Source organism: Morchella importuna (assembly GCF_003444635.1).
Source record: "Morchella importuna strain M04M26 chromosome Unknown Morimp01GS028, whole genome shotgun sequence".
Taxonomy (NCBI): Eukaryota; Fungi; Ascomycota; class Pezizomycetes; order Pezizales; family Morchellaceae; genus Morchella; species Morchella importuna.
Window position 1 is genome coordinate 382,471 of NW_025763425.1, and position 205,511 is coordinate 587,981.

At 47.7% G+C, this 205,511-nt stretch overlaps 55 protein-coding genes across 55 annotated transcripts in view; 32 read left to right on the forward strand and 23 right to left on the reverse strand.

Moving 5' to 3' along the window:
* Positions 1 to 262, forward strand: part of LAJ45_08211 (uncharacterized protein) — a gene marked incomplete at both ends in the record, with an annotated part of 4,523 nt that extends 4,261 nt beyond the window's left edge. The window contains one exon of the mRNA XM_046117763.1: positions 1 to 262. This exon is cut by the window's left edge and continues 334 nt beyond it. Within this exon, the coding sequence (XP_045969050.1) occupies positions 1 to 262 (262 nt within the window).
* A 111-nt stretch (positions 263 to 373) lies between these two features.
* On the forward strand, positions 374 to 1,317 carry LAJ45_08212 (uncharacterized protein; the record flags this gene model as incomplete). Its single annotated transcript, XM_046117764.1, has 5 exons — positions 374 to 409; positions 476 to 594; positions 833 to 1,016; positions 1,079 to 1,128; positions 1,188 to 1,317. 5 exons carry the CDS (start codon positions 374 to 376, stop codon positions 1,315 to 1,317), a joined length of 519 nt encoding a protein of 172 aa, XP_045969051.1.
* Positions 1,318 to 10,520: 9,203 nt separating this feature from the next.
* LAJ45_08213 (uncharacterized protein) lies at positions 10,521 to 12,440 on the reverse strand (the record flags this gene model as incomplete). Its single annotated transcript, XM_046117765.1, has 2 exons — positions 10,521 to 11,831; positions 11,907 to 12,440. The coding sequence occupies 2 exons, from the start codon at positions 12,438 to 12,440 to the stop codon at positions 10,521 to 10,523; spliced, it is 1,845 nt and encodes a 614-aa protein (XP_045969052.1).
* An 828-nt stretch (positions 12,441 to 13,268) lies between these two features.
* Positions 13,269 to 16,131, forward strand: LAJ45_08214 (uncharacterized protein; the record flags this gene model as incomplete). Its single annotated transcript, XM_046117766.1, has 4 exons — positions 13,269 to 13,463; positions 13,596 to 13,656; positions 13,826 to 15,045; positions 15,100 to 16,131. 4 exons carry the CDS (start codon positions 13,269 to 13,271, stop codon positions 16,129 to 16,131), a joined length of 2,508 nt encoding a protein of 835 aa, XP_045969053.1.
* Positions 16,132 to 18,647: 2,516 nt separating this feature from the next.
* LAJ45_08215 (uncharacterized protein) lies at positions 18,648 to 19,549 on the forward strand (the record flags this gene model as incomplete). The annotated part of the gene is made up of 4 exons (XM_046117767.1): positions 18,648 to 18,766; positions 18,870 to 19,229; positions 19,288 to 19,411; positions 19,472 to 19,549. 4 exons carry the CDS (start codon positions 18,648 to 18,650, stop codon positions 19,547 to 19,549), a joined length of 681 nt encoding a protein of 226 aa, XP_045969054.1.
* A 1,525-nt stretch (positions 19,550 to 21,074) lies between these two features.
* On the forward strand, positions 21,075 to 22,308 carry LAJ45_08216 (uncharacterized protein; the record flags this gene model as incomplete). Its single annotated transcript, XM_046117768.1, has 2 exons — positions 21,075 to 21,875; positions 21,928 to 22,308. The coding sequence occupies 2 exons, from the start codon at positions 21,075 to 21,077 to the stop codon at positions 22,306 to 22,308; spliced, it is 1,182 nt and encodes a 393-aa protein (XP_045969055.1).
* Positions 22,309 to 24,272: 1,964 nt separating this feature from the next.
* LAJ45_08217 (uncharacterized protein) lies at positions 24,273 to 25,896 on the forward strand (the record flags this gene model as incomplete). The annotated part of the gene is made up of 4 exons (XM_046117769.1): positions 24,273 to 24,446; positions 24,530 to 25,179; positions 25,235 to 25,542; positions 25,595 to 25,896. 4 exons carry the CDS (start codon positions 24,273 to 24,275, stop codon positions 25,894 to 25,896), a joined length of 1,434 nt encoding a protein of 477 aa, XP_045969056.1.
* A 1,109-nt stretch (positions 25,897 to 27,005) lies between these two features.
* Positions 27,006 to 28,370, reverse strand: LAJ45_08218 (uncharacterized protein; the record flags this gene model as incomplete). The annotated part of the gene is made up of 3 exons (XM_046117770.1): positions 27,006 to 27,424; positions 27,493 to 28,029; positions 28,085 to 28,370. The coding sequence occupies 3 exons, from the start codon at positions 28,368 to 28,370 to the stop codon at positions 27,006 to 27,008; spliced, it is 1,242 nt and encodes a 413-aa protein (XP_045969057.1).
* Positions 28,371 to 29,357: 987 nt separating this feature from the next.
* On the reverse strand, positions 29,358 to 30,267 carry LAJ45_08219 (uncharacterized protein; the record flags this gene model as incomplete). Its single annotated transcript, XM_046117771.1, has 4 exons — positions 29,358 to 29,440; positions 29,530 to 29,692; positions 29,758 to 30,159; positions 30,217 to 30,267. 4 exons carry the CDS (start codon positions 30,265 to 30,267, stop codon positions 29,358 to 29,360), a joined length of 699 nt encoding a protein of 232 aa, XP_045969058.1.
* A 973-nt stretch (positions 30,268 to 31,240) lies between these two features.
* LAJ45_08220 (uncharacterized protein) lies at positions 31,241 to 33,577 on the reverse strand (the record flags this gene model as incomplete). Its single annotated transcript, XM_046117772.1, has 3 exons — positions 31,241 to 31,464; positions 31,552 to 32,530; positions 32,591 to 33,577. 3 exons carry the CDS (start codon positions 33,575 to 33,577, stop codon positions 31,241 to 31,243), a joined length of 2,190 nt encoding a protein of 729 aa, XP_045969059.1.
* Positions 33,578 to 35,574: 1,997 nt separating this feature from the next.
* LAJ45_08221 (uncharacterized protein) lies at positions 35,575 to 36,574 on the reverse strand (the record flags this gene model as incomplete). The annotated part of the gene is made up of 2 exons (XM_046117773.1): positions 35,575 to 36,434; positions 36,502 to 36,574. The coding sequence occupies 2 exons, from the start codon at positions 36,572 to 36,574 to the stop codon at positions 35,575 to 35,577; spliced, it is 933 nt and encodes a 310-aa protein (XP_045969060.1).
* Positions 36,575 to 39,879: 3,305 nt separating this feature from the next.
* Positions 39,880 to 40,617, reverse strand: LAJ45_08222 (uncharacterized protein; the record flags this gene model as incomplete). Its single annotated transcript, XM_046117774.1, has 6 exons — positions 39,880 to 39,889; positions 39,975 to 39,989; positions 40,040 to 40,152; positions 40,220 to 40,222; positions 40,283 to 40,398; positions 40,476 to 40,617. The coding sequence occupies 6 exons, from the start codon at positions 40,615 to 40,617 to the stop codon at positions 39,880 to 39,882; spliced, it is 399 nt and encodes a 132-aa protein (XP_045969061.1).
* Positions 40,618 to 42,066: 1,449 nt separating this feature from the next.
* LAJ45_08223 (uncharacterized protein) lies at positions 42,067 to 43,288 on the forward strand (the record flags this gene model as incomplete). Its single annotated transcript, XM_046117775.1, has 2 exons — positions 42,067 to 43,131; positions 43,208 to 43,288. 2 exons carry the CDS (start codon positions 42,067 to 42,069, stop codon positions 43,286 to 43,288), a joined length of 1,146 nt encoding a protein of 381 aa, XP_045969062.1.
* A 2,183-nt stretch (positions 43,289 to 45,471) lies between these two features.
* On the reverse strand, positions 45,472 to 45,975 carry LAJ45_08224 (uncharacterized protein; the record flags this gene model as incomplete). Its single annotated transcript, XM_046117776.1, has 1 exon — positions 45,472 to 45,975. One exon carries the CDS (start codon positions 45,973 to 45,975, stop codon positions 45,472 to 45,474), a length of 504 nt encoding a protein of 167 aa, XP_045969063.1.
* A 1,272-nt stretch (positions 45,976 to 47,247) lies between these two features.
* Positions 47,248 to 48,347, reverse strand: LAJ45_08225 (uncharacterized protein; the record flags this gene model as incomplete). The annotated part of the gene is made up of 3 exons (XM_046117777.1): positions 47,248 to 47,728; positions 47,783 to 48,269; positions 48,344 to 48,347. The coding sequence occupies 3 exons, from the start codon at positions 48,345 to 48,347 to the stop codon at positions 47,248 to 47,250; spliced, it is 972 nt and encodes a 323-aa protein (XP_045969064.1).
* A 28-nt stretch (positions 48,348 to 48,375) lies between these two features.
* Positions 48,376 to 48,815, reverse strand: LAJ45_08226 (uncharacterized protein; the record flags this gene model as incomplete). The annotated part of the gene is made up of 2 exons (XM_046117778.1): positions 48,376 to 48,384; positions 48,438 to 48,815. The coding sequence occupies 2 exons, from the start codon at positions 48,813 to 48,815 to the stop codon at positions 48,376 to 48,378; spliced, it is 387 nt and encodes a 128-aa protein (XP_045969065.1).
* Positions 48,816 to 52,051: 3,236 nt separating this feature from the next.
* Positions 52,052 to 53,836, forward strand: LAJ45_08228 (uncharacterized protein; the record flags this gene model as incomplete). Its single annotated transcript, XM_046117779.1, has 2 exons — positions 52,052 to 52,175; positions 52,233 to 53,836. 2 exons carry the CDS (start codon positions 52,052 to 52,054, stop codon positions 53,834 to 53,836), a joined length of 1,728 nt encoding a protein of 575 aa, XP_045969066.1.
* Positions 53,837 to 57,640: 3,804 nt separating this feature from the next.
* On the forward strand, positions 57,641 to 59,383 carry LAJ45_08229 (uncharacterized protein; the record flags this gene model as incomplete). Its single annotated transcript, XM_046117780.1, has 4 exons — positions 57,641 to 58,164; positions 58,243 to 58,259; positions 58,331 to 58,625; positions 58,711 to 59,383. The coding sequence occupies 4 exons, from the start codon at positions 57,641 to 57,643 to the stop codon at positions 59,381 to 59,383; spliced, it is 1,509 nt and encodes a 502-aa protein (XP_045969067.1).
* A 1,408-nt stretch (positions 59,384 to 60,791) lies between these two features.
* LAJ45_08230 (uncharacterized protein) lies at positions 60,792 to 62,036 on the forward strand (the record flags this gene model as incomplete). The annotated part of the gene is made up of 6 exons (XM_046117781.1): positions 60,792 to 60,957; positions 61,037 to 61,139; positions 61,204 to 61,299; positions 61,380 to 61,672; positions 61,890 to 61,962; positions 62,015 to 62,036. 6 exons carry the CDS (start codon positions 60,792 to 60,794, stop codon positions 62,034 to 62,036), a joined length of 753 nt encoding a protein of 250 aa, XP_045969068.1.
* A 1,538-nt stretch (positions 62,037 to 63,574) lies between these two features.
* Positions 63,575 to 65,373, forward strand: LAJ45_08231 (uncharacterized protein; the record flags this gene model as incomplete). Its single annotated transcript, XM_046117782.1, has 2 exons — positions 63,575 to 63,740; positions 63,797 to 65,373. The coding sequence occupies 2 exons, from the start codon at positions 63,575 to 63,577 to the stop codon at positions 65,371 to 65,373; spliced, it is 1,743 nt and encodes a 580-aa protein (XP_045969069.1).
* Positions 65,374 to 70,301: 4,928 nt separating this feature from the next.
* On the forward strand, positions 70,302 to 71,323 carry LAJ45_08232 (uncharacterized protein; the record flags this gene model as incomplete). Its single annotated transcript, XM_046117783.1, has 4 exons — positions 70,302 to 70,583; positions 70,641 to 70,843; positions 70,898 to 71,184; positions 71,265 to 71,323. 4 exons carry the CDS (start codon positions 70,302 to 70,304, stop codon positions 71,321 to 71,323), a joined length of 831 nt encoding a protein of 276 aa, XP_045969070.1.
* Positions 71,324 to 73,142: 1,819 nt separating this feature from the next.
* LAJ45_08233 (uncharacterized protein) lies at positions 73,143 to 75,545 on the forward strand (the record flags this gene model as incomplete). Its single annotated transcript, XM_046117784.1, has 6 exons — positions 73,143 to 73,631; positions 73,700 to 74,290; positions 74,348 to 74,770; positions 74,829 to 74,894; positions 74,957 to 75,031; positions 75,093 to 75,545. The coding sequence occupies 6 exons, from the start codon at positions 73,143 to 73,145 to the stop codon at positions 75,543 to 75,545; spliced, it is 2,097 nt and encodes a 698-aa protein (XP_045969071.1).
* Positions 75,546 to 77,837: 2,292 nt separating this feature from the next.
* Positions 77,838 to 78,653, forward strand: LAJ45_08234 (uncharacterized protein; the record flags this gene model as incomplete). Its single annotated transcript, XM_046117785.1, has 1 exon — positions 77,838 to 78,653. One exon carries the CDS (start codon positions 77,838 to 77,840, stop codon positions 78,651 to 78,653), a length of 816 nt encoding a protein of 271 aa, XP_045969072.1.
* Positions 78,654 to 79,098: 445 nt separating this feature from the next.
* Positions 79,099 to 79,611, forward strand: LAJ45_08235 (uncharacterized protein; the record flags this gene model as incomplete). The annotated part of the gene is made up of 1 exon (XM_046117786.1): positions 79,099 to 79,611. One exon carries the CDS (start codon positions 79,099 to 79,101, stop codon positions 79,609 to 79,611), a length of 513 nt encoding a protein of 170 aa, XP_045969073.1.
* A 1,033-nt stretch (positions 79,612 to 80,644) lies between these two features.
* On the forward strand, positions 80,645 to 81,325 carry LAJ45_08236 (uncharacterized protein; the record flags this gene model as incomplete). Its single annotated transcript, XM_046117787.1, has 2 exons — positions 80,645 to 81,223; positions 81,287 to 81,289. The coding sequence occupies 2 exons, from the start codon at positions 80,645 to 80,647 to the stop codon at positions 81,287 to 81,289; spliced, it is 582 nt and encodes a 193-aa protein (XP_045969074.1).
* Positions 81,326 to 83,279: 1,954 nt separating this feature from the next.
* Positions 83,280 to 83,721, reverse strand: LAJ45_08237 (uncharacterized protein; the record flags this gene model as incomplete). The annotated part of the gene is made up of 2 exons (XM_046117788.1): positions 83,280 to 83,308; positions 83,370 to 83,721. The coding sequence occupies 2 exons, from the start codon at positions 83,719 to 83,721 to the stop codon at positions 83,280 to 83,282; spliced, it is 381 nt and encodes a 126-aa protein (XP_045969075.1).
* Positions 83,722 to 84,561: 840 nt separating this feature from the next.
* Positions 84,562 to 86,198, reverse strand: LAJ45_08238 (uncharacterized protein; the record flags this gene model as incomplete). Its single annotated transcript, XM_046117789.1, has 6 exons — positions 84,562 to 85,005; positions 85,077 to 85,119; positions 85,187 to 85,307; positions 85,512 to 85,854; positions 85,957 to 86,029; positions 86,110 to 86,198. The coding sequence occupies 6 exons, from the start codon at positions 86,196 to 86,198 to the stop codon at positions 84,562 to 84,564; spliced, it is 1,113 nt and encodes a 370-aa protein (XP_045969076.1).
* A 2,494-nt stretch (positions 86,199 to 88,692) lies between these two features.
* On the forward strand, positions 88,693 to 90,410 carry LAJ45_08239 (uncharacterized protein; the record flags this gene model as incomplete). The annotated part of the gene is made up of 3 exons (XM_046117790.1): positions 88,693 to 88,847; positions 88,950 to 89,024; positions 89,081 to 90,410. The coding sequence occupies 3 exons, from the start codon at positions 88,693 to 88,695 to the stop codon at positions 90,408 to 90,410; spliced, it is 1,560 nt and encodes a 519-aa protein (XP_045969077.1).
* Positions 90,411 to 91,231: 821 nt separating this feature from the next.
* On the reverse strand, positions 91,232 to 92,002 carry LAJ45_08240 (uncharacterized protein; the record flags this gene model as incomplete). Its single annotated transcript, XM_046117791.1, has 2 exons — positions 91,232 to 91,842; positions 91,903 to 92,002. 2 exons carry the CDS (start codon positions 92,000 to 92,002, stop codon positions 91,232 to 91,234), a joined length of 711 nt encoding a protein of 236 aa, XP_045969078.1.
* Positions 92,003 to 100,050: 8,048 nt separating this feature from the next.
* LAJ45_08241 (uncharacterized protein) lies at positions 100,051 to 100,419 on the forward strand (the record flags this gene model as incomplete). Its single annotated transcript, XM_046117792.1, has 1 exon — positions 100,051 to 100,419. The coding sequence occupies one exon, from the start codon at positions 100,051 to 100,053 to the stop codon at positions 100,417 to 100,419; it is 369 nt and encodes a 122-aa protein (XP_045969079.1).
* Positions 100,420 to 101,262: 843 nt separating this feature from the next.
* LAJ45_08242 (uncharacterized protein) lies at positions 101,263 to 102,368 on the forward strand (the record flags this gene model as incomplete). The annotated part of the gene is made up of 2 exons (XM_046117793.1): positions 101,263 to 101,395; positions 101,443 to 102,368. The coding sequence occupies 2 exons, from the start codon at positions 101,263 to 101,265 to the stop codon at positions 102,366 to 102,368; spliced, it is 1,059 nt and encodes a 352-aa protein (XP_045969080.1).
* A 4,329-nt stretch (positions 102,369 to 106,697) lies between these two features.
* Positions 106,698 to 107,447, reverse strand: LAJ45_08243 (uncharacterized protein; the record flags this gene model as incomplete). The annotated part of the gene is made up of 1 exon (XM_046117794.1): positions 106,698 to 107,447. The coding sequence occupies one exon, from the start codon at positions 107,445 to 107,447 to the stop codon at positions 106,698 to 106,700; it is 750 nt and encodes a 249-aa protein (XP_045969081.1).
* Positions 107,448 to 108,362: 915 nt separating this feature from the next.
* Positions 108,363 to 109,228, forward strand: LAJ45_08244 (uncharacterized protein; the record flags this gene model as incomplete). Its single annotated transcript, XM_046117795.1, has 3 exons — positions 108,363 to 108,390; positions 108,445 to 108,920; positions 108,965 to 109,228. 3 exons carry the CDS (start codon positions 108,363 to 108,365, stop codon positions 109,226 to 109,228), a joined length of 768 nt encoding a protein of 255 aa, XP_045969082.1.
* A 1,003-nt stretch (positions 109,229 to 110,231) lies between these two features.
* Positions 110,232 to 110,843, forward strand: LAJ45_08245 (uncharacterized protein; the record flags this gene model as incomplete). The annotated part of the gene is made up of 1 exon (XM_046117796.1): positions 110,232 to 110,843. One exon carries the CDS (start codon positions 110,232 to 110,234, stop codon positions 110,841 to 110,843), a length of 612 nt encoding a protein of 203 aa, XP_045969083.1.
* A 1,551-nt stretch (positions 110,844 to 112,394) lies between these two features.
* LAJ45_08246 (uncharacterized protein) lies at positions 112,395 to 112,757 on the forward strand (the record flags this gene model as incomplete). The annotated part of the gene is made up of 1 exon (XM_046117797.1): positions 112,395 to 112,757. One exon carries the CDS (start codon positions 112,395 to 112,397, stop codon positions 112,755 to 112,757), a length of 363 nt encoding a protein of 120 aa, XP_045969084.1.
* Positions 112,758 to 113,794: 1,037 nt separating this feature from the next.
* LAJ45_08247 (uncharacterized protein) lies at positions 113,795 to 115,115 on the reverse strand (the record flags this gene model as incomplete). The annotated part of the gene is made up of 2 exons (XM_046117798.1): positions 113,795 to 114,774; positions 114,839 to 115,115. The coding sequence occupies 2 exons, from the start codon at positions 115,113 to 115,115 to the stop codon at positions 113,795 to 113,797; spliced, it is 1,257 nt and encodes a 418-aa protein (XP_045969085.1).
* Positions 115,116 to 116,918: 1,803 nt separating this feature from the next.
* Positions 116,919 to 118,003, reverse strand: LAJ45_08248 (uncharacterized protein; the record flags this gene model as incomplete). The annotated part of the gene is made up of 4 exons (XM_046117799.1): positions 116,919 to 117,016; positions 117,079 to 117,334; positions 117,388 to 117,840; positions 117,902 to 118,003. 4 exons carry the CDS (start codon positions 118,001 to 118,003, stop codon positions 116,919 to 116,921), a joined length of 909 nt encoding a protein of 302 aa, XP_045969086.1.
* A 5,578-nt stretch (positions 118,004 to 123,581) lies between these two features.
* Positions 123,582 to 124,507, forward strand: LAJ45_08249 (uncharacterized protein; the record flags this gene model as incomplete). The annotated part of the gene is made up of 5 exons (XM_046117800.1): positions 123,582 to 123,629; positions 123,705 to 124,020; positions 124,089 to 124,199; positions 124,276 to 124,419; positions 124,476 to 124,507. 5 exons carry the CDS (start codon positions 123,582 to 123,584, stop codon positions 124,505 to 124,507), a joined length of 651 nt encoding a protein of 216 aa, XP_045969087.1.
* Positions 124,508 to 125,372: 865 nt separating this feature from the next.
* Positions 125,373 to 126,249, forward strand: LAJ45_08250 (uncharacterized protein; the record flags this gene model as incomplete). The annotated part of the gene is made up of 2 exons (XM_046117801.1): positions 125,373 to 126,134; positions 126,199 to 126,249. The coding sequence occupies 2 exons, from the start codon at positions 125,373 to 125,375 to the stop codon at positions 126,247 to 126,249; spliced, it is 813 nt and encodes a 270-aa protein (XP_045969088.1).
* Positions 126,250 to 127,534: 1,285 nt separating this feature from the next.
* Positions 127,535 to 129,089, forward strand: LAJ45_08251 (uncharacterized protein; the record flags this gene model as incomplete). Its single annotated transcript, XM_046117802.1, has 2 exons — positions 127,535 to 128,492; positions 128,551 to 129,089. 2 exons carry the CDS (start codon positions 127,535 to 127,537, stop codon positions 129,087 to 129,089), a joined length of 1,497 nt encoding a protein of 498 aa, XP_045969089.1.
* A 2,308-nt stretch (positions 129,090 to 131,397) lies between these two features.
* Positions 131,398 to 131,913, forward strand: LAJ45_08252 (uncharacterized protein; the record flags this gene model as incomplete). Its single annotated transcript, XM_046117803.1, has 2 exons — positions 131,398 to 131,660; positions 131,721 to 131,913. The coding sequence occupies 2 exons, from the start codon at positions 131,398 to 131,400 to the stop codon at positions 131,911 to 131,913; spliced, it is 456 nt and encodes a 151-aa protein (XP_045969090.1).
* Positions 131,914 to 133,372: 1,459 nt separating this feature from the next.
* Positions 133,373 to 133,846, forward strand: LAJ45_08253 (uncharacterized protein; the record flags this gene model as incomplete). The annotated part of the gene is made up of 1 exon (XM_046117804.1): positions 133,373 to 133,846. The coding sequence occupies one exon, from the start codon at positions 133,373 to 133,375 to the stop codon at positions 133,844 to 133,846; it is 474 nt and encodes a 157-aa protein (XP_045969091.1).
* A 660-nt stretch (positions 133,847 to 134,506) lies between these two features.
* On the reverse strand, positions 134,507 to 135,274 carry LAJ45_08254 (uncharacterized protein; the record flags this gene model as incomplete). Its single annotated transcript, XM_046117805.1, has 1 exon — positions 134,507 to 135,274. One exon carries the CDS (start codon positions 135,272 to 135,274, stop codon positions 134,507 to 134,509), a length of 768 nt encoding a protein of 255 aa, XP_045969092.1.
* Positions 135,275 to 147,740: 12,466 nt separating this feature from the next.
* On the reverse strand, positions 147,741 to 148,721 carry LAJ45_08255 (uncharacterized protein; the record flags this gene model as incomplete). The annotated part of the gene is made up of 2 exons (XM_046117806.1): positions 147,741 to 148,625; positions 148,686 to 148,721. The coding sequence occupies 2 exons, from the start codon at positions 148,719 to 148,721 to the stop codon at positions 147,741 to 147,743; spliced, it is 921 nt and encodes a 306-aa protein (XP_045969093.1).
* Positions 148,722 to 152,073: 3,352 nt separating this feature from the next.
* LAJ45_08256 (uncharacterized protein) lies at positions 152,074 to 153,398 on the forward strand (the record flags this gene model as incomplete). The annotated part of the gene is made up of 8 exons (XM_046117807.1): positions 152,074 to 152,123; positions 152,179 to 152,191; positions 152,272 to 152,471; positions 152,525 to 152,542; positions 152,608 to 152,728; positions 152,776 to 152,960; positions 153,024 to 153,226; positions 153,286 to 153,398. The coding sequence occupies 8 exons, from the start codon at positions 152,074 to 152,076 to the stop codon at positions 153,396 to 153,398; spliced, it is 903 nt and encodes a 300-aa protein (XP_045969094.1).
* Positions 153,399 to 155,557: 2,159 nt separating this feature from the next.
* Positions 155,558 to 156,475, reverse strand: LAJ45_08257 (uncharacterized protein; the record flags this gene model as incomplete). The annotated part of the gene is made up of 1 exon (XM_046117808.1): positions 155,558 to 156,475. The coding sequence occupies one exon, from the start codon at positions 156,473 to 156,475 to the stop codon at positions 155,558 to 155,560; it is 918 nt and encodes a 305-aa protein (XP_045969095.1).
* Positions 156,476 to 157,632: 1,157 nt separating this feature from the next.
* Positions 157,633 to 158,340, reverse strand: LAJ45_08258 (uncharacterized protein; the record flags this gene model as incomplete). Its single annotated transcript, XM_046117809.1, has 1 exon — positions 157,633 to 158,340. One exon carries the CDS (start codon positions 158,338 to 158,340, stop codon positions 157,633 to 157,635), a length of 708 nt encoding a protein of 235 aa, XP_045969096.1.
* An 863-nt stretch (positions 158,341 to 159,203) lies between these two features.
* Positions 159,204 to 160,529, reverse strand: LAJ45_08259 (uncharacterized protein; the record flags this gene model as incomplete). Its single annotated transcript, XM_046117810.1, has 6 exons — positions 159,204 to 159,433; positions 159,495 to 159,527; positions 159,586 to 159,894; positions 159,952 to 160,040; positions 160,098 to 160,343; positions 160,402 to 160,529. 6 exons carry the CDS (start codon positions 160,527 to 160,529, stop codon positions 159,204 to 159,206), a joined length of 1,035 nt encoding a protein of 344 aa, XP_045969097.1.
* Positions 160,530 to 162,487: 1,958 nt separating this feature from the next.
* LAJ45_08260 (uncharacterized protein) lies at positions 162,488 to 170,045 on the forward strand (the record flags this gene model as incomplete). The annotated part of the gene is made up of 6 exons (XM_046117811.1): positions 162,488 to 165,066; positions 165,121 to 165,185; positions 165,241 to 165,255; positions 165,342 to 166,993; positions 167,208 to 167,308; positions 167,369 to 170,045. 6 exons carry the CDS (start codon positions 162,488 to 162,490, stop codon positions 170,043 to 170,045), a joined length of 7,089 nt encoding a protein of 2,362 aa, XP_045969098.1.
* Positions 170,046 to 170,488: 443 nt separating this feature from the next.
* On the reverse strand, positions 170,489 to 170,848 carry LAJ45_08261 (uncharacterized protein; the record flags this gene model as incomplete). The annotated part of the gene is made up of 1 exon (XM_046117812.1): positions 170,489 to 170,848. The coding sequence occupies one exon, from the start codon at positions 170,846 to 170,848 to the stop codon at positions 170,489 to 170,491; it is 360 nt and encodes a 119-aa protein (XP_045969099.1).
* Positions 170,849 to 173,414: 2,566 nt separating this feature from the next.
* LAJ45_08262 (uncharacterized protein) lies at positions 173,415 to 175,598 on the reverse strand (the record flags this gene model as incomplete). The annotated part of the gene is made up of 4 exons (XM_046117813.1): positions 173,415 to 174,368; positions 174,458 to 175,028; positions 175,103 to 175,190; positions 175,274 to 175,598. The coding sequence occupies 4 exons, from the start codon at positions 175,596 to 175,598 to the stop codon at positions 173,415 to 173,417; spliced, it is 1,938 nt and encodes a 645-aa protein (XP_045969100.1).
* Positions 175,599 to 184,768: 9,170 nt separating this feature from the next.
* LAJ45_08263 (uncharacterized protein) lies at positions 184,769 to 185,870 on the forward strand (the record flags this gene model as incomplete). The annotated part of the gene is made up of 6 exons (XM_046117814.1): positions 184,769 to 184,782; positions 184,871 to 184,907; positions 185,284 to 185,362; positions 185,426 to 185,431; positions 185,499 to 185,630; positions 185,707 to 185,870. 6 exons carry the CDS (start codon positions 184,769 to 184,771, stop codon positions 185,868 to 185,870), a joined length of 432 nt encoding a protein of 143 aa, XP_045969101.1.
* A 4,282-nt stretch (positions 185,871 to 190,152) lies between these two features.
* LAJ45_08264 (uncharacterized protein) lies at positions 190,153 to 191,112 on the reverse strand (the record flags this gene model as incomplete). Its single annotated transcript, XM_046117815.1, has 1 exon — positions 190,153 to 191,112. One exon carries the CDS (start codon positions 191,110 to 191,112, stop codon positions 190,153 to 190,155), a length of 960 nt encoding a protein of 319 aa, XP_045969102.1.
* Positions 191,113 to 193,421: 2,309 nt separating this feature from the next.
* LAJ45_08265 (uncharacterized protein) lies at positions 193,422 to 193,884 on the forward strand (the record flags this gene model as incomplete). Its single annotated transcript, XM_046117816.1, has 3 exons — positions 193,422 to 193,500; positions 193,591 to 193,716; positions 193,799 to 193,884. 3 exons carry the CDS (start codon positions 193,422 to 193,424, stop codon positions 193,882 to 193,884), a joined length of 291 nt encoding a protein of 96 aa, XP_045969103.1.
* A 5,706-nt stretch (positions 193,885 to 199,590) lies between these two features.
* On the forward strand, positions 199,591 to 200,586 carry LAJ45_08266 (uncharacterized protein; the record flags this gene model as incomplete). Its single annotated transcript, XM_046117817.1, has 3 exons — positions 199,591 to 199,718; positions 199,778 to 200,050; positions 200,205 to 200,586. The coding sequence occupies 3 exons, from the start codon at positions 199,591 to 199,593 to the stop codon at positions 200,584 to 200,586; spliced, it is 783 nt and encodes a 260-aa protein (XP_045969104.1).
* Positions 200,587 to 205,511: the final 4,925 nt, after the last annotated feature.

Below are 205,511 nucleotides of genomic sequence, written 5' to 3' on the forward strand. Positions count from 1 at the left end.
GGCAATAGCGGCCTCAGCTCTTATGCGCATTTTGTCACCCGAATGGAGTAAAGAAAAGGATCTTTCATCTGCCAAACGCAAATCATTCGGTACCCCTGTAAAACAAAGATTCCCTGATTGGCAAGAAGACGACGATGATTTGTTTACACCTTCAGATCTCAAGGGGGAGCTTGATAATAGCGCATCGCACATCGAACCCAATACGGGCGTGAATAAAAAGCGACAATACAAGCGTGGAAAAATGGGCATGATGGGTGGATAACGATATGAAGTGTTGGAAACGAAGTTCTTCAAAAGGATGCCGTTCTAGACGCACAGCACAATCTTTCAGACTCGAGCTCGATGGAGTCTTTCTGCGGTAAAGTTCGAAAACATGCAATCATTTACGGCAATAATCTCGATAAACATTGTTCGTGGGGATGGGGGGGGGAACAATGTGAGGCAGGGGGATATACGAAATGCGAAATGGTCATAGTCGGACAGTGACCCTGCTGGAGTCAGGTCAACTTCTCAAGTAATCTTTCTTTGTGTGTGTGTGTGGGTGTGTGTACGCGGGTCACTGGTTTATGTCTTTTCTAACTTTCAACTTTCCCGGTGAGAGCATTCGATCCTTCAATTGCTTTAGGGTGGCGTAATATGACAAACATGCCCTTCTCCCATTTTCTTTAGTTTGTTATCCATAGTTTTTCTTGATCACTCCCTACAATTTTTTCTCCTTTGTTAAAAAAAAAGAAATTTCTATAGCATGTACGATAAAAGGGAAAAATTTCAGATACGCGCAATTAGATGTGAACAATCAAACAAATACTAATAAATGGGGACTGTGATGTAGTGTTCAAAAACTCTCCACTTTCCCCATCGGCAGGGTTCAAATTAATGGCACCGTCAAACTGCCAATCTTTGAGGGACCACATAGTGCACCGTGCACAATGCCCCTGAAACCACTCAAATCATCTGTAGTTCTAACAATTCAGGAGCGATATATAGGCTTTACAGCGACGGGGGGTTGCATGCATGTAGGGGTTGGAACCTGTCTCACAGCCTTGCAAAGTACTTATCACCAATTGCAACACACCAGTTCGCCCCAGTCAACTCGGACTACCGTCAGCCTTGTAAATTCTGCTTGCAGTATTTTCTCAGCCTTGTTGACAGAAAAACGAGGCTAGCACTAATAGTGCCATTCCTAGGCTACCGCCGCATGGTGGGGGCGGTTCTATCGATCGGAGTATTGTTTACTTTCCGGCAAAATCTCGCCATACGAATCGTAATTTTCTCATTGGTCGACAGACGCTTCAGGCTGGCACCGCGTACTGGTAATTAACTTACCGCGAAATATGATTGATCTGAGCGATCAAAATTCTGGGGACAGGTAAAATAACCAGTCTAAAAGCGCTGTGAGTAACGAACATTTAGGTATAGTCTTTTCTGGACCAACCCCCCAATGGGTGTTTGTGGGACAGTAGAATCAGCGTGATCTTTATCCCTGCCCTACGTACCACCGCTGCTAGGTAGAGTTCTCGATCCGCAAACCGGCCTCCTACGAACTGCTGCCTACTATACTAAGCGGGAGCATATTTGTTGTATCTAGCTGGTACTATGGTATTGAGCATGTGCTATTGAGAAGCTTGATATGCGGGTTACTAGGTAGAGCAGGCATCATCTATTAAATATAGGTTATAATTGTGGGGACTGGTGTGTTTGGCTGACGGTACTTCACTACAATACCTACGCTGAAGATGAGGCCAGCCTATATGGCCCGGTCATTAGTTCGATTGGTAGGTGATAATCTGCATCTGGGGTAAGCTACGCACATACCACCAACTGGGTCACTTGGTTTCGACTAGACCAAATTCTTCTGTTTATATAAACATCCTGTATCCGTTCTAAAGTATGGATGTCGGTAGTATACATGTATGTATAGCTGAAAAGTCATAAACGCTAGAGGTAGGCGCATACATTGCATGATCGAGTAAATGCGAAGTTATAGCTTCGATCCCTTTTTTGATTCTGCTGTGCTTCTGGCAATACAGTTCGACCTTTGCTGGGCCACATACGCAGGTAGGTAGTATCGCACCAAGGCTTGCCTAATTGCCCGAAACACGATTAGAAAAACAAGCAGTCTTGCTTACTTGTAACTATATGAAGTTATTATATATATATCATTCTTAAGATCTTATCTTTGCAACCTCATCCTCCTCAGCTTTAAAATTACTTGACCCCTGCTCTTCTGCACCCCTACACTGATTGAAAGCCTGTGTATGCACTGCATGCATTCTTTAAAATATCCTAGGGCTCAGATCTTTGCGCTTCACCGTACCTTCTACAAACCCATGTCCCCAAGCAGATTGTGGTGAAGTTTGTGATGCCACTTGTACTCTACACCTAGCGGATAGGGCTCCTGTGATATGGTTGGTAGTCGATCTAGAGTACATACAAGAGATAAACTGACTGCATGATCTGTAGTAGAGTGTATAAGCACACATGTACCTACACACGCACTTGGATGCCTACTTATGACTTTTGTACTCCAACTGGATGATGTACACAGCGAGTGGTAAGCCTAGAAACTTGTACCTACATACATAGAGGCATTATAATCCCGCCGGCCCAGTCAGGAACACAATCCCGCTTAAGATTTCTCTCTACGAATGAGCGGTGGACATCTTGTGCTTGCTATTTGGGCTGTTATGACGTCAAGTTGCACTTTTGCTACTCTTTGAGAACTCCGGATCCGTATTTGCAGTGCTGTCCAATCCTACCCAAATAGATGACGCTTAGAGTACTCTATCATATCGTAAACACCAACGACAGATCATTTGTTCTATAGGAGCTTATATTTAATTTATGTTACCCCAAATATGGGTCTCTCCTCATGCCCCAAAGCCTCCTGGCGTCAAGCCCACTCCCGTCGGGCGGGCATATTGTAGGGTTAGGGATAAACGCTCTTGACTAATCTAGCGTCGCGGGTACTTATCCCATCGTCCGTTAGTGAAATAGAGCAGATCTTGTTATCTATGGTGGGGGGAAGCCTTGTCACGGAGTAGTTTGGACTCGACTTTGACCGCTTATAGCTCATCAACCACCACACATATTTTTTAATTTTATTAGATAGATCTGCTCAGTTTTATCTACTCTATCATTTTACCTGCTCAGATCTTTACAATTATTCTTCGTTGTTGAGTTATAAAAATATTTCAGCAAAATCAATGTCGTGGCACTCCGTGTCAAGGTTTCCCCCGCTATATGGAGTCAGCTTTTCACTAACGGACGGTGGGATAAGATAAATCTGAGGTTGCGCTGCAGCAAGGGAAAAATTGCATATTGACGTCCAATGCAAGAGTCCTAGCCTGAAAGGACAAGTTGAGCTCGATCCCATCCCCAAACCTCAATATGTAACACAGGCTCTGTGAGGCTCTGTGGAAACGTCTGCGTATAATCCATTACGTACACACACCAACTACAAGGCTCTGGCATTAAGTGAGTGAGCTAAATGGGTGTTGACTGGTGAGGATCCGTTCACTCACTTAATCCCAGAGCCTTGTGTTGGATATGAACTGTATAGGGTCGGGTATATATTGCGCTGATCGAGTGGTGTTGGATTGTTAATAGGTTTTCTACTGGTTCTGGGAATTGATTGGTAGTTCGATTTTAGCGGCTTGGTGGATGTTAAAGGGTCGATATACTTGCAGCTTGAACTGGAGAAATTGTCTATCTGGCCACTGATATATGGGGGATATCAGAAAAGGCACATATCTACCAGAGCAGATATCCCTTAAGCCGTCAGGAGGGGTCGAGGGCTGCTCAGCGGCATGGGAGCACCGACTGACAGGCAAATAGAGAAAATAAGCCATAAAGCGGCTTACATACCTATACATATATATAGTAAACTAATTGATATACATATAGTACCGGCCGAAGGTCTGAAACCACTTGTTATGAGATATAACTATATCAAACCCGCCCTGTATTGTTTAGATTCAATTTTTGTTTTTGAGATTCCTTTCTTCTCGTTCATTGTCAACGACTTGGTGCTCGGTTGCCCGAATGCGCTTACAGTCGTCGATGGGATAGGGTCTGCGAATATGAACAGATCTTGTGAGATCACAATTGTAGAACAGAGGATGCAGCCAGGTATGAACCGATATATCAAGCCCAGTACTATCTTCTGGAGGCAGGGAATTCAACTATCGCCTGGTGGGCCGAGACATCCTCAGAGTCTGGTGCTTTGCATATTGTACAAACCCGGTGCTTGTCTTGCTATATATATATATAGGGTAATAATCCAGTCGAGATTTCAACAAGAAACTCCTACAAACAATAGTTTTCCGTTCAAAGTTGCCAAAGCTACAGAACACCAGATTTTAAACATGTCTCAGACCACCAAGTGATAGCTAAAGCTTGATCCAATGTTTTTAAACAACGGTACGTTCAGGTCAGGAGTTTGGCACCCTTCAACCGTAGCTAGGCATGCAGATTAACTTTACCGAAATAGGAAAGAGCACAAGGGATTGGAAATTGATAATATACATATGTACCTTATCTCAATATTTCTCTATCCCTTAAACCGTCAGTTACTGGTCAGGTCTCATCATGATATATCACTCGATCGAGTGAGAAATTGTGACCTTAACGTTCTTTGCGTGGTCTCATGAAGCTTGTGGGATTGTTTTGATTATGAACCTTTATATCTTACTATTTATCTGATTCTGCACTCTAGGAGACACTATACGAAAGACATATGAGCTGGGTAGCTTGATCAGAGCCTATATGCAAGGATTTAGGCTGGGGTTGTGTGTGACGGATAGTAAGTAATCACTTGGGTTCCAGGGTCCAAACGTTATAACTTCGGATTCTATAAGTGTAAAGAGCTCGAAGAGTACCAAAAGGTATGTGGCTGGAAATTCTTTCTAGAATAGAGGATTTATGTGATTAGGGTACAACCCTCTCAGCCCTGATCTTGCGTTGAAGTCTGTTGTCCATGTGCTGGCCAAGAGATTTAGCGTATCTGGGTTTAGCCCTAAAACAACCCAATCAAGTGCTGGTCTAGCTAGATTTCCAGGGGACCACTTTGCAGCTGAGGGTTTTTTGTTTGTCCTTGAAGACAGCGCTAACCCGAGGGGATACTGTGCTGAGGGCGGTAGCATGGTAAAAAAATAAAACTCGTACTGATGACCCAAAGGACCGTACGGCCGTACGCGTTGCTGCACATCCTTTCGTACGGCTTCACGACATCCCTTCGTCTATTCCCGCGAACCTTGGCCTATTAGCGTCGTGATCAACCAAAATCTAACGAGGATTTTTTAAAACACTACTCGATTGAGGATTTTTGCGTGACGAGTGGGGGCAATTTTGCACCGCCGACCGCCGCTTTCAGCTAGGAAGCAGATTTTGTGTGGTGAGCCACGAATTACCACAAGTCCTGAATACAGACGAAGGGATACCAAAGGTTTCCATCACATGGGGGTGGGGAGGTGGGGAAGGCTGGGTTTGTTGGCCCTATCAGAAAGAGCCACGAGGGAAATACTTGCATTAGGGGGCCCCATTAATCTGGAGCATTAGAAGGTAATCATGGTTCGAGTAAACTGGAATTAAGACCATTTACTGGGAATCATCGAATGGGGGCAAAAGACTCTATCAATATATTAGGGGGACCCAGATTGGAAGACACCTGTGAATCAAAGGTATCATGAACTCGGCGGGGTCGGTAGCCAAAAGGCCCTATTGCCTGTGAAAATCGAATTGAAATACTGATCCCTATATAAGAAAGAAATCATTGGTAAAATAGGAACTGACGGTTTGTAAAGTTCTTTTTCATGTCTTTTAGATCTTCTGAATACACCCACCGTACTTAGGGCCCATTCGGCGGTTTTTGTGGTTACGAAACTCTGTTATGTAACGGCTCCGTTAGGCGAATGCATGTGGAGATTTTTGAAAACGGGGTTTGGGCCTGCCGAACAGTATTGTAATATTGTGGTACGCTAAAGAGAAAAAGGTACCCCCAAGCTCGACAAACTTCCTAGCAGTCGCGTGACTACCTTCCCAAAAAACATTCCACTTTAATGGAGTCTCAAAATTGGTTTGTAAAATGGAGTTATGAAAACAACGAAATGGGGTTATTCCGTTGCCATACAAATTTCTCCACCAAGACTGCTTTTTGACATGCAGCCGAACGGGCCCTTACATACATATAACTACATGTATTCAGTTGATCAAGCCAACAATACATGCATTTACATCTGGGTCCAGTACGGCTCTCCTAATGGCCCTAACCAGCCTCAGGAGATGAAAGCCGGCCGGCGTTAGGGCCCTGAGTCCTTATATATGCAAGATGCCTTTTGACCATTCTTCGGTACAGGGCTGTCTGGTGGCCGAGTTTGGTATCTAGAGCCTTTCCCCAATACTTCTAATTGGCTAACATGTATGATTGGCTCTATTTACGTAAAGACTGTCGCATACCAACCTTCTTCTACCCGAGCTTCCACCGTGCATCCTTGACATGCGAATTTGGTGTAATATCGCATCGGCTCTGACAGTTCGTGCCTCAGTGTTCATTTCTTCGAGATCCAACAAAAGCATTGACTGCCATGGTCACCTTTCCTTGTGCACTTTGAGTACATTTCGACACATCAGCTCATTAGCGGAATATTTCATTGGCTCGGACACTGCAGCTCGAGCCTCAGTGTTTGCTTTCGAGAACTAATAAATATATTGGCTGTTAGAGTCGCCATTTACATCTTGGCATCTCATTGGCTCGGACACTGCAGCTCGAGACTCAGTGTTTCCTTCCTAGCTAGCTAGAGGCAACAAAAATATTGGTTGTCAAAGCCGCAACTTGTATCTTGACAGCGTACAGACCAACAGCGGACGTTAATTACATTTGGCTGTGACAGCTCGAACCTCAGTGTTTGTTTCGTAGGGCCAATGAAAACAAATGTGTTGTCAATGTTGTCAAAGTCGCCATTTACTATATACCGCTTGAACTATAGCCATGCACCAGAACAAGATAGCTATAACGATACCGTTGTTCCAAACATTTAAATCAGAGTGATGTCTGTGGATGGTAGAAGTCTGGAGACTTTCCCCTCTTTTTCACAACCTAAATATGTATCTTCACCAGACCCCGTTCGAAAGATTTTTGATTTATATTCGAATTAATTGTGATAATTACAGAGTTTCCTAGTACCAATACCACTCGATTAAAGGTCTTGAGACTTTAGTGGGGCTAGCCCCTTGTCTCGAGATTTTCAACACTTCGTTCAGGGAATACGGGACGATCGCAAAACCGGCATCACAAAGAGTAAATCAAACACCGGGAAAACTGCGGCCTATACCCTACTGCAGACAGGAGTCTAGAAAAGCAAATCGGTTATTGAGTACCTGCAGCCCACCATCCAGAAACTGCAGAGTTGGTGAAATACCCACCCCCAGAAGGTGCGCGGCCGCCCTAAGACACCTAGCAAAGGCTAGACCACAGCACTGCTAGTAAATTTGCCTCGCTATCTGTGTTACTCGACCTGTATCCTGATGCAGCTACTAGCAGGCTTTCCATTCCTTTACTCGAGAGATGCACGCTACTATTGGGTTCATGGGGCCGGTTTGGTTGAGAGATACGCCGGCATGATTACATGGGATAAGATAAGGCTTTCTCGAGATGACTTGGCCAAGACTTAGACTGGTCTTAGTAAACCGCGTTAACTTACAAAATGACACCAGTACCGAGTGAGAAACCATGATTTCACAGATTATCACTCGTGCACTGCGCGGCTGCTGGTCCACTTTTTTAAACATGGCTCTGCAAATGTGTGTAATCCCGCATCAAACTGCACAACCGTGGACCGTAACGCATGTCCGGGCTGCTTTTTCGGTCGTTGCGCTCGGGCGGTCGCGTGGCACCTTCAGCTTGAGACACGGTTGTCTGTCGCACAAGCTGGCCGTGTAGGCACCAATAGGAAATCTTTACCGATATGTGCACTGCGCACTGTATTTTGGACATGCATGAGCCATCACTCGATACCGGTTTTTATCATCAGTAATCTGATATCCTCCCATTCCATGACCAGCCGGTCCCCGTTATTAGTTTGCTTCCCGGGGATCGGGTTCTTGCCGGCTAGGCGTCACGTTATGTCGGTATATAGCTGCCTAGCTCTATGGGGCCGGCCGGACGTGTCCGGCTTCGGATCTTCAACTACTGCTAGCCTGCTGCGGTCGATAGTTGCGCAAGGGCTCCTAAACATCCTCCTCTAACTCGCTCATAGGAACCAGGGAGTACAAAATACTTGGGCAAGAGCATGCGCATACAGCTGCAAGCTATGGCGGAACTCAATATGCCGGATCCCTTGCTGTCCCGTGAGGGATTCTCTGGGGATTCTGTTTTTTCTACTGCGGAGTCAATCTGTTATCCCTCGCCGTACAGGTCTTGGTGAATCTTGACCATCCGGCATATATAGCCAGCTAGGCCGTGTAATTGGAGATATTAATCCAATTTACTCCATAGACCTACAATAGGCGAAAGATTCTTGAAGAGGCGGTCGAAGCTCCAAACACACTCCGTCAGGTATGACGCACTTTGAAATTTATCGGCTCGAAGAAGCCGCTTTTGAGTTGCGTATCAGCTTGTGGGGGGCGGGGGGGGGGGCGGTACTGTTTATGGTGCGCTGTGAATCTGGGGACGCACTGTACTGGGGATGAGGTAGCGGTGCCGGTGTGGGGGGGAGTGGGGGTGGAGTAGTGGCGAAGGTTGGCTAACTGTGGTTATCCTGTGCCCTGGGTGTTGGGTGTTGGGTGTTGGACGCTGGATGTTGGATGTGGTGCCAGTTAAGGATTCTTACGCCCGATCCCAGATCCGCCATCATAGCTTATCACTCGACCTCCAACTACCCACCCCCCCAAAAAAAAAATTTGTTTAATCCATTTACCCACTCAATTAACTACTGATTTACTTAGGCAGTAGCTCATTAATACATATAACCACCATCTCAATAATACAAAGCGAGTCTGGTGGGCGCTGAACCCCTTTCCTCCGTTTGCGGATGTTTGGCCATAGTGGGGCAGCGCAGCAGTAATTACTGTACTAAGACTTGCGCTATAGTTAACACAATACTACTTTCGGTGCCGCTACCCCCTAGCTAGATCTCCAGATCTCGCCGTGGCCTGTATCAACCGTTTGGATTCAGGTACCTGCTTGAGCCTACTAGCTAGTGATGGGCCTAAAAAGCAGTGAGGCTCGGGGATCGATTGGAGCGTGGGAGAGCCGGGCTAGCTAGCTAGCTAGATTATCGAGCCGTGGGGCCGTTGGACCGCTGCATGCATGGGCTGCTGTTCATGTAGGTGGAGGGGTGTACTTGTGGTGGGTACATCTGGTTTTATACGGGGATGGAGGGATGGAGAAATGGATGGTAGATAGCAGCTGCTGTAGTAGAATTGGGTGTTTGGACCTAGGTGAATTGGTGGTGGTAGTGAGGGTGAAGAGGGTAGGGTGCAGAGGGTTATAGGGTACAGAGGGTAGGGTGTATATGGTGCAGACGGTAGCGGGTGGAGCAAGATAACTAGTGGGATAGGTACGCATTACACTATTGTCCGTCTCACTGCTCTACATGTCCTGTTCCTTTATACGTACGTTACCTTTACATTTACCGCTTCCTCCCACTACACTTATTACCGGCCGGTCCCATTACCGTTTGAATTCAGCTTCGTTTTCTTTACTCGATACAGCTACAGCTACAGCTACAGCTAGCTTCATGTCTTAATTCGTAGACATCATAGCTGGCATACCCGTATCTATTCGCCATGCACCCCCCCCCCCCTCCCAAACCCAAATCACAGTCCCCATACCTACCTACCCCGCCCCCAGAGCTACGGTTCCCACGGATATATTATGTATATGAATGCCCGCATCATTGTACTAGCTCCATGCAATCTCAACAACCTCTGATCTAACTTTACTACTCGCTCTTTTTGGATTCCCCATATGCTGCAAACGAATTCCTCTAAATAAACACATTCCAACAACACCTTCCTACCGCATCATGAGCATGTCGCCCCCAGAAGACCAGCACGCATCAAACCCCAACTCTCCGTACCCATCCGTGACAACAGCGAGATCGCCAGCGTCGTGGTCATTGGGATGGATAGCCACCGTGATATATCAGTAGCCTTTCTAGCCCTCAGCTCCAAGGCTTGGAAGATTTGGGAGGTTTGGAAAGGATAGAAGAGAACCATAGACATGTAGCATGTAGGTTAGGTAGCCACACAGTATCAATTATTGAACCCCCCCCCCCCCCCCACCGCCGCTAGAACTACCACTACCACTAGCAATATAGCAAGTTAATCACAATTGCAAACCCCCGCGCAAGGCATACATCCCGTTTTCGTCATGACCACCCTCCCTCCACAACCTACATGCAAACCCACAAAAACCACAAACGTAAAGAAAAAAACGTCCACAACAATACCAACAAAAAAAAAGGAAGAGGAGACCACCAATTCCCACCCCAGCACTAAAAAGTACCCTCCCCGCCAACCTAAAACGTACTCCCCGCCAACCGACTCGCCGCATTCTTCGCATCCAACCTATCCTCATCCCCCACGCCCAACCCCTCCTCCTCAACCTCCTTCACCACCCCCCCCACTCCATTCCCCTCCAATCCACCCAGCCCACCCATTCCCCCCAACCCCCCCAATCCCCCGGGAACCCTCTGCACCCCCGGCACCCTCTGCACGCCGCTCCACGCATCCCCCGCCGGCCCCTGACTCACCCTCAAACTGGCCCTCCTACTCGTCGGCGGCGCATCGCGCCCCAACCGACTCAACCCCCCGCTCGCATCAATGGCGCGTATATCCGGCCTCACGCTCTCCAGCGTCGCCAGCGTGCGTCGCTCGGCCTCAATCTGCCGCAGGCAGTAGTCGCGGATACTACACCTCGCCTCCCGCGCGGTCCGTGCGAACCAGCGGCGGCGCTCGAGGACCAGGTTTGTAGTCACGCGCTTGACCTTGTTCTCGAGGTGTGTCTCTGTGCCTTTTGCCTCCTCGAGGGCTTGCAGCGCTTCGTCGGCCTTGTCGCGCTTGATTGCGCCTTTGGATTTGAGCACCTCGACGGTCTGGAGTTTTGAGCGGGTGTCCTTTCGGGCGGCTTCGAGCTCGCGCATGAGCAGTTGGCGGTTGGTGAGTGTTTCCTTGACGATGAATGCGTCGGATGAGTGGTAGTTGAGCGGGTCGCCGAGGGTTGTGGCCTCGGCGGTGGCCTGCGCGGCGTGGTAGTCGCCGACGGACTGGATGGTTTTCCCGAGCTTGCGCAGCGCGTTGGACATGCCGTTGTGCGTCTCGGTTTGTGAGAGCGCAAAGAGACGGATGCCGAGCTCGGACTCGGCGAGGCCGACGCCGCGCCGCGACTTGACGACGCGGTCGACTTTCTGGCCCGTCTCCATGGCGCCGAGGTAGAATGCCTTGACGACGGGGCGGGCCTGCTCGAGCTCTGGAGTGTCGTCGGGCGGGGGCGCAAACTGCTTGATTACGCGGCGGCGCACGCCCGTGGCGGGCTGCTTGCGGCGGACGACGGGGCTGTAGCCAAAGTCCGACTCGACAAAGAAGACGATCTCCTCGTCGCGGATGAGCACGTCGTTGCTGCAGACGGTGTTGAGCCAGCGCTGCATTGCGGCCTTGACGCGGGCCTCGTCCTCCTCTGTGCCGACGCCTGCGCTTGTCGCGGGCGGGGGCACGGCCGGCACGATGCACTCTGGGTTGCTGGAGAGGAGGTGGTTTGCCAGCTTCTGGAACTCGGGGTGCGTGCGGCGCACGTCGCGGAACTGCGTCGTGCGGAACTTTGGCAGGTTTGTCTGTAGAGATGTGGTCAGATAGTACACGTCATCCGGGCTGGTGATGTGGGGCGGGAGATTGAGGTTCTGGCTTACGTGGACGTCGAATTTGAGGATGAGGTCCTTGCGGCCGGTGCGTTCGAGGGCGGTGATCTTTGCCTGGAGACGGTGCTGGGGGCGGTTCTGCTGCTGGGGCTGCTGCTGCTGCTGCTGCTGCTGGGGCGGCGGGGCCTGCGGGTGATGCTCCTCCTCATGGTGATGCTCGACGTCCTCCTCTTGGTGCTGCTGGGGCTGCTGGGGCTGCTGGGGCTGCTGTTGTTCCTGCTGCGGGGCTGCTGCTGCTGCTGCTGCTGCTGCAGTGGAGGGGAAGCGGGGCGTCTCTGGGGCAAAGCCAGGACTGCGGAAGCCATCGTCCTGATGGTGCTGGATGATGTGCTGGGGCTGCCCGAAGCCGCCATGGTCGTCCATGCTGGGGTTGAACGGGCCCGGCGTGAACGGCGGGTCGGTGTCGTCGTGGTGGTGGTGGTGGGGCGTGTAGGAGGTGTGTGTGTGCTGCACGCCGGCGAAGGGCTGCTCGGTGGGGTCGTCCCCGAAGCCGCCAGTGTCGGAGGCGAGCGCGGAGTAGTCCATTGTGTGTGTGTGTGTGTGTGTGTGAGGTGAGGATGGGGTGATGGGGGAGCGTGGGAATGGGGGTGGTTTGGGGAAGTAGTGTAGGGGGGTAGAAGGGCAGAACAGGGCAGAGCAGGGAGGGATCAATGGATCAATGGATGGATGGATGCCCGGGGGTGTGAGGTTCCGAGTGTCTGCTCAAGAATATATCGAGGGTGTAGATGATTCCCCCCTCTCTTCTCTCGTTCTCGTCCGTGATGCGTCCGTTCGATGGCTGCTCTCCTCCTTCTTGACAGAAGAGACAGAGTGTGCGTGTGTGCAGCTCAACGGCAGCTGCAGGTCTTGTGGACAGGTTGGCTGGCGGTGGCTGGCTGGTGGCTGGCTGGACAGTGGCTGGTGCTGGTGGTGCGTGCATGCGCCACAGCACGGAACTAACGCTCGCCACTGGTCAACGCGCATGTACGCACATACCATACCGGAAGTAGGCATCGAGTGATATCCCATGCCCCTGCCCCTGCCCCTGCCCCGCGGGTGTGCGAAATGCATGTCTGATCTTTCTCTGGGTGTGTCCCGAATAAGCTGTATCTACGGCCATCTTCCCGTCAGCACCGGCACCGACACCGCCACCCACCGCACACTTGACACCCACTCCACCGCATGCACACCCACCACCCCCCCGTCGCCGCCGCCGCACACAACCGAGTGACACACCATGACTCACCCGTCCCCCCACCACTACTCCACCCCACAACGCAGTTACCCTGTCTACCCTCCCACTCTGTCGCACTAACTGAAATCCAGGCCACCCACCCACCCACCCACGCACCCACCGACCAACCGACAACCGCAATGCTCCTCCTCCGCCGCCGCCCGCCCGTATGGCGCTGCCGCACACCAACGACCCGTGTACTGGGGCTCACGGCGCTGCCGCTGAACAAGGTGCCAATGGGAATGGGGCACAGATGCTATTCGGCGAGTACGACGGAGCAGACGGTGCCGCTGGCGCATACGAGGAATATTGGCATTATTGCGCATATTGATGCTGTGAGTTTGTATAGCGCCCGGTTCTGGTTTTTGATTGAGGGTATTGTGGTGCTGGGGGGTGGTTGGGGGAAATATTTGGGGAGGGGAATTGGGATTGAATTGCACTGACTCGGTGTGCTGCATGGTAACTAGGGGAAAACTACGACGACGGAGAGAATGTTGTATTACAGCGGCTTTACAAGGAGGATTGGAGGTCTCTATTCTCTGCCCAATTCTACCATCCACCATACATACGCAGCTACTCGTGACTCTGTGACGTCTCTGCACTGGGCGTGTCCACCACCCCAGTCCCGAAACCTCACAGCTTCAGGAGCTCATAATCTGCGCCATACCATTACAAACACCTACTAACCAGTCCACAGAGGTCGACGAAGGCTCCACCGTAATGGACTACCTCCCCGCCGAGCGCACCCGCGGCATCACCATCACCTCCGCCGCCATCACCTTCACCTGGACGCCCTCCTCCTCCCCCACCGCCGCCCCCGCCCCACACACCATAAACCTGATCGACACCCCCGGCCACGCCGACTTCACCTTCGAAGTCGAACGCTCCATCCGCGTGCTCGACGGCGCAATCACCATCCTTGACGGCGTCGCCGGCGTCGAGGCCCAGACCGAGAAGGTCTGGCGCCAGGCCCACGCCTACTCCATCCCGCGCATCATCTTCGTCAACAAGCTCGACCGCGTCGGCGCGCGCTTCGGCCCCACCGTCAAAGAGGTGGCCGCGAAGCTGAACGGCTGGCCGGCCGTGTGCCAGCTGCCGGTGTATGACCCCGACACGAGGGGCGGCGAGGATTTGTTCCGCGGGGTGGTGGACGTGGTGGAGAAGCGGGTGTTTCTGTGGGATGGGGGCGACGGGCAGAAGATTGAGCTGCGCGATTACGAGTGGCTTGAGGAGCAGCGGCCAGAGTTGTATGAGGAGGCGAAGGCGGCGAGGGTGGCGCTGGTGGAGCTCCTGGCGGAGCATGATGAGGAGTTGGTCGAGGTGTTTATGGAGCTGGAAGACCATGCTCTCATCCCTGCGGCGGCGATCAAGGCGTCGCTGCGCAAGTCTACGTTGAAAGGAGATGGAAAGATCATCCCCATCTTTGCTGGGGCCAGCTTCCGCAACATTGGTGTGCAGCCGCTGCTGGACGCTGTTGTGGACCTGCTGCCGTCGCCGCTGGACCGCCCGCCGGTGGCCGTGTCGTATAACCAAGGGAAGCACCGGGGCACGCTGGACGTCACTGACCAGAGTAAGGTGTGCGCGCTGGCCTTCAAGGTCGTCAATGATCCGAAGCGCGGGGCAATGGTGTTTGTGCGGGTCTACTCAGGGACGCTGACCCGCGCACACAACCTCTTCAACACGAACCTCGGCGTCAAAGAGCGCGCCACCCGGCTGGTCCGCATGTACGCCGACGAGGCGGTCGACATCGCCGCCATCCCGACCGGCCACATCGGTGTCATCATTGGCCTCAAGCACGCGCGCACGGGCGACACCCTCGTCTCCGAGACCACCGGCCCGAGCACCCACAAGTCCAAGCAAAAGAACAGCAAGACCCCGCAGCTCGCCACCGACACGCTGCAGCTGCGGCCCATCGCCGTCCCGCCGCCCGTCTTCTTCGCAGCCATAGAGCCAAACTCACTCAGCGACCAGAAGCACCTCGACGAAGCGCTCGCAATGCTGCTGCGTGAGGACCCCAGCCTGCACATCAGCATCGACGAAGACTCTGGCCAGACGCTCATCAGCGGCATGGGCGAGCTGCATCTGGAGATTGCGCGAGACCGCCTCGTGGGCGACTTCAAGGCGAACGCAGAAATGGGGCGCATCCTCATCTCGTACCGTGAGACCATCGCCGCTGCGTCCCAGCCCGTCCGCACGGTGTTCGACAGAGAGATCGCGGGCAAGCGCGCCGCCGCCGCCTGCACCGTCTCTGTCGAGCCCCTCGACCCCACCTCCACCACCGCCACAACAGACGACGGAAACACCATAACTATCACCATCACAACACCCCAGATCACCGATCCTGCCACGGGCGAAAGCACAGACACCCGCCTGCCCAAATGGCTGACCACTTCGGAGCTCGAAACCGCGCTGCAGAACGGCGCATCAGCGGCCCTCGGCCGCGGCCCCGCACTCGGCTTTCCCGTGCGTGGCATCGCAGCTCACGTCAGCGTCGACGTGTCGACCGACGTCCTCGGCCCCGAGAGCACCCTTGCTGCGTTCTCGTCCGCGGCACGGGTTGCCACGACGGCGGCGTTGAAGGAGGCGGCGGGCGGGGAGAGCGTGCTGATGGAGCCGGTGATGGACGTGGTGGTGACGTGCGAAGAGAAGGACCTTGGTAAGGTCGTTGGCGACATCTCGGGTGCACGTGGGGGTCATGTGCTGGAGCTTGGGGGACTGGATGCTGAGGCCGATGCTGAGGCTGCAGGCGGTGAGGTGGAGAGAGAGGTCGACTTGATGAGGGTGTATGCCCCTGGGGTAAAGCGGAGCGTGGAGAGTAGGGATGAGGGCGGGAGGAAGCGGAGTGTGAGGGCGAGGGTGCCGCTGAAGGAAATGGTGGGGTACTTGAAGCACCTGAGGGGCATCACGGCCGGGAGAGGCACGTTTGTGATGAGTCTGGAGGGATGGGAGAGGATGAATGGGAATAGGGTGAGGGAGGTGGTGGCGGAGGTTAGGGGTGGGTAGGGGCTATATACCATAGATATTTTTTGTATAATAGTTAGAAGTGTGTAAAATAGAGCCAAGACTGGGGAATTGAACCAGGGCAGGGAACGACGCCAAGCTACGAGTGATATCTGGTGAGCTTGTGCTTAGTAGGAATTGATTGATTGATAATTCATTAATTGTGCTTAGTAGGAAGCTCTTGTTAGGAAGGATATCGGGTTTAGATACGTACATGTATTTACATGTAAGCGATCCATTACGATGGAGGGGATTCTATACATGTTTTAGAGCAAGGACAAGAGTTCAGTATACTTTGACCCCATGTGAAGCACAGGAGAAGGCTCATGCCCAGTTCATGGAAATAGAAAAGCTCGGATATTATATTATTGTGATGGTAAAAGTAAAGGGAAAGAAAGCAAGACGCAAAATGAATATGCGAAGACACGCCACATGTAGCTACTAGGGACACAGTAGTCTCTGTGACCTGTCCTTTGACCAACCGGCTACATGTATTTGTCCTCGGGTTGACAATAGGTACATGTACATACATGTAACTTCCGAGTTAAACAATCTGTTTGTGCCATATCTGTAGGGGCTGGGCTCTGGTAAATACATGTATATGGGCTGCACGTTCTTGCGGAGCTGCGGATAATGGCTTTGGGCCATTAGAAGGGGCAGGGACCTTTGCTCTGCGCTGGATACATGATAGCTAGAGTTTTGATTACACCCTCATACCCTACTGCTCCGAAGCCTTGTCTGAACATTGGAGGGACTTGGCGGCCTCCCTTTCCACCAAAAGAATAAAAAAGATGCTCTGGTTGGGGTTTGAACCCAAGTCTCCCTGCGATTTTATAAGTTTTTAATGTTTTTGGTGAGGGCGTGCTGACCAGTTGCACCACCAGAGCTTGAATATATATATGTTTGAGTGGGTAATAACCTAGTGTGTGTGTTTTTGGATAGGGTATTGGGAAGATTTATGGAAGGAATGTACTTATGTAGGTGGGAAAGGAAGTCGGTGCTGTGCTAGAGTATCTCTGAAGCTCACTTCCAGAATATATCCGATACTTTGCCAGCCTTCTGGGCTCTAGCTCTCAAACCCACTTTACCTTTGGGATTCTTTTAGATTAGGATGTTTTGATTCTGTGAGTACGTTTTAGGGAGGTTTTTGTAGGTATTTCACTCCTGACCATTGAAAGACCAGGGCCTTTGTCTCTTTGGTGATTAGTTATGAATGGATGGTTACCAACGGCACTTTTTTATTCGAATCGAAGTATGCTAAGTCTGTACGTAAATATATCACTCTAATTAGCCCCAATAACCCGTGGCTTTGTGGTAATTCTGGTTAAGAATTCAGATATATATAGAAGCCAAGTACGTATTGATCTTGAAGGCCCTTAGCTTGTATTGGTAAAGAAACCAACTTGTCTGTTCTAGGAGGAGATACTATATGCTTGGCCTCGATGTTGAGGTGACCTCGTATTATGCATCGTTAATACTTATTATTGGATTTAGACCGAGATTCCGAGATCGAATCAACCCATTTCTAATAGCCAGAAACTGGCTGTTTAATATACATACCTAGATTTCCTTATTCCCGGCGGCCTGCATGTGCGAAGTGGCTATATGGGGGTATACTCGATCTGAGAGGGTGCCAGTTGAATACGTGTACAGTGTTCATATATTTGGCTCACCTACATAGTATACGTAACTGCGCCAGCTAACCTTTAATTATGAGCCCTAGTAATAATTGACATAACTGTTGATGGTGTCATAGTGACAGGTATTATACATGTGATTTAGGTAGAGCACAGGTAAATAGTGGCATTTGAAGTATTTAGATGTAGGCATATGTATACATCCAGCATTTCGTTTATATCGCTGGTTTGTGTTCTTGTTTCTGCATCAGCTGCTCTCCATTTCTACCCTAATATCTGCACTCCTGCTATTGGCCCCGTTCGTATTGGACCCGTTCTCCTGCATGACCAGAGCTTCGAGCGACACGTGACAAATTTACCTTGGCGAGCTCTTCATTCATCGAGATTCACTCCTAGTTAGGTACATGAAGACTTCTGTATCTATTAAACCTTCTAGTTGTGCACAGAATCCTTCTTTTACGATTCTGTATTTTTGGTAAGGCCCCTCGAGCCTTGTTGCACTACCTGCTCCCATTTCCCTTTTCGTTACGCACTGCCGATCCCTCCCACAACGGTACAGCCTCACCACCGTCTTCAACCCACCGACACCCCATCGCATCGCAGGGAGTTAACGCACAAACTCCTGCCATCGCGACAACCCTTCCTACAACCTGTCGGCGATCTTCTCGCGGTCTGGGCGAAACGAGTTCTCGGTATCAGTCCGGTGATCTTCGCTACGTACATACGTTGTCTGGTTTTTGAGCGCAGGGCAGCAGCAGCACTAGTAGCAAGAAGCAGCCACATAGCAAAGGTTGGGCAAGTCACCATCGAAGGGACCTCCCCAAGACCAGCTCCTTTATTTTTTTCTTTCGTTCATTTCGAATATTCTTCAGCAATACCTACATGGACAATCGACGCCAATCCTCTGGTGGTCGCGGGGGTAGTGTCCCCGCCAACAACCCCAGCTTCAGCGGAGGTGCTGGCGCGAACCTCTCGGCTCTCGACTGGGCCATTGGTCTTCGGTACCTGCCTCCCCTTCTTGCATATTTCCTCCCTTTATTTATTTCACATCTGAAGACGCTGCCTCTTTCAGCTGCACTCGCTAACTAGCACCTCCCATCCCAGCGTTCGTGTCCTCACCATCATTGACGACACTTACGAAGGCACGATTTACTCCTACGACCCGCTTACGTCTACACTTACTCTTGCGCAGAACCCCACATCTAGTGCTCCCAACTCCCCAGCCGACTACCGAATCCTTAAAGTCTCGTTCCTTAAGGATGTCACGGTCCTCGGCAACCCCAACAAGCAGCAACGTAGCAACACGCCATTCACAAACGCCGAGCCCAAGATTGGCCCTGTCAATTTGAATATGCTCGGGGGCAAGGAGAAGGACACTGCGAGGTCTGAGGCAGCGAGAGTTGCCAACATAGGCGTTGGGGTCACCGCGGAGGCGCAGGAAATCTATGATGCTTTATCGAGGCTGTAGGTTTTTCTATAGAGATGGTAGTATTCTTATTTGTGCTGACTGGAATGGTAATAGGATGCCTTGCCGATGGCACGAGAAGCAGATTATCGTGTCAGAGAATGTCATCATTGATGAACCCTATACTCTCGATAGAGTAAAGTCATCGGACAAGAACGCCCTGAGCCGGGTTAAGAAAGTTGTGAGTATTCCCCGTGCTCTCTGACGCATGGGAGAGCACCGCTAACACATTTGCTATTAGCTCGATGGAGAACGAAAAAAGATTGAGACTGCGCGGAGATCCGCTACACCAGTTTCGGGGGAGAGGAAGGGCGGTTAGTTAGTTTTGGACCAATTTTCTTTTTTCTGGGATGTGGGAGAGGTGAGAGAGGAGGTGATGGGCAGGGGGTGACCGTAACTTCTATCTTTTAGGATAGATTTCTGTAGTGACAAATAAAAATGGCGTAGGGGGCGTTAGACGGCTTACTACGGTAATTTATAGTAAAAAATCTACTGCAAATTGTTGTGATTGGTTTCTTTTTTTTTTGGTTGTGTGAGTATTGTAGAAGGTTATTGGATGGGGTTTATCTATGAGCTCAGGTCTGACGTTATCGACGCAATATTTCTAACTGGCGGATCACGGAAGGTGTTGCATAACTTGAGGGAGCGTCTTTCGAACAAGCTCCTGGACCCATAAACCATCTGAAACATGCACTTTTCACAGTCATATGCCCCTTTCAATCTCCAGTCGATCTAGATTTTAACATGCGCATACCTATCCATGAGACATCACTCGCGACCAATGATTAATTGGAGATTCTTCCGGGTACTCGTAAGCGTAGCCCTAAGAGTGTGGTTCCACTTACCTATAATTACAGTACTATACACGAGTAGTCCAGTGCCACCCGTACTATACTGGGAGTTGTCACTCGGATGCGGACTGACTGTACAGCGCCTGGAGAAAGATGAGCACAGTAGATATGGGGTTTATATTGATGGACTTGGCGGGCGGTTCTAATATTAAGTAACATATAGCGAATTCCCATGCTTAAACTCGGGTGGGTCAGCGGGAGATCGGAACTGAGCTCTGAATACATCTATGTATCACATACTAAGGACGATAGAAGGCTGTTTTGTGATTTTGTGATAATTAAATCCAGCGTCTATTGCCAGGAAGTCTAGCAGTTTCAATAGGCTCATTGCGTAATGGTATACACGTACCAGCCCGTACTGCGAAAATGGTCTAAACAGGAGAGCAGGCTCAAATTTTTGGGAATTTTGGAGTGAACTTCCATATACCAGTTACCTGTCCACAGTGGTACCTTAGACTATTTCGAGTCCCAAGTATCGAATCCATGTCGGGCAGGTCAAGTATCCACTAAAGGGTCAAATTAGTTCACGAGTGATTTCGTGTGATTCCGAGATATCGACAAACTTTGACAACGATTTATTCCCTTTTTTCTTCACAGATTGAAAGAAGAAGACCTCTAGATTCAATCTATACAAAATAGCCCACAATTTGCAATCACTGAGTCACGGTCCGTGACTCGACATCTAATGAGGTCAAAGATCCGATCATAACCGCACGATCGACAGGGTAACCAGAGCCTGCCCGCTTCCTGCACGCAGCCCCACCTTCCCGTATCTTGAAGTATCAACAGCCCCGCCTCATCCCAAGCACGCAGCTCGCGAAAATCACTTCCCCACGCATAGAAAAAAAAATCACGACGCCAAAGATCGCCGCAACAAGGCCAAAAGAGAGATACTAAAAAAAAAAAAAAAAATTTATAAATTCCTCTTTACAAGAAAAAAAAAAGATGGCGACAACTATTCAAACACCCCTCCCGACAGATCCTGAGTCAACAATGCTTCTGCTGGCTGCAACAGACCATAATATCCCCGTTCTAGAGTCGCTGCTCAAGACCACGTCGGCGAATGTCTATGAGCCAGAGACAAGACAGACGGCACTGCATGTTGCGGTCGCATCTTGTACGCCAGAGGACTCAGCAGACGAGCTCAAGGCTGCAGAGGAGACTTTGAAGCTGTTGCTACTCAACGGGGCTATTTGGAATGACTTGGACGTCTCCGGGGAGACACCAGCGTGTATTGCGGACAGACTGGGATTGAAAAGCCTGTACGGGATCTTGGTGGAAGCAGGTGTGAGGGCCGAGTTAATCCTGGGAAGGCTAGGAGGGTATTTGCAGCTTAGTGATGGCGAAGAGAGCGAGGAAGAAGAAATTGGAGATGAAGAGGAAGCTCCAGAGTTGGTCCAGGAGGCCGACACTGTAGGAACACCGCAAACAGAGTTGACACAACCAGAGCTGGAACCAGAGGAAGAGATTAAGGTGGATGTGAACTCGAAAGATTACCTAGCCTCGAAGTTGACCTATCACGACGACAAGCTACTTGATGAGGACAACAACGGGGTTATGATGGAGTGGGAGAGAGGCATTATGGAACGGAGTGTGAACGTACTCGTTAAGGAAGAAGGAAAAAGAATTCTCAATATTGGATTTGGAATGGGAATAATAGATGGATTGTTCCAAGAAAAGAAACCCAGCCACCATGTCATCGTTGAGGCGCACCCAGATGTCCTGAAAAAGATGAAAGAAGACGGATGGGATCAGAAAGAAGGCGTTGAGATACTCGAAGGAAGGTGGCAAGATGTAAGTCCAACTTTACTAAGGACTTACAATTTAGATCTCTAACAAATAGTAGGTCATTCCTGACCTGATAAACCGAAACATCACCTTCCACGCAATTTACTTTGACACCTTTGCCGAGTCCTACGATGAATTGCGTCTTTTCTTCACCGAATATGTTATCGGACTTCTTGCACCGCTATCGGAAGGTGGTAAATTCAGTTTCTTCCATGGTCTCGGTGCAGACAGAAGAGTCTCATATGATGTTTACACGCGTATTGTTGAGATTGACATGCTAGAGGCTGGACTAGAGACCAGATGGGATATTGTGCCCTTGAAAAAGGATGACGAAGAGGAAGATGGAATGGAGGAGGGTGGAAAGGTTTGGGACGGAGTGAAGAGGAGGTACTGGATACTTCCAGAGTACAAGCTCCCTATCGCCGAATTTTTGGCATAGTCCACATGAGAACAAATAACGGCTGGGGTGAAGCAGATATGAGAGGATACCAGGGATAGAGGATTTCCCAATAGGCGGTCGTTTTTTTTGTACGGATATATAAGGAGATTAACATGCATACATAGTGCTAAGCACGATGGTTTCGAATGGAGTTTGTGAAGGGGTTATTTGTTAGTGATATGGTTACTCTGGGTTTCTGTCTTTACGTTTCTCTTCCTCAGTTATTCTTATTACTTATATAGATAAGTACATGTATGTTCTTAGCAAATACTTTTGTTTTAAGATAATTTCCACACTGGTGATATCTCTGGTCCCATAATAAAGTAGTATACTGGGTATCTCAGTTCCTGCATAACCGGACTTTAAGCTTGTTTGTTTATCCATCCCAGAAACGTGGCAGCTTGGGTTTGGAATTGATGTTTGGGCTGCAGTGGGTATTTTCCCGCCCGTGACTCACCCACATGGCGCGAGGCAGTGCATACATGTATGATAGGCTTGAATATTTTTCGAGAGGCAATCTCTAGAGTAGATGACGTCTAAAGATACGTTCCGTGTCTCCGGCTCACTTATATTCCCGAGCCGTTTGGCAATTGGTCCTGTCTATGGATGTTCTGGAACGTCACGTAGTGAAGGTGATTGTAGTCAACTATACTGCCTAGGTATGTAGAATAATACGACTTCAGGCACCTCATCTTTCTACTATCCAGATACATGTGAGTCCATTCTTGTACATGTAGTTTGCGTTGTATCGATGTGGTTGAGACTCTTGTGTCACTAATGATAAAGCTAACCTAATGCAGTCAAAATAGGTACAGAACCAACAATCAGGGCCCAGCTAAGACTTCCGAGGAAGGTTGTTTCCTTCACTAGCGAGTGGGTGAAAGAATTGTTGACAGGAGGATGTCAGACTGATAAATAGGTATCAACGGTGAATTAATTTCGTTGGTTGAAGTGTGAAGTGAAATCAAGATGTCCAATCCTCGTGATAATGACGGGTTCGAAATATGCAGACAGATAGATTATGGATCGGAGACGAGCCATTGACCAATAAGAAGGTTGAAACCCGTTCCCCTTGGCCTTGCTCGGTTTCCACCTCCCCCGCAGTCAAATTACGCCAACCTCGTCCAACGTCGCTGCTGGGTCTCCTTCCCTGCAATTTTTTTTTGTCCTAACAGATCCTTCGTCACCAAGTACAGCCCACATAAAGCCCACCGAATTCCTCCTCCCCACTTGAGCATATCGCAACATCAATTTTGCAAAGAAAAAGGCCTACTTCTGACCGAAATTTTCTTTATTCTTTTCGAATAGCCATCTCCCATCCAACGTACACGTTGGCAAAGTGAATAATCTCAACAGATAAAGCCCTTCGTGTCAATCTCCCTTTTAATTCCTACAAAGGAGGTCTCTCGCAAGTGAAAGTCGCCCGTATGCGATTTGTTCCCTCCGTATTCACTTCACAGGTATGTACATGGCGAGAAATTCCGGCCCCACACTAGTTCGTTTTTGCATTGCCCCTCCCCCATCCAGCCGCGTGGAGAAAAAACTTTTTTTTGACATCCACCGTGACCTTTTGTTCCCTTCATAAACCTCTTATGCTTTATTGCAACTGGCCTGTCCTTTCCTCCACTTCTTCCTAAATTTACCCCAAACTCTTTACTGATCCGGGTTCTCTTTTTAGGATTATCTCTCAGGTAAAAAGAAGAAAAAAACCTTCCCCATCAAAGCCATGGCTACCCCCACTCCCCCCACATTCAAGAGCCTCAGTATATGGTACATCAGCGACAGGACTAATACAACCTTTTCAATTGTATACAGATCACATCTGGAAGAACAGCTCCTATTAAAAAACCTTTTTTGCGCACACGACTCATTATATCATATTCTCGAAGCAAATCTATCACTCGCACTCCCGCTAACCAGCGCATTCCTTTTTCTCTTTTTATATACCCATTGAAATCGCCAACATGTTTACTCGCCAAATTTTTACCAAGGGCTTCAATGCCACTACTCGCTTCAACGCCTTGAGGCAGGTCAGGAATCTTGCTACCGTCACTGGAAGCGCTGGAAGGCAGATGCCCCAGCCAGAGAGGGGGACTGGCACCCCTATCAGCAACGACAGAGCTACTTTCACCATCAAGGTGGGTTTTATATTCTAGGCCTCTGCACCAGCCACAGCGCATGATTATATATGTATATATGGATACTGACTGAGTACCTCCAGAACGGTCCTATCTTCCACGGAAAGTCCTTCGGTGCCCGTTCTAACACTTCCGGAGAAGCCGTCTTCTCTACTGCTCTCGTTGGATATCCCGAGGCTCTTACCGATCCTTCCTACCGTGGTCAAATCCTCGTCTTCACCCAGCCGCTCATTGGGAACTATGGTGTTCCCTCTGACCAGCGCGACCAAGATGGTCTTTTGAAATACTTCGAGTCTCCCCATCTCCAGGCCATCGGTGTTGTTGTTGCCGACGTCGCCGAAAAGTACTCACACTGGACTGCCGTTGAGTCACTTGGCAACTGGTGTGCTCGTGAGGGTGTTCCCGCCATTACTGGTGTCGACACTAGGGCCATTGTCACCTACCTCCGTGAGCAGGGTTCCTCCCTCGCCAGGATCACTATTGGAGAGGAGTACGATGCGGATCAAGATGAGGCATTCGTCGACCCTGAGCAAATTAACTTGGTCGAGAAGGTCTCCACCAAGGCGCCTTTCCATGTTGAAAGCTCAAACGGAGACCTTCACGTCGCAGTCATTGACTGTGGTGTTAAGGAGAACATTTTGAGGAGTTTGGTTGGCAGGGGTGCTAGTGTTACCTGCTTCCCATGGGACTACCCCATTCACAAAGTTGCGCACCATTTTGACGGAGTTTTCATGTTTGTCCTCTCCTCACCCTTTTCTGTTGAATGAATCATTGACCTTTGGTTATAGTTCCAATGGACCCGGTGACCCAACCCACTGCACTCCCACTGTGTACCATCTCCGCAAGTTGATGGAATCCTACACCGGCCCCATCATGGGTATCTGTCTTGGACACCAGCTTCTTGCCCTGGCCGCAGGTGCCAAGACAATCAAGTTGAAGTACGGAAACCGTGCCCACAACATTCCCGCTCTTGACCTCACCACTGGACGCTGCCACATCACTTCGCAGAACCACGGATATGCCGTTGACATGAACACTCTTGATGCCTCTCAATGGAAGGAGTACTTTGTCAACCTCAACGACGGATCTAACGAGGGTTTGTAAACCCCCACACCTCATCTTGATAACTTTACTGATTTGAACTATAGGAATGATCCACACTTCTCGCCCTATTATGTCCACCCAGTTCCATCCCGAGGCTAAGGGTGGTCCCCTCGACTCCAGCTTCCTCTTTGACGCCTACCTCGAGCAGGTTGCCGCCTTCAAGGCCGAGCAGATCCTCTCTGCCCCCGGACGCGTTGGAAGGCCTAGCCCGCTCTTGGTCGACATCTTGTCCAAGCAGCGTGTGGACGTTGCCCCCAGCCACGTCTTGAGGGAAGTTGAGAGGAGGGCTGCGAACGCTAAGGCTGAGATTGACTCGAAGCAGGCTGCCGCTGCCACCGCTGCCTAAAGAAAGGTAGTTAATTTGGGTGTTTTTACGGGGTTTTCTTTTCTTTTTTTTAGCAGTACGAAATTTTTTTCGAACTTTTTTTTTTTCGCTCTTTGTATATCAGTTGAGTCCTAAAAAATGAAATTGGTGGTTTGATACAAAACAGTTTTGATGGAATGGGGCGCGGGTTACCCTGATCGTGAGTGATAGTTGGTGCTAAGGATTGAAAAATGCCAGGGTCCAAGCACTTAGACCGCACCTTATCATATTAGATTCAAACCACTACCATTAGCCCGTACCACTAACGGCCCCCAAGGCCGCAAGCATCATATGCAAAAATAGGCAGTCCAAAAGGTAGCCCTTGAGGTAGCGCAGCTTCTCATCTTGACACTTGATGCTAGTTGTAGCTCGTATTAATCTGGTCTACGTTTCCTACTCCTACTGTAGAGCGGGATAAGCAAGATTTATATGATCAGGAACATAGAACATCGTCCATTATAAGGACTAGGTATCAATGATCACTGTGGCAAGTTTCCTTCCTTACAAAATGGCTGTTGGGATCGATGCTTGCTTGGTTCCTGGTGTGTATATATGTAGCCCCGTGGATCGAGGCAGTGCAACCGCCCAGGTACTCGGGGTCTCAAGAACTACTGCAGTTAGTGGAGAAGCCATGGATCTGTGCATGAGCGAGGTTTGGTGTTTTTGGTCGTAAAAGCTCTGGGGTGGGGGACTCGGGGGGACTGGAGTTGGGGTGGTTCTGGGTTTTGGGGGTTCGGGGTTTTTGGTGGCGGTTCTGGGGCTTTTGCTGTGGGTGGTCTTGGTTCTTGGTTCTGGACGGTTAGGTGGGGGGTTGGTCACATGGTGATAGATGGTTGGATTGGTCCCAATGGAGAGCGGGCTTTTTTCTATTTGGTTTATTTGGGTAGAACCTCATGATGGTCACTTCACATTGACACCCGCCGTCAGCTCTAGTAAGGTAAGGTAAGTTCCACATGCCATCATGATCATGTCAAACATCTTTTTCAAGAAGGAAAAGGAAAAGAAAATTTAGGCAAAAAAAGAACCGACAAAAAGAAGAAGAAAGGAAGAAAAGCCGGAAAGAAACCCCAAACCACCACCACTCCCACGCACTAAAAGTTCCCATACCCCCCCGTATACCTCCTCTCCCCCCTGCGCCCCTCCGACCACTCCCCCAACCCGCCGCCGCCACCTCCGCCGCCGCTGCGCCCCGCGGCGTTCGCCTTCCCCGTCTGCTCGATGCCCCAGAACTTCTTGCCCACGCCGCGGACCTCCTCGATGCTCTTTGTGAGCGTTCCCAGCAGGGCGACGAGGTGCACGTCCGACTGCTCGGAGAGCTGCTCCTGCCGGAAGCCCTTTGCGTCGGCGGGCGTGAGCAGCGGCAGCCGCGAGTGCGTGAGTGATTTCAGCGAGCGCAGCAGCTGGTGGTTGGGTTCGGCGTGCGGCGGGGAGGAGAGGTAGGTGGTGAGGAGCTTGATGCGTGAGTGGAGCATGCGGATTGCGTTGGCTTTTGCGGTGAGGTTGGCGAGTACTGTGGTGTAGTAGTGTAGATTAGTGATTGATCTCTTGGGTTAGATTGGGGGGTGGGGGTGGTCATACGCTCGTCATTCTGGGTTCCGGCACTAACTACAGCATCAGCCTCCTCCGCCTTCTCCTTGCCCTTCACCTGCTGCGCCTCCTCCGACAGCTTCACCTTCTTCACCGCGCCATCCTTCCCCTCCGCTGCCGCTGCCGCCGCTGCCGCCGCCGCCCCCGCAGCACCCTGCGCGGTGCCTTCCAACCCCGACAGCTCCGCCGCGGCATTCCCGAAGCCGCCCTTCGCGACAAAGTCCACGCCGATCATCTCTGCCTCGCCCGTCTCGATGGTGTAGTTGAGCGGGACAAAGAGGAGGTTTGGCGCGCCCTCGTCGGCAGAGTCGTCGGCCTCGAGCACGCTCTCGTAGATTGCGAGCGGGAGGGTGCCGCCGCCGCCGACGGACGCGCTGGGCGAGGGGTTGAGGCAGAGCAGGATGAGCGACTCGTTGAAGGGGAGGAGCTGCCGGTGGAATTGCACCATCCACGGGGAGGGGGCGAAGGTTGGGGATGGGGTGGTGGTGAACCAGCCGAGGAGGTCCAGGGTGGGGTGGGTTTCTTTGACTGTGGTTTGTTAGTGGGTGTTTGTGGGGGAGGGATGGGGGCTGGGTGGACGGACAGAGCTTGAGCTTCTCCATGAACCAGGGCTCGTCGGCGGAGATCTGGTCATCGGTGCGGAGGAGGAGGATCTCGTAGGCGTGCTCGATGTCGATTGAGCGGCCCTGCTGGGTGCCGAGGAGGGCGCCGAGAATGGGGCCCGACCCGTTGCGCAGCGTGTGGCGGGTGATGTAATCGGAGATTGTGAGGAGGGCCAGAGGGTGCAGGGAGATCTGGAGGCCGGTGGTGGACGGGTGGGAGGAGATGAGGGTGTTTGCGTCTGGGACGGGCTTTTCGGGGTTCGTCATTGTGACCTTTGGGGTGATGGTTTGTGGTGGTGTGGTGGTGAGATGAGGTGAGGTGTGGTGTGGGTTGGAGATGGAGAGGTGAGGTGTGGGTTTGAGGTTCCAAGAGCTATGGATGGAGCTTGGTGGGGAAATGATGGTGGGGACGTGGACGGTGACACAGATAAGGTGTTGACTAAGCGATGAGGGACCTGTTCATGGAATATCACTCGGTGATCAACTGCATCGTGGTGTTGAGAGTTGCATTTGGTGTTAGGTATTTGGCTTTTCAAATGCTACTGAGACCGCACAGACGGGCTGCCAGCATCTACTCCTGTCACTCGTGCCATACCGACACTTGTCCAATCCGTGACTATATACATGTATATAGCTAGCTAGACTCTCTGCCGGTGAAAGAAATCAAGTCACTTCAGTGCCTCGTCCTACCCAATACCAAATATGTTATACTTGGTTCTTGGGGTCTTTGTAGTCTGTACATCATCGAAATAGGCTTGAGAAAAACACATTCGAATGAACCCCCCACAACCTCACGGCCCCCACGGCCACCCACCATAGAACTACGGTCACAGCACTTAGGCGTAAAAGCTACAACCAAACCATACCAACCAGAGGACACTCACCGTGAGAGGGTGGCTTGCGGTTTGAAATAGCGCGGGCCTAGGTTCTGATTTGTACAAGAGATGGATTGAAGAGAGGAGACATGGCTGACGGGCTAGGCAGGTCAAAGATAGGAATGGGTTAGCCATGTAGCCTATATCTCCATGGAACCTATCCTGGGTACATCTCTATACTAGCCATGTTTTGCGTACTGCATAGATTCTCACTCGGTCTGCCAAACCTCACCGCGCCTACGAATATTGTAAAAACCATATATACTTGTTGTTGCAATTCTATTGTCTACAACAGCAAACAGAAAACACACGATCCTTTGTTTCTAGTCTGCCCGACTAATCTAATTGATGGAGCTGAGGACTGTAACGAATGCAAGACCTACAACGCGCCCAACTCCTTCAACCTCGCCACCAACCCACCAACATCCTCCACCTTCCCACCGCCCTTCCTCGGCGCCGGCTCTACACCACAAAAGTCAGCACACTCCCCAACCTCACCCCCACCAAAAAAACACACAGAAAACTCGCGGGAAAAAAAAAAAAAAACTCACCAACAACCTTCACCGTCTGCAGCCTCGCCCCCACCTCCACCCCAAAGTCCGCCACCGCCCTCTTCACCAGCGGCTTCTTCTTCGCCTTCATAATATTCGGCAGACTCGCATACCGCGGCTCATTCAGCCTCAAATCCGCCGTCACCACCGCCGGCAACCCCAACTCCAGCACCTCCTCCCCACCATCCACCTCCCTCGTCACCGTGACCCTCCCCCCTCCCCGACCACCACCGCACTCGCCTGCGTCGCCTGCCCCCACCCCAGCAGTCCCGCCAGCATCTGCCCCGTCTGCCCCGCATCCCCATCAATGCTCTGCTTCCCCAGAATGACCAAATTGCGGTCCTCGTCCTTCACCACCCGCTGCAGCAGCTTGGCCACGGCCAGCGGCTCCAGCTCTGTGTCGGTCTCGGCGAGCAGTGCCCGGTCCGCGCCCATGGCCATGGCGGTCCGGAGCGTGTCTTGCGCCTTGGCGGGCCCCGCGGAGAAGGCGAGGATGTCGGTGACGGTGGTGGGGTGGCGCTCGCGCAGGCGGACGGCTTCTTCGATCGACAGCTCGTCGAAGGGGTTCATGGACATTTTGACGCCGGCCGTCTCGACGCCGGTTTGGGCGGCGTTGACGCGCGGTTTGACCTATGGGTGAGGTTAGCGGGGAGAGGTGGGGAGGTGGGGGAGGGGGAGGGGAGGTACGGCGTAGTCGATGACGCGCTTGACGGGGACGAGGATGCGGAGGGCGGTCATTGTGCTGTGTGTCTCTCTGTCTCTCTGGTACTCTTTGGTGCTGTCTGTAGTGCTATAGTTGCAGCGGTGGTGAGAGTGTGTGTGTGAGAGAGTGAGAGGAAGGAGGGAATCGGAGTTTGTGTGAGGCGTTGAAAGAAGGCCTCGCTAACTCGGCATTTTCCATGTCACGTGAAGAGGGTCTACTCCACATGTGCCTACCATATACAAAATACAAGTATCTACAGTGACAGATATGTGGATGGAAATACTGTAGTAGTCTTTGACAATGCCATAAACTGCGGTAGCACCATGACAAAATACAGTAATCACACGGCATATTCTCAATGCCCTAGGGACTGATGCGGCCTACATTTCTGGTACTGAGGTCCGCATCACAGGCCCTCACCCACCCCGCGGCAGCAGCACCAATAATCTGACAAAAAAGGTAAAGGTGAAAAAACTCCATTCCCGTCTAACTACAGAACCGCCCGCCCACCCGCCCTCAACCCTTTTTTTGTTTTACTACAGCCTACCACTCCGCGCCATAGAGAAACACGGCATGTATGTATGTATGTATAATATGCAGCTTCACAATAGCTCAATTATCCCCTCTCCTCCTCTCTCCCCTTCTCTCCCCCTCCTCTCCCCTGGTCTCCCAGGCCCCGGCATGCTCCTCGATCCTGTCATATGATACTAGCAAATAGCATACCCAATAACTACTTGTGCAAAGAAGAGAAGAAAAAAAAAAAAGGAAAGATATCAAACCCATAACGAAAGAAAAGAAAGAGGAAAAAAAAGGGAACACAATAGCTATAAAGTAGTTAAAGAATCACAGCTAAGAAAGAAAGAAAAAAAGAAAAAAAGGGAAAGGGGGAATAGAAAAGACACATTTTTTCCTATAAATAACGAATAACGTATAAAAAGAAAAAAAACCGCGTATTTCGATATTGGCAGACACAGCTATAAGAGAGGGGGACGATTACTCCACCCACACTCAGCGTCTATCCCGATGCCCGTCTCTCCCGCCCCTCGCGGCCGCCAGTCGCTCCCGCGCAATCTCCTCACTCACAGGCATGTAGTAGAGCTTCGGCTTCGCCACCGTGCTCTTAAACAGATCGTCCAGATCCACAAACCTCGTCGTTCTCGCTCCCGCTCCCGCTCCCGCCGCCGGCGGCGCCACATCCTGCTGCGTCGGCGCACCTTTCTGAACTGCAAGTACTTCCACCCCCCTCATCAGCACACCATTCCCACTCCCAGCACCATTTCCACATCTGCACACATCAGGGGGACAAAAGCAAAACTCACCACTATTCTTCCTCTCCCCCACCCTCTCCCTCTCCCGCTCCCTCTCCCTCTCCCTCGCGCCCCTCGGCCCCGTCGGCGCACCCAGCACCTCCACCCCACCACGTCCCCTCGCGCCCACCTCCTCCAGCTCCGCCACAACACCACCATCCTCGCCCTCCCCGTCCTTATACACAACCTCCCACTTCTTCTGCCCGCGCACCTCGCGCTCCCTCGCAACCCACCCCTCCACCGCCTCCTCGGGCACAAAGTCCACCCACAGCGCCCTGCGCGTGCGCTCGTTCGGCCACACCTTCCCGTGCAGTCCAACGCGCACGCGCGTCGCCGCGGCCACCGACGCAAAGATAACGAGTGCGTGCGACTTGATAGAGTCGACAAAGAAGTACGCGATTGCCTCTGCGCCGGGCGGTGTTGCGCCGGCGAGGGCCGTTAGGTGGCTACGCAGTAGCGGGTCGTTGATGGGGCGGATGAGATTGCGAATGTAGAGTGCGCATGTGGCGGGGTGGATTGACGGCGGGACCGGGGGGTCGTCGTCGTCGTCGGCGGGGGCGGTTTCGTTGTCGTTGTCGGCGGAGGGGTCGTCGTGGTCGGTGTTGGCGGTGTCGGTGGTGTTGTTGAAGAGGCCTTTGAAGCGGGCATCGCGCTGGCGGGGTTTGGGTTGTGGGGAGGAGGGGCGGGGCTTTTTGGTGGTTGTCGGGTCGTCGGTGGTGTCGTCGTGGGTGGGGGCGGCGGGAGTGTCGGATGTTGCTGCGGCGGCGGCGGGAGGGGGGCTGGCGGAGCGGCGCTTGCGCTTGCGGAGGTCTGTGGGTGTGTCGTCGCGGGTGTCCATTGGTTCTGAGGGCGCTGTGAGAGCGGCAAGGTCGGATTGTGAGGTTACTGCGGCGGTGATCTCGTCCTCGGTGGTGGTGATGTGGGTGGTGGTGGATGGCGCTGGGACGGGTTCCCCGGGGATATCGACGAGCGTGGGTGGAACTTCTTGGGGCTTGGCTGGGGCTTCTTCGTGGACTGTTGGTGCTTCGGCCATTGGTGAGTCTTCCTCGACCTGCTTCTGCTCCTGCTCAACGGTCTCCTCCGCCGGTGTGGCTGCCCTGGTCTCCTCAATTGAGGCAGGTTCCTCGTAGATGGACACCTCGTCGTCCTCGGGGGTCTTTGTGGGCGCGGTGTCAACCTGCATGCTGTCCGCCTCGGCCTGTACTTCTGGTTCAGCTACAGCTACCTGCGGCACTGGCTCCTCGGCGACTTCTTTTGACGGTTCTTGCTGCTGCTCAGCCGTGATCTCTTCCGCAACGGCTTCAAGCTGCTCCGAAACGGATGGAGGGCTGGGAGCGCCATTGTCCTGCACTTGGGGTGGTGATTGCACACTCTCTACGTCCTGCTGTTCTGGGACCGGTGTTGGCTCTGGCTCTTCGGCCTGCGGTACTGGCTCAACCAATTGTGCTGGCTCGGCCTCCTTTGCGGGTTCGACTTCTTGCGCCGGTTCGGCGGTTGTTGGCTCTACCTGTGCTGGTTCGATCTCTTGCACTTGCTCAATCTCCTGGACTGGCTCAGGCTCCTGTGCTGGTTCGGCTTGCGCTGGTTCGGCCTGTACTGGCTCGGGCTCCTGTACCGGCTCTGCATCCTGTACCTGCACCTGCACCTGTTCCTGCACCTGCTGCACTGGTTCCTGCACTTCCTGCACCACCGCCGGGGTTACTGCGCGCACCTCCTCGGCCGCCTCAACCACTACCGGCTCTGGCTCCGGCTGGTCACCATTGACCTGGGTCGCGTCCTCCACGGGTGTCTGCACTACCTCTGGCTGTGGCTGTGGCTCTGGCTCTGGCGCGGCCTCTTCCTCCTCCTCCGCTTCCGCTTCCGCCTCTGCCTCTGCCTCTGCCTCTGCCTCTGCCTCCCGCTGTCGCTCCTGGATTATAACCTCTGCCAGCCGCTCCACGAGCGCCTGCTTGAGGCCTCCTACCGGTAGTCCGCGCTTCTTGAGTTCGGCTTTGAGCTCGGTGACTTTGAGCGAGGAGAGGGTTGTCGGGTCTAGCATTGTGGTGGTGGTATTTAGCTAGTGCGCGGCGCGGGTTTGTGTTTGTGTTGTGGGTGGTGTAGATGTCGGGTAGGGGTGGTGGAATGGGATGGGATTGTGGGATTGGGGGTGGGTGCTGTTTTGGTTGTGTGTTTGTTGATAGGTTGTGATGATTTGGTGGGGATCAGTCAGGTATAGGTGACGGAAGGGAAGGGAGGGAAGGGGAGGGAGGGAAGGGGAAGGGGAATGGTAAGGGTATGAGGAAGAGAGGAAGGGTAACAAGAAGGGTAACTCGAAGAAGAAGAAGAAGGGGAGGGGAAGAAGGGAAGACAGACGGAAGGACGGAAGGAAGGAAGGAAGGAAGGAAGGAAGGAAGGAAGGAAAGAAGAGAAATGGAAGCAAGCGTAGAAAGACGGGCTAGACTTGGCTGGCTGGCTGGCTGGCTGGCTGGTTGTCTGGCTGGTTGTCTGGCTGGCTTTTTTGACTGGCTCGACTCGCTCGACTACCTGGACTGGACTGGCCTGGCTGGGGAGTTGCGTTGCGTCAATGTGTGTCTGTCTGTCTGTGTGTCTGTCTGTCTGTCTGCCTGTCTGTCTGTCTCTCTGCCTATCCCGCTAGACCCAACGTGGCAGTGACACAAGCAGCCGCCCGTTTGTTTGAGCCTCACCCTGGGCTGTCTGGCTGTCTTTCTGGCTTGTGTGTACAGTGTGTTCCTGTATCTACGTCTCTCTCAGCTTAATTAGGGCTGTCCCGGATAATCAATCACTCTTCACAGATACGCGATGATGATGATGTCCCCTCCCTCCCTCCCTCCACACAGCACCCATCGCCTGTGCTGTGCCTGGCCTGGGGAACTGTTCTCCAAGGGTTTGGATCGGAATGCACACACACCACTGACGGAAAGGAAGGTGCATGCGCAGTGCTGCATTTGGGGGGGGGGGGGGGGGGGGCCGAGGATGTGTGATTAGTCATCCGTTCTATCGGGGTAGGGAAAGATCTGCTACAGGCCGGGTGCAGCTCCTAGAGTGCAAAGTCACAACAAACCCAATCGTGTACCTACAGTCGCAACTCGATATGGCGGAACTCAATTCACCGGATCTCTTGCTAGCTGTCCCGTTATACGAGATGCTCTGAGATTCTTATTCCCCCCCCCCCCCCCCACCGCAAAATCAGTTTGCTATCCAGGATTTTTTTTTCTTGCTATCCTGTAGAGTACGAGGTCCTTGGAATCTTAGCAATCCGGCATTATATCAAGTTGCGACTGTAGAGTAGTTGATTGTTGCGAGCCGAAAAATATATACATGCAAGTATAAAAAGGGATCTTCACTACAGGTATTGGATTCAATTTGGGTTTGTATACCGTGGGTTTACTCAAAGTATTGTAAGGCGGTGTGTGTTCCAATGGCTGTGTGAAGGCCAAGCTATTCTATGGGATGAGATGAGAAGAGACGAAAGTTTCGATCTAGCTTATAGTACATAGTTGAGGACAAGTGGTCATGCCATCTACTCCCCGCCATAAGTCCATAGTTGTAAATCCTGACAGGTCCAGCAACCCCATTTCTTTTGAAGTGAGAAGGTGCCCGCATGAAATTTTAAGCAGACAATACAGTTAAAATCACTACCCTACCTGATGCTACGGGCTGAGTTCGCTATAGAGAAACAGATGTGGTCTTGAACCTTTACGAGTGATCTTCCATGACGCAAAATGAGACATAAAGCGTCATAGAATGAAAGATTGAGATAGTGAGAGATAAGAGATAGGGTAGTCTCGTACCCAGCCCGTTACTGGAAGCATGGAAGTAGACGGGTTGGGGACGAGCCTAGGGATAGGGCAACGAGTGATTAGCTGTGCCCGTAGGCGCCGAGTGATTTCTGCGATGCCGGGCTGGGACATGGGCACCAACAACCACAAAATCACTACTAGATATGTATATTTACAATCCCCATCTGAGCCTTCCATCCACAGCACAAACAGGATCAATGGTCATTCCACAAACTATCTACACACACCGCCACCCCTAAATGCTCAACTCCTTCATCACCGCCGCCTCATCCAAGCCCAGCGCAGTCATCACATTCCTATACCTCACGCCGCCCTTCTCCTTCCTCTTCAAGTACTTCAGCAACTTCTGCCTCTTATGCACCAGCAGCCGCAGATTGCGCTTATTGTGCTTATCCTTATTCCCCGTCGTCTCCAGCATCTTCGCCAGATTCCTAATCTTCACCGTCAATATCGCCGCCTGCACCTCGCTACTCCCCGTATCCGGCCCGGCCCTGGGCGTCTTCTTACTCTCCTCCAGCGGCCGCGCATCCGGGTCCCTCGGCAGCGTAGCATCAGTGTTGTGGCGCCCAAACGTCTCGATGCAGCGCACAGTGTTGACACGCTGGCGGTCGGCGTTGCTGCCAATACTCAGACTCACAATGCGCTGGATTGCCGCGACGGCATGGTCATGATCCTTCTGGTGGGCCTCGAGCTTCTCCGGCCAGACATACGAGTCGACCACACCACTCGCCGAGACGGGGTTCGCAGGGGCGGTGAGGCGCTTGCTGTTCTCAATTGCGGTTTCCATGTCCTTCGGGGTGAGGTAGAAGTTCATGTGGAGGGCGTCATCGTGGCCTTTTGTCGGGTCGATGTTGTGGGTGAGGGCCCAGTCAACGGGGGGCAGGAGCGGGGAGGGCGTCTCGAGGGATTTGACGAACGGGGTAGCGCGGCCGGTTACGGGGTTGACGGCGTTGGACAGGCGCTCCTGTTTTAGGCGTTCTTGGAGGGCGAGGTTGTCGAGGCGGCGTTTTTCAGAGGTTGCGAGGCCCTCGGAGCTGCGGTGCTCGCGCTTGTGGGGGACAGGGGTGGTGGAGAAGGCGGCGAGGTGGTGGCGCGCTGGAGAGAGAGGTGAGTATTGGGTGTGGTGGTGGTGGTGGGGAGGATGAGGGGGGGGGCTACATACTGGGTGTGACTCGCAGGTTTGTGAAGTAGCGGGTCAGCGCTGATTGCGAGGGGAGCGCAGGTCTAGGAGGCATGGTTGACGGTGGTCTAGATGTGTGCGTGAGCGCTCAATTGGTCCTCCGGCGGGCGGTTTGGAGGTTTTGGTGGGGGAACGTTTCACGAGAATTTCTGGAGTTGAGGCTAAAGGTCACGTGATTGCAGGACAATGGGATTGTGAGCAGGCTAGCAATCATACTCTTCCGGATTGAAAATGCGTGGAGGTATTAATATCTAGGGCACTGATACTGAGTGCGAGTACTTATGTAGATGGCTGCATTTTTCGTATTTGATTTTTGTTGTGGGTACTGTATGTGAGGCAGTGTGTGTTCCTATGGCCCATGTAGGAAGACCGAACTATTGGATGAGAGATTAAGAGAGCATGATGGTATTAGTAGCTACTTGTGCATATATAAAATTTCTAGCTTTATAATAAGACATAATTGAGGACAGGTTATCACGCCACCTATTCCGCGCTGCTGTAGTATATGTAGCCGCAGGACAATCACGACAGATTATATTTTGTAGTCACCGCGGCGGGCACTCTCTCGGCGCCGGCTGACCTGTCAAATAAGGCTTTTTCTTTACATATAGTTCTGAGCAGACTTTGATAACCGATGAAAAGTTTGAACTGGAGAAGTGTCAATACAGGTACCAGCGCATGTTACAATTCTATATTTTTGACCACAATAATAGCAGCAGCCGGGCACAATTAAATAACAATAATGCACCCTCTAAAATAAAGAGAACACTTAGTGGATATAAATCTATATACTTACTCTAGCGTGCGAGGTTTATCCCGACAGCTAGGGTCAAAGTTGCATGGAATGCGTGGCGGTGGGCGGCCATGAGACAGAACTTTGGTTTCTGACGAAGGATTAACTTCATGGCTTTGAACTATCAACTTCGTTACCATTGGCATCCTCGATGATATGGCCAAACACAATTGTAAATAGATTCGGGAAGTTGAAACTTTAGAAACGTACCTATGATAGACACCAGGATGGATGAGCGAGTGATATTTCATGATTAAACATTCCGGATCTGGTTATGGGTACGTGCCAAGATTTCTATGGGGCCCGGGGGGAATGTTGGTGTGTCTCCTATCTACTATACTATAAAATAAAAGTATGGTCTGAAAAGGTTTTGCTAGACTGGCCTAGTCATATATCCGGTCCTGACCATGCGTATAGGGTTTGGGGGTTCGGTTTTTTCTCTTTTCTCTTTTTTTTGGGTTTGGGGGGGGGGGGGGGGGGGGAGAGGGAGACCAAATTATGAGCGAGAAGCTAATTAGGTAATCAAGCCGGCAATAAATTTTGAAAAATAGAATTTACAAAAAGTGATGCTGTGGCCATATACCCTCCACAGGGCTATGTGCTCAATTCGCATTAATGGACTCCACTTCCCGCTACCAACATACATCCCACAGTATCACTCCCACCCCCGGAGCTGAACCTGATGACCATGGGGACTCAACCCATTCGGTGTTCCTCCGTGACGAGGCGCCTACCCTAGACTATACTCGCCTACACAAGCTTCAGCAGCTCGGAAGTAATAATTAAGGGGAGGCGAGGCCGCAAGGCCCCTAAAATTAGGCCCGCTGGCCACGAAAATCTAAGTATCATGATGCACATCATGACCCACGGCCAACCTCTTGTAGTATAAGTGCCAGATTAATTTCGATCCGGCGTGAGGTATGCGTGCTCGAAGCACATGCTGTCCTGAAAAAGCCCGGTGAAAACCGCATGCATAGCACACGCACGTCTCTTCCTAGCCCTCACAGCCAAAGATGTCTGTCTCTGTGCATGATCACCCAAGCTGTGTATCTAGATTTATAGATACTTTCCCTCCCTATCTCAGCTTAGGCAGTACCTGTCGGCCGGTGAAGTGGACAGGCTCCCGGCTGGCATCTAGCTATGCAAACACCGTACTCATTAGAATTGTCAACCCGCCCATAACGTAATAGTACTAGAGGAGCCTAAACCGAAAAGCCTAACAGCTCGTTACTCTGAATTATCGGGAGAATGGGTATTTGAGCTCAATCGCCCCGAACCCCTCAACCTTGGATTGAGACTCTCGGTTGAGGAAAAACAGCCTGGCCTCAGTGCTTCCAGAGCTAGCGATACTAGTAGCTCAATAGGGCCGTCAATGAAGAGTCTTTTTCGGGAAAAGATATTTGTTTTGTTGCCTGTAGCGGAGAGGAACTCTTTTGTTCCATGGGCCATCTTTAGATCCGAAAATGATTGAAGAAAAAAATCATTGCCAGGAGAGTTCAGCGATAAGTAGGAGTACATGTATCGAACAATCTTTTTTGGTTGACTACAATTTTAGAAAGAGCAACGCCCCCACCCACACAGCATTCAAAAGCCACTCTAATTGAATCACAAACGCGCCTGCCACTCTGTACCTGGGAGGTAAAGAAGCCTGAGTGCGTTGCCGTCGGAACAGGTCAAACCCGACCCCTTATTTCCTTATGCTTCGGCGGTGCAGTTGGTTAGCACCAGTTGTTTTGCACGACAGGTTTAGGGTTCGATTCCCTACCGGGGCTTCATTTGGGTCGAATGATGATTAGACTTCTCTAGTTGTTTTTCCTACTTGATGTTTTTGTGCTATTTCCTCAACACGGGGCGGTAGTAGATCTTCTTTTGATTTTGCAAGTACGGGTGAGGGTGACGTTAAATAAGTTTTTTGCATATTAAGAAAATAATATGGGACAGCTACGTGCGCATGTCCGCCCTCGTGAGACGGTTTGTAAGAACCGAGTGATATTCCATGATCCAGATATTTTGCTGAAATCTTTATCTTGTCCGACTCTTTTACTCTAAATCCTGTAACTGGATGAAATATATCGTAATAGATAACATATAACGTAGCACCCTCGTTGTAAATTGTGTATTTACATTGTCCTAATTTGCAGTACAAGAACTCGGACAGAGCAAAGGCTTCAGAAAGTACACACGATTTCGATCTGAGGAAAAGGTAAGTAAGGATGCTTTTCATGGTAGTGCATGGTCTGAAATGTTACAAATTTGGCGTGAAAAAGTCATAATCACAAGGCTTCGACTGTATCGGTTCTACGGGTAGACTAGGGCTGGGTATAAAAGCTATATCTCAAGTTCGATTCTAATTTAAAACGGCAGAAACGTTCAGGACCCATGTAAAAAGCTTCGTTTTTGGGTATAATTATTAATTGCACCAAGGCATATGCCATCATTCTATTTCTGAAGACATTTTGTTCTGCCGTTGTATCAACTGTATTGCCATGCTTATGAAATTATTGTGGCTTGAAGAACTTAAGCTAATTTGCGCCAAAGCTCTTGTGATCAAGCTTCCGCTCGTGCCGCTATGCCAAGCTAGTTTAACGGTTTTTTAGGCGCGCCAATAATCCTAAGCGGGAAGTCAAGGCTCATGGAAGAGGTTGATGCACAGTTCACAAACGCTTCACAGCGGGGCCTAAAGTGGTAAGAGCAGCAGCTAATATCCATAGTGGTTAGCGGTCGTACCTTATCGAAAGTGGATGGAGATCATGGTTATTCAGCAGCAGCTGGCTGACACTACCATCTCCTAGTAAGGGTTCGAAGATGTCTGGCCTGATGTCAAGACACAAGATCATTGGCTGGCCCTCAAATCCGGCGCTTGCCCGTAGTTTAAGCATAGAAAAAAGCCAATGCGCATGCATGTACCGTCTGGTTTTCACGTCACTAACTATCACTTGCCAGCTCCCTGCCAGCGGAATAATCCCATACAGTCTGAAAACCCCATCCTAACGGTAGGTATCCTTGATCTTTTGCGTATTCCGGAAAATCGGGGAAGCACGGTGTCTCGTCGAAAAACAGGTGATTCTGTGTCTCGGCGGTATTGACTAATTCATCTAATTATAGATAACCTCGTGCGAGATATTCCCGATTTGCTCGGGGTCTTTGTTGCAGGAAAACTCACCGCACCTCTCGAAAAGCGATCCTTGATTGGCCACGTTTGACTTCCTTACACCACCTTCTCCTTTCGAGTTGAACAAACTATAAGATCCGTTAAGCATGAAGATCTGTTGAAGCTCCGCACAAAGCGTCTTGAGAGATTTCATAGGGCTGAGAGAATAAATGCGTTCATGGCCAAACTTGACAAGCTTTCAACGCCCCCAGCAGATAACACCCTGCCAAGATTTGGTTTTCCAAATCATGTGACGGAAGAATAAACCGGGTCAAATCGCGAGGACCCCAGTAGGAGCTAGCTATCTAAATGTGAGCTCGAGTCGATCATAGAGTCCCTATCTGGTCTCGATTAATTCTAGACCGTGGATTGACGCAGGCGGGAGCCGGGCGGTGGTAGGTAACAATAGTCGAGATAACGGGTCTCACAGTTTTCGTAAACGCGGGGTAACCCTTCCAGAATGTCGAAAACCGCTTTGGGTGTGGTGCTGTTACCAGTAGGCCGGGAACGGTCTCAGTAGGTACACCTTTGTAACCCCCAGGCCGTGAAATCACCCTGTGCCTGATATCTGGCCGGTGATATGTCTCCTTCAGGAACCTTTTGCAGAGAAGGAAAGAACTCCGGAGGGATGTCTTTTGATATGCCTTTCAAAAGACGAATTGGCTGGTCGAATTCACATTCTTGATGGTTTCTCGGTATGGTGAAAGGTTGTTTTGGCAGCTCGGAGCTTTGGAGGGCCACATTTCGAGATTTCCCGATGGCCAAGCAAGACTTATCTCCATTATCGTTCTTCATATGTACCAAGTGGTATGATTTTGATAGACCTGCTCGTCCTGGTAATGACTATCAGCGCATTGACCTCAAGATATTCCCTCCATTGATGCAAGCCTAAAGAAAGCCTCACGCCAAAACTATGAAGTGTATGTACGCCACGAAATCTTTATCCATATGTTTAGCTGCAATTGGGTATGGCGGGATCATAATGGACAAAAAGCGAACCACGCTTGTACTCTAGAGTACATAAGGTGTTGTGTCAACCAACTAGTTCCGATAAGCATCCCTAGTAGAAACAGATGTAGATCGATCGACTTGGCTAAAATACCGCGAACCTGGTTACCACACTTGGTGCATGTACCCCGGATTGAGAAATGGGCTGAATAAGAGGTGATGACAAACGGCTCTCTGGTGGTTTTGGGCTTTCTTCAGAACGAGAGGGTCGAATCCCTCTTTCTGCTAGTGGTGATGCTTGAAACGAAAAAGATTGGGTGGAGGGGTTTCGGCTAGGCGAGGGTGACATCACAGCAAGTGTGTGGACGGCAAAGGGATCCGTGGGTATCGATTGGCTGCTGGTGAAGCTGCGATGGGGCAATACAGCCCAGACAAACTTCCTAGGAGATACCGAAAAACCTTAAACAAACTTCTATTGATGCGGGGAATCTGAATATAAACCCTTGTCACCAGTACATGCATCTCAGGATTCACTCGTACCTACCCCATAAAGCTCTCAACAGCTTCCTATCATACAACCTTTACAACACTTCAACAGTACTTCCAACTGCCTCTTTTTTCATCTACCTCTGGAATCAAACGACATCTTTTCATCATGCCTTGCGGAAACTCAACCCAAGTCTTCGCCTTCACTACTCTATCACCCACCTCCCAGCTATCCCTTGCATCAAGCATGACTACCTCAGCACTTCTCGATTTTGCTGCTGATTCTCCCGCATTCATGATCTTTCTTCGAACCCATTGTGAGGAAGTTGTTCTCGCTGCGTTAAAAACACAGTATGGGTATATTCCCGAGAAGGCTACATGGAGTTGTGGTCTTCTTCCCCTGTATGAGAATCTACCACCTCATGTCTCTGATACCCCACTGGACGATTCGACACCCCGATCAGCCTATAGATCATCAATTGGACGTCATAGACGAGGACATCAGGATACCACCGAGCTTCTCCAGGAAATGCCTGTTTTACAGTGGTTGGTGGATGAAGAGCAGCTTTCTGACAACGGTCGGAAGCTCCTTGATATTCTTCCACCATCTGACCACAGTCAAGGCTTATACTACGCCGGTGTTCGGGGGTTAGTACGATACTGCCAGAAGTACACTGCTCTGTGCAGCTTTGTCGTTACGAAAAGGGAGATCAATGAACAGATGCAAAGATGGTTGCAGGAGCGGTATACCCCTTGGGGTGTTAATGAAATGTGGTTTGTTGTTGATGCTCTGGGCTCACGAATTGACGAGATTATGCCATCGCTACGGAATGATGAGGCACGGAGGGAGAAATTGCTGGGAATGCTCTTGTACAAGATGGATGTACTCCGACTGTTCAACGGCTATGATTTTGCTTCATCGTCGCCCACAAGCGAGGAGAGGGCTCTACGGAGACTCCTTGAAGAGGAGATAATTGAGGTTCCATCCGCCGCTGAAGGCACACCTATTGCTGAACTCCAATGGAAAGTCCGTGATGGGTCTCACTCACACTGGTTCACAACCCCCGCACAGGAAGCGTTATTAGGAAAACCTATAAGCTCGTCTTCTCGCATACAATCACGCATGCACTCACGTCCTTACTCTACATCATGGTCTTCCGAGGCTTCACCAAATAATTACCTCTTTGGATATGGAAATAATTATATAGCCTCTCAGGGCGTGAATCTTGATCAGGCAAGCTTGGACCTCAATATACCGCGTAACTGGCGCGACCTTGAGAGTATGAAGCTGATGATGATGGCGGGAGTAGCCGCAAGAGCGCGCAGAGCAACCACGAGAGCCAAGGCCTTCGGTATTCGGGGTGGCATGTGGGCCGATCGGGGTTTTGTAGATTGGGGCATGATTGGTGTTTGAAGAGCTTTGCGGAAAATTTCTCTTTAGCTGTGCATGTGCAATTTACGGGCTTGGTGGCATTTTTTTTTTTGGCGTACATAGGAGTTCTCATTTGTTTTATCTCTTTCTTTCTTTCGCTACTTGGTTCTTTCATGAGGTTTTCCCGAACGAGCGGGTATATGTGGTGACCCGGTGATAGAAAAGGGTATGCTATGTTGGTACACCTGCACGCCCGGCGATAGATGGATGCAGTTTTTTCCTGCGAAAAATGTCCGTTTTGAGCCTTCTGGTTCCTTTCAATGTACTCAAGCATTATACATACAATACCGATACTTTGGAACAAAATCCCGTCTCGCTACCGAGTGACGAAAGCGGGTGAATTATCACCCATTAATTCCCCAAACATACATCGCTTATTATGCTTTATGGGAGACGTTGTGCCGAAGTGCTTGCGTAACGTCAGATAAGGTTTTTTCGGCCGAATATGTAGACTTTGAGGTGTTTTGTTTTTGTTGTGGAGGTAATAATAAGCTTTGGGAAGATCGGTATGATTCCGGAACCCTGGAATGTTAAGTCTTGAGTAGAGGGGGGGCGTGCGCTTCTCCTTGCGTGAACGAACCCTGGCCCTAATTATGGAGCTTGATTCGACGACGGGATCTAGATCTTTTGGGGATCGGAAACCATGTACGCCTTGTCTTTATTTTCATTGCAGTCAGTTTTGTCTTTTTTTTTTATCTGCATCCGATCCATAGTCCTAGGGTTTATTATCCCGATATGTAAATACGTGTACCCATCTGTTCGATTTTGTTGTTGTCTGCCTATTGTACTTCTGCTACTACCCTTTCTATGAATAATGCACCGTACTCGATCGGGTGGCTTTCGGTTTTATAGGCCAGAAAGAGGGCAGACGGGAGGCAGATACCATAGAAGAAAAGAAAAGATCTATACCTTTACCCAAACACGTAGCAGTTGCTGGCGTGTCTGAGTCTTCGCTGCCGCTAAAATAATGGACTGCTTGTGTTGGGTGTTGGTGTTTTGAAGAATGAAGGTGGTGCCTGTCCCTCCATTATCATTTAATGAGACGTAGACGATTCCATGGCCCCTTTTATCGTAAGTCTGATTGACTGCTGTATTGCATTGTTGCAGGAAGATTTCGTCTCCATCATGGTGTGTCATTCGAGATACATGGGTGTGGACTTGGACTCATGGAATATCACTCGATATTACCCATGATGCGATTTTTTTTTTGTTTAATTCACTAATTGCATGCAACCTTACAGTTATGGCAATACCCATGATGCGATTCGGGATGAGTCTTTTTCAAGTTGTGGTTTGGCTTTTCGAGCTTCTATGGTGACGGTCGAGTTTTGTGTTTGATTTTGAAACCGAGGAACCAAGATTGCTGATCATGATAACGTCAGTCAAGTGATCATCTCTGGGCGGGATCCGAACTTGAAAAACCTGCTTATCTATAAGGGGTGACCCCGCAACCTATCCCCTCAAAGTATCAATTAGCACACAACGATAAAAATCAATAACAGAATCATAAATATGCCCCCGCCACCGTTCCAAGGCCCCTACCACTTCAGCAATCACTTACTCTACACTCTATCCCGCGTAGAGGCAGTCGTCACACATGTAGTTGTTCAAGAGCGGCGCTATGTACGTAACTTTCAGACAGAACATGAAATAGTAGGGGTGCTAGAGAAGACTCCAAAAGAACTTATGAATGATGTGTTGAAGGAACTTGTGGCGAGGGCGAGGGCCGAAAAGAGGGGGGTAGATGGGATGAGGGCGCTTGAGAGTGCAAAGATGGTGGAGGAGATAGTAGGTGTGGTGAGGAGAGCGAGAGTTAGGGTGGGCTTGGAGTGATGGCAGGTGCGGCGAGAGCTGTGTAGTTGTATGGGGGTTGCAATGGCGCACGGAGTAGCTAAGGTAATCATATTAATAGAGAATGAAACCAAATTTTAGAGATACCGAGGAGATAATTGATTACTAAAAGCTATGCCTAACTAAAACCACATTTTTTATGGCGATGGACAAACGTCCCATCTTCAAGTATAATGTATAATGAAACCGTTTCCGAATACTCCCACCTCATTAATAAAGCAGTACCAGCCTCAACTTCCAAAAGACTCCTTCTACAACTTCAAATACCCATCCCAGATATTAGATTTTTAGCTATGCCCCATAAATGCAATCGAACCCAAAGGTTCCTAATTGCTGCAGCGCCAATTCGAAGTGCCGTTCCCCTCTGGCATCCTCATCCTCCACGCTCCCCTCACCCCCACCATTCGCCTCTTCCGGCAGCAACAACTTTCTACAATCCTGGCCCATTCCTATTAGGGCCGTTTCTACCTCCTCCAGCATATGCGTGACCCACTCATCCCCCACATGCTCATTCAACCTCTCCAAACGTGGGTGCTCATCCTCCAATACGCCCAAAAACGCACACAGCGGCATCAACCTATCCGTAATCTCTTCTTGCGGTATACGGCCCTTAGTTATCTCGAAAATAACGTTTTCGAGGGTTTCTATTAGCGAGTTAGTGTCAATTAAGAGCTGCATCATTCCTAGAGTTAGCTCTAGTCGTTCTCGAGCAGCGATTGCTGATTCTGGGTTGTCCGTTTTAGGCGTGGAGTGACGCGGTGCAGCTGAGGGTGAGGATAACTCTGAGTGTGGCATTTTGCTGATTTTTGTGGGAATTGCGTAATTAGGTGTTGAGAAGCGATAACGGTTATGATTGTTATGAGAATTTTTCGGTGAGCAGGAGATTTAACGGTTTTGCTCTTGAATCTTGGTGGACTTACGTTTGGGATACTTAATGAGGACAGTAACTAACGGAGGCGACAGGGGCACTAAGGAACTTCTATGTACCTGGTCTACGAACCAGATTTTTCCAACTGTGGAAGCTGCAGTAGATATAATGGATGTAGACCTGAGTTGACTATCCTATCATAGGAGGAGAGGGGGCGGGTGACGCGAGGTCGGGCGTGTGCTGGATTGAATGCCGGGATGTAATTCCTCACATCAAGAAGCCGCTTGGTGTTAATGATCATCTGATCATTACCAGTTGCTGAATAGAAGTGGGCTTATAGCTAGATTGGGTTTGACGATAATAAGACTCACCACCTGGGAGTCATACCGGATAGACACGATCTTGGACATGGATACAGCCTAAAGCACTACCTACATGAATCGAGTGATTTCTGGTGATCGAACATATGGAAGAGAAAGATATAAGAAACAGCAAACAGAGCTCTGGTATTAGTAGGATTTGGACCCTAAATTCCTCTCGGAAGCTAGAGGTGGCTTGGTGTTGAGATATTAATTTATTCTGGCATTACGGCACCTATGACAAGTAAACTGGTTTTACGGCTTCGAATTAGTTACGCATGACTACTTGTACTTATGTAGTTTCAATACGCGACGTTCCTTACCAATAGGCTTTCGGATATTCTTTCATCACCGAACTTGAGTGTAGGGCGGAGACATGAGAAGAGTTCAAATAGATCTATAGAGGAAATAATTCTCGAGGTCAGTGTTAGCCCCGCTTTAGTGGTCGTCGAGAAGGGAGTATTATGTTATTAATAGTGGATTGTGTGCTACCTATTGAAATATCCGGTCTACTCCGTTCTCAAATAAGTCAGTAAAAAAGAACCTGATGGCGTTCATGGCAATGTAAGCTTACATGCACGTAATTACCAACCTCAAATACCAAAGATAAAAGTAAAATTAATAATAATACTTGTTGAGGGGCTAAATACATATTGTAGAATCAAACAGGAAAAAAAAGATGACCGTTTCTGGTGAGACGAAGAATTTGAGTGGTTCAGTTAGAAGTAGCAAAACTTCGTAGGCATAGCCGTACTACTGTAATGCCTTCAAACCTGAGCTCAAATCCAGAGCCCTCCAATATAAAAATATTAAAGGGGCCATCAAAGAGTAGACCATTCGTCAAAATCCTTGTTGCCGTTTCCACTTTTCCCTCCAACCCTTAAACCACGGGCTGTCCTCCAATGTGGTAACCTCCCAATCCTTCTCGACTAAACCCTCCTTCACTTGCTCCTCACTCCACCTGTCCAACATTGGCAACAAGACATGCTCTAAATGCCACGCATTCTTGTAATCCATCAAGTTCTTCTTCCCCTCTCTCAAGACCTTAGATGAAATCTGCGGAACTCCCGGCTCATCCCTGAGTTCAGTTGCTGGGGTGAACACTGCCTTGAAGTTGAATACAATCGCGCCAGATAACGGGATTCGCCGCAGGGTTTGCCAGTCAACGCGGAGGTAGATTTCGTCAACGGTCAGCGCTGGATCTTGTGAAAGGCGGTGGAGCTCTTGGTTATCGCCAGGTGGTGCAAATAATGGCTTGCCAAACTCGAAACCCCAGGAAGCGCGTTGAATAGGCGCGCTGGGGAGCAGTTTGGTGAAGAATCTAAATTTATTAGGGCAAAGGCACTACGAAGAAAAGAGGAGAATAATGAAATACCTGTCTAAAGATAACTTAAGCTTCTCTTTATAATCCGGAACCGGAGAATGTATTTCTGCCAACGTCATTCCCATTTTGGTTCCTAGAGTCCATCCGATAGCGCTGCAAATAACACCAGCCTTAAGCCTGTATTGCCCCGCTGATTCTGGGTCTGGAATCGTTATCGCAAAGTCTTCCGGGACGTTCTCAAGCAGAACTACAAGTGGGTCTATTTCATTGAGACGAAACCGCTTGTCTAAGATTTTGTTGATGAAGAGGTCTGGAGCCTTCCCTGAGACCGTACTGACGAGACAGAAGTATTGAGGGTAACGAGTTACGAGAAATTGGAGAACCATTTCCATCAATTCCTTACAGGCCGCTTCGGAGCCGGGAAGACTATCTAGGATAGCCTTCCCATGAAGGGCAAACAACTCTCTTCGTTCGTGAATACATTCGATATAGGTATTTTCAAGCTCAATCCACCAGTCAGGTTCCATCTTCCAGAATGCTGAGGGTGTGTTAGTGTTTAGGTTATAGGGGAAATAAACTGTTTATTATTAAATAGTGGTGGTTATAACATACCCATAGTTTGATGGTATGCCCACCGAAACGGTCTATGTGGTCTGGGTAAAGCTTTCTCAATATTGAATTCAGGATAGACATTTGGTAATCTTACTCCGCTTAACATAGCGTAATCAGGAAAATCTCCAAAAGATTTGATTTCCTCTTGACTTCGAGTGGTCGTTGGCAACTCCCCTGAAGAAGTGCTGGAACTTGGGGTATTCGACAAAGGCGAGGCGATGGATCCACGTCTTGAAGGTAAAAAGTCTGTTATCAATTTCGCGAGGGACTGGTTCTTTTGATTTGAGGCATTCTCTAGAAGTGATGCATTGGCCAGGGCGAAATCCTTCTTGGTGCATTTCTCGGTGCTGAGATACGTTGAGTCGGAACTTGAGGATTTAAAAGAGGCATCTCTAACAGTGGTAGCTTGTCGATTCAATTTCTGCTGGTGTTTGGATGAAAATACAAACCAAATCACAGATCCGAGGACCATCAAGACCGCAGCCGCAAAGCCGTAATATAGCAACCATACATCAAGCATTGTGTCGGCTTTCTTTTGTGATGAGTTAGAAAGAAGAACAGGAGATGTTTAGTCGATGATAAATGTAGCTTGTCTGTCCACGAGTGGTAGAAGTGCGGTTTATATATACATGTATATATCAATCGGGCAAAGGGGGCTTGGCTTTTAGGGCTGGGTGAGGTGGTGGGAGCTGAGGGCTGGGGGGGGGGGGGGGCTGTACCCCGATTGGAGATAGCTCTAGTGTCAAAATTTAAGCTGAAGGTTGAGAATAGTATTTTCCTGTACCTAAAACCAACAATTAATTCCCAATTCTATTAAGAACTTCTACAGAAAATCTAATTTACCTTGCTCCCAAAGCCCATCTCTGATCTCTGCGGGGTGATCCGATATTTGTAGCAAATAGAGGGGTGAAGTACGTACCAGCAAAACTCCGTATCGAAGGGTTTAGTATGCGGGATCTGTCTCCTTTAAACCCAGAGGGAGATCTTCTGCAGCTTCCACCATATACATATGCGTGTCATGCTCTACTGTCAATATTTCTATATATCTCCTAATAAGGTGAAATCATCCACTCCCTCCGCCAGATCATATGTATGTGCGTTGTAATTATATCGTAGCCAGTGAAATCTTGAGTTGAAAAATGTAGTCGAGAATAACACAGGTGCATGTGGTACGATAAAGTAGAGTATAGGCTGTTTATGGTATGGTGCTTGCATATAACTGAGAGTAATCTATAGATATAGCTAGTTTTTCAGGGAGTGGAGAATAGTGAGCTTACACCACATATGTTTCTGCTTCATTTTCCCGCAGGTGTGGTCAATCGGAGAGGTCGGAAATCGTGGCCACAAGATAGGAAAAAGAAAGAAAATCCCAGGCAAGCGTGCGAACAGAAATTAGCGAAAGCACTCATCACTTTCCAGGTTTTCATGTAAGTTTCACAGAGCCTTATCCAACTGGCTTCCTCCTATTCGTCTTAACTGTCTCATTCCATGTAGGTTGCGTACCTTGCTCAGATCATCACCATCGGCACTCGGATCTACTCTGATAAGCGGGGAAACGCCTTGTCCGCGTGAAGAGACCCAAGGACTTTTTTCCCCTATTTGGTATGTAGCTCCTTGACCTGTGATATTCGCTGCATCGAGATATCGAGATAGGGAACACGAACCGCACATTAAATTGGCGAAAGGCATACCTTACCTACCACCCTAGGTCTAAGGAATTTCAAATTCCAAGCTGGGCAATTAATTGAATTTTTGCTAAGAAACTGATATCGATAAGCACCTTAGACCTCTAGCTTCAAAACATCTTACCGGCGAGTAGCGCGGGGTAACCATGGTATAGGAAACACAAGATGAAATGGTGGGAAGATTGCACCTGGATTATTCACCGGTGGATGGTGTCATGTTGGTTCCCTTGACTATTGTTTCAATAATAATTTCTGGGCGTACACGAGACATTGCACCTACCCAGTAATACTTGGAGCCTGATTTGAGTCAGAAATAGCGATAGGAGGTTGAAATAACATAAAGAGTAAACCTACTCTACATGTACCCATCCTATCGGGGCATTGGCCTAATACCTACCCCGGCCCATATGATCGTCCAAGCCACACCTACTTTGGACGTCCAGGCGAAAATATTTTTTAAGCGGCAGTTTCACCTCTATCCCCTCTTCGCGCAGAAGTGGCTGCGCATTTGACCGGCTTCCAAATATATTGAAGGGCAAGACCGACCCAGCGACAACCACATCCAGTGGCTTGGTCTGTAACTCGAATGTCACGAGGTAACGGGTAACGAATAGCTTGCATCTCTATTTGTTGCTAACGTCGTATTTAGGTCTTGGATTGAACGCCTCTATTGCCACTGTCTTTGGTTACATGTATGTATGTGACATCAAAAATCGGATAGTTCAATAGATAATCTTGTGGTCTGATGTTCTATGATTTTGGGTGTCCAAAGAGGAAATTGAATCCGGGGCAGCTACATGTAGTGACCAGTACGGCTGATCGCGAAATTTGAAAGAAAATTGGCATATGGACCACGTTTGGACAAGTCCAAAGAACCCGAGACAGCAGTGTCTTCAGGTATTTGATGCCTATTTTGGAATCGTGCAGCTTATAGGGCTGATGCAGGGGGCGCGGTTATGATGGTACCCGGCCCTTCTAGAATGCTTGTTTCATCGTTGTGCCGAGCAGGAACAGAGCTACTTCCGAATCGAAGGGTTTTTGTTGCTATTGATTTTATGCTTTCAAAGGGTTGATATTGAAGCATGAGACTTTTGTACACTTTAACTTAGCTGTGGATTATTATGGTCGTGAGTCAATACTTTGAGGCCTGGCTTTCAGGATGCTATACTGCTACTTGCGATCGATGTAGACTATGATACTAGATGGTGATGAAGCTTCGAAGAACAAGATACATAGCTTGATATTGTTGGAATAAATGGCCGAGTACCTATTAAAACAGAGTGCAACCAGGGGAAATCAAACCTTGACTTCCTGTCAAATACACGGAAAAAGACACCAAGTTGCGCTGATTTATGGGGTATTGCGTCTTAACGGATGCCTAAATGCTGATTGGGTTGGATCCCCAGACCGTGACCAGACACGTCGTTTCAAAAATTTCTTATTATCTAGACTTCCTAGTTTATCATTTAGGGTCCTTTTGGGATTCGGCCCTTATAGAGAACATATCACTCGACTTCTGTTTTGGGGCAGAAATTTTGTGTCTAATAGAAGTTGATGGCAACTGAGGGTTGATGATAACGACAGAGTTTATGGTTATGGGCTGGGAGTTAGTAGCGTAATTGTTTTAAAGCTCTGCTTTCATAGATTTAACGTTGTTATCTGGATCCGCAAAATGGCCTGCCAAACGCAACTTGTTTCTTACAACGGGGCCAATTACCTAGAACGGTTTCGGACGGCTTTCAAATTAAACGCTCTAATCACTTTCGATATCAACCAGTCGAGTGACGAATCATGAATGATAGTCCAACTGATAATAGTAATGGGTATTATTGTATAGAAAGGGGCTTTCTAGGGACGAAATGATAAAGGAGGATGGATTATGTTTTCTGGAGCAGCAAGTCAGTACTATTTTCTCCAAGTTGGTTAGCACTCCAGCATGTGGGGGCTGACTAATCTGAAATGCCCCACCTTCTCAACTTTAACAAGCAAGCAAACAACGAAAAATCACAAATAACGAAGCAGAATGGCTACAGCTACCCCGCCTACCTTTACTGAGCTCAACGAACATCTCACCGAGGTCCTCAGCAATCCCTCGACAAGTATACTTAACGTCCGCCTCCTGGAAACTTTCACCGCTCAACTGCCCGGTTCGCCTAAGCTCCTCCACCTTACCTCTCCGCGCACACTACTAACAAGTCCAACAGAGCAACCCACAACTCACCTCACTGGTACTCTTGTACCACTCCTCGCAAAAGTCCTCGCAGTTGTGAATGAGGATCCCACACCCATAACTACGCTCCTGCAGCACCTCCTCACCACGACAACCTTCACAGAGCTTTTGGCCTTCGCCTCCCAACCCCAAACCCTTCAACTTCTCTCAGCGGCTTCCCCAGCAGTACGCATACTCGGTCTCTCGATTCTGGAGAAGGCGGCAGCAGCCCCATCTGAGGTCGGGATCGTCGCAAGCTGGTCGGACGTCGTGCAGAAGCTCGTCGAGGTGCTCCTTTGCGACTCTGACACAGGCGTTGCATCTAGAGCGGCAGATGTTCTTGTGAAGTTGTTAGCGGCGGATCTAGGCGTTGGTTTACTATGGCGGAGGATTTTCGAGGATGAGGGTGTGTATGGGACATTTTTCCGGCTGTGCTCATGGAAAGGAGAGGAGCTTCCAGAGGGGAAAAAGGCAAAGACAGAAGCGCAGGGGAGGCTCCTACAAGTAGTCGCACGGATGGCAGCACTGGACTTCAGTGCTGTATCAACCTCAGCATTCCCAGCGATTGATAAGAAGTACGCGGCATCAGAGGAGGCTTGCGGAGGACTACTAGAGTTTGCCGCGCGTTGGGCTGTAGATGCTGACGGCGATGTTATGATGCACATGGTGCTCCTCGATTTTTACACGTTATTACTACAGTCGACGAAAGCACTCGACTATCTCGAGACCTCTGGCCTTCACGGTGCTACCGCTGGCCGCTACATTGCCCCTGCAGCATACTCAGACGATATAATCGACCAACAACTTCTCGAATCTAAAGCAGCTGAATACCTTGCGACCTATGCCCGTCTACACCCGACGAAGCTCTTTGACTCTCCGGCCCCCAAGATCCCCGACGGACGGAACCCAAAACGGCGGCGCATGTCATTGGGTACTGGCCCACCGCCGCCCGCAAAGACGCTCATTGATGTGACACTGGAGCGTATTGAGCAGACGCTCAAAGACACCCCCCAGCATCCGCATACGCCTTCTATGGATATTCTGATGGCGATGCCTCCTTCTGTGCTGGTAACGGATCTTGCAAAAAAGGTTGTGGCGATGATCCCGCTGTCGCCGCCCCAAACGGCCTACATTGATGCTTTGACAGCTGTAATCACAAAGCAAGGTAGCAGCAGTGAGGTATACGATAACTATTATGCCACCCACACAGACATGTGGCAAAAGATCAATAGCTATGTGTCTACACTAGCCCTTAGAGATGTTGTTCTGGCATGCATGAACTTTATCGAGAAATTATTAGTCGCACAGGACTCTACGGGCACGTACTGGGGGGCCAAAGAAATCGTAAACGCGCCCAATGTGATGGCGTTCCTGATTACCCCGCCGCAGAGGTTTTCTGGAGCGAGGGATCCCATGAGTACCGCTTTTGTGGTGGCTACAAGGAAGCTAGAAGTCCTAGAGACAGTGCTACGGGTTCTGGGCAGAGCTGGTGATGAGGTTCCAGGCGCAGAGGGATGGAAGGTTGTGGTGCAGGAGAGGTTAAAGGTCGGGTTGTGGGGCAACGGCGCTGGTGGGGAGGTGGCCACAATGGAAATGTGAAGACTGTCAGAGAAGATTGTCCACTCTGTTGCTTGTAATGTTTTTTCCGGTGATGTCTGGTGGTTGTGGGGCCGCTCCCCTGTTTTCCGTATCCATCAAACGGCCTATATCCGAATACCAGCAAATCTAGCTATCTAGCTAAATACAAAGATTAATGCTGAGCTTTTTCTACCATCTTCATGCAATTTCCAATATATAAACCTGGTGACACAAATTAACACAACTAGCGTAGCACAAAGTCCAGAATCCAGACCCCAAAGTGTATTCCATGGGTACAGCCAGATCCTATAAACCTGTCCCGTATCAACCAACATGTCTCACGTCACCTCGCATAAACATCTCCCAAAACCTTTCCTTATAACGTCGCTGCCTAGCTGCCGGCCTAATATCGTATAAGCCGCTATGCAACAATCTTAGTGTCGTTTCACAGGTTACCCGGTTCCAAGATGTGGTTACTGCCCCAAAGTCTAAACATATCGCTACGTCGTATACATGAATCACAAGGCTAAGGGCGTGCAATTAGATTCGGTGGTGTAGGGAAGTTTACCGCTCCCCCCCATCTTTCTTGGCAGGGCGAACACGTACTCTCCCGGGAGAAAATCTAACCTCGAATTTATATGGGCCTTACGGAAAATTGGAAGAGATGTCGTAGGAATAGCTACCGGCCTGTCAAGGTTCCCAAAAGGCTGGAACCCCTTTATTCTCCATGAGTCCAAGAAAACTAATGAGTTAGATGACTTAATGAGCGGGGCATCCGGGCTCGGAGGTTGTCTGGCTTACCTCTCAGGTTTGACTACTTTCGTGATATAAGCTTTTCGTTGATTCTCGGGACCCCCCCCCCCCCCCATGTAAGACCGGTACAACCAGTGATTCTGGCTCTCGTCTCTTAACCACCTGTGGGCAAATAACGGCACTGATATAGCTCGGGAGAGAGTGTGGGAGAAGAAATCTTCCTCTCCACGATCTGGGTGTACGATGATCATGCGGCATTGTACTGATTAACCTTAAGCAAGCAGTGGTCCAGGCTAATCCAAGTATCTATTGAACATTATATTATTGAGACCACTATGATGACGGACCTTTGAGCTTTCGTGGGATTTTGTTACCGCAGTGGTATTCACCTCTCGTTAAAGGATCAGGAAGTTCTCTTCATCACCTACTTTCACGCACCCTCTGGACCGAACCAAGATACCGTGCATCAAGTGACTATACATTATATCATCGGTTTTTTCTACACCGCGGATATCGTCTGCTGACATTTTACGCTCAGCCATCAACTTTAAATTTATATTGACAAAACCTTTTTGGAGCAGGTTGAGTTTTATGAGAATGAAAAACGGTCAAAGTGAGGCGGTTGCCTTGGATAGGAATGGTTGAGCGAGTGAGGAGCTGTGACCCTATACATCGCATCACACTCGATCACACGCACTATAACCGAACTGCCCTAGAACCCCCACAGAAATACCCACTCTCTTTCATAACACTTACCCGATTAACAAAACCCTGCATATGCTGTCTCCTCTATACTGCTACCCCCATACTAGTATTTCGCTGACGTTTTTGAACTAGGCCATTATTGCATACACCCAAAATCATGAGCTTGGCGTATTTTTGTATGGCATGCAATATCAGTCGCGTCCACAAACCTCAGAGAAATACGAGTACGCGAGTGGGCATCTGATTACTTAACTTTGGCGCAGCCCGTTTGGAGATCTATTCCCTAGTGGATAATATCGAAGCCTGGGATTAACAGTAACGAGCGGGAAGAAATCGCTGCGGCATTACTGCTAAAACTCGAAAAATTGGCTATCTCCGGCCAGGGATTATCACTCGAGTGATTGGTTGAATGGCATTGATCTGCATCAGAAGTTTCCCATACAAGTAATTTTGATCTCTGGAAGCTAGCCAATTTTTCGAGTTATGGCGGTATTAAGAAAACAAAACTTCGATCTAGCACCCGCGGACGCGATGCGCGATTCTCGGGACCAGAATGCGGGTAGGTAGAAAAAAGGAAGTGTAGGTAGTACTAGTGTACTCCCGGGTTTCCGGACTGCGGGATCAGCCTTAAGGTTACTGTACCGGTCGGTCATCTCAATGTTCGCTTTACTCGTAGAGAGTTTAAGCCACCAAATATTTCTGGCAAGAACAAAAAAGATCAGCGCAAAAATTACCAATCCCGTTTTCGTTTTTCCTCTTTTGACCCTGGACCGCAGATCTTTTTTGTTCGACGATCTTTGAACTCTCTTTTGCAAAGCTTGGAGTAGCTGGGGAGGCCCGGTAGATATCTGCCGTATCTCCGTTCTAACGTGTTTCACCGGGAACGCAATCGTCACCGGGAAAGCAATCAAGCATGACATGAACGGGATCGCGAATTGCTGTGAAAATTCAAAATCACCCAGAATTACAGAACTAAATACACTAAAGTCATTTTGAGATATCTTTCGAATATTTCTGATGATTGTTACTAATAGGTAGCGAGTATATAGCTGTGGGAGGGTCATCAAGGCTTGATGACAGCTGATGACCCCACAGCTATATACTCGCTATAATCGTAAGAAATAGTCAAAAACACCAAAAGAACTCTCCTATACATGTATGGCTTCATAGATATTGTTTTGGTGCTCATAATGCCCTTCTGTGAGCTTCGGTTGCTTTCCTGGTGATGATCGCTTTCCCGGTGAAACACGTTAATACAGCTATCGGTAGAATTATTGCGTTGGAAAATCGCCCTGCTCTCGGCGTGATCGTCGGTCCCTGTTTCCGCAATAATTCTACCGATAGCTGTAGAGTACAGTCACTCATGGGGTGAAGGCAGATCCTGTCTGATGGCGGTCAGGGATTTGAGGCCAATAAAAGAGTTAGGTTTTGGACGCCAAGGGAAAATTACTGCAAACAGAACCATCAGACAGGATCCGCTATCAGTAGGTGTAGGTACTCGCGTGTACAGCTTGCGGTAAGATTATTGTAGAAATATGGGAGGAGTCCTATTGGCTTGCCCAGCCACAGAAACCCTGTTTTTAGACCCCTGTTTCTACAATAATTTTACCTCTCACTGTACGCGAGTATAAATGGATAAACTTGATTCCCTACTAGCTTTAGCTAAATACGAATTACTCTACTCGCTGCTGGAATAGTAATTGCTGATCGCGATGTCGTGGCGATTAATACTACATAGCAATATAAGGCGGTCGGTTTGAACTGTGGCGGTGACCTGGAACCAACGAGAGCTGACTCATTTACGGCCCCCATACCATTTGCTTTTTCTTTTTGCTTGATTGGCTTGATACCCGCTTGGACTAGCTGAGAGTAGGCCATCGGACAAATAATGTATTTACTTACTTCCCGACTCATAGCTTAATATAACGACTCATAGCTGAATATACGGAACATACATGGTGATGACTACAACACCTACCTATCCTTGCGCTTCCGTTACACACGAGCGTACGTGCTGTAGAACTTGACGATCAGAGTTTGAACCCAATTATTGAGCACGGAGTTCCGCACCATGTACGTGCGCGCGTTGGCCTTGATTACTTAGAAGTAATTAAGATTCATATGCCAATAACTGGAGAGTTAATACCCAGGCCGCGGGGCATGGTTACCTAATTTGTGGCCTAAGTGCAACTCGGAAATCCGATATGGGGCGTAATACGAGGCCTGATACGAGGCCCAATCCAGCGCTGCAGATAAGTAGGTATCGTGAGAAGCACTGACAGTGTCAGTAAATTAATATATAAACCCATCAGGACCCCCAACAAATATTTCCATACGGATTCCGCTACTATACTCGCCATAAACAATATGGACGCAATACTAACTCCCAACTGGGGACTCGTTCTTCTAATATCACCCTTCCTCTTTCTCATTGCCGTCGGCATCCGTAATCGCTACTTCCACCCCCTATCCTGCTTTCCAGGACCATTTTTAGCCAGCACCGGTCCCCTTTATTCGATGTGGGCAAGTAACACTGGCCGCGAACATGAGATCATCGCAAGCCTGCACAAGAAGTACGGACCGATAGTGCGATACCAGTCTGATATGCTTCAATTCGCGGAGGCGGGCATGGTGCCCGTCATATATTCTCGCTACGCAAACAAGACCGAATTTAACCGCATAAACCTGCCCGGACAGGTGCCGGGTGTAGCGGGGTTGATCGAGCATAAGGAGCATTCGGCTCGTCGCAAGCAGATTGCGAGCATGTATAGCATGAGTGCGGCGAAGCAGGTGGAGGATATGGTGGATATGAGAATTATGGAGTTCAAGAGCAGGGTGAGGGAGAAATATGTAGGTGTAGGGAAGAAACTGGATTTCGCGAGGTGGACACAGTAAGACATACCTCTGATTCGATGCCTAATACGCATACATACTAGTAGAGTGTTATATATACTGACATAGAACGGTAGGTATTTTGCATATGATGGTTAGTGACCTTGACCCAAGATTAACTCAGTCTAAGTAGTTGTACATATGCTCATATGTACGGCCGCACAGTGATCAGCGAGGTAGCGTTTGGCAAGCCATTGGGGTTCATGGCCTCCAACTCGGACGTGCATAATCTCATTGCTTCAGCACACAACGGCCTAGTCGTGCTGGTTACCCTTGCCAGATCCGATTGGCTCAAAAAAGCAGTGCGACACCCGTTAGTAATGAAATATTTTACACCAGCCATGAGCAAAGAGACAGGAATTGGGCGGTTATTAGAAGAGCGGGATACAATTGTTGCAGAGAGAATCAATGAACAATCAACTGGGGCTCATATAGGGAAACGAGCAGATTTGATGCAGCAGTAAGCTTCAGGACCCATCGCACCAAAAAAGAAAGAAAGAAAAAACATGAAGGGACAAACAATCATACTAATAACCATTTCATAGCCTCCTAAATACCCGGGATACCGCCGCGCCCCTTACACTCAATGAAATCAAAGCGGAGCTTCTCGTGGTCATGTTTGCTGGCTCCGATACTACCGCCGCTACCCTCCGTGGGATCCTCCTCAATCTCCTCCACACACCTAGCTACTATCAAACGCTCATCTCTGAGATCGATGCCTACACTGCTGCGCGCCCACCCTTCTCGGTGATCTCCTACGACGATGCCTACGCCCTCCCTTACCTCACCGCCTGCATCAAAGAATCCATGCGCTTCTCTCCTGCCACACCCTCCATCTTGCCTCGGTACCCAAATAAGGGCGGCCTCACGCTTGCCGACGGCCGCTACATCCCAGAGTTCACAAAGATGACTGTCAACGCCCGCGTCTGTCAGCGGGACCCCAAGGTGTATGGCGAAGATGCAGACGTGTATAACCCGCAGCGGTGGTTGGAAGGTGGGGACAAGGTGCGAGAAATGGAGCGCCATGATATCCACTTTGGCGCGGGCTCGAGAACGTGTCTCGGGAAGAATATTGCGTATCTGGAACTGTGGAAAATGACGTTTGAGTTTTTCCGCACGTTTAAACCGACGATTGTGGAGCCGGAGAAAATGACGATTAGGAATATCGGGTTGTTGGTACACGATAAGCTGTATGTGCAACTTGAGGAAAGGGCATAGGGTGGTTCGTTTGATGAGATTATGATGGGATGGCTATAGTATACAATATAGCAGATTGTTATTTATTTTACTGGTTTTGAGCGATAAAATTGTTAATTATGAACATCACTATTCTTTAGTTTTGTAATAGAAACTTTAGGCCAACGGTCAATTTTGAAAAATTTGCCACCAACCAAAACGGTTCCCCCAACTAGCAGTTTTGAACTCATTTTTGTATGGGGATCGACATGGAACCATCAATTTTGGTACCCGAAGCCATCAATTTTGCAACCAGCATTTTTCACAAGTGATGATTGGCCTAGACTTTCTAATAACGTGATTGCATTCGGGTATCTCTATCGTTGACTCTGTAATTTCGTTGGTTTGCTGATTTCTATCTTCAATAGTGCAATAAATATCATTGACCATCATAACCCTAACCCACCAATAGTGCAATCTCCGCTGTTTTCAGGATTTGTATTGTGGGGATTTGTGACTCACGCAAAAACTAATCCAAAAATGTATGTAGTGGTGTATGCTACTTAAGGTTAGGCCTTTGTTAATCACGGAACCATCGCGAGCCTAATATATTGTGATTACCGGGGATAGACGAGGAGATATGCCGTTTTTCAGGTAGGTACCAAATGATGTGTCATTTTCCGTACCAGCAATAAGAAGATGCCGTTTTCACATACCTAGTAGATCGCTCGCGGCGCGCGCGGCGGGGAAACCAAAGACTCGGCCCTCATCTGTGATCGAACGGGATTAACCCCACCAATGTAAAGAAATCTAGTTATCACCTCAAGACCCCTCAAAACCCCGTGGATTCAGCAGATATGGGAAGCCATCAAGATATTGACAGCGCCATTCCCAGGAACCATTACTACATAGCAAGCCCTGAAAGATGTGCTCTTCTCACTTTAGAATGCTGCCGCTGGCTCCCTGTAGGCCTACAGTTCGTACCATGAGGATGCAAGTCCTGCCGATACTTTGACCGGCCGGCCGGCCGGCCCAAGTAGAGCATCCCTGAATCAATGTCCGCTGGCTCCTAACTCGCTTAAAATCTCTCATTGCTCACCTTTTCTAGTTAATGTTGATCGAAGAGCTAGAAGCGTTAATGCCGAGGAGCAACAGCTTTGAAGACTGGAATGTGGACCATGAATTATTGGTATGTCATTTTGGGTTAAGTTCGGCCTTGCGGAATCCCTGTCAATGCTTGACAGCCAATCAGAAGTAAAGTCCCCTGGCTTGGCAGACCCTGACAGCGAGCCACTTCGAAACATCGTCTGGTGGGGTTGCGCCTTGTCCGGCGAAGCTACATGTATCAACTGCGGTACTCTAGCTCTAGTTCGGTGAAGCTGCTCTAGATCTATATGCCCCTCACGTCCGTACCATCGAGCTCGACAGTTTCCCCTCGCAAATAACAAAAATGCCGATCCTCCCCACAGGCGCCTATGTTATCTACAACGAAGTATTCGAGATGGTGCTCCACGCAGAATACGATGCAGTCGATCCGGATGATTCTATCACACTCAAGGTTCGCGACGAAAATAGAGCAGATCTGGTGGGTGGAGCGCTGCCCGGAACCTGGTCATGTTACTAGCCCCAAATATTTGATCACAAACACAGCTAGCAATAAATGTCTGTCGAGGAATATGAACTATTCACTGCTAGCCGAGAGCATTGGTGCGAAGCAGGAAATGTGGTGTCTAGACGACGATGGCGAAGACGACGATGGTGAAGACGACGATGGTGAAGACGACGATGGTGAACCTGGGTGAATATTCGGTTGCGAAATCTATGCCTTCTTCCTATCTGCTAATACTTTAAGTAAATTAAAGGGTTCAGATAAAGCTGTATCAAACGGATTTTGGCGGGGGTAGCAGCTATGTTGAGCTGCACCTAGCTGTTGAATTCACTTCTTATACCACGCGGTTGTAAGTTAAATGTGGTCTGGGAACCCCGCCCAGAATATAACATATATGGAGTTTACGATTAAAGTAATTAATTGTAATAGTACCGTGTATATGACCGAGGGCATAGGGTTATCCACCAAGCACGATGCGAATCTAAGCTGGAAGTTCCTAGCGCCAAAAACCAGGTTTCCAGCCGGCTGGTTCGAAATTGGGAATGTTCTTTACAACAAGATTCTAAGACAAACATATCTGAGTTCACCGCCCCTACTTGTCGAGATTCCGAAGTTAAACAACAAATTAAAACTTCCAATGTATCGCGAGAGGTGGGCAACTCAGTGGAGAATTTACCGATCTCCTGCTCATGCTAGCACCGAAACAAAAGAGGAAGACAAGGGTCCATCATGGATTATAGAAAATCGACTTACTGGGGGAACGTTGGGATCTCCTGGTGTTTTAAACAATATTCCTTTTGAGGACGCGTCCATAACACCTTGGATTTTGGAGTTCTATTGGGGGGGGGGGGGGGGGAACTTCTTGGAGGATCAAAAATCAAAAAACGGCAGCCTACCTAAATGCGGCATATTCAGTGACTTTAGACTGTGGTAGTACAGCATATCGTGTCCAAGCCATCCCTTCCGGCTGTAAGACGTCCCCATATGATGAGGATATGAAATGGTGGTTCAGGTACGTCTCCTGATCATATTCAGTGTCCGGGCCTGTAAGTAACCTTTCATAGAAATGTATATGACCACAACTGAGCTATGCGATTCTTCGTTGTCACTCCTGAAGTTAGAAAGTCGCTGAATTACAATTTCCTCTCATACCTCCCGGTATATAGGTTGCAACTATGCGATATAAATACCCTTGTCTATAGAGTAAACTCGAAGTAGAGTTTAATCAACGGCGTCGATTTGATGTGGGCAGAACAACGGGCACCCCACGAGCTACGAACCCGGCGGCCGTTGGGAAGCCCACCCCGCAGAGGCAGAGGTGCATGTAGCTCTAAGGGGAGTAGAGTAAAAAATAAATAAAAAACGATGCCTTATAGAGCTCAGGAGTTGGGGGGTAGGATTTGCAGGCTTATATATATCTATATTGCTAGAGTCCTTCTAGTTATAAGAGCTACTTGAGCTATGAATTCAGGTACACAGTAAGATTCACTCGGGCCACGTGACAGCAAGATTAACACAAAAAAACATGTTCGTGACGTAGCTAGCGTACCGACCTTCTCGCAAATTTGTACGCAGAAGTCATGATCAACTCACGCTTGGTAAATTGAGCGGTCATGCCATGACGAGGTGGCTTGTGGCTAGTGTGGTGGTGGTGGTGGCAGTAGTGGTGCACCAGTAGAGTTGTCTCACATGTACCTACTAGTAGAGAGCAGCTGGGCCGCACGTAAGACCGGTACCAGTTACACTGACATTGGATCATTACTTATCCGCTCGACCCCTCACACCTTTATGCACCGAGGGACACTACCGTACCACTTCTTCTAGATTGGGAATCTGATGCCCGATTGCAATTGTGAAAGGTGACCTTGCTAAGTACCTAGAATACTCGGTGTGGTCCAACAACTCGCAATGATTACCGTACAGTACTATTTTGCCATATTAAACTAACGCGATTCACTTCAACACAGATGAACAGCTGTGATAATCTGCAATTAACCAAGCCGGTCGTATGTTTATCCGGGGCACAGCTGCAGAAATACATCATGGTACATGTATTCTGCGGTATTCAAGATCACTTCTGACCACAACTATTCGTAGATCCCCGAGAGATACTCGAGAGTAGAATAGACACATCCCATCTAGGTGCGGCTTATATTCCATCTGTCCCACAGATCGGAAACCGGCTAACCATCCAATCCAGTAGCGAAGTCGAAGCTGCTGTCTGCACGCCACGGTTGCACTCCCAGGGTTCGGCCGGGCACTCGCGTTCACCCGACCCCGGACAGTATGACAAATCCTGCACAAGCCCGTGGAGGGGGTCGTTCCATGCGACGCTCCCCGTTATTGTCTTATCTCTTGGCTGCCCTCCAAGGCAATCATCACCAGAGTCCTTATGTAACTAGGGCCTAGAGGAGGTGAAATAGGTGTAAATACCAAGGGTACCTTACCTGCTCTGACTTGTCCCACTTCTCTCTCTCTTTTCCTTATACGCTCTCCTCCCACTCTTCCACGGTTGCTGCCGCTTGTTATAATAACTCATAACAGCCCACCTAAAAGCTAGAAAGAACCTCAAATAAAAGGAAGAAAGCATAAATACCATAATGGCTCACTCACGCCTCTTCGCAATGGCTTCAGCCACCACTACCATGTCGACCGCAGAATCTGTCCCCGAAAACGCGCCTATGGACCTATCGCACCACTTTAACGCTACCAGTCGCTCGCGAAACTCAAATGCCATGAAGGAATTATACAAGTACTTCATGACTCCCGGAATGATAAATCTTGCTGGAGGTATGTCTCCTTGCTCCAAGCGAATATCTTCATGCCTGCTAATGGTTGTTGCTTAGGTCTTCCATACCCCGAGTATTTCCCTTTCGATACACTCGAAGCTAAGATTGCACCCGCAACCCGCTTCATTGCCGAGTCAGCAGCGAAATACCATTCGCTGCCACCAAAACCCTCAAGTTCCATCTTTTCCCTCTTCTCCTCCAAACCAGCACCCACAGAACTATCCGAAGTTCCAAAAACGGAACACTTCTCAATACCCAAATTCTCCGTTGGGCACACCGGTCTCGATATTGCCACTGCCCTTCAATACAGCCTTGCCGAGGGCCTTACGCCACTCGCAGATTTCATCAAGGATTTTGCGATAAATCATCTTCATGGGGGCAAAATCCCATACGCGAGTCCAGAGATTGTTCTGACATGCGGGAACACGGATGGTCTCAGCAAGGCCCTCTCATTATTAGCAGAGAGAGGCGACAACATGCTCGTCGAGGAATACACCTACCCTGGCGGTCTGCAGACTGCTGAGCCGCTCGGTGTTGGTATAATTCCTGTAGCAGTCGACTCCCAAGGCATGCTTGCTCGTGGAAAGGGTGGTCTTCGTGATGTTCTGGAAAACTGGAACGAATGGGAACAGGGCAAGCGACCACACATGATGTACACCGTTACGGTCGGCCAGAACCCTACCGGTGGTACCCTCTCCCTCCAAAGACGCAAGGACATCTATAAGCTTTGCGAGAAATACGATATCATCATCATCGAAGACGATCCGTACTGGTATCTCCAGTATACCAGCTCCTCACACCCCCCATCTTCTGCCCCTTTCAAGGGCCCGGATGGCAAATACTCCTTCATGGAGGCGATGACACCCAGCTACGTAACCATTGATAAAAGCGGTCGTGTCATCCGTCTCGATACCTTCTCCAAGACAGTCGCCCCTGGTTGTAGGCTCGGTTGGATAACTGCGCAGCCGGCATTTGTTGAACGCATCACGCGCATCGGCGAGGCATCAACCCAAGCACCATCCGGCTTCTCCCAGGCAATGGTCTTTGAGCTGTTAAGTACATGGGGTATGGATGGGTGGATCAAGTGGCTCGAAAATCTCCGACGCCTTTATGAGGAGCGCATGGTAATGATGCGCGAAGTGTTAGAGAAGCACTCCAACGCAGTTCTCCATTTTATCGAAGGGGACTCTATCGTTGTGAAGAAGACCCGTGTATATGAATTTGACTCCCCCGACGGAGGCATGTTTATCTGGGTGCGTGTCCTCATCGAGTCACATCCAGCCTATACCGAGTATACATCAACCCTCGGCCACAGCAAACTCGACATGATGACGAATCTGTGGTCATATATTGCCGAAACGCAATTGTCGATGCCATGTCCAGGCTGGACGTTTGCGCCAAATGCAGAGATCCGCGAAGGAAAGTCTGCCGAGAGGATGCGATTCTGCTTTGCTGCCATCAATGAAAATCAAATTCGGGAGGCAACAGAGAGATGGGGCAAGGGACTACAGGACTTTTGGGGACTGGGGGCAAAGGACATTGATGATTGGGGAAAGAGGCCAGAGAGTGTGAGGGGAGGAAAGGAGGGGGTTGTGTCTCTTGGGTGGACAGGAGGAATGTTGGGTGGGTGCTAGTAAAGAAGAACATGGGGGGGGGTTTACATTATTCTGGTGTTATTGTAATTATTTCTAAAAGTGAGGGTCACATGTATTTTTTATTCTTTTTTATGTCGAGTCATATAAAAATCTTTATGAATCCATCATGTATTGATTGGAAAAACATAATTTTGAGAGAATATGGTGCCAGTATCTAACGTCGTTCGTGATCACCACGGGTTAGCCATGCACCTGATGCATAAAGGGACATCTGCTTACTTGCCATAGAGGGAGCAACAGGGGTTGAGAAATCGAGAAAATGGTTTTGCTATCTTTCCATGTGATGATTTCGCTGCCTTGTATGTACCCAGACAATTCAGTTGCGAATACACATCAAGTCTGTATCCCGTTGCGCAAGAACCAGACCAAGTAGGGTGGGTTGTAGAGGAAGAGGTGAGGGTTGAAGTGATGTTGACGATGTGTACATGTATGCAGGCACCCGTCTGTGCACGTGGGTCTTGGGGCGGGGCTGGGGTTCACGATCGACATGCAGGAAGCAGTGGAACAAGCCCAGTAGCTATCATTGACACTGCTAGCAAATTTAAAACGTTGCACTTCACAACCTCCAGATTAAACATGTTCCAGCGAAACAACCAACCACAACATGTATTTGATGCTACAATAATGCACTTACTAAGGACGAATGTCGATCAACACCGATGGGCATAAAAGTGAACCAAGTTGGGCCATCTACTTTGTCAGACAGATCTGTGGCCATGGGTTGGCGTGAACGTGACGCGGATGATTCCTGTGGATCGGGATATCCTCAACCACTGCCTCGCATATCAATAGGTCACAAACAGCTCCAAACACCATAGGTTTGGTTTCCTATATCTGACCCCTGTATAGAAGTAAAGTACCTATGGCTCAATTTTCGATAGTGGGTGGGTGTGTAAACTTGAGTGGCAATTGACTTTGGAGGAAGAGCCTCAAGCAAAGAGCTAAAGGTCAATTTCTGGCAATGAAAATCCAAGTTGACACACCCACCCTCTACCATAAATCGCACTATATGTGTGTAGATCTAGAGAAATTCTTGCCGGTTATAGAAGGGACTCTCAAACCAGATACAAAAAACAAAAAGCCTTTGGAGGGTATTCCGGTTGAGGTGGAAGGCGACTATGGGACATACTCGTCTATTCATAGCGTTTGTGAACACCACCGCTATTGCATGCCATACAAAAAGGTTGTCTTGGCTATTTTTTGTGTGTACATGTATGTAATGCCGGTTGTGTTCACAAACGCTGTGAAAATACGAGTACAGATATATCGAGTGGTATCTTGCATGGATACCTTGTTTTAAAGCGATCGTACGGTCATTGGCCCTGCAACATACAATGACATTGGGCCAGGTTGCTCGCCATCGACACCGGCATATAAAAAGCAGTCACAGAACTTGGTTTGTGATTTCGTCACATCTGATCGAACTTTTTTTGTTTAATTCATTAATTGCAATCTGATCGAACTGGAAAAAGCTGGAGGGAAAAAAACCCCCTAGTAATACACAGGAATGAACGCCCTTCATATACTCGTTTACCACGAAAAGAACCAGAAAATGCAAGTGGCGGAATCAGGGATAGTTTGTATGAGAAATCACCGCCACTCCATACAAATAATCCTTGCCCTGAGCAACTACATTTTCTCGTGGTAAACGAGTATAGTCTGCTCCATGGAGAAAGTGGTGGGTAGTAAGGCGCTCGATTCAGGAGTGATATAAAAGCAGACCCTCATGTAGTCATATGATGTGGTTCCTGAGAAAAAGGAGCATGATAACTGATATAAGCTCCGGGTTAGCCTCCGACCCAAATTTGAAGGAGAAACTCTAGTATTAAGAAAACTAATAGAATTTATCGTTGATGAGCTTGGGGAAAGAATCAAAAGCGTCTAATTCATGCATAATACGTGAATACCAAAAGCCACTAGGTCTTATTTGTCAAATATTTAGATGTGATATGAGGTATGAAGAACCTGAAAGTGAGTTTTAGCAGTGCAGCCGCTGATTCGCGCATACCCCGCGCCAAATGCCAATGGAACCTTGCGTGGGTATCTCATTCAGTATCCAAGCTCTTCCAGATACATATGTTTGCGACATTTAGGATACTAATTGGATCTAGATGAGAGGCCACTGGGGAGATCTCGATTAATTGACGTATATAAAATAAATATGTTAATTTTGAAAAAAAGATTATGAATAGTTTGAATTTAGGGAGCGTTGCGTTGTGCGAAGATATAGGTATTTGGGGTTGTCGAGCCAAAATGTGCATCACTCCGACACCCTGTGTATGTATGTGCGTGAAGCTTCGAAGTATTATAGTTTCTTCACTGCAGCTATCTTCTGCGTTAGGGAGTCTACAAGTGCAATGTACAATTTCAATTCATCTCATGCTTGAATAGTAGCAATCAAACCTTTGGCTTCCTTTTTGACCTCTGCGCGCACTTGCACGTTACGTTCCAAATCCTTTTATCAGCTAGATATCAAGTCGATGAATTATAACTACAGTATAGCCTTGCAATGCTTGCATATAAATAAATACACAAAAAGAAACCTAGGCTTTAACTCGCCAACCAAGCAGCTTTGCTCTTTAAGCAAGATCGAAGGCGATATTATGACTATAGTGCCCCAGTCTTAAAGGTGACATGGCGCATATGGAAGTGGAACAATCGTGACTCCAAAGGCCAATCAGAAGGTCCGTTTCTAGCCATCTTGGCACTGCCACGGCTTAGGTAAGTTTACCTTTTGGGGTATAGATGGGTATAAATGGGTATAATACTGTTCCACTTTGTTTACTCCTGGCGCCTTTTAGTCATTTCCCAAAAGACCCGGCACCTCGAACTCCCTCACGGCCTGTAGCAAGATACAGATTACAAAACGGCAACAAATATAATAGAAAAACTAAAGTCGAAATATAAATGTATACACTTGACTTACTATTACCATTTGATCGCGGCGAGAGCGTATGTGGTGGAGTCATAGTTGCAAGTGAACGAGGGCCGTGATGCTAGGTTTTGGCGAGGTGCCAAGTCTTTTGGGAAATCGCTGTACATACAAAAACAGCCAATTTCAATCTCTTATAACTTTATGACCATGATAGATATCAAAATCTGTCAGGTTATTTTGTTCTTCATCATTGTCCCTAGCTTTTGTTCTGACAGATTTTTGGTGTCTATTGTGGTAGTGAAGTTATAAGCAATTGAAATTTCGTTACCTTTAAGATCGGGGGCACCATACATGCATGTACCCCTACAAGCTGGTGCTGCTAATTTATATATGCGTGCAACATCAATTGTTCACCTGATCACGTGGCTGTACGTTCCTACAGGTTCCCCCGAGACTTTCTATACACTTGTACGTTGTCTTCATACAGGATTTCATTATACTTAAAAGAAAGCCCCAGCTAGACTACTCTAATACCTGTATGAATATATGGTCCTATAAATAGATGTTTGCAGTGGTCCCAATCGCGAGGGAAAAACATCTGCCGAGCCTACAACCTACAAGTAGATCAAGGGTGGGCCAGTGGCATCGGGGATCAATAAGCTCTAAACGAATCATATAGGCGAGACTTGGCAATATAATTAGGCTTCGGATAATTTAATTACCCTAACCCTCGATTCCAAAAGAGAAAAAAGGACATTGATATAAAGTTCATGTAACCCACCCCGCTGACATGAGACTCGCAATGCGGGCATATAAGTAAGCATACATGTAAGTAAGCGAGGAGCAGCAAGTTTCTTTCGACAAACAACAGAGAAGGGTGACACAAAGGTTCGATCGCATTGAAAAAACATCTCAGCCTTATCAACTTTCTATTAAAAGCTGAAGAGTAAAAGTTCGCAGCATATGGTGGGGGGCTAAGTGCATACAGGCGCACTGATATCCGCAAGGTTAACTTATTTGGATCGTAATTAACTTGCCATTGGCCTAGGCTTTGTTAAGCTTCCACTTAAGATTCATTATATGAAAACCAATCGTTGGGAGTCAAGCAAACTGGTACATACCTGGCCGAATCGACTTTTTAGGGGTCAACCGTAATAGCCTCGTGGTTATACACAGAGTTTCCTTTGGAGCCGAGTACGTACATTATCTTGGTGTTCGAATCGAAGCATTTCTGGTGTAACAATATGCAATCATTCTGCATTAATACCCATGATATCCTCGATATTAAATGCAGGCGTGAGGCAATTACCACAGCCCTCATTCAAATATTAAACAATTGATACTTGTAGTGCTAGGTGCACAAAGACATGCACATATAAAAAGTTGATACTGCTAGCACACACGATACGATAGGCGTCATCATGCTAGTGGGCACAGTTTGCTTTATGTTCAGCGCTAATCCAGATCTTATATCTTTCATGACTGACGATCTTAAATTTTAACGTTTCTACTATCATAGTAACCCTGAAAACTATTTTTGAGACGTGAACATGCGCATCTGACAATGCCCACCTCCAATCAGAAGTCATAACAATCACCAATTGAATGATTCGACGGATTCTGGAGCTCTCACCGGTTGGTCTTTGCGTCAACTTGAATGGACCAATACCGATAATAAGCCACAAACATTGGCCCCCTGCTTTCAATAGTGTTTGGAGGTATGGCTTTTAAACTTGTGTATTGTCTGACTGCCAAAACCTTATGCATTCTTCCCACTCAAGCGCATGGCCGAGATATGCATAGACCCAGAAAATTATTTGCCTGCTTGTGAATAGTTATTTGCATGGCCTAGAGGCTGAGGGCATTCGGAAAGGTGGGTGAGAGGCAGGTTAACGAGAAGAAATACTCCATATGCTTGAGCGGTGGGTAAGTGGCATAGATTGACAAAAAGCTCTATATATTTCCGTCGAATCTCTCCTTCCTTTCGAATCGTCCCCACAAGCACGCAGTAGTACTACCCTTCCAACAAATCATGTCTGATACCAAAAAGCTTGATGTGCCCATCTCTGTTGAAGGCCTTTTGGCCCTCACGTGGTCTCTTAACCTGCTGGTGTTCGTCTTTATGGTGCTCCGCCTGTGGATGAATCGCCGCCAAAGTCTAAAAACCCCTTCTATTATTATTTCTGACTCGCTTCTTGTGGCATCGTTTATAATCGGTATTACTGCAATTTCGACGGATGCGTGGAAGTATAATTTGGAATTGATGGGGAGAACGAGAGTGGTTACTCCCGAGCAGAATAAAACAGCTTCCTTGGTATTCCACGCTTTCAATAGCCTATTTATTTGTTCTGTATTAATAGCATGGTGTTAGCTTTCTTTTATCTGTGGATATCTAGTATTTTCGGCAATGTGGCTATCGAAGGGGGCATGCGTGATCTACTACTACCACCTGTTCCCAAACCTATCTCCATACTTGAGAAAGTACCTTTTCTTCGTCACCGGATTCACTGCAGGAACATATGTCTTTGTGATATTTCTTCACAGTTTCTGGTGTCGCCCAATCTTCACAAACTGGTAGGCATCCCCTCCTCATCGTATTCTCAAATCTCTCTAATACCATTTCCGCAGGGACGGAACTTGCAACGCCACTGGCAATACCATCACCTTGCCACTCTGGAGTTTCCTCAACATCTTCACCGACATCTTCATTCTCATCCTTCCAATTTTCATCCTCCATACCCTCCAACTCGGCAGACGTCAACTCGCTGGTCTTGTAGTCGTATTCTTCATTGGATCGCTCTCTATTATTGCTGCGATCGCTCGCTTCGTCGACATCTACCCCAAGATACGCAAGGACCCGAATGCGCCCATTATACATACGTATGAGCTATGGGCGTGTATCGAGATTACTATGGGTCAGTTAGCTGTGTGCTTACCTGCACTCAGAGCATATCTCAGAAAGGCAAGAGATAGAAAGAATACTAGTCACTATCAGTCAAGTTCGAGCTTAAGGAGATCGAAAAAGGCGATCTCGGCAAAGTCGAGTGTAATTAGGACGCCAGTCGGTGGGTCGGATGGAAGACATAGCGAGACAGAGCTAGTGAGTAGTGGGCGTGAAGAGTGTTAGTGTGTGTTAGTGTGTTTTGTGTCTTTCAGGTGAGCGAGTGATGATACATAAATTTATAAATGTAGCTGGCGCGAAGTTCTAGACCTATTCTCTGGTAATAGAGTCAAATGTGAATGCATCAAGTAAAAAGCTAGTCTTATCTTGATCCAAGTATGTGCCTCCATTTGAATAAACTTTCTATTATCTAAATATGGTCCACAGCACTTATCAATATGAGCTATACGAATCCTGTTAGAAGACTTACCCACAGCACCGGTATATAACGAGTGGTGTCGTCGACGTGACCCAGTGCACCACACTGAAACGGAAACTCTTCCAGGCGGCAACGGGATACAACAGCCCTACATGTATGTATACATGCATGTACCTAACCGTATTGTGGGCAGCTTTCTGTCAGTAACGGGCTGGATACGAGACTAGTACCTAAACTATAGCTACATGTATGGCTTAGTAGGTAGCTTGTCGTAAGAGATGCCTAAAATAGGAATCTTGTATATCCTGCTTCGTCGGGTGTAGTTTGAAAGGCTTGTCTCCTTTGACCGCGTACTAGGTCCTGTTGTCTGATCACAGAATCGTGTGAGCTCTATACACAGTTAGCTAGAGATGAGAGTGAGTTGGATACTCTCCCTATCTGAATAGTTATCGGATGTTTGATTGTAAGAGCGAGGCAGCACAATTACTGTTCGGATCCCTCTACTACACTTCCGATAGATTATCATGACTCATTATTGGTATTAAAATCGCGAATGCAGTAGGATTTCCTGCCCCCAATTGGTTATTGAAGTCTGTTTATGTTGAAATCGAGTGATAACGTATGATGTGCATAGTTTGGCTATTAGAGCGGTTACTGGCCAAGGTGGGCGCACCCATTCAAGGTTAAGCCGTGACAGAGGTTCAGACATTTCTTGCTTCTGTTAACATTCTATTTTAGGTCGTTGTCCTGTCTGTGCCCGGCGCGCACGAGACGGGGGATCGAAACCCGTGTGGCCTCTGAAATCTTCGAGATGTTTCTCGTGGTCATGCCACTAACAGAAAGATAAGGAACTTTGAACGGTTTCTGCTAGTTCTTTAGGAAGTAACTTTGCGCGGCGCATCTATTCCCTGAGACCTGGTACCGACGGTTGGATTCCCTTTGTAAGTGCAAACAAATGACCAGGATTGCGAGTGCATCATCATGATGCACTCGCAGGTTACATGACAACTTCTAGCAGGAATAAATATCAGATCTGAAAGATTTTATGTAGTGATTGTGGGGAACACAAACTTGTTTTATTTCCGCGTAAGGAAGGGCTGGGCAATAAAACGCATTGGCCCACCATTCACACCCCACCCCACCCCCATCGACATCCACCCCACCTCGTCGACATCCACCCCACCTTGTCAACGCACACCTCGTCAACACACTCCATCCCGCCAAAATCACAATCACATCCTCTTGTCATCTGGCCACTTCATCTTTGCCCCGCGCCAAGTTTGTTGTGCTTCACATATCCATCGCGCCCTCTGTACACATCTTTCGAAGGAATGTCGCGTCCTCCGACATGTAGCTATCGCAGACTCAACCCAAGTCGGACCTTTACTCAGAAAGCCCCAACGAAGACGTTTTTTTTGGACAGGACCAAGTACCCCACTAGTGACAAATGTTCCCTAGAAGAAACCGGCGATGCAATAATTACCGAGGGAAATAACGATGACCCTCCGATATGGTGGCTTCGAGCTCAATCATCCTTGCCCTCAAACACAGTCATGGTCGAACGCCAACTCCCCCCCCAGAGGGCCCAGTCTCAGTCCTCTCCTTTCCACAGGGTGATTAGTTCAGGGGACCCAGAAACCCGTCTTATGGGCCAGTGGGGCGGTAGTGTAAGAGATGATTATGGTCTTCCTCAAGTTCTCCCCACTTCTAGCACTTCCACATATCCTCTCTCAACTACCTCTGCAGTGCATGCTACCTCTGCTTCTTCTGTGCCTGCTCCTCCTGTGCCTGCTCCTCCTGCAATAATAACATCAAACGGTGAAATGGAGCCCGCATGTCAGTTGGTTGTTAAAAACACCCACGAGGAGAGTGTGCATTCTTTTGGGACGAAAGTGAAGGACTACGGGCAACAGGATGTGTTGGAAGACAAGAGCGAACATGAAACTGATGGAGGGGTTTCTGAATCAGGTTGGACAACTGCCTCTGGAGGAATGGCATTCTCATTTTCATTTGTGGACGGGAAGCCCTTTGCTCAACCAATTGTAAGTACCTTGCTCAAAAGGGGATTGTTTAGTGCACCGTCTCTAATTGTGATATTTGGTGGCTATAGTTTAACCCGAATGGCACTCCATTCAAACCCTTCATTCCAATTCATATGCGTCCCCCGGTCAAAAGTCCAAATACTATGGTGAGAAACAAGAGTTCTTTAGTCAACAGCAGCACGAACGATTTGAAGAGTGTCAATAGCCAAAACCTTATTAAGAATAAGAAAGAAGAAATGGAGGTTGTCAAGAAGAGAGCCGAACCTCCTACACAGAGCGTTCGCAAGGTACCCGATACAAGCACGAAATCTAGTTCAGCTTTGTCAGGAGCTGAGAGGCAACGCACATATTGCGAACTCTATAACGCTCATGTTGAGACAATGTTTGCTGGAATTTCATCAAAATATCCGCAACCCACATCTGCCAGTGCGGCCAAGGAGGCCAGACAAGCCGAATTAGATGCAAAAAGAGCAGCAGCAGCGGCAGACTTTGCCTCATCTCCTACATCTATTATGGCTAAGGAGGTTCCTACGGGAAGGGACAATGAACATAAAGCGTTTGAATCAGGTGATGATTCTGGGGTGCCGCCAAACTGGGAAGCTTGTGAGCCGGATCCGTCTACTCGACCTAATTCTACAAACGGATGGATTAATTGGAAGGTGAGTAGTATCAACCCTGCTTCTTATCTATATAACTAATATTCTTTCTCTATTCAGCCAAAGCCTAAAACCGGTCCTGCGTCGGCTCGTAGCGGACACATGACTATGTCAGAATATCAAGCTGCCATTGCATACAGACCTCAAGGTGTCGATCGTGAATACGAGGCAGCCAAGGAGCGCGCCGCCGCAAAGCGCTTCAGTGGGCCTCAATACCAGTACTATAATGAGCAATCTCATAAGAAACGCCGGCCAAAGAATTCCCCGCGGAAAACACAACAACAAAACTCTTCACTACCTCCTATGTTTCCAGATATCCTTCCATGGCGTGATGTGGTACCTCAGCCCCTTAATGTTACTGGTAAAAAGATGCCGAAGTTAGACTTTTGCGGTGAACCGATAGAAAAGGGAAGAGGTTTCGATGGCACCATTAAGCATTGGGGCGTACCAACAAAAAATCAAGACCATGTTCCATTCCTTGAAGTAAGGCTCTGCATACCTCCCGTATCCCCCCATCTTGACTAATTACTGTATCATCCAGATTAACGCGATTGCATCTGAATACACTACAGACTGTGACAAAGACACAGATGACCCGACTAGAAAGGTATGTTACGAGGCCCCTAATCATACCATTAAACTCGAACAGTTTTTAAACATTACAAACAGTCTGTGCGGCGCTTTCCGCCACCAAAGTCCTGTTCAGTGAGCAAATACCCTACAGATGCTCAGATTAAAGACGATGTGAGTGTTGGAGAATTCCCAAATACATAACGGCATACTAAATCATTCATTATATTTCTAGTACCTTCAAGATAATAGTACAACAAGTCTGAAGAAAGAGCAGGAAATGGCGGAGGCGTTAGAATCATCTTCTCCTCTTCCTCGTCTATTGGATAGCTTTTTCGAACAGAATCCATTTACCCTTCGCGAACGGATTGGAACATTCATCAATTCTCTAAACCCAGATTTCCCAGATCCTCCGGATATGCCTTACGAAAAGCATGGCGATAAACCTGTGGCAACCTGTGTTAAGAGAAGGCAGCCTTCAGACGAGCTGGATACAAATGAGATCATCATTGACTGTGTGGAGGATGAACTTGAGAAGCCCCGCCGCGAACCTCACATGGAGCCGATCAAGGGGCGCGCTGATATGGAATGGTATAGAACTCATGATGGATGCTGGTCTCAGAGAGTCCCGTTGCCAAAGAAGACCCTTCCTCCTCTACCTCCTAACGAGCCTGCCAATGATTGGTAGTGTTCCATTCCAATATCAAAATTCTGGATATTGGTATACCATCGACATCAGTAGAATACTATATGGAGCCGGAAACTTGTACAGAGTGTAACGCAGCAAGTTAGTTATTACTTCTTGGAAAGTTTAGGACGGCGTTATGTCATGGGGCCTGGTTTTCTGCCGTGGAAAACATTGGAACATGCTCTATAGTACTAGCCTAGTATATCTAGTGTATTACTGATATTATGAGTTTTAAATAAAGGTAACAACTAAAGTCACCTTGTATTTAGTTAAGGAGCCAAAGATAAATTCAGGTTGCACTGAATATTGAGTTACCTTAACGCATGTTTACACTAGTTTTGTCACATCCTCCGGTTCAACAGCTCTATTCTTACCGCCTGTCTTCGACCCCAAACCTTTAACTCATCTACTATGCACCCTCACTGCCTCTTCCACACTCGATTTATCCTACGCCCCAAAAAAGCTCAGAGCTCTAAGGAGCAGATAAATGAGCAGGCTGGCGGGCACATGGGCTGATTTTTATCCATAGACATCAAAAGTCTCACTATTCTATCATCAGCAACTTTTTCAGCTTTTCGCACTAGCCAATGTCTCTCTCTCTACTGTACCATTTCCTCCAACCAATAGCAACCGAACCACCAGCCTTAACACACCCTCTCATAGTAATGGTATGCCACAGAAAGGCTTAAGTGGGCTTTCAAGAGAAGTGTGATGAACATCCTACTATTTTCCTTGTGTAAAACTCTGTTGTTTCTATACGAAATTATACTGTAAATGAAGAATTATCTGGGTTTCTGGGCTCATCATATGTGAAAGTAAGATGTGCCGGAAAAAAGGCAGATTGTTTCTATGCTAGTTGATAATGAAAGTCATTTGTAATCCCGCTTGGTGTTGGTCTCATAGGTGGATCTTAAGTGGTTTGTTTTTGTATCGCGTAGTTGGCCGTGGACATCTTGGTTGCTGAGGGTCTTGGAAGTGTGGGGGTGGTTTCTACTTTTGTCGGGTAGCGTGTGTCTATTGGGTGTGGTTCATGTCACTTGTCGTTTTGGCGGGGGGGATTTATGGGATTTTCGGTGTTTTTCGCGGTTGGTGAAGCTGTTTGCAGGAGATGTATAACCTTATCGAGTGATAGTGTATGACTCAATGCCACATCAATTGAAACATGCATGACCGGTAATAAGCCGGTGGATTCACAGGCCTCGGGATTGTGGGCGATCAATCGGTCGGTGAGCTCGTGCGACTCGGTTCTTCGGACGCGGATGGTGGATGTACGCGCTGCGCCACCACCACCACCACCAATGCCGCAGACCGGAGATTTTTCCCTCATACATACATGTACGTGTGTGGACTAAGCTCGGACGGAGTATTGCTCAGTCTAGACTCTAGAGTGCAGTTTCTTTTTTAACCACCAATCGACTTGAAAATTAAAATTGCATCGCGGACTAAGATGACAGCCATACATGTAGCCTCACGCAAGATAAAAAGCTTCGCTAGTCGTTCCTTGGTTCGAACCTGGTGAGATCATTGGGGCTGCCAGCCAGTGGAGTACGACAAACAAGCCCGTCTCTAATTGAACATGGCGGAGTTTCAGTTTTTTTTGACTTTACCCGGTTGCTGCTGCACTGAGTTAAGGTACATGTATGTATGAGGATCTCTAACGCGTCGAAGGATTGAGTAGCGAATCGGCACCGTTCCTGGGGGATTGCAGTTACAGGGGAGGTAGAGGTAGAGGTAGGGCCCTGGTGTAGAGAGAGCTTCTGGTTGCTGAGCTGCTGCCAACGCCGAACGCGTCAACCGCGCTTGCAGAGCTAGAGTAGGTATAGTTGTACATGTACTCAATTACAATCAGCTAGACAGCTGCAGCAGCTCATCCATCCATCCATTGTGAAGAAGGAGGAAGAAGTCGTCCTCTCAGACACCAGCCAGGGGCAGGTACTCAGATACATAGGTGTCCGGTTTCAAGTAGGCTGTGGAGGGTATAGATTAGATCCTCTCTCCAGGTATGCAGATTTAAGTCATAACATCTTAGACACAGCCGCAGTAATACACCTCAGTCAGTCAGTCAGTCAGTCAGTCAAGCAACAAGCTTACTTACCTACCCTACCTACCCTACCTGACTGACTCACCCAACACCACCCGGACAGAACACAAACTGTCAGTTAACTATCGCCCACAACCCAGCCCAGCACCAAACCCCAGATTTCACCACCGACCACCGCCGTATACCCAGCTACATACATACACACACACTCACACTTAAGCATCCACCCCCCCCCCCCCCCCCCAAAACCAATGTGCTACTTCCTCAGCGTCCGCTACACGCGCTGCCACCACCGCATCGTCTTCATCGCACAGACACCCCCCTACTCCTGCACCGACAACTGCCCCACCCCCACCTCCCCCGTCTCCGACGACGTCCAGCACTCGCGCTCAAACCGCACCCTCTGCCCCTCCTGCTACGCCGCGCGCCACCCCACGCGCCCGATCCACCCACCAATCCTCCGCGAGCCCGCGCCAGACGTGATTACGTTTGTCAGCCCCGTGGTGACGGGCGAGTACGACGGCGACGAGCACACGCTTGATCGCTTCCGCAGGAAGCGTAGGGAGCATCGGGCGCGGCAGGCGCGGAGGGGGAGGACGCAGGTGGAGGGTGTGGGTGTGGCGGAGCAGGCGGTGCTGAATGGGGGGTGGCTGGCGGCGAAGAGGAAGAGGAGGGTGTATGAGGAGGACGACTCGGACTATGAGGAGGAGGATACGAGGAACTTTGACCAGGTGCTGAGGGGCCTCAGGGGGATTCATGATGGGGAGCATGATGTGGAGAGGGAGCGCGGGGGGGGGATACGGTGGGTGGAGAGGTTCTTTGCGGGGGAGCCGGATTACGATGAGGATGATGAGGATGGGGATGAGGAGGACGAGGAGGAGGAGGCCGAGGGGGGGTTTAAGGATGTTGCGGAGTTTGAGAGCTTGCCTGCGGGCCTGTCTCAGGGTAGTGCGGGTTGTGAGGTTGGGTTCGACGGTTTGGAGGCGGGGAGTCAGCCGGGAGGGCGTGCTGGAATTGGCCTTGCATCGGTGTCCGTTGCGGCCACGGGTCGCCGGAATTCTGTATGATTTTTATTGGATACCGGTTTTCTAGTCTTTTTAGGTGCAAAGGGGTCATGTTATTTGTTTTTGTTCTTCTTTTATTCTTCTTTTATTCTTACTTTATTCTTTTTTTTTACTTCTATATCCTTTATATCTCGTTTCAACGGTTTGGGTAATATCATTTTTAGATAATACAGACAGAATCCAGGTTGCTATCATCTCCTTCTTTCCCACCACCGTGTTAACTTTTAAATCGGTGTCTCGCGCAGTAACTCGTGAGACCAGCTTACGATAATACATGTACAGTTGGCCAAAAAGAAATATCCACTCCAGCCAATGGCCAAATTGCAAAACCACATCCATATATCTTCACCTCCAACCAGTTAATTGCGTAGGGCACAAAATCTCAGATATATACTCATCCATAGCCCCCATATCTATCTCCACCACGCCCACAAAAAACACCACCACAATGTGCCGCCCCACCCCCCTCCTCGTCCGCTACCGCGGCTGCAACCACACCCTCCCCCTCATCGTCGGCACCGAGCCCACCTGCACCGGCCACTGCCACACCGACGCACACTACCACTCCATGCTACCCCCGCGAACCTACGCCGTCTCGAACCGGCGTCTCTGTCCCTCCTGCCACTCGCCCTCTGCTCCCACTGCTCCTCCGTTGCCGGTGCTGAGAAGGCCCGGACCGGACCATAGGGTTATTGTGACGCCGTTTGAGCCCGGCGTGTATGAGTACCACCACTGTCTGCGGAGGTGGAGGAACCAGAGGTTGTGGCATCGGGTGGATTTGCAGGCGAGGGGGTTGTGGTGGGTGGAGGAGGGGTTGGGGGATGTGTTGAGGAGGGTGGGGAGGTGGTTGGTGAGGAGGAGGGGGGAGAGGGTTTATAGGGATGAGGAGGGGGAGGTGGGGGAGAGGGTGTATAGGGAGGAGGGGGTCGGGGTGGGGGTGGGGGTGGGGGTGGGGGTGTAGTGGTGGGAAGAGGGAGGGGGTTGGAGACTTTGGTGGGTTGGAGATGTGGGAGTGGGGAGATAGTTACTTGCAATAAGAGATCAATGGAAGGAGTAGATGCAGCACGGAAGATAGTAGTTCTTTCTTGTGGGGATTTGGAAATTTTCCTTTCTTTGCAATTGGCAGGGCTTTGCTTGCTGTTCATATAGCTCGAGTATTGCGCTGGTCAGTGAGGCCTGGACGTCAGCGGCCAGTGACTATTTATCGAATACGAAAAAAAGGCCGTTTGTCAGTGCCAGTGAGAGTACAATACAAAGAGTATTTTTTGTCAGTATCAGTAGGGGAAAAGGTGCTATACCGGGTGGGCGTTAGTTAGTTCCCATGAGAAAAATCTACCCTTTTTTTTTTTTACAAGAATCTGGTTCGAAATAAGAAATTTCGAGACTGTATTTTCCCGCTTCTCCTAAAGCCGGTAGAGAGCTGGATGTATTAATTCCTACAAGTATACATGCATCTTCCCACATACATGTATGCAGAACTCCATTTCGTCTGGGCCAAAGTCTCAGCAATACAGAAGTGTCGCCGGTCAGCGACTGAAACTACAATGCCATAACTGTAATGTTACAAGCAATTAAAGAATTAAAAAAAAATAAAAAAAATAAAAAAAGACTGAAACCACAAACAGAAAAGTTGTCACTATACAGACCTTATTGGCCGACGCGTGCAGTACTTTGTGATAATGCAAAATCGATATCTCTCAATTGATCAAACCATCAAATTGGCTGCGAGATGATTCAGCTTGTTTATATATGGATTATATTTGACACGACATGTGAGCTGCCCTAGATTCTTTTATTTCTTTGTCTTTTGGTGAGAACCCATAGCTGGGTACTTTCCTTCCATTCGATAGGACTACATGTATTTGCTATCAAAGGGGGCTTTCATCCCCACAACCACGCACGACAATCACACAGCACAACCTTCTTCTTCCTCTTCTCCTCCATCCATCCATCCAACTCACCTCCCTCCAGTCATCGCACTAACAAACAAAAAAATGAATCCCCTCAGATCAAACAAAAGACTATCCGGGCACTTCACCCCCTCTACCCCACCGGCCGCCAAACAGCCCACCCCCTCCACTCCCCAGCCAGCCACCCCCGCCGCTATCAACAACGATGACGACGCCGCCGCCGCCGCCCCGCCCGAGATCCTCTACTCCGTCATGGGCACCAGCAACCCCCCCTCTCTCGCTGGCTCAATTGCGCCTGCCGCCTCCGAGACCCGCAAGGACGAGCACGACCGCAACATCAAGAGTATCAACGACGAGATATTGGCCCTCCAGCGGAGCGTTGACCATAAGTTGGAGCTCATCCGTCACCTTGTTGCCTCGCGCGAGGTTGCGGTCGCGCATGAGGTCGAGCTGAGCCGTATTGACCAGGAGTATGCGGACGAGGAGGGGAGGAAGAAGGTTTTGCTGAGGGTGGAGTCTTTTACCGGCGGGGGTAAGAGTAAGGAGAAGGAGAAGGAGGGGAAGGGTGGGGAGGGGGGGAAGCAGAAGAAGAAGTTGATTAGCTATGCGAAGAGGGGGACTGTTAAGAGGGGTCCGGGAGCGAAGGAGGGTCAGACGACTGCTGTAAGTTTGCGCTAGTATTGGTGTTTTGTGGGGTTGTTGGGATTGGGTGGTTAACGATGATAGTGATAGAATCGTCGTTTGAGCGCTTACGATACGTGTTAGCTACTGGAGGGGGGTAATGGGAATATCTCTTGTACTGCTAAAAGTTATCTTGGGAACTAAATCAAGGAAGGATGTCTTTTCAACTCATGTTTTATGTTGGCTTGGCCTTGAACATGAGTGATGTTTCATGTCTGGATTTTAGATGATCGAAACGATGGAGCCGGAGGTATATGTAGTATCACCAGACTTACCACACAAGGTTTGTGGATCGAATTAAAGATGCGAATCAGACGATAGGTATAAAACCGGCCGTGAAGAAGAATAATGGAATGTACATACATGTATGTATGCTCTACTATCGGAGCAGAGCAGGGACAGGTATTCAAACAATGTGATCGACCAGCTTAGAAATAGTAGAAGAGTACAAGTAGCTTTGAGGATAAACATCTTTACGCATGTTGCGGGAAGATGTAGATACGTCTTTTTGGTATTGTTCGGCCAGGGAAGAAGTTTTCCGTCAAACCATTCGAGTAATCAAATAAAAAGGTACATGTATCTCTACACGTATGTACAGGAAAAGATGCCACGGTACGCATACATGTAAAATCAAGAAAGCCACATAACAAATCCCGAGTATATACGTACTTCTTAAGAAGCAACCAACTTCTTTCTTGCTCTCCCTCCTCGTAAAATTCGTCAATCTTCACATCATGTACTTACACTTCCGGATCCTAAATATCCTTTGGATGAACTATGTCAACGTTGCAACATCCTCGGGAGCAATCTATATCTCGAGTAATAAGTTTGGGCACTCGTCATGTTCCAGATATCAACCCCTGGGTTCATCCTTTCAGGACTTCATGTATACGTATCCTCCCAACCGGCAAGCAAGACCCCGCACATGTAATCTTAATAGTTGTTCCTTGTTATCCCCCTTTATTTTAACTTATACAGATCTCAATATACTAACTCCACAAGTACTATAACAGCCTTAAATAATTACATGACTCGCCTATCGTCCGGTAGCTAGCTAATCGATCCGTGAATTGATGCCATGTTGGTTGGTACCCTCTACCTTCAATAGTGGAACCCTGAGTATACAACGAAAAATGTTGCTTATGAAGGCCGGGGCTAGTTATAAGTGATTGTTCTGACTTGATAAAGAACCCTGAGATATATTCGATTTATTACTAGTGACTAATGATGTGAGTGTTACCTCGGATAAACTCGCCCAGTATCTCTCCACTTGACCTACGCGACGGTTCCGTTTCGACTCAAAGTTCAGATCTATTACCTCGATTTAAATTAGTTACTGTTACACAGTGACGGAATCTCTGCAGACTGGCGCATACATGTACTTGCCTTCGGACGTTGAGGCACATCGTGACTGGTCAGCGAACCAAAGTGGACCGCTAGCTACATTACAATAATGGCGCTACTATTGCTACTATTAGAACAGTCCAATGAAACCCGAGAGCGTTTTTGTACAACCTGGACTACATATAATCGACCCTGACACAACAGATGCAGACGCCATAATGCAGGCCAGAAATCTCAAACAGCTACGACATGTACCCCTTGCATCCCGTGGAAGAATTCAAGAACACGCGACGTGTATGTGCTTGAGTCCCCTTAGTCCTTCATCTTGAACACATTCACAATGCAAACAATGTCACGCGTATCATGTTCTATTATCTCAGGATATGTATAATCTGGAATATCAAGGGCAGTCACACTGGTACTATAATCTACGACGACTCCACGCTATTTGTTATGTTCATTATCATCAATTAGCATTAACTTTAGCTCATTAAATACATACTCATACACACTATTGATATTATATCTGCAACAAAGGAAACATTCGGTACAGCTGTCACCGCAATAAGCAATTGCTATGCGGCCATTAAAACCTCCTTCCAAACTATGAAAAATCAAAGTACGAACGCCGGCCAACAAATGAAAAACCAGATCAGAACCAAATCCAAAACTCCAACCCGAAAATGGACCCCAATTAATTAAAAGCCACTGGCGGAGGATATGCTACACACCAGACGCGTTAGCTGCCACATCCTTATCTCGACCCAAGATGTTGATTACTCACCGATCCCACTCTCCACATCCTCCCTTAGCCCAAAGTCAAACGGCACATCCACTAACTGCACCTCTATCGGTTGCGCCTCTCTCTGTTGCACCCCTCTCTGTGGCAGCTCTCTCTGATGCACCTCTCTCTGCCGCACCTCTGGTAGCTCCTCCTGTACAGGAGTTGGCGGTGTCCTCCTCATCTTTGCCAAGATTCTCTTCATAAACGGCACCACCGGCGGCTTTGGGTAGACCTTTAACACTGCGGCGACTGCCGCGAGAAGAAACGATAGTACTAAGCTCCCGCATAGGAATGAGATGACAATTGTTTCGGCGTTTGGAGGTTGTTTTTGAGGCTGCGTCGTCGGAGGCATCGGTGGTGCATTTTAGTACAGCGCAACTTCTTCTTATGCACGGGAATTGAAGAGGTAGATATAAAATAGAATTAAGTTGAGGCCCGTGGCTAACCTAAGCTAACCTAACCACCAACGCTGTTCGTTCGATGATGATGAAGGTGAAGAACAATAAACTTGAACTTGACCACAAAGGAGAGTTGTTGTCGTGGGGTTTTAATCTAGGCGTGGAATGAGGTACATGAGGAGGAAAGCTAAGGGGGAAAAAGAAAGTTCCAAGACATAGCTCTTCTCCAAGGGGTAAGGATTTGAGACATATACCACGCGCGCGCTGAAGGGGACCGAGACCATGACCCAGATTTCCGGACTTAAGGTTCCCGCGCTAAAGGGGGATCAGTGTGTAGATCTAGATGTTGGTACCTTTTTCTAGTTTATGCTCCGGTGGGGTGTGTGCGGGCACTGGGTATTAGAGAGCCGAGTGATGGTGGGTGAAAATGCAAATCGTTATAATAAGGTAAGAATCACTGATACCATGGTTGTACTCGTTTCAATTCTTCAATTCTGACGTACATGTGCAGGATATATCGATAGACTCTGCATGAAATCCATAGCTCCACGGGTTTCATACCCTGTTCCCAAACAACTGAATTACTGTTTAGTACTACATTTATACAATAGGAGATAACTTTTGGTCCAACATTTCGCCATTAATGCCATACCCCGCCTACAAGTACATACAATAGCGCCGCCACATATATATAGTAGAAAAAAAACCCGTAAACACAAAAACATAAGGAAACCGCAAACGATAGGTATATATCAAAAGTCCATCCCAGAAGAAATAAGGCAACTGACTCAGATCTATCTGGTCGCCGAAATAGTTGTCGTATGACTCCCCTTATGGCCTCCCATCCTACTCGGCCCTTCCCCCTTGCCAAGCTCCACATCTACCTCTCCTTTCTCAATCGAGAAAGAGAACCTCTGCTCAATCTCCAACACGCCCTCTTCAGCACCTTTGTTGATCCTCTCCTCGCTCCCCGCAAAGCTCATGGTGTCCCTCGTGCCAGTGCCGGGCTTCTTTCTCGACAACACACTGAGCGGCTCGCCGTCCGAGTGGGCGTACTTCTGGCCGCTACTATGGTCCGCAAATTTGCCCACATTGAAGAGGCGCCGGAAGAGCGGCCAAAGCATCGGTAGGTTAGATACGTAAATCGCAGTTGACGACTCACGAATGTACCACAACATGTAGATTGTCGTGAAGGGATTCGAGAAGTTGTAATACTTATTTAGACATGCTGCAAGGATCTGTGGGGATCTACCGTCAGGATACCAGGCGCGCTGGGGGAGAAGTGGGGGCCGAGGCCGGGAGGACTTACGACAAAGACACCGCAGGAGAAGATGCCGACGAGAATTATCTTCCTGCTCGTTGCAATGATTCGTTAGTTGGGGGTCCGAGAGAAAAGGGGGTAGAGGGGACCGGGGGTACTTTTTGAGTTCGACTTTGGCTTTTAAGAGGAGGGGAATGCCGACGGCGAGCATCATAAGATCGGAGGTGATGTTGAAGGTTGCTTGCGTGATTGAGTAGTGTTGGTATGTTGCGCATTGCACTATGTTTAGAGTCCGGGTCCGTGGTTAGCATGTTTTTAATTTCCGCTGGGGGTCAATGATGGTTGGGGGGGGATATTGAGATAACCGAACGAATGGGAACAAAGTGCAAAAATGTTTGGGCGAATGAACAAGCTCGAAAGACCACCAAACAACAGCCAAGAAAAGGTACTCGAGTACAAGGCGGAAAAAACAAATAAACTTACCCATCGGCACCGGCAACATCCAGTACCCCTTAAAAGGCCTACAACTCAAGAACCACGCGAGCTCGACAGCCACGAATCCTATCACAATATACCCTGCGATCGCCTTGATCACAATCTGCATATTGAGCCTGCTCGTAAGTCGATGATACATCAGTATCATACACCCCTTGATCCCCCAAGTCACAATTAACATCGCTTGCTCGAGCAGAATCACAATCTTGCTCCCATATATTCGCAGCTCAATGTCATCCGGTGTCAGGGTTTCGAGCTCTCCCGGGAGAAGTAAGTTGGTGGCGGTGCGGCCAGAGATATTGATGCCAATCATGAGGATCGTGTACATGAACTGGACGGAACGGAGAAGAGAAATGTTAGTGGCTTTTTGCACTCATATTTTTAGAAAGGATAGTGCAAAATGGAAGACAAGCCGGGGGGGGGGGGAACATACACCATTGAAAACCATCAACCAGTCCTCTGCCTGCAACTCACGGAAGGTTCCAAGCACGAGTCGGCGGGAATATCTATTCTGGTTTATGAGCAACATACATGCAAAGATGATGGTGGTAATAAAGCGACGTATTGTTGGATGGAGAATACAAACATTCGGCCGGCAATGAGCAGTATCCCAATGGAGTAGAAAGTCCACGATTCGACCGTGAGCTGGTGAGGCGTGGGGGATTGGAGCGCCATTAGTGCTGCTGCTGTTGAATATTGTTTTGCTCTATTAATTGATCAATTCACAAGTCAGTATCATATATCACAGCGACGAAGTTGTTTGAAGACATATGTTTTGCACATATAATGTGTGTGCAGATCAATCGTGGAAGTATATATATGCTCACCTTCAACTTCACAACCACAGACCAGACACACACCAACCACCATATGACCAGGTAGCGGGAGACAGGTACACTTTATTCAATACCCCCGACCCACAATTAATATCACGCTCATCCCACTCTCTGGGCTGGCTGGATACGGCAGTTCTCCCCCCACTAGTGACTAGGGCAGGGCAAAGCAACACCAAGCCTTTCGTCCTCGCTCGTCTCGCACTTCACCCCGCTCCAGTTCCCAAAGAGAACTTGAGTTATTTGGGCCAAGCAGCGTTATCCTTACCCTGGAGCATCATCTCATGTTCACTGGCAGAAATGGAAACTGATCTGGTCTGATGAGGTAGCGAGACAACAGGTCACTAACTAGATGTATCTGGTTCTAGCTGGGGAAGGCTATTTGGAAAGTAGAGTGATTTGAGCTTCCGGAGAATAATGGACAGCGGCGTGGCCCCAGGGTCTGTGATAGAACTCGCCCCCCGGTACACGCGGTAGTACCGGGGAATTTTTTTTCGCTTTGGATATCATTTCTTTTTATTATTCTTTCTTTTTTTTCTTTCCTTCCTGCTCCTGGGTGGCCCTGCGTCACTGGGTCGAAGATTTTCTTCTTTGCTACTCGACTGATAGGTATCTCAAATGCTTTTTTCTTCTCCCTTTCTTTTTCTTTCTTGCCGTTCCGGGGTTGCACTGGCTCCTTACGGATCCAATCCCCATCCCAATCCCATATTACATGGTTTTAACCCCCCTCTCTCCCATGGCAACCAACCAACCAACCCGAAATCCCGGGTCCAGATTTTGTCCTAGGAATGAGTGTGCGTAAATCATCGCCAGGGAGATACGTAATAAACTCGCGTGGGATGGAGAGATGCGCACTCTATTAAGCACGCATGTCGTCGGCGTGGGGACCGAGGCGGGGTGGGGTGGGGAGGTGATGTTGTTGATTAATCAACTGCACTGTTGCATGTGCGATACTTACTGGATGAAATGGAATGGATGGGATGTGATGTGATGGCGAGAGGTTCATCTGGTAATATTTGACAGTGGGTGGCTTTTTCGGACGCGTCATTACGAGAAGAGGACTTCAAATTACCAGTTTCGCAAAGAGTGCTAGTGAAGGTAGTCAATTCGGTTCTTCGTAAAGTTTACCAGTTCGTTAGGTGACTTCTCACCTCTCTCCCTGAAGCAGATCTAAATACATGTACCCATCACATATTTCCATGTGGGGGGTACACGATGTTCCTTTTTCCACCCAGCTACCGGACGGGTAGGAGTTCGCCTATGTGCCGAGTCTAAGTTCTAACTGTGGGAATTAGTAGCTAGCGCGGCAAGGGCATACGCTACTAACCACCACTAGAAGTAACGAATTGAACCGCACTTCGCTACTTGGGGCGGGTTGTAACGATTCTTTTTCTACAATTGGACGGCCACTAAGCTAACTGATATTCTCTCTACATATTTTAGTCTGCGATGGATATGGATATGGAATCTACAATTCGCATTCATACTCTAACCAGTAACCACCCCCCCGATCCCCAGTCTGGGATGTAAATAAACTCCCTCGGCTCATCGATCGTGGATGTGCATCTTATGCCTAGCTTACTGTAACATGTAGGTAGAGTGGTAGGCATACCAGGTCTCCCCTTCTCAATATCCTGGCCCTGGTCTGGACTCTGCAGTGCAGTGCAGTGCATGACATCCACCTTCTGTATTGTACCTGCTGAGGGCCCGCCGCCGTACTCTACCCTACCTGCTGTACCTTACTGCACTCTACCCACTCTACATACAACCGCAGATGAAAGGGACGGAGAGGGGGAAGGGGGAGACAGTTACATAACACTAACTGCACATTTAACACCCCATCCCATCCCATCCCGTACTTGCAAAAAGGAAAAAGATACTTGTTTCTTTTGACAACTAACGGTGGCGCTGGGCATCTCCGTCTAATATACCAGTTGGGGGTGAAAAACTAGTTAGTATTACTCTACTGGTTAGTTGGATGGAGAATTTGTGTGTGGTTAGCTGATAATATAATAACGGCTATCATATCATAACAGACCTCCGTCGATAGTTGGCTAGTTAATCGAAGCAGGTACACAGACAAATAGGTGGGTAGGTAGCAGGTAAGTGGATATGTAGGCAGGAAAGTGGAGAGGTAGTTAGGCAGGCAGATAGGTATTCTCACCGCACAATAATTCTCCAATGCCTTAAAACCCTCCCACCACCTGCATCCCTCTTGTAGCATCCCCAAACCCTCCTCCCTACCTACCACTTATCTCCTCCCTACCTCTCTGCCACCTTCCCCCTACCACCTGTACCGTACAATTCCCATACTGTAGTAACTGGGAACGCAAAACATGCCGGCGGAAGAAAAACCTACCCCCGCATCCGCCGTGGTAGCGGTGGAGGACCGCGATGCGCTCAAGCTCGAGACAGCGCTGGGCCACAAGCAGCAGATGCAGCGCAGCTTTGGGCTGCTGTCGTTGACGAGTCTGGGGATTGTTGTTGCGAAGTGAGTTTTTGTGCCCTTGTTGCTTGCGGTTTTAGGTGTTTAGGATTTGGTTGTAGAAATCTTGGGGTGCGAGAATTGGTTGCTGATAGTGGCGAATTGTAGTGCATGGAGTTTGACTGGTGGTACCATCGTCATCGCAATCTTCAACGGCGGGCCCATGGCCGTGCTATACGGGCTGTAAGCCTCCCTCCCCGCCATCCCCGCCCTCTCCGCATATCCTAACCTCTCCACAGCATCCTAGTAACCTTCTTCTACACGCTCATCTCCCTCTCCCTCTCAGAGCTAATCTCGTCCATCCCCTCCTCCGGCGGAGTCTACCACATCGCCACAACCACCGGCGGTCCCCGCTACGGCCGCATCCTCGGCTTCTACACCGGCCTACTCAACCTCAGCGGGTGGCTGCTCTCGGCGTCCTCCATCTCCTCCACGCTCGGCAACGAGCTCGTCGCACTCTGGGGTCTCACACACCCCGCCGCGGAGTGGAAGGCGTGGAACGTGTTTGTGGCCTTCCAGCTGGTGAATTGGAGCTGCTGTGCCATCGTTGTGACGTGCCATAAGAGGCTGCCAGCGATCAATACGGCAGCCCTGTGGCTATCCATGGGCGGCCTGGTGGTGACGGTTGTGACCCTGATCGTGATGCCGAGGGGACGGTATGCGAGTAGCGACAGCGTGTGGAAGACCTATGAGGACCGCACGGGCTGGAATAACGACGGCATCTGCTTCATACTCGGTCTTATCAACGCCGCCTTCGCAGTCGGCACACCCGACTCCCTCTCGCACCTTTCCGAAGAGATCCCGAATCCCGAGCGTCTCGTGCCCCGCGGTATCCTACTGCAACTGGCAACCTCGTTCACCACAGCATTCATATACCTCGTGGCGCTGTTCTACAGCATCAACGACCTCGAGGCCGTCCTAGGGTCCACCAGTCGCTTCCCCACGGCCGAGATCTACAGACAGGCAACAGGCAGCACCGCCGGCGCAGTGGGTCTGACAGTAGTGTTATTCGTCGCCACCTTCCCCACGCTCATCGGCACCCTCATCACCGGCGGGCGCACGCTCTGGTCCCTCGCGCGCGACGGCGCCGTCCCCGGCGGCTCCTTCTTCGCCGCCGTCAGCCCCCGCTTCGGCGGCCCTGTGCGCGCCACAATCGCAGTGAGTGCCTGCGCCAGCGTGCTGAGCATCGTCTACGTCTTCAGCACGACCGCCTTCAGCGCGCTGATCACGAGCTACGTTGTGCTGAGCTCGCTCAGCTACGCAGGCGCCATCGGGGGCCACGTCGCGACTGGTCGGAAGGCGGTTGTGCCCGGGCCGTTCTGGCTCGGCAGGTGGGGATGGGCCGTGAATGTGGGGAGTCTGGCGTGGATTGCCGTCATGGTTGTGTTTTTCTGCTGGCCGTTTGTGAAGCCGGTGACGAAGACGAATATGAACTGGACAAGTGTGATTGTGGCCGGGTTGGCGGTCGCGATTACAGGCTGGTGGTGGGGGGCCGCGAGGGGCGCGTATAAGGGACCTAGGTACTTTAGGGAGGCGGCGGAGAAGTTGAAGGATGGGACGGAGGAATGATCCTTTGGTCAGTTTTTCGGGCGGTTTGGGGGGGGGGGGGGGGGCTTTTTTAATCTTTAAAAGTAGTGATACCTGCCTGTTTTTTTTTAATTATAGGCGATACCTAGGTGTATTTGTAATTTTAGTCTCTAAAAGCTTTGAGAGCCGGTAATAAAACAAAGAAATAACAATCATTCTTGTCCGCGCAATCCGGGTATTCCTGTCAGCGCAATCATTTCCAAAAGTAACAGCAAGAACTGCCCCCCCCCCCAAAAAAAAAAAAAAAAACTAAACTACCAACCAACCCCATCAACGGCATTGGCTTATCCGGCGCACAACCTGATGCTTAGTATTTAGAAACCGTGCGTATTGCGGGTTTCAAAAAATAATCTGCTGGTCGTTGTGCGGGCGGGTTGGCGAATAGTAATTGTGTAAGCATGTGGTACTCTGGAAGCTCGATAAGTTACCGGGATAGTACCTTTTTCACCACGGTAAGATGGTCCCTTGCATTGGTTTTCCAAGGTTTGTGGAGCAGAGTATCGCACGGAGAGCGTAAAAAGTGTCATGAGTAGGAACGAAAGAGAGAGCGAAAGCTCTCGCCTCATAGTTACAGTTTGGAGGCTACAGATAGTTTGGAATAACGTTCAAACTACATAATGAAACGCATTGTTAACATCATCGGCCACCGCGGTGACCGGCCACAATCAGCAGTATCATAGATTTTTTATGGCAAAACAAGTAAGTATTAATCTATATTCAGTAGTGGCAGATCAGCGCCGGACGGTCCAATTATTAAACAAAACGCCAGACCAAACTCCGCTAAACACCATCGGGCCTACCATCTACTCCCCCCATTTCTCTGCCGGGCCCATCATCGCCTCCATCACCTCCTCGAACCTCGCCGTCGCCCCAAAAATGCCCCCCTCCGTCCTCACCATCTCCACCGCCGCCTGATGCAGCTCCGGCACACTCGCGCCACACGCATCCTCGACTAACACACAGTCATACCCGCGATCGGCCGCCTCCCGCATCGTCGAATGCACGCATACATCCGTCGTCACGCCGACAATCACCAAGTTGCGCACGCCCGCCACCTTCAATAGCAGCTCAAAGTCCGTGTAGGTGAATGCGCTCTTGCCCGGCTTATCCACCACGGGCTCGCCAGGGCGCGGCTGCAGCTCGTCGATGATGGCATGGCCTTCCTCGCCGCGCACGAGCAGACGCCCCATGGGGCCGGTGTCGCCGATGCCTAGCTGGCTGGGGTTGTTGCGGCTGCGGGCGCGCTCGCGTGCGGGGAGGTCGGAGAGGTCGGGGCGGTGGCCCTCGCGCGTATAGAAGATAGGGTAGGAGTAGTGGCGGGCGAGGCCGAGGAGAGTGATGATCTTGGGGATGATGGTGGTGGTTGGGGTGAGTGAGTAGCCTTGGGAGGAGAGGTAGCCGCCGGGGGTACAGACTAGCGGGGGAGGGAGTTAGTGGGATCTTGGCGGGCGGAGGGGAGGGGGCGGGGACGGACAGTCATTTTGCATGTCGATTATGACGAGGGCGGTGGTGAGCGGGGAGAAGGAGCTGTCATGTGGCCAGGCGTAGGGCTGCGAAGTGGCGATTTGCGTCATTGTCTTTGCGGTGGTTATGTGGTGAATACTGTGGTTCCTGACGACTTTCTGAGGTCTTGCGCCGGAGCGGGTCTATGGTTTTGAAGTCTTCTACTGCCAAAACATTGTACGCCTGCGCTAGGAGGGGGAAAAAAAGATGCATTTCTGATCATCAACCCCCGCCCCACCGATCTGCATCTGATCCAGGCTACGAATTGCATATGCATGTGTGTGCGCGGAGCATCCTGGGACCTGTAGTCTCGCGGGCTCTTTTTGTTCCGAGAATATTCTTTCCGGCTGAATTGCAAACTTCTCAATCCAAATAGGTAAAAGAATCCTCCGGTAACATGTGGTAGAGTAGAACACACTCCAGGGTTTCTAGAGGGTTTGGGATTCGCATATTCCCTCAGCGCTAGAACGGGAAAAGAAAACAGGGAATATTAATGCTTGTCGTCACTCGGACTCACTCCCCAGTCTTGATACTCGGGGCAGGCAAGAAGAACCTGAAAATGACTTTTTATGGTAACGACCTCTGATTTGCGGCTGGCAAAAAGCTACACCAAATTGAGCCTCTACTTGCAGCTTACATTTTCAAGTTCTTCTTGCCTGCCCCGAGTACAGGGCTTGGTAAAATTTTCTCCGTCCGGCGCACAGATGTTGCGGTGCTGAGGGAGGTTTCGCTTTGTTGGTTAGCTCGGAGGCAGGCACTCTAGAGTAGCATCATATTCATATGTGTGGTTAGGGGTCGATAATTAGTAGAAGTAGTTGGCTGTGGTGGCGTCTCAGACTAATCTGCTCTAATAATTGCTGATTAGTAGGCGAGTAGAAACTAGTACATACTCTAGTGGTGGAAATGATTCGTCGTCATCCTCTCCAAAACTCCAGATGCAGGTACTAGGTGCAAGATCAAGCCAAGAGACACAAAGGAGTTATTCGCTAATCTGAAGTAGACACGATGCTCTATATAAAGATCTATTACTTATCGTGACGAAACTTGCGAATCCAGATCAGACCCAGAAATTCAGCCGAAACGTGCCCCGAAACGCTGCACGCATGCAGGTACCGGTAGAGTATGTATCGTAGTGCCTGCAGACTCTAGAAACCGCCCCTTTTCCGCGGGGAACAGAACGAAAAGGTATAGTGAGCTACTCTCATAGAGAGAGTGAAAAACCTAGCTGTTGGGTTTCAACACGAATTTCAAATAGCTTGCAAAGACGTGTGGCTGTCTCTCTTCACGATGGTTGGCAGGGGTGTTGAACCTCGGCGCGTAGAACATCCCACGATGGTTATGTAAGGACATGTCTGCACTCTGGCTCTAACTACATTTCCCCCCACTTTTAGGGGAAAGATATTGATCTGAGGTAATTTTTCAAGCAGAGATAAGATTATCTAAAGCCAGCAAGCATATCCTCCAGCCGCCAGATCTAAGCTAAATGGCATACTCGTAGCTTTATAGCGTTTCCGAACACGACCAATATTGCATGACATACAAAAAGGTGGATTTGGCGCTTTTTCGTATGTCATGCAATATTGGTCGTATTCGGAAACGCTATAAAGCTACGGGTAGATAGTGGGAAGTCATATATCTGAGGTTATATCTGCGGCCCTGATTGAATTGTATTTTTATTCCTCTGCCGTGTTCTCGGGTTCGAGCCTGTGTGACCAGGAACCGAGCTGGCGGTAGATGCGGGTGTGAGGGTATATTTGTTTTCTGATAGCTATTTCTACCCTAAGCATCGTGACCATAGAGCTACATAGAGCCGCAACTTGATAGGACGGATGCCAGAGACTTAGTCAAACAACTTGCCGGCACTATTATTGCTGTCGTATCGATATATGCGCCAGCAAGTCAATATGATTTTATTTTTTCCTCGGTTCATGGGACAAGTGCTGTTCCCAAGGTGCAGAGAAAAAGTTTGTCGCAAGTTGCCAAATGCATGCATCACTTGAGACTCGTCGTTTCGGTCGGCTGAATCCGTGTATCGCACTCCCAACCGTGTTGAACAGGTTTGGAGTCTATATCATCCCAATCCCACGATTCACCAGCTGCGCAGCACGTTGCGCATTTGTCACTCCATGGGGCGCGGGGGGCGACATATTCGTCATATGTAAGAAGAGATTTTGAGCACATACACAGCAGGACCTGCACTTGAATCTGGATGAGGCAATCCGTACACCTCTTGCGCGGGTGTGATTGGTTATTCATGATGAGAATTTTCGGTTTCCTTTCTTTTGAACGCATCCCCCTCACTGCAACGGCGGAGAAGCCCGAGAGCACAAAAAAAGAAAACCGAAAGCTGTACCTGCGCTGATGGGTGCAGGGATCAATGTCTCAGTCGCGGACGAGTCTTTCTTTCAGCTGAGATGTTTTGATGCCTGCATGCTGGATAGTTGACTTGAGAGGAGGGGAGGTTCTGGGCTCCGGCCGCGACGGGACTAATCATTCGGCTACAGGTCCTGTACCGCACCGTACCGTCCTTCCCGGAGCAGCTGCAGTAAGCGGTGACGGCCCGCCGCCCTGACATTGGCCTTTTTCGATGTCTGAAATTAATACAATCCATTAAGTACAGACGGCCGGAATAGTAAAAGACGTCGCCGGCACTGTCACTGGCGATGAGAGCATGTAACCGGAACCCCCACAGGCATGTAGAGGAATGTGGAAATGAACGATCTAGGGTGATGAGCTCGTAGGCACAACCAATGAACGACTTGAGGTAAAGGAGTTCGTCAAATTTTGTAGGCGAGCCAACTGAGTAACCTTCCAATAACCTTCCACGCCAGTAAGGGGTATAGTCATGCACGTGTGCATAATATAAGAGCCGAGTGATATATCATGTCCCACTTCCCGGAAGGGCCTCCGCTTGTGCTCAGCGGCCCATGATCCGTCAAGCTTAAACGTGATTAATTGAAAGGCCCTGAGCTTGAGCTGGACACGAACAGCAGATAGGTTGCACTCTTGAGGGGGAGCCCGGGAAGATACAGACTGGTGGTGTTGGTTGTGGTGGAGGGATCGCTGGCCGGGCCTGTACTCTCCCGTTAGCAACATCATTGGTCGTTTCTACCCACCTTCCGTTCCTTCACTTACCTTCAAGCCACAACACACTTCAATCTGCACTTCTGGTGAGGAAATCTTGTTTCGCCGCAGAAGCCGTCGAGTAAAGGTAACCGGGTCGATGTAATGGGAAAACGAAATCGGAGGTGTGCATGGTAATCCCATGATTACGACTAGGTGGAGATATCAGGTAAGGTATGTGATACGTGGCAAGCGAATACTTCAGCTTAATTGTAATTATGTAGAGAACACTGTAATTAATTCGAGATGAGGACACTACATGCTAGTTTTCATAGATCTACCTCACAACAAACGACGACTCCGCGGTAACCCCCCCCCCCCCCCCAAACACGTTCATTTCAAAGATTTGAATCCAAATTTCTTGCCCGTCAAACCATCACCGCCACCATAAAAAGCTTTTTATACCAACTTTTGGTCCGACTAAACGTGTCAATACTATTGGCAATACTCAGTTTTGAAATGGAGATAAAATACGTTCGATCACTCGTACTATACATGTATAGTATTGAATGCCAGATTCGACCGAAAATATTCTTAGTGTTTAAATTATAATTATACTCGCTTCCTCTTTCAATCTTCCATACTCAACTCGATGTGGTGAAATAATGATTTGAGATCGAAACTTTTAGATAACTTTTTCTCCAGAAACCACTACTACATGTAGTCCATCAGTCAAGTGCAGCAATATCACACGATCAATACACAGAACTAATGCATAAAACCAAGACAGTTAGAGAATGTTACACCGTTGGGGAACGCGTGGTATGGAATCAGAAGCGTTCTGATTTAAGCTTCGCGCTTTTCGAGCTGCTTCCCAAACTAGAACTCTACCTTACTTTTACCAATGACGATGTGGGAATTGTAAGAGACGACAACGCAACTCTCAACAACTCCTTCATGACCCTCAAGAACATTCATCAATCCCAAGTTTGAACAAAAATAATTACGCTAAATTACATGCTCGGGGTTTCTCCAACCTGACAGGATTTAGTCATAGATATATATCGGCTATTCTATCGGAGGAGGAAATGATGTTATCTTCTATTCCCAGGCCTTGTCGAATCAAACTTCCTAAGCAATCCAACAACTGAGTTCTAGCAGAATGTGCACGAGTTACAATTTATACACACAACTACTATAATCGCTGTCGTTATATCGTAACAAGTCAATTTCAACCGTTAGAATTTACCGATATGTACAAAATATATACTAGAGATATAGCTAATGAACCTATATGGGAAAGCGATTCGGAAAAAACGGAACTCTTGTTAAAGAAGGATATATTCAATAAGGATAACTTGCCTTCAAACATATCATCGGTTATACTCAAAATTTGGAGAATGTATTTCACTTTATTGGAACACATAAATCATCTATCCCCTTTACTTGAGAAAGAAAGAATATGTATTCGCGATCGCTCTTATCAACAAAATTATAATTTAGTAAATGTTTATTGGCAGAAATTTGGAATGTATGTTTAATTCATAAATACTCATGTGTGAGCAGTAGTTTACGTACGTTGATGTCGCTGTCTTGTAATATATTATTTATTTCATAACGGACCCCATCAATCATTATATCAGCAGAGCTCGAGGTGTTTTTCATCCGTTTTTCTCCTCCAACAAAATGACTCCTTTAGTTAAGTGGAGTTTTCCACTGCAACGGTGCCCAAATGGTACGGTTCAAAAGGTCACAGCCTCTCTTGCTCGGATCATCTGCTAGACACATGAGCTGTACTAACGTGTAGTGTATGCGGGCACGTGTGCGGCCTGGCTCGGCCATCCGATATATGCCGACGACGTCACGAGTCTTGGTATTCTCACCCCCGACCCTCTCTTCTCTCCGACACTCCTGTCTAATACCCACATCCACGATCCAGACCTCGCCAAAATCTTCACGCGGAGATGAAGCCCCCGCGCCCCCGCACCCCGCGTTGGCTCTGTCTCAGACACGGCTGCTCTTCACGTAGTTTAGGGCGCGAGACCAGCCCGAGTCGGACAACGTACGGTTCGCGATCGGAGATATGTTGTCACTGCTTTGGCCCACTTCCGCGCACTAGTACGCGTTGGGCGGTCCGAGTGATGATACATGACGTCACGCGCGCCCACGCATCCATCTACACATGTATTTACCTACAGAAAAACCACCCTCATGCCTCACCGGAGGACCCTTCGTGAGACAATTGATCGACCATGCCTTACCGAGCCTTGCAACGAGAGGAGTAGGATGGGCCTGAGAACCTCCTCAGGGCACTCCTAAGCTACCGGCGGAGTGGAAATATGCATTAATCGGTATATATATAGTATTTCCCGTGTAGCTTGACCCCAGGTTCGAGCTGATAGGTACTGATCTTAGGACAGACGGATCCGGGGGACACCTGTGCCAACTGTTTCTGTACTATACTTGGGTTTTCGGGTATAGCGGTCAAGGCACCCGCTGTAAGCTAATCACCAAGGAAGGGTACGACAAGTGGCCCCAGAAGACGGTCAAAGTCGCGGTGTTGGAAGAAACTGAAAGGATGGAATCAGAGTAGAGGAAGAAACAACTGAAGCTGGAGGGAGGGGCATCGGAGGGAAGAGTGCGCAAGGAGGGGGGACCGAAGGGAGCAGCGCTCGAAGACGGAGCTGAGAATGGAGATGCGAGTAAGAAAATTGGCTGAAAGGAAGTGGCTCGTCTCTTATGCCGGATAAAAAGGTGTCCAGCCTAGCATAGTAGGAGATTGTAGATATGATGATTTGATGAACGGGTTTGCATAGAACGCCGCCCGAATTGCATGCGGTGGGAATAAGACAATATAAAGTTGGCTATTTCCACAACAAGTGTTTGTTTTGACCTTACTACCGGCATCATCGGCAGGCAGGCCTCGTCGTAGGGATAGGATTAACCTTGAAATATCCGATATAGCGCAAAGCATTGCCTGAAGTTGAACAGTAATGGCCGCCTCCCGTAAGTAATAGAATGCGTTCTGTTGAAATAGAGGATGGTTTTCGAATAGGTCAGATTCCCATAAGTATAAGGTGATTGCTATAGATTCCTAATGATCTAATTGGCTCTTAATACAAATTGGGCATCGTGAATTAACCATGTTTTGGAACTACATGTATTTTTCGCATTAGCAAGGTATCCTCCCTATTGCAACAGATAGAAAATCGATAGAAGTGTATCTACCAAATAGACCCCCCCTTCTAAGATGGGGTCTATAACAAAAGAAACAGACCCCCCGGTCTATCACTCATGGAAGGTGTCCAATGGCTGTGATAACTGAATGACTGCTGAGCGCGATCCGTTAGTCGTTCTTTCGAGTGTAAACCGTATCTGAATCTGTACCGGCGATATAGAAACAAGAATGGCCTGAATGATTGATAGAGCACTCCTGAATAATCACATGTATGTGTAGCTATCGGGTGATGACTGAAGATAAAACACATTTGGTGACACGCATCTGCTTACCCCATCGAAAACGCCAGACTGGTCATACCTAAAGGTGACAAGTCCCCAAGATGGTATAGCAGAGAATCGGAACACAAACCCACTTTTCACCGTACGAACCTTCCATCAAAAGCATATCACCCCATTCTCTACTAAAAACCAGGAATTCAGTAGCCGCAAGTAATGACAGCTACTACTAAATGTAATGTACGTTCAGCCCAGCTTGAGACAAAAGGCCAAACCTGTCATATTAATGGAACAAGCCGCCGCCTGAACATACAGGCAGAGAAGACATACTTTGTTGGTAATGGAATCACTTGTTCTACACGTGCACCTTTGGCTATGGAAGGAATAATGACTGAATTACCGGCAGGCGTGGTTGGGGATGATGTTCTTTCTACTAGCCGTAGTGGAAGTACCATTCAACGACCTTAGGACGAGAGCTACATGGAGATAGAGAGCTCCAGTTCATATCCATCCTATATGCACGATTGTATAAGCACAACCGAAGGAAGCTCGCATGAAGGATACTATTTTCTCCTGTTCAGAAGTGCCTGATTGAGACAATTAAGCAGTGCTATTGATAATATCCTAATTTAGTGATGCACAACAGCCGCATACCGGGTTGCCACCGCTGAGTGGGCTCAATCTACCACTTCTTCCATGCAACACGTACACAGGTGTAGAAAACGAGTGATACATCATGATGTTACTCACGCCACCAACCACATCCCACTACAAAATAGCTCGGTATTATCCTACCACATGAAACAGAATAGACTCCTACAAGGGTTAAGAATGCTAAAACCGAAGCCAAAGATGGCATTTTTGGACCCTAACCCTGAGCTGAGACGGACAAAGGAGTGCCTTGAGACGCAAATCTGAAAGAGTCTCTATTGCGCTACAATAAACCACGGGAGTGTGCGGCTACAAGAAAAAAAAGAAGCGTGCGCTATGTTACCAAGTGTCTTGAGCGATTGTGATCAGCAGTATTGAATTGTTGAGATGCGTGCCAAAGTCTTTGAGGCGCGTGATATATCGGCTTGCGTGCGCATGTTACTTGATCTGCAGACCGTTTGTGGGGGCGCACGACAAGAGGGTGAATACAGCCGCTGAGAGATGGACAAGAGCTAGGAGAGTTTCTACAACGGGATTGCGCGGGAGTACAGGGTCGGTGTACATACACAATGGCCCAGACACTGCTGGGGTTCTTCAGCATACTGCGTTTTGAGGGGTGTTAAATACCTGCCATACGCCCATAGTCACTGGAAATCAGAAACTACAATCTTCACAATACCACCTCCAGATCTATAGTCACGGAATACCAGACACTACCAACTCACAATATCACTATCTCAAACCCACACAAAACGAGAACCCACGTTTCCAGAACTCTATCCTCCAAGCCGTCAGTAATAACCACAATGTCCAACCCCCTCTTCGTCAACATCCACACCAACCCCGCCCCCACCTTCACCCTCCAAACCCCCACCGCCCACCTCTCCCTCCACCAAAGTGCCCCACCTCCCTGCAAGTGCACCTCACCCCCTCGCACCTCACCGTCGCCATGCACTCGACCCCCGCCGCGGCCCCCTCCCCGGGCCCCACAATCCGCAACCTGCACCCCCCGCTCCTCCTTGCGCCAGATTATACCAGCAGCGGCAGCGTCTCAGGCGCGAGTACTCGCAGCATGGGCGGCTTCGCGGCGCACGGAGGTAGGGTACTGGCGGCGCACCCGGACGATATGTATAGAGTGGGCAGGTATGATGGGAGGGAGAATAGCTGGGAGTTGTTGGCGAAGAGGGTGAAGGGGTTGGATATGGCGAGTGGGAGTGGCAGTGGGGGTGAGAGGGACGGGAGGAGGGGTACGGGAGTGGAAGGAGTAGGAGGAGGTAGGGTGGGTGGTGGGGTGTTTTCGGTGTTTGGGGTGCCCTAAGTAGTGTGGGGAGTGATGTGTGGGTGATTATGTGTAGCCTGGAGGTGGTTTGTTTTGGGATGTTGGGGGTGCTGTAGAGTGTTGTAAGTGGTGGTGGGGCGGAGGGGAGTGAAGGTGAGAGGGTGACGGAAAGAGAGTATTGGACAGTGGTGTAGTACCTGAGGAGTGAGTATGTACTTGGAATAGACCGCGTTATGAATTATGATTTTTTGTCAGCAGCTATTTATGTTCCTGTTGTTGTTTTTCGGATACCTGGAAGTAGTTGCTGTGACCATGTAGTTCAAGTATTAGTGTTGAAACAATATGAACGATTTAGCAGTTGCCACAAGTTTCGAGTGATAATCCATGACTATAAGATAATCATCTGAAGAACGACTAGAAAAGACTAACGTGACGCATAGAAAGATACATGTACATATATCTGAGATGGAGAGAAAGAACCTTGCCATGCAGTTCATACATAATACAATGAAAACAAAGCCCCCAGCCATTGTATTGACGGATGAATCATGAAGCCTCTCACATGAACGCATCTCCGAAGGTCCTCAACCGTAGAAATAGGTAGGGATAATGATATTAAATGGCATGGATTCGTCCAAATGCGTAGTATTTCCTAAGTCTTACAGTGTTACCGCTTTCACCACTGTGCAATTAGAATCGGGACTCGGAGCGAGAGAGAATGCACATTGTATATATATAGACGCAACTTGTGTCCATATCAACTTTCTGTGGGGAATATCGTCTTATAGCATATCAACATTACCTCACAGATAAACTCACCACCCACTGATCATCCTCATATTTTCCTAACACACTATCGCTGCCGCCTACCCCAGCACAAATATGCAATCCACAACCACGCGCCGCGCTCCCCTCCTCTCCCGCTCCAACAACCAACCCACAGCAATTTCTCGACCAGAGTCCCCCTCCCCCATAGTCCCAGCCTCAGCTTCACATCGCGGGCCCCCGCCGACTGGTACACCGGCCAATTCAAGGCCAACTTCGGGCGAAATCCATACCTAGCCTCCCCACAAAACCGAGAGATCCCAGCAAGCTGGAGAGACAGCTCCCATATCCGCGCACCCCCATCTTCACCCCAAGAGTTAGAAGCGGGGCATGGTAATCCTCGGCTGCACACGCCGTTTGGCGGGTATTGGAGCTGGGCGGGAGACGTACAGCCGATATATCTAGACGGGCTTGACAAACGCCAGGAGGAGGAGAGGAAGGTTGAGGAGGTACAGCGGATGGTTGAGAAGCGACTTCAGGAGCTTTTCGAGAAGAACAAGGATAGTCGAGTTTCTTCTGACAGAGATATCGCTGCGGGTGAAGGGTCGCTGGCGGGAGTGGGGGGTTTGAGGAAGTCGTTACCGGTGCCGACGGGAAAAACTGATTGGGCACGAGTGTGGCAGATACCAGGAACGACACTGGCTGGATGTGAGGAGTTTGGCCGCCCTTGTGTTGAGGGGGGTGACGGTGCAGGTTTTTATTCAGCGCCCATTGCTGGGCTTACGCAGGAGAAGGTGGATGAGGCCAATAGCTGGCATGTGAAGGCAGACAAAGTCGTAGAAAGCAATGCTATAAGATGGAGTGGTGGCATCCCTAATGTTCTCGTTGCTCACCGCGATGATAGGGCGAGGGGCGGCGAGGAAACGCAGTCTCTCGAGGCAAGCATGATAGCGGATGTGCTGCGGAGGGTCAATACGGCCGAGTATGGACTTGAAAGGGCTAGAAAGCGAATCCAGGAGCTTGAAGAAGCGTTGACAGATATGAAGAAGGAGGTGGCAAAGTGCCGGGAGGAGGAGTTGGATCTCGCACAACGTGTCAGCGAGATAGAATCTAGGAATAGATTGATGGGTGAGATACTCGGTGGGTACGCCACGAGGAGTTTGAAAGAGGGGTTTGAAAGGCGCGGGGGCTGGGGAGGGTCTGCGATCTCTGATATGTGTTAGCTACATGTAGTTGTAGGTAGCATGATGCTCGTGGGGATATACACTGGTTGGTGCGAGGAGCATTCCTAAATCCTCCCTTTGTCAGATTTAACTCTTTAAGATGTAATGTAATTAGGAGAGGCATGTGCGTGAATATGTTGGTTCTTTGATCACACAGTCGGCAAATGGACGAAACGGGCAAGTAGAAAGGTTAGTATTTATAAGGCAAATATTGCGAGCCAGGTAGAAAGACATTTATGAGTCGTGGTTAAGAATGATTTCTGATATTTACAGACAGGCCCGATAAAACCAAAAAAAACAAAAACAAGATACTTGCCTTAATATCAAATTTCGTATTGGCAACTCCCATTGTTCGATACAGTACAAGCTTTTCCTGTTCCTATTTAATTGCGGAGCTAGGAATATTTCAATGGAAAAACAAACTTAATGTATTGCAATCGTTTAATAGTATTATTAGTAGACATGAAATTTATATAAACACGGTGGTTGAATTATTTTTGTCGTGTTCTTTTCATTTATACTCAACATAACATCCGTCCTCAAGCAAAATATAGTTCTTTGGCAGTTGTTCTATCGCCCCCGACAGAATCCCACGACAACACCGACCCACGAACCCCCCCGCCACAACTCCGCGTTAAGTTTACAGCACCCTACAAAAAACCACAATTCCGCACCAGTTCCCGGGAACAGATCCAGCAGATACACCCCCCCCCCCCCCTTTTCCCTCGCTACAACAAGGCATCAACCAAAAAAGAAAATGGATACGCAGGGTTCCGAAGGGTATGAGTTTTTACTGTACCAAAATAATCGTCTATCACTTGCGGTGGGACTACTTCAAGTACTGGAAAAACTTGAACACTATCTTATTCTTACATCCGAATATCCCTCCAGTGAGAATGAAATTGAGAGGTTTGAAGATGGCTTGTACACAACGTTGGTTCCAAATCAAGATTTTCATGGTTGTTACGGTTTCACGGGACTTATATCAAATTATGAAGAGATTACTGGCCTAACGCATTTAGATGCGGCTAAAATTCTGGGTATGGAAAGCCAAATATTTGGTTGTATAGTTGCAAAATTTCCAACGACTATAAAATCAGTTTCAGATGACAGAGAAACTTGCAAATCTCTTCTGACTTACTGTAAATATGTACTGGAAGGAACTACGTTATCATTTGATAGCTGGGACGTAGTAAATGGCCAATTGCAGACTCTTTTAGGTCTCACTGAACACAGCTATAGAGATCTTCCAAAATACAAGGGGGGGTTCTCAAAACCTACCTATTTGGGAGAGCAGGGAGCAAAAACTGGAACTCAAACCTAGAACTGTATGGGAAGAATGCTTAGATGAGACTAAATTACCGGCAAATATTTGCTCAACCATTCCCAAAGTTTGGAGAATGTATTTCACTCTGATGGAACATATCAATCATCCATCCCCTCAGCTAGGAAAAGACTTGACTAAGGAGATACCTTCCGCAGACAATTACAGACTGGTGAATGAGTATTGGGAAAAACTTGGAATATATATTTAGACGTCAACGCGGAGAAACTTCATATTTGTATCAATTGCTGCCCGCTACTACGCACTCAAGTGTGTTTACTGTTCTGTATATGAAACGTATTTTAAAGAGAACTTTGTTGACAATATACATGTATATACACCAATAATTCTTTATCACTAACTTGATGTCTCGCGCCAGACTACCAGGCTCACTCAGGGTTAGGGTGCGGGTGATACGCAACTACACCTAGGGCCTATACCCTAATTGCCCGATTAACGCCAGGTCACCTGGTAAGCGTCTGAGTTTATCGAGACTAGTGTTCTCTGTCCGTAGGCGTTCATTTCCTTAACAACGATAGTTTTATGGTTACCACACACACACGGAATTTGAGTACCGGTAACAGAGATTATGCAGATAAAAAGCCGGGAATTGATATTTACAGACTCTAGCATTAGCGCCCGCCACGCAGTAGTTGACACATCGAGAACAGACCTCCGTTCCAGCCAAACACGCGCCAACACAGAGCATCGTGAGTCCCTCCTCTATCTCTACACCTTGATCGTGGCCCTCTACCCATCAACATGTCATTCTCTGTCATCATCCAGCAGAAATGTGGCGGGTAGCACATTCAAAATCCCATAGATATGGTACAATCCACCCGACGTTCAGGTTACCAAGCAGCTCATAGTACGCCCCCCCCCCCCCCCCCCCGCGGCTCACCGCTCTGTCGTAGCACAGCCAAATACTAACGCTTACTATCCTCTCCGATCCGCTGCACCCATTGAAATACCTCCCGCCCTCCCGCTGGGCGGCGGCGGTCTAATACTATCCCCGCGCGCCCAGCGGACAGGAGGAAAAAAGATAGTATATGCCATTCTCTCCGCTTTGTAACTGGATCCGACAAAAGGCTGTACAGAACCCCGCAGGGCCATTCTAAGCATGGCCGCTGCCGTCAACATGGTAGAGCTTTAGCATCATGGGTGTGTATTGCAGGTTGTCAAAAGGTAACCGGAGCTAGATTTGCGCTGCAACCAAAAATTTGTACACATATACTAGCAATGGCCGAACTCGCGAGCGCGAGTTCCTTTTACTCCAATTAATTGTGCCTTTCGTGGGGCCTTCCATCTCGACCCCCCCCCCCCCTCTGCGCCAGTGAAGGGACCTCTTGAACCCATCATTCTGCTGCGAATACCTCATTTAAGGTATCTCTCGATACCACCCAGTAAATAAAATAAATTTACCGTACCACGCCCCATTAATGAATTTATGGCTTTTGATACCCCCCTTCGGATGATTATAGCTCTCTCATGTAGGCGGGGGAGACAAAAAAAATATTGCCCCGCCCAGAGAGTCGAACCCCGGCCCCTCGCACAACTCTTACCCACCTAGTCGATTCTTGAGATGCAAACCACTACACCACCGAGACGTGTTGTCAATGCTGCTATGTCTGTTTTTGGGCGGCTGGTCTTGTATGCGTCCTCCGTGAGCCCCGGGAAGAAATGTAGTAAATGTACTACATGTATGTACCCGGGGGTGCCGGAAAGTGATGCAACGATCAAATGGTCCATATTTCTCAACAACCAAAGTAGCTAACAGAATGTGGAGCGAATCTATGGTAATTTAGAGGCTGGAGATCATAGTTATGGTAAGAGTTGATGTGGGTGGCTGTTGATTCTCCTTTTATCACTGTCTCTTGTCACAAGTTGTCCTTTTGTAGGCTAAAACCCCCAAATCAGTGACTTGAAAAATTGCAAACTCTATTCTAGAGACCCATTCATCATGCGTATGACTAAAATATCTATCCTTCTCAAGCATTGTGTTGTGTTAAAAGTTGAAGTTCTAAGTACCTTTCGGCGTTGCTAGGTCAAACGTTGCATCACTTTCCGGCACCCCTGGGTACATGTAGACTACTACATGATGTAGGGGTGTGCCTGCTCACGTACATATATATATATGGGAATGCAACGTCTTCAACGCCACTTTACACAGCGGAACCATAAGAGGAATTGGACTTTTGTGGTTATTTATAGTTATATTGCCTCAGGGTTTTGGTGCGGGGGGGCCAATTAAGGGTGGTAGTTTTCAAGATTTGGTTGCGAGGCTCAGTAGTTTCCGGTGATTTTTGACAATCCACTATACTACGGCTTCTACTAAGGCCGGTTACGTGATATCGTTACTGTGATATACAAGGAAACGGCCCCCTGCTGTACACCTTCCCTCTCCTCTCCTCTCCTTCCGTGTGGTTGCGGTTGACGGAGCAGTCGTGAGCGCGTCATGGGGTATCACTCGCATTCATAAATTAACAAGACTATATTCCTTCCCTGGAGCTTCACTTTACAGTGGTTTTCAGAGCAGCCAGGGGAGGCGGTTGCTCTATTCCGCGTCCTGTTGAGGTGTTTTGATATGGAAGGTGACGCGGAGGCGAGGATCATGGGATGTCACTCGGGTGCTGAGAGCGTCATAGAGTATCACTCGCTATGTGGGATTCTACTGGTGAACTAGTGATATTTTGTTTTTGTTTAATTAATTAATTGGTGAACTGGTGCTAGATGTAAGTTTTTGTTTCGTAGTCGGTGTTGGGAATGATGGTGGGAGAGGGGGATGGTAGCTTGGTACGCGTGGTTTGATGTTTGGTGGGCGTCGCTTCGGTAATTGGCGGGGTGGGGGGTTAGTGGAGCTTCATGAGTTGCCTTTGGTTAAAATTGTGTCAAGCTTCACGAGTATGAACATTGACAAAGAACGGGCAACTAAACAGGGTCTATAATGGAGAAAGAACTTTTATTTGCTCCATATCCTCTCTAAACATCTGTCTACATCCCCCACACTAACCCTTCTTCCTCACCGGCGCCCTCCTCTTCCTCTCCAACGCCGCCAACTGCGCCTTCGACTTATGCGGCTTCCTGACCACAATAGTCCCCTCGCTCCCCGCCGCCGCATCATCCATCTTCGGCTCAACCTCCACCCTCCTCTTACAATACTTAATCCTCGGCCCGTGCCCCACCCCACCGCCACCACCACCGCTCATCCCACTCCCAGGCTTCCTCCCCCTCTTCAACGGCCCCTCCATCCTCTGCAAATGCGTCGGATACCCCTCTCCCCTCTCTCCTCCCCCCTCCCCGCCACCACCGTCCCCTCCCCCCACCACTGCCCCCTCCCCCAGCGCCATCGCAACCGCATTCCGAAAGTGCGTGCGCGGCGTCGGATCCTGCGACCGGTCCCAGGCTCGTCCCGCATACTCACCCGTGCAGAAGATACAGCCATAGGTGATGCGGCAGCCGCGGCGCCCGCATTCGCCGATCACGTGCGTGGTGGGGTGACGCTCGAGGATGTCGGCGTCGAGGACGAGGGTCTCGGTGTCGCTTTCGTAGTCGTGTGGGGCAGCGGCGGCGGGGGTGATGGTGCTGGGGCGGGTGAGGTGGGTGGTGTGGGCGGTGCGGGCGTAGGTGGGGGTGGGGAAGGAGGGGGAGTCGGCGGTGATGTGGAGGGGGTGCAGGCGGATGTGGGAGATGTCTTCGGGGGTGAAGTTGGGGTCGAAGACGTGGGGGTTGAGGACTACGGAGTTGTTTGATGACATTGGTGGTAGTTGTGGGTGGGAGTGTGGTGGCTTTGGTGGGGGTGGGGGGTGGCTTGAGAGGCGATGTAGAGGTGCTTCGTTGGCTGTCCCAAGGATAGATATGAGATACCCAGACCTTCCGGGTACTGCTCAGTGATTTCTAGACGGTGTTGGCAAATCTGACAATAGCAGATGGTGCTTACAGATCTGCCCTAGATGTAGACAAGAGAATGATGTAGAGATTGGCTGTTGGCTGCACCGCGGATGGAATTGAGCGACCGTGATGTCTGGACAATGTGAATTTTGTACTCCTAGCGATAGCGAGTGGTGCCTGCAGATCTGCCTTCGATGTGATGAAGGAGTGGTTGGTTGGCTGATGTGGAGATAGAATTGGTGGCCAGCGACCTTTCTAGTGGAGCGGAGTGATGTCTGGAGAATGTGATGTTGGCCTGTCTGTTTCTACCGTGCTTAGATTCGCGGTACGGTTGGGGGGATCACCAGCAGGGGAAACGTTGCCAGGGCCGTGTGGGGAGGCATACGGGTCGCTTCATGGAATATCACTCGGTGCAGTCCGGGTCACGTGCGCCGCTGTTTGGTCGGAGGCGCCCATGCACAGCGTGACAGATATACTCGAGGAATACGTGTATGTACTGAGTAGAGACGTGGAGGTGAACTACGTAGTAAGATAAAAAGACGTGTTTTCAAGCACACTTCATTTCACTGCACCTTGGAAGTGATGTTAACAAGTAGATGAGATATACTCACACCGGGGGTATATCTGCTGCTGAGCTAGGAACGCGACCTGGCTTTTCTATCTAGACATACATAAGGCATATATGGATCTGTATAATCCCAATTATCCTGCTGCCCTTTCTCCAGGAATCCACACCGCCGTCCACCAAATAGGATAACCAACTCCATCGTCACCCGTCTAAAATGATAGTCAACCTTGAAATCCGGCACGGTTAGTATCTCCCTCCACTTTTCCCCACAACCCATACTCACCTTACCCCCACAGACACCGCAACCGCGGCCATCACCGCCTCCCCAGACGACAGCTCCCTCGTATCCACCCTCATCCCACTCATCCAACCCACCGTCCCCTACCCGCCCACAAAATGGGACCTCTGCTTCGGCTCCGTCTGCCTCCTCCCCACCCGCACCCTCCTCTCCTACCACATCCACGACGGCGCAAACCTCTGGGTGCGCCCCCGCGCACACTCGCTCGACACTGGCGTCTTCCCACTGACCCTGCGGTTCAAGCAGGCGGGCGGCAAACATACCGTGCAGCTTGCGCTGACCACGGAGTACACTGTTGACGCTGTGAAGCGCGAGCTGCGTATGGTGGTTGGTGAGACGAGGAGTACGGGGTTCTGTTTGTATAGGAAGAGGGATGAGGCGAAGCGCGGGGATGTGGAGAGGGGGTTGGAGGTGGGGGCGGAGGAGGAGATGAGGAGGGGGGTGGAGATGGAGGCGGGGAAGACGCTGGGGAGTGTGGGGTGGAGGATGGGGAGGTGCTGGTGTGGGGGTTTGATAAGAGTGTGACGAGGGAGGTGAGGAGGAAGGCGAGGAAGGCTAAGGAGAAGGCGAAAGAGAGAGTGAAGGGGCTGAAGGGGAGGTATAGGGGGAAGAATGTGGGGGTGAGAAATACAGATGGAGGGGTGAATGATGAGAGGGTAGTAAACACAAACACAGACGGAGAGGGAGCTAGTCAGAGTGCTCGGGTAGTGGTTCAGAGTATGGGAGAGGACGAATGGGATAGCGAAGACGGAGAAGGTGAGGAAGCGGGGGTAAACGGTTGAGTGCAGTACTCATATCAGCGAGGAGGAGGAGCTCTCAAGAGAACTCAGCCATCTGAGCGCCATCTGTCTAGATGTCCTGTTTTCGAGTAAGGAAAAGCGCTAGCGTTAAACGTCTAGTATCATGTAATACGGTTAGAAACAGAGGAACCAGGTAGTAGTTTTGTTGAGTCGGCGGGTAGAAAGTAGTTCACCAGTTTCTGTATTGGGTCTTTCTGCTCTTATGTAATATGTTTAGTTGCCTTCCTATGTAGCATGAGGATCGTATAAGTGTAAGATTAGGGTCGTAAAGAATTGCGGCCCAGGCGGTATTAGAACCATATGATGATTCTGCTATCTGACTGTTTCGATTAATAAGTGTAGTGATCTCCGTCTTCAATATCTCGTAGACAGTCTGACACCATAGTCAGTCTCTCCACCGCTGTCGACTAAAAACGTAGGTCAGTTGCCTAGCTCGGGGTGAAGTTCCAAGTATGATTTAGGAAGTATAGCGAAATCCGGCAGTACAATATCGCCATAAGGATGTGGGGGTTTATTAATTTCGTTATGAAATATATCCCCATCATCATAAGAGTGCCCATCTCACCCCAAAAAACCCTGTCAAGACCGCTCGGGGGTCCATATCTTTATGTATAGCCTGAATATCCTTATGTACGATATCTTTATAACGAGGCACGGTTGGATTCAAAGCCCCAGCCAGAGCTACAAAACCGAAAAGGCTCAACGCAACACAGCTGGACCCTGGACACAAGCACAGGTACAAGTATGTCCAGATATCTGTTTCCCCGGCACTCCCATGTCACGCCTCAAGCTACATGTATCTTCCTCCCCCGCCAGCTCGACGCCAACAATCTACATCTGCCCTCAAAACACGCAAGCGAGATCGTTATAAGCAAGCTGTCTCCTTCTGGCTGGGCCGGGGGGTATAAATGACATCACGTAGCTCTTCGGGCACTCTTCCTACCCATTACACCACGAAGCTGAAGTTAGAAAAAGGAAAAAGACAATGGCCACAACTGAACCCTTCAAGTCCGCACCAGCGGCGCCCGTAAGCAGTAGCGAAGCTCCACCAGTGGCTACCCCAAGCACAATGGAGGCCGCACCACCGGCTCCACCAGCGGCCGCTGAAAGCAGCGTGGAAGCTCCACCAACTATGCCCGCAAGCAGCATGGGGGCCCCACCAGCGGCCCGAGCCAGCAGCATGGAAGCCCCACCAGCGGCGCGCCCCAGGTGTATGGAAGTCAGGTCGTGCCCGCCCAACCCCACCCTGTACCTGTCCAAGCCCGCCGCCTACAACCTCGTCGTCGAGCTCGACGACGCAACCTCTGACGCCTCTGCGAACTCGCCGACCTCAGACTGCCCGGAGTGCCCTTGTGTTGGGAACGGGGGGCTGTTCGACAACGTGAAGGAGGGGTTCCGGGACTTGGGGCAGAGGCTGGAGTGGCTGGTGAGTGAGCTGGCACTTGCGGTGCAGGAGCAGAGGGAGATGGAGGTGCGGTTTAGGGAGGTTGTTGAGCTGGTGGAGAGGGTGGTGAATGGGTTGGAGGGAGGGGAGGAGGAGGAGGAGGAGGAGGAGGAGGAGGAGGAGGAGGGGGAGGAAGGGGAGGTGCGTCCTTAGGATTGGTTGGGTGTGGGGCGATGTGGTGTGGTGGGTACGGCGAGTTGGGGGGGAGGGTGTGTTTTAGTCTGGGCGGGTTTGGATACGGATAGGTGGGTATGAAGCTTAAGACGTAACGGAGTTTCTAGTTGCGCTAATATTAATTACACCAGTTGCCTATTCCTGTAGTGGATTTGGGCTGGTGCTCGTCTGGGATATGGATGTCGTGACAGTGGAGTCCGACGTTTTACTGCGCTCCAAGGCGCCGTATCGGGGCGTTTTGGAGCGATTTCGATGCCACCGTTAAGCTGTAGATATCATGTGCCCTCGAACCATCACGCAGGAATTAATTACTTGTACGAGTAATTCGAGATTAAAAATTGATATAATTATATTCTTATTCAAATTAGAACTACATGTAGCTTTACAAACATTATCGAGCAACAGGAATACCAAAGATAAATCCCAAACACCGACCAATAAGGATGTACTAAATTATAGTCCTTAAGGGAAGGTTTCGTCTTTCGACACTCTTCTGACAGATAGGGGGGGTGGGTGGTTGACATGATGAATAAGGGTAAAGTACATCCTCCATACTTTCAGAATAACTGACGATACATTCGCAGCTAATTTATCACCCGTTTCCAATTCTTCCGGCGTAATTCCAGGTTGCAGTGCTACCTTTTGCTCTTTGCTTTCCCATAAAGGTATATTTTTTGATCCTCCTTGACAAAAATTTGGGTTTAAATAGTCATCTTCAATTAAACCCAAGCGAACAAGAGGCAACCCCCCGCACCTCTGCTGCCGACGTGTATCACACGGAAAATTGGCTGTTTCTTTCAATACTTAACATTTTCAAAGCATTTGTTCGATTGTTTGTTTCATTTCCAAATGTTGTTGGATAATTTGGGGCCGTTGTCGTCAAAATTCTTTTTTTCCAACTTCAAAATACTGATGATATAATAATGAGAAAACCCGGGATCATTTTCAGTTTCGTAATATAGTAATGGCCATAAATACTTCATGTTGAATAGCCCATATAAATTTTTATTCAATTGCACGACATAACCCGGTAGTTGGATATTGTCAATAGTTGATTTGTCGTGCTTTGCAAACTGAACATAGCTCTCAAGTGTTTCAACCGTTTGTAAAAGTCTTGTTGAAAGTAGCCAGCGGTTGTCGCTCTGAGTAGTTCGTGCTTGTTTTTCCGCTTCCAAAACGGATTGAAGTTCCATCGATAAGTTATCCTGAATTTTGTGTCAAGGATTAGAAGATGTATTTCGAGAAGATGGATGCAGCGATATATGGAAGGTGGGTATTAACCTAATCAAGAGTTCTTCAGATTAATGGTGAACACCCAGTACAGTAAATAGGTGATTCAAGTCGGGTCGGTAGGTCGCTCGTTCGAGCAGCACTTAGATGGCACTTTCAAATATTTTTGAGGTTATTGTTTGAATATATTTTGGGTTGAAACACACTGTTGGATTTCGGTATAAGAACGCACCACATTTCCAGTCCACAAAACCGCCATCATCCAACAAAAGTTACAAACCAGAATCCAACAAGCTGACCATGCCGTTTTCCACAAGAGCCTTCAACAACAGAGCTCCACCGGCTACGTCGCGCCCACGGCGCGACCTCATAATGTCCTTCTTCGCCCCATGCTCACCCCCCCGCGCCCCTCAATCTCCAAACAAAACCCAGCAGCCCTCAGAGTACCGAACCCTGCCCAACGGTGATGTGATCAGTCTCCGGCGCTGCCACCCTAGCAATGGTTTTAACGTCTTTCAGGAGACGAATCTACTCGGCGTTATCCGAAAGGTTCACCAGGCACAGGTGGACAGGGGTGTCGCAGCAGTAAGTGCGGTAAAGTGTAGGCCAGAGTACTGGACACCGCATTATCGCCTATGTGAGAGGTGGTATCCGCGGTATTGAGTGGGAGTAGCCTGTCGGAGCGAGGGATGGGGGGCGGAGGCCGAAGGAGTGCCGAAAGGTGGGGAGTCGTGGGTATTCATATGATGTGCGAATAATAGGGATTGATAACGGTAGTGGCGTTAGATTATAATTCACTAGAACCTTTAGCTAAGATTATAGAAAATATCTCACGAACTAAAAATTATTTGCCAGCTCCGAGGACGGTATTCATTTTGAAAAGGAAAGAAACCAACTCCTTTTCGTAGAGGTTATTGTTAGGCCTGGTCATATATAGCCGGTTATAACGGGTGCCCGTAAAAACTATCAATACCGAACTGAATACTGGTTCCGTAAGAAAGGATCAATATAATCACGAGATTCCTTCTATTAGAATATTCACACCTGAAAGGTTAAGCTGGTAGATTACTTTCGACTCTTGATAGCGCGATGAGCCACTCTCTTACACTGTCCATGTCAATGCACATAATATGTAGAGGCGCAGGTCTCTTTATGAACACGAGAGACTAGCTAGAACACAATATTAGGACGGCCCTCGTGGACTATGAAGAGGAAATTGTTCTACATTGGAGAATAGGGACTTGTGCCGTAATCATAGTTCTCAAAGTGCCTAATTTCTATCTACCCGAGAAAAAGATAAAGGGCAAGTAGGTACAGGTAATAATATGTGTCCTGCTGCTCGTTTCGTTGCCTTTGTTTGCACCCAGGCCACAAGTACATTCAAAAGCACACTTGTCTACATCTCGGTCTGAGAGCAGATACAACGAACTCATATGGTTATCATCAAGCAGATGATAGAGGCTGTCCTATTGCACCTCACCTGGACTATGACATCCTGCCGCCCAAATCTAACATTATATGTATGAATATACTTTAAGGATATGGAGCGTATGGTGCTGGCATGTTCCTCTGAAGTCACTAAGGAATGTACTGATAGAAAGACGGTTGGGCATTTAGCATTGCTAACAGCTATGTCAATTGGCATTATGACTCGAACATAACTGGTAAGCATCCAGCTTATTCCCCTACGATCAGCCCACTCACAAGCCCATCCTAACCCTTTTAATCGCTTCTCTTCTCTGATTTTCTTCATTATCCAGCTCCCTCACAGACACATTTAGCCTTTCAACTGGCTCCGGCCTCTCCAGCAGCTTCGCTCCGCGTGCCGGTTGAAGAACAACTTTGGCGTCAATAGGATAGTAATAAGCGGCTTTTGGTTTTTTTTCATCTCCCTGATGGAGGATAACCGCCATTCTATCGGTCACCTGTTTCTGCACCCGAGTTTCATATGTGCGTACAAACTTGTAAGGAAGCGTCTTCTCGATACCCTCTGAACTTGAAGATTTGTAATCGATGTCGACATTGTAGTCGTCGAAGCTACGTTTAGTATTGAGCGCGGCATGTTGTGTGGTGGGAAGGTAGTAGTCGAATGTCTGCACAGTGCCCTCCTCGTTATGCTGGTCATGCGGAATAATAATACCAACGTCCAACCTAAAATCTCTGTGTGGTGCTGGCGGGACAGGGCTTGTCTGGAAGCTGAAGACCATAAACCCGCCAGTATCACTACATGCCTCTGGATCGGGCAGTACTGGGAATTCCTCCACTGCGACGACACCGAGCCGGTCAGGATGCTTCATCGACTCAATTGGCTTCCACCTGTGCTCCGCCTGCACCGCAAACTCATCGTCTTCTTCAAACTCTGGCGTCTCTCGGGGTGTCTCCGGATTTGCTGTATCAAACCCGCGTAAAATCGCCTTGAGAATGCGGGTGGGCTCTTGATACTCCTCGTCATGCGAACGAAGAGTGACGAGCTTGGCCATGGCGAGACGCTGCGTACGTGCAAAGGCAGAAACGTGTGCATATTGTGGTCCGTCTGCCGAGATATACTCAGTGCGGCGGAGAAAAGAGGTGGATTTTCGTCCGAGGGCGGAGATAGGATTGTTTTTGCTTAGAAGATCGGTGGTTCGGAGAAGTAAGCGGTCGGTGGGATGCACATTGATGTGACTTAGTGCCGCGATAGCTACAATATTCTCAACAATAAGAATCGATCTAAAAAGGGTGAGGAACGCTTTGGTACTACTTACGCTTGTTTGATCCATCGAATATGCCTGGTTGATGGCTTATGTCCAGTTGCATTCCGCACTCGCTGTCAACATCAACATTTATGTGCTCCGTAAGCAGGCTCAGAGGAGTAAATGAAGCCCTACAAAACATCGGGAGAGGATCGATTGAGATAGGCAGGAGCTTTGGCGGACATGGAGGCTCGGCGACCTGTGCTCCGTAACGGATACGCGCAAGGTAGGTTTGCTCCTGGCTCAAGAGAAAGGGCTTAGGCTCGGAAGAATTTTTGATTGTCTCCATAACGAAGGATGATTGTTGTTTGTATGAGAAATGAGCTTTAGTAAATGTACATGTAGGTAGAGCATCCAAAAGGCATAGGGTTGCTTGGGTCTTGGCACGTAGGCTAGGAAGGGTTCTTGCAGAACGGGCTATTCTGACATCCGGGAGTTTCGGAAGAGGTCACAACTCATTAATTTCAGAACGAGCCTATCTCTCCATTGCAGTAACCAGTCATATTCACCGATCACCTTCAGTGCCATATCTGCTGAATAACTCGGAAGATGAGATATATTATCCACAGCAGACAACCACAGCTACAATTACCAGCTTATGTGTTATGCGCCTGTTCATTTACGGCCGATTTTAAACCACTCCAGCGGTGCTTAATATTTACTCATGCCTTGCTCCACCTAGAGAATAAAAAATCATGGAAAAATCCATTTATATGAGGTCATAGAGACCTTCTAAAGGACAGCCAAACCACCTAGAACACGTTTTAAAATAATTCTTGTTCATAAGAGAACATTCACGAAGTTCAGGTCTCTTCCTCCCGAAATGAGCCTCCTTATTATAGTTAATGATTTGTGCTACTACCTCGACATCTATAGCTTCAGAAATAGGCCGGCAATGCTGTGAAGGGCTCAGATGGTCTACTCAGTAAATGAATATGAGTACATATCTTATTCTCGTTCTTTGGTGGATCAGGATGATATATATGTATTATCTGTGATCACACCAGTTCCTAGAGCTTTGTATGCGGAATTTAAAAGATAATGATAAAGTGCGTGTCGACGTACTATTGATCTGATAGAAACGGTGCGGCCTTCTGTCTTTTAAACCTCATGACTCATTTCATATAGGTGTTCCACGAGAAACGAAGAGATTTTGGACAGGAAATTGACAAGTAAGAACTGGTCAATGAAAAAAAGCCTTGTTTATCAGGTGGTAACATCCCTTTCTATCTGTGAAGTACATTTAGTGAAGTTCTTCCATGTCTTTCAGTGCAAACCTCAATTTAATTTTACACACTGCTTCAATTTTGTACGCTGGGTAATGAAACGGCGACGTGACGGGAGTGCGCTCGAGATTATCTAGGGAAAGCATATATCAATTACCGTTATGTAACACTTTCAAAAATATATTTAATTTTTAAGGAAAACACGCATGCGCAGACGAACATTGATATTGACGTGCTAGGGCAATCACTTAACCATATACTGAACATCTATAAAGCCCGGATCCAAACATGAATGGGATTATGTCATTCGCCTTCACAATATATATATTGATCTAAGGACAGAATATTCGTAAGAATTCAGTACGCTGAAACCTTTGAAGCCTAGCTAGAGGTCCTCATTGGCCCACGTCGCCCTGTACGAAAAAATCTACTTCCAACTGCGATCAACTACCCTTACTCTATCCTGCTTCATCCAGCCAATAGGACTCGAGGCTTGATGAGAACCTAAATATCAGTGAGGTAAAAACCCCAGAAGTTTATGGATATCATCTCTATTGAAGGGCGTCTTTTGACTCCGCGTCGATATAATATTTGGGGAGCGAGAAGTGTTGCTTGACCACCAAGAGCTCCAGATCGACCCAGTGTCAATAGGAAACACAAAAAACCGCGAGGACTGACCACCTGTAGTATGCACAAAGTAAGGTTTTACCGATACCAATTGACCTATCTTTTCAATAAGGATCTCCTTTAAAAGCTTCATTGCAATGTTTAAGAATATACAATGGTGCAATAATACATGTGTCGATGTTAAGGGAAACACTGGGTGAGATAAGTACATTACAAGAGGGCTTCATAGGGGAAGAGCATTAGCAATTGAGGCTGATTTTTAGATGTCTGTCCACGCTTGCTACGCCGAAATGTTTCTCAACATCACCATTCTCCCCATCTTTTGCAGGCTCGTCGACTGTTATACAATTGGTAAGTTATATAGGTCATCCATAGGGTTTGGATTTCCAGAGAACCTACAAGCACTGAACCAGAAAACTGGGATCCCTTGCATCACAAGCGGGCAAGCAGTATCGTACCAGTACCTCTGAAGATTTGCGACGGATGTCTGACCACCTTTAAAAGATGGACCAGCAGAAGGCCAACCAGTCTCGCCAACGATGATAGGCTTATCAGGAATAAGATTCTTGACTGTGTTAAAGTTTCCAGTAAAAATACCTCCAGCAGCTTCGATCGGTATTCCTTGCCAATAAGGAAATCCATTTGTTAAGACGACCTACGAGTAATGTCAGTCGATTACTTTAATACTTTCTCATGGAATAAATATACATCTGATACCCCCAGAACGATCTTCGTAGCGGGAGAAACCAGTTGGGTCCAGGTGTCGGCACACCCGATTGCAATATGTGGAGCACCTAACGTTACTTTGACCAACATCTTCACTTGATTAATGTAACGGGCCAAGGTTGCGGGCTTCAGACTACCCTGGTACAGATGCTCTGATCCGACATTTATTCCAGCAATCCAATCCGTTCCCCAAGTTCTAATAGCATATTCAAGCTCATCCCGCTCGCGGATATACTTGTCTTTAGGTGTGGCCCAGATAGTAACCCAGATTTTTATGTATGTTGCCTGCGCAGCTGGCACAGCGTTTTTAAGATTGAAGCAGTCTGAAGTTGAAAATAGTCTTGCAGTATTGACTTGGACCATGTCATGTGACCATGATCGTATAGTTCGAAAGTCTTCAATCCAATCATCTGTTGTCTTACATGCACCATCGGCCTACGATAACGCACGTTCTTGTTAGAAAAGCCTTATTCGAGGAACCAAAAGGTTTACATACGCGTTTATGTCCAATGTTAAAGCCAACATTGCCGGTAAGTACTGGCGAGGTGTAGACCACCCCAAGGCTCAGAAGAGATACAAGAACTACACAGATTCTCATATTAGAAGATTTTAGAATCCTTGGCCAAGAAAATAGAAACTTTGCGATCGGTTGTTTAATTGTGCTGGGAGTATAGCTGATGTAGACTGAAGGTCAGATGTGGGAAGAAGACTGACTTATAAGGATATCTGCTTCACCAACGTGTCTTCAAACCTTAAGCTATGGTTAACAGATTACGAGGAAGAAAAGAGAAGAGATTGTCACATACGTTGGCCTAATCGCCTGATACCAGATCCACGATTCTGCCCTGTTGATCCGGGAAAGGAGTCAATCACGTGTATGGCCTTTGTGGACTCCGTTCAACCTAGGAGAAAGCTCTCAAGTGTCGATATCTCCCATTTTCTTTAGTAGGCCTATTCAATCCTCTTAAACTATTTAGTACTCTCTGTCGGCATAACCTTCAGTTAGCCCGTCGACCTTGGCACTTCCGGCTTAATGGGTCTTTGAGCTGTTAGTCTCCTTCCTTAGAAGCATGGTAGGTTGGGGTATGTTTAAGTGAGAAGGGATCTAGCCCAATGAGCTCTTCAAGCCTTATTCGGACATCTGCACGCGCAATAAGAAGGACTTGGGGATGGCCCTCGAGCGCCGACTGCTATCTGCCAGATCTCACTGAAGATGTTGAAAGCAAAGAGATAGACCATTCCCGAGCGAGTCGGATCGTACACCCGAGTGCGTTGCGGTAGGCTTCTTTCTTGTCAGGAGCAGGAGGGATGTCTGGGATTTAAACCCATACCACCCAAACGGCTTTACAACGCCTAAACGTTGCCGAGCATAGGGAGCGCTCACCAATTACACAATCAGAGCTTGAATGTGTTATTGTTTAGATCTTATATGACCTGGTGGTAATGATTCTGGGCGTTATATATTACCATTAAATCTCGATGCACTCCAAATATCTCTCGGTGTGCGTCTACTGAGAACCCAATACCTTGTGGCAAGGTTCCGGCATTTTTTACTACGAATGACAGCTCTGTGAGATTTATAAACCTGATACCCACGTATAACTGGTAATACGGATAAAAATGGCCTAGAATGACTACCAATTGTCATGGACCATGTATGCGTATACGAAGCCAACAATTCCAGAAGTTATGTGTTGGGGCTGGAGAGAGTAAGCGGGTTGAACCCCCCCCCCCGCGCCCCGATCTCTCCGCCCAGAAAGTCCCGAGGTCTGAACTGCGGGAGCTTTGGATTGTAGTTATTTGGGTAGGCTAGGATCTCTCTAAGGTCCACAGAAGTACCCGATGGGCGGTGGGTTGACTTGTGGTTTTGTGGGTGTTTGCATGGAGTGTTCCTAGGAGTCTTCGTGTCGCAGGAATTATGAATTATCTTAAGCATCCAATGCTGTGACAATTTTCTTTCCTTATAAAATATGCGGGAACTTGAATGAGAGAAGTTTGATTCTAAATGACGACGCTCTATTTTATCTCAGAAAAGCCCTCCTTATGAGAGTCTTACGTCATGTGGCCTGAGGTCGTTACCGTTTGGGCCTATTGTAAAATTTAGCCTGTATCCGGACTGTGAAAGCCCGTTGCTCATGATCAGCCATTTTCGGTTTCACTGGGACAATATATTGATCGATGGGATAACTTACAAAAGAGTATAAAGTATCCTACTTTGTTCGGTGTTAATTTATAGTAAACTCAACCAACTTAATGGATTATACAACCAATAGGTTAGGTCATATTCCATCACTCGCTTCCCCTCATTATCATGTTACGTAGTAGTCATCATATTCTGCTTGATTCATTAGATAAATTGATATCAAGTACGTTTGAAAACAATTATTTTTATATTTCCGGGACATACCCAGCGTATGTGGAGGGTGGGTGGGCGTAGTATGGGTCCATACCGGTACAGAACTGTTCGCCTCACACACCCGGCCCGTTTCTCGCGATCCAGACAGCATAGAGGTCACGCACATAGCCATTATATCAGATCCACTAATTGTTCTAACTACTAAATCATCCATTCCTTTATCACGGTAATGCGTGCAGCTATCATCAAAGTACAGTACCAAAAAAGCGGGTGGATCCAGTACTATCTTTGGCAAAATACCGTATTTTTACGGTATTGATACAGTATTAATACCGTATAATAGTTAGGATTCCGATTTACTTCGGAAGCTTTGCACGATTCCGTATTGGTACAGTACTTATTACATCCCGTTTTTTCGTACTGTACTTTATAGGCATAAGCGGGGTGTACCACGCTTGCTTCGGTCCAAGGCAACCCTAGGCTCGTCCCCAATATAACCCGTCTACTTCCATGCTTCCATCTGCAAGTAACGGGCTGGGTACGAGACTAAGGCAACCCGTGACTTACTTTATCAAACAAGCCAGAGGCGGCTCAGCCGTTGATAACTCTGTCGATTTGCATTTATATTGACGTAACGTACACTTTTGCTCGACACAACATTGAGAATTACTTAAAAAAAAAGTGCATACGTATGCCAGTTAATTCAATATCCTATGGAGAAGGTATATCTACAGTCCTTAACCCCATCTGGGTCATCATTTCTATAAACTAAAACTATTGAAAGAAGCAGGAATCAAGCGAGCTCCCAGCAAATTTGAAACCAGTAGAGCACGATTTCTCCCATGGCAGTCTTTGAAGGGCTGTAATACCTTTGTGAAACCCGCTGAGCAACCCGATACCCCCTCCCCCCACCCCCGGCCACCGCCGCACCGTTTGGAGGAACGGACACACATGGAATAAGTATCAAGAAGACGTGTAACGCGTTGCATATTAAGCCAGGAGGAAACCGAACTTAAACTACCTACTAAGCTAGGTGCATGAGCGTGGTCGTAGTATGTAACACAAGCTATTTTATGGAGGGATCAAAATGAGGAGATAGCGCTCACTATGCCATTTCTATCCATCCGGAACTAGCATATACACCGTTTTACTCCATTCAAAATAATTCTTCCACCTCTTTGAAGCCATTCGGACATCTCCAGCAGGAAAGCAGCAAAGTGCGGATTTAAGATTAGCTAATTCAAATTGTAAGATGTTCTAACTATAAAGATCTAGAAGATTGCTCTAAATGAACTAATAACCAAATTAAAAGGTAGCTCCAGAGGATTAATATGCCTTGTCGGTGTACATGAAACATCAAAGAGGTCGAGGGAAGTCGAGATATGGGAAAAAGGAGGTTACTATGTATAAGATGTGTGCGTGAATACTCTAGAGGAGCCGGGAGGCTTTACGTCACCTCTTCAACAGATATCAAGGTCAGATTTCATGACCAGATATCACTAAGATAGGAGTTGTAACCCAGGTCAATCTCATCTGCGTACGGACCGAATCAGACCTCTCCGCTGCACCAAAAGTGACTCGAATTATTCCCCAAGTACAAGACTGGTACTTCGTGTCTCGCGTTGCACTTTTGATATGCTTCTGGCCCAATGTACCAATGTGATTTTCTTTTTTTAAAAATCATAGTTTCATTGCTTTCTGGGTACAAGAATATCGCATGCAGCTGACGCTATGGCCTCTACCACCGAAGTTAATGCATCATGGAAATGAATCAAGGAAATGCTTCAAAGAAATGCTTCAAGGAAATGCATCAAGTCGGCAGTATGTGGTAACTCGTCGAGATTTTATATGGGGAAAGTCGTTTGAAAGGCATCGATAAAGTGGTTGGGAAATGCAGTAAATTACCTCGTCGGGAAATGAATCGGGAAATGAATCAGGGAATGAATCAGGAAATGAATCAGGAAATGGATCGGGGTTGGATCCTAGTCCCAAACTAGGCTAAAAAATTATTTTTCGATAAAATCGACTTGAGTGGGGATTGAACTCAAGTCTTGAATGGTTTTAACCACCTAGTAACCACTAAGCTTTGGTTTTGTTATAGATAACAGATTATTAAGTCTTCAAAATCTATAATTTCTGTTATTTTGACATCGGAAAGTTATCACAAAGGCGTCAGAAAGGCATCCCCAAAAGGCATCCCCGAAAAGCATCAAAAAAGGCATCAAAAAAGGCATCTCTTGATACATTTCCACTGAAAAGGCATCGAAATGATGCCTTTCCAAGAGACGCTTGCTGGAAAGGCATCAAGGTGATGCCTTTTCCAAAATATTACTATGGCAGGATGCATTTCCTGATGCACTTACCCCCGTGGTAGAGGGCGTGAACAAAACCCCGATGTACCAAGGTGATATGGTAAATGGGAGCATATAATGCTATTCTGATTCAAGTTAGTTCATTCGATTCGTCTAGTACGCGAAGGGAATGGGAGTGCCCCAGAGTCTTTGAATGTTATTAGGCACTGCGATCACATGCTTTACTGTTCAGTACTTGGCCCTGGGCTTATATCGTCGGCTGTAGGGAACAGTTACTCCAGTATATTTTCCAGCCTTGCTTTCCGGTCTTCCTATCCCGCCTTTCTTACTGCCAAGGGGGTTAGTGATGGTAATAATGTTCATGCTTCCGACGATCATGTCTTCGTAAAAGAATCTTGCGGTGATATGCGAAGATTCTAGTTAGATGATTGTGCGATCAGTATAGGAACTTTAACATTATGTCAATCTGAGCTACCAAATACTAAAATCGCGTACCCCTGCTCTTCGATTTGAGAGGGTTTAAAAGCTAAAGAAAGCACGTTGTTCGGCCAGTCATGTACGTTAGCTTGTGTACGTGTTCCCACATTGATAGCTTACACCTTCAACTCAGGCGAAGCCCCCCGCCGCGAGTGGGCTCAGCCCTACGGCAGAGTGTTGCTAGGATTATTCTCTTGGATGGTTAACCACAAATTACAACTTTGAGACTCTCTTAAAGGTGATGAAAAGTTTGTTTTCATCACACACATCCTGGAGTTCATATTCAAAAGAATGAGTGTTATCAATTGATATTAATCATACATATAAACTTCTATTTATTTAGAGATACGAGCTCCGCTAAGCTCCTTAGAATAGGGCGTAGTGTACATACCTTACCGTCGAAACGCATACAATTTTAAGCCTTATTCAGTCGGCTTATCCAGAACGTAGGCTTACAATAGCTTTATCAGTACAAAAATCCTTTTTTAAGCCTTATTTCATCCTTAAAACATGCTTAGATAATATTTATTTGAACCTTATTGGATTCATAAGGCTATTGTGAGCCTACGTTCTGGATAAGCCAACTGAATAAGGCTCAAAATTGTGTGCGTTTCGACGGTACATGTAGATGTACATTTAGTTTCGTACTCATCCCCAACTACATGTATGTAGTCGCCTCTGCTCGAAGGATAGAACGTAGGTGAACTGAGGACGAGCCTAGGCATAGTGTAATTTATACATATACATGTATGTATACGTACATGTACTTATAAGCTGTATGGAATGCTCATCCCTTTCAGACGCGTGTATACGCCGCAGAGCTAGATCGGTTGCAGTAAAAAGCTCGAATCTGAAAGTGGAATCTTTACTCAAGTTCATATCCACGACGACTAAGCAGGTTCATACCCTCGACGACTAAGCGTAACAACTGTGCAAAAGTCGCTTCAAATGTTTCTAGTCCTACCACCATCCTCCGTAATCACCAACGCATACAACCACATGTACATCAATCGATACTAGATTCGACGACAATGGAGACCCCCCATGCACCCCCAGATACAATGAAAATCAATGATCTCGTAAGTTGCTAATACCTCCGTCGCTCAAGCAAGCAGGTGTGTTTAATGATGGAATTTGACTTATTCGTTATACAGCTCAAGGATGACGAAATTGTGTTTCGAGGCCGTTGTGCATCAAGAATTCCCATCATTATCGTAACTGACTACTCGTTTTTACGTGGCGAGTTTGATAAAATGAGTGATGATCCCATCAATGACGATAACGAATCGGATGTATCAATGGACGAACAATCTAAGGAGAAAGACTCTTGTTGCTCCTCCCCGACGAGCATCTATTCGCTTCTAGCGTCGTCAGATGGTGGTGTCCCAGTATCTAGTAGCACCGTTCGTTCAGACTCCCTTTCAGCCTCATATAGACATCTAGTATCGCCAAGTAAGGCATCAACAATTGGTAACTAAATCTTCAGTGTCCCCTTACTCTTGAGCCAACTAAGGTTAACTTTACTCTGGTTTTCCTAGAGGGAACTAGAAGTAGTAGATACTCTGGGGGTGGTGATGGCGGTACCGCCTCGTCCGGTTCTAACTGCCCGCAGCAGGGAGGTGAGGGCAGCAAAGACCGCAAGTCTAAAGGTGAGGCCTATCAGTCAACCGGAGAAAGTTCTGCGCATCATGCGGTTAGCTGACCTCTGCACGGGGGGTCATACAGACGGCAATGTTCACGACAGGGTCTTACTGCTTATCGTCGAAGATTATTTTGGGACACCAGCTTCCGCCACAGATGTGCTCAAAGAGCGAATCCAGATGTGGATGGTTGATGTTGCAGCTGGGCCCCACGCCCTACCGCACTACGGTAAGAAGATCTCTGTTGTAAATGAGATATGTGCTGATATATAGTAGCTATTATAGATCCGGAAATCCTTGAGCCCTGTTCTAAATAAATCAATGATACTTCGTCGGTGTAGAATACAGCTATTTTGGTTTATTTTGATGTCGTTAGTACAATGGTATGTTGTCAGCTTGGTTTCTTCTTGTTCGGAGTTTTACGTAACTAATAATGTCCAATTCTTCGTAGAGCCTGGGTAAAAAGTAGACTGTACTTAGAAGGGCTATGTTATACAAGTATATAGCCTATCAAAGCACTGAATTCCAACAAGAGACACTGGTCTAACACTTCATCCATCATAATTCAAGTGACCTTTTCTCATATGTACAGTCAGAGGTGTGGAAGCGGGCTTTGTATATACGAGGTAATAGGAGATTGTGGGGGGAAAGGCTATGAAATCTCGCCATATAACCCTATACTACATGTAACTTCGCCCGGGATTGGAGTATTATCATCAGCTGGATTTGGCACGCCTAACGTGGACCTGCGTAAGCTATTACTAAATGTAGCTTCTAAACTACATGTATATATCCAAAATCACTTTAATTACATGTAGATACGTGTGTACATGTGTGAGTTTACAATTGATGTTCCCATAGTGTATACAACATGTATATATAGTTCTCAAATTAGTTTTCATATCAATAGGTTTTATTTACCGATTCACATTACTCGCACTGCCTCTAATTTTGATCAGCGCATTGACTACAGGAAGGAAAAACCTTCTCATCGTGGTATATGTGGTGTGAAGATCATATATTCTCACTCGAAGTAACAAACGTTTCCTGGCCTGTCTCTTCCTTCATGACCAGCTCATTCACCCACCACCTCACCCCACCACCAAATCTTTAACAACGCCCCTTAAACCCACAAATTAGCAACACATACCCGTTTCTCGACGATACCTAAACTCCACAATAATGCCGCCTTGGAGCGGCGACGTTCCCCCGGGATATATTGACCCCAGCCTACTCTACCTCGGTGTCGACGGCCAAGTATACCTTCGCACCCAAGAAGGAGCACACCCATCTGAGGCGGATCAGAGTTCATCTCACGAAAGCGTCTCTTCATTTAATACCGACACCAACAGTGGTAACGAACACCGCGCCTACCGCGTTAACCAACTCGACGACGCAGCGCAGGGTTTCAATTGGAGCATGGACGCGGTCTTTGCATATGACGCCCAAATTCGCACCGAACAGGTCCGCCGCCACCAACGGACTATCGAAATTGCTCGTCAGATCTACGCAGCACGAGTCGAACAAGCCCCCCGCCCTGGCGACTTGTACTACGATACTCCGGCCGAAACTAGAGTCATCCCATGGCCTGCATCGGAGAGGTCACTCAGTGATGTGATTGAACTTCTACAATTTGAGAAAAGTATCACCCGTGTGGGATGTCAGAGGTGGGAGGTGATTAGAGCGTGGCTTGGATGGGCGGTGGCTTCAAAAGAGAAGAGGCATACGATTCAGCTGGACCAAATAAGAAATGTGTACCGTTTCATGGATCAAGGGATCGACGACAGTGATCGAGCAGATCAAATAGATACCGATGGTATCGAAGATTTCAAAATGGAAGTGGACGGATCTGAGGCTGAGGAGAGGAATCCCGCCGTGGCAGACGGCATTATTACCGAACAGCCAGATATTGGGAGACAGGTCTCATTGAGCTTACTTCAAAACGTAATTAAAACCACAAACCCTTTTTCTTTCGATAGTTATCTCCAATACTAACAAATAGAGGTAGTCCCCACGACAGGACGAAGACAACCCATCTTCCAGCTTCACTCCCCAATGAAGAGAATAAATGTTATCTCTGTATAACAATCCGTATAATGCTTAAAATAATACACACAGCCTGCGCCAAATCGATCATACCTTCCCATGCTCACATATCTTCCTCGTTATATCTGTGGGAGCTTGTGTTTGGCTTCGCGGGAATAGAATAGTATATGTACAGGTTATCTTCAAGTAGAAGAGAAGGGTGATATTACCACCATTGATTTTCATTCTGTTTCATCTCTCACCACACACGTTCAACAATATTTTCCTTTGTCTTTATTTTGCCTGCCTGCTATCTAGATATGACAGGGGAGGGTAGTTGTTAGCATGATAGTGCGTGGTGGATTACATCGTAAGAGATTTCGAAAACGCAATACTCTCTGAAAGGCTTTTGCGGCGTTAGCACCTATACCTAGGCAAACCCCCAGAACTATTGCTTTCGCTCATGCACAACCCTAAGACTCATATAGATTCTACCATTTATATGTAGTATTATACCTACATAACTCCCCCCCCCCCCCCCCTAAGTCAGAAATCACCCAAAGGACCGCAATAGTTGGCCTAAAAACGATTGGTGCTTGAAAGGGGGTAAACGAATACAACTATAGATTAGCAAAAAACCTTACTATTATCGTTCTTGCCATTTTTGCATTCTAATATCTCAGTTATTCTCTTCCCCTTTTTTCTCTCTGCTCTCACTTCCCAAAGATTGAGGTTATGCCCCAAACGCTTTTAAGGGAGTATATAAGCCAGGGGCCCGCAGAGGCTTTCATTAAATAGACAGACCTTGATGTTTGAAGCATTTCCTAATACTCTTATTCGCCTCCAACAGGGTTTCAAATACCCTGTGCATATTAAAGACCTGAATTTAGACATACAAGTAATTCAAGAAGTTAAGATTCGACCAACATTTATGATTAATCAAAATTGGAGTGATTACATGTGATAATAACTAAACTGCGATGGAACGCCGCAGTAAGCACAGGGGAAACTCTTGGGCCTTCTGAACTTAATACCACTGCCCCCCTCACCTGCAAACAAACTAAACAGCCAAGTAACTCACATCACCCCTCCGTGTCGGTTTTGAGGACGCCGAAGTAACTTTATGAATTTAAAAAATGACGTGTGACTTTTGGTATTGGACTACTACTAGTCTACCCCCAGCCCCCCTTGTCCCTGCGAACTAAGCAATTTTCATGGCCGAGTTCTTTCACTGTACATCGGTTGTCGGAGCGACTTTAGACTTCGTTTATCCTAACAGGTCTCCACCGCACCAGCACCACCAACAATAAAGCGTCACCATGACCGCTTCAGATGACAACGCCAACGGCGCTGCAAGTCTCTCGGCTTTCCGAACCTTCGAGTTAATGCAAATGGATGGGGGGAATCTTGTATCCGACCGTTCTGGCGCAGTGTCAGAGGTAACACTTACTTCAACAAGAGAAAAGCGATGTTTGAGGACATCTACTCACCGCGGTGTACTGACTCTGTCACAGGATATCGACGGTTCAAAAGGATTCCCAGCCTGCTGTAACCGTGCTGGTTCCCCCAGGACATCTCCAACCGGGAGGAAAGGATACGAAGAACTTGGGAGCAACATCCAGCACAGACTAGCTATAGGTCACCCTTCTGTTACATCACATGCTTTGGTATATCGGCAGGCGCGACGAGAAAACCTTCATCGCAGAATGCTGAGCTACCCACCAGCAACTCTACCTACACCTCCTACTGCACACCAACTACGAGGCTTCATGCGCCAGAAGGGAAGCCATCATAGCGTTGAATATGAACATGGTAGTTCTTATCGCTATGAAGATCCAATCCTCGACAATGCCCCCAGAATGCCCCGCTCTGACCGGCTGCGTCAGGAGGCACTGGCAAAGCAATATAGTACGGTCAACGTATCTCAAACAGAATCCCCCGCCCCAAAGTCTCAGCTCTTCCTGACTGGCAAGGCCGCAAGCACTCGTAGCCCTTATCCCGCTAATAAAACCTACACTATGTTGGAGTGGCCCAGCGACCCCAATATTATCAAACAGGCAAACGCAGAGCGTTTACGTTTCTGGTTAGAAGAGCCTCGTAACGCTCGTAGCGCCTATGGAAAACTCTTGGACCCATCTATCATCAACTCCGTCGCCCCTCATTCCCGAAATATTGATCCTCATCCTACATATGTGGACAATACCAGAACTACGATAACCGCTAGGCAAGGTGGCGTGCGCCCCATCACGGCTACTACTAACGCCAATCATCTCCAAAGTAGGTAACTTCACACTCAGGTGTTTTTTTACTCACGGAAATATTGACTTGGCCACAGCAGATTCGGTTATAGTACGCACTAGAAATTACTTCGAGGAGTACGTCAATGGACAACGCTCCAGCAGATCATCAGGGCAATGTCATAATTCCGATACCAATCTCCATAATAAGGGGAACATGGAGGCCACCGATCGCGAATATCGTCGGCAGACGACCAAAGATACCAAGATCGACAGGTTCTATATCAAGCGTGCAGAATGCGACTTTACTCTGCAGGCCACTATTAAGAATGTCTTTAAAAATGGAACACCTACTGCTGCCGATATTAAGAGTATGATGGACGCCATCGATTCTCTCCAAATTAGCCTCAAAGAAAATCTAGCCTCTGATGTTGACGATCCTTGGTATGAGAGAATTACATGGATCAAGAAGAGCATTGTCGGCCCCCACGGGAGGCAGGTCAGAACTTTGAAGAGCATTTTCAGGCTACTCAATGGCGAGGGCATCATGTTTCGCCAGGATGAGAACAGTGAGGTTTATAAAGAGGCCCAATCAAACAGCGTTTCTATTTTTCGCGAAAAGGGTAGTCCCATTTAAAGGTTTGTGCCCTGACCGGCACAATATGCGCAGTCGATGCTAATATCAGAGGCTCAAAGTTCAATATGCTACCAAGTAGACGGTCCCATACGGACATCGTACCAATCGGGCCGGTGGGTTTAGTCGAGTAAAATAGTTGTAAAAGTTCAATAAGACTTTCACATTACGACTGTAAGTGACGTTGATTTAGGCGGGCTTATTTTGGGTACATGTATGTGCTTGTCTAGGTAAAAGATAGTCGAAACTTGGCGACAAAATGCAACCTATTTGTCTATGGATAGGAAGACTACATGTATATCTCATCCTTGTAAGGCTGGTGCCTTACACTGGAACATGTATTATTGCGCAGTGAAGCTTACAAGTATGTACCCACAGTCAATTAAAAGAGGCCTGGCTTACAGGGGTTTTCCTTGTAATATTCTTTTTTTCTTTTTCTCCATTGATTAATATGTAGGACTGCGGTTTCACAGCGTTGTCGTTGGATTAAGGTTCTCCTAGGAAAGTAAGCGCCCGCATCAGGTCTAGCCCAATCTGCTGCAGCACCGGGTAATGAGGTCTGAAGCTTGATTCAACGACACTCTGCCTTTCAATAAGAGACTTAGGAGAACAGTCATTAGAGTACGAGCGACTTTTAGAACGTATCTACAGGGCCGGACATCCTCACACAGCTTTGAAACTGGATAGAACGCGAGTTTGTACTGTTTTCAGGAACTTAAAAGGTCAGAATGTCAGTATGTTTGTTACGGTTAGAATGAGGGTTATAGGCTATCATGTGCATAGTAAGCTCTTAAACAAAAGTGAACTAGAATCTCTGTCTAATTTGTGAACTCCCATCACAACAGTAATAGAGGTCCCCCCCCACTCCCTTGAAGATTTGGTTCAAAGGCCATAAAAGAAATAATAACAATTAAAGGCGACAAATCATTCCCCAGAGATTTTAAATACATGTATAAGGCATATAATCATACACACATAGGTAGGTTTGGTACTTTCTTCATCACAAAGAAAGGAAGCGTAGTCAATTAACTCCTTCAAGGAGTTATAGCTACAATCCACTATATGCGCCGATGAATTCAAGAAACATAAACTATGATCTAGAAATCTATAGTCGGTTTTGTCCTCGAGTTGCTATCACCATATACAGATTGCCAAACACACTTCATTGTTGTGAACGTGGCCCATGCCCCAGCCGCTACATGTCTGCAGAAAATGTAGAAAGGGCGACCAATATGGACGTGCTCAGAAACCTACAGTTGCCTCTAACATTACTCATTCATCAACTGTATGAAAGGCGCCCTGGATCAGCCAATTATGAACTACCCTCCATATCATAGCAGCTCATTTGAAGAATCCCAGCTATGAATTCTCATTCTCTACGCCACATAGCATACACACCAGAGTTTATCATCATTTAATGGCATCACTTCGCCTCTTTAATATGGATATTATCAGCTACCTGCCCGTTATTGCTGTTATCTTTAACTCCCATCATGGATATAATCTTTTCACTGAGCGGAGAGAAACCTTTTGTCGTCACAGACGGAGAACAAATGAACTCCCACTTACGAAACTGATTCCCTATCCATCAACCCATACTTGCCTTTTGCGTACATAGTACCTGGTAAATATCCGCGAGTAATCTCAGATAACCTTAGTATTCTCGCTGTGTAATGTTACCAATATCGTCTTATCGACTCGATATACAGTCACCTATAATCCTCATCCGTGAACCTTCTCCTGGTATCAACGGTGTACACTATGCCCCATATATTATTCACCTTGTGGATATTTGAAGGTAAATAGATGTCTCCTATCTGGTGATATTATTCTCATCTTCAAACAATGACAGTATTGAGATTTCTATATATAACATTGCTGAAATATCGTCATCACTCTAATGTAATCACCCTACAACCTTTCTTTTCAAAATGCATCAAAGTGTCAACACAGGAGATTGCATTAGCAGGCGATTTCAAAGTAAGATTCAATACCTCTAGTAACGCAATAGTGGGCTTCTGTTACGCTATAGGTTAGCTTGGCTTCCATGAGTCCTATTCGATTCTTCAAGATGCTATGATTATGTCGTCGTTCCTCATCGCGGGGATCGTTTCCACAGCCTCCTTTTAAGGGCCCCTGTCGGCCCCCTTTCTCCCCTCTTACCTCTCTTCTTCTTCTCATTATCTATCCATCCGCCTTCTCTTCATCGTTCCTTCGCCCCCTCTGCTAGCGTTCATCCCTTCGTTTCATCAAAAGCCTCATCCGTCACCCTTTCTTAAGGTCATAGCAGCTCTTCCTGATTCCCTACACAATGCCAGGCTCGACTATTAAAAAGAATCAATTTTATAGCGCTAAGGATCCAGCAGGGAAAGTATCTTCCCTGGATCTCGGATCCTTTGAGACCCCTAAGGATACAGTGGGGTTTCCAAAGACACCAATCAGCGGGGAGATAGCCAGCAAGCCCCCAAATCTCAGCAGAAGTAGGAGAGAAGCAGAGTTACTCAGACGATCTGCCCTTCGTGGCGAGCTCGGCTCACCAACTGACCTTGTCCATGCGCGTCGCTCTGCGCGGAGGTATTTAAACCAACACCCTTATCTACCGCCGTGGCGCTAACAACTATTTGATGAGCTTAGGTTGCTCTTCACTGATCTGCAGCTGCAGACCCCAACCTTTCCAGCCCTTGACCAGGGGGCTCCTGCTGGTCAGCAGGAGCAGAAAGGTGATAAAGATCCAGCTCCGATCTCTTATGGGGAGCGTAATGCTGGGCAGCATATCCCAGTAGATTATGAAGAGGGTGAAGAGAAAAAGCCTTCGAGTGATTTCTAAGCCTGCATCATCATAGCCAATTTTTCGTTCCTATTTCGTATGTTATCAGCCGTCTATTGATAATTTCTGTGCTTACATAGTTTTCAGTTTAGGCCTTTTTTTTTTCTTTAGTTGATGATGTCCTTTTGATGCTCTCAATTTTCTTAACCATTCTTCTATCTTCGAATCATTATTTTGGAACACAAAGAGAAAGCCACGCGTGTGCAGTCACCTTAGTGTCATTTTGTAAGTGGTCATCTTCCTTCCGCTTTTCTGACGCGATGGCTAATGGCCAAAGTTTTGTTTTTTTAATCAGTATATGACCCGGCGCTGTTCGATGGAGCCCGGCCCGTATCCCTATGTTTGGGAGGCAATTATCTTTCACTTTCGTAGAGAGATGTGTCACTCTATCCTGTCAAAAAGGTTCTACTCTCCCCGATCCGCTCTTCTGGCAAGATAGAACTATATTGTCCCGTGTGTATCCATATCATCGGTATTCGATCCCCTTCTGCATATCCTGTGTCGAACGTGTAGCTGATTCTGTGTGTGATATCAGTATCATGAGGTTCGCCGGATCAAACAATACATACCCCATTTAGCCTCTTATTCTTACTATTATCCCTTCGTGGTGGTACTTTAGTGCTCCGCTCAGTCGTGGCGATATCTAGAGTATATCGCCCGCGTTGATTCCCGTTCTTCATGTGAGATGGGCGTATCTAAGTTTTCATGTTTGAATGATATTTGTGGTTGTTTCTTGGTGCGTAGTTGAAGCATCGACATTCATGTAAAGGTAGAGTTCTCTTTTCATGGGAGTACTTTTAAGGCAGACGCATGACAGGGTCCGTGCACATACGCTATACCGCAAGCGTGTAAGACAGGTTCCACACAAGTTCACTTCCGACACGAACTCAATTTAAACCAAGTGCGGTCTTCTAAATATGTATCTCCACTCTCATGAGTAGAAACAGCTCTTAATAAAACTACTACTACCGACAGTGCACCGAGACCCGAGCCACTCTCTGTGAATGACAATTTTGGTTTGCCGCAGATAACGTTTCTCCTCTGTCGATTTCACTGGCTCATCTTCTTCCTAGGCTAAATTAACCGCACACTTCCCTACAGTCACAATACTTTCGCACAGAGAAAAACCGGAATCTGTTACCCCTTGGTTCTCATAATACGGTCGCAAAACTTTCAAAGCGCGACAAACGCCCTCAGTAATCAAGGGGAAACGTAGAAATCATAAGGGACAGTGTCAATTTCAAACGCTCTCCACGCCAGAAATGAATCCTTCAAGCGCCACCCCTACAGACGCTGGGAAAGATCTTGAATCTGGTAGAAGCGAATCAGGTATATATTTCAGTCCCTTACCAACGACGGAATTAACCCTCTTGCAGTCTCCCTACAAGCTATTCAAATGGTACCAAATAGTATTTGTACCTCCCAATCGACAGAAAAGATTACTATAGAGTGCAAGATCATGGTGATAATGAACACTTCACATAAAGTCCTAGAAGTATGGGAGACAGAACTTTCAGTGCAAGGTCGCTCTACTCCACAAACCCCACTACTACCAGAGCCATCCTCTAGCATTACCATCCGGAGACCAGTTTCGCCAACGGACGAGTTCTTGATGAGGCAGAAAACTAGCCCACCGCCAGGCATGGTGACCTTGATGGGTAGTATGGGCGCGCTACTCAAGGACCATTTCGAGGACAAATGTTTTCATGAAGAACACTACGGTCCTTTCTACAACGAATTCTACAAACGTTATATTAAGAAACATCAACCGCTAAAGATGAGAATGGAAGATCTGGTCGAAATCACCATGACGACCCGCCTGCCCAACGGATCGATCAGGAGCTACAGAAGTGGTGAGATTCCGGTGATGATATGCCGGTACTGTAGGCAAATGGTGGGCCTAGACTTGCCTCGATGTGGACAGGGCAATTAGTGCGTTTATACCCGATACTATAGCACTTTACCTCTGTATTTATATTCAATCTCTAACTTTTGATCTAGACGCTGTGATATACATTATTTAATATCATGCATGTCTCTTAATCGAGTAGACCCCTAAATACGAGAGGAAATTAATAAATTTCTCGGTAGCTGATCCATTTCGGATCCACTAATAGCATTATTACTACAGATACAAAGATTAATTACTTCTATATGCTTATACGTTACTCTTCAAAAGATCAAGTACCAAAATTGCAACTTCTGCCGGTATATGTGGTAAACTAGGTTTCAATCTGTTTCACCCCCTATTCGATGAAAAGGAGAAGAAAAAGCTGTACTGTCTCTCTGAGGAAAACTAAGCTTGTAGGAGTAACTCAATTGTATAGCTTCTGGTGATATAGAGGGTGTCTCTCTTTCAATTTACAAGGTCGTTAATTAACAGATGCATTCCTACGCGCACCCTTGACCACTAGGAGACTTCAATTTATAATTTGATAGCCTTTATAACCCAACAAAGCAGTTTATCCATTGATACACTTTAGCAAAGACGAACAAACGCCGGAGCGGTACTGTAGAACTACTAAATACCACAAAACACCCAGTCAACCTAACATCGGGCAGCTCTGAGGCTTTCCCAACTCCTTCCGTACCCTTATTCTTCAGACCTAACAATACCCATACCTGGTAATCTTCCCAGAGCAGCATCGGATGCCAATTCCTGATATATCAAACCCTCCTCCAACCTTTTCATATCATATTTCGTCAGCGGAAATGACTCCACGCTGCGAGATCTTGCCCCAGTGGGCGGCCTATACCACTCCAAGTCCAAGAATCCCCTCTTCAAACAACGCATTTTAACCGGTAATCTCATCACTGCCACCGATGAGGCCGGTTTCTCAGGTGGTGTTTCTGGTTCCTTCTTGTATGTGATATACCCTAGGCCATAGCCGTTAAGCCACCGTCTGAAGACTATCCTCATTCTACCCTCTTCCATTACCAGGCCCGCCTTCATTTTGGCTCCAATCGTATGTGCCAGCATATCAAGCCTTCGTGCCGCCTCGCTCTCCGGAAACCCATTTGGGCACAACCTTGCAACGAAGTCAATGTGGCGTCTTAAGAACATTGAGTCCATGTAGGTATTATCCCCACCACCGTGGAAGAGTTGGTAGGTGATATCGCTTCCGATCTTCCACCACCATTCGCGATAGTAGAGGCCAGGGGGGCGGGTATCGAGGCGAAAGACTAAGTGGTTATCGAGAACGCGGAAGGAGATAAGGTTTAGAACAATCCATTGAAGCTGGATGCTTTGTTGCGAGTATTCTTCTGTGGGCTTGGGGCCTATGTATATGGTCCCCATATGGTCTTCGGAAAGTGTGTCTGTGAAATAATTTAGCAAGGAAGGGGCTACAATCCCAGACATAATGACGATTGATAAGGATAAGGGGTTTAAGTGTAGAGTCTGGATCTTTTTTCTAGAGTGGTCAGCGACCGGCTAGGCGAAAGGGAGGATTAGGATGTGAAGGTAATAGGAAGCGAGTTATTGACAAATATATATAGTTACCAAGACCTGGGAAGCCACGTTTCAAGCCTTAGGAGGAGAAGAAAAAAAGTATCAGTCCTTTCACCTTGAGGGTTTTAGTAGCCCTGTGGAGATTAATTACTACCCCTTGGACGGATAACCACTTTAGTTGTAAGTTGGACCATAGAGGGATAATTATATTCTAAGGTAGCTTTCCTATTTTTGCTCTTTCTCCGTGCGCAACAACGTTGTTTGCCGACTCGGCGTTCGCATCGAAACATCTTCCTCTCTGTTCTGTTTCTCTCTCTCCTCATTTCTTCTCTTTATCGGGCTCTCCTAGCGCTTTCTTCTATAGAGGTAAGTATATTGCTGTTCTCTCCCGATGGCATCAAGAAACTGGTCTCCCCCCCTCCCCCACCCCTCAACAGACTACGGCTTAACCATTTATTATACTCGGTCGGGCCCTAGTATCCTTTCTTCTCCAATCCTAAGGTGGAGGTGATTCACAGATTGTGTTGTAAGTCCAGTTCAAGTCGTTTCCGAAAGAACCAGGCTAATACTGTACAGCCACCGCTTGGGGTCAGCAATAATACTGGTGCCGGTGCACCACCACTGTCAACAGAATCTATTATGGATTTCGAATTCAGCTTGAAGACTCTCGACTCTGAAGGTGAAGAATATCTCCCAAGTGATATATTTGGCTGATCCAATTATGCTTTTTAAGTTCATCCAGCTAAAGGTTTGAATCTTCAGAAATGAGTCTTCCTCTTAGATCCAAACACTGACATGAAATGTTTAAGAATTATCGATCGTACTCTCGAAGAGCACAAACGAGCTTGCCGAGCCAGTGGGTGGGAGGAAAGTTGGTTTTTATTTCTTGGTGCTTTGAAAAGGAAAGAAACAAATTCTTCTTGTTCCTTGGTGCTGCGGAAAGGAAAAGAAATAAAATCGGTTGGGTATTTCATTTCGTGCACCATCGCCTTCATGGGTGCCGTGCAGAGCAACAGCGGCAACATCAGAAGCCAGTGGCTGCGAAACGTAAATGCTCGTTTGGTGAGACAGTTGCAGATGATCTCAGTGACAGCGAGAGCAGTAGTAGTAGCAACAGCGAGTGAGCAATGGGGGACTTTCCACTCCCCAATGAAAAAGTAATCGAGGATCTCCTCGATACCGGTAATAAAACCCCCCCTCATCGAGCAAATGGGGTTCACATCATATAAAGAAGACCGTGAGGAGTACAACAAAACCAGAAAAATAGCTGCCGACGCACTTTCAGTAAAACCAGTACAATTCATAATCGGTTCGGCTTGGAAATCGGTGAGGAGCAAGGCAACACGCCAGATATTGATCAATAATGTTAAGAATGCTCTTACCGGGTACAATTACAGTGTCTCTTTTGCCCTTGCTATCATTATCTCCCTGAAGAGAAGGCAATTAAGGATCTCCTCGATACCGGTATTAAAACCCCGTTAATCGAGCAAATGGAGTTCCGATCCTATAAAGAAGACCGCGAAGAGTACAACAAAATAAGGAAAATAGCTGCTGGTGCACTTGCTGCAAAGCCTGTGCAATTCATACAGTACAATCTCCTTATAAGGGTTCGGGTTAAAAGGGTATTCGCCTTATAGGGGTGGAGGTTTCTGGTCCCAAATAATTTGTATGTAATCTTAAGGGTAAATGACCGATTATTTGTTATAAGAGTACCCTTAGGACTTTGGAAATTTTTTTGGTGTGTTACCCCTATAGGGAGAGCAGGGTTAGGGGTTTTTGATCGAAAATTTTAAGGAAAATTGACAGAGGTAGAAAAAAAAATCAATTTTCAATGAATTAAACAAAAAAAAAAAAAAAAAAGGTTCAATTTTTGAGTGGTCCAACAAGGTGAACGCACCTCGTATCGAACTTAAACCCTAATCCTCAATTCCTTATAAGGGTTTACGCTCTATAAGGGTATGACCTCGCGACTTTTTTGTACCGCTATAAGGAGATTGTACTGTAATCGGTTCGGCTTGGAAGTCGGTGAAGACCAAGACCACACGTCAGTTTCTCATCGATAAGGTGAAAAACGCACTTGCCAAGTATTTACGACGACTCTGTCCGCCTGGCAATCATCATCTCTCTTACAAACAACTAAGGAGAAACAAGAACAGGAAGAAAAAAATAAGGACATCAACCTGGGCGGTGGTGCGGTGAGGAAGGGAAGACCTCCCACCACCGGTCACTATGTTGGCAGACAAAGGAGAACAGGGCAGGGACAGTCTTATAAAATCGAAGTAGATAAAGCTCTTCATCGTTATATTTCTATATTGAACCTACACTTCCTCTCTGTCGAAATTAACCATCGTGATCTATAATCTTCTGGCATATGCAAACGTGAAGAGCTTCCCAGAAGACCCACATGCATTTAGGCCCTCCCTGCTATTTTCTGAAGGTCATCAATTGTTCCATCATTTCTTTATCATAGTCTCATGCCAGATAATAGCAGTTCTTAACAAGAAATAGTGAATAAAAGGCTCGAGAATTTAAAGGTCTATCGATAAAGAAGAAGGAAACTCAGCCAGTAGCTTTCAAGACTGAATTTCCTTTGTAAACTATATGCCGCACTTACATCATCCAGGAATCTCCGTATAAGTACGCCTCAAAACTGCTCGAGTTTAACCACTGTTCACAACGGCGACTTAGTATCACATTTTATCAGCTCGGTTGGTATAATTATACCTATTGTGCTCTCCTCATTTAACCTTTTTCCGCAGAAACATTGTGCATCTGTTGTCCCCAATACAATACCCAACTCTCGAGATCTTTCCAAGGAGAAATGGGTAGGAAACATGGCATTAGGGTCGACGCGTGTGCTACGTTATAACCATTTTTATATCCCTCTTGTGGAGTACTATCTACTGTGGGCCTTTGGTTTGGATGGGGTCTTCCTGGGCTCTTTTTAGCAAGGAGGTTGAATATAAAGACATTTCCTGCCACATATATCCCTGGCACTGCACCGCGCTATGGAGTCAGTCACTGTCATACGTTTGTGAGAGCAGTCTGTAATTTGTATTTTTGCGGGCTCTCTGGCCGGGCTGCGGGGGATTGGCGGCAGTGTTTTGGCTGATCAATTGGCTTAGTCCCTTTGTTTATTGTTATTTGGGGCGGGGGTTTAATTTTATTTGTGGGTTGCATGCATGCATATATGCCTTAGACTCGAGCTTGGGGGATTCTATATTTGTTGTCTGGGCGTACATGGCGGGCAGCTCTTCCTCCTGAGACAATCTATATCCTAGCACTTTTTTTTCGATCCGGCAATAATTAACATGTTGCCCATTACACATGCATACATGTATATATATAATATTCAATCTCCTAGCTCTAAGCCCTAGACCATTCTATGCAAGGAACAGCTCCCCCCTTACCGTACCGCTACCCGGTGAAAATAGGAACAGGACGTTGGGAACGGACACACATCGACTCCCCGCCTGACCCTCTACTCTCTCCCTCACCCTCCCGCCAAAGCTTCAATTCACACTAATCCCCATGTTCTCACCCCCCAACCTACGCTAATCCCACCTCCAAAGCTCTCTACCGTCTAGACATCCTCCACCTCTCGTCCCGTTACAGCCCGCACCTGGTACCGCACTACACAGCTAAGGCAGCCCGAGGGATACCTTAGATCACCCCTCCCATAGAAGCCGACTACTTCACCGACCAGTCTTTGGCTGTCAAGTTAGGCGCGCTTCATAGCTAGGCGGGAAACATTCCGGTAATGTCAGGAATATGGTGCATTCCCCACCCCTCTCCCCCCACACCTCGCGGGCTCATTATAAGGTTTCATTACCCGTGGGAAGCCTCTGCACATGGGTCTATCGATCGAGTGACGAGTACAAGAACTTGGTGGTTCCGGTTGGTTTTTGTTAATCACAGCTCATCACTCGAGTGCTTCATAACCTATCACTCGCACCCAATATCCTTCTTATTGGGTGCGCTAACCTTTCTTGATCTAGCGCACTATAATACTAGTAAAGATTGCGTTTCGGAGATGGACCCTGCTTACGAAAGGCAAAGCGACAGAGGCAAAAAACACCACAAGTTTCAATTGAATCGCAGAAAAAGCCCGCCAGAAAAAGATGTAAAACAATATTTTAACGAATGAATACAAGCCACAGCACCACTACCACCACCGCACCCAGATGATTGAAACAATGGATCCTGATCGGTCCAGCTATGAAAACAGAAGGAAAAGAAACAACACAACCGACCTCATCCATGGAGGACCCGGCCCCAACCCACCCACCATTGATTGAAACAATGGAGCCGGACCAAGCACAATCAGTAAGAACCCATGCAGCCCCTACTTCCAGACACCCGGCGCTACAAGACAAGCATTCCAACCACAATGAGCAACACTGCATTCGACTATAAAAGAAATAACCAGGACAAAAATACACCCCTAAAAAATAACATCCTGTACAGGCACCAATAGCTTTAGCCATGCCTAGGAGGGAACAAGCAGCAATACATGGAGTGTTTTGTGAAATTGGGACACCCCAATATCGCAAAGGCAACGCCCCCAGCTATCCCAAAAGGCTGATCCATCCCAGTCCATGTTTTAATCTTGAAACAATGGATCAGGGGATGAATAGCTACAGGAAAAAAGATATAAACGCTGACAAGAGTGAAATAGGAAACAAAAAAAAACGACCACAACGAATCGGACTTGAAGATACAGAAAAATAAATAAAAGAAACAGAGACAAACCAAGAATAAATGTTTGAGAAATGACATGAGAGCCGGACCACCCAAGATCTAGGCCCCTTACCTTACCAGAATAAAAATAAAGAAGAAAAAAGAAAACGCACAGGTCAATCCTTTGTCTGTGCCTTAAGAAGAATGATAACCTGCAAAGGTCCATTGTCCCAATCTTGATTGAAACAATGGATCCGGCCAGCACAAATCTCATATTAGGAGAAATGTCGAATCGCGCCCGTCAAAGTAACGATGTCCCCGAGCCGCTCATGGATGTTTGGTCAACTGAGAAGGCTGAAAATTCTCGTTGACACAGCAAGCGAGCCAGCACAAGATGTGTTGAGTCTGGGTTACTGATGTTCATGAGAACAAGAGTCCTCCGAGCCCTATACCATTGACCTAAGATTTAATTAGCAAATCATTCGAGATACCATCAGGATTCTATACATACCCGGAATCACCTATTATCTTCCTCTCTATCACGGCCTTAAGGCCACAGAGTACCAAAAGACGGAAAATGGATCCTTACTTCTGGTTTCCCAACTACTCCTATCATTCTCAGTGTTGACTAGAATTTCTGGTTTCCCAACGACTCCAGAAATGTTCAGTTTCCATTAGAAACTCTGGTTTCCCAACTACTCTCGCACTTTTTAACGCCCACCAGAACCCTGGGTTGCGGGGAGGAGGATTTATCTCTGTTGACACCTCCTGTCAAGAGCATCAGTCCTAGCTCTCTCTGGAGGCAGAGAGATAAGGTCTTTACTCCGGCTTGAATGGCGGCGGAGATGATTGGTCCAGATGGTGGGCTATTGTCTCTCTATTAAAAGGAATATATCAGTAAACTATCCCAACTAACACCTGAGTTATACCCTCTCTTACCTTCCGGATGAAATTGTAGCGGCGATCGAAGTACAAAAACCTACTAGAGGTGTTAGATATAATCAACTAATACAAAAAGATATAATCTATGCCCTCGAAGAGATGAGACAAATGAAAATGAATCTTCACGTACGTATATTTCTTTGCCGACCCCCCCCCCCCCCAACCCTGATGCGAAGGCGAGTAACTCGTACATTGGATTTCTAGTTCAGAAATCTTTTGTATTGCTTTCAGCAAGTTGAAATTCTTCAGGGCGATATTTTCTAAACGCTGAGTATGAACTTTAGTCATACTACATTGGGGAATGAGGGGAGTGGTATTCCTACCTTTTGCCTTCTTACAGCTCGAGAGAATTGGTGTCTCTGTGGGCCATGTTTCGGAAATCTTAGGGCCCCCTCTCGCGGAGAATCACTTGCTCTGGTTACATAAAATTTTATTAATAAAGTCATATACAAAGAAACACGGACGGCATTCTTTCTGACATACTTCTCCCTAGATACATTCGAGCTGGGGTGAAAATATATGGCCTAGATGATTGAGTAATAATGTTAGCAAGATACTTGATACATTGCCAAAAAGAAATGAAGATTCGACATACCGTTGTGGATATAACCTTCCAATCTCCCCCAACCAGCCATAAAGGCAGCCAGAACAAGAGAGCATTGGAGTGTATGCATTGGGTTATTCGAAGGCAATCTCATATACCAACCAACCCTGACCCTCGGGAACCGGGCAGAGAAGGTAGAAAGCCACATGGAGGTGGAGGATGACCTCGAACCACAGCAGGGCTGTGCCACATGGAAGTGGAGGAAAACCGCGATTTGTGAGATATGGCGGTGGTGGATCCCACTGCCTCTTGAGGACGTCGTAGATACCTGAAAATCTGCATTGGAAACACATATTGTTAGTAAACATCTCTGACGACTGACACATAAGATATTAATTTCTTACTTTGACGTCCCAGGGATACCCCAGTAAATCACTGCTTTGAGTACAGGTATTAGAAACCCATTTCAAAACATATAAAGAAGACCTTACATACGCGATTGCTACATCTCTCCCTGAACACCTCCTATTATTCATTTTCTCAGAAAATACCTCTGATAAAAATAAGAACAAATCTAACAAAGCTAGAGACCTACCGAATGAAACTGAAGAGATCACTCTTCATCCTCCCCCAGTAGCCGAGTAACAATGGGTGAGCCTTGGTTTCCCAACTACTCCTGAGGCGAGCAGAAGCGGAGGTCTTCTCTCATAGACATCAAGGATCGATCGATCAGTATATGCTATGAAAATTAGGGAAGAATATACATAACACGCACCACAGCCCACAGTGGCAAGGACCTCCGGTATACGAAGAAATCATCCAGCCCTGTTCCGTCGTCTGGGTTAGAGTTAATACCCAGGCAGAAAGGCAGCCATAACATACGGTCATCATCTCCTTCTCCTGCCTCTCTCGCAGAGAGAGGCAGGCGGGAGACGGCGAGAACACTGGAAAATGTGCACTATTTTTATCACATCAATCAGAAAACTAATAACACAAATAATTAAGAAAACGGGTTATTATTATTGACTTACACCCAGCCGCCACCATCTCCCAGGGAGAATAACTGGTTCTAGTTCTCTCTTTATTGTAATACTTGTTAACACCGGCGGAACGTATATGACATAAGGACATGAGTGGAAACTTACTGGCTCCAGGCAGGCCCCGCAAGATCTTGTTGATAAGATCATATTGGTGATATGTTATATTGATGATTGGAGCGAAGAGCTCAACACTGTTCAATCTTTATTAGCACTGTATCATTTGAGTAGAAAGATTATTATAATAACATACCAGGCGATATGATTTCGCCCTTCCTCAGACAGGTACCCCATCTGTCACCTGGCCTTACAAATATTAGTATCAAAGCTCATACAAAAAGAGTAGGCATTAAAATACTACTTTTTCTTTTGCCGCCTCTGTAAACAGAGACTGCCAGCGGTTATATCTGGCCTCCATAAAAGAGGACCAGAACAGCCAGCGCACTATGCACCCGCTCCAGTGTAACAAGAGGCAATGTGGTGCCACGGCGCTTTTCGTTCAGGAAATAGCTCCTCCGATAAAGAAGAACCATCTATCTCTTGAATTGCTCAATGGCAATCTGCGTGCAGCAGAGGTCCTCGACTACATATCTCAGTAAATGCAAACCAGTATAATTATAACGATAAACAAAGCAATTGGATAGGAGATAGTATGAGACCAAAAACGAGTCGCATTAACAGCAGAAAAAGAGAAACTCACCAACTGTGTAGACCTCATTGGCTGTTGATTTCTTCCCAGAATGAGGGGAAAGAATTTATATTCACTGTCCAGAGGTGTGTATAAAAAAGATGAGGAAAAATATGAGGATAAAAATAATAATAATGAAGATAAGGGATATGGAGATAAGAGAAGGACTGGGAGGATGGGCCGTGTGATAAATTAACTTATACAGATGCCAGCATTGATATGAACTCTTCTCTGTCAGAGAGTTGACTGAAGCACGCATCTGTTCATTCCAAGACTATTTTGGCCGCTTCTACAGGGGACTCTGCCGCATTTCTTGGCTAATGGGTTGAGTACACGTTTTACTATGGGATATCGAATATAGCTTGGTATAGCAGGGGTAAACCTATATGTATGTAGTGAGTGATGTGGCCCGATGTTGTAAAATAAGGCTGATACTTGTGGGGTCAAACTACATGTACAGGATGGAAGAATTTCAGTTGTGATTGATTTTGAGATAGGTTATCGTATTATCCATATTTTTTTACAAATCTCCTTCAACATTTTCATATCGTGTAGACTTTATAAGAGTGGACAGTGGGATTTAGATACATGTATAGACAGATTTTACCCCATAGTGAGGACAGGGTTTAATAGCATGGGCAAATCTTTGCTCAACGCAGAAACAACAGGAAGCACGCCAAGATGACGTGGATATCCTAACATGTTTTATCTACTCATCCTTATCTACATGTATTACATCTCAGCATACGTTTACTCTTCCTATCCTCCTTTCGATGTTGCACGGCTCCTGTACACCAGTTTCTCGACAGCCGAGTGAGAGTGGTGACCGAGTGATTTTCCATGATTGTCAGTTTCGTGGGATCTCTCACCAACTCAGAATTCCACAGCTCGAGGTTAAAACAGCTACGTGCATTCAAAGTCCTGCCCGGTGACTACACGTATGCTTCCCGCACCTTTACCCCTCCTCGTCGCATTCCCCCGCCAACGAATGTCGAAGTACCGACGGGTGTATTTACCTCTGCGAGGCCACAGCATCGAGAACAAGAATTATGCTTCTTTATCATCGCTCGCACGGCCTTATGCGGTAACCCTAACTGCACTTCTTCTGTTCTCCCACGGAGAGGTATGATTCTAACCCTAACCCTGTCCAATAGAAATTCTAACACTCCAGTATCCCGGCTAGCCCCGACACTACCATCGCCCCACCATCCCAGGCTGCGACTTCTCGGCTTCAGGTTTGCCGCAGACTGACCTACATCTGAGTTCCATAACCTTGCTGAACTCCACCTTCAACCAAACTGCCGCTCTGCAACGGAGTCGAGGCCTTCGGCGCATGCTACACCCACAACTAAACCTAGCGGGAAGAGAGATATGGGTCAGTCATCGAGCTATATTCCTAACTTGTGGTCAGCTTAATTCTCTCTATATATCTCCTAGGCGGTCGACACTGACCTTCTCGCGCCGCAGCTACGAAGTCACAGTCAACCAAAGCCTATTGTTGGTAGATGATTGTCTCAAGTCGAATAATTTATTAGTGAAGCTATGCAATCTTCCGGGCTCATGGAATTGGTTGCGTGTTTTGATAGTTGAAGGGATAGCTAACCCGGCATTAGGAAAGCTTCCATACTGCGCATCAAAGTCAGCTCTTCAGCACTTGCCATGCCCGGACCACACTTCCACAACACCCCGGACCATAAAGCCGAACACCCAACGCACGTCATATTTACAGCTCTGGCGTTCATAGAGGGTTATTTCGAGACTTAGACTCCACAGTCTCCTCACCAGTTCTTTTTCGAGGTACCACCCGCGCGCCGAAGCTTGTGTGTGCTCTTTTTATTGGTGGACATAGGAAACACGCCGGCTCAAGTTCTTTGTCTCCGATCCCTCGCCACAGCCGCAGTGCACCCCCATAGCTGACAAGAACAAGTCGGGCCAGAGTCAAACACAACAATAAAATACTCATTGTATCAGAAAGGACCTACATACCCCATCCGGCGGTCACCAGGAAGGCGGCTTCACGACTTATCACTCGGAAATGCCACTATTTTCAGTCACAGTCGCAGCCTCGCCTATTTCGCCTTTGGGCCATAAAAGATAATGAACGCGCGCCAGGTCTGGAAGTAGCGACGTATCAAGGTGATCTTATTACAGAGTAACATACCAGACTCCGTTTTACACTTTTGTTCCCACTAGAACAGAGTAGCCTGCCCTCACTAGTGTTTCCGCCGAAAGCTTAAACCCGAGCACCGAGTATCAGAGAATAACCTCCGGCCGGACCATATACCACCACCACCACTACCACTACCGACACCACTGCCACTTGCAATCTAAGTGTTCGGCATGGGGGTAATGGATTGCCTTCTGATAAACAATAAGTGAGGGTTAGGGTTGTGACGCGGCATCGGCCAACCCCTAGCTACCCTACAATCTACCTGTAACGTTATAACTACTACACGCAGTCTACCTATTACTCCTTACCGTGGAATTGCAACAATTGCGGGGGCAGAATTGAGATCTTTGCGAGCGTCCCTCTCTTTCTCCGTTCCTACCTCGATATACCTGCCTACCAGCCATGCGGTGCTTGTATGTATGCAGCAGGTTAGGGTTGCTCTTATGCGGGGGACAAAAAAAAAATCTTGGCCGCGACTCAGATGCAGGGGCACGAGATGCCCTCCTGGCTCTATGACGACGAGTTCATGCACCATCACTCGGCTATCTCCTGACCGACGCGACCTCCCCTTCCTCCCCGCATCTCTCGCCTCTCACCACCCAGCCTAGCGCAGCGCGGCCAGAGCCTCGTATTTGGCGGTGAGAAGATAGGTCTCCCCTCACACTGTACCAGGGTCCCGTGAGATACTCGAGAACGTGTTTAAAACAGGGCAAAATACTCGAGCTGTTGGAAACTGGTGTTTATAACTGCATGATACTCCGGATGTCATAAGCCAAAAAATGCGGGTCTCTTCAACAGTCCACTAGAAAGTTGTATATGCCCTTGTCTGCAAATGTGCCAGTGGGAACGGACTTGTGTTTCTCGCCCTCTTCCTATGTTATTGCTTGAATAACCCTAACCCTGCCACAGTATCTTACTTCCTCTCAACTGGACCTGAGTTTATAACCGGTTTATAACCGTGTTTCTTACTCCCAGTATCTTACCCTTGTATATTTCACGGGACCCTACACTGTACATCTGGAGTGGCTGGCGGGGGTTGGGGAAAGAGAGGGGGAAGTGGGGGAGAGAGGTGGACCGGGTGGTTGGGGTGCAGATGAGTGTAGATCCTAACCCTTAATTAGAATGGTGTAGGTAGTACGTGAGGGTACTAATTGATGCAGAGCCCTTTTGAAATCCACTCTCAGGTCTATCCGTCTATCCTACGAGTTCACTCTCGAGTGGTTACTGGCTGGAGCGCAAAGAAGAAGAAAAAGTAGAGTAGCGCAGCTGTACTCTAACTGTACCTTGCATAACGAGGGGGGGGGGGTGTGGTGGCGAATAAGAATTCAGAACCTCACATCAGTCTCAATACAAATGCGCCTTCCCTTTCCCTTTTCTTTATTTTCTCTTCAGCGGTGAGGTTGCACACTGCTGTGCGCGAGTTCAGCAGCTGTTCAGCCAATGATACTCGCTACCCCATCAATTGATTTCCAGCCCTACGGGTCTCCACTAGTCTAACCACTAGAGCAAGCACATATCGCAATGAGCGCGGCGGCCGCACTGTGTCTTTTCTTGCTTTTGCTTGCCTCCCTTTGTTTCCCCACTGGACCGTGCAGCGCAGGCCTAGACCGGGTCGCGGTGGACAAAAGGAGGATTACGAGACCGAAACAGAATGGGAGGCGAATGTTTATGCTGTGCAACCTGCCTGTTGGGGATGGACGTCGAAGTGATTGTTTCAATTAGGCCGATCAATAGTAACTAGTTAGATATCCATGTTTGTATGTTTGTATGGAGAGTATTAGAGGAGAGTAGGTTCAATCAAGTAAGTGAGTGATAGTGGCGATTGGCAAGAAAGTGGTAGTAGTAGATCTTTTTGTTGGTCCCCCCAGCTAGCTGAATGAGTAGTGGGGGGCCGAAAAACTTGTTTCTTTTGTTTTGTTTTTTGGTTGGTTTGTTTCTGCTATTTTTGGGGATTGGGGTTCGGATGTTCGGTGGAGAGATAGAGAGATAGAGACAGCAAGAAGAGAATAGAAAACCTCGGGATAGATAGAGAGAGACAGGAAGTATTCAAGGAAAAAAAGGAAAATAGGAAAATATGATAGTTAAGGAAAGAAAAGAAAATAAGACACCCCCCAGAATAGGAATAGGAGATACAGCATCTAGGTAATAGTCGCAATCCAAACACCAAAAAAAGAAAAAGTAAAAGTAAAAAAGAAGAACGCCAAAATAGGTGGAAAAAGAAAAGAAAATATTACACTACATGTACTAGACACTATCTAACAATTCAATCCAATCACTACCACAGTAAGCCGCCACACACCTCCTCCATTATCAACCTACGCTGCAGGTGCAGCTTCTTGTTTCTTCCCCCTTCCAAAGAACGTCGCAATCTTCCTCCCGAAGCTGCCCAGCGACGCCTTCTTCAGTACCACCTCACTATCGCTCTTGCTCCTCTGCACCGGCTTGATAAAGTGTGCCGGCAATGGTGGCAGCGGCCTGTCGTTCAATTCTATAGTTGAAGCCTTTGAACCGCCGGAGGTGCTAGGTCTGTGGTGGGATGTGCTCGGTCTCTGGCTCGTCTGGTGCGAAGTGCCGGGTCTCGGGAACAGCGCGAGCGTCTCCTTATCCTCCTCGAATGTTCCCAGAGTCTTGGTCATCCTGCTGCTGGAACGCATGTCGGCCGTCTTTGGCCGGTTAGAGACGTCAATCACTGTTGGTTTGCGGCACAGGACCGGGCTCGCCATTGCTCCCGACATTGCTCCCGAAGAAGACACCCGGGTTGAGATCCTGGTTGTCTTCAATGTGGCATCTGAGGCGCGGAGGTTGATGACACTGAACTTTCGTGCAGTGGCTGTAGTAGCGAATTCATATTGAATTGGCGAGAGGGGCTCCAATGGCGGTGGTGCTGGGTGAGGTTTTGATGTGAGTGCAAGAAGTGTTGCTTTCTTAGCCTCTTCGTCGGAGCAGACGGGCGAGGTGAATGTTTGTGTTATAAATGATGCAGACGCCGGTACATTCCGGGGTGCTTGCTTGTTGTATGATGTTGTTGGGGGTACTGAGGATGTGGTTGATATCGGGGTCGGTGAGTTGACAAGTGCCTTGCAGGCCCGGCGGAGGTCAAACTCGGTTCGTGGTGTGAGCGGTGTCAGAGGGAGTGGGAGGACGGTATCGTCGTCGTCTTCTTCGTGGAGACCTGCTGCTTTCACGGGGAGGTTCGTCTTCTATGCAGGTTGTTAGCAGGCTGAGACGGGGTTCGGTTTCAGGATTGAGGGTTTACTCACAATTGGTACCGGTCTGGAAAATGCTCTTTGCCTCATGATTGCGGTAGTATATTGAATTGATGATTGCTTGTGTTAGGAGTTGTTTTTAAGAAACTCTTCAAGGGAATAATCAGATCGTGGTATTCGATCTTCTTCCTCGGGTTAAGGATAGTATATGTATTAGAGTGTACGCTCAGCGTAGTAATATAAGTGGAGCACTTCCGAGTTGACAAGTAACAAAAAATACCAAAAAAAAAAAAGCACACCACCGAAAAACGAACGATCTTTGCAAAAAGACCAGGAAAATAAGGAAACCCCCTCAAGATGGGGCGGAATCAAGGGTTTCTATAACACCCCAAGGCCCCATCCAAACACGCGCACCCACACTCCCATCTCCCATCTCGTGCACCCAGGTGTGTTTGCACGAATAGGGGATGGAGCCTGTTGGTGATCTGATCCATCACACCCTTCCGTCTCCCAAGAGATCAGCATTTGAACAAACGAATCTGACCATTATTCACCGCAAAGAGGTGCCCAAGGTCAGGAAGGTTAGGCTCCTTGAGACTGCATGGCGTCCCATCCTGGTCCATCGTGGGGTGAACACGGTTAGTGCAGGACCACAAGCGAGCTTTGTGTTGGCTGTGAACCCTGCAAGGCACTTGTTTCATCAATGAACCGTTTGCCTACCAATTTCCCCTTCAACTCCACTCCCTCTCCACTCTGCGGTCTCTACCCAACCACACTCCCCCTCCGCCCTCCCCCCAAGTTCCTAAGCTCTCCTAAGGGCCCCCCCCCCCCCCCCCCCAAACTCCCCAACCCGTTCTTCCGAGGTGTTAACATGGAAATGGCAAGTGGAAGTGGAAATTCGCTGCCAACCCCCCCAATCGGGGATAACAAACACCTGCCTACAACAGGCTTCAGCGAAGGGTAGGGTTTCCTAGGCGATGCCCGGGGAATTTTGAGATCTTGCTTCCTGTGATGACGATCCTCCAGGAACCGATTTCGTCCAAACTTGTGTACCTACAAGCGTCCCCTATGTAGGAAGGAAACCTTTGCTTCCTACTGGACAGCACGCCTGCATTGTCAACCTCCCAGCAATTCCGGTCCAAGAAGCCGTTGTGGGAACCTTTTTCCTATGCAGGTCGTGCAGGTCCAGATGATGGATGTTCGTCCCAAATTTGCTCTGTCCTCCATCCGATCGCGTGTGCCAAAGGTCGAACCACCGCAATCAAGGGCCCTTTTCTAATATCAACCGATTTATTAAATCTCCCCAACGCGTCAACATCCATCCTATTACCATCTTGGTACTCTATGAGGAAAATTCAGAATATGGTAGGTAGAGTAGGTAGAGTACATACTCTAACTTAAGTTGCAGCTATGTACCGCGCGTCGAGCGCGTTCCGTCGGCTCCAAACCTAACCGAACGACCACCTAGTCTCCTTCCGAACCGTGGTTGATGACTTCATGGAATGGAAACAATTTATTTATATTTACTTTTCACGCCGCAATCGGTCTTGACAATAGAGTAGTATTTAGACCTAGGACACTTTTGTAGCACGAACGAACGGGACCGTCATAATAATTGTGATACAGGACAGAAGGGAGGGTCGTGTGCCGGGATATTCCGAACCGTGATGTGATGATGCGGATACGGCGGTCAAAATAAGTATTTTGACTCTGGAGGGCCCGAGCAAGACCCTGCCAAGAACGTCATTCGTGATAGCAAAGAGCCCCCCCTTCAAAACGTAAAACAGAGTGATAAGCCTTTGGGCTCGGAGGAAGTCGTCGATAGCCGTTAGAAAAGAGGAACATCACAATCATACATACGACGGTCTCTGGGTTAGGTTTTATGACATGGACAGCAAAACCAGCAATGGAGCTGTAAAAAAGAAAGAAATGCCTAATATAACGTCTCTCCCTTACCTACATGTACCTCGGACAGGAAATCGACGGGCCCCCCGCTCCCGTGGGAAATCTTTGTTCCTACATATGTAGGTACACGGCGTACCTAGTAGGGTACCTCAAGAAAGGGGTTCTTAGTGCTGTTGGCGTTGCAACCAGCGATGTTATGCCTAACCAAGCCTGTCTTGAATATATTTTTGGCAACGGACATTTTGTCTCAAACTTTATTTCGACAGGATTGCACTTCATACATGAAAGTATTTTGTTATGGTTGGAGACTAATATCCGTCAGTGAGTTCTGTTTATGCGATCGGAAGTTTATGTTTTATCTGAAGCTGATTGATCGTCCACGGAAGTTCGGACCGGGACCGAGAATGGCAAGTTGTTGCCCTTTGATTTCGATTTCAAGTGAGATGGGATCACATACTCGAGTGATGGACTATGAAAAAAATCTCTACTCGTCTCGCTCAGGCGCTTCTAGAAGAATTCGAATTCTTGAGGTGATTTAGTATAGACGTTGGTGTCTGACGAGTATTTAACACGAGGGTGCCATTTCTCCCCAATCCCTGTTGCCAGTACACCGTTGTTTTGCGCAAGTGGTTTGCGGGAACAATGACACGGACCTTGAGTGCACGATGCATTCAGTGGTGAACAGTCAAGGTGAGTCGTGTTTCCACCAGCTGCGGTTCAAGTCGGAGGTTACCCCCGCCTTGACAGAACGCGTGAGGCATCATTTATCAAAACCTCCGGATGGTAAACACATTAAGGACCGCATGCCCCCTTTCTCAAGTAAACAACGGATTCGCTCGCCTGAATCATGTCGTAATTATTTATGTAACGCTGATAATTTAGGCCTAGTGCGTTTGATGGTGTGTTCATTTGGTTAGTAATTCCAATTCATCTGGCCGCAGCTGGTGTCCCGCTCAACTGGTGGTATGAATGACCCTAGAGTAAATACTTGATCGCTCATACGCTCGCTCTATAGATAAGTAATCAAGAATGAATAGAGAGATCGACTTAGTTGTTCCCTGTATAGGGGCACCGCACCAATTGCCGGTCTCCATTGCTACTATTTTCCCATCAACAACAGAAATCCCTGTACATTATTAATCATAGCTGACTACCCCACATATGATTGGGAGATCAAGATTTCGGAGATTATCCTCATAATGTCGTGACTTCCGAAGCAAGCATGTGCAGATCGAATAAGATAAACTTTTACTCCATTCACATGCTTACCTTAAGTCACAGGTTTTGTCCGTAGGACGAATACTATTTATCCATCAATGTCATGGGTTGATAGAGCAGAGTCAAGCGTTTCGCTATCAGTAGTTCAAGTTGTCGATCGTGGCCCCTCTTGTATTCGAAAGGGTTGTGGTAGTGACTCTAGGTGCTTGCACATGCCTAGGTCTTTATATCTTGGCTTCATGATATAACAGGTCTCGAGCGAGCTTCTCGCGTTAGGGGTTTGATACTGTAGGATGGTTCGTGCTGCAGGCCACATCTGATGTGCTGGTTGGTCACTCGTCAAGTAGAGCTAGTTTCAAATATCGGAAGGTGCCGAATTCCTCTGTGAATAAATCTAAACAATCAGCACTATCCCAACTTTCAGGATCTGTCTCTCGGTATATACGCGCTCTCTAGTTCTCTTAGAGTAATGATGTTTCCCCTCAACTCCGGTAGCTTCTTATTGATAGCGCTGCAGCTCCTTTCCCGAGCTGTGGCCTTAGAAACGGATCTCCAGAGCTCCAATGACTCGCTTCACGCCCCTAATATCGGCCTCACTAATGCTGACTTCATAAACACCACAATCCCGTCCGCGGATGATTTGAAAATATCAGATTTGAACTTTCAATCCGATCTGCTCGTCAATGGTGGTTACAATATCGCATGGCAGGCTCGACCGTAGGTACCGTCTATTCCTCTACCGGCTCTACCATGCCTAACGAATCACATAGACTCTGGCACTTTTCTCGGTACCTTGGACATGATACCTGCTATCCCCAAAGTGCCACTACTTTAACCGGTGATCAGGCTCCAGGGTAGAGTTGGGGTATTGGCCCGATACCAATGGTGGATGTGATAGCCCTGGAGAGGGCAAGTGGAGTAAAGCATTCCCCACTTATTATAGCATTAGCAAGTGCAACGATAGCGAAGTTAGGGTAAGTCTTGGGATAAGAAGTGGGGGAACACGTTTAACACAGAATAGGTTGTTTATAATCTGTTTTTCCCAAAGGATGGTTGGGGTCCTGGCGGGACAGGTCATAAGTATGATTGGGAGAGGATATATGTCACCTGGAAGGAAGGGGGAGGTGGGTGGGCACCAGTGGAGGTGGCTTATAGTTATCATGGGGGTTATAACAAATACAAATGGGATGAGGTCTGGACGACTAAGTATTATCCGCTTCTCTTTCTCGCCTGATTCTGCAATACGGAGCTCGAGGCTAATACGGTCAGTACGGATGATCGCAACCAAACCCCGGAAGACGGCGTCAATATGAAAATGCCAAAAGTGTTCGTTAGTTGGGGCAAGCATGCTACCTTTAGAGAGAAATGCGGCGGATCGCACGGATACTGTTGCTGTGGCTTGGGGGATATTCTTTCGGAAAACCTGCCGTGGGCGCAGAGAAGCGACGACTACTATTATGTTGCCGAAGAAGGTAAGATGAAAAAGCTATAACGCAGGATAAGGACCGGTACTGAAACGTTGAATTTGTAGGTTATCTGCTTAATGCAGGTAGGGAGACGGAGTTGGGAAAGAAGATTGCAGGATTTGCATGGGGTGGTACGTCTTATCCCGGGGTTGTACAGGATACGATATGCGAGAAGTAGGGTTTTATTAGGACCAAATGTAACACTGGTGCGAGTACATGGCATGGTGAATCTTCTTTACACAACTTGAGCGATTCTGTTACGTGGTCGGGCTACGGAACGGGGTGGTGCACTATTGAAGCCATTGGTAATATATAATTATTAGTTGGGTACATAGAGAGAGTCTAGACAGCTCATCTCGTCCCTAAATTTAAACATAATTCAACTTTTAAATATTTATATTAAGGTCCGATATATTCATATGTAGCTGAGTTTTCTATCTATATTTTCGGTGGTACTACAGATCTCGTCCCCGATCACAACCTATCACTCATTGTTCCTCATCCCGACAAACCTTAACAACGAGTGATCTTCTATGACTGGATAAATGCATACGTAACATCATGTACAGCGACAGATAATAAGTGATGGAACGCCCTGAGAGTACAAACACCAAATGTTGATGGCGTTTTACCAAAACAGGTATCGCTGTGTTCCATCACTTATTACCTACCGCTCTACGTAGAATTGAAGTCTAGACAACGCCTCGGTTAGCCAACCCTTTATCTACATGTCCCCGCCTCGTTGATCAAGCTAGTACCGCACCCATCAATGGCAACTAACTTTGCTCCCATCTCCACCCCTAAATCCAACTCCAAGATCTGTCGCTATCCCATTTCCAAAGACACACCATCGAAAATCTCGTCACCTAGTATCACTCTCGTCCAGCACGCTACAACTCTCAAAAAACACGCTCTCAGAGATTATGCGCGAGCTTGCCCTTATCAGTAGTGACCTATCCAACCTCACAGATGAACATGTAGCAATCGAATCTCAACTAGAGGAGCTTCACAAAAGAGAGAATGCGAGACGGATAGAGAGCCGGAGAAGATTTGCGGATTCGTATGTGCCATCCATCCATTGCTGATATGTGCTATTCTAATGATAAGGATAGGAACAACCGTGCTAGTAAACTACAAAACAAATCACTCTCGCATATTGATGGTGTACTATACGCCTTCTATGATCGAAACAGCGGGAAGAAGATCGATATATTTCCCGGAAGGGTGGAATACATTGAGTGGATGAGTGGTAAGCATCCTCGATATGCAAACATTTAGGCCCTGAATAATCTGAAACTGGCAAACAATAGACAAATCGATAGTAACTATTCTAAAGGCTCTCGATGAGGACCTACCGGCCGATTTGAAAGAACTCAAATCTTGTTTTAAGAAGGTGATCGGAGTTAGTATTTGAGATTATAGAGAAGTCTTCTCCTTCCTGTGCGCATTCGCACAAGGAAATGCGTGTTCCTCCGACTTGCGGTATATATCCGATCATCGCCCACGGTACTTCGAATTGGGGACAGTACGATAAAATGGAGAGCAATACCTCTCCCTCTGTAAGTTGACCCAAGATATTTATGTTGACGAGTGTATTTTGGGAATTCGTTAATTCCGTCAACACAGTGCTTGGTTCTTTACTTTAATCCTACGTTTCACTAAACTGCCTCAATAATGTCCCCCCGCTCCGTTCTATTTTTATACTTCGACGCATTATCACACTCTCGAACAAGCACGAAATATATCTCTTAGACGTAACTTGTCGCCAACTATCTTTGCGCAGGTTATGATCTCTTTGTTGATAGTTGGCTTCTACGGGTTTGTGAGCATATGTAATTATAAGTGTCTTCTATTTTTTCACTAAATAACAGTGAGGGTAGAATCCTTATATTCAAAAAAAAAAAAAAAAAAAAAAAAAAAGCAGACAGTGCTGAAATCTCTGTGATACAGAGTGATGGCTTATACATGAGCACCCATCTCCGATAAGAAAACCAACGCTGTATGTTCCATTCAGTAACGAAAAACAAAAAATCACAAATCACAACCATCAGTGAATATAATTTGTATAATACCATTCATTGTGGCTGGCTATACTAGCTACAATATGCCAGATGTTGATAAATCTATCCATGGTTTGTCCAATTCACAATTCTGGGTTTTTTGATCGATAAGGACATTCCCTGATAGCTTTCTGTGGAATAAACCCCTTACAAATTAGGAGTAAGGAATACAAGAGGATCAAGCTATTCATTCTTTGGTAGCAAAGGCTCTACTAAAACACGCCTTTAACACCCTTCACTCCCACTAATTCCATTTTTTCTCACTTATCTCCGACCTTCATTCCCAGACGTTCACCCCCCAGACTGCCTGCTCGTTGTCCTCATCCCCCATATCTTTCCAATTTACCTTAGCCATCCCACCCCTACCGTCGCCATTCTCCTCATCATCGGAATATTCAGAGTAATCTTCGCTATCGGACTGGTCGTCCTCTCCCAGAAACTTGCGGTACTCCTTCGTCAAGATCCTGTTCTTCTCGCGCATGACCGCTTCCACGTCCAAACCTTTGCTAACTATCGTTTCTTCTTCTACGCCCCCAGCATATTCCACAAATGCCTCCAAAATACTGCTATAGCTCATGACCACCTCGTTTAGCAAAAGCTCCGCGTCCACTACTTGGCTCTCGGTCTCCAAGACCCCCGGGTCCGTTATCGCGGTCATGATACTCTGCACTTCAGCGCCCATGGCACCTACTGCGAGCTGAAGCTTGGTGAAGAAGGTGACGGGTGAGTCTTGTGGGTATATATCGGCGTGTAGAAAGACGTTGTCGATGCATTTCCTGACAGCGAGAATGCTGGCATCGAGCTCGGGCAAATGAGCCGAAATGAGGGCATTTGTCTTCGGGGAGTGCTCATGGGGAGCGGCGAAGGTGACAAGCTCGTCTGTAGGGATTTCAACTCTAAGCTTGACGGGAGCTTCTAGGGACCGCACAGGGGGAGAATTGATGAAGGTGATGGGCTTATTTAGAGGGGTTTCTGGTTTAAGCTTGACGGAGGCCTTTTTATAAGAGGTGGCAGGTGATTCGTTGCTGCCGGCGGATTTTGAAATGATGGCATCCCTGAGATTGGCCTTTTCGAACGGGCCAATGGAAGCTTTATCAATGATTGGGGGAGTGTTGGAGGTCAGGCCTTCTGCGGCAGAGGCATCCGCAACATCTGCAGCTTTAGGTTCAGCTCGAGTGTGTAGGATGAGGGGCATCTCGATAGTTTGTCTCTCGTATATATACTGATAACGCTGTGCGATAATTTCCGATTGTTTGTGATGATGGAGAGTCGATAGTGTGTGTGTTTAGGATATTAGAAGGAACTGCGGGCTTTTAAAGATCTAAGAACTGGTGAATGGGCCAGATGTACGCTGAAGTTTTTGTAAGCGCTAGGACGCACTCAGTATCTCACGAAAACAAACCATAACAGGCTTAACTCCTGTTGTGGTTCTTATTCTGGCGATGGCTGGCTAGGCTACTTGTAGACTTTGCTGCTTGGAGCAAAACGTCACCACATTGTTTATGCTAACTTTAAATGGCGAAATCTGATAAGTACATGTATTTAATATAACAATTATACAATGTTCGGTTTGAACGATATGAATGGCCAGGTTCGATGATATTTTCTTTTTTGTTGGTGATGGTATATTGAAGTTGCTTTTTGGTATATACATATAGATGACGACTTCGAGTACCTGTAATGGTGTTAGGCAGTTGGTACATCTAGTCAGCCAAAAGCAATAATCAATAGGTCTCATTCTGTTGGCAATTTGATTCAGAAAGAAGCAATGATAGGCCTCTGTTTGGTAGAACACTGTTAGTTCTGGCCTTATTGATTGTAACTTGGTGTTTGAATCCATTGCCTGTAATAGATCTATAGAACAAGATAGAAGGATGTGGATGATGTTCCTTAATTCTACTACAACCGAAGGCCGGTGAGTGCTTGCTTTTGATAAGTCTCTAATTATTTTTGAGGCCTAGCTACATGGATATGTTTATTTGCTTTGATATTATCTCCAGCATTTAAAAGGTGAATTTCCTTTTTGATCTAGGTAGCTAGCGTAGGTTTAGCAGAAAATAGAGGTGCACCCTAGCGTATTAGATTCATCAAATATCACTCGTCCGATCGACGAAAAGTGTAGTAATGTAATTAAGTGTTGAATTTAACTCTTTAATATGCGCAAGAGATTAGCCAGATCTCTATTAGACAGGAAAAAGGTGCCCGCCTATCACGACTCGTTAGATATCACTCATCGATCAATGAAAGGGAGTATTAGGTGGTGATTCTGGATAAAGGCGATCTAGAGGCGACTGGGTACCAAAATTTACTTACTCTCGCTCTGCATCCAACTAGAGAAACACCACCACCCCATTATCTCTTCGGCAGCTTCATACGCTCAGCCCTCCTCTGTATAAAATTGTCGAAAACCTCCCACATCATCTCCGTCATTTCCTCCTCGTATTCCTCGACGCAATGGACTCCAGGCAAACCATCCGGACCAGTACCTTCCCCATCCCCGGACAAGTCATTTTTACCAGGATCAACCGCACCCATTTTATCAAGATCCGAAGTCCACTTCCACATGTATCCGAACCGCTGTCCCTTTACCAGGAGGTAGCAGTAACATGGGCCGCCGTGAACAGCGCAGTGCGAGCCAGGCTTGAGCATAACGGCACCAGGACGAGCACGTCGGCGGGATTTACCCAGAATGGGGAGCGGAGCCTCCGCAGTGTTGGACGAGGTAGCAGCAATGGCAGCAACGGCGGGCGAAGCAGCACCGGCGGCGGCGGCAATGGTGGACGAGGTAGTATCGGTGGTGGTAATTGGGGTTGAAGTAGTACCATGGGCGTCAATAGTGGATGAAGCCGGACCAGCGCCGGTATCCATGGTGGATGGAGTACTATCAGTTGCGACGACGACGATAGGTTCAGTGGAGCTTGAAGATGTTTGGTAGGAGCCTGAGGGCTCTGTCTCATCGCTTGATGGGGATTCCGCGGAGAGGGCGGTGGGGTTATTCGTGAGAGTGAATGCTTTAAGAATGGCAGCCAAAGCTTCGCCGTTCCAATCACCGATAGTCATTGTAGTTAGCGAGATGAAAGAATGTCGAAGTGAAGAGAGATGGTATAGTTGGTGTGATGTCTTTTGGTTAGTGTCGTTGAGAGTGAGCAAAAAAGGAACAGGGCATTGAACAGGGTGGGAAGATTGTGAGCCCCCCTTTGCGATAGCTTCGACGTTTATGCAAAACTATCATTTCCACACTGTTGCACCCGCCCATACCATCATTACCACCTTCCCAGATTTTATATGATCCTCCGTTTCTATAAACTAATTTTCTACTAATGAAAAAAAAGAATGCGGCAAACCCGGATTGAACGGGTGACCTTCAGATGACACCCCGGATAATGAAGACTTCAGTCTGACGCTCTCCCAACTGAGCTATTATCGCCGCTGGTTGTTGCGGTCGCTCTAGACGAGAATTTCCCTAGTATCCAGGATAGCTGTTGGGCTAAACTTTTTTTTAACAGGGATCATTCTACTAGCGGCAGAAAGAAACTTACCAGAGACGAGCTGATTCCAAGTAGTGAGTGAAGATGTGTTTTGGCTGATTATTTGCATCATTATCTGTCTACATATGCAAACATCCTGTCGCGCTTTTCATGAGTGGAATGCCCCCACTGGATTGAAGTACTTGGAGACATCTATTTCGATACGCGTCTTAGTTTTGAATTAATAAGTACTTACTTAAGAACCTCCTCGCTCTTTGTAAGAACATAAAACGCGTAAGCGTTACCGGATAGTACTGTATTAAATCCTAGAATATCAGCTCGGTCTAGGTCTCGACTTTCTCTCGATACTTTTATATACTCTCCCTCGACCATCATATTAGGGTAAACAGTTCAACTACATAATTAATTACACCACCACACCGTCACTCTATTTAATCACACATAATTATAACAAAGTATCCCGTCATTGATTTTCATAATGTCCTCAATAATAACTTTTTTCGCCAGCTTCTCCATATTCAGCTCATAGTTCAGCGTCACCCTCCCCGCCTCGCGCCCTTGCATATCAGGAGATGAAACATCAGTATAACGCCTCTCTGGGTCTTTCTGCTGCCATTCCCACCATAGTCGGTCGAGGTTTGCGTGGTGGAGGTAAAATAGCGGGTCTGTTTATGCACATCGATTAGTAAAAGGCGATCTAGAAAAATTGTTGCTTTTTCCGCTTACCTCCAGGCGACGAATAAACATCCGCCAGTGTTCCTATTTTCCACGCACATTAATGAGTGACAATTACACCGAAAACATTCAGATAACTCACCACCAACCCCCAGATGTCCCGCCCCATGCAACCCAAGCTGCCTGGCCTCAAATATGCCCTCGATCCTCCTCCACAAGCTCTCGAAGCCCTTCTCATTCAACGTACTATTAACCTCTTGTTCGCTAAACCAATCTTGTACATAGGGGTGGAAATCTCTTGTTATGCAGTGATCGTTGCGCTCAACCCTCCCCCCGGGTCCCATATGAAGGGTCAGATTTGCAAATGGGCCGTTGGTGATGCAGCCACCGCCGGTACCGTTCATGACGCAGGGAGATTCGTAGGGCTGCTCGGAGCAGGGTACGTAGGGTCCTAGATAGGCCGGTGAGTTAAGAATATTGTTGATAAAAGTACTAGAGATAAGCTCACCATTCCCACCGAAGCCAGTGGTGTTGGAGAAAACGGGTGATTCAGCCCAGGTGCTACCTTCTTTCGAATCAAGAGACCAGTCCCAATACCTATCATACATATTCATTAACATCGTGATTTTGCCTGGAAATAAGATAGAGACTCACGGTTGCGACCCCCGATACCCACAAGATCCTCTCAATGCACCTTCCCATACTGCCGTGAAGTACCGATGCCAGGGCAGAAACCGACCATTCAGATGTACGTTCTCCATCTGTAGGATGTGCACGCCCTGGAAGTCATCAAAGCGCGACTGCGAGCCTGGAAGAAGCTTTCTGAGGGCCGAGGGCTGCGCGGTAAGGCAGCGGATTGCCGAAATGTACGCGGTCTGCTCGGAAACATTGAGAGCGCGCCTGTGGTATTTTGGTATTAGTAATACCTCTTAGTGAGGGTATGAAGGGGAGGAAATACCATTCTTTACGCAGGAGGGGTGCGCTACAGTTTTTGGACTTGGGGTCGGTGTAGGGTGCGTCGAGCGCTTCGGAATATGGTGAGAGCGAGAGGAGAAGCAGTAGGGTCGCGATGAGGGTGAGGACCATACTGAGGTGGAAAAGAGTGTGTTTAAGGGCGTGCGAGGGAGAGAGGAGCTGGCGAGGATTGCAAGGTGTTGGTGGGTGGGGAGAGCTGGAAGTAAGGGGGGTGTTGTGCCAGGGGTGCATTCTTGAGAAGTGAAGGGGAATCGATCGAGGAGACATGTTGTTGTGGAGATTATAGTGATACGGTGTGAGTGAGATACATCAGACGAAGATTTGTGGATACATATATATGTTAGACCGAGTGATATTTCAATGATACATATATATGAAGTGTTTGAATCAAGAGAACACTGGCATGGTCTCTTGAAAGTTTTTGGCATGGTGATGCTTGATCGTTGGTAAGAACGGTACAGCGACAAACGATAATAATATGCTTGTCTGATCCAAAACTCAAAGTGTTAGTTGAAGTAGATGCGCCCAACTCAATCTCCCACAAGTCGCACTTGATAACATACCAATATAACTAAACTGTGAGTTCAGATGAAACTTGAATCATTGCCGTGGCGTTGGCGGCTAATAAACTAAGTACTAATCGATAGTTCAAAAGTCAATCCTTTGGAATGATATCTTATGTCTCAGCTAACCCCACGCTGCGATATTAAGGGCCTTAACGAAGTAACGGCATCAGAGCGTATTAGGAGAATCATAGATTATCACTCGCATTTGTCATGTCTTCGATGCGAAGACAAACGAAGCCCAAGTAATCGCTATATCAGGTCGTCTACTAAGGGTCAGCTATATACCGCGTATGGATGTTAGATATTAGAGTGGTGGCTATACCATACCTGTGGTCGATGATCAAGGTACACTCAAACTTGCTGGTATGTATCTTGAATGCTAGCTAAGTGCCCTACACGCCCTGATATTCCAGCATATAAGCTTATGTTAACTGCTAAATAGGCAGTCAGCCCGTGGTGCCCCACCACCCACGATGTCTCGGAGCTTTAAATCGAGTATTTCAGTCGATTGTTGACATCAAAGAGGTTCATATACGTGGCTGTAGATTTGGCTTCGCTCCGCAGTCAACCATGTCGAGAATCAGTGCCCAAGAGGGCTAGCGTACCCAAGTAAAACCATTTCGCGGACAATTAGTGCAATTAGTGCGACCGGATCTTGGCAACAGTCTCTCAGAGTCGGAAAGCGTCATATTTTCCCCGGAGGATCCCGGTAACACGTGTACCTACTCAACCTCACTGATAAGAGACGTTTGTCTTGATCCTTAAAACACAAACCTGAGGGACGTGGCGTGAAGATACATTTGCAATCGTTCAATTGGGGTTGACCACAGGTGCACGACAACAACAACAACAACAACAACAACAACAACAGCTTAGACAAAGCAAGCAAACCTGGTTTTGCAAGTGCCCGTAAAGCCGCAAAGCGTAGTTCGGAGAAACCTTCCCGCACGTGATTGTGCATGTTGGTGGTGGAGTGTGAGTGTGGTGGGTGTGGCTTATGTCAGCCACACATCATATCTCTCGCCCCGCCAAGCCTTCCCTCCCTGCATTGGCTGGTTTTTGAACTTTCCCAGGAAAAAACATCTCTCGCCCAACAAGAAGAACTGCAAGAAGATACCGCAGAAAGGTGTTCAAAGGACTTCAGCTTCTTCAACGAAGCCCCCCTTCATCCCTCGTCTGAGATACCCATTCTGCTTATCAGCTACATTCTCAGCCATTTGTTGATTTTTTTCTTTCTGCCATTTCTGCTTCCTCCACCGAAACGAGAACGCGTCCAGAGATTTTCTTGTGCTCATCTCCCCTCTTGTATTCCTCCCAGACATATACAACCAAACCCATTTCACTACATCTCTATCTTACAGCTCCCTTCACAACCTTGATTGCCATACAATTCACCTCGATTCATATCGGGAGTTCTACTCCCCCCCACCCCCCCAAACAAAAACCCATTCTCTCTTTCTCTCTCTTTACCCAACCCACCCTTCCTAGCTTTCTTCCCTCGCCATGCCCGGCGATCGTCATTCAGGCGACCGGAATCGCAAGCGAAAACATTCCGATAATAATCAAACCTCCCGCATGTCACCCTATAATCCTGGCCGCTCGGGCGATCAGTACTCACCCCGGAATAATTCCGGCGGCGGTGGTGGCGGTGGTGGTGGAGGAGGAGGAGGAGGTGGTGGTGGTGGTGGACAAGGTGGTCATGGCGGAGGTGGTGGAGGAGGAAACGGTCGCTCTAGACGCGGTCGCCAACAGAGCTCCTCATCGCAGCAACAAGCGCAACAACCTCAAATCCAACGAACACCCCGACGCACTATGGATGAACCTAATGCCCCCGACGACTTAATGAACCTCGTTAATCAACCAACCCCCCCTGCTACACCGCGCGATTATTACTATTGGGAATACCTGACGGATGCCGTTATCAAAGAGTGGCAGTTTACGGGCTTCTCGCGTGTCAAGGAGTCGCTAGAGAAGGCTACAAAGGAAAATGACACAGATTCAGCCTGCATCATATTCCAGGAGCTCGTGAAGTCTGCTATTGATAACCGTCTCTCGGTGGAAAACGCTGCGAGGTTTTTAACCGATGTCTTAACAAGTCTAGATTTTAGGGACAACGCGGCCGGACTCGATCTGCGAAGTTTGTTCCTTTCATCACTACATCAGTTCGAGGTGGGCGACTCTGGAGAGAAGACGACACCTCAGAACTTGGCCCAACTTCTCAAATCCCTTATCCCTCACCCTATACCACAAGATGTAATATCATCGACACTCGAGTCGGGTACACTCATCGCTATCGGTCTTGTGACACCCATGTTCTCGAGGCGGGCGATTAAAGTCACAACCAGTCTGGTTTACAAACAACGAAGACACAATCTCCTCCGAGAGGAATCAGAAGGGTTTTCGAAACTAATTACAGAGTTTTTCACAGCCTCCTATTCCTCTCAGCCGTACGAAGTTGTCGCAAGGACTGGTGAACGGGTAAAAGGCTTGGTTGGCGCGTTTGAACTGGATCCTGGAAGGGTCTTGGACGTGTTGTTGGATACTGCCGCCTGTACGGTTGTTTCTAACGCTAGATTTTTCGTTAAGCTGTTGAGAGGAAGCGCGTGGTGGCCTAAGCACCTCCCTACTCTGAATGACGATGAGCAGGCCACCCAACAGGGAAGAGAGGAACAGAAGGCTGAAAAGGAAAGGCTGAAGGCAATCGCTGATGGTGCTTTCTTTGACAAACTACACAAGCAAGGGATTTCTGCGTTTTTCGAATCACCGGAAGGATATGAAAAAGGAGGGAATAAGGTTGCTGCCCAGCTTCTAGGATTCAAATTCCGATATTACCAGCAAGAGGATGTTAGGGAATCCACACCAGAGAATCTCCTGGTTCTGAGTGCTCTGTTGATCAAGATTGGATTTGTGGATTTGGCAGATCTGTATCCCCATCTCAGCCCTAGGGATGAGGAGGGTATGGAATCATTACACACTGCCTGGAAGAAGAAGATGGAAGAGAAACAGCGAGGTGGGAAACGGAATGCACTCATGATGGCTGGCGCCCTTGCCGACGATACCGTACCGCTTCCACCGCGGGCCAAGGCGTCTTCAAACTCAACCCCCGCCGCCGAGGAGAAGAAGCCGGAGGAGCAGAAAGCCGAGGAGCCAAAGCCGAAGATACAAGATAACCAGAAAGTCATTCTCCTCAAATATCTGCTTGCCGTTGGCGCTATCCCCGCTGCGATGTTCATCCTGGGAAAATACCCGTTCCTTCCCGGCCCTGCCGACGATATTGCCGATCACATCGGCCGTATTCTCATTCAGTCCATCGAGACGGTTTATCTACCCCTACGACCCAGCCGAACCGAAATGGGTATGCGGAAGGTCGGAGTCACCGCTCCTGGTGGTCTTGAGCTTGTTGATCAGCCCCGACGAAAGGCGATGGTGTCCTTTACAATCAGCAACCTTAAACTGAAAACTGGCGATATCGAATATCGCTTTTTCTGGGATGAGTGGAAGGATGGTGTTCCTATTTGCCGGGACCCTAAAGATGTGGTTCGTCTTATGGAAACCCTTGGACGAATTCTTGGCCCTCGTGTCGGGAGAGACCCTGGTGTGCTCACCAGGATCTGTCGCATTGGACGCATGGTGCTCAAAGCTCCCGATTGTACCGAAGAGGATAAGAAGAGATGGATCGATCTTTCTCGCGCGATTCTGGTGCCTGCTGTTTCACTTACGGATGGTAATGCGGGCCTTGTTAATGAGGTCTGGCGACTTCTCGAATGTTTCCCGACCACTACACGATACAGCTTGTACGGTGAATGGAGCACTGTTTCCTCCAAACGCATTCCGGAGTTGAAGTTGAAGGTTGCGGAGACCGAGAGAGAAACAAGAGACCTGTTGAAGAGGATATCAAAGACAAATGTCAAGCTGATGGCGAGACAATTGGCAAAGGTAGCGACAAGTATGCCGGTAGTCGTTATGCAGGTAGTTCTTGGTCAGGTGGAAGGATATGATAATCTGATCGAGTGCGTGGTTGATGCGGCCAGGTACTTCACGCCGCTTGGTTTTGACGCAGTTGGGTTTTGCGTCCTTAATAGGTTTGCTCTCTGACCAAGTTTTCGTTGTCAGTATCGGTACTAACAATTTTATAGTATGAGTACCGAGGGAAAGAAACGAGTACAGGCGGATGGAATGTTAACAAGTAGATGGCTACAATGTAAGTCACTCTCCTGGATTTCAACAGTATACTCATACTTTCATCCATCTCCAAGTTCCGTCTTCGTCATGTCTCCTGCCATACCTGGGCACCGACCGAAGGGAATTATGATCGGATTCCCCAAACTTCCTTGAACACGACTGACATTTGATAAAGCCCTTGCACACTTCTGTGGTAAAATCTACACCCGATATAATAAGCAGATGGATCCCACACCAATCCTTGAATATGTGGCCCGCCAGCTCAAGCGCAACATCTCGGTGGATCTCATTGTTCTCCAGCAGCTGATTCAGTCAATGGCCGGTATCAACCCTGAAATCAATCTCAACGATGCTCAACTTCAAGGATTGGCTGGTGGGGAAAACCTGAGGAAACAGATTCTCAAGGCGTTCCGCGACTCCAAGGCTGAGGACACCCCCGATACCATGAAGACACTCACATACACCCTAACTAAATCTGGGCTTGCCACACAGCTTCTTATCCTTATCGCGCAGGAGAGGCAAACATGTGTGTTCAGGCTGGATGAGGACGGCGCACCACTGAAGGTTCTTGGAAACTTGTTTGACGAGATTCACGTGGTGCTTAGTCAGTACCTAGACCTACTCAACACAGGATTGCCAGCGGAAAAATACGAAGAGATCATCCCCAGTGTTAGTAAGCTATGTCTAGATCTTGGATTGGAGCCTGCGGTAGCATGGTGGATCGTGAGGAACGCAGTGAAGAGTAAGATGAGAAAAGTTGAAGCACCGGAAGTTGACGATGTGGAAATGAAGGATGCTGAGGACGCGGCACCTGTAGTGGAGAAGAAGACGCCTTGGAACCCAGTGTTGGAGAAAATTATGGCGGAAGTTAAGCCAATCTTGCCGGAGGATGTTTGGTCGAAATTCAGCTTGAGCTTCTATGTCACATTCTGGCAGCTTTCGATCTATGATATCCATGTTCCGATGGAGGCCTATCAGACGGAAACTAACAGGATAAATGCCGCTGTGAGGGCGCTTGATAGTGATCGTTCTGACCTGTCTATTTCCGGAAGGCAGAAGACCAGGGAACGACGTGAGGAGCTAATGGCTACTAGTGGTCGATTGTCTGCTGAGCTTAAGCTCCATATTCGCGACCACAACCTCGCCAGACGAAGACTGGTGTCGGAGAAGGATCATTGGTTTGCTAGCGACCACTATGACCAACGCGAAGTTACAAATCACTTCATTCAGTACTGTCTCCTGCCCCGCATAATGCTTTCACCCAACGACGCTTCCTTCTGCTCGAGATTCATCAAAGACCTTCACAAAATGGGAACACCAAAGTTCCATACGATTGGCATCTACGACGCCATCTTCGGAAAATGTCTCGGCGCTACGATCTTCATCTGTACCCAGCGCGAAGCTGAAAACTATGGCCGCTTCCTGAAAGAAATCATGACCGATCTTCATGCCTGGCATGCCGACCGTGCTCTCTATGAAGCAAACGCGCTTGGAAAGAATCTTTGCGGGTTTAACGTCAAGGGTCATCCATTCGACTGGGAAGACTTCAGGAAAATACTATACAAGTGGCACAAGACTCTTCATAATGCGGTAAAGAACTGCCTTAGTAGCAAGGAGTACATGCATATCCGGAACACTGTTGTTGTGTTGAAGCATGTGCACATGTTTTTCCCTGCAGTTGACTGGATTGGAAGGACGGTTGTGGAGAAGGTTGAGGAGATCGGAAGAGTTGAGAAGAGAGAAGATTTGAAGATTGCGGCGACAACGCTGCTCGGGCTACTCAAGAGGAGGGAGAGTGAGTGGGTCCTTGTTGCAGGATTTCAAAAGGTACGTGTATCTTGTGTCTGTGGGGGTTGGTATTTAAGATGCGATGGCTTTTAGCTCGGTGGCAAATTCGGCTAAGCGACGACTTCTTGTCTGATTTGGTCTTCGTACCTACCTACCCGCTTTGCGATTTGTTATCGAGAAACGGTGGCTGTTTTTTCATTATTAGTTTATTGCTGTTATATATGGAACTGGGACTAACTGATGCAATTTATAGGGCGCCAAGAGCGAGGTCCTCACTCCTGCGGTGTCAACAAAACCCAGCCCATCGCCAGCTACAACTCCTGCGCAGCCAGTCTCCTCGACTACGAGCACTAAGTATGATTCCTCGCCGCTTGCCGAAGCCAACAAGGCCACAAAGACTGATTCGGATGCTAGTACTCCCTTGACTTTGCCATCGAAACCAGAGGCAGAGAAGGAAGACGGAGAGATTGATGACAGCACCAAGGGCGGAAAAGGTGATGGGAGGAGAACTGTGCTTTCGCCACAGAGCGCGCCGGATGCATCAAAGGACACTCGAAGGGCCCCAAATCTACCTGCTAGGCCAGGCCCCATCCCACCGCCGATCAGGCGCGGACATTCGAGAGAGCCACCTAGACCACAGCAGCAGCAGCCGCAGCAAATGTCTAATGAGCCCTCAAGGGTTGGAACACCGAGGAGGGACGATCCTATGCCAATTCGGGGCGCCGCTCAGCAAGACCTGAGTATGAGACAACAGAATGTTGCACCAAACAACAGGAATATTGCACAAAGAACCCAGCCCCAGCATCAACTTCCTGACCGACCACAGCATCCACAAGATGCAAGGCGAGTATCTGACTTGGAGCGGAGGGATTTAAGGGACCTGGTAAGAGACCCGAGGTCCGGCCCCCAGGTTGAGATTAGAGGGAGATTGGGCCCTGGTGAGAGGTTGCCGGAAAGACCGGGACCAGAGAGGAGGCCAGTAAGCCCAAGGAGGGATGGGAGAGATGTCCGTGGGGTAGATATGCACAGAAGGGATGTTGAGCGACCCCCGAGGGGGGGACGGGACGAGTCGTTCCAGAGGCCAGCACTCCCGAGCCGTGACGAGCGAGGTGGAAGAAAAGAGCCCGATCTTCTTCGCGGAAATGACACACCAATCCGACAAAACCAACCGCCGCAACAAACACCTCCCACCAGAATGGACACAAGAGTCCCTACACCCGACCAGGACCGCGGAAGGAGGGGCGAGAGAATGGAGGAGCGCGGAAGAAGACATGACCAGCCAAGGCATTCAGATCCCATGAATGTAGATAGTCCAGAACAGCAGCGTCGCGCCAACTCCGAGAGAAGACCCGAACAGACAACACCCAGACAGGAGGAATCTCCACATTTGCAAAGACCACCTGCTGGGCCGAGAGCCGATGTTGAGAGGGATAGGCGGAACCGCCAACAAGTTGAGTCGGGGCCGCAGACGCCTAAGGAGCGTGATTTGTTTACCGCGCCAATACGTGCACCTTCTGGCCCGAGTATCCCGGACCACCGCGATCAACGACATGTTCCAATTCAGCAGCACCATCAAGATCCAAACCACGGTAGATTGAACCCACCAGATTTGATTATTCCGAAGGGACCGCGAGAGCCCAACCCGCCACATGGACCGAGACGTGGACAGGTCTGGGTTGCTCCCGGAGTACAATCCCAATCGATTCCAGGCCCTGGGGGACCCGGGAGAATATTAACCACGCCTATCGGCGTGCAGCCCTTGTCTTCCCCGAGTGATAAGCCTATACCTTTGAACTTGCCGAATGATAAGTTCGAAGGGTCACAGCAAAGTCGCTCTGCACCCTCCACCCCGGGGGTGGATATTTCTGGCATCCATCCTGATAGGTTGAGGGCCATGACTGCGCTTGAGGCTCCGCAAATGATGGGTGCGAACGCTACACCCGTGAACCCCCGACCCGAATCTCGAAATGATGACGGGAGGTCGAGGGGAGATAGAGACCAGAGGCAACAGGGTCAAGGAAGACAGCAGCAACAGCCTCCTCCAGTTCATCCAAGCCGCATACAGAGTATTCAGGTCACAGTACCTTCCGGACCTAGAGGCGATAACGCAGAATCCACTTCCACATCTCCGATCACTGGACCGTCCACCAAGCCGGGATCACCCCCCACAGGGCCTTCCACGTCCAGGCCAGAGAGAAATGATACCGAAACACATCATCAGCGTAGGCGTATGCAAGCTATGCAGAACGTCCTTGGTCAAGCTATGGATCCAGCTCCAGCAGGTCAGGTTATTCGTGGGCGTGCTCGTCGTCCCAATGGCAACGGTGCCGGTGGGGGTTCTACTTCTGGCCGCGACTCGGGCCGAGACTCTGGCAGGGGATCACAGTCTCAACCTCAAGCCATTCCTCCCGAACCCTCGATGCTAGGCTCCGGAAGGCGGGGAAATATGCCAGAAGGGGGAAGCAGGAGAGCTAGCACATCTGCTGCGGTAGATGCAGTGTCTCACAGCGGAAGTGCCGAGGAGAGGCCTACTAGTGATCACGGAAGCCGTAGTGGTCGTCATGGTCGTGATCGAGACGGTGGCAGCGGAAGAGAAAGAGGGGCTGAGAGAGATCGGGAGCGTGGTGAACGTGAACGTGGCATGGAGAGAAGGGATAGAGGGGATGGAGAGCGCCATCTTGAGCGTGAGCGTGAAAGAGGTGAAAGGGAGCGTGGTGAGCGCGAACGAGGCATGGAAAGAGACCGTGGATTGGAGCGAGAGCGTGAACGAGACCGCGTTGCAGAACGGGTTGAACGGGTTGAACGGGTAGACTCTCGTCGCGGCTCTGATCGCGGTGGATCTTCCACTGATAGAAAGGACCGTGATAGAGGCGTTGAGCGTGTTGAGCGTGTTGACCGTGGAAGGGGCGGTGACGGGGAGCGTGAACGGGAACGTGATAGAGAGAGGGATATCAGAGAAAGGGACAGAGACCGTGAAAGCCGCGATCGCAAACACCGTAGAGAAGATAGCGGCGTGCGCGGAGACGGTAGGAAGGGAGATGAGGTTAAAAGACGCAGAAGAGGGGGCGGGGACAACTGGGGCGGGAATTAAAAAAAACCGGTGATAAGTCATTTTCTTTTCATGTACAGCATTTTCTTCTCTCTTTTCATTCAGTCTTATTACACGTTGCGTGCGGTCTCAATCTTTATGTTCCCTTATATATCATTAGCAGGGTGTTGTTAGCATAAGTGGATGCATTATGCATTTGTAGTTCCAGTTTCTTTTCTTAGTTAATTTGAGGGCGTGTTGGGCTAGGGGCAGAAAAAAAACAAGTACTCTGATATGGGTAGAATAAATCAAAATTTGGACAAGAATGGTTTGGAAATGCTTACTACCATTTGGACCAGTGATCATGATAATGAAGACCTTTAATTCTTTTTTCAAATGCCATACCTAGCTAGCCTTAACTCAGCGCACCATTACCACAGACACAATCCCTAGTTGCAACAACCAAATTTCAAGTATCCGTCTCCACCACCATGCAAATCTACTCCCTATGCCGCTGGTAGGTTGACCAGCAAATAGTCCATTCGGTGCTGAATTGCCCGCAATACCGCTTCCATATACTCCATTTCCTTATTGAGGACTTCCTTTCTCGATACAATCTTTTCCCATTTACTGTTGTCCAAGATGATGTTATCTTTGACGAGGCTTTTGAGGGCTCCTCTAATGCTGTCAGGCCTATAGACAAACTTTTCGAGCTCTTTGAGCTGCTTCTCTAGGACGTTGTATTTGGATTTTGCTTCTGCAATAGCGTCGACGCCAGGGGCGGCAAGATTGAGGCAAGCATTAATCAGATTTGGGTTAACAATCCGAATTGGTTCAGCGTTTGGGTTTACACCGACGTTGGCCATTGAGAGGATAGGGAGATGATGTATGAGGTCGAAAACGGTGGATAACTATTGCGTGAGAGGTAGAACAAGGTCTTTCTTTAGTATATTAGCAGGTGGATTTCAAGTATTCTATCTTCATCGGATGAAAATACCTAGGGGAGCAGAGGATTTCAAGTACCTATAGATATGCAATATCGTTTCAAGAAACTCAGAGATATTTGTAAGATTGCAGGAGAAGTTTTTTTTCTTGCTCACAGACTCGTAAGTGGTGTTGTGAAAGGAACGAGGGGACCGTGGCGGGCTTTTTGAGTGCGAGTGATCAGCTGTGATTGAGTGCACACGAGGGCTGCGTGATGTGTGCTACAGCGTCCCGTAGAAATTCAAGGAGGGGTTGGCGCGTCCACTGAAGCCGCCTCGGCTAACAGGTATACATGAGCGGAACGTCATATTGAATTCTAAAGGTCTATATAGGATTCTTAAACCTGTTGGCTTGATCAAAGAGGTTCGAGATATTTTCATTTCTTACTGTTGAAATTGGAGAAACCAAATACCTCAGTGCAGTCGGAATCAAACATAGAGAGCAAGAATTAGTTTTGGACCTTGTTACATACTATTCCGGTCGCTATCTCTTTTGCCCATGCTCTACAAGTTTCTTAACTACATGTACGCAGTACAACATTTCTTGCTTATGTAACAGCAGTATTCTGTCCCCCCAAACCCTGGCCCTGGAATAAACACTACATGTATTGTACATGTCCTACCAATCTATCAACACTCCGGCGTACAAGCTACAGGTATATCAGCAGGCTATGATTTGAAGGAAGAATCTTCTTCCTTCCTTTTTTTCCCGGCTCTCCAGAATCGCATTATATGTTCGCGATTTAATTACCTTGACCTAAACACACAAGTAAAAGAAAGTATTGGTTCCCTTCACCTCGGAACAAGTCAGGGTAATTATTCTGTCTGGTTTTTGGATCTGAGAGTTGATCGAGCGATATGTCTTCGCTGTCCTCTTCTGGACCTGAGGACATACGACTATACCCGAGGGGGTATAAAAATGCAGGCGGTGAGCATTCGAGGACGCCGGGAGCTAGTTATGCACGCATGCATGTTGACACACTGAACATGAGAGGAGAGTGGAATTTAAGAGGAAGTAACATCAGTTGAGTTGGTGAGAATTACTCTAGTTTTTTTTATTGACTTATAGTGGGAAGGCTCGACGACTCGGATCTTGCCTCCTCTTCATATAAATGCCAGGTCCGGCCACCTACATACACCTATTGGAGACGTATGTACAAGTTAGCTCCCCAGTTGGAGATCATTGCCTTTGAGTTAACGAATAACCAGGAAAAAACCGAATGAACCGCCATAAATTGTGTTCACAGCTAGTTGCCGGTGGATTTATTTCTGTTTGTCGCTTCCCAATTTGGTCCCGTCCTGTCTAGTACTGGGGGGGGGGGGGGGTTCTCTATACAAACAGGCCAGTCCGGTATATATATAAATATATATAACTCTCATACACGAGAACAGTACTTATATCTATGTAACACTCCCCCGTTACCAATCAAGACTTTTATTCTCTACACGACTTACGCAATGATAGTATAGTCGAGATATCCGGTGTTCTTAGACATGTGGTTAGCCAATCAACTGGCTCCTCACTGTCTCAAAGGTACGTCACTACCTTCGCAACAGCATCTCAACAAAACAAGCACCTTCTTCAGCAGCGGGCATGATTAAAGAAATGCCCCTCCCCCCCTTCGCTTTAGTCTTCCCTTATATTCGTCACTGGAGGCCTTCAATGGTGCCCCTTCCGCTGACATTGAATCTTCCAGCTTTGAGGGAGTCATATGGTGCACCGTGCACCTCCTGGAAATACATCGCCTGCATTTGAGAATGCCGGAAGAGCATTTCAACATTAGCTACATCGCTATCTTACGCCTAATTATAACCTAGGGTGATCTTTTGAGGTAATTCTCTTGGTTTATAGTCTCGCCCGAGAAGCGTTCCGTGTTAGTTGAACCTTAATACATGTATGTATGTTCTAACATGGAGCCTGCTGGTGCTTAAAGGGACGAGTAGTTGACTTTCCGTGTGCTTAGGGTTGATAACGCTCACTTGGATATATATTCTCTTCAGCTCCGGGTCGACGTAGGGGCACCACTCAGCTAGTAGGGTATTTAGGTGCTCGAAGATGATGCTCGCAGTTATCTTGGCGGAACGCAGATGAATTTCGCTGTCTGAGACTTCTGTTGAAATCTACTTCCCACCATAGGTCTCAAAGATTAGAACGAGGTCGAATTATAGTCACCGGCGCTCACTCGACCACTGGATTGCCTGTCCGTCCGGGGGGGTGACTGGGATCCTCAAACGGGTCACTTGCATGGGTGATAGTCGAGAGAAGATATAATGTATGTAAGTAGAAGTGCATATGTCCTTGATATAATATACATGTTTATTGATAAGAAAAGAAGAACAGTGTATGATGTGTGGTATCTATGCCAGGGAAAAAAACATGCCATAAACCGAGGAAATAATCGAGAATACCGCCCAAACATAAAGACATAAGAAATAACATCAAGGTCATCTATATCACCCATAGTGCCACAGCCACAGCTACCATCGCTGCGACCACTGGTATCACTCTTCTCTCCGCCCCAGAATCGTTCTGGCCGCCACTTGTCGAACCCCCACTATTAGAGCTCGACGCGCCCCCAGCTGACCCCGGCGGCATCGTGGACGCATCCGACACATCATGCTCTACAAAGTCCGGGAGCCACTTCGCAAGCGCATTTATAAATACCGTATGTGCGATATTGGCTCCAGACACCGGCCCACTCGGCGGCCTGCTTGTATCCCTCACCGCTACCACATCGCCTAGATCCGGGCAATGAAACCCGCCCGGGACAACAAATCCAAACACATCGTTATCAGGCGGCACCGTTCCATTCCCTGGAATATCCGTCGTGGTCGGGCGCTTTGGTGCCAGGTCAGTGGTCGAATGCGGTGTGACGCTCCGCCATGGATCGAACTCGCCGTCGTTCCACATCACGTTGCTCGGGTTCATGTCCCATCCACCGTACCTATCGTTCAGCGGTGCTATATTTGGGCCGTTTTTCATGCCGTTGCCAAAGTAGGAGACGCAGTCCTCAATCCAGGAGTCGACGGACTCAATCTTTGGGAGAAGTGACTCGGGGCGTGAGGCATTTCCGACCTGGAAGGCGCCAAACTCAGAGCATACTTGCCACTGCCATGAGAGGTTGTTAATGGTCTCCTCGCAGAAGGACTGGTCGCGGAGGGAGGAGCAGTCGCGGCTAATCAAGACGTCCGACATATTAACGCCGACCGGGGGGATCTGGTCTTGGGTGAGAAGATTGCTCCAAATTTCCCTGATGACTGCGGCATGGATATCGAGGGCGCTGTCGAGCTCAAAGTCTTGAAAGATGCCGGTGGAATTGGCGTCGAAATTGCGGAATGACCCCGCTGCTTCGAGTTGGAGCTGGTTGCAGAAGTACCCAAGCCAGCCGTCCATTCCAACATACTGCACATCAAGAGTCCCGTTAGCATCAGATATCTACTACTCTTCCACCCACAGAAACAACAACCAGCAATAACGGCCAAAATACACACCTGAAAGTCCTGAAATACAACTCCCACCGCCGCCCTCATGTTCGTCTTCCGATCCAGCCACGCATCGCCCTCATCATCCCAATGGAAATACCTCCACAACGCCGTCCCCTCCGCCCCCGTCACCCTCCCCAACCAGTTATCTACCGCCGTCGCATTTTGCTTATCAATAGCGTCATTCACCCACGCATTAAAACTCCTCATATCACTCGAGCAGTTCTGCCATCCCTGTTCGTCCATTGACCTCTCCACCGGCAGGAAATACTGCCAAAAGTTCTCCTGCAGCTGCACCACCGCCGACGACGCCAATGATGCATGGAAGATATCGGGATTACGCAGACGGGCCCATGCAGCGCGCGCGCCGGGGTAAGAGCCCCCGACAAACACCCATGGCGTGGTGGACGGGTGGACGCTGGCATTGAAAGTGCGAGCGAAGACGGCGACGTCTTCGAGCGCTTGCTCGATTGTATGGTGGGCGAAGTAGGTGCTGAGCTGTGAGGGGGTGAAGCTGAAATCAGAGGAAAATGTAGGGAGGGAGGAGCCGTAGAAGCGGTGCTCCCAGAGGATTAGCAGCCTATTGCGAGGTGGGGGGGTTAGTTTCTACTACTATAGCTGGGAAATAATGAAGAGAGGGGATTATTTATATACCCATTAAAGCGTTCTGCGAAGGACCCCGATGCGCCGGTGGTTAAGTATGCCTCCATACCGTCTGCAGTGGCTTCGCCATTATCGATAACTATATCCACCCGCCAACCAATCATTAGCCCCCTCTCCATTTCTACTATTCTACCCTTCCAACTCTGGTACTAGAGTACTTACAAAACACAGGCCCTCCAGGCTGATAAAATGTCTCATCCACCCAATATCTATTCGAGAAAGTCTCACTATTCGAGTCTGTATGGTCCAGCGGCAACTCAATATACAGCGGCCCCGACAGCGCCGACGTAGCCCGTTTCTTCGTCGTATCGACTGGCGGGTGAAGACGGTCTTTATTTACGAGTTTGTGCAGCGACACTGGACTGAGGCGGTTGGATACTAGGTGGTCTGTCTCTGCACCTGTATCTTCTGTAGTAGGAGCGCATGTAGCTGTCTGCGCGATGAGTAATAGGAATGGCAGGAGGAGGGTTGAAGTGGTGAGATGCATTTTGGCATACTCCTGGGCAGCGCAGCGTGGGAATACAGGCAGTTAGACAGGTACAGATTCACCAGCAGGTACAGGAAAAAAGTGTGTGGGGGAAAGTGTGGATATATAGCACCAGTTATTTTTTTTCTTTCTATTTGCGAGTTAGATATGAAGCACAAACCCACCCCCTAGAAGCTATGGGTGGGTGGGTGGGTGGGTGGGTGGGTGTGCAGATGATAATTTACTCTACATCCAGCGTCAGGTACTCTAGGGTCTCCTCCGCAAACCCCTCCCCTCCCTTTCCCCAGGCTAGGCTGTGTTTCTGTTTCCTGGGATCCTACTCTAATTTGCAATGACACAACGAGTCGCACAAGTGGGTGACAGCTGCAAGCCACCCTGAGCTAATGCAAAAAGCAATCATTGGCTAAAGAGCACTTATGTATTGCAGCTGGCTTCAGAAGACGCAATCATTAAGCAGGCACTGCAATTGTAAGGTGTGCTGCTGGTTCCGGAGAGATTATGAAGCCTGAGGCTTTGCACTTTGCACATTGCTTTTGAGCCAATGGGGTGTAGTGGACGTGCTCCGGTTTGGATTGATGTAAAGTGAGAGTGTAGCAAGAGGGAGCAAGCGCTTGGCAATTCCCGAAGAGTCAAGACCCCAGACCCCTGTTATATTAACGGTCGTGCTCTACTAGTAGAGCACACTGCCAAGTAATCTTACTCTATCGATATACTCGAACACTAGTCGAAGGAATCTATTCTATTCTACACTTACCCCCCGATACAGTCCCATACAGAGAGCGAACATAGCTAAAGCAGAGCCGAGTTCGTTCCCAAACCTAAACCTTTTATTGGTTATGCATATTTTGCACCCCTGTGGGTATCGTGCCGGGTTTCCCGGCCGCCACTCAACATGTGCTTCTTGGAACCAATATGGCCTATGACTCGGCTGCCTGGTAGCCTCCTGCCTAAAGAGGGCGCGCTGGAGTAAAAAGATGGAACTTGGAATATCGTTGCTGCCTCTTTTAAATAAAAAGGGATCTGGGAAGAAAGAGAACCCCAGCCTTGGTCCATAGAAAGATCGATACTGAAAGCTTGAAAGCGATGCTCCCGGTCTGAGACAGCTGATGAGATGATGCAATTACTTCGTGCGCCCAGTACGGCGCGTGCTGCTGTTGTTTTCTTGAAATGACTCTCAAAGAAACGAGGCCTTGAAAAGAGTATTTGGAATCGAACTCGGCATCGCCGGAGAAGTTAGTATCCGGGAGTGACTGCCAGATAGTTGATAATGCATTTGATTCGCCCTTCAGCGACACTAGGGAATAGAGGCGCAAAGGGTAGGCCCGAGGCTAGGAATTCGAACTCGTAATACTTTTTTAAATAGTAACCTCCAAAGGACAGCTAGCAGTTATGGCAGGTATCGTATCGTATCGAATTGTTCGGCCCAATATCTATTGCACAGCCTCTGGGTAGAAAATAACTACACATATGCCAGACAGTTTCAATAGCCAGATTAACAAGAGCCTCCGGAGAAAATCAACGGCTCCGGGCCGAACAACACCTGACCCCCACCGGTGGGTTGACGTTCGAAGTGTCCCATTAGGCGGGGCTGGGCTGGGGAACCGGGCAATCAAGCTACTCCATGTCCTACCTACTCTTTTGTGCGATGACCAGTGCGGTGATACAATACGAGCTCACCAAGTGGCTAGGGCGACAGGGGTGCGCACGCGATGATGCAAATATATTGTACCTATCTGGTCAACGTTTATCCGTTGCTTGTTTTGTATGTGTTGGATGTGGTTTCATGGAGTAGAAGTACAGGTTGCGCGTTTCGTAGCATCCCTGCAGCTGCGAGTAACTAGAGACGGTATTTAGTAGACGATACAATCGATAAACCAAAGGATCTTTGCGGAGCGACAGATACCTACCCTCTATCCTCTCTCTCGAAAAGAAAAAAAGTTCTCTAGGCCTCAATCAAGCCCATAGGTTAGAGAAAGTGTGTGGGAGAAGTGAAGTAATTGATCGTGTTAATTGTACTAGCTAAGGGGGAATGCCCCGTATTTATACTAATGAAAGGTAGTACAAAGAGAAATACAATGAGTCATGGACGTGTGAGTAAATAGAATGACTAATAGGAAAGTGAGTCATACGCCGATGACAAATACTATAATGAAATGGTGAGAATCTTCCAGAACTATGAAACGTGCCGAGCGCCCTATTTCAAGACTTCCCCTCGTGAGCCACAGTGAATAGTAGAAGAAAATAAAACATGTTTGCCTTTATCCAATCCCTTTGTGAGTAAATCCGCCACGTTCTCATTCGTAGAAATATATTCCAGTTCAAATAATTCATCCTCAAACCGTTCCCGAACAAAATGAAAGTGTACGTCAATGTGTTTAGACCTTTTATGAAAGACAGGATTTTTAACCAAAGAGAGAGAGCCGTTGTTGTCGCCTCGAAGAATGAAAGAGAGATTTGGTTTTCGTTCCAGCTCGTGGATTGCGTTCCTTAACCAGATCAGTTGTCGACTGGTGTCCGAGAGGGCCATGTATTCCGCTTCAGTTGTAGAAGTGGCGACAGATCGTTGCTTATAAGAGCGCCAGGAGATGAGGGCTTCCCCTAGCATGAAGCAGTGACCGGTGAATGAGCGGCGATCGTCGATGTCGGAGGCATAGCTTGCGTCGCTGTAGCCAATGAGTGCAGTTGGTCGCGTTTTGGTGTAATGGAGTGACCAATCGAGGGTGCCCTTAAGATAACGGAGGACGCGATGGACTGCAGCTAGATGAGCCTTGGTGGGACAGGAGGAAAATTGTGAAAGCATGGTGACGGTGTAGGCGAGGTCGGGTCTAGTGCCGATTACTGCGTACATGAGTGAACCGATTATTGACTGATAAATTGTTGGATCGTCGATTTTCTCAGCTTCCGTTCCTTTTTGGAGGTGGACGTTATTGTCGATAGGTGTTGCCACAGGTCTGGATTCGTCGAAGCCGTATTTGATAAGTACACGCTTGAGATAGGCTTCCTGTGATAGGGCAATGCCAGTCTTAGTGTGGATCAAGTGGATTCCGAGTGCCCAGTTGGCTGTGCCAGTTTCCGTCATTTCGAATTCAGAGTGGAGGAGGAGGCTGACACGGTTTTTGCGTTCAACGGACCAGTAGAAGATGAGGATATCGTCTACGTATATCGCGATGACAACTTCCCCTGTCTTGTGTATGAAGACACAAGGGTCGAAGTCTGCTTTTCTGAATCCTATTTTGATTAGCGCTTTTGAGAGGCGGGCATACCATTCCCTTGAGGATTGTTTGAGTCCGTAGATGCATTTGATTAGTTTGCATGCTTTGCCGGGAGTGGGATAGCCTGGAGGAGATTTCATGTAGATTTCTTCCTTAAGTTCGCCGTATAGAAATGCGCTTGTGACGTCCATCTGATCGCATTGGCCGCCGGTTTGAAGGCAGCGAGCGAGGAGTAGTCTGATGGATTCGTATCGGGTGACGGGGGCATAGGTTTGATCGAAATCTTGACCAGGGACCTGTGAGAAACCTTTTGCGACTAGTCGGGCTTTGTACCGTATGGGGTTGCCATCGGGCCCGAGTTTAATTTTGTATACCCATTTGCAGTCAACTAGTTTGCGGTGGTCCGGTGTGTTGACCAGATTCCATGTGTTATTCCTTGCGAGTGAGTCGAGTTCAACTTTCATAGCATTCTGCCATTTTTCGGAGTCAGGACTGTTCATCGCTTGGTGGTAGTTTGTTGGTTCTGTTAGGGTAGTGTCATGCTGAATGTTGTGTCCGTATCTGATCGGAGGTTTCCGTTCCCGTACTGGGTTACGTCTCGGTTGATCAGTATCTGTTTCATTATCATCATGCGGGGTACGTTCAGTGGCGGGCCTCGTATAGCCGGCCCCCACTATACTTGCGTGGTCTTCCGAATCAGTGTCGGAGAAATGTTCCATGGTTTCGCGCATTATTTGTTGGTTGATCATGTCGTCGTCACTTGGGTCGTCGTCGTATGTTCTATGTTGTTTTGGTGTTGACGGACGTGAGGGTGGTTCTTGTTTGATCTCGATTTGTTTTGGTTTAGGGGGTGTGTCGGTTTTTGTTTTGACTTCGATTTCTTCCCCTACGGATGTACCTTTAAACCTAAAATGACGAGAGAGAACTACTTTCCTTTGTGATGGTATGTAGACGCGACAGATTTTTTCAGAATCTCCGTATCCGCAGAATTGTCCCGTTATAGCCCTAGCATCCAGTTTTGTTCCAGCTGGTCGTGCTTCGACGGGTATGTGTATGAACATGGTTTCACCGAAGGATCGGAGGTGCCCAATAAAGGGTTTCTTGCCGGTGAGTGCTTCGTATGGTGTCATATTCGGGAGTGATTTGTGCGGGAGTCGATTTTTGACGTGTACCATGGTGTTGATCGCTTCTGCCCATAGATTTTTTGGGAGGTTGTGGTCGAGCAAGGCGGATCGTGCCATTGTTGCTATAGTCCTGTTAAAGCGTTCTGCTGTTCCATTTGACTCGTGAGAGTAAGGTACAGTGAATTCATGCTTTATGCCTTTAGAGGCAAAGAATTGTTGGAGGTCATTGGAGATGTACTCGCCACCGTTGTCGCTTCGAAACCGTTTGACCGTTTTGTCCAATTGATTTTCCATGTATGCGATATATCGTTCCGTGGCAGCTGCTGCATCTGACTTCTTTTTAAGGAAGTAGAGGTGAGCGTACCTAGAGTAATCGTCGATGAAGGTGATATAGTAACTAAAACCGCCCAGAGAAGGAGTCGAGAACTTGCCGCTCAGATCTGAGTGTATTAGTTCCAGTGGTTGTTTGGATTGTGGTTCGGTGAGGGGAGCGAGGTGAGATTTGGTTGATTTAGCGAGTTCACATGTGTTGCATGTTTCCATGTGACCAGATGTGGGGAGAGACTTGGGGTCGGCGACCATGGTGCGAAGCCGTGAGAGCGAGGAAGCGGGGAGATGTCCAAGCCGTTGGTGCCAGTCATAGAAGCTGGTGGCGGCAGAGAGGTGTGCGCAGGGTTCCTTGTTTTCAAAGATGTAGAGACCAGTACTATTTGCGTTAGCGATCCCGATGATTTCCTTGCTATTCGGTTTGTAGATGGTAAAGCCGTTTTCTGTCCCAATTGTTGTGAATCCCTTTTTAGCGATGCAAGACCAAGACATCAGGTTGGTATTGCCTAGTTCGGGGATCAAGAATACGTTCTGCAGAGTGATCAGGCCATGTGATCCGTTGATGGTGACGTTGCCAATTCCGGTTATCTGGAGTTTGCGACCTCCTCCAACAGTAACTGATCCAGTGTGGGGAGTGGGGTCAGTAACCAGCGTTCCGGTCATGTGGTTGGTTGCACCAGGGTCGAAGATCCATGCCTTGTTGTCGGTGGTGGAAGGTCCTGCAATGAAGCCAAAGTAGTCTTCCATGGTAATGTCCGAGGTGTCATCTGAGAAGTTGTTGAGGTCGAAGTCAACCGGCATTGTGAATACATCGGTTTCTTCGAGTGCGGGAAGGCCAGAAAGATCGGGGATCCAAGAGAGGTCGAGTTTTGTGTGAAATGCAGTACCAGATGCGACGTTAAGGTTGCCAGATGCAGCGGACTTCTCCTTGTCTCTGAAAGCTTTGAGTTTTCGGCAATTTTTGTGCGTGTGGCCTTTTGCATATTCTCCATTCTTGGTGCACCAGGTGCATGTGACGTCCCGATTTCCTGTTTCGTTGTTGCGTGGCCTCCTGACTCTGTTGTTGTTTCCGTGTCCTGGGTTTCCTCGCCTGATTGTGTAGGCTTCTCCAGCCGCCTGTCCATCGTTGTTGCGCCGTGAGTCCAGATCCAACAGCTTTTCGTAAACGTCATCGAAGGTGACGTTGGGCTTGGTTTGCAGGTTGTCAACGACTGATTCGAGGGATTCGTGCCGGAGTGAGAGGAGTAGGAAGGATGCCTTCGCTTCTGTGACAGATGCGAGTTGGTGAAGGTGGTAACCGAGTGGGTCTTTGGTTTTGTCCGTAGAGTTACTAGTTCTAGTGAGGAGAGATGACCAAAGAGTGTTGAACTGGGTTAGATGTTCCTTGATACCCTTGTCGGGTGTGTACTGTAGTGTGACGACATTGGCGAGGAGCGAGTGGAGGGAAGCGACGGTTTTCCGATCGAATCTGTCCTCGAGTTGAGTCCAGAGGTGATGAGCGGTGTCGGCCGGTGTCAGTGTGAGAATAACTTCGAATTCGATGTTAGATTGAAGGAATACAACTGCAAGGTTGTCCTTTTTGTCCCAGTCGCTGATTTCTTCGGCGTTGTCGGAGGTTTCTTCTTCGTCTTCTTCAGCCTCAGCTACGCTTCCTGATGCTTGTGGTGCCGTGGTAGGTACAGTAGTGGTAGTGGTTGTCAACACGGGACGCTTGCTCGAACCATTGACCAAGTTCCACAGATCGTGAACTTTCAACATGCGGGTAGCAAGGTCCCTCCATACAGTGTAATGGCCTTGACCATCCAGCTTGCATGGGAGTGCGGGAATTTTGATGCTCCTCTCAGACATGATTGAAAGTGAAACGAGAAAGTGTACTTTGTGGTAAAAATGGTGAAGAGTGTATAAGCGTGAGTGGTCTCCGGGCTCATAACCTAGAGAAAGTGTGTGGGAGAAGTGAAGTAATTGATCGTGTTAATTGTACTAGCTAAGGGGGAATGCCCCGTATTTATACTAATGAAAGGTAGTACAAAGAGAAATACAATGAGTCATGGACGTGTGAGTAAATAGAATGACTAATAGGAAAGTGAGTCATACGCCGATGACAAATACTATAATGAAATGGTGAGAATCTTCCAGAACTATGAAACGTGCCGAGCGCCCTATTTCAAGATAGGTTGCGACAAACCTCCCCATAGCTGTCGTCGTAGCTAAGCATCAAGGCAAGGTCGATCCGTAAGCAGCCACTTCCGCGGTCGCATACGTTCCTGACTCCTAAGTAAGAATAGTAGCAATAGAATTCTTAATATTTCTACAGCCCAGGTATGTAGTCGCCGTTAGTCTTGTAAATCTGTTTGAGTTTGGGTATGCGCTGGTTTCCAAAACGCCGAGTCAGTTAATAACCTAACCCTGGTGGTGACAGCGGGTAAAGTGCACTTTTGAAGATCTAGCTAGACAAATGGAGCTTAGCTTCGCGATAATTCTGGTCAACTGAAACCAGCGCCGCGAACAGACATGTCCGACTGCAGTCAACTGTAGTCGACTGCGCCAAGCGAGATAGTTGAAAGAAATAGGACGGACTATTTAGACTGTAGGACTGCATTCGACTGTGAGGTCCGTCCAGCCAAGACAGTCCGTCCAAAATTTGGACGGACTGGATGGACCGTGAACTGCATAAGAGCCACAAGTAGTTTAGTTTTTCTCGGAATGGAACCAATAAAGATTATATAATATTGGGCAGACATTTTCTTTTCTAAAAACAACAGATGCCGTGAGTACACCACTTGTGCAGTCCATAGTCCTACACTATGGTCTACAATTTGCTGCAGTCTTGTAGATTCCCCCTTGATCCGTCTAAGACTGGACCGTTACTGCTGCTGACTGAAACACAGTAACCATGGACCTGTAAATATGAGTAGCCGAAAAAGTAAATTGAATCTGAAAGGATAGGTTTGCACATACCGCCCTTCTGGTAGCCGTGCGTGCTGTGCTGCGGTTTGGAATAAACCAGCCTCATGAACTGTACAGTGTGGTTGAACTGATCACGAGTGAGTGTGGCCATGGTGATGGTAATCACTTGACTTCGTTCTAAATCTTAACCTTAAGCTTACTTCAAAGTCAATATTCGCATAGGTAGAAAAATAACTAACAAATATTTCAATCGTGTATGTAACGGATTCTTACATGTCTTTCAGACCCCAGCCTCAACCAACCTGCGACAATCCGCAAGTGGTTAGTAGTCAGAAACTACGCACTCTTCTCTTCAATCCTTCAGCTGAAGTTTGTGAATTTGTCCTAAGCTAGGTTCATATTCTCCAAGTTGCGGAAGCGTTCCTTGGAAGTTGTATTTACCAGATATACATCAAATTATACTCTAGGCACCAGGACAGCCTCAAAGGAGGGTCTCCAATTATGAAGACAAAACCACGATATAGATATATTTGCCGAGGCCTAAGACCGAGAGTGAGGTTGATAGTAAACATCTCATTGTCTCATATCTAGCGTTTCTATTGACGGTTAGTAGGAAGTCCGCACCAAGATCTAAGTCTAAGAAATAGGCAGTGCAAATTACCTCACCAAAACCGGAAAGTAATTCCAAACTTCAGTCACCTCATCATCCAACTGCCTCACCCCATCAACTGATTGGTACCCAGCGTTCGATGGGCTAGTTGGTGTATTTCAACGGCTAGGGTGCCGGTTTGGTTGGAATCAACTCAACCAGTATGCGGTTGACATCCGCGTTCCAGCCTGCCTATTTCAGTCCCCCCCCCCCCCCCCCCCCCCCCATATGAAAAACTAGAGTTCACCAGTACAATCTGAGAGATAAAACCAGTCAGCATAGCCAGTCTATCCTCCTTTCATTTGAGGGATACATACATGTACCTAGTACCACCTCGCCCTTGCCCTCTCCCTATCATGGCAGGCCCAGCGTCCTAGCTTTTGATAGGTGTAAAAGAACTCAAGATTATCATCGAAGCCCGTCGGTGGCTCAGAGAAGCTAGATGAAGATCCACATCCATGTCATTGCCTATAAGCGTCCACGCCCCCCCCCCCCCCTGGGCTCGATGTGTCTCCCAGCCACGAATACTGAGTATAGTTGAGATCACCTAGTCCCAGAAGTTGAGTGTGGTGGCCTAACCACTAAAGGTTTAGGTTAGATTTTGTTAGTTCCCACACTAGTTAGACACAGAATATCACTCGGACCTCGTATTTCACAGGATCCTAGTCCCTGCACATACAGCGGGTGTTGGCGTGAGGCTGTGTATGTACGTACATATTGTCAAACCTTGGTATAATGGTAGCCGCACAATCGTGAAGCCGCGGGTCAATGATCTGTGGATAACGTCTTGGCACTAGGAGCCGCGCGCGTCGTTGTGATCTCACCTCATGCTCAGCCTTCTTGTTTTTTATGTCGTGAGAAGTGCAAAAGGGACCCTTCTCAGCTTTAGATCATTTTTTGTTTCTTGCTCATCTACCATATTCATATGACCATCACGTTGGAAGCTCTTCGATGCGAATAGACAGGTACGTAGATGTAGCTATCTCACACACACCGTCGAAGAAACAAGCCCTCTAGCTACCAATACTAACTCCCTCTAATCTATCGGTGCAGAGATCCCAGAGATCCCATAGCAATACTCTCTAGCACAGTAAGTCTGTCTTCCCTCAATGTGCGTAATATCTGTGTTCGTCCTTCACATTAATACAAACGACTGACTCTCAATAGATGAACAACGGCACATATATATCTACAAAAATAGTATAGGACTTCTTCCGGGGTAAAGTTATCGAAAAACAATCCTTCGTCTTGGAATCCGACATGAGTTACCTCAAGGTAACAAGAGTAGGGCGATGATGGGGTGGACGCTGTGTTTGCAAGCCTAGATTCACACCAGTTATGATGAGCCCTACACGCTTGGGTTATGTTTGATGGTCATCGCGCGAGACACTATCTATCACTCGGCGCATTACACTACGCAAACACGATATGCAGCACGTCCCATACGCCAACGGGCACACGACTAGAGTATGACGGGCTATGGCAGTGGCCTTGGAGTTGTCAACGCGAGCCTGACGAAAAAACCACAACTTGGCATTAAAACAGGCGAGGGGCAACTCTACTAAGCCTCCGTCCAGTTAGTAACTAACAAAAGTTAGTGCCTTCTAGGCGGAGGTCAACGACTTTGTTCATCCCTGCCTGTAAAAATGTGGCTGCATCAGACATCTCATATCACTCCCAGTCTATTTCTTGGACATTAGATGGTTGGCCAAGCAAAAAGCCACAGCGTCCCTTGGCTGCAGCTCTCCTTCATATCAAGTTATCAACTGCTTTAAGGCTGGTAGTACAGTGTTACACATACCTCTGCTCCCTGGTAGGTGCGTCTGTGCAATCAAGTTATTTGTCCAGAGTATTACAGCCAATGCTCAGCTTTTCTGACCTCTGTCTAGAAAATCTGCCTCGCATATTCTTTACGGTAAAATACTACGATTGTACGGACGTTTCTTCTGTGTATCTAGAATGTCACGCCTGGGTGAATACCACAGCGGGCAAGACCTTGAATCTCCGAAACCACCAGAGTCATAAAGATGCCGAGAACAGTGGACATAATTGACTTGCTCTACACAGCACGCGTACGAATAGGAAGCAAGTAGGTCGCAGGTAGAATCGAATGTTATAAGGTTAGAGCTCGAGGGTCGCAGTCATTAACTAGAGGTTCAATAAAATCTCTTAAAGCTGTATCTGTGGTAAATGGCATATTTTGTCTGCTGCGGTGTTTATTTGTATAGGCATGTATATATATATATCTATATATCGTCGGCTGCGTCCCTCCAATATACCCAGATTCAAATACAGAAGCATAGCTATCCCAAAGAATGTGACTTCTGCAATCGCCGATACACCCAAGGTCTACATCCCAAGAGTTATGACAATCTCGGCATACCAAATCTCGAATAGACGCCTCCACAAACTCCCCTATAGATCACCATTAAGATAATTCTAAGCTTCAATCCCCTAAGCCAGCTGTCTCTCTGTGCCATTGATCGACAGATGTAATAGCATAATTACTATAATATTGATAATCAGAACTATTGTCGCGAGCACTGTGGTTAGGACGTCAGTTATCAGCGGCCTCGAATTGTCTTGGACTTTCGAGTATTTTATCAGTGTCAGTGGGGATCTGTCCCATATTTCTCGTGCCCCATAGCTCCTTTATCAGCAGCCAGGACCGGGGAAAAGCTCCTCGTGTTTGATGTCCATTAGCGTACGACCAGGCATTCTCTCCCCCCTCATTCCCTCTCGTATGTCCTCCGTACACATCAGGTATGGAATCGATCCGTTGTCCACTCTAATTCTGTTTGAATCAAAAAGAAAAAAACTCATAGCGTAGTTTGTCCCAAAGTCTCCATTAGTCAGAGATTTTATGAGTTGTCGAGCACCCCGTCAATGTCAGGAGCACTCTGTTCCCACAAAAAGGTGTCAGAATAAAATCTTGTACTAACCACAGTGCTCGTGGCAGTATCAATGTTTTCTTACTTGCCTCGACGGAACGTGTCTCCCACTTCGATAATCCATGCAGGAGAATGATAAATGCAATTCCTTTTTATAGAGATAGGTGATTCTTTTGCTTTGCGTTTAAGTTAGATCCCGAGGTTCATGGTGATATTCAGATATAAAATATCACTCGGTTTACACCCCAAGACGGCGCAACCCTATGTCCTAGCTATGTTTTTCTTGTTGATGGTGGTCCGGTGCCGTAAAGGCTGGGTAAAAAACATCCGTCCCAGTTCATACTTTTCTCGTCTTTTTTTTCGTGATTATTGGGCTAGTGATGAGCACGAGCTGAGCAGCCTTGAGCTTTGAGCTCGATCTCTAGGCTCGAACAAGCCGAACTCTCCTACTAACGGGCTTAAGGAAGCTCGAGCCCATGTCCAAAAGTTCGAGCCTAGGCCTCAACCTGGTAATGTTAGTAATGATTCGAGAAAGACATAGCGGGTGACTTATATGAAAATATATCTCCCATTATTCATCCTCAATAGAAATTCTATATTCCGACTTACTTGGAAGGTTCAAGCTTAGGCTCAAGCCTAGCTTCAGGGCTCGAACACCTCGACCCTTTGTCTCCACAATCCGGGATTTCTCGAGCTCTACCCCTGACCCGTCTCGAGCTGGCTCGTACCCACAACTAATTATCCTCTACGGGTCTTCTCGAAAGCCCTCTGCGAGTCCATCAGTGACAATTTCGATGGATAGGCTCATGTCTATCCCAAAAATAGGTAGAGAGGAATAGCCCGAACAAGACCACCAGCTGGTCGTCCTCAGTCAGACCCATTCGTCTCCCAGAGCCCAAATGTCCAAGGAGTCTATACCTAAAGCTCATATATCCTCACTCAGCCAGTCGATAGTTCTTAATCAAATGAAAGGAAAATGTTCCCCACCTTGACTCTTAAGACAAACATCACCGAGTACTCCATCGGAAAACGGTAGACAAAGAAATGGAGTGGTGTCCCGGGGGTTCTACTACCGAATTTAATTTGTCAGCCGGGCGTCGAGGCTTTCATACTCCTGCCTCTGACGTTGCCACATGTTCACCTGCTTCCTGAAGGCTGCAATTCTTTTGACCAGGGTGGAGTACGATCATGTGGTATTAGCACCAGCACAGAGAGGAATAAGAGTTCGAGATGAAATTATTGTGAGGTCTGTCGGTCTGACCTATGGTTGTGGTTAATTTATGCCATCCTTGTCTGTCTAGCAGCATACATAGAAACATACCAAAATTGATGACCCCGCACTAGTTCGACACCATCCATCACTCGCACGCACCCCACATTCCACCAGGGCTTGGCGCCCAACCATTAAAGCTGCAAGATATCTCCCGCGATATCGACGGCAGAATATTTCATGCAAAAGTTTATTGGTTCGCAAAAACCACAGTCGTTGTGAGCTACGTCATGCCCAGACCTCCTGCCATTGGCCGGTTCAGCATAGGATTAAGGGCAAAAAGTTTGGCGGGTTTTTTGCCCTTTCTTCCTGTATTCATCTGCAATTATTATTGATCAGTCCGTCAGTGAAAGATAAAGAACACCTATGCATTGCAGCTGCATTTTTGAATATGCAAATGCTGGACGTTGCAACTCACTGGAATCGCCCGAGGATATCAATGCAGTCTGCATGTTCTGTGTGGGGGCCAGTGTTCGTCTTGTGAGACCTGATCGAAGACCACTCGCTTGCTGGCTTGCTGGCCTGGTGCTCTTATCTGGAGGCGCTGGGTGTGGGTGCTGATGTTGATGCGGATGCGATGGGACGGGAGTGAGATGGGATGTTGTCTCGGTGTTAACGCTAGTTGGACACAAGAAATCACTCGGGTCTCGGGCAGCGTCGAATGAGCGCGTTTCCCAAACACCACACGTTAGTAGCATGCGTTCACAGCTTCAAAGTTCCCCTCAGTACCCCCGATATAATTTATACACACAGAGGATAAACGCACTACAGGTACCGAACTATTCCTTAAACCGTCAGTTAAATAATGAGCCCAGAGAAAAGCAAATTTAGTGTGGTTTTACTAACAGATCTTCTTGACCTAGCTTCTTATCAAATAACAGATATATCTCCCACATAAATAATCCCTATATCACCAGGGTCAGCAACTGACGGAGCAAGGGATAATATTTTCTGGGCGTGCCATAACGATAGAATTCATCAATAATGCACCATTCACCGCGAAAATACCACTTAGAGCTACTAGAACATTTAAACCCGTGGCCAACATAAAATATGCTCCCCTTCATCGAACTTTAGACCAAAGCCACCCTCTATAGCCATCTTAACCCACAAAAAAAAAGAAAAGCTCGCCATTATATCCTCTCTGACAGTTTTCACCAGTGGTTCTCTCTATCACTCACTACCTAGGCCTACGTTCCCGTCAATCGACCGCCCCCATGGATTAAAAGATCTATGTATCCCCCCCTCATGGACCACGCCAGTAGAAACAGTGCTGAGTCAATATCATTACGGCCTACTGATGGGAAGTTTTGTCTCGTATCCTCAGCACCCAGGTCTCGTCTTTTTCTTCCCAAGGCCCCAAGACTTAGTCTAGAGAATTACCTCGTGCCTATCACTATCATTACCTCCCCTCAACCCTCAATGTGAAACACCAGTAGACCTTGCCACCTACCTCTTTTCTATCCAATCATTCATCTCGAGAAAACGTTGTAAAGATGACCAGCAGCCCCAATTCCACCATCCCTTCTATTCACGACCTCGCCGCGGCCTACACGTACAGTAACTTTGATCGTCTCCACCATTCTACAGGCAATACTGGGAAATAGCATCGGCGCAGTCGAACTTCAATCAATCTGAGTGGGGTGGTTAAGATAGTAAGGTGCACTGTTCAGATATGCTACCGTTACCATAGATACTAGGATCGACCAGGCCAGACACACCCTGTCACTCGGGACCTCTAGTTTGCTACATTGCGCACCTCTACTCTAGCTACTACGCAGTTCAACTCTAGCCCCAACCAAAATCAACAAGCCACTACGTAACTCAACTCTAGCCACTACGAATCTCTACTAGCCACAACGCACACTTTGCCTGCATGGGCTAGCTTTTGTCGATCAGTGCTTGCCTGAAATACCAACTCCCCAACAATCAGTCTATTTGGCCTGATAGTGGGGGGATGAACAAATTCACAAAAAACAAGAATTTCTAGCTCAGTCATGTATTTATTTTTATCTACCACCCAAGAACCGCATTACAAAGAAAAAAAAAAGATTATCCCGTGCACCGTCTAGCTCCCCGAGCAGACAAGTGTGGGTAATAAAAGAGTGTAGAAAAAGAAAAAAATGAGCGTCCATCATTAAAGTCATGACAACATAAAACCAACATGCTCGATGCTATACCTGCTTGTTGAGCAGACAGTCGAATGCATTGCCAAATGGGCACTTCCCATCCTTATACTCATAGCAATCCACACCATCCGCCTTACGGTACCGACACGGCGGGCATGACCCCCCAGTACACGCCGCAGAGCTCATTCCTCCTCTCCTGCATGGTGTCGAAGAACACATGTCTGCTGCACCCCCATCTCCACCACTACCACCGCTTCCCGCCGAAGGCCCTTGATGACCTGACCCTTCTACCATGACGTCGAAGCATGTCGTGTACGTATTCACCCATTCGTTGTTGTAATCCGTCTCCTTCCATCCAGGTCCATTATTCAGAAATCCCCGCTCGCCAGCCCATGCAAACACCATCATATGCCGTCCATTCTCCATGTCGGCCGGCAGCGTAAATTGCATGTAGTTGGCGATATCGTCTGGCCTCCCGTCAGGTAGTCTCCTCCAGATTGAATTTCCCGAGAAATTGGCTTGTGCACCAGGCAGCCAGTTGGCACCCGTCAGCTCGCTCTTTGAGGTAATTTCCTGTTCCTTAGCTCCCTTCCAGTATATACGGACGAGACCAGGGTCCTTGTTAGGAGGGAGCCCGTAGGGGTAACTGCTGTGTCCATTTCCCCAGAACCGCATCATGAGGGTCGCTCCTGGCTTAGCGGTGGTCATCGGCTTTCCTGGAGGATACTGGTTGGTTTGTGTTGGATTGCAAGCAAGTCCATTGGGATTGGTGTCTGGGTGGTTCAAATTCCAAGAATAAAAGGTAGATTCATCAATCCAATTGCCATCCAAGGCTTTGTTTCTGGGGTAACCAGAGCAGACATTGTTGGGGAGAACGGTCCCAGGAGAGGAACGAGCAGCATCGAGATTTGGGACTGTGGTAGAAACACATTCGATCCAAGTGTGAGCAGCAGCAGGAGCTGTGAGTGCTGCCAACCCAAGGCCAAGAAGCTGAAGTAGCTGCATCTTGAGTTTTGAGGAGATGGAAAGATGTTTGATGATGAGCTTCTAACTAGAGGCGAGATGTGAGGAGAAGAGATGAATTGCAAGAGCCCACCGGGGGAGAAGCAGAGATAAGTAGTCTCAGTGACAGCAGCAGGAGTAGCAGCAGTGTCAGAGAATGGCTGTCTGAGGGTGAATACAATAGGTGGATCTGACGAGAATAGAAGGATTTAGCTAACTGAGCGGTGTTTTAATGCAGGTCCAGTTCAGTAGCTTGGAGGTACGTTCGAGTGGAGGAGAGAAGAGAGCTCTACAGAACAGATTTGTGGAAATTAAGCGGGATGTGTCACCTTCCTATAGGCATCAATTTATCTGCCCTATAGACGCCAGCTGTCCAAGACACTGGGGCGCAGAAATAGATTGATAGACCCACTAGCGCAATATCATTCAGGTACTCGCCGGATAGAACAGGAACATTCTTCTCACCATTGTTTCTTGAGACGCGCGCCCAACTAAGTAGGTATTCACAGCTAACTTCTTCCAAGATGAGCTCATACACTCATTATGTGTATCTACAGAATGAAGAGGCTCATCTCAGATAGCGCGCGGTGTAGATACCCTCCCCACGTACTCCCAAAGATGCCTCACTGATAATTCTCAATTTTCGATGAGGGTAGACCCTCCTCTCTCCACCCCCTCCACTTTCTCCTCCTCATATGCACCAGTGCCGTATTCAGAGACAAACAGAATGCACATAGAACGAATAGCTGCTCTCGTGGCTTTGTGCTTCTCGTCCTCAACTCACCACGTATTCCATCCCTCACTAGAGTATGTACATACATGGTATCTGTCTATCTCTCGCTTGAGGAAGAGGCGTGCGCACATACCCACAGTATGCAGCCTACTCAGCTCGTTTGTTCTTTCTCCCCTTCTTTCGCTCATCTGCTGTACTCTACCTATGAACGAAAAGACGTGGCTACCCGCACACCCACAGGCAGCCACACAAACAGACAGATAGGGCTAGGAACCGTCATCGATAAGGATGCTTTTTCATGCGGCAGATTCTCCCATAGACATTCCCGGCCGGAAACATTATCCCCAATTTGGCCTCGCCGCCGCACAGCAGCAGGTGTTAACCACTCACATCAGATCGGAGCAGGGTTTCGTTTTGTTTCGCGGTAAAAACTTTATTCAGGTACCACGCAATGACGTGCAGACGGAAAAACAGCGGTGGGGAAACGGGGAGAGGTGGCAATAAAGACGAGGGGGGGGGAAAGCCCCCACCTACCGAGCGAGCCGAATGCTTAGTGGGATTTGTAGATAGAGTGTACATTGTATAATCGATGAGTATAATACTCGAGACCTTGGGAATGTCATGGAAGGTGGTGCTCTAATTCTCGTACCTACATGTATGTACGTACCTGTTCCTGGCTGTTGACATGACCCTATTCAGGTACAGGAACAGCTGTTGTGGTTCCTGCAGCCGCCTGCTGTTGCCCTGATCCATGTTCATGGGCCGCGTTTGGAGTTTCAAGCTCGATTATAGGTTGCCAGGCCAGCCAGTCGCTGTAGCTGTGCTTGTAGCTTCTTCTTCTTTCATCCTCAGCCGCAAAATAGAATTGCCATCGAGCAGCCGATTAGTTGAGAGTGCTTTAGAACCCAGCCGCTGTGCCGTGCTCAAGTCCGCTTTTGTCCCAGCTGCTTCCATCATGCGTCGAGTTGTTTAGAGTTGTATTTTGGGCTTGCCTCGTTTCGGCCTGTTGCCAAGAGGGGGGGATTAAAAATAGCGCTAGTAGTACGAAAGACGATCAATTAGTAGGGCGTCTTGGCGGAGTGAGCCCTGTAATCGACGATAAGATAGCTGAGGTGATCTAGGGATGATGACTAGACCACAGAGAATATCCATGAGCCAGTCCTTTACATACCAATCACGCCTTTTCTTACGTTTCTAGAATCACCCCGGCCCCCGCAGTACTTTAATTTAAGCGTACCTACATAGACGAATCTAAAGCTTAGGTCTGCCCCATGCCACTAGCACTGCAACCCCCACCCTCTATCTCTAGCGACTCCTGGAGCAGACACTGACACCTATCGATCTCTTATATCACCTACCTTCGAAATCTCCCCGTACTCTGCAGCTGGCCGAGATGCTCGCACAACCGAAAGCACCCGACGGGCTCAACTCTATTCGCCCGGGAGAGAATTGCAGGAACTAAAAAAAGGGGGACGTGGATATCCATTCAGACAACGCTCCACACCATCATCTCTTCCAACATCATGCTCCAACATGCCATGACTCCCCAACTTACTTTTTTCCAGCCTTATCGGAGGATATGTGGCAGTGGGAAGCCCCAGAGCTCAGATGGACTGGGTTCTTTCTGGCCTTGTGGATCCTTCAGGATTTTGTTATATGTATGTAGCATTCCTGCTAGGCATATAGCTTGGCAGCATTTGGCGAGTTTACATGTGGGCTCTACCAGCGGGTACTTACTATGTACTTAGCCGCATGTATCTTCCTCGACACGTTGCCGGGCTGGAGTCATAACCCAGCTGCCGGAGAACCGAGAGCAGGGGTTCCCGACGTTGTGAGGTCAGATGGCGGCGTGGATACCATATGTCGATGGATAGGTATGGATCGACGTCTAGCCTACCATGCCTGGTCCCCCACTACATATTCTAGATGACATGACCGTTATCTATATCACGATAGCAATATATCCTACTACTCATCACCACCGCCACAGAAGGCCACAACTTGGCCTGCGCAGTGAGCGTTGCCACACAATGATATCATGATACAAGGGCCTGAGGGATCCGGAGAAAGAAAGTTCAGTAGCAAGTAGCAAGGCTGTGGCAGTGAGGGTTAGGCTTTGGTCGCCTAGATATACCTGTGTGGCCTCGGCACCGGATAAGTCTAGTCATGAGTCAATGATCTTAGGATAGGTTTAGGTATTCTCGGCGAGTGGGGATATTCTTCGGTCGATATATATCGGCTTGCCCATGGATGCTATTAGTTATTACGACACCTTCTTTTTTTTATATAATTGAGAAAATATGGTTGTATCAAGCTTTTAACTTGGGGCTTGGTCGCTCTTCCGGAGTATGGAGACAGGGTTGAAGGTTGATGGACAGGGCTATTTTCATGATTGCCTTTCTTGAACGATCGACAGAATACGCAGGGATATTGTGACAACTAAATGACCTTAATGAAGGGTCTTATGGCAGTGTTATTGTCGGCAATATTGAGTTTGATAGCGTTCAATATAAGAAGTCACATCATAAACCACCGAGATGGTTTATTAAAAGGACATCTAATTATAAATAAAACCACGATTATTCTCAAATTATATGATCGATAATAATTACAGAACTCCTAACTCAAAATCTGTGTAACACCTTTCAAAAATCGTATCCCACTGGCGTTTTCAATGTTTTAGCACATGTTCTTCCACGGATCTAGTCTGTAAATTAAAGAACATTAACATACCACAAAACCCTCCCTAAATCCTTCCGCTACTAATCATATTTGATTTCCTTTCTTCCCATATAACTCAGCCATTTTAAAAACGCCCTTGGTAATTTCGAGCCGTATCGGCTGCTAAAAAAATATTGAAGTGAATCATGGCATTATAGTATGTATTGCCAGGTTACAAAAATAACTACGCACCCCGCATAGCAACCAGACACGATTCTCAATCCGTTTCATTCCGGCCATGGACAAGAGTACTACATATAGTTCTCTAACTCTCTAGATTCATAGATATAGAATCATCTTTCTCATATCTATTGTGACTGTCGAAATATACCTACTCTGACGGTTGGTGGTTGTCGTTGGTGCGTAGTTATTATTGTAACCCGACAATACCATCCAACCGCAACTTTATAACATTTCCCTTTTCTTTCCCTCCTTATCTATCTGATGAGGTCTTCGGGTCTCATTCTTTTAAAGAAAGCAAATCTTTTATTAGTTTTGCGCAATACTTAAGACTAAGGTCAAGTTTGCTAGCAGAAATAACAGATCAATTAATTTTTTTTTCGTTTTATTTCCGTTGTTATCCTTATTCATTCGTTCATGTTCCTCCTATTCTTCGTATTCTTCCTGTATTCATCCTGTGATATAGTATACTAGGCGCTCGATATACACACTGGAGAGGTGCTGCATGGCGCATGAACACATTAACTGGGCTAGTAAAATACATCACCTCCCAACACAAGAATGCTCCTAGGTTGCTTTGAAAGTGTCCCACCCCGAGTTGCCCAAGTTTAACCTCTCCTTCATTCACTATAATTCAATGGTGACGGTGCCGACTAGGCCGATTACCTGTAGCCCCAGGGCTATTTGAAAACGAAGGTCTTTGATATATCCCTCCCTACACCCTGCTATCCTATGTGAAATATCCTCATAAAGAACGAGAAGAGACCGAAAGGGAGGTGTGAATAGTACCTAGAACGACCACATGAGTAATTTATGGGGTCTATGAGGTGAAAAAACACCAAAGTTGGTGTTTTCGGGTAAAACACACCTTGTCATACAAGATTTCCGGCAAGTTATTGAAACCTGAAAAAAGCTACCTATTTTATAACTCTGCTAAATATTATTTTGTTTCATTTGTTTTCGTATCGGACGATGAATAAATAGATCAGGCGGATTCGGTCTCCTAAGATGTATCGAATATGTTGATTAACTGATAATTCATTTACTAGAGCATGGGGGCTATGGCAATATTCTACAAAGATATATCAACTTCCAATCAGAGTGAGATCCTAGGTATTGTTTTTTACCAGACTTACATACTCAAAGGCGGATGTCCCCAATATCTTTTTGAGTTATCTGAACTTTTGTGAGTTTCAGACCTCGAAATAATTTCTGGTCACATTTGCTTTCCTGGGCGTTGAAGGACGGATAATATATGATCCAATACGGCAGCAACATATGCGTGATATTATAATTTAGGATAAGCTGACAATTGAACCAAGATATTCATCGATGTATGCGCATATTGCGAGAATAGTAGATGGCTATATAAAGCTGGCCGAGCGTAGTTTCTTTTCCCTAATTGAAATGGTCAATGGAGATTTTGAATACTGGGCTTTATCGACTTCCCCACTTACAGAGGGTTTCTCTGTGTAAGTTTGGAGTTCTTGCCTTGAAAGCCCCCTTTTTAGCGTAGTGTGAGCGATGTTTGCTTATTCGGTTTCTCTAATAACTAATTCCGTCGCCGTCGATAGGGGAGTACAATTGACAAGCTTAGTCAATTTCCGTCCTGATCACGATGTAGAGTTTCATTTACTGCACAAAGCTACAATTTGTCAGATATCCCCTCAATCAAAACACTAGCTCAGGACTCACCCAAGCGTTCCAGCCGTGGATGGCTTGGCACACAGCCACTCACTCGATCCGGCCTCAGACGGGCTTTGTCCCAAAATGTCTTACAACGAATACACCATAAGTGGCACTCGAGGTGAGGTCAGGTCTAGGCTTGTCTGTGGTGGTTGCTATGAAACCATGGTCTGGAGCAGTACGGGACCATCACTACAATCCGGATAGAAATTAGATGTTTAGCAAAGTACATTATGCCAAAGGAAGATTTCTTACTAGTGATACGGGACCTCCGCGATGGATGAATGTTCTGTTGCTGGTAATGCCCGATGTTTCGTGATATTGCGCATCATGCAGAAAGATTATGATGTGTTTGACGCGTTTCGGGAAGCCTGCGAAAAGAGTGTTGACAGTCTTTGATCCGTGTATGGGGCGAGGCGCTATAAATATTAGGCAGCGATTCCACTTCTCCCCTTGTCGGGCGCGATGATATCATCCTTTGTGCTTAAGAATTTAACCTCAACACTCCACGACAGTAATCAAACTGACAGAAATGAATAGAAGAAGAACCCACAGCAGTTGTATGTAGCTCTATTGACCAAGTCGATCGTCTCAAACTATAACTATAGTTATGTTGAGTGCGTGATACAACTACATGTGGTAGGTAAATGCTACGCATACGCGTAGTTTATGTACTCATATCTATCCCGAGTACCCACCTACAGCTCGATACAAGACGACATCAAATACTGAGACCCGTTCCTGGTGTATGTCAGAACTGAAGCAAGGATATTGTGTATGACCGTTTCCGACACTTCATCAATAAGAACACAAGCGACTACTACCGAACCCCAAGAGATAAAAAGAAATGCATAAACCGCTGATGCCTACGGGCCGCGTTCATCACCACTTCCCAAAACCAAGTCATCGGGATAAAACAAAAATGCTTACTTGCCTATGTACATGCACGTATTACAGACTCCTTTTCTTTGTGTTCCCCCTCCCCCTTTTCGAACTTGCTAAAAATGCGCTGCAGGAGAAATATTGCACTTCCGTGTATTTATGGCACAATGGGCCTGTACTAGGCTTTTGAGTGGGCGCGTTTCTCTCAAATTGTAGGATTTTCAACCGTGGTGGTCAAGGGCTGAGACTGTGAAATGGTGGCGTTTGTTTGCTCTTTCTTCCCGATTTCGTTGCATCAGGGCACGTTCATAGGTAATCAAGTACCACGGAACACTACGTGCAAAATATTTGCACTTTATCAAGATACGGTTCGCCCCCTTTCCCATTTCTCCCCCCTTGGTATATATTCATGCCAGAAGACATTGAATCACAAATAGTCACTCGTTGACACAATGGGGGCTGGCATGCCAAGAGAAACAAGCATTTTCACCTCGCTTATAAACTACGAACCAGTTGCTCAGGGCAAGGATTATTTGTATGGAGTGGCGGTGATCTCTCATACAAACTATCCCTGTTTCCGTCACTTGCATTTTCTGGTTCTTTTCGTAAAGGAGGTGCGCACTAGCTACATGTGCATGTGGTTCACTGGCTGCTCTTATTTACGCAGGACACAGGCCGGGGGTGCCAGGTCTACTCCACTCCGAGTACACGTAGGTAATTGGTTTACTCCACGGGCCTCAGATAGGCCTTCAGCCTTGCTTTCAACCTCGTCAAACCTCATTTTCTTGACGGTACACATGATAGTCACACCACTCGGCGACTTAGAGCAGAGTAGATACCCACTCAAGCATCGATTTTACATAATCTACCACCAGTGCGATTGAGACGGTACTTACATATATGTATGTGATTAAGCAGAGTAGACCGACAACTCTCTACATGTATTTCTCCTGCTAACTTCTAAGCTTGGCAATATCATAAATCCATGTAACCCACCAACCACGACGATACTTTTTCTGAATGTGGAGCCTTGTGTAACCACACAACCATGCAACCACTACGGAGAATTCCGAATGCAGTGGGTATCACGCAGAGGTCTGTGCAAGAAGCAGACTGTGGTTAAGCTTCAGAGGTACGTACGTTGGGAGGTGGGGAAAGGTTGACGATAAGAGGCTGTGTCTGTGCATGAGAGCATACGAACCTACAGTTCCACTCAACTTTAGAGTGAGGATGGTGAACAAAGACGACGTTCATTGCTAGATTCCCGATGTAGGTATAAATTCCAGATTACCTGCAGCTATCCAATTATCCTACGATAACCGAAATTGTAGGAAGGCTACCTATCATCCATCTGGTCTTCAAGATGTGGAGACGATTTATATCCAGGCCTCCTCAGAGAAAATTCTCGTATCACGTGGCTTAGAGACTCATAAATAGATTAATATCCTAGTAAAGGAAAATGCTCCGCAGCGCAGCAGGTAACGCCGTTTGAGTACTCTACAAGTCTAGATAAATACATGAAGTATTCGCAAGCTTTATGTTACCACCTCCGACTCGAACAGTGTTACAGATTTTCCGATGTGCCGCTGCATGTCACCAAAAGAGGGGCAGGGTTTGGGGTTTGAGGTCCCCAACAAGGATTGCCAAAAATTTCTTCTTCAGTGAAGATTAATATGGGATGATCGTGGTTATGAATCAGGGGACGAGATTCCAGGGTGCACACCGTTTGTTGGTAAAGAGCTACATGTATGTACTCTAGATATGGGTAGTACTCTCGACCTGCTATGTGATGGAAGTGCGATTGCGGGTTGCAAGTTGATTTTCAGGTGCAGTTATGAGGTAGGTACATGTACTGTACTCTATGTAAAAGGCTTGAAATAGAATATTCTCAACGTTCAACTTTGTCATATTTTATCGTTCTGGCGTTGCTTTTACATACGTTGTGTTTGTGTGACAGGCGCCTGCAGGTCGCATTTAACTCAGCCCTCGCATCCGCCGCCCAAACTGGCGACTCTCGCTTCCTCTGTGGGCTATGATTGGGCAGTGTTATCGGTTTGTGCTACGTAAAGTGGAGACACTGATGTTGTACACATTCGGCGTTCTCAAGTCTCATGTATTCCCACCACTATTTCCCATTCCCTCGTTTCTTTTGCATCTCCTACATAAGTATAAGAACCGGCCCACCACCTTAAGCTTCTGTTCTTTTGCTTGTGTGGTAACCAGTCAGCTAGTCAACTTCATCATCATCCAATATAAGAAACAAAACCCACAACTTCAAAATGATGAAAGATACCCGCTGGCCAGAAATTCCACTACTCGCCCTACGAGGTGTTCAGTTGCTCCTTGGCCTCTTATGTCTCAGTATGGCAGGCAACCTCATTGATACCTACAGTGCTCGGTCATTCTGGTATGCACTCACTCAACACCTTCCCTCTATATCAACCAGTACTAACATGGATGACACAGGGAATTCAACATTGTCCTTGTTTGTGGCCTCTTCTCTATGCTGTACGCAGCAATCAACTTTGGGCTCTTCTATATCAACTTGCTTCTGCCGTTGGCAATTGTCATCACCGATGCGTTCTTGGTGGTTCTATGGCTCGTGGCGGTGGCCGGATTGGGAGACTTTGAGTCGAGGAACGGCATCTTCGATGAGAACTGCAGCGCCTATGCTAGCTCTAGGCTGAGGAACACGTGCAACGTGATTAAAGCTGCATGGGTATTTGCTTTCTTCAGCTTGTAAGTTTTGTGCTCCTTCGCGAGGACCTTAACTAGTGGTACTGGGATCTATTGGGGTTTGTGATAATTCGATATCAAATCCCCAAGATATCTCCGTATCACCAAAAGGATCCATAATCCCCATCTTGAACTCAGGCTAACGAACCTCCAATAGCCTCGTCTTCTGTGCCACCACCGCGCTCGCATCCTACGTTCTCCACAAAAACCGCAAAGATCTTCGCGGCGCAAAATACAACAGCGGCATGGACCCCAACGGCAATGAAATGGGGAACGGTCAAGCCGTGGCCCCAGTTCAAGAGCAGGTCTACCCAGAGCACAACCCCGTTGCCTACCCGCAACAGGTATATCAGCAGCAACAGCCTCAGGGAGTTCCTAACGAAGGCTACTATCCTCAGTCGCCTGAGCCAGTGATCTCGCCTCCGCAGACCCCCGCGCCAAACCCCCAACAGCAGTACGAACACCAGCAGCAGTATGCCGCGTCACCTCCGCCCCCACCCCCTGTTAACGCACAAGAGATGCCAACGACGTATCGTTAAACGGTGTCGATTTTTTTCTTCTTCTGTTTATGTTTATTTCCTTTATTGGTCTGGCTTTATCATGGGGAAATATCACGGGTGTGATGTTTTTATTTGTAATACTCTTGGTGCACTGGAAATGCAATGTTGAATACGTGGGATGGGAATAAATAAGGGATCAGCCTTTAACTTTTTTGCGATATTACTATTTTAATATTTCGAATTTCACGCTATAATGATTGACTGAGATCTACTACGACATCAGTGGTTTTGGTTGGTGATAGTGGCCGTTGTTTTATTATTTTCTAGCATGGGCACATTTAATACTGGGCTTCATCTAGTTCACGTCATTGGTTATCCGAAAATACCTACTCATCACGAGGTTGACAGAGGTGGGGTTTGCATACGTACTTCAAACAAAGCAGTTTCATTCATTGGGGTAGAATATGACTCACTGCGATACCAACACAAAACCAAACCAATTAGAAGACTCAGCACAACTAAGCCTTTTGCTTCACTCCAATCCTGTTTTGTGTGACCATGGGTTCCCAGCGAGAATGGTTTAATTTAATTTAGGTACTCTATCTGCATAAGTTACCGAGGAGGATCACGATTATGGATATTTTATATTTGATGACGCTCTTTTGAGGATAAAATACTAGGTATGGCTCGAGAAGCTATGGTGGGTAAGTGTGTAAACTTCGGCGTTTGCAGCCAATCAATCTATAGAAATTGGGAGATCTACTCCCATAATGGTACTAGCGCCTAGCCCAATGGTGGAATTTTCTCTAATTCCCATACAAAAAAAGTTTCTCTGAAGTTGACACACCCACCCCCTATGCCTTCTCGCGCCATACTCTCCTCTGCACAGCTAGGGGTGGGAAACACCAGGGATAGATCGTAATTCGGACTTGCCGATACCTGCTCTAATATATTCCGAATCCCTACCCGTTAGACCCTACCATGGTGCGTATCAAGAGCCGAATTATCCTAACCTCACCTAACTGTCCTCGACGTAAGAATGTGGGGTACCTTGTTGGAGATAAGAGCCGAGTCGACTATTCGGAAGAGAACGAACGAAGGAAGGAAGATAGTCGCGAGGCAGTGCCGTTACTGTTCACAGTACCTACATGTAATGTCTTGTGGATCAATATGGGACTGAGCCGTGGATGCATGCATAAGTGCATTTTTTGGTTTATTTTTATGTTTCGATTCTGTTTGGTTGGTTGGCTGTGCACGTGGAGCTGTGCGAAGAGATTGGGCGTGACACAGCACAGGTATAGGAGGGACAAGGGAGCACAAACACGTACAAAGCAGTTACACGCCGCGATCAGAATCGGGATAGATTAAAGATCATCCTTCCTTTTCTTCGCCCCCTTCTAATTCTTCCGTCCGGTCCCCCCTTGCATGGACCTCCAATTGATGTCTTTGATTCCAGAGACAAGATTTCGAAGCGTCAATAAGGCACATTGCTGGTTTTCCAGAACACTTTAGTTTGGTCTTTGTGGTTATCGTTGCGCATGCAACTGGCTTCGACAATGCTGATGGCGCAGATGGTTACGTGTTATTTGGTTTACTAAGCTGGCGAGTTGTTAATTAGATTAGTGATCGTGAATCCGCTATCCGTTACATACGAGCTGTGAAATTGCCTGTAGTACGGTGGAGGCGTTATTCTTGCACAGTACTTGCTTACCAGCAAAAGAACCAGAAAGTGCGGTTGCTCAGGGCAAGGATAGTTTGTATGGAGTGGCGCCGTTCTCTCATATAAATAATCCCTGCTCCCGTCACTTGCATTTTCTGGTTCTTTTGCTGGTAAGCAAGTAAATCACTCACATCACTCACAATGGCTGTCACACATAGCGATTAAAGTGCACAATTGAAAGACGGATAATTTATATGCAGAAACTGCAACTCTGTACTCAATAATGGTTTCGGCCAGTTGTACAATAGGCTACATGTGTACTAGTACTAGCTAAGAGTCACCGTGTAATTTGAGGAGAAAGGTCGCACATAGCTTGTGTGCCCGCAAATTATAGGAGTAGAGACAGTGGTGTTACTTTTCAAGGGGTCACGGCTGAGCTCGGGGAGGAGCGGCTTATATTTGTCAATTAACGAGGAACCTCAAGGCGAGAGATTTGCGTATCTTGTTGTCTCAGCGTCTGGCTACCTCGAAATACCTCGAGTTGGTATATGTTACTTAGGTTTCAAAGTGTTTGGGTGTTTCCCGGGACTTCTGCGAAACGTTGAATTAAGAACGTATAGAAAACCGGGCAAAGAAGGAGTTTCTTTTGGTGAACGTTAACAGGTAGATAAGCGCAACCATAAAAACCAGGTGGGGGAGAAAACGACCATCCCTTCCAATCCTCCAGATTGGAATTAAGAAACTCAATTGATCAATCCAGGTCAATACAGATAGGGGTACCGGCTATAGTGTTCCGAGCTGTACCATCCTCGTGGGATCTCTCGAGGCATAACCCGAGGTGAGGCACGAAACACTGGACCACCGGCCTCGTGGATGAACTAGAAACATGAATGATTTATGAGAGGGATTGTGAGTATGTAGAAGACCAATGTTTCTTATAGGCACACACTTAAAGTTTAGTGGAGAACCAAAAAAAATGTTAAAGAACCAAAAGTTAAAAAACTTCATGATAAACCCCCGAAAGTCAAAATAAATAACGTATCAAATTTTGAAAGCCAAAGCGAATTATTCTTTCTCATACCTCCCACTTGCAACTATCCACCATGAAGCAATGAGAAAAGCTGTGCCCCATTTGCCAAGACAAATATAAGGGTCATTTTCGGGTAAATGATTCCTCGAGGTTTGTAGTGTCTAAATAGAGATCATAAACTATCACTCGATTTTGACATCCTAGTGCAATATGTTTCTAGCTTTTTATGGGTGAACAGATGACTAGTCTATTGAAATCTCCGGGAATTAGTAGACTACTGACTGGCTTGGTTTTAGGAAACCTCTGTACTTCTTTTACTAGTGTATCGTACGTCTGAGAAGTGCATCACAATATATCACTCGTATCACAATCATCGAAAGTGTTGACCGATTTTATTAATTTGTTCATAAGGCATTGATTAGGGCCGTGAAAAGTGTGAATAATTATAGTTAGTGTGGTCTATGTGAGAGAAGCTAGCTTGAGGCGATAAAAAAGAGAAAAACATCAACAAAACTAAGAAGGCCTCGGATTCTCGGATTTGAAACACTCTAATAGAGAGCAGGTACCAGGGCTGTTGGTCTAACTATTGGCTGGATCCTGGGCATATATCTCTCCTAGGGAAAAAAAACCACATACACGTAGCTTCTCCGGATCCCCGAGCTCTCCTCCCTAGTGTTTACAGTAGCTATATTCATTATATAATTCTAGGCTTCCCTACGAATGCGAATGTGGCAAAGGGGAGCAAAGTGTAACCCACATACTTACCGAATGTGATGCAATGGCCGAAACCCGTAAATCCTTTAAAGAGCATAATACGGTTGTCAAACTCCTTTGGAAGGCAAGTGGTATTGAAGCAGCTACAAAAATCTGGAAACAATTTGCCAAATGGAGACATGAAAGGAACAGACAAGACGAGAATGGAGAAGAGGAGAGAAGGGAACTGGGGTACGGGTGGGGGGCGCTGAAAGATGCGGGAAATGAGGAATAGAACGAGAAAAGAGTTCGGGGGCTTTTTCCTATGTCAGAAATATGTGAGAGGAGGCGGAGGAGAAGGGATAGTTCAGGGGTATTGCCATAACTGTAAAGTTGCATGCAATTAATGAATTAAACAAAAAAAAAAAAATCTAGGCTTCCCTAGTCTCAGTTTATGAGCCTCGGATAAGATTGAGTGTGAGTACGAGTGATTATTGGTGATCCAAATAGTATGCCCGTAGCTAGTTTGGAGGGATTGACGGCCTAGTGATAGGTAGGTACCATACTAGCTGCCTCAACGCCTGCCAAGAGGAGCATAGGACCAGACAATTAAGATGCATCGAGGACGTTATCTGCAGCCTTAGGATACGTTTTAGAAACTCACGAGTGATGGTAAATGATGTAAACTATTCCAAAACAGGCTTGACATGCATGTGGCTTTTGGTTAGCCATTGTTTTGCCGGAACATCCTTTCTTTCTTCATCGTATTGTCGGGTTCTAAAAATAGCCAATCACCCCACGACAGCGTCGAAATCCGCTTCAGGTCAGAATAACCCAGCAACCGGGAGAGCAATTGAATAATTTTAAGTCTCCTAAACGGAGTGAGTTGCCCGGAAAGAATGGACTTATCCTTCTGGCCTCGAAGGTCTCGATGTGAGGTTTCCTCGCAGGACAGTTTTGGTTGCTATGAGTGTCACGAGGTGCCAATGATCGGTTATCCCCGGAACCCGACAATAGAATGTATATAGGGGCGCCAATGAACATAGGTTCTTAACTTGATCCGAGTTTAGTTTAGTCCATGGCCGCCCAAGTCTCGAGGCTTAGTACCTCAGGCCTCGAAGCTTTGGATTTAATAATGTGATATGACGAGCTTGGAAGATGAGGCGAGACCTAGACTTAGGTTCAAATTGGTCTTGTATTAATGTCTCGTGACCATAACTATTGGGGGGCCCGGGGGGAGGGGTCAATAGTACTTATGAAATAAGAAACTGTCCATATGCATTGCTACTTGGCCTCAGGAGGTGGTCGGTCCCACGGGTTTGACCCCGTTTTTTCCAGGTCAGACTGTGAGCCGGTGTGACTTATTGAGAATACTGGTTCTTGGTTTTGAAAAAGGAATTTCGAGATGAAACAAAAAGCACTTCTTGCATATGTACTAGCTATAGATACTGCTAGGTACATACTACACTTCTCTACATTCATTGTCCCCGTGACGCGGGGGACTGGCCAGGCATCGATGGTTATGTATATGTAGATATTTGTTTTTTACGGCGCTCCACTACATACTAGCTCAGCTCATCC